Here is a 243,793-nt window from a genome sequence, read left to right as displayed (position 1 = left end):
CTAGCCCAGTGCTCGGAGCATAGAAGTTGCTCCCTAGCTGGTGTTCCCTCCCCGTCTCCCACTATGTGGCTGTCACAGAGCTGGGCACAGAATCTGGCTCTGCAGACACCTCCAATCAGATACAGTTTCTGTTTTCAGAGGTCATTCATTCATTCATTCATTATTGGTTGTACAGTCGTCCAACCAGCATTTAAGCAGCATTTCTGGGCACCTACTATGTGCCAGCTGCTGGGACGCAGAGTTGAATTAGACCACTTCCTTGGCCTTTGAAAATTTTATTTACTCATTCTTTCAGGAACATCCATGGAGCCCTTCTGTGTGGTTTGGCTGGGTGGGGGAGTGGTGGGGGTAACGTGAGCATTGCTGGTGGGGGTGGGGTTGGGGAGGGAGGCAGTCAGCCCCACAGCTCATGCCTCCACATCTGGGAAGAGCAGGAACCCAGAGAAGATGCTGTTGGCACCTTCTATGCCCACCAGGGAGTTCTTGTCAGTGGCCTGCAGGAAGACGTTCTCCCCCTGCTTCAGCTTGAGGACCATGCTGCCCGTGGAGACCTGGAAGGTGTTGTGGACGTAGTCGCAGAAGGTAACCACCTTCTGCATTTGCTCCCGGCCCCGCATGAGGTTCACGCAGAGGTTTCCTCGCGAGCTGGCATGGTAGGTGAAGTAGTAAATGCCGGGCACCCTGCAGGTGAACTTGCCGCTTCGAGATTCGTAGTTGTTGTTCAGGTTGGTGATCACCTGGTCAAAGCGGATGGCCTGGTCCCGCCGAAGGGCACTGTTGATGGTCCTCTTGGCACAGAAGGCGATTTTCTGTGTGGCCTTGTAGTCTCCTGATTCACCCTTGGGGCCGCGGGCTCCGGGGGGCCCTGGGGAACCTTTGGGGCCAACGGGGCCCTTGGGGCCTACTTTTCCTGGATTCCCAGGAATCCCTGGGTCTCCCTTCTCCCCAAACTCACCATGGTCTCCAGCCAGCCCTGGCAGCCCTGGAAAAGGAGAGACGGGAGAAATGATGGGCCAGAGAACCACGGAAGGAGCCCCGGGCTGGGAGGCAGGGAGCCTGGCCGTGTAACTTCTGACATGTCCCTGCTTCTCTCTGGGCCTCAGCTTCCCTGGCGGTGGGGGTTCTCCTTCCAGCCCAGCTTTCTGAGTCTGCGATGTGCCTGGCAGCAATGGGAACTGACGCCCGAGGTGTGGAGGGTGGTGTCTCCTTAGGGAAAGTGCTGGGCCTGCCCTCCTCACCAGCTCATCCAGGCTCCCCTTGTTTGGGCTTAATGCCTGGAGCGGGGATAATGAATTCTTGGCACATGTGCTATCCCTCTCCACTCGCTCCCCCAGGGCAGACATCTTTAATCAATCCCAGCATTCTTTCCTGTGCAGTGGGCTTCCAGGGGGCCTTGGAAGCCTTCTCATGGCCACTCCAAGCAGCCGCTGCCCCTTGGTTCGGCACAGCGCGAGATTAAACCTCTTTTCCAGTAAAGTGGTGGAGTATAGTGGCTGAGAGCACAGGCCCAGGGGACAGATGGATGTCCTCCTGCCCCACCTGCCATTATTCATCGGGTCACCTTGACGGAGGCACGTTCTCCGGGACTCAGCGTCCTCCTCTGTACAATGGGGATGATGGTAGTTTGCGAGATTGTGTGGGTTACACGCGGTTATGTGAGGACGGTGGTTGGTTTTGGTTAAATGAACGGATGAACGGCATTTTCTGGGGGTGGGGGTGGGGTTTCATGGCAGGAAGTCTCCTTTGAACCCTGTGACAACCCCACAAAGTATCTGCCTGCATTGTATGGGTGAGGAAATAGTTGAGAGCTGGGTAGCCACTTCCCGGGGAGACAGCCACTGCAGTGGTTTTCTGTCTCTCTACCCGGAGTTAAGGGTAAGAGAGCCATGGCCTGATCTCAGCCTCAACATTTACTGGGCTCCCTTGGGCAAGTTGATAGCCTTCCTGGGCATCAGTTTTTCCGGCTGTAAAATGGGAATCAGAATCCCCTCCTTGCAGAGTCATTGCAGGGGTCGGGGTGGGGGGTGGGCCTTGGCAAGCCGATGGATTTGTGGGGGCTTGTGCGATCTCTCAGGTAGGCAGCTGTGACTGGGGGGGCAGGAGACAGGGCCTGGCTCGATGACATGGGAGTAACCCCAAAGCCTGCAGTACCTTTCTCTCCTTTTATCCCTGGGGTCCCGGGTGTGCCAGGAGAGCCCGGTGCCCCGGGAATGCCCGGGATGCCGGGGATGGCCGGGTGCCCGGTGCAGCTGCTTTGGGCCCAAGAGACCTCAAGCAGAAACAGGAACAGCAGCAGCAGCAGCAGCAGGGATGCTAAGACGCCATCCCTCACGGTCTTCATCACTGGCCCGGCTCAGCTACCTCCTGCAGGGGTGGGGGGAGAAGGTGGAGTGGGTTTTACCACCATGGAGACTCCTCGCGTTTCTTCACTCATGCATCCGCTCGTCCGTGCGTTCACCGAGCGTGTGCCAGCTACCAGACCGGACCCCGCGCTGGGTGCTGGGGTAAGAAGGATACGGCCCCTGCCTTCACGGAGCTGGCCTTCGAGGGGAAGGCAGGCAGTAAACAGGTCAACATTCAAGTAAATGGAAAGAGAGACAGTGCAGAGCGATCTGTGAGGAACGTAGGGTGCCTGGAGGCAGAGTAACCAGGCTTGAGGGGCGGGTGGATGGTTTTCTGGGAGAAGAAGTCCTCCCATTAGGAACGTCTTCTAGATGGGGGCAGCGTCTCCGAGAAGTGGTGTTCAGGCCAGGACCCAGAGGTTCAGAAAGGGCTGGGGCAAGAGTGTTCTGGGAGGAAAGGAAGTGGAGGCAAAGGCCTAGAGGGAGGACAGAGAGCCTGGAGTGTTGAGGGCCAGCTGGGAGGCCAGTGAGGCTGGAGGGGAGTGAGGGGTCAGAGGGATGGGAGGTCAAGGCTGTGATTTGCGGGCTTTGGGCCACTTGACATCCTCAGAGCGGCCCTGCCTGGAAAAAGCTATTATTTTCATACCAACAAGGACCCTGAAGCTCAAAGAGGCCAAGACACCGGCTCACGGTCACACGGGAAGGACTGTAGCCAGGATTCAAACCCAGGCCCGTCTGGCTCTGAAGCAGGTATCCCTGCCAGCACCCCAGGCCATCTCTGCTGATGGGATGTTCTCAGGTCCCTCCGCAGGCCCCGGCGAGTGGGAAGGGCCGGCCCCTGCCGAATACCAGGGAACTAGGAAGAACCGAGCTGGTCGGCACAGCCAGAGCCCCTCAGCATGGATTCTCAAGACGGAAGCGCCCTTAACATTCTAGTCCAAAGTTTTTTGAAAAATTGAGGTGACATTCACATAATATAAATTTAACCTAAAACGATTATCTTTGCATAAGTACCCGTTCCTGGAGGTTTTACAAAATGACAGATTTGACAACTTCAGTAATCCATGCATTGGGCACTTAGCCAGGCTCTGGGCCAAATACTTTATGTGCTACTATCTCATTTAATGTGGTCTTTACAACAGCCCCTCCCGCCCCAATAAAGCCCCCAGCTCTCTCCTTCTACAGATGCGGAAACTGGGTACTGGAGAGGGCAGGAACCTCCATCAAGGTCACACAGCTGCCTTGTGGCTGGGATTCCAAGCAGCCTTTCCGAGCACCTACCACGTCCACTAGACCTTAAAACTCACAGGGTGTTCTGCTAGGAGGCTGTTAAACCTGGTAGTTTAAAACGTGGGCTTTGGAGCCAGACAGCCTGACGGGGGCTCATGAGTGGCTGTGTTTTGAGCAGCACTGGGTACGGGGCTGGCGCTCGGTGAAGGAGGCTATTTTATGGTTACTGTTCCTGCTGCTGTTGCTGCCCAGAGAGCAGGATGTGTCAGAGGCGGTGGTGAGAGGTCTCTGGGGTCAGAAGGACAGCCGCGCTTCCAGGGTCCAAATCAGGGTCCACTCGCAGGGGAGGGCCCCAGGCAAATCGCTTCTCCTCTCTGGCGAGTTTCCCCTTCCATGAAATGGGGATAATACTAATCCTTGCCACATAGGGTTGGTGGGAGGATAGATGATGTGGGCCCTGGCACGCCAGAAATGCTAAAGGAATATTCGCTATTTTTGTATTATCCCTGCCATCCAGGAATCCCCAAGCGTTGGGATATGATGGAGGATGGTTGGAAAAGTAAAGCAGGGGCCAGCCCCTTTGGGAGATAGGGCTCAGGGAGAGGAGATCTCAGGTGGGTACAGCCCAGCGGTGGAGAGCGCAAACGGGGTCGGGGCGATGGGGACAGCGGGTCCAGACCCACAGTGAGACCCAGGCTTCCTAGGGAAGCAGAAGGTGGCAGGGGGAGTGGGAAGATGCATCTCAGGGGCCGCCGAGTCTCAGAGCTGGGCATCTGGTCCGAGCCCTGCCCTCGCCATCCATCACCACCGTCGGCCTTGCCCCTCACATCTTTCCCATGTCGCCAACCCTCCCCTCTCCTTCCAGCCCCGACAGCTCCTTTTCCCTGACTTGGAGTCAGACCGACGAGACTTCAAACTGCCACCTCGCTGTACGGCCTGAGACAAGTGCCTTAACCTCTCTGGGCCTCTTTGGCAGAGTTAACTGCTACCCACAGGACCGCCAGAGGATGGCAAGAGATGGCATCTGAGAGGAATGAGGTCTCTAGTGTGGTGTCTGATCCCACGCCCGCCTTTATAAACATGCAGTTAGTTATCAGACCAACTAACCACTAATCGCAGCTCCACCTACGAGGCAAATTCGTTCCTTGAAAGAGTCAAGCTGAGCTATTCTCAGCAGACGGAGAGCGAATGAGAGAAGGCCGGTGCTGGAAAAGTGCTGGGCTGGGTGAAGGGGGGCCTGGGTTCTAATTCCACCTCGGCCTCTGACATATCTTGAACCAGGTAGTTCACTAAGCGCTGAGTGAGCTTAATCTCCTTCAGGGCTCCTAGGGCCCCTAGAACGTTCCATCATTCCCAGAGAGGGTCTAGGATGAGAGGGGTTACATGACTTGCCCCAGGTCACCAGCATCTAAGACACAGAAGCAGGACTCAGCTTGAGTCTTGGTGATTCCAAAGCCCTTATGTTGGTGGCTCCCATTTTAGGCTGCTCCCATCACCTGGGGTCCCGGGCAATAGTAGATACACAAGTGCACCCACGGGAAGTTTGGTTCCCCAGGTCTGGGGTTGGGCCTGGGGGTCCACACTGTTAATCGCCCAAGGCAGAGATTCAAAGTCTACACTTTGGGAATCATCACCCTCCGCCATATTGTCCAGCTGGCCAGTCCCCCCAGGTCCTGAGCCCCGTCCTCACCTGGGAACTTTGTGTCCTGTAGGGCCGCTCGGCTGGGCAGCAGTGGGGCTGGGAGCCAGGAGCCTGCTGCTCTCGGTCCAAAGGGGAAGTTCCATTCCCCAGAGACAGGAAGGGCCTTCCCCTGAGGGCCCCCTCCCATGGGCCCAGCAGGATGGCCCCCTCCACTCTCAGCCCATCCGGCAGTTTCAGGCCGCATTTCTGCAATCGGGAGGGGTTTACTGTAAATGCGGTGGGTAGGTGGCCACTTTGGTTTCGCCAGCTCAGCAGCTGTTGGGGGAACAGTCTGTCCTGGGAGAATGTCCACAACCGGTGGCTTGCGTGCCAAGGCCCCTGACCTTGTGATCCCCTACAGCAGACGTAGCTGTTCCTCATTGAAACGAGAACATGGCTGGCCTGGTGCCTGAGCACTGGATTTGGAGTTAGGAACCTGGATCCGTGATCTGGCTCTGCCACTCATCAGAGTGTGATTCCTAAGGTCTCAAACAGGGGTCTAAATGTTCTCAGCCAAGAGAACCCAAGGGAGCCCCCATTTCCTCTGCTCTGTGGTGGGACTATACCTGCTCTATAGACGGCATGGGGCACTGGGGAGCTCATCTGGGATCGTGGAGGGTAAAGCGTAAAGTGCAGCACACATGTCAGTTGTTAATATCACGCCATGTCTCAGGCTTCCCTTTTCTGGGTTCATCTTCTCTGCCTCTTCCCATTCTGTCCTTCTGCTCTTGCCCTGTTCTCAGAAAATTATCTAATAATGAATTTTAAATGTGGTTATTATTTATTTATAGCCCTTCCTCTGCTTCCAGCAGGGCTCGACGCTGATGACAATAATGGACAGAGGCAGGGGCTTATTGCTTGTTGATCCTGGAATCACACCAAGTCAGGGCTGGAGAGGCGCTTGGAGGTCACCCAGCTCCTTCCCCTCACCTTATGTATGGGAAACTGAGGCTCGGAGGGGAGAAAGAATAAATAGTTACCACGAGCCTCTCTGTGCTAGGTGCTGGAGACAGACCCACAAGCAAACCAGCCATGGCTCCTGTCCCCAGGGGAATTGCTTCTACTTGGGGAGACTGGTGTTCAACATTGAATGACACAGTGGTTTCATGGCTTCTGTGACAAATGTCAGAAAAAGGAGGGGACTGCCGGAGCCCACACCTCATACAAGGGGCAGGTGCAGGCCTCAGAGCAAGGCACCCCTGGCCCCAGACTCTCAGCCTGTTTGCGGAGGCTGCATCTAAGGCACCGTGATGCCCCTCACAGGGATGGTTGCCCAGCTGGCACCAGGAGCTGCCATAGGTCAGGAGGGCCCTACTTGTGCTTGGAGATAGAATATCTTTGGGCTTGTGGATGCTGATTGATGGAAATTAAGTGTTACCTGCAGTGGGTGTTAGGGAAGGAAAAGACTTATTTGATAAAACCAAAGGGTCTCTGGGCTCAGCCAACTATAGACGGGAAGGGACTCGGGCTGGATGAGGAGGGAAAGGCAGTGTATTCTGGGCAGGGAGAAGGGTGGAGCTCTGTACCAGCTGGTCTCTGAACCTAGAAAATTGTAGATTCGTAGGTTGCGGGTCCAGGGTCCTTCTGTGGGTTCCCAATGGCAATGGGAATAGGTGAGCTTGAACTTGGGGTAGACAGTTTGAGACTAAGAACAGAAAGAAGCAGGGAGCAGAGTATGGGCATGGGCTTTTGGAATCAGCCCCTGCCAAGTTTAAATCCCAGCTTTGCCTTTTTCCAGCTATGTGGCCTCAGGCACATTTATTGGCCTCAGTTACCCAAATATGAATGTGGGGGCATGGGTTGTGGGGGGCCAGTGAGGTAACCTGGCATGTCCAGGGCTCAGCTTTTGGTAGGCCCCCGATGCAAACCTGGGGACAGTGCTATATTTATGAAGAGAAGGTCGAGTTCTTGGAGCCTGGGAGCATGGGGAGCCAAGTGTGGATCAGGGACCAGGCGCAGAGGGGTCCCTGGACCGTGGCCCCTGAGTAGGAGCCAGCTGGTCTCTGTATCTGTGAAATCATTGCTCGCATCCCTGAAACTTATAAACCCTCCATATCTTGTGGTCAAAAAGGCATTCCTTGCAGCTTGGCGTGTCTTTTTCCTGTCCCTGTCCCAACCTCCCTTGCCTGCCCCCCCTTAGAAACCCTCGCCAGGTTTCCCTCAGCCCAGCAGACAAGCTGGCATTTTCAAAGGCCTGTCTCTCCTGACAAAGAGAGAACAACAAGGAAACAATTATGGAAAACAAAAATGGCAAAAAAAAAAAAAAAAATTGTCGCTTCCAAAGTACAGGTTTCTGATCTGACACTGTGGCCCACATAAACGGTGTATTGATTTTTTAAACAAAAGAGAAATGAGAAGAAAGATGTATCACTCGGGGCACTGCTGGGCAGACTGCTAAGTGGTTGATGGAGGAGAGTCATGAAGAGAGTGGCCCTGCGACCTGGCCAGAGGCACCCCGTGAACCAGGCTGGGTTCCTAGGCCTTTGCCTCTGTTCCCTCTCGCGTGCGTGTGTGTGTGTGTGTGTGTGTGTGTGTGTGTGTGTGTAGCCCTCCTTCCTTCCCATCTGGGGTATTTCCCATGCCCCTCCTATGTGCTAGGCGTCTATCAAAGTGGCCTCAGGGATACTCACCGTCTAGCGGAGAGGGCAGACGTGTCAGTGAGTGAGTGTATGAAAACCAGCTAGAGGACCATGTGCTTTATTTTTTTTTAATGTTTATTTATTTTTGAGAGTGGGGGAGGGGCAGGGAGAGGAAGACAGAGGATCCAAAGCAGGCTTTGCACTGATAGCCAAGAGCCCATGTGGGACTCGAACTCACAAACCCAGAGATGATGACCTGAGCCAAAGTCGGATGCTTAATTGACTGAGCCACCCAGGCGCCCCGAGAACTATGTGCTTTGACTTCACCTGGCCAACAACCTACTCACCCATATCCCCGTCCTCTGCAAACTTTTATGAAAAAAAGCCTTGATTCCAGAAATCTTTTTTTTTTTCTTGTAAACAAATCTGCAGATGATTTTGCTGTGCCACCAGATTGGAGAACCAAGGCTCTAAAAAGACAGGAGTTTGTGATCCAAGGCTCTGGAGGTCACTGTGGGGACACAAATGGGAAATTGGGGAAGGTTCCGTGGAGGAGGGGTGATCTTTGTGTTGAACCCTGACAGTTGAGTGTGTATTGTCCAGGTGGATGAGGATTCGTGTGAGTGGGAGGGGGGGGCTGTGCAGGATCACGGCAAAGGCGTGGGGGGTGTGAAATGTCTCCTCTCACGAACAAAGGAGCCAAAGTGGATGGAGGTAGTCGTGGAATTAGGCCGCAGCCGCCTGTTGTTCAGCCCACCTCAGTGGGCTGGTGTCTCTGTGAGCTCCACGGGGCCTTGTGGAACCAAGCTGAGATCCCAGCTAGGCCCAGGCAGGTTCTCCTACGCCTGAGCAAACTTTGGGTCTCCCTGGGCTCCGAGGCTGGACTGGCAGTCTGCACAGGAACGTTATGCTTTCTATCATTTTTGAATTTGAACTGTCAGCCCTTCTCATGGTCACCACAGTGGAAGTGCTGTGGCTAGTGTCTAACCTCCTGGTCCTCCAGCAAGGATCATACTTGCTGGGCCCAACCGTCAGGAACCTTGCAGGGGAAGCCTGGTGGCTTGTGGGCAGCAGTGGTGTTAGTTGATCTCTTGGAGGCTCCCAGAGTTTGCCAGTATTCGGGGTGAAACTGGGGACAGAGTCTCACTGCCTCACTGATTCATGCCCATCTCAGAGCACCGTGATGAATATTAATGACTTAATAGATCGGTTAGCATCATGCCTGGGGTATAGTAAGTGCTCAATAAATACAAGCTATTAAGATTTTTTAAATGCACTCATTCATTTACTCTGCTTTTAGTCACTCATTTACCCACTGTTCATTCATTCATTCACCCCCATTAACTCATTAATTGGGCACAAATCCATTACAGATCTGTTCTTTGTCTACATTGGGCTTACCTGAGCCCACAGGTGCTTCCAAACTTCAGCATAGGTCAACATAGGCCTGGGAATTCAAACACTCCTGTTTGCCTGTGAGCACAGATACCTTTAATGACAGTAGCACCTGTCACCCAAACAAGTGACAACAGATGGCACATTGGGGACCTCTTGCAGCCTTTAATCACACTGGAGCATCCCTCTCTGAAATGGCCACAGGATGCTGAGTGTCTTAACACTGGCACCAACCTTTAACTGAACACCAACTGGATGCTCTGAGTCTAGAGCCCATGGGTGGCTGTGACAGGTGCAAAGCTGAGGATGAAGAGGCCTGCTCCTTTGAGGACTTGGCAGTGAGAAGCCTGAACCGTGCCACATTTTTCCATTTATTTATTTATTTATATATCACCTTGCCTTTCCGGAGACTTGGGGAAAAAAAAAACCATCGACAGGGTTAGAGGGTGCTGGTTAAGTCTCAAAGCAGTGACTCCTGAAGGAGTTCGGAGGAGGGAGAGAAGTTGGGGCAAGGGCGTCAGGGCGGGCTTCCTGGAGGAGGAGTCCATCAGGTGGGGAGAAGGGCCTGGGCACAGCGGTTCTTGCAGGGAAGCTGAGGGGAGCGGGGCGGCCCCGGGCCTGGAGCGGGCCTGGCTGCCCTAGTCAGGAAAGAGCAGGAAGCCAGAGAAGACGCTGTCCGAGCCTTCGGTGCCCACCATGCCGTTGTAGTCATTGACCGCCAGCCATACCTGCTCACCCGCCTGTAGCTGCAGCAGCACACCGCCCGAGCTGACCTGCTTCCTGTTGGACAGGTGGTCACAGAAGGTGGTCACCCTGACACCACTCCGGTACAGCAGCACGCACAGGTTGGCCGTCTGCGACGTGTGGTACACAAAGTAGTAAAGACCCGGGACTCTGCAGGTGAACTTGCCGGTGCTTGTGTCATAATCGCCCTGCGGGTTGGTGATGGCTACGTTGAACTTGACCAGGCTGTTGGCCGTGGGGTACTGGGATGTCTGCCGTGTGACCGTGAAGACAGACTGGTGCTTCTGCTTGTATCTGCCCTCCTCGCCCGGCTCCCCAGGGGGTCCCATGAGGCCGGGAACCCCTGGACTACCAGCCATTCCCGTGGGGCCATTTTTCCCGGGATGCCCAGGTGTGCCGCGTTCTCCCTTCTGACCCTTGGGTCCTTGAGTTCCAGGGATAGCTGGGATTCCTGGGGAGAGAGTAGGTGGGAAGGAAGTGATGGGGCATGGGACAGGAACAGGGACCCTGGGTGTCCTCCAGGGGACTTGCCACCAGAGTTTGGTCTCTGGAATGTCCTTCTCCAGATGGACTGGATCACCTGGGGGTAAGCATGCAGAGAGTTGGAGGGAGGCCCTGGTTGGGGTCCGGCCTCCCCCATGGACTTGTTCTCCGAGCGCTAAGACGCTCCCCTGTCCCTTGGCTTCAGTTTCCACATTTACGGTGGAGAGGGTGGGACTCGCCAGCCTCAGGAGGTGTCAGAACCGGGCAGGGTCTCAGAGAGCACGTCAGAGGCCTTGACTGTCAACCCACAGCCAGCGTGTGGCCTCAGAGAGCTTCTGTGTGGCCTGCATGGTGTTTTCTTAAACGTTTTATTTAGAGCCCAACATTAACAAATCCAAACCTCACCTGACAGTTTTGCTTCTGAGTGTTTCTTGACAAAAATCAGAAGATTGGTCGGAGGCCCATTTCCTGGAAAGCTCATGAAACTTATTCTTTAGGCCCCATTAACTTGCGCTGGCCCCTTCAAGGCCCTTTGCCTAACATTACTCTTAAAATTTTGTCGACTTTTTATGTTGAAATAATTATAGATTCACAGGAAGTTGCCAAGAAAAAGGGGGGGGGGCAAGAAGAGCCCATGTATTCTTTGCTTAGTTTTCCCCAGCAGCACATCTTGCATAACTAAAGTACGATATCAAAACGGGAAAACTCACCTTTGGACGATCCACTTTGCACGTGCGTTCATTTGCACGTGTGTGTGTATAGTTCTAGTACAATCCTGTAGCACGCGTAGATTTGTGTCACCACCCCCTTCCCCGCAGTCAAATGTACCTATAATTTTGTATTATTTTTTAAAGAGAGGCCTCAATATTTTATAAGGTTCAGAGCCCCACAAAACCTGTATCCCTTCCTGAGATGGAACCACCCCAGGCCGGCTTAGCACATGGGAATCACTGGATGGAGCCCAAACAGAAGTGGCCCCCACCAAGGGGGTTGATTTCTCCAGCTCCCCCGGCCCCATTCAGCCCACTGGAGCCCCTATGACACCTGGGCTGGTTCCATTTCTCTCATATTACAGATGAGGAAACTGAGGCCAAAGACTTGCTCAAGGCCACGCAGCCATTAGGAGGTGGAGTCAGGATCGAAAATCAAGTCTGGCTGAGTCCCAGTCAGAGGATGTGATTCTTGTGACAGCCCTGATTATCTGAGCCTCTGTGAGATTTTTCTCCCCTTTCCAAACTGTACTCATCTTTTAGGGCCTGGCTCTAGTCTCCTCCTCCAGGAAGCCCTCTTTGGCCAACTCTGCCAGCCCTCATGGCCGTTTCCTACTTCCTTAGGGTTGGGTGTCTGTGCAGACCTATTTGTGACAGATCCTCTATGGTTTGTGAGCCTGTTTGGTCCTGGGGTTAGGAGAGGGGGTTGAGGATCCAACAGATCCAGGCTAAAGCTGTGTGACCCTGGGCAGGTGACCTCCCCTCCCCAAGCCTCTGCTTGCCTAATTGAGGAAAGGATATAATAGAGATCCCAGAGAGCTTCTGGGAGCTTGGAGTGGGAGAAGGCATGTGCTGGGCACCTCATAGGAAGTGCTCCATAGGGTCAGCTCCTGGTGACAGTTGTCAGTGATGCAGGGCCATGTCTCATCCCTCCAGACAACTGATTGGGAGGGGGAGGACATGCACTGGGAAGGGGCCTGAGAGGCAGGGGAAGGTAGTGACTAAAGGCACTTTGGAGCGGGACAGGATTCCACAGTGTGACTTGGGCAAGTTCCTCCAACTCTCTGAACCTCAAGTTTGACATTTGTAAAATGGCAGTCAGGCACTTTTAAAAAGGATTTTGGCCTCAGTTTTCTCACTTGCAAAACAGAGTTAACAATTTTATCTACCCTGTAAGGTAAGCATATGCTGAGCATTTGGAACCATGGCTGGTATGTAGTAGGCGCTCAATAATTGGTGGCCATCAGCCACTGAGCTGTGAGATGGCCAGAGGCAGCGTGCGGTAGGGGATCTCAAAAGATGGCAGAACCGAGAGCCTTATTCGGCTCACCTTGAATTAGAGAATTCCTTCTGGAATGTTGGCAAAATCCCATTCTATTGCCAGGAGAGAAGATGACGGTGGGGAAATCCCTAAGGACGTTCCTTGCCACCGGCCTCCCACACCCCCACTGCCTCTGCCAACAACCCCCTCCATCACTTCTGCCCAACCTCACCCCAGTCTCACCCACGCTGGCTCCAGACACGCTGCATCCTGGATACGCACCTTCTGACAAACAAGTCGCCCCCAGACTCTGGTGCTTGCTCAGCACCAGGGCCCCTTCATGTTCTCAGCCCCCTTGGCTCATGCTAGGGCTTGCCCATCAATCTGCAATCCTGACTTCTCACTCCCCATGGCCCAACTACCCAGGATCCCAGGGAGACGGGTGAGCACAGATCTCCCATAAAAACAGTGAGGACAACAGCTATACCACACAGAGCCTACACTTACTGAGACCTACCATGTGCTGGATGCTTCTTTAGTAGGAACTCACTTAATCCTCCCCTTACAGCACCCCGTGCAGTAGGTACTATCTCCCCATTTTATAGATGAGGAGACTGAGGCGCTCTGCACAGGGAAGTGGTAGGGCTGGGAACTGAAGCCAGCCCTCTGTGCATTGCGGACATTCCCTACATGGGCCACCCCCCCCCCAGGGGTCCGTGTTGCAGGGCAGGTGATGGATGGAGGCGCTGTAATAAACAGCACAGCACTTTAGAGTTTGTCAAAGGTCTTCAGGTGGGTCATCTCCTGTGATCCTCCCTGCCACCTTCTGGGGCAGGTGCTTTTGTTCTCTCCCTGTTGTCAGATGAGAAACTGAGGCACAGAGAGGGGAATATGGAGGACCAAGGCCTGGGCTCTGAGAAAAGAGGGGTTACACCTGCTGGGAAAGCTGGACTCTGTCCTGGGAGCAGGTGCGTCCGTAGGGACTGTACTTCTCGCCAACAAGTCGCTGCCCTTCTCCCCCAGGTTAGCGCCAGATGCACACTGTGCCTGCTGCCCCCAGGTCTTAGGTGACCCCTCCCCAGAAGCCCAGCAGACTCACCTGGCTCACCCTTGGGCCCTGGCAGGCCATCGTGTCCGTCCTTCCCTGGGGCCCCCGGCAGGCCTGGCATCCCGGGGATCCCATAGCAGCCTGTGCTGGCCTGGCCCCCAAGTGGCAGCACCAGCAAGAGCACCAGCAGGTTTAGTCCAAGGGGGGGCCGGGAGCTGGACACCGTGTCCATCCTGGGGAAGGATCTGGGTAGGGAGAGAGCTGAGTTGGCCCCCTGGCCCCTCACTCACCCTCCTCGCTGGTCTTTTGACAGCCCTCAGGAGCCTATAGGTCCCTTCCCCAGGCCCCATGCCCCTTGGGTCCTGGGACCACAGGATGGATGGAGGATGGGGCCTCTTCTCTGAGCCGGGACCTTTAGCTCAGCAGTGATGGGGACCCTCCTTCCTCTCACAAATCAAGCTGTCCCCATGTTTCAGGGAGGTAGCAGGGAGAAACTGCCATTTGCTCCCTCTCAGCCGGGGTCTTGGCCTCACCTGGGAGTGGCAGGATTCTGGTCTGATCACAGAGGTATCCTCAAATCTGCTTCCCCTCTCCCCGACTGGAGGACGCGGTGTCAGAGCGGACACAGCAGAGAGGGCCCAGAGCAGGCTGGGCGGCCCCCTCCCCTCTGCTCACCCTGCCCCCAGTCCCACATCCCCTTTCCCATCATTCTTCCTGACTCAATACTTTCTTTTCGGTACTGACCTAGGCTGACCCTGTGTCCCCCCCACCCCCGCCCCGGATCATGAGCGTCTGAAAAGGGGAAATGTCCCCTCCCCCGGATCTGCTGAAGCGTGTGTGTGTGTGTGTGTGTGTGTGTCCAGTTCAGCCCATCCCCGTATGTTGGCATTTACAGTGCCTGAGACTCAGCTATTTTACAATATTCCTAGGAGGAAGTTATAATTCCCCCTTTACAGATGAGGAAACCGAGGCCCAGGAAGGTGAAAGCCCTTACCAAAGGTCACACAGCGAATCCATTCTTGGGGTCCAAAGTCTTGCTCTGCTTAGCCTCTGCTTAGCCTCATATGCACTTGTCAAGTGGCAGGCCTTATTCTAGAAACTTCCATCTGCCCCTCCCATTGGTTGTACTTGGAGGTGGACACCCAGGACGACAAGCTTTGATGGCAAGCAGCCTGCTGTGGTGGGACTCTGGCTACAGAGTCAGTGGCCTCAGATCTTCCAGCCCTGCCACTCGGCTCCTCCAGGCCTTAGCCTTCCCATCTGTATACTGGGTGGTGGGGGAGGCCCAGGCTTCGCATGCCGGTGCCTCTCCCTTTGCTGGGGCCCTTGACGATCCCAGCCTCCCTGCACCCCTGCATCTGGTCTTGCAGCCTGTGGGAGCTGGTGAGGCGTTGCCGGTTGGGGCCAGTTTGGGCAGAGCCGAGAGAGGCTCCTCTCCTCTCTTCCTCTTCTCCTCCTATAAGATTCAGAAGAGGAAGGGGCTGTTGAGCAGTAGAGGGCTCCAGCCCTGACCCCACACTTGCCACCCGTGTCACTCGGGGTGAGGGGTTTGACCTCCCTGAGCATCAGGTCCCCCTCTGTGAATGAGGGGTTCCAATAGCTCCCATGCAGGGCAGTGGTGAGGACCCAGTGTATGATGCATGTACAGGGCTTAGGCTGGTGCCGGGCATGAGCAGGAGTTCAGAGCTCTGTCCCTGCCTCACCAACTGACCCTTAGGGCCTCAGTTTCCCAGTCTGTCCCTCTACCCTGTGGCACAGGGCTGCAGAGTGTGGGATGAGCGCAAGGATGTGAATGTCCTTGACCCTGAAAGTCCCCAGCAGGTGTAGGGCTGGGAAAAGCATAAATGATAGACACAGCACTGGCAGGGGGGCGGGGAGGGGGACCCGAACGGCACCTGGGGCTCCCATCTTCAGTTCTCATCTCGTTTGCACCTGGGTCTGTCTTGTCCAGCAGGTGGCAGCCTCAGCCCATGCTCAGCCCGCCCTTGCCCCAGCAGCCAGGCCCAGCCTAGCTCTGCCCGTTCCTCCATCCAGCCTGGCCAGTGATTTGCCCAGTGAGGGGGAGGGCAGGCAGGGTGTGCAGTGTGTGGGTGGAATTTAGAATAAGGAGCAGCCAGACTCCCTGCAATCACATTTCTGTAGCCGGGTCTCTTCCACCACTTACAGGGCCCGCACTCCTGACATCTCTGAGTCCCATTACAAGGAAAGGAGGTCTCCACTTTGGGGTCAGGCAGAGCTGGTTCAAATCTAGGTCCTGCCGCTTTCTGGCAGTGTGACCTTGGATAGGGATCTCCTTTCTCTGAACCAGTGAAGAGGGACTGCTGAGATTAAATGCATCAATGGCTAGGAAATGTCCAGCCCATCGTAGATACACAAAGATGGGCTTCTTTTCCCAGTCCGTGGGAGAGTGTGTTCTGGGCAAGGAGGCAGAGAGCTGGGGCAGAGTGGAGGCCTGAAGGAGGCAGAGAGGCCGTGAGGAGTCCAGCACTATGCTGGGGCTACAGAGGGGTCACTCTCTTCTCCCCAAACCCCAGAGGCTATCAGTGGGGGCAGGGCAGGGCAGCCCCAGGAGAGGGTCTTGGGTGTATGTCAGAGGCCAGGGTGCTGGGGAGGGGGTGGCATGTGAGGACTCCCAGGCTGCTTGTGTGTCAGTTAGTGGGTGGGAGACACGGTCCCCGTGGCTCAGAGGACGGCCCAGTGTAGTGTGACAGGGTCAGCATGTGGGAGAACCGGGGCATTTCTAAGGCATGTGCGTGTTGGAGAGTGAGGAGGAGGTGCACCCCTGCGTGTCACCTGTATCCCAAGTACGACTGTGGGTTTGAGGGTGTAACTAGTGTGCACGTCCAGGGGTGTGCACGGTGTATCTAAGGGACTGGGTTGGTGTGCACCGAAGAAGGGGATTCCTGTGCCCGTGTTTCAGTGGGAAGTAGGTCTCCATGGGGGAATGTGGGTCACAGGCAACCTGAGGAAGATGGGTGTGCCTGCGTGGTGTGCGCACAGCACAAAGCACAGATGGCTTCCTTTGAGAAAATGTGCAGGGCAATGGACAGCCTAGGACTGAACTCCCGGTCTCCTTATTGTCTTCACATACGGAGGACATAGCGAGGCTTCTTGCTTCCGAGTGTTCCTGGACAGGCTAAGTGGGACCCTGGGAAGGCACCATGAGAATTCCAGACCTTCTCAGTTGCAGCCCGGGAGGGATGCCCAGTGAGCAGCAGCCCCAGCCTCACATGCCTGCCTGAGTGGAAGCCCAGGGCCGGACTCAGGAAACCTGGCTTTGGGGAGGACTGCTGGCTGCCCTTGGGCCGATTACCACCCCTCTCTGAGTCTTGCCCATGTTTTTCTGGCTCAAGGTTGGAAAGCACGTGTCAGGCTGTGGCTGTGGAGGCTGGCAAGGGTCGCGGTTAAACACGCAGGCTTGGGTAAGTAAGCCTTACTAGCCTCACTTGGCTAGTAAGACTTGGGTTCAGACCCCAGCTCCTCTACTTAAACGCGACCTTGGGCCTTATATCCAGCCCCAGACTCCAACCTGCTTCATTATCTGTAAAATAGGGTCGTGATACCCACCTCACCCCTCAGCTGTACAGATTGAACAAAGCATAATAATACCTAGGACTTACTCAGCCCTTACTCTGACTCAGGAACGGCTCTGCAATTTTCACGTATTAAGTCACTCAATCCTCTCAACAACCCTTTGAAGTAGGTGCCATTGTTATTCCCATGTTACAGATAAGGAAACTGAGTTCACTGAAGTTATATAATATGCACGTGGTTGGACAACCGGTAAGTGGTGGCCCTAGGTCCTAGGACTCCCAGGACCTGCTAAATACCTGCTGTAAAATACAAAACACTCTGTAAGCACTCCGTAACTGTGGTCCTTATGCTCCCTCCCAGTGCCCAGTGTAGCAACTCAACAGACGCTCAACAGACACGGCCTCAGGTATTTATTGTTGGAAGGGTTCGAAGAGATCAGTCTCCTTACAGCGTGCAGCCAGCGGCAAGTTCTAGGGGCCCCGGGAGCCAGCCCTCTCCCTTCAGACAGCTCAAGCAACAGCACCCCCAGGTAGAGCAGACCATAGCAACCAGAGAGGTGGAGTGAGTGGGCCAGAGTCACACAGAAAAGGAAGCATGTGAGGCCAGGGTCGGGAGGCTCCTTCCCTGGTTCAGATGGATGGGAAGACGAGGAAGCCACTGAAGACGCTGTCCACCTCAGGGCCCTGGTAAATCCGGCCCTGGGCGGGGTCTCTTTCGATCCAGACCCGATCGCCGCGCTGTAACTTGAGAACCGTGCTCCCGGACACCACCTGGAAGATTCCCTTGCTGTTGGCGTCACAGAAGCCCAAGGAGCGCTGGGCCTGGTCCCTCCCAGAGGACACGATGGACAGGCAGATGTCCCACTTGGACACCACCTGGAAAGTGAAATAGTAGTAGCCGGACACAGCACAGATGAACTGGCCCGTGTTATTATGGTACGGGCCTTCCTGGTTGGTGACGACCGTGTCGAAGATGACGATGTTGCCACTCATTGGTGGGTTCCGCCTGATGGCCGAGAAGGCTGGCCGTGGCTGGTCCTTGATGTTGCCCGGGTTGCCCTTGATGCCTTTCACTCCCGGGATGCCAGGGAGACCCAGGGAGCCACTGGGCCCAGGGAAGCCCATGTTGCCAGGGTTTCCAGGGGGCCCAGGGTCCCCCTGGTCTCCTTTAAGGCCCTGGATGCCCGTCCGGACACCAGGTGCCCCTGTGGGGGAGAAAGGCCAGATCTGGAGTGAGAGTCCAGTGTTCCCTAGTCCTCAGGGAGATGGGAGCTGGGAGATGGCCCGGCTGCTGTGCAGTGGAGGATGGGGGAGTGCCTGGGCCTTTAAGACCTTGACTCTGGCTGGCTGTGTGACCTTGGGCAAATGTTCCAACCTCTGAGCTGCAGCTTCTTTATCTATCAAGTGGAAAGAAGTGCAAACAGGCACTTGGGAAGCTGTCAGGTCCTGGCAAAAGCAGGACACTGGCTCATCCACTGTGCTTCTGGCCGGCCGTGAACTCCACACCCCGCCAGGCCACTGACCCCGATCCCTTTAGGGCAGGACTACGTACAGGACGCCTGGATGCAAATGCTTGCAAGTGTCTCTGCAGATCTTTCTGGCCTGCTGCCGACTGGGAGGCTCAAGAGAATTCCCTGAGACTTCCTTCTCCCACCCTGGGCACGTCCTCCTCTCTCTTCTCCTTCACCCCCAACCTGTTTTCTAGACTGTGAGTTTCTGATGCCAGAAGGGGCTGGCAATGGGGAAGCAGGGACAGAGTTGGGTGTGGGGGGCTGGAAGGAAGCTGAAAGGATAGTGGCCATCGGTCAATCCTCTCTGTGTGCCAGGTGGGGTTATTTCTTCGGTTTACAGATGAGGAAACTAAGGCTCAGAGAGGGTCAGTAACTTGCCTGAGGTTACACAGCAAGAAAAGTCTCCTGAGTCTAAAGGTTAGCATCTTATTCATTCTGGTAACTTAACAACAGCCCAGGAGTGTGCACTTTTCCAAGACCTTTCTCATTCATTGCTTGTAGTGGTCCATCCTCCAGGGAAGGAAGGTGAGGCCAAAGAAAGAGGACTCAGGCACCTGGGTGGCTCAGTTAAGCGTCTGACTTCGGCTTGGGTCATGATCTCACGGTTTATGAGTTCAAGTCCCACATCTGGCTCTGTGCTGACAGCTCAGAGCCTGGAGGCTGCTTCGGATTCTGTGTCTCCCTCTCTCTCTCTCTCTGCTCCTCCCCCGCTCACTCTCTGTCTCTCTCTCCTTCAAAAATAAATAAACATTAGGGGCACCTGGGTGGCACAGTCGGTCAAGCGTCCGACTTCAGCCAGGTCACGATCTCGCGGTCCGTGAGTTCGAGCCCCGCGTCAGGCTCTGGGCTGATGGCTCAGAGCCTGGAGCCTGTTTCCGATTCTGTGTCTCCCTCTCTTTCTGCCCCTCCCCCGTTCATGTTCTGTCTCTCTCTGTCCCAAAAATAAAAATAAACGTTGAAAAACAAAAATAAATAAACATTAAAAAAAGAAAAAAAAAAAAAAAGAAAGAGGACCCAGGCAGTAAGGGGGATATGGAGGGGCCTGGCAGCCTGGGGACATGTCCAGAGAGAAGACTAGGCCCCCTCAGCCTCTGGGACCAAGTGCAGAGTGCGCAGGCATCACGTGGGGGCCCAGGTGGATTCCCGCTTCTTGGTGCCACCCCCAAGTCTCCACCCTGGAGGCCAGGCCAGGCCAAGGGAGGAGGGGCTGGGGTCCAGAGGGAGGTACTCACCTGGCTCCCCTTGCTCCCCCTTGAGGCCTGGCCGTCCGGGTCGGCCAGGCGCTCCTGGGGCCCCAGCCTTCCCATCTGGTGCTCGGCACACATCCTGGGTCACTGTAAAGGTCAGGGATGTGGCCAGCACGCAGACCACCAGCCAGCCCCATGGGGCCTCCATGATGCCACTGTGGAGACATGGGCCAGAGTGGGCATCACACCCTCACACACACCCAACTCATACACTTGAACCCTACGCCCACAATACACTCCCTCGAGGGCCTCCGAAGTCTGCCTCCCACCCAGCTCCAGGGACCCCGCACATATACACAGAACCAGAAATTTGCCCAGATACACACACACACACACACAGCTGAGCACACCCACACAGTTACATACTCAAACACACAAACACAGCCTCTCATCCCACACCTGCACACCACGGCGAGTGAACTCAAAATCCACTGCACGCTCCTGGAAGTACAAACCGACACCCAAATAGACTCCACCTCTCACTCCCCCAGACACACACATTCATATACTCCTACCGATGATCAATCCCATTGAACAAATATTTATTGAGCGCCTACGCCTTATTTAATTCACACTCTCTCACCCAGATGGCAGAGCTGTGCATACGCACGGGGATTCACAACCCCCTGACACAACACATGTGCTCACTCCCCTACACATTCGGCCCCTTTCAGCACCCGCTGTACCCTCTACGGGGACCCCTCTCCTGGCTCCAACACCCCTAGCCTCTCCCCAGCTTCCTGTGTTCTGGGGGGGGCCGAAACCTAGGAACTCTGGCTAGAGCTGATGTGTCTATATTTCCACCTCCCACCGTCTCCCAAACCCAAGGAATAAAGGTCCCCCCACTCACTTATTCCGGATCTTGGATCAGTGCCCCTTGCAACCCTGTCCTGGCACAGAACCGGCTGGCAGTGTTCTCCCTCCCTCCCGCCTCGATTGTCCAGCCTCCTAGGTCAGCTCCCCGGGCCCCCACCCCCTCAGGCGCGGGCCTCACCTGCCTCAGCTGGCAGTCAGTTCAACTGGATGCTCCTGTCCTCCACCCAGGGACCCCTGTGGGACACCCAGCAGGGGTGGCGCCTGTCCGGCTGTGGCCAAGTTTCACATCCCTTCTGACTTCCCCTTCTCCTTCCCTGGACCTGCCCCCAGCATTGCCCCAGGGGTCAGAAGCCTACCAGGGACATTTTGAGCAGACCTCAGCAAGACTGGGACACTGAATGTCCTACCCTAGCCGCAGCTGGCGTGGGGGCAGGGACAGCAAGGCAGGAGTCTGCAAGGATGGAGATGGGGGGGGGGGTGGGTACTGGGGGGATGTGAGAACCAGAGAGGCAGAGAACATCAGGGCTGAAGGAATTTTTTAAAAAGTCAGGAACTTGGACTGATCGTCAAAATCTTGGAAAATACAGAAAAATACAAAGGGCAGTGTGGTAGTGATGGGAAGCTCAGTAATCAGCTTCCTAGACCTGCCACTTCCTAGCTGCCCTTGGGAAGTTACTTAACCTCCCGGGGCCTCAGTTTTCTTTCTTCTTTTAAACATTTTTTTTTTAACATTTATTTATTTTTGAGAGACCGAGCATGAGCAGGGGAGGGGCAGAGAGAAAGGGAGACACAGAATCCCAAGCAGGCTCCAGGCTCCGAGCTGTCAGCACAGAGCCCGACGTGGGGCTCAAACCCACAAACCGTGAGATCATGACCTGAGCTGAAGTCGGGGGCTTAACCGACTGAGCCGCCCAGGCACCCCAACGGGGCCTTAGTTTTCTTAATCATAAACTGGGAACGACGGATTCTACGTCATCAGATTATTATAACATTTTAATGACATAAAGTACATGCAAAACTTGGCACATGGTGAATATTTAATAATTAGCTTTTATCGACATTTAAAAAACAGCAACAGGGGCGTCTGGGTGGCTCAGTCGGTTGAGCCTCTGACTTCGGCTCAGGTCATGATCTCACGGTCTGTGAGTTCAAGCCCCACATTGGGCTCTGTGCTGACAGCTCAGGGCCTGGAGCCTGCTTCGATTCTGTGTCTCCCTCTCTCTCTGCCCCTTTCCCACTCACACTCTACCTCTCTCTCTCAAAAGTAAATAAACACTTAAAAAATTTAAAAAAAAACAGCAACAAAGCCCATGAATTCTACCATCTAGAGAATTACTGTCACCTTTTGGCCGGATCATCTAGCCTTACTTACTTATGCTGACAGGGTGCTCACCACCTGTCAGCCCATCTCACTTCACCAGCTTGGACCTGGGAACACTCTTCTTTGGATTGAGCTACTCTGTCTCTCCCAGACTGGAGACCGATGTGTTCAGTCCTCGGCTGACCATGTCTTTTTGCTTCTTCCCGTGATCATGTTTGGTTTTTGGGTTTGTGTGTGTGTGTGTGTGTGTGTGTGTTTTCTTTCCTGAGTATTTTACCAAAGGGAAGAGGGGAGGAAGAGGAAGAGGAGAAAATGGAAGGCTATTGACCTGGGCAGATGGAGATGGGCTAGGGCCGGCATTTTCAAGCTTCTGGGACTCCTTTTTCATTTGCAATCTTGAGTGGCAGCCCCAGTATGTATTCGATAGCTACAAATGGGGTTCTCTGGATAAGAGTGTGGGGGCCCAGAGCAACTCCTGCCAGCCCCTCTCTTGCCCCCGCGGATTCAGGAAGTTAGGAGAGATGGAATCTCATGGGCCATGCCCACATATAATCACCGTGTGACCTTAGGCAAACCACATCATTTCTCTAGACCTCAGTTTCTCTATCTGTAAAATGGGGATGATACAGGCTCCTCATTGGGTGGCTGAGGATCCTCTGGGGAAGTTGATGCTATCAGACCCCACATTAAAATAAGTCATCATCATTAACAATACCTGTGTGACCTTGGGCAAGTTACCTAACCAGTCTGAGCCTCACCTTCTCCCTCTAGCAAGGCGAGGGAGTGGGGGGAGGCAGGGAGGTTGCGCCAGGTGGTCTGTGACACCTGATCCAGCACCATCTCCTTTGATCAAAGTGTGTCAGCCTTGCTTTCCTGCAAGAGGAGTCAGAAATATCACATGTCAGGGCTCCTGGGTGGCTCAGATAAGTGTCCGGCTTCGGCTCAGGTCATGGTCTCACGGCGCGTGAATTCGAGCCCCACACCGGTCTCTCTTCTATCAACACAGAGCCTGCTTCAGATCCTCTGGCCCCTTTCTTTCTGTCCCTCCCCCACGTGTTGTCTCTCTCTTTCTCAAAAATAAATAAACATTAAAAAAATTAAAAAGAGGGGCACCTGTGTGGCTTAGTCGGTGGAACGTCTGACTTCAGCTCAGGTCGTGATCTCATGGCTCATGAGTTCGAGCCCCGAATGGGGCTCTGTGCTGACATCTCGGAGCTCGGAGCCTGGAGCCTGCTTCAGATTCTGTATCTCTCTCTCCTTCTTTCTCTCTGCCCCCCTCACTAGTGCTCTGTTCTCTCTCTCTCTCAAAAATAAACTTAAAAAAAATTTTTTTAAATAAAAAGCAGTTCGAAAAAAAGAAATATCACACGTCACATGAAGACCAGGGACAGAAACACTTGTCCAAGGTCACAAAGAAAGTAGCAGAGTTGGCATGAGGAAAAACCAAATACTGCGAAAGGCTTCTCACAGCATAGTTTTCAAAACTTTAAATACACCATCCTTAGAGAAATACATAGTGAGCACACGTGAACGGATTTTTTTCCCCAGCTTATTAATGAAGGAAACGGCAGGACAACAAAACTAGTTCAATGAAGGATGTGAGAAGAAAATATTTATACGTACCTATATATGGAGAGAGAGAAAAGAGAGATTCAGTAAAAACAAAACCAACAATAACCCCAAAACTAGAATTCTGGAATATTCATAAGCTTGCTAAATTAGATGCAAAACTGGTTAATGTTTATAGGGCAATAAAATCTTAACGTTGGGGGGTTGTCTTCTCTATTGGAAAGAAATCATTTGCATGATTTCTTCACTGGCCAAAAATGATTTGTAACTTATCAGTCTTCTACCAGCCAACAGCGATCTTTACAGAGCCTGGACCCTGATCAATAGTAAATAATAAGTCAAGTGAAGTGACATTCCCCTAGAGTGTCAGATGACCCTTAGGAGGACTTGTTAGACAATGTTTTAATTTGACTTTGAAAGGACGCTGGTTATCTATTCGCCTTATTTCCAAGTGTTGGATGATTTTACTTATCAGGCTGTTGCAAGAGTATAAACACTGCCAAAGAAATAAAAGTCATCGATAGTAATGAACATATCATTAGTGTGAAAGTAAACGGGTCAGCGATAGCCCTGTGAATGTCACAACAGGGACACCTTCAACCAGAGGGGATGGATGGTATTCCTCCTCTTTTCACGGAGCTCAGACTCCTGGAGGGGAGGCAGGAGAGGGAGGGATGAGAGCCCCCGCCCTGTAATGCCTGTGGAGTCACAATCCATGAGGCCCAGGTCTAGTTAGGAGTTCGAGTAAGAACCAAAATCTCCATTTCTTTATGGTAGAGTCACTTCTCACCCGAGAGTTGCTTGGGTTCCAAAAATCAGCATATAAGGCAAAAATTGTAAATGGTCAGTATTACCACTGGAGAAAACGATCTTAGGAATGCAGCATGTTGGAGACCATATATCACTTCTCTATAGCCCTATGCTGTCAGTTTTGGCTTTGACCTTAGAACAGAGTTCTCTTTCTTCAGTTGGGTACCAGCTGGCTAATGTATATCCCCCTCACCCCCCACCCCAGAGCAGGAATTGAATCTTTGAAGACGGGAATCATACAGTGCTGAGGTGTTTCGACCATGGTGGGGAGGGTGAGGGGGGTGCTCATGGGATCTGGGACACACTTGGGAACGGCGGGTCCATTCGGGTCTCCCTGTCCATGCTCATTCCAGAAATAGGCCCCTTGAGGACGTAAAGTGAGGGCGGTACCCCCCCCCCTGCTACCTTATTTAAATTGGTATTTGTAACTCTTTCTCTCTCTGAATCTTAATAGGCAAAATGCAGACAGTCAACTGTTATAAAACGTGGCTCTGAAGTCCTTGTATTTCTTTTTTTTTTTCATTAAAAAAATTTGAGGTATCATTTACATACAGTAAAATGCAGAAATCTTAAGCGCACTGCTCAGCGGCTTTCCGTGCACAGGAATGCACACCCTTTACCACCACCCAGATCAAGATACGAACACATCCTTCACCCCAGCAGGTTGCCTAGGGCGCCCCCTACCGCCAAAGCGAACGGCTTTCTGACTTCTGTCGCCACTGGTCACTTCTCCCTGTTCTTGAACTTCATGTAAAGAGAAATCATTCAGTGTGTGTCCTTTCGTGCTGGCTCCTCTCTTGTCATATGCTTGTGAGACTCATCCGTGTGGTGGCGGGTCTGTTCGTTTCTTATTGCCGAATAGTATTCTTCCATTGTATGCATTTATCACACCTTATCTGGCCCTTCTCCATTGGTGGGTATTTTTGGTCATGATGAATAAAGCTGCAGGGGAACCTGCTGGTACAAGTCTCCCCCCGCCTGTCCAGCCCCTGAGCCTACAAGCCATCCACTCTGCTGTGCTGTTCGAGCACCACGAAGGAGGCATTGTGTTTACACCCGTATCTTCCCCTTCCCCTGCCTCACACCTCTCTCAACACCCCCTCCCTCAAAAAAACGCAAACCTCCTGGACCCTCTTCGCCTGAATTTCTTTTTCTCCTTCTCCCCCCTCTACTCCCCTTGCTCTTTATTATGGAGATTGCCTTAATCACCTCTTTGTGGGGGGCTAACTCCTTCCCCTCCTCCTGGGCCTTCCCGGGTCTCTCCTCATGTTCTCCTTCTTCCCCACCCAATAAGATCAGGCTTCTCCTTGGCAAGGTTGGGGGGAGGGTTGGGAATTGGGGAGGGAGAGCTGTCAGAGGCTGACACTCCTCTCCAGTGCCCACTCTTTATTCTTTGCCTCTCTCCGCAGATAAAAGCGCTTTGGGGGATTGTCTTCTGAAAAACGGAGGGGATTGTAAACAACAAATAATTTGTTGGGGGGATGAGAGGCAGCATGGGTTCAAATTCAGCATCTGCCCTCTTTTTGGTATGTGCTTTTGCATGAGAGAACTCCTGTGTCTGGGGTGGCAATTGGCCCCTCAAAACTGGGACAGGTGTAGCTTGTCCCAGGTGTAGCGAAGTCCCTGGGGCAGGCACTTAGCAAAAGTCCTGTCTCCTTCTTCCCCTACCTGCCAGTCAGGGGGTTGGGGCGCAGTGGCCAGTTGAGAAGTTTGGGAAAGAAAATGTGAAAGGGAGACAAAACGAGGCAGAAGCAATTTTGTTGGGGAAGGGTGAAGAAAAACAGGGAGAAAACAAGCCCCCTCCAACGCTGGTACCAGCTGGAGCCCAGCATCCTGGACGCCTGGAGGGGACCGGGGGAACCCTGGGAGAAGCTCCCCACGACAGGAAGATCTAACAGGGACAGGCAGGAAAGGTGTTAATGGAAGCCACCAAGCATGCAGGTAGGTGAGAGGTGACAAGATTAAGGGGATTAAGAGAGTGTGGGACACAAACAGAGCAGGCTGTGGGAAACCGCAAGGACTTAGAGCCTCTGCCTTCTGGTGGTCTGGCCCTGGGTCCTGAGGGCCATGGGGACCCACCGCAGGGGGACGTGGCACCTAGAAGGCCAGAGGGATGCCCACTCCCAAGGAGCTCACATAGATGCAAGGGTTGCAGGAGACTGGCCAAGGAAAGTGCCCCCACCCCAACCATGCAGAAGTGATCTCCCCCATCCAACGTTACCCATTCTGCAATTATCAGTCTTGGGGTGTTTTGAAATTGGAGCTGTATCTTGGTGTATTTGCAAGGCGTTAACTGTCACTCCTTAGTAAGCCCAACCACTAGGCTTGCAGAGACAACTCCAGGCAGCTAGTACTAGGACAAGCGCCTTTTATAGATGAGGCGACCACGGCTCAGAGAGGGTAAGTGATTCTTATAAGGTCACACAGCCAGTAGGTGGAGAGTTATTTCTACCACATCAGAAACCTTTTTGAAAATGTTCCACTGGCACCCTAGGGATCGGGGCTTTACAGCAGAGACTCTGAAAGGGAGAGGAGCATGGAGGAGAAAAGGATTGGGTAGGGGCACTCTGAAGGCAAGATTTGCCTTGTCACAAATTTACCTCCCCTGGGTTGGGCATTTTACATATATCATCCCACTTAATTTGCACAGTATCCTAACAGGGTAGCATTTCGATTCTTTTTCAAAGGTGAAGAAACTGGTGAAGTGACTTGCTCATGAGTCCAGGGTTGCCAGATTTTAACAAATAAAAATACTGGATGTTCGATTAAATTTGAGTTCACATAAATACCAGGATGCATAGGATATACCTGTACTAAAAACTATTTGTCCTATATTTTCTCTGGCAGCTACAGAGGTCCACAGCCTGGTGGCCATTGTCCTGCATCTCCCAGAATCACTAGGAAGCCAATCTTGGGAAAGAAGTGTGGACTGAAGGAATGGCTCCTCTCTGCCTCCCAGGTGAACATGAGCCTTTGTCCCTGCCTAGGGTCCCCGTTACTGCCGTTGTGGGCCAGCCAAGGACCCCAGCCAGGTTTCTCCACCGTGACCCCTACATCATTGCTATAGCAGGCTGTCCTCTCCCAGCCAGGTTTCTCCACCGTGACCCCTACATCATTGCTATAGCAGGCTGTCCTCTGGGGTCTCTCTTCCTGCCCCGGACTTTCATCAGGAGAGGCCACAGTGGGCTGGAGGCAGGGGGTTTGGGTTCTATTTCCAGCTCTGCTGGGTGCCATCGGACAAACCACCCTTCTGGGCCTGTCTTTCCATCTGCCCCTCTCCCCCCTCCCTCAAAAATAGATAAACATTAAAAAATTAAAAAAAAAAAAAAAAGGGAAGGTGGAGTTGAACCAAAGCAGTGGTTCTCTCCGGTCAGAGTCAAGGAGCTGGTTATGGATACCGTTGCTTGAACTGCATCCCTCCCTACTGCTTCAGAACCTCTGGCTTCTGCGTTTATCATGGGTACCCCAGGTGACCCAGGCAGGCAGGTCAGCACCTTTCTGGAGCTCTGACTGCAACTGAGGATCTTTCCAACCTTGACACATTGGCTGGGTCCACCTTTGGACATGACCTTTCTGCATCTGACAAGCAGAGATCGAGGGCTGAAGGGTCTAGAAGGGCCTCAATGAAGCAGGAGAGGGGGGCAAGTCAAGATACACTGGGTCGGGGCATGAGGGAGGGAAGGTCACTAAATCTCCCCTGGGGATGGGACATTTCCAGCCTGGGAATCCAGAAATATTTCTTACATTTGAGTAGAGATTTATGTTTTTCGCAGCCCCTGCCTGGCTCGTATGATTCCCCGCCAGGTTGTTAGCCCCACTGATGGGAAGACCAAGGCTCAGGGAGGGCAGTGGGTTCCCCGTGTCACACAGCAGAGCTGGTCTACTGTTCTAGTCTCTGGGACCAGGACTCCACCCACGAGCCCCGCCTTCCAGATGGAAGGTCTCTGGAATAGACAGTGTCCTGTTCCAGTCCTTTCCCTCCCCAGGCTCCTGGGTTCTGGGCACTGCTTTCTTCACTGTGATGTTCTGAGGCCCGACTCTTGTCCCTCCGGCAGCTCACTGTGTCCCACACCCCCCTGAGCTCAGGTCCAACCACCAATCACCCTATCTCCTTTCCCTGACCCGGGGCATGCCCAGGGTCACATGGCGAGCCCCCACGCAGAGCCGGGATCGGGTGCAGGTCCGGGGTGCTCCAGCTCACACTCATTTTTCCACCTGCAGAGCTGCTCCAGAATTTAGGCTAACGACAGCTGCTTCTGCCCTGTTTCCTCCCCCTCTTCCAGCCCTCTGCTGATTACAAATAAACACCCGGTCTACGCGGGAGAGTAATTAACTCTCCAATGTGGGGAGAACTAATCAGTCTGGAGTTTGCTGCAGGTGGGAAAAGCGAAGGCTTTTCCTAAGTAGTATGCAAATGACACGCGTAGTATGCAAACCAACCTCTCTGGGCTCCTGGGAAAGGCCGCCAGAGCCTCAACCCCTGGCTGCAGAGGAGAGGCTCTGGGAACCATGGCCCGTGGCCCGAGCGGCTGGGGACCTCATCCTTCAGGTTTAGGGGGAGCTGAAGGGGTCAGAGTAGGAGTGGGGGTTCACCTTCGTGGTTCCCCAGCACCCCTGTGTCTGGAGCACTGGGGGGCGGTGGGGGGCTGGAGGGGAAACGGGCTCAGAGCTCAGAGAGGACTGGCTTTCAATCTGGGTCCCGCTGGTCCTCACCTATGTGACTTGACCAAGTCACTTCCACATTCCTGAGCCTCAGTTTCCTTGTTGAAAGATGGGGATAAAAACGCATACCTTTTAGGCTTATACTGACAACTGGACAATACATAAAGTGCCTAACATGATTGGTACTTAGTAGGTGTTTAGTAAATAGGAACTCTTTTCAGAAAGCATCAAGATGTATATGCCCATAGCATCCCTGTGGCCATGTGCTGCCTAGTCAGGGCCCAGTCCCCCTGGGGGCTCATTTTGGGGGCATGGTCGGCCTTGTGATATATGACTTGAAAGCCTTCAGGAATGGTCCTCTTTCTCCCAGGCACGTAGGTCTCCTGTCTTGGCTGAAATTCTGCACTGGGCCTACGGTAAGAGAGTGAAGCTCCCTGAAACCAAAATTTCCAGAGGCATTCTCTCTCAGGATCGTGCAAGTGCAGAATCGACCCCAAGAGTGAGCACCTGCTTAAAATACTATGCTCCAGGCATCTTGCTCACTTCCCGCTTGTCTAGGTCCTGCTGAATCTCCATCATCTCTCAGCATTAAGCATTGCCCTTTAACATTGCTGGCATAGGGGACATGAGGACATTTTCTGGGTCATAGAAATATTTTATATCCTAACCAAAGTGTCAGTTGCATGAATGTATACCTTTGCCAAAATTCATCAAATGGTACATTTAAGTTATACGCATTTCAATGTATGTAAATTTTACCTCAATAAAACATAATTGAGAAGTAAATAAAACATAGTTATCTTCTGGGAGATACCACACATTAATGTACAATGATGATGCTGATGACCAAAGTGGTCATCCAGCTTCTGTTGTATACCTCTTGTGATGGGGAGCTCACCACCTAACAGAGCCAGGGCATCACTTGTTTGGCAGTGGGATTGGGATTTGAACCCAGATCTGACTCCAGGGTCCAAGGCCTTGGTGTCGACTCTACTTACTCTCCTAGGACTGTGTGTGTTCTGGAATTGTCATAGGTGTGATGTCTGAAATGCCTGCCACTTGTGGAGAGATATTAAGAGCTCTTGCACATCTGGAGACACAGGTGAATTGCACTTCCCCAGCCCATGCTAGTGGCCAGGTAGGGTCTGGGCTAGTTCTGTGCAATGACATCGAGCAGAGAGACATCCGTGAGACAAATCCTCCAACATGCTCTTGCCCTGCCGCTGTTGTAGAGCCCTCGTGTTGCAAGGGTGGAGCCACAGGACCCATGTGTCCTGGCTTGCTGAGTGTCTTCATGGAGGACAACTATCCTGGAGAGTCATCTCGACCACAGCAGGCGTTGCAGGACTGATGAGCAAACGTTGCTGGTGTCAAGCCACTGAGGTGTGGGTTGTCACTACAGCGTAACTTATCCTGACCGATGGACTCAACGTAGAATGGCATGACATTGATATTGTTGCTGAGCTCATAGTCTTAGTCATTCCCCTCTTCCTTTTCGTGTTTAGGACTGTCATTGTCATAACAACACGGTTATAGAATGCTTCAGGTGGCTGATCTCTGCTGAGCTGTCCAGGGTCCTGTCCATGGCCTGAGCCCCCACCACTGCCTGGACTTTCATCAGTTCTACGCCATCCGGGCTGGGCACCCGGGATTCTACAATGAAAAATACCCAGACCCACCTTTGGAGAGCTTACATTCTGTTGGGGGAGGCATACATGAATAACTCCCAAAGTGAGCAGGTCATGGGGTGCCAGAGACACCTAGAAACCAGAGGTGGGAGCTCCCAATGGGTAAGACAAGAGTCACCCTAGTGCAGGATCTTGGGAAACTCCTTGGAGGAGGAGGAAGGGTTGGAGGAAGAAGGTGGCAGCAGTGATTCCCTTCGTGGGTATTCATAGGATCTCATCATGACTCAGGTCTGAGTCCTAGTTCTTCCACTTCCCATCATATGATGCCAAGCAGGCATTTTCCCTCCTAAAGCCTTGGTTTTCTCATCTGTAAAATGAGGACAATAGAAGTACATCTCATAGGGTTGTCATGAGAATTGAATAAGTTAATATACATAGAGTGCTTTACTCAGTGCCTGGCATATAGCAATTGCTCAATAAACAGCTGTTATTACAACCTCATTGGGCCTTGCAACAACCCTGCAAAAGAATAGAAATAACTAGGATTATCTGCTTTGCAGATGGGAAAAAGAGGCTCAGAGAGGGCAAATGACTTGTCTAAAACCCACAGCTAAGAAGTGCCTGAGCATGGACTGGATGCTGGGGCTGCCTTTAACCAGAGCCCATCTGGGGTTGGAATTTGTATCCTCCGACCTGGAGCCTCACTGCTCCCTCCCTCCCAAACTGAGACTCCGTCCTCATTAAACACTAACTCCTCTCCTCCCCTCCCCCAGCCCCTGGCAACTACTATTCTATTTCCTGTCTCTATGAATCTGACTACTCTAGGGACCTCATGTAAACAAAATCATACAACACATGTCCTTTTTTGCCAGGCTTATCTCCCTTAACATCCTTAAGTTTCCTCCATGTTGTAGCAGGAGCCGGAAATTCCTTCCTTTTTAGAGGTGAATAATATTCCTTTGTGTGTATATTTCATATTTTATCCATTCATTCACTGATGGGCACTTGGGTTGCTTCTGCCTTTTGGCTATTGAATAATGCTGCCACGAATGTGGGTGTATCTACTAGAGTGACCCCTCACGTGAGACCCCACTATAGCCACCACCTCAGTGCTTTGCCAGGATCCACGGTTGCCAGGGACCCAGGAACCAGACCCCCACCCAGCCCACCACACACTCGCTGTCCTGTCAGCTCCATGCCTTTGCGGTCATGGTTCCTCTCTGCCTGACCTGCCCTTCTACACCATCTCCATGGTCCAAATCCACCCATTCCCCAAGGCTCATCTCGAATTAACCACCCTTCTGGGAAGCATTCTCTGCCCTCCGTTGCCCTCTCCCGTCCCTATAGTACACAACCCTCCATCTATCCCTTGCTTGAGTCCCTGAATACTTTAAACCTTAGATTGTTGTTATCTGTGCCTGATCTCACCTACAGCCTCCCTTCCAGAATTGGGAATTTCCTTTAAATATTGTTGAGATGATTTCCCCTTGAAGCAAAGCAAAAATGAGAGTTCCCCCCACCAAAATGTGTCCAGTGTAGGTGACCAAAGAATCTTTGGTTTATTGCACCACTACGACAAATTAGAAGTAATGTGGTTTCCTGGGTCTTGCCACACTGACTTTTCAAGCTAGAAAAGGCAGCAGAGCCAAGAGTTAAGTACTCCTCTTCTGAATGGGGCTTAGAACTGAACAAGCCCTGGGGAGGTAAAGGTGGGAGCCCCCTGGGAGCTGGCCCAGCACGGAAGGCCAGAGTGAAGGGAGGTGAGCAGGGAGGAAATAGTGGGCGAGAGCTCGGGTGGCCTCATCTTGCTTCGTTGATGGGGATCTGAGCCCTGGCTCCACCCCAGAGGCTGGTCCGTAAGGCGTGATCGAAAATGGGGCCCAGGCATAACCAAGTTCCCATCAAGAGAGCCTGTTAGCTATGTCCTCCCCAAGAGAAAAAATGGGGGAGAGCTGCGGTAGGGGGACAGGGGACACAGGCTCCCCTTTTTCTCTGGCCTAGCCCATGATCCCCAGGTAAGAGACTCTTATTTTGTTTGAGATGCCTGGAAAGGAGGATCCTTGTGACTAGACCCCATGACAGTTCAGGAAGGGTCATAATGGACATTGAATTCCTTGATCCAATAGAAACCTCAGCAGACTGTGAATCCTGGAGGGTAGGGCCGGTCAGATCACCTCCCTGTCACACCCTCCCCTCCTCCTCCCCCAAGCAATTCGTGGTATATAAATGGCACCTCCCCCACCATTTCTTTCCTCTCACTTCCTCACCCCCACTCACTTGCCGCAGAAGCAGCCTACACACCCGGGTTCAAATCCTACCCCCGCCCCTCCCTAGCTGTGTGATACCAGGTAAGTTACTTTATTCCTCACTCTCCTGCACCTCAGTAACTCCATCTGTAAAATGGGGATAGTAACAGAAGCCACTTCACATGATTACGGTGAGGAGGAACAGTGAGCAGTCAATATGGTAATGTCTTTAGAATAGTGCCAAGCACATAGCAAGTGCTTACAAAATACCAGATTTTATTTATTCAAGAAATATATAGTGCTTGCTCAGGGAAGCATGGCCAAATTAATGGGAAGGCTGAGCCTGCAGAAGGAGCTTGCGTTCAAAGTCAGCAGGTACCCGGGTTGCCTTGAGAGAGCTGCTTCGTTCCTGGGAGTCTCCCTGTCTCCTCCGCAATATGAAGAACATGATTCCTGTTGCCTACACTTCGAGGCTGTCATGGGCATTAGTGGGGGGCTTGAGGTGCAGGCATGGGGATGGGGAGATGAGACAAGCAGCCCCCTGGCTCAGCCCTTGGCTTCCCTGCAAAAGGCGCTCCTGAGGAGCCCTTTCTGAGGCCCCTGCTTGATTTCTCCAGCTGCACGGCTCCAGGCAGATAGGCCGTTGTTGCTGGGATGCCCTGGGTGGGGAGTGGGCATGTACTGGGGCAGGGAGATAAGTACCCCTCGCTTTTTTCCCACACCTCCTGTAGGAATGAGTCTGCAGGGGGCTCTCCAGAGGCTGGCCGGACCTGGTGGAGAGGAGAGGAAGCAAAGCTCGTGGGTTGGCCTCTGGGGTCAGCCTGGGCATGGGGTCTGCTATTAGAGCCAGGCCAGGGTAGCAGCTGTGGCCAGAAAGGGCCCTGGCTTGGGAGCTTAGAGGGCAGGTGCTCCGCCTGGCTCAGTTTATGCCCAGCTCCCTCCTCGCCTTCTCATGGTGTTGGCATCCTCATCTGTAACATGCACTATCCCACCTGCCTCGTGGGGCTCCATGGGAGGACGCTTATCAAGGAGTGTCCCAAAGCCAGACAGATCCAAGGGCATCAGAGTCTGGCCAGTGTGTAACTTGCTCAGGGTCCCCCACAGACATCAGCCAAAGGCAGAGGCAGGTCTGAACTTAGAGGTGTTTGTGGCTGGCAATCCTCTGCTCCCTCTACAGCCCATCTGCTGGCCTGGGGTCAGTGACCATCTCAGCCTCAGTTTCCCTGTTGTTGATGGCAATGGCAGCTGGCCATGCTGCAAGGAGGGCAGGCTTTTTGTTTGTTTTTTATTTATTCTTTTTTTAAAAAGTTTATTTGTTTTGAGAGAGAAGGAGCGTGCTGGGGAGGGGCAGAGAGAGAGGGATTCCTGAGCAGGCTCCACGCCGTCATCACAGAGCCTGACTCGGGGTTCACACTCATGAACCATGAACTGAAATTAAGAGTTGGACACTTAACTGACTGAGCCACCCAGGTGCCCTTTTGGGTTGTTTTTCTAACATCTAAATGTTCACAACTTTTCTGCACGGTAGATATAATCACTCCCAGTTTACAGACAAGAAAATGGGGGCTCTGGGAGACGGTGTCACTTGCCCCAGGCCACGGGCTGGAAGACTAAGCGAGTAGAGCTTCCAGCTACGCTTTAGCCCATACAGGTGTATGGCCTTGAGCAAGCACTCTGCCTCTCGGAGCTTCGGTTTCTGGATCTGTAAAATGGGACTGGTAGTCTCTCCCGGGCAGACGCTAAATAGTGGTAGGCATTAAAAGTCCCAGGAGGCCTGGCTGAGGTTTGAACCAGGGGCTGCATGCCTCCTTGGCACTTGCACACCAGGCTGCCTCTGTCACCAGAGAGGTGGGACCGGTTGGACTCTGAGAGCCTTTGCAGCTTGATCGGGACATTCCCAAGCCTCATCTAAGCCTCGGGGTTCCTCAAAGGCCTCTGCCCGGTTTCATGTGACCCTGCTGTCTGATTTTGCTCAGAACCCAGGCCGCAGGCCTTGGGCTGGTTTTGGGGACATGACAGCCCCTCTCTCCCGGCTGCTTCCCAGAGCCCATGTGTGCATGGCGTCTTCTGTGGCAATGAGGTGGTCACAACTCCCCAGCCCTTTAATATCCGTGAAAGGCTAACTGGGGGTGCCACTCCACAGCACCCCCGCTCTGCTTCTCGGCAGGAGGGGGCGGCTCGGTTATTTTTGTGATAAAAGTTTAATAAATTGAAAGGCACGGTTTTCATTCTGTGGGTAATTAGCTGCCGCCGCTGTGCTCCCTCCTAATTGTCTCTCTCACTCCAGACGGGCGGAGATCAATAGGAAGCGGCCGCTGCACGGTGAAAGTCACAATTAATTAATTGTCGGGCGTGTGTGTGTCTCCATCTCTGTCACATCAAAGGCCCAGGGGCAGCAGCTGCCCACGTTTCTGGCTCTGCTGGGCCAGCCCCGCCCAGAATCCCCAGAGGCACGTGACTGCGAGCCACTGTGCAGGCTTCCTCTCTCCCTCAGGCAGCGGGAGGCTCCTGGAGAAGGGGTCCCCTGAGACCCCAGGCTTAGGGGCCTTCTCTGGCAGCCAGCATTTTCCTCCCACCCCACCTCGAATGCAATCTCTGCTATATCCCTGCCCAGATACCTGCTCCCTGGTCCCTTCTCCACCCACCCCTCCTCCCCCCGCCCCTGCCTCACCTGTGCGTGTCCAATCCATTCTCCTGTGTGCAGTCTGACCCTGCAGATTTTCTAGACTAAAACTCGGGCTGTATCCAAACAGAATAGTGTTTGCCTCTGGTGGTAGGGGGAGGTATTAACCGGGAGACAGAACATTCTGGGATTCTGGGAATGCTCTACATTTTATTTGGAGTGGTGTTTTCATAGGTGTATGTAATAAGTCATTTTGCAGTACACTAAGATCGGTGCAAACCCTTACACACACACACACACACACACACACACACACACACAAATGCCCCTCTCCCACTCAGTAACAACTACTCACATTTACATGCCAGTATTAAGACATTGGGATGACTAGGAATACAGCCCCTAATGCTGCATCTTTCCTAATCTTCCCCACAAGCCTTGGAGCTAGGTAGCGTTATCCCTGTTTTACAGATGGGGAAACAGAGGCACAGAGAGGCCTTGGGAGGGAACCAAGGAGAGAGGAGGAGAGGAGAGGGTGGAGGGTGGAGGGGAAGGGCCTGTGGACACCAGGGGGCTTGTGTGTGCCAGCACGAGCTCCCGCGCTTCGCTAATCTCCACGGCCCCCTGAAGGCAGAGGGACGTGTCCCATTTCACAGACAGGAAGCTGAGGCTTGGAGAGATGGGGTCCCTTGTCTGAGGTCGCATGGCCTGGGATGGCTGGGAGGGGGACAGAGGAAAATGAGGGGGAAAGGGGCCCAGGGGTGCGATGAGCTATGGGGCAGTACTAGCAAGGTGCGGTATGAAGGACGTGGCGCTAAAGACCTGCGTGTGAGAGCGTGCGCGCACACGCACGCACACTCACATACACGCACCTGTGCCCCCTGCCCCCTTCTAGCAGGGCTTCCTCCTGCCTCAATGGTGTCGGTGAATCCAGCTTCCCCTCCTCTGCAAAGTGAGAGAGGAACCGTGGGGCCTCAAGCTTGGCTGTGGCCGGGCCTGGCACGCGTGGCGGGGGGCGTGGCACTTGGACCCGGGTCTTTCCCACCCTCTGGCTCCGCCTGGCGGGGGCACGCAGGGCTCCCAGCCGCCCACCCTCGGCCAGAGACCCACAGCTCTGCAGGCGCAGCTTGGCTCTGGGAGGGGTCAGGCCCCCCTTGTCCCGGACGCCAGGCCTGAACTCTATTCTCCCGCGGCCCCCAAGCGGGCGCATCCACCCGCTGGAACTCGGGGGTGGACAAATATTGTAAGAGCTCCCTCGCTGGTGGGGAGAGGTGGTGCCTGTCCTTCTGTTGGCTGTTTCTCCGTGCCTCCCCTCCATGGCTGGTCGTCAGGGGAGGCCACCTCCGTGCTCCTACCTCCGCTGCCGCCTGTCATTGAGCCTTTGAAGTGGCGCCTGATTTTCCAGTCTGTCTGAAGTCGCTAGCTGCTTATGCAGCAGCTGGTCCAGAAAGTCCCCCCGCCGGGCCTTTCCATGACGGTGCCAGCCGCCAGGGACTCCGAGAGACAGCCGCCCGGTCTCGGGGGGGAAGGGGGTGGGCAAGAGGAAGCCCACATGCCATTTCTGTCTTCAGGGTCTTCTAGAGTGAGTTTGCTTATTTTTTGTTTAAAAGGATGAAAAAAAAAGAGTTTTCAAGAACCCCAATGTTTTATTCTCTTCAAAGATAAAGGAGTAAAGATTTTTAAAAAGAAAAAAACTAAGGGCCAAAGGTAAAGCTTTTAAATTTCTTTGAACATTTTTACTGCTGTGGCAGCCGTGTGGGGGAAGGTGCTGGCCTGGGAATCCTTTCCTGGATGCTAATGTGCGGTGTGACCTTGGGCAAGTCACTTCTCTCTGGTCCTCAGATCCCTAATGAGGACCTGGTTCTGTCCCACTCCACAATTTGGGACCTTCTCACAGGCTGTGCTGTTTGTTTTCTCTGAGACTCACTGCCGCGGGCCACCTCTTCCTTCTCAATATAAAAGTCCTCCTCAGCCCGGGGAAGTCAGAAAGACGGGTGGCGGGGCCTCTGGGTATCAGGCCAACAGGATGATCCCTCAGACGTCGGTGCACAGATCTCCATTTTAAGGATGTCACAGCTGGGGATCAGAGGGGTTAAGTGGCTTGCCCAAGGTCACACAGCAAGGGAGTCTGTGGTAGAAACAGGATTGAATCTGTGTCTTCTAACTCCCCAATCTCATTAAGCTGCAGGAGAAGGTTTCCAGAGACCAGAGGCCGTGTTTATGTGACTTACATTTTTCAACTGACGCTCTTGAGAGTGGAGTTTAAGGGCGAGAGCTTGGAGTCAAACAGAACTTGGGCTTGCATCCACTGCTCTGTTTGTGTGACCTTAGGCGATGGATTTCACATCTCTGAGTCTCGGTTTCCCTAACTGTAAAATGGGGCTATTCCTCAGGCCTTCTTTATGCATAGCTGTGAGGGCAAAGGATAGGATGTGCGTGAAGTGCTCAGCACGCTGCCTGGCACGCACAAGCCCTAAATGCTGGCAGCTACTCTTGTGAGCCTTTAGCGTGGGGCGGGAACTGTATCTGTTTCCTTCGGTAAGCACTTGGAGAAGGAGGGCACGCTGGGCCGGTCTCCGGGGCCTGGCTGTCATGCCTGGCTTTCACGCCACACCCCCTCCCACTAGAGCCCCCTTCCTGAGAGAGACAGGCAGCCCATGGCAGGAAGTGTCAACTTCATCTCATGGAGAGGCCTCTGCTGACACTGATGAGACCCCAGGCAGGCGGTGTGGGCAGGGAGCGGCCCAGGGCCTCGCCTCGCCCCCCCTGGGCCTGCCCTTTCTTGGTCTCCCTGTCACAGCTCTGGCTTCAGCCCCAGGAGGCCATCCCGAAGGTTGCCTGGGGCCAGGGAGCCGTCATTCCAGGGGCCGGCCTCAACTGGAGCTGGTGAGTGGGCAGCTGGGTGGGCTCAGCTTCAAGCAAGGGGTGCAGAGGGCGGGTGGTCGGTGGGTACGGGCTCAGGGCTCAGGTACAGAACGCACTGTGTCGGAATCCTGTCCCTGACTCTACCACTCACTAGCTGTGTGATTTGGCGCAAGCTGAGTCACCGCTCTAAACTCAGATTCTTTGAGAACGAGGACAGGATTCACACTCTCCCCACAGAGAAGGCTGTAGTAATGCCAGTGTCTAACACATACAGGAGGAACATCGTAAGTGGGAGGTGCTATGAATGTTGTTACGCTCTTGCCCTCACCGGGTTGGCATGGGGCTCACCATTCACTCCTTATTCAGTAAGGCTTTATTGCACACTTACTATAATTCGCTCGCCCAGTGCCAGGCATGGGGGAGACATCAGTGAACACAGAAAGGATCCCTGCCCTCATTGACTTGACATTCTAGTAGGGGAGGGTGTGGAAAATCAGGGGCGCAGAGAGGACAAGGGGTGGGGCCTGGGAGCAGCAGGAAGCAGAGGAAAGAACACACAAGACCTGTGCTCAAATTCTGACTCAGCCACTAACTTGCTGAGTGACTTTGGAACAAGCACTTGCCCTCTCTGGGCTTTCGTGTCCACATCTGCAAAAATGAGACCAATCACCCAGCCCCACATCACCAAGAGATGAGTCTCCAGCAAGAGCAGTCTTGGGAAGGCACTACGGGAACCAGGTTTCTCTCTCTGTGCAGCTTCCCCGCCCTGAGGATCAGGCCTGGGCAACTAGCTGAGGATGGGCGGGTGCCACCTGCGACACTTCTGCTCAGCCTGGACGCCCCAGCCCAGCAAACCCGGAAGCTATGAACCTGGCAGTCGCTGCTCCACCTCCTGAAGTCTGGCCCTAGGGAAGGAACAGGAACTCCACATGTCTCCACCAGCCCTAGACCTTCCGTACTAGGACCCCCTCCTTGAAGTTCTGTTTCTTCTAGTTACTCTCAGGATACGATTCTGGGAATCTAGGCAGCCATGCTGCTGGAAAAGACCAGTGACATTCATTCATTCATTCATTCATTGTCAATCAGTTGGTCAGTCAACAAACATTCATCCAGCATTTACCATGTGGCAACCCTATGTTAGGCACAGGAGATCGGGGTGTATCAATTTCTTTAGCAAATAGTAAGCACCTCTTTTGTTCTAGGCTCTAGGCCTGGCACGGGGGAGAAAGTGATTAATTGGTTTATTTAATGTTTAGAGATGTCTGCCATGTGCTCTGGGCTGAGTGCCAAACAAATATTGAGGGCCTACTCTGTGCCAAGGCCTATGATGGGTACAGGGAACAAAGACCCTCTTGTTCCCTGAACACCAGCTCTGAGCCAGGCACCACATGCCTGGGAGAGAATAGAGGCTGGCGTTTTGTATGCGGACATGAAACCCAGCATCTCCCTGTGGCTAATGAATCATCGGGCTCATAAGAGAAACGCAAACGGGCCCCCTTGTCCATGAATTTGCTAATTGAGCTCCTCGAACTCAGACATTAACCTGTATTACCATAAATACTGCAGAGAACAGCCATTCTCAATTGATGCTCAATGATAATGGAGAAAATCAGTAGAGGAATAAAGCTGAAATGGAATCATAAAACCTTATTTTCACCATTAATTTGAACCGAGTCTTCCCCAAATACCTTTCAATAAATCTGTTAACACCCCAGGGCTGGAGAGAGGAGGGTCGGGCTGAAGGGAGAGGCTGTGCCATGGAGGCTGGGGGAGTGGCAAGCCAGGGCTGGAGGGCTGGAGGGGGCTCCTGGCGTGCCAGCCTGCCTGTTCTGCTCTGCTGGGGACAGCCAGCCCTGGTTTGTGGCCAAGCGAGGTGGCTTTTGGTGATGAGTGAACCCAGCTCCACACATGGGAGAGAAATGGGGGTGGAGATCACAGGTGGATACAGGCAGACAGATAGGAAGACAGGACACAGCAACTGCCTAGACAGAGGAAAACACAAACTGACAGACAGATGGGCAACCAGGCTAGCCAATAAAAGAATAGCTAACAAGCAGACAGACTGACAGTTGTGATGACAGACTACAGGTAGACTGAGAAATGGGAGGCCAGTCCGGCCGTTGACAGGACAAACTTAATGGGAAAACAGAGAGGAAGACAAACAGAAAGACAGACTGACAGCCAGTCTGACCCACAAGAAGCCTGACAACCAACAGGCAGACCGACAGGTGTAGTGACATTCTAGGAAGCAGAGCAAAGGAGGAGCAGGCAACCAGTCTACCCACTGAGAGGACAGATGGACAGATGGACCATCAGGGAAGAGAGGCTGGGGTTGGAGCAGAGGCTAGGGAGCTTCCCTAGGTGTGCTTAGGGGGAGGGGGAAGAGGGAGAAAGAGGCCTGATAGATGCCTTCATATTGCATGTCAAGCCCCTTACGTGAGGGAGACTGGCGTGCGGGGTGCTCCCCTGGGCCTTGGGCTTCCCGGCTTCTTCCCCTCCTCCTCCTCCTCACAGCCCCATGCATTGTCTGGCACGCGATGCAGGGAGGTTCAGAGCCACTGCTGAGAGCTGCTCCATGGTCGGGGAGTGGGGGCAACCCCTGGACCCCTCTGTGGGTCACCTGGGCCCAGGTGTCTGTGGGAGGTTCAGACCCAGTGAAAGGCCCCACCCCTGGGAAGGTGGGGGTCGGGAAGACTTGGAGGGAGCCGTCTGTCTTGCTACTCCCCTGCCTCATTTGCACCCTGTCACCTTGGCTACAGCTCTATGTGGTAGGTTCTGTTATTGTCCCCATTTCACAGAGTAGCCAACAGGGGCTCAGAGAGGGGAAGTGCTCAAGCCAAGGGCTCTCAGCAGGAGGGTGGCGGGATCTTTTCTTCTGGGAGCCGGGCTGCCCACAGGAAGCCCATGTGTGCCCTGCTCCTCTGTTGTTGGTTGGGCTGCTAGGGTCAGTGCCCTTGAGTCTGTGGGACCCTGGGGTTCACCATAGGAAGCCTACTAGTCCTAAGATGTAAGCCTCATTGTCCGGCATCAGCTTTTCCAGTGATCAAGATGCCTTTGGTCTCCATCTGAGGGATTCCCACTTATATCAGGTACAAGGTCAGGCCAATAACTGGGAAAATCCCCAGTAACTGGGGCCTGGTCCATCAGAATCTCTGCTGCTCACCCCCTGCTGCCCCTGGCGAGCATGACTGGTGGAGAGAAATTGGGGCTTCCCTTAGGAGTACACGTCTCCTCTATGGATGGGCCTCACCTCCAACCACCTTAATTTTCATCCATTTCCTGTTTTGGTCATCAGCACTCAGGGTAAGAAATGCTTCCGTTCATCCATCCAATGATAGTAGTAGCAGTAATGACCATTTGTTGATCATTAACCAAGAGAAGATAAGCTATGTTCGAAGCCCTAGATATATTAACTCATCTTGCCAAGGCTCTGTGAGGCAGGCATCTTCCCCATTTTACTGGAGGAGAAGCCAAAGCTTATGTGGCTTCTCTGAGGTCTCCTAGGAAGAGGCAGAGCCAGGATCTCCTAGACTCTGGTCTGATCCCAAGTATGGGCTTGGTTTGCTGCCCCAGGATGTCTGGGAGTTGCAGCTGGAGCTTGGTGGAGCTTCTGAGAGCTGTGGCTGGGCCATTTGGAACATAGAAGGAGGGGAAGGTGATGGCAGGTGGCGGGGCAGGGTGGCTCGGAGGGCCTGCAGAGCCAGGAGGCCTTGATGATTTGCAGGCAGCTTCTTCTACTGCCCTGGGCTGCAGGTGAGAAACACTGTCCCCTCCCTCATGAAAGAAACATCAGTGTTAATCGGATCAGGCCTCACACTCTGGGCTGGGTGCCTCATCCCTTTTGAATTTATTTCATCTTTAAAACTCAACCCAAGGGGAGAAGGAGGGGAAGGAGCTGAGAGAAGGCTGTGGGGAGACATGAGGGAGAAGGTAGGAATTCCATACCTTCTGGATAGGTTCAGGGAGCCTTTGTAGCACAGAGGTTAGCAGCACAGGGTTGGGATCACGTGCCTGGGTGTCATTTCAGCCCAATTACTTGCCAGCCACATGATCATGAACAAGTTACCTCCCCTCTCTGGACCTCAGTTTCCTTATCTGTAACACGGGGCTAATGGTATATATTTCTCTAGGTCGTGGCAGGCATATGATAGGTGTTCAATAAATGGTAATCGTTGTGCCTAAGGGCTGGTCTGCTGTCATGATTACCCCAGAAAAACTGAATGTTTTGTCTTTCTCACCTTTGGGAAGCTCATCTCTTCCTGAAGTCACCACTGTCTGGTTCTTAGAAGAGCTAGTCTGAGTCTCTTTCCCAGGCCAGTCCCTCCAGGATCTAAAGACAATTGATTGGTGATGCTCCAACATCCTCACTAGGGTCTCCCCTTGATATGGCTCCCAGACCACCTCCACCATGGTATCTTCCCATGGGCCCACTAAAGGGCCTGGTTTTTGTTTTGTTTTGTTTTTCCTTTAGCACAGTCCAGCAAATACTATTGAACCAAGATGTGGGTTGCATCAGCCTTACCCAGCCTTTAAGAATCTCCATGAGAAATGTTCAGACAAGAAGAGAGATGAGGCTCTAGATGTGCCAGGACAGAATGGTGCATGGCAGGAAAATCACCTGTCCTGATCATGACTCTATGCTTCCAATAGTTCAGCTTCAGGTCCTCCCCAAATCCAGAGGTGATCCCAGATCAGGCCTTGGAAGAAGACGCCCGATGTGACGCTTTAGTACCAAGGACAGCTCCATACCGTTGCGGGGCTGCGAGAGTACCCCCTTGGATTTGAGGCTCAAGGGAGTCTGGGGAAGATGACTGCCTAATCCTCAAAGAGTTGGTTATAGTTTGACAGACCCTGACGTCTGGTCACATGGTGGAAGTGCTGAATAACTGTTGAATGAATAAGTGGTTGTCTTCATTTCACCAGGACAAGAGTTAGGCGAAATTATGGAGCATAAAGCTCAGAAAATTAGGGAAGCTAATTTTGGGGAAAGCAACTTAGACCTAAAGTTGCAGGCAAGAGTCTTAATTTGTCTGAGCCTCAGTTTCTCCAGCTATGAAAGGATAGGAAGAAGAATACACACACACACACACACACACACACATACACACACACACACACACACACAATCCTTCTGAGGCTTGCCGTTTCATTTAAATGTTTTTTAATGTTTATTTTTGAGAGAGAGAGAAAGAGAGAGAGCGCACAAGTGGGGCAGGGGCAGAGAGAGAGAGGGAGACACAGAATCTGCAGCAGGCTGCAGGCTCTGAGCTCTGAGCTGTCAGCCCAGAGCCCAACACAAGGCTTGAACTCATGAACTGTGAGATCATGACCTGAGCCTGTAGGATTTAACTGATTGAGCCATCCAGGTGCCCCAAGGCTTGGTCTTTCTTGAGAATAGAGCCAGGAGTGTCTGCCTTGCCTGGGAGGGACACTGGGAGGACCTCAGGGGAAGAGCCAAATGCATGGGTTAAGCAGGGCTTTGGGACTCTGCTGTGCATCTGCAGTTAAAATTTTCATGTCCAGAATGCCCCCCTGAGAATCCTTATACTGAGGCAAAATGACTCCTATTTTGAGCATTTTGACAGACGTTCAATTCTGTCACTGGGGAAGAGACTGGGGGAGGGAGGGTATCAGAGGTGACCATCTGGTCTTGGCACACACACACATACACACATGATCCTACCTCCCTCTACACACAGGCACACCACTCATATGTCACACACTGGCTCATGTTACAGTCATGGAAATGCTTAAACACTTCACACACACACAAGCGTATATACAATAATATATCTATACCAATCACATATATTTGCGCATTTTATGTATGTTAATCACTGAATTCTACATACAAAAACATATCCGTAAACCTCAGCCATCCTCAGTTTCATAGCATATGATTACCCATCACAGTCATACTCACACAGACACATGCACATGCAGTCGTATACCAACAGTCATACACACACTTGAAGACAAAGCCACATGTGTCCTTTTCTACAGCCATATGCCACCAAGTGAACAAAAATGTCCACACAACCTCTCATAGTCATCCACTTACATCAAAGCAAAAACATACAGCAACAGATTTCACCCCTTTATCCCATCACTCATCCTCTATGGCCAATGAGGTCTTGGAGTCTTAGCTGCTTTCCCCCAGGAGCAACTGTCCAGAAGACAGATACAGGAGTGAACTGCTGGTGATTCCTGAGCTTAGGACAAAGCCCACATTCTTAACCATTCCCTTCAGCACAACCCACCATTACCACTCCCCAGGGAGTCAGGCTGACCTGCATTTAAATCCCTAGACACCATTCATTAGCTCTGTAACACGGAGCATGTTACATAACCTCTCAGTGCCTCGGTTTCCTTATTAATGAAAAGGGAATAGTAATAATAACACTCTCATAAGGCTGCTGTGAGGACTGGAAGGTGTAATGCACGGAAATACTTGTCACTGTCTGGTACATGACAAAAGTGCAGTAAATAGTGATTCATTATTATTAATAACAATAAGCCACCCACTTAGGCTCCCATTAAATACCATACAGACAAACTTCTCTTCACAGTCCTTTTCACAGGAGTGTGTGTGTGTGTGTGTGTGTGTGTGTGTGTGTGTGTTGGGGGTGATTGTTACATTCAGCATCCCAAAAGAATGTCAGCATTGGGAGGGAGGGGGCTGCACCCGGAATCTCCTCCCCTCACTGTCCCGTTCTCAGCCCTTAGGTCACCTTGGCCATGGTCCTCTTGAACTTCTTTCCTGATGGTTCCCATCTTCCTTCACCTGACTCTCTACATTTACCCAAGGTCCCCAGGTCCCCTTCTTCTGTTGGGGCCCTGACATATCAAAGCAGAATGTTGGCTTTCTGGTTTATTTTGGTTTATTTTGCATTTGATACTGGACCCCTTATTTTTGGTATTCAGAGAGGAGCTCTTGTGCTAATCTCTCCACTCTAAATGCTCGTCACATTTCTCTTAAAGCCACAGGACCTCCCCCCATTCCCATCTTTTATTCATCACCTTCCACCAGCCCCAACACAGGAGACATGGAAATACAAACTCTCCAAGGACTGTGAATTTCACACCAGCAGCTGACCCTTCTCCAGCAGCCTGAGGTGGGGGAGATGGAGGTATCCCTAATGAGGTGCCTGGGGTGGAGTATGAGAGGTGACCATGGGTCTACATCATCACCCCCTGGGTGATGTGAGAGATAGAGGAACCACACAGTGAGGGCTGTCCTGGAAGGCAGGACTCTAAGCTACTGGGGCTCTCCATCCCTTCCTGCTTCCAAGACTTCACCCGCACTCACCAACAGCCTTGCCCTTACACCATCCCAGAGACACCCAGCCACCCTCCTCTTGCTGTAGTGACCAACACTAGGCACTATCCCTCTGTCTTACCTTCATATTATCCTCTAATCCTCAAGACAAGCCTGTGCAGTGTGTTTAAGCACTGACCTCATTTTACAGGTGAGGAGTGATTAAATGAAGCTCAAAGAGGCAAGTGACATGCTCAAAGTCACATGGTAGGGAAGGAGAAAGAAACTGGCCTGACAATAGGGCAGATACCCAGGACTCCAGGAAGGATTATTTTCCTGTGCCTTTATCAGTCACTGAATCCTTACCATGATCCAGCCCTCGGCTGGGCACTGGGGTTCTCTGGCTAAATAGGGACAGTTCTGACCTTAATCAGTCAACAGTGAAGGTGGAAGATCTATTACAGTGCAGCATAAGTGCTTTAATGTGGAATCCTGGGGTCTGTGGGATCTCAAAAGGAGAGAAATCCAACCCTAAATTAGGCAGAGGCCCCAGAGGTTGAGAGCTGCAGCATGAATAGGAATTACCCAGGGTGAGAAGAGAGGAGGAACATTCCTCTAGTGGAAGAGGTACATGGCACAGTCATGGGAGAGGGCCAAGAGTATTTATGAGTCTGCAGGTATTTCCTCATGGCTGGAAGGTCCTCTGTGGGTTTGTGGGGGAGTAAGAACAGGGGATGAGACAAGAGACATGGGTAGTACCAGTTTTGCTTGGCATCTTGGACCACCTCTTTCCACACTTCTTCTAACCCCCAACCATATTATCTATTCTCTTCTCACAGTGAGTCCCCTCATAGGGGTAACAAGGTTTGGCTGGACTTGTCCACACTTGGGCTCAGAGAGTTGCTCTTCTAGGGGGATTTTGCATTTTCTCAGGGAAATCCAAAGACAGCAAGTCTCCTTCAAAGAGATGAGATCCTAATGGTGAAAATCTAGGCGTTATGTTTGATCAAAAGGTAAGGCGTCCATCTGCCTGAGGACTTCCTGTTACTCCTCAAATCACTCTTATGGGAATTTGTTTCTCTTCTGCAGGTGGTGCCTAGAAGGGCAACCAAGAGCCAGAAGGTAGAAGAGTGTCTGAAACTGCTTTGGGGGACCTTTCTTTAAACACAAACTATAGGAAGTTAGGTGAAGAATCTCAGAGCCAGATTATGCTTCTGATGCCATGTGAATTTGGGTGAGTCCATTTCCCTCCCTGGGCAAGGCCGGCTTTCTTTACTTAAGAAAGAAAAAGCATGTGGAGAATTACCAAGCTGATTCCCCTAAAGTCCTCTAATCTATAATAAGAGCAAAGGGACTTATTCCAACATGCCATGATCCTGTGATTTCGTTTCTATGTTTTCTTCAGTCTATGAGCATCTTGAGGGCAAGAGTGATCTTATTTATTCTAGACTTCATATCCTCTGCCAAATACAGGGTCTGTCACAGAACAGGTGCTCGGAAGATATACATTCATTCTTTCAATAAATATCTGTTGCACACGAATGAGGGCCATCACTGTGCTGTGTACTGTTGGTAAAGCACTGAGTAAATTAGATGCAGTACCTGCTTCTTCAGACCCTACTGAATTATGGGAGCAGAAAATAAGCAAGTAAATAAATGATAAATAACTTCAACTGGCTGTAAACGCTATAAATATAATAATATTAGGTAACATAGTAGAATGTGACTCAGGTGGAAGGTGGCCACACTCAGCCTGAACCTTTTGTAGACATGGAAGAACATCCCAGGCAAAGGGCAGGGCTAATGCCAAGGCCTGGTATGTTCAAGACATAAAAGGAGTGAGGGAGAGGATGGTTAGAGGGAGGGAGAGGAAGGTTGGAGGCAGATCAGGGAGGCCAGAAGGAGCAGATCATGTAGGATATTGTAGGCCAGGTGAGGATCTTATTTTATTATTTTAAAAAATTTTAACATTTACTTATTTTTGAGAGAGAGAGAGAGAAACAAGTCAGGGAGGGGCAGAGAGAGGGAGACAGAGGATTTGAAGCAGTCTCCGTGCCGTGAGATCTGTGAGATCATGACCTGAGCTGAAGTCAATAGTCGACTGATCAATCAACTGAGTCACCCAGACGCCCCACGATTTTCGATGTTATTACAAACTTGATAGGAAACTTTTGGAAGGCTGTAATTAGGGAAGTGGCATGGTCTGGTTTTTAAAAGATTCCTTCATTATGGGGGTGAGAGAGGAAGCAGGGAGACCATCCCCTTAAGATGTCCAAGGGAGAGGTGGTGGTGGCGTCTCAGACCAGTGGTAGGTGGGGATAAATGGTTACATCTGGAACACAGTTTGGAGAGAGAGCTGACAAGACCTGCTGATTTTTTTTTGCAGCACACCAGCTGCTGCCATTGCGGTTCAGCACCACGGACAGCGCACACCTGCGCGTTCACCCAAAGTCCGTTCCTGTTTCTCAGGAGACACTGAGCTTCCTGAGGGCGACTCTCAGACCTCTACCCTTGAGGTTTTTAATCTTTATTTTTGATCATAAAACATTTCAATATACAGAAAACTCATAAAGTAATGTAACAGACACGGATGTGCCCACCAAGATTAAATGGGTGTTAACATTTTACCAAATTTGCAGAGTCTATTTTTAGACTTTCAGGAGAAACACACCAGCTAGAAATCTATTTTAAAAAGGAAAATAAGTAAAACACTGTCAATACAGCTCAGTACCCCTTCCTTCCTTGCCCTTCTTCCCCAGAGGTAACTAAGTTGAAGTTGGTGTTTATGTTTATCTGTTGTATTGTCATTATCTAGTTACGGATTAGAAACCTGTAATTCTATTGTTACACATGTTTTTAAAGTTTACATGGGGCGCGTGGGTGGCTCAGTCGGTTGAGTGTCTGCCTTCCGCTCAGGTCATGATCTCACGGTTCGTGGGTTCGAGCCCCGCGTTGGGCTCTGGGCTGACAGCTCAGAGCCTGGAGCCTGCTTCGGATTCTGTGTCTTCCTCTCTGCCCCTCCGCCACTCATGCTCTTTTCTCTCTGCCTCTCAGAAATAAAGAAACGTAATAAAAAAAATGTTAACGTTTACAAAAATGGTATAATACTGTATATATGCGGTTGCCATTTATTTTTTCACTCCATACTGTGTTATCCTTATCCCTATTGGTACATGTTGATCTACTTTGTTCATTTTAACTATGGTAGATGATTTCATTGTACTTATAAAACAGCTTATTTTCCTGTTTCCCTGCTGAGAGCAGTTAGGCTGCTCCTCATTTTTCTATTATATACCAAGGTGCAATGAATATCCTTGGACATGTATCCTTTTGCATGTGGGTATGAATTTCTCTAGGATGTGTAGAAAACGCTGTGGGTGCCCTGCCCTGATTCCTTTGACCCGCAAGTGCTGTAAGAGTTAGCTGCCAAGAGCTCATAGCTGCTCCCTTCTTGGGAACGTCCTCACCCAACAAGCTATACAACACCCCCCACTTTCCCGCAACGGGGCAGCCAATAGGCAATGACTGACACGGGGTACAAGTCTGACCTCCTTGCTTTAAGGCAGATCCACTCTGTGGTATTATTAATGCTCCAGAGTTCCCTGTGGCATCAGATTGAAGATAATCTCCAGTGAGAACATACCGTTGCCTAGCATTTCCTCCCACCCTCTCTGCCTTCCCCTGCCTCTTTCACCTGGGAGTTCTCCCTCGATAAATCACCTGCACAAGAACCTCAGGCACTGCTTCGGGAACCTAATCTGAGCACACACTAAGGTGGAGCTGTTTGGTCTTAGATTTGCTCATCTTAAAATTTACTGTTTCCAAATTGCTCTCCAAAGTAGTTGCACCAATTTACATTCCCACTAGTGGTTTACAAACATTCCTATTCCCCCAACACCTTCATCAATACCAGCATTAGAGACGAAGTTTGCCAGTCAAATCGGTGAGATACCTATCTCGTTATTGTTAACTTGCATTTCCATGTTTACCAGTGATGTTGAGAATCTTATTTATATCTTTATTGGCCATCCACATTTCTTTCTCTGTTATTTGTCTGTTCATATCTTTTTCCCACTTTCTTATGTTTCTAAGTGTTTTGGTAAATTGATTTTTTGAAGTTAAAAAATTTATTTTGGAAGCTAATTCTCTCTTGGTTGATTATACAGCTTGCAAATATTCTCCCAGCCATGGCTCTAACAAGTCTATTTTTGTGTGTATGTCATGGAAAAGTTCTCAATTTTATTGAAATAAGGTTTCTTAGTGTCTTCCTTTATCATTTGTGCTTTTATTTTCTGCTCTAAGGTCATAAAGTTATCTTCCTGGTTTTTTTTTTTAAGTCTTATTTTTTTCTTTTAAAAGTTTTATAGTCTGCTTTTTACATTTAAACTTTAATCAGCCTGGAATTTATTTTGTGAATAGTACCAGCAGGGATCTAATTTTATCTTTTTCTATGTGGGTATTCAATTGTCCTAATGTCACCCATTAACTAGACTATCCTTTACCCCTGTCATGTTTCAAACTCTCAAATACATTTGGATCCGTCCATAGGCATTATTGTTCTCTGTTCTCTTTCTCTGTTTCTGTATTCCCAGAACCAAATAAAACTATCTTAATTATTGGAGCTTTATAGTAATTATTGATATCTGGTAGGGTGAGGCTCCCATTCTCTTCCTCCTCTTCTTCAAAATTGTCTTGGCTCTTCTAGGTTATTATTCCATATACATTTGGGAATGACCTTGTCAAGTTGCAGAGAAAACCCCTTGTGAAGTTTATTGGAAACAAAATATATAGATTAAACTGGAAGGGACTAGCTGATTTCATGACAGCAAGACTTCCTATGCATGAACCCTGTTTGTTTTTTCTGTGGCTGTTATTCTTTCTTCCTCTTCTCTGCATCCATACCCACACAGGGGAAATGAACCTCCAAACCCTTCTCATCCTTCAATGCCCAGCTGAATGCTTCCTCCTTCAAGAAGCCCTTAGTGACAATCTTGGCCCTCCAGGCTTTCTCTCCTCTGACCTCCTCCAACCCTTCTGCATGCCCCCTTTCCCGGACACTTAGCATAGGGTCTGCCTTCACCTTTGTATCCCCCAGTGGCACCCAGCACATAGTAGGTGCTCCATAGGCTCTGATGATTAGCCTTTAGGGAAGGAAGTGTGTGTTAACAGGTTCTTCCTCATAGGAAATGGTTGGTCCTGGGGCAGCGGGGTCGGGGAGGCCTGGAACAGAGTTTATTTATAGAGTTTCAGGAAAAACACACCTGGCTAGAAATCAGATGGGTCTAGTTTTACACGGTTGTTCTGCCAGTTGGGACACTGGCCTCTCTGAGCATCCTGTGCCCAACTGTAAGATGGAGACAATACTACCGATCTCATAGGGCTGCTGTGATTATTAGTGAGATAACATAGGAAACACAGCAAACGTGTTTTCTCCCCAGTCCTACGTTTCCAATTCGAGGGAGGTGCAGGAATGAAGATCTTCCTTCAGCTTGAGGGCTTGCTCATCAATAGGACCCCCAGGGGCATCTTCCCCAAATGGACATAGCTGGGCTCTGCTCTGCCTCAGACACCACTGTCCTGGCTCTGCTGCTGTCCCCTCTTTCCTGGATCAGAGGTGGGTCCTCAGCCCCTGATGTAACTAAAGCAGATGTTTTCATCCTATTGTCCCTTCCCTGCCCTGTGGCACCCAGGTCTCTCAAGGGACCCCTTGGTCCCAAAGAAGTCGTTCCCATGAAATGTTCCTGCCTTATGTGTTCCTCCTCCAGAGAATGTCTTTCTTGCACAAAAGAGCTTGAGGCAAGGGCAATGCCTGCCTGCAAGGGATTGTGCTCCAGTGTTAAGCACCATCTGCACATCTTGGGAGGGAGAATTTGGGGCCTGTAGGGGTGCTTCCTAGCAGAGCATGGGCTTTGGAGTTGGACAAGCCAGGGTTCCGACTCAGCTCCCCACAAACTTGACTTTATAGGCAAGTTGACTTCTGTAAGGCTCAGTCTCCCTATATCTAAAATGGGTGCATGAATCCTACCTCCCAAAATAGGTAAGACCAGAACAGAAAAAAACGTATGGAGTTCATACACTAGGTGCATAGCGTAGGCTGCTCTTCACCACGTGACGTCAAGGTTGAAAGGACGGAAAAAAATGGGGGACACAGGCAAAGATGAGGCAGAATTTATTCTCATTGTGGGTACGTTCAAGACTCAGGATGAAGACCACAGAGAAGCAGATCCTGGGACCCCAAGGCTACCTCACGCTCGGGGCAGGGGCCACACTTTTGCAAGTGCCAGGCTCACTGTGTCCCCCTCGACGGTGAGGATCAGAGCCCAGGACCTGGGTGAGAGTGGGCTGGGGGTGGGAGGAAGACAGGGTCCTCCCGGGATCGTGTTCTGACCATGTTTCCGACTTCCATAGGAAGAAAGAACAGCTCGGCTATATAGTAATATAATATATAGAGGTGCAGAGAGTTGGCCGCGGCACCTAGGCGGGGCTGAGACTCCCCAAATTATTGCAGGAGGGAGGGGGGACTCAGTGCTGGTGTCTCTGCGGAACAGCTGTGCTGGCTAGGGGGAAGGCTGGGCTGGAGGTGGGGAGCTGGGTTTGCCCCTCCCTCTGGGGCCGGCAGGGGGCCCAAGGCATCCTGCCTGGTGGGGTTCCTTGGGCCCTGCCCGCCAAGCTTCCCCTGGGATGGTGCTTTCTCACCCTGGGTGCTTTTTATGTGCTTTGAAGACCATTTTTGCATTGTCAGGAGTGAGGAAAAAATATTCTGACATGGTAGAAAAAAGATATTTACATACCCTGGTGGGCCGTAAAGGGGAGGGTCAGTTTAGGGATGGGGGAGCTCCTGAAGCCCCCTCTTACCCACGGCTGTCAGTGTGAGATGGGGGGGTGGGGGGGGTAGAGCGCTGGGCTGGGAGGCAGGTGGCCTCAGCTCTGAAACTTGGTTGCTGTGTGACCTTGGACAAGGCACAATCCCCCTCTAGGACTTGGTCTCCCCAGGTGGTACGAGAGGGGTGGACAGGGGGCTAAAAAGCTGGGATCTTATGGCCCCTGATCCTAGGATGGGGACACAGGCCAGGGCCGGGCAGTGAGAGGTTGGCAGAGGGTCTTCCAAGTGAGGAGCCCTGGGCCAGGGAGGGGCATCAGAGCCCAGAGGGAAGTTCATGGCCCCTGGCCCCTGACCAGGCAGCCAAGCCCAGCTGAGGGCACCTGGCATACTCTGCAGTGATGCCTACACGGTAGGTGGCCAGAGGGGCTGGCCGGGAACCCTGTTTTCCTGTCGAAGCAGCGGTGGGAGCCAGGTGGAGGCTGCAGGCGGCCCCTCACCAGCTAGAGGGAGGGCGCAGACCTGAGATACAGCCGGGAGGGGGCTCACCCGGGCGGAGACGAGGGGGGGCCTCGTGCTGGTGCAGTTCCAAAGCCGTCCCTACTCCCTGCCTCCAGGTGTAGCGGGGGGTGGGCACGGGCCTCTCCCTCATCCCTGTGGGTGCTGGGGCCTGGGTCCATGCTCAGTGGGCAGTGTCACACGGGTCACAGGCCCGTGACACATGTCCTCATTCATGACGTGCCATCCATGGTCACGCACGTATGCCCCCCACCAAATTGGATAAGCACGCACACCACAGGCACACGTCCGTGCTTGGATCTGATGGGTGGACACACACACATGATCACAAATGTTCACAAGGGCTCCCAGGACCTCATGAAAACAACCCCTACAGCATGTGATCACACACACACACACACACACACACTCTCTCTCTCTCTCAGAGGCAAGCGAGTGATGTCTCTGTTAGGCTCAGTGTCACTGAGGCCTTAGCTGGGGACAGATGTCCCAGCCACGCTGGGCACCAAATGCCGCTTCCCAGGCAGCCTGACTCCGGCTAACACCAGGTCCTGTGGCGGAGCTCTTGGCCTCCCTGGCACCTGAGAGGAGGGACCAGAGGCTGGGAGCTGCCCGACCTCCGGCCAACCCTGCAAGTCCTCTGATGGCTGACATGACCCGGCACAAGTCCTCTGGTGGCCGACATGACTTGGGGCCACTTTTAGTTGCTGCCCGGGCCCCACCAGCCTCGGGTCAGAGGTGCCGACGGGGCCCCTGGGTGCTGGTCAGCTGGGCCCTCATGGTCTGGATGCTGCCCAGGATCTTCTTCTGGTGGCCCATGAGGGTGATGCCCAGGGCACGCACGTCCCTGTGAAGGAAGGGCGGTGCTGACCGGGTTGGCCTGGGAGGCCAGGTCCCCCTTCCCTGGAGCTGCCAGCCTGCCTCTGGTCTCCTGCCCTCTCCCCCTGTCCCCACCCCCACGGGCACCACCACCCGGCCCCTCCACTCACTGAGCGTTCATACGCAGCACCATGCCCAGGGAGGAGTAACCGCCGGCAGCAAAGTGGTCCCGGTAGCGGCCCATGCGGATGGAGTCCAGCCAGTCCCCGACGGTGAGGCCCCCGCCGCCGCCCCCGCCCCCACGGAGGTCAAAGCAGCTCTGGGCAAAGGCAGGGGGCGGGCACCTGAGGCACAGGGGTCCTTGGTAAGTGGCCTGCCAGGGCCTCTGCCTCCCTCAGGGACCCTCGCACTAGCCGCCCTCGGCCTCCATCCAGGCTCAGCAGTAGGCAAAGGGTCTGAGAAGCTCGCCCCCAGGCTGCAAGGAGAGGGCTGAGGAAGGCCCAGACAGGGCAGGGGTCAGAGGCCCAGGAAGCTCAGAGGTCAAGGGTTCAGGCAGGACAGCAGTCAGGGGCCCAGGCAGGACAGGGGTCAAGGGCCCAGGCAGAATAGCCGTCAGGTAAGGCAGGGATCAGGGGTCCAGACTTGACAGGGGTCAGGAGCCTAAGCAGCGCAGGGGTTTGAGGCCCAGGTTGGGTGAGGTCCAGATGTCAGGGCTTACACTAAGTCTGAGCCTTATCTCAGGAAATACTGGGAGGGCAGCTGGGCTTGGGCAGAGCTGGGGTGGGCACCAGGCACCTGTTGACAGTGGCCGTGGCCCTGAGACTCTCAGGGCTCCGGATGAGGGCATCGAGGACACTGACAATCTGGGAAAAGCGAGGCCGCTGGGCCCTGTCCTTGTGCCAGCAATCGAGCATGAGCTGGTGCAGGGCGCGCGGGCAGCCCATGGGTGCAGGCAGGCGGTACCCCTCCTCCACGGAGCTGATGACCTGGGGTGGGGGCAAGCACAGTGCTGGGCTGGAGGCCGTCCCTCCCTCCAAGGCCCCCAACGGCCCCTGCCCAGCCAGCGTCCCGCACTCACGTCACGGTTTGTCATGTTCCAGTAGGGCCTCTCCCCATAGGCCAGCACCTCCCACATGACCACACCAAAACTCCACACATCGCTGGCCGAGGAGAAGGTCCGGAAAGCGATGGCTTCGGGTGCCGTCCAGCGGATCGGGATCTTGCCTCCCTGCAAGGCACACAGGAGTGCTGAGGGCCTCTCCCCAACCCGCAGTGGGGAGCTAAGCACTGGGTCCAGGCTGGGAAACTGGCAGTCCAGGAGGGGAGACACGGCCTCCACCTTCCTAGAGCACCTGTTCTGGTCCGGGAGACCTGCACACACAGCTGTCGTGAAGACTGAGAGAAGGAAGTGTGTGGCGGGCCTGGAACATAGTAGGTGCTCAGTAAGTATCAGTCAACAGGCTGATGCCGAAGCAAGAGACCAAGCCCACGGAATGTGGCTTGCTCATTACCCTAACTGCTCTTCCTTTCTTTCCTTCTTCTTGGGTTGGGTTTTTTGGGTTTGGGGTTTTAGTGTGTTTTTTGTTTTTGTTTTTTTGTTTTGTTTGTTTTTGTCACAAAATCCTTTCTCTAAGTGAAACTTCATTAGGACGCTCAGTGGGTAAGACCTAAGGGAAGGTTCTCGCTGAGGCAGGGTGGGGGGCCTGGGTCCCTGCCCACTCAGCCTCCTGCCTTGAAGGCGGCCCCCAGGGTACCTCTAGAGAAACCCACAGCTCTATGGAACATGTTCTGAAAACGCTAGTTTCTAGCCAATCCTTGCAGACAGCTCTGGAGTGGATTTGTGATTCAGGGAGACGCCACCCCTCCCCAAATCTCCCAGAGAGTGAGTGACGACGGGGAGACCAGCCCTGGTGTCTGCCCAGGCCACCCAGGGGTACAGAAAGGGTGGGAATGGCGGCTCGCATTTCCCAGAGGGGGAAACAGCTGCAGAGAAGAGGTAGGATGTGCCCCAGATTGAAGGCAACCCTGACACTTCCAACTTCACTTGACTACGTGTGAGGAGACCCCACCCCCACCCCCTGCCACCTTGCCCCTCCCCGGGCCTCCTGGGAAGGGGTGTGGACTGCGCACCGTGGTGGTGTAGGCCGCGTCGGGGTCGTCCTCCAGCACCCGGGAGAGCCCGAAGTCAGACACCTTGCAGACCAGGTTGCTGTCAACCAGCACGTTGCGAGCGGCCAGGTCTCGGTGGATGTAGCCCAGGTCTGAGAGGTACCGCATGCCGGCACCCACACCTCTGAGCATGCCCACCAGCTGCATGATGGTGAACTGCCCATCGTGAGTCTGTAGGGGGACACGGCTGGGCTTCAGGAAGGCTCTGGGCAGTTTGCGAAGTATAGGTGGGGCTCTGATGACTTCCCACCCATTTTGCAGAAGGAGAAACCGAGGCCCAGAGAGGTTAAGCCCTGAGCCTGAACGCTCAGCAAATAAATGGTAGGGTGGGGGCTGGGAGTCTAGCGATTTCCACCGCACCCACCATGCCTTCCAGCTGGCTGGAGCCCTGGGTCCCCGCAGAGGCACCCCTCTGAGCCTGTGTGCAGGGCAGAGGACCCGTGCGGCAGAGGGACCTTCATGAGATGGGGCCCTGAAAGGTAATTTGATTGGCTGACCCTTAAGACCCCTCCCCATGCCTCACTCCCCTTCCCCAGGTCCACTGGGTCCAAGTTCCTGAGGGTGTTTGGAGGCCTCACATGATCTCCCAACACCCAGACTGAACTTCCCTCCCCCCAGCCCATGTGGAAGGACAGGTGGGGCACGCACCCTCAGGAAGGCGTCCAGGGAGCCGTTCTCCATGTACTCAGTCACGATCATTGCCAGGCGGCCTGGGGAGGGACAGAGGCAGGGGTGGCTCTTGGTGGGGGGATCAGACCTGCTGATCGGAGACCCCAGGAACATGCCCCCTCTGAGAGCTGCCAGGAGGTGGGCCAGCACTTGACAGCTTCAGAAAGTCTAGGGTTCCCCCTGGGGTCCCAGACTCTGGGCCCCCTCCCAACCAAGTCATCCAGGGACCTGAACCAGGGGGACGGGGCAGGGCAGGGGCAGAGCACGGCAGTCCAGGGATGGACCCAGACTCCTGGTCCTGGGCAGGAGGGGCCCTTCAGGGTGAGGCTGGCCTCGCCTGGCACCTACCACGGGTGACGACACCTTCAAGGCGGATGATATTGGGGTGGTCAAACTGACCCATGATGGATGCCTCGCTCAGAAAGTCCCGCCGCTGTCTCTCTGTGTAGCCGGCTTTGAGGGCCTTGATGGCCACGGGCACGTCCTGCTGCCCTGGCACCCGCAGCCGCCCGTAGCAGACTTCTCCCGACTCTCCTGTGGATCCCGAGCAGGGCAGGCAGGGGAGGGCTATGGGACCCTCCTCTCCACACCTGGTCCCTGGCACGCCCCCTGTCCCACATGTCTGCCGTACGGGCTCCTTGGTTCCCCTCTCCCTCTGCCCTGGGTGCCCCTCCCCCGGGCACCCCCCTGTGCTGTCCCCACCTTCACAACCCCCGAGGCTCACCAGAGCCGATAATTTTCTCGATGTGGATCCTGGAGGCTTCAATCTCTCTGGTGAAACTGCGGCCCGCCCGGCCTGGCTCCTCATAGTTATGGGGTTCTGCATAGAACTGGGGCTCTGGGATCTTCCCTGGGGGATGGTGCAGGGGCAGGAAGACAGGTGGGGGTGCTGAGGGACCAGGAAAGAAGGGCCATCAGGAGGGTGCAAGAGACTTTCTTTCTCAGCGTTCTATGGGCCTGGGAGAGGTCTGGGGTGGGGGCTGGAGGGTAAGGAGCATCCCTGGGTATCTCAGGATGTGGCGGCAAACAGTAGGTGCCTAATACGTGCTTACCGAGCGATAACAGGGTCTCTGTGGAGGAGCTATGGGGTCTCTAGAGGACACTGGGGTTTCCAGTGAGTTCTGACTATACCTGCTGTTAGGTTTTCTGGGGTCACTGTAGAGTCTTTAAGGTCTTTCTAAATCATTCTGGGGTAGAAACCTAGCAAAAATGTTTTCGTCACAAAGGCCAATTTTGATTCACAGTAGTTCTCTAGAAGACTGTGTTAAGGAAGATTCTGATGTTGCGTTCAGCTCAGTGAGAATCAGTACCATAAGTAATACTAATGTCTACCATGGGCACAGAAGTGCGGTACGGAGGTAGGCTTTCTCCTAACTATCCTTGTTTTCTGGGGCCTCTGCAGGGTCCTGAGAAAGCTCTCAATAGCACAGGTTCTTATCCAAGAGCATATGATGCCCCCCTGCCCCCCACCAGTGTGCAGAATTGTGCGTGAGCACACAAACTTGTGCATTTCCCTGGGCGGAGGGTTTCTAGCCTTCTCAGCGGGGTCTGCAAACCCAATAAAGGGAAGCAGCACCTGAGGCCTCAGGTCTCTATGACCTCGCTGTCTTTCCCTGGGGCTCTGCTCTTCCCTGTGGGCCCTTGCTCCTCCCACCCGTGCCCTCCCCGGGCCGGTGCTGGTTCCCACTGTGACCCCACGTCCCTGGGTCCCCCGCACTCACCCTGCCCGTTCTGATACTGCATCTTCTCGTCAGAGTCCTGGAAGGCCTTGCTGTAGCCACAGTGCCTGTGGAAGACGGCCCTAGCCTCAGCCCTGACCCCGTGCAGGGCCAGAACGCCTCCCTTCCAGCTCCTTCCCCTTCGGGGTCAGCCCCTGCAGAGGGGAGTCCCTGCCCTCCGGCTCTCGACCCGGCTGGACCGTGACATCTTTGACAATTACAACTTGCGAAGTCAAGCGCACTCGGCCCGCACAGCAGTCTATGCATTATCAGCCCCGTTTTACACGAAACCACCCTTGGTGGGGTGGCCGGGAGGCGAGGCCTTGGGTGTCTACCACACTGTGTGACCTTGGCAAGCCCCCTCCCTCCCCTGGGCCTGTGTCTCCAGGAAACAGGACAATGCTTCCAATCCTCACTGCCTGTGACAGGAAGTACACAAGCGTCCTCATCACTACCTCCCTCTGCGATGGAGTCAGAGAGAGAACAACGGCTTCAGTTTTGGCGGATCTGGGGTCCCCCGTCCCAGCTCTGACATCTACTTGGTGGAAGAGGCCTAACGTCCCTGGTCCCCAACTAGCTCCCCTGCAACACAAGACCAGGATCTCCACATCACAGGCTTAAACAAGGTGGTCACCCGAAGCGATGTCCACCCCATGGACTGCATGGGAGCGCAGTTCCAAGCCAGGGGCCCTGATAAGGTCCCTCGGGAAAGACGGACCTGGGTGAAAAGGGAAAAGAGGAGGGTCCGGGACAAGCCCGGGGTCCTCTAGCCTTTTGAGGTTGTTCAGAGACGAGGGGCTAGCAGAGAGGAAGAAGGGCAGGCCAGAGAGGCGGACAGAAAATGGGGGATGTGCGGGGCATGCGGGGGAGGGGGGCAGGTAGCGGGCAAGACAAAGTGAAGGAGGAAAGAAGAGCAGGTTTATATGAGGAACCTGCCCGCAGGCACAAGGGGAACGCTGGCTTGGTGGGGCTCGGCACGGGCTGGGGACACAGGGCTCCAGAGGAGGGGCTTGGGGTGGCTGGGGGCAGGGACCACACACCTCTTTTTGCAGATAAGCAGGAGCAGAAGCACCACCAGACCCGTGATGAGCGTCAGGCAGATCCAGACAATGGTCCTGGTGTCATAGCGGGGCCCTGCAGAGGAGGAAAGCGGGGTGGGGCACCAGCCTTTCAGGCCCGGGGGTCTGGTGGCTCTTCCAGGCTCGGTGGGCAGCGTCCTCAGCTGTGAGTCAGCCCAGAGTCCGGTCACAGGCCACCTCCCCCTCTGCCCCCACCCTCCACTAAGCTTCCCTTTCAAGACCCTGCTCACCCATGCTTCCTGGCTTCCCGCCCCGGTGCCACCACTTCCTGGGGCTCTGTGAGCTGCAGAGAATCACTAGACTTGTCTGAGCCTCAGTTTCCTCAGCTGTAACGGGCCTGTCCTGCCTGATACTCAAACAGTAACAAAGCCGAATGTGCTGAGAGGTGCGGGTTTCACTCCCAATTACAGGGCAATCCCAGGGTCATCTTGTGTTTAGACAAGAAAGGTGTGGCTCAGAGAACTCAGGGAACTTACTCAGGGTCACAGAGTAAATGGGACCGAGCCAGGCAGGATTCCTATCTGGCACAGGAGTGCCAAGGCAGTGCCAGTGGAAGGGGGTCATGAACTCAGCCTTGAACCTTTCTATCCCAGTACCACCCCGGGGAGGGTACCCGAGTGTAGAGCTGAGAAAGGACCCCAAGCAGCTGGAGACAGGGGCAGGGCGTTTCCAAGCCTGAAGGTGCCTCAGAATCACCCCGAGGGCTTACTAAACGCTGCATTGCTGGGCCCTTACCCCAGGGTTTCTGATTCAGAAGGTCTGGTGTGGGGCCTGAAAACCAGCATTTCTGTACCTTCTGGGCGATGCTGCTGCTGATCCCAGACTACGCTGTGGGAACCACAGTTCTGGAGGCTGGGGGCAGGAGGATACTGCGGAAGGGGCACAGAACTCGTCCCCAGACTGACCAGGCTTAAATCCTGCCTTGCTGGGTGACCTCGGACGATTCATTTTACTGCTTTGATCCTCATTTTCCTCATCTGTGAAATGGGGATGTGGATAATGGCAACGCACTAGAGGGCCTCTGGGACGGTTATAAGGTGACCGTGCTGGTAAAGGGCGCCATGCCACCTGCACATCACACCGATACTCAGGAAAAGCCAGTGGCAGATGGGTCGTTATCAGCTCTGTCCCTTCAGGCAAGTAACCTCCCTTCTCTGAGCCTCAGGCTTTCACCTGTGAAAATGCCAACCCAGCACAGGCACCCGCTCAGCACATCCCCTTCCTCTCACCCCCCACGGCCCCTGGCCTGGCCCAGCTCCCTCGTCCTCCCCTGCACTCACGGGGTTTCCCAGTCTCCACCTCCATGGCCTGGCTGAAGCGGCCGCAGCCTGCAGAGGTGCGGGCTCGGACCTGGAACATGTAGCGGGTGCCCGGCTTGAGGCCCGACACGGTGGCCCTGGTGGTGACGGCCTTGAGGGTGGAGTAGCTCTGCATCTCCTTGTCCTGCCCATGAGAGGGGTGGTCGGCCAAGGGTCCTCCCGCCTGCTTCCCCTCCCCCCTCCTCCCTTCCCTGCTGGTACCTTCTCGTAGTACTTGATCTCATACTCCAGGATGATGCCATTGGGTTGCTCTGGCTCCTGCCACAGCAGGGAGACGCTGGTCTGGCCCGCCCGCTCCTGGCGGATCACCACCACCTGGGACGGGGCTGGGGGCAGGAGGCCAGCCTCGGTCAGATGGGAGGGTGGGTGATAATGGAGCCCGGCCTCTGTCCCAGGGACCCTGGCTTGGGCCGGGTTCACCTTGCCAACAGTCCTGCCCCGGCCCTAGGCCAGCCGGCACCCTCCAATCCTCCAAGCAAATCACCGGCTGCCGCTCTGGTCGGTCACCCGGGGTCGGCACAGCCTGGCTGCGGTCCAGGGGTCTAGGACGCTGGGGTGGGCTTGACCCAGAGGAGGCCTGACTAGTCCAGCTTTCACTGCCTCCACCTCCCCGCTGGCCAGGCCCATCCGCTGGCAGCGTGCTGGAGCCCTGCCAGCCTCATCCAACAGACACCCTCGTCCACGTGGGGCCCCACCACCCGATGCCTCCCACCCCGAGCCCAAGGCCTGGAGTGGAGCAGGATCTCAAGGGTGCCTGAGGAGGAAGAAGAAAAGGAGAAGGAAGGGAGGGGCAGGACGGAAGGAAGCAGCGTCCTCACCGCCTGCGCTTGGAGAGTGTGACTGCAGCAGCTCTGACGCTCAGGGGAAGGACTTGAGCTGAGCCCATCTGAGCTCAAGCATTCCCGTGTCACACTAGGTCCCCAGTGCACCCCCGTTACTCACTGACTGAGCCTTTCAGTCCCTCCCTCCCTCCTGCGTTCCGTGTAGTTACCCCTGATGTGAGTCTGCTGGGAAGCACCAGATACAGACCCCACGGCAGCCAAGCTGACTCTCGGCCCCACACCTCCAGGGTCCCCCAGCTGCCCCCGGCTGCCCCCCACGCCCAGTTCTTGCTCCCTATCAGGGCATCCTGTCTCCCCTGAGCTCCCTGAAGGGAGGGACTACGCACAGCAGGTGCCCAATAAATACTGCTGGGTGGCTTTGACGTGACAAATTAAGAAGTCCAGAGTGAAGTTGGAGAGTGTGGCACAGGGGGCCCCCCACCAGCCTGGGAATCAGGCCTGGGTTCACAACCCGGCCTTCTCTTGCTGGCTGGGACCGATACCATCGGGGGGGGGGGGGCACTTTCCCCAACCAGAAAGAGAAGCTAGAAGCACCACCAGCCAGGAGGAGGTGAGGATCAGATAAGACCATCGTGGTGCCATCAGTATGTGGGCGCCTCTTAAAAACCAAAGAACTTCCAAGGCCAGAGGTCCCGTGTGAGTGGAGCAGACACAGGGGGACAGAGCGCAGAGGTGGAAGGAAAACAGGGTGGGGTCACCTGAGGGCTCCAGGAGGAGGTGGCTGCCGAGAAGACAGAGTGGGAGGGAGAGTGGGGAAGGGGAGAGGTGAGAGGGAGGAGGGAGAGGGGAGAAGGAGGACAGAGCGGGGAGGGGCCAGCATTCTGTGAGGCTAGACCTCACCCATTTGCTCAGGGCTGTTGTCTGCCCTGGCCCCCTCAGGATTTCCTGAATGCCTTCCCCACATGCCTTGTGGTCCGCTAGGACCTGGGGTTCCTGTAGTGACCACGGCAGCCCTCGAGGAGCTTATGATCTATGACAGAGGCAGAAAGCAAGAAGGTAAACCGATGTGCAGTCACAGGTTGGTGAAGTGCCATGAGGGACAGAAGAAGGCACTGCGTGTGATGGAGGGAACGTTGTGTGCAGGGGCCAGGCAGAGTCAGGCCATTTCAGCTGGGGGTGGTCAGAGTGGGCCTCCCCAAGGCAGGGGTGACAGTGGAACTGAGGACTGAAGGAGCCAGCCACTGGACATCACAGGGAGGGGCCTGTCGCTCAGAAAGAGAGGTAAAGCCAAGGCCCAAGGCAGGGCAGGGCAGGGGGAAGCCAGGGTGGCTGCAAGAGAGGGAGCTGGGTAAAAGTGGGCAGGCGAGGCTGGAGAAGGTGGGTAGGGTGGGTGGCATGGGTGTCCCTCGGCCCTGGGAGGATCGGAATGGGATCTGAGCTCAGGCTGAAGCTGGTAAAGGGCTTGTGTATGACCGGGCCTCGCTTACATTTGGAAAGCTCATTCAGGACGCAGTGAGAGAAGGTGTCACGGGGCGAGGGGAAGGGGGCCCCTGTGGTTGCCCACACAGCACACGCTGGGGGTGTGGACAGTGCTGTGGACTGAATTGTGTCCCCCTCCCAAATTCATATATTGCAGCCCTAACCCCCAACCTGGTAGTCTTTGTACGTAGGGTCTTAGGGAGATAATTAGGTACAGAGGGGGTCATGCAGGTGAGACTCTCATGATGGGATCAGTGCCTTTATAAGAAAAGCCACCAGACACTTCTCTCTTTCTCTGCCTTGTGAGGACACAGCAGGAGGGCAGCTGTCCACGAGCCGGGAAGAGGGTTCTCACTAGAAACCAAACCGGCCAGCATCTTGATCTTGGACTTCCAGCCTCAAGAACCGTGAGCAAAAACCTCCAGGGTTTAAGCCCCCAACCTACGGTAGTTTGCTATGACGGCCAGAGCTGAGTAAGGCAGATGCACTGGAAGGACTCTGAGGGGGCGGTGGTCACCTGAAGTGAGGCCCGGTGGGGCTGGCGGGTGGTGGAGGAGGGAGGGAGGGAGGGAGAGTCAGGCTGACAACGGGGTGTGGGGCTCCAGCATCCCCCTGAACAGTGGTGCCGTGTCCTGAGATGGGGGGGCCTCTGGGAGGTGCAGGTCTGGGGGTGCTGTGTGGCTAAAACACATCCAAGTAGGGGCGGGAGTGGGCAGCTAGGCCTCAGGGGAGAGGTCCGTGCTGGTACATTTGTGGGATGTCACACTGAGAGTGGATTCCAAGCCACGGGCCCTGATAAGATCACTCGGAAAAGATGGACCTGGCTGAACAGGGGAGGGAGGAGCATCTGGGACAAGCCCAGGGTCCTTCCAGCCTTTTGAGGTTGTTCGGGGAAGTGGGGCTGGCAGGATGGACAAGGGCAGGCCAGACAGGTGAACAGAGAATGGGGGATGTGCAGGGCTTGGGGGCAAGACGCAAGTGTTCCACCAATGAGAAAAGAACAGGGAGAGAAGTCCCTGCGGCGTGTGGCCCAGTGGAGGCATTGGACTTCAGGGGCCAGGTGGGGAAAGATGCCTGATTGGAGCCGCCCAAAGAGGCTCACCAAGAGAGGACGCAGATACAGCAGGACAGACAGCTCTTTCAGGAAGGTTTCCTGGGAACGGAAATGGTCTGGGGGCTGGAAGGGAGCGTGGCTTCAAGGGAGGGTTTCTCTTTTAACGAGGGAGCGAGGGAGCGTACTGACGGTGTTGGGAATGCCCCTGGGTGCTACTCCACCTGCACCCCGGCCAGCCAGCCACCTGCCCCAGTCTCCCTGGAGACCAGTGGCCGAGGGCAGGGCCCCACGCACCAGGAACATAGGCCTATTCCCCAGTGTCGCCAGCCCCGAGCACAGAGCTGGGCATTCGGTGCGTGCCCCACAAATGCCAGTTGGAAGAGGGTCTCTTGAATGGACAAAGCCTGGCATCAGGGAGGGGGTGCCCTGGGCTCACAGTTGGATCTCCCGTTTCACTTGGGTGAGAGGCAGACCTCGGTTTGAATCCTGCCTCTGCCACTTCCTGTGGGGTGACACAGAGCCTCGGACTCCTCCTGGTGACATGGTGAGAATAGTGACTGCTGGACCAGGACTGCGTGGTGTTGGGGGGAGACGGGGTCGGGGCCACGGTGGGCTTAGATGTGTGCTGGGTGGCCGTTAATGGAGAAGCTACTGTGGTGGGCTCTTGGGCCGGGCTGTCACTTGACAGGCAGGACTCACCAGAATTTGGAAAGGGAGGGGCTCCAGGGGCTAAATTCAGCCCAGCAACTGTCTAGACACACAGAGATAAATGGCTGTTGTCCAAACCAGTGCAACCAAATCCCTCCCAGGGGCAAGCAGTGGCAGGTGTTCTGGAAATGATAATCAGAGTGATTTTATTTTTTAATGACATTTATTGAGCAGGTACCTTGGGCCAGGTGCTGGGCTCGGAGTTTTCATTTCTCTCACTTAAGCCCCCAAATAGGACCTGAGGCACGTACTGTTATTCCCAGTGCACCAAGGAAGAAACAGAGGCAGAGAGAAAGCTCTGGAACCCAGGCCTACGATGGCCGTGGAGGCCCGTCTCTGACCTTGTCGGATTTCTCCCACCTACGGGGCAGGATCTACTTTTCTAAGGGTGTGGAGAGCCTGCAACTCCCAGTCCTGGGGAGGAAGGCTGGGCCAGGAGAGGCAGGCACTTGCCCGAAACACCACCGCGTACGGGGCGGTGCTCCGATCCTGCGAGGGCCAGGGGCCAGGGAAGCCGGGGCACGGAGCATCTCCGCCTACCTGCCTGGTTCGTGGTGATGTTGACAACAGCCGCCCGGCGGGGCTCGGGACTCAGGTCGGACACGCCGTTGACGGCCTCGATCCAGAAGGAGTAGTTCATGTGGGCCAGCAGATTGGCCACCAACAGGCTGGCCCGCACCAGGCTTGTCTGCTGGGGCACGAAGCGGGTGCCACTCCCACACGTCTCGCAGTGGCCCAACGCCCAGGGGCAACGGCGGCACACGGCGTTGTAGGTGATGTCGTTGCGGCCGCCTGGGTCCAGGGGGGGGGCCCACTCCAGGGTCACGGATGTCCCATTCACGCTGGAGATCAGGTTCACCGGTGCCGAGGGCGGCCCTGGGGAGGAGAGAACGGCAGGTGGCCGTGGTGGGCAGCAACGGCCTCCCGCTCATCACACACCAGGGAAGGGCCGTGACTCCCCCCGTGATACATGGGGCTCCCCGAGGGTAAGGTCACCCCTTCTCCAGCCTCGGGAAGCTCCCTGATGGCAGAGGCGGTGCCAGCCCGGACCACGGCATCAGGTCCGCGTGCAGAACCCCCTGCCCTGTCCCGCCGCAGGACCTCCAGGGATTGGGGTTTGCGTTTCCCAGCGTTTTCATGCAGAGCAGGTGGAGAGACTGACAACCCTGGGGGGGGGGGGGGAGGGGCCCACAGCAGCCACCCTGGGGGCGGGTGCGAAATGCCTCTGTCATTTGCCTGCCGCATTTCACTCCTTCACCCTGCGCTGGACCTAAAGCACAGACCGCTGAGCACCGCTTGGGCGTAAAATGGAGGCTTCTGGAAGCCCAGTGGAGGTCTCTGCAGCAGTGTGTGTCCAGAGCCCCAGTCTGGGAAGCGCAGAGGTTTTGGTGAGAAAGGTGGGGCTGGGGTAGGCTCCTGGGGGCGGGGATTCGAGTCTGGAGGGACTGGGGGTGCTGAGGGGGGTAGGCCCTGGGGCTCAGAATTTCAAGCCTCAGCATCTCAGGCGGAGACTCTCAGATCTCAAGAAAATAGAAGAGTAGAATCTCAAAATCACAGAGAATAGTAGAATCTGAAGGGTGTGGAATACTAAAAGCGTAGTCGTTTACAGTCGTAAGATTTCTAGAACCTGAGGGCACTGAATTGTGGATTTGGAGAAAAACTGGAGTCCGGCTAGCTGAGAACAAGTGTCCGTGACCTAGAGCTGGGTCACCTTGCCTGCAAAGCCCATGGTAGGCACCACATCGCGCAGCCATCCTTTCTGTATCGGCAGGTCCCATGTGGGGAAAATGCATGGGTCTGGGCAGGACAGTGGACGGAGGGAGGGAGGGACAAAGTGTGTGTGTGTGTGTGTGTGTGTGTGCGCGCACCATGTACAGGGAGCCCGGGAGCTGGGTGTGATAGAGGTGGGGGGAGGGGGAGACTGGAGACTGGGGGGCAAAACCAGTGAGAAGTGCCCCTCACTCCACCTCAAGAGACCAGCACTGGCAAACGGGGTAGGCTGAGCTGGCTGCCACGCCTCCCAGCCGGGATGGGAGCGTGAAAGGCACCTTCCAGCCAGGAGAGGAGGCCATGAAGGAGCCCCGCCCACAGCACACAGAACACCCAGGCACACAGCCCTGCAGGCGCGGTGTCAGAGCCCCTCGGAGTCCCCTCAGGTGCACAGGGCATGAGCACACACAACCACGCCCTCTCCGGGCACACGCGCCTCCCCTGCTGGGCCACGTGTGCACACGCTGGGCTCACAAGGCACATTCGTCCAAGCTCTGCGGGGACCTGGGAATCCCCTACAGGGACCCACATGTGCACACGCACCCCTCAGAGTCCTTTACGTACGTGGGCACGAGACTCTCACGCTCGAGCCCAGGCACACAAACACTATGCGGGCCCCTCTTACGGGAGCAGCTGCCGACACAGACACACACAGTGTTCTGATCGCTGCCGGCCTCCCAGGGCACACCCAGAATCAGACACAGGCATGCCACATCCAAGCAGGCGGCCACACATAGTTCCTATACACACTCACCCCACACCCCACACCCACTAAGGCAGCTCAGGCAGTCCATCGAGGACGGCGGCGGTTAGGGGGCTCCTCTGATGGGCCCTTGCTTCACGGGAACCCCCTGGCTCGCCCACCCCAGCTCCCAGGACAGCAGGATCACTGCCGGATCAGAAGATGACCCAAAATGCCTGGTACCGGGCGGGGCATGAGTCCAGCTCTCGTCTGCTCCCCGAAGCAAAGAGGAAAGACTGAGGGAAGGAAGGAAGGAAGGATTTCCCTGTAGAGATGGCAGGTGACATGTGACAAGAAGTAGGGACCTCAGAGAGGTCAAGGCCACCATGGAGGAGTCAGTCGGAGTCACCCCCCTTACCCCAGACTGGCCCCCGGCCCAAGAGAGCCACCTGTCCCTGCCTCACCCACAGAGCACTGACTGGGTCCCTGGAGTCCTGGGAGCATGCGGTCCTGGCCCGGTCTTGATCTCCAGGATGCTGGGGCTCGGGGTGGTACTCACGGGTGCAGGCTGCAGATGGTGGGTCCAGGGCCGCACGGTAGTAGCTGAGGTCACAGTGGCAGGCCTGGGCAGCGGGGGCTGCAGAGTGGCTGTGGGGAGGGCAGCGGGCGCAGAGCTGGTCCCCAGGGGCCGACTTGTAGAAGCCCAGCTCACAGGCTGCGGAGGACAAGACGGCTTCAGGTGAGCCAGCCGGGCCACCCTGGCAGGCCTCGGGGCAGCTTTCCCTCTGACCCAAGGCTTCCAGTGGGATCTCCCGAGGGACACGGGTGTAGCCCTTCAGCATCACCAGGTCCTACCCTCATCTGTAGATGGAGGGACCAAAGCGCAGAGAGAGGGCCTGTGACTTACACAGGGTTGCACAGCTAGTCGGGGGCAGAACTGAGGCTGGGACCCCGATACCTGAGTCCCGGACCTGAAGTCGGCACAGGAAAGAGCCTCTTCAAACCAGGGTCACGTCTCCCGCTGCGGCCCTTCCCACCCAGGCCGGTCTCCAGCCTGAATCTGCCCATCACCGGACACCAGGCCCTGAGTGAGACACTGCCTCGGGTGTGGGGGTCAGGAGGCTCAGCATCCAAGGGTTGGGGTTGGGACTTGGGTAGGAATGAAAGCTGGAAGGGAATGGTGCAGGTGGGAATGTGACTGGAAAAGAGACCCAGGTGATAGGACCCCTATAAAAATATAGATTCCAGGCCCCACCACGGGCAACCAGTTAGAAGAGCCAGGCGTGGGGCCTGGGGATCTGTTTTCCAAGCTCCCCAAGCAATGCTGACTCTCCAGGACTCGCAGGCTCCTGCCCCCTCCCAGAGCCTGTCACCGTGACCGGGACTGACCAGTCTTGTATGTGACCTTCTCCCCGGCCTCTGCCACACCTGCTTCATCTCTCACCTGGATGACCCAGCCTCCAGCCTTGCCTCCCCAGTCCCCAGTCCCAGCTGCCAGTGTGACTGCCATTCATTCTGCCCTCACAGAGCCAGCACCTTGGAGTGCGGTAAACGAGGCCGTGATCATTGCCAGGAAGGAAATAAAGCGGGTGAGGTGGCAAAGGGTAAATTGTGCGAGGAGCTACTTTCTCAGGGAAGGAAATGGTATTTGGATCGTGTCTAAGCAGTAAGAAGTTGTCAGCCACACAGGGAGTGGGGGTATTCTACGTTATGGAACTCTCTAAAATGACACCTGACTTGGTCACTGCCGGCTCACACCCTCACGGCCTAACAATAAAGTGTGGCAGGCACAGCCCTCCCGCAGCCTCCTCCAGTGTCACCTCTCACTCGCCATCCATAGGCCAAACTAAAGGACCAGCCACTCCCCACACCCAGCAGGTTGTTTCCTGCGTCGGGGCCTTTGCACGTGCTAAGCCTTCTTCCTGGGATGGCTTGTCCTTTTTGTCCACCTGTCAAACTCTCAAGATTCATCTTCCTGTCCCTTGGAACGAAGCCTTTCTCCATACCTCCACATGTACGCACACACACACATATGCAGGTGCGTAGAAACAACTCCTCCCTGCCCCACTTCTGCAGTCCCTGCTCAGTATTGCCACCAATAACACTGTGGCTGTACTTGTGTATCGGTACGTCTGGCCCTCCTCCTAAACCGGAAGGTGCTTGTGGGCAGCTCCTGGTGAACAAGGGCAGGGCTGCCCTACTCATCTCAAACTTCCTAGAGTCTGGCTCGGAGCAGAAGTGGTCAGTGCCAAGTTTTCAAAGTGAGCTAATCCCGCCGTGATCTGCTCTGCAGCAGGGAGAGATCCCGGGAGTTCAAGGAGGACCAAATGCCACCTAGCCGGGTGGTCCTCAGCTGCACCACGGACCTGACTTCCTTTGCAACAGGGACCACCGGGAAGTTCACTGTGTATTATAACAGCTAAAATCAAGTTAATTTGTAAAATGCTACAGGCTTGAGAGAAAACCCGGCATTGGGAGAAAGAAATGATAGAAATGATACCGATTCCCAGACTCAGAGGGGGTGGAGCCAGAAGGGGCTCACAGGTTGGAGAGTTGGCGAACGTGTGCCTCAGTTTTGAGACTTCTTCCCTCCCCCCCTGGAGAGACCCACGAGGGCTCAGGGCTCGCTGGGAGCTCCGGGTTGTGGGGCTCCTAGCTGACACACTGTGATCTCACCTCCTCCTCCCAGAAGCCCTCCGGGAGACAAAGCCCTGGGGCACAGCCTAGGAGCCTTCCTCCAGGCCCAGGAATGGGGCAGAGGAAGTTTTGTGCTTCATCAGCAAACATTTGTTGAGCCTGTTGTTGAACTGAATGACAGTGACCCTCCCTATAGTTAGCAGATCCATGTCGGCTAGCAGTTCGGGGACCATTCGCTCATTCCTCCCCTCATTTATTCCTTCACCCACATTCATTGAGATTCTACCATGGAGCCGAGATACGAGGAGTCGGTCCTGCTCTCAATGTGCCATCGGAGCAGTGAGAGGCACACAGCACACGTATGGTGACACCCTGGGGTGTTTCATGGCATAAAGCAAGCACAGCACGACAGCCTGCGGGTCTTGAGCCCCTGGCCGTTCTGAGTCCATCTGGTTCTTGTCAGTTAAGAGCAGAAACTTGGAAGCAGGCTGCCTGGGCTCCTCTTCTGCTCTAGGCGAAGGGACGCTAGGCAGCCTGCTGGGCCTCAGTTTCTTCATCTGTAAAATGGGGATAATAATAGTCCCCCACCTCCCTGGGCTGTTGTGAGGATGGCATGAGCAAATGCATGTGAATTCACGTCAGGACAGCGCCCGGCACTTATCACAATGCTACGTGGCTGCCATTAATACATTTGTTTGGCAGAGAGGAAACCGGCCGGCGAAGTGCCTTGCTCTAGGCTCCTCGCTGGGCCAGAATGCAAACCCAGGTGGGGGAGCCTCTGGAGCCTAGGCCTTTCCCCCACCAGCCTCTCAACATGGACTGGGGCTTAGAGACGGCCTGGCCATTCTGCCGCTCACCGATGGGCGGTTCTCACGCGCTCTGCTAATACCCATATGGCTGTAACGTGTCAGAGCCAGATTAATCCGCGCAATGAAAATAAAATAATCTTTAATAAGAATACTAATCACCAGGCCTCGGGGAGCCCGGAGACCTGGAGGCAGAGCCGGGAATTAATGGCCGAGACAGATGGAGTGGCCCTGGGCAGGGGCCCGGCCCCGCCCGTCGACCCAGGGCGCTTCCGGAGTCTGCGTGGCCCGCGTGTCGGCCGGGAGCCAGGCGGGGCTGCTGCCCCTGCCGAGGGCACCTTGCCCAGGCCGCCTGTCAGGCCGGCAGCTGCCTGAGGCCCCACCACCTCTCCCCTCTCCCCCGCCAAGAGCCTGAGATTTGACAAATAAGGTGTCTGCCGGTGGATGACCAAAGGAAATTTATTCTAAATCAGATTTTAAACACAGGAAGGCAAAAGAGCTCGTCGCTCACGCTCCCCCTCCGAAACAAGGTGCTCTGATATTTATAGAAAAATGATTAGGGCCTCGGAGGGTGGTTTGTATTCTGCGTCCAGGTGACGGGAAGGACGGCAACCAGGACTTCAGACTCGGGGCTGCTGCTCTGCTGGGTGATGTTCTGAGAGGTCTCTCCCCTTCCCGGCGGGGAGGGGGCTGCAGCCAGCTGGGGGGGGGGGGCCTGAGTCTGGAACTGTGTTGTGAGGGGACCGCTCTGGTCAAGGAGTTGGGAGATCTGGGATGCAATCACACCCCTAGCTGTGTGCCCTTGGGCCAGTCACATCACCTGTCTGGGCCTCCGTTTCCCTACTGGCAGACTGGACGAGCTCCGCCTGGCTCTGACATTCTTCTGTGGGTCTCTGAGGCCTGAGGGGTCTCGGTGAGGCCTCAAAGAGCCGGGCGACTGGCTTGGTCCCTTTCCCATGGGCTTTCACTGTCTTCTCTGTCAAACTGAGTGCTTCCCGGCCACCTCTGAGGAGAGCGGTGAGGGTGAAACCAGGGGGAAGGGAGGCCGGGAGGGAGGCCATCGCCGTGGGCCGGCCCCTGCTGCAGGCCTCAGGCTCTGGATCCTCTCCTTTTGCTAAGAAGGAAGGTGGAGGGTTCAGGCTGGGCAGGCGGGGACCCCAGGGCCCAGCCTTCCTCCTCAAAGGTTTGCTCAGAGACAACTGTCTGATGGAGAAGCCAGGGGCCCACGGTCCTCAGGGAGTCCCACGCAGGTGGATCGGCAGTGGAGGGGAGCCGCAGCTTTGAGAGGACAACTCAAGCAGCCCAGAAGGGCACCCCCAGTCTGTTCCCAGCTCCTGCTTGGCCCCCCAGCCTCCCCACTCTCAGGGTACCCACCCAAGGAGGGGTGAGGATGGGGACCGCTGGCAGGGCCTCGCATTGGCGGGTGGGGGGGGGTCAGTTTCAGACCCACGTTGCTCCTTCAAAGGAGGTTACAGAGACCATCACAGAAACCCGCGACAGGAGTGAGCAAAGTCTCTCCCCGTGCCACCTACCACTGGCATCCCGTCCCCAAACCTCACTGCCTGCCGTGCGTTAGGAATTAATATTTTTTATAAAACCTGTAATTATCTCACAACTGGCATAATTATGTTGTATTGTGATTTAGATGTAAAATTCGAAATGTGCTGCCATTGCCTAACCCCGCTTTGACATTTCTTTGTTATTTTTTATTAGTGTGCCAGTGCTGCCAGGAAACGAGACTGGCCTCGGCCTCTCCCAGCCCTGGGACGGTCCTGCTGCCCGGGACTTGGGAGCTTCTACCAGGAGTGCTGCCCTTGACTCGCTGTGGGACCTTGGGCAAAACACACTCCCTCTCTGGGCTCCACTCCCTACCCCTGTCAAACAAGGCGGCTGGAGCAGGACCGGAGACCCCCGATCCCCCAGTCAGGAAGACCAGTCTCCCTCCCACGAGCAAGTGTGTCCCACGGCATGCTGGACAGACAAGGGGCTTACTTGCACCAGAGTTGGGGCCAGCGGCTGACCTTGAGCAGGTATCCGCTGAGCAGCTGGCCTGATTATTATGGCCTGTGCTATGCCAGTTCCTAACTGCTCTGATGTTACCCCAGAGAGGAGGGCGGTGGGGTCTGGCAGAAGGCTCTAGGGACAGAGGGAGCAGCTGAGGGCTCTGGAGGGAGCCAGCCTGGGATCAGAGCCCTACTCTGTGACTTAGGTGGAAGGGGCTCAGTTTGTTGCATCTGTAAGATGGGGAGACGTGACCTCACTCAGAGCACTTTTGTAAGCATGAGAAAGTGTGTGAACTCCCCGGCTGCACGGATACCCTGTGCCGAAACCCCCGTGCCTGGGCCACACTAGATGCTCAACAGAATGAGTAACTGCCGTGAGGAGTAAGAAGCACTCATTCACGTGGCAAACACTCAACAAATTGTCGCTAAGGGACTTTATTATCCGCACCAGAATGAGGGGATGTTGGAAGCCAGCTCAGGCAGGGAGAGCGCTGGTGCTGGGCCAGGAATAGGTTACGCACCTACACATGGCTCCGAGCAAGACAGACCTGACTCAGGCCCCAGCTCTACCTGTCACCAGCCGGGAGGCCTATGCAGCGACACTACCTCTTAAGCCTGAGTTTTCCCATCCGTAAAATGGAATGGTAATACCCGCCTTGCTACAGTGAGCAAATGAACTGATGTGTGAGCATCCCTTTGTGAGCTGTAAAGGCAACGGGGGTGTTTGTTATTGTAATTACCCAGTGGGAAGTTGAGAAGCACAGGGATGGCTGTGATAGGAGCCAGGAGAGGCTGGGAGCCTGGGAGCCTGAGAGCAAACTAGGCCACAGGTGATAGAACAAGTCCAGAAACAGGAAAATGTCACAGAAGGTGCTTTGGGGGTTAGGGTTCTGGAGAAGCAAAGACTCACAGCAGTTGGGAGTGCGAAGAAGGACTTCTTAAGGAAATCAGAGCCCCCCAAGAGGGGCTGGAAAGGGCCTAGTGGCTGGACGGGAGATCCTGATCCCACAGAACTACCTTGAGCATCACCTGAAATTGTCAGCCTGTGCCCTCCTCAGTCCTGTGAGCACTGAGGGGCCCTGCCTGCCTGCTGGGGCCGAGGGATGGGCCCCGTCCCAATTCCTATCTGGGGCCAGGCCCTAGTCTCTCTGCTCCCTGCACAGGAACCTCCTCCTTCCCCAGGAGAACCAGTGGTCCCAACAGCAGGCTTCACTATGCTCTGAGTGGCTGCGCTGCCGTGTGCCCAGCCCCCGGGGAGGCCGAGGAAGGGCAGAGGGCAACCAGGAGGAGACCAGTACAGCTGGGTCACCAGCTGTCTGTCCAGCTGACTCTCCTGGTGACCCGGGTGCTTGGGATGCCTCGTGACACTGCCCCCAGAGGGGCACAGTGCAAGCGTGAGGCACGTCCACGCAGCCTGGGGTGTGGGTCCTGCTCTCGGTCTCTGGCATGGGAACCCCAGCAGCATGCTCATGGGGAGACAGGTGCCATGCTGCTGCGTTCTCCGCCTTCCCCTTCACAAGGACCTTGGCTGTCCCCTCCCACAGGTCCCTGGGTAAGATCCCCCCCCCCCAAACACCGGCAGGCTGGTCCAGGTGCCCCAGTGACACACCCAACCTAGAGAGTACCCCCTGGGTGCCCCAGACTGCACTCATTCACCCACGGACTGGTTCCACTTCCCTCCACTCCGTGCAAGTTTGGCGGTTTTAAGCACAGATTCCGGTGCCAGACTTCTGGGTTCAAGTCACAGCTCTGCCACTCCTGCGCTGTGTGCCCCCGGGCAAGTTCCTCTGCCTCTCTGTGCCTCCGTCTCCTTGTCTATGAAACCAGGATAAGAGTAGCTTCTATGTCACAGGGGAGGCCCGGAGACTAAATGAGTTAATATGTGAAAAGTGCCTAAAATGATGCCCGACGCACATGAGCTTCCAGAATCGTTCCCTCGCACAGGTATGTGCCCGAGCACACGGGCGTGCTTAGACGTACCCCTCCACGGCGCCCACAGAGGGCGCCACCCGGCTGCGGCGTGCCTGCCTCCGTTCTCTCTCCCCTGCTACACACACACACACACACACACACACACGCTCCCACGCACACAGGCGGCCTGGTGTATTCGCTGACCCACGAACCCTGGAGGGTCACCCATCTTCCTAGGTGCTGGGCTCACCGCCCGGATCCCTGCCGACCGCCACGGCCCCCACGCCCCGCCTGGACTGAGCCCACGTGCCACCCCCCCCCCCCCCGCGTGGCGCACTCACCCACGCAGGCGTCCCGCCGCTCCTCGTAGCCAGCGCTGCACACGCACTTGCCAATGGGCACCAGCCACTCGCCCTCGGCGCTGCAGTACATCTTGGGCGTGTCCCGCTCCTCGGAGTGCCGCACGCACTGGCCCCGCACCTCCACCAGCGAGGACGAGTCGGCCCCCGTCACCGCCTCCGAGAAGGCAGCCAGGTTGCGCACCATGGTGGGGCACTTCTTGTAGTAGATGCGGAGAGACAGGATGGCGAGGCACGCGCCGATGTCCTGGAAGGCCAGATAGAAGCCGCGCTTGCTGAGGGGGCCCACGCCGCGCACCTCCGTGTTGAGCTTGAGGCGCCGCACGCCCAGGTCGGCCCCCGTGAAGCTCTCGTCAGCTGCAATGGTGTCGATCTTGAGGAACTTGCTCTCTTGCGTGCTGGCGCCCAGGTCACGGTCCGACTCCAGGTAGTAGAGGTTGAAGGTCTCCTTGCAGGTGCCCAGCACGCCGGGCATGCTGTTGCAGTCACGCAGGGTGAACTTGATCTCGGCGTAGACACGCCGGGCACCGTCGCGGGGCACCCAGCTCGTGCGCAGCCAGTTGTTCTGGTTGGGGCTCATGACGTTGCATACCTGGTACGTGTGGATGGGCTGGAAAGACTCGTCCACCTCGTTGATGGAGTCCCACTGCGGGCAGAGAGAGCACAGCGCTGACGCGAGAGGCAGCACCTCGCCCTCTCCTGCCGGTCGCCCCGGCCACGTGCCACGTGCAACATGCATGGCCCCGGGGGCATCTTGGGGAAGAAGATGGAACTTGGGTCTCTGCCCTTGGGTTGCTGACCTCCTACTGGACTGTCACAGCCGTCAGGCACTCTAGAGAGCTCCACATCCTTCTGTGAAAGCGTGTTTTGCTGCATTGGAGCAAAGACAGGCTCAGACGTGTGAGCCACATGTCTGAGGTCACCCGGCTGGTGACTGGTGGAGCCAGTACTGGAATTGATGCCAAGGCTACAAAATCCAACCTTGTTTCTACATGGCAACTCCAAACACTCCCGGGGGGGGCAGTTTGGGGGTATTCTGTTTGGGTGATTCAGGGAGCCCACGGGTCCAGTTTCCGTATCAGTTGCCAGAGGGATCTTTCTAATTCGTGAACCTGACTACGCCTCAGATCCTTGAGAAAGGGAGTACTAGGATGTGGGGACGTTGAATGTGGTGGTTTCTGGGCCAGGCGCTAGCCAGGTTATCAGTGATTCAGAAATAAATCAGACACAGTCAACAGCGCGAAAGGCAACATCCCTGCGAATCATGTGTCTGATAAGGGATTAATATCCAGAATATATAAAGAACTCCTACAACTCAACAACAAAGAACCAAACAGCCCAATTTTAAAAATGGGCAAAGGACTTGAATAGACGTTTCTCCAAAGAATATATACAGATGGTCAAATACAACATGGAAAGATGCTCACCATCCCTTATCATTAGGGTAAATACAAATCAAAACCACAATGCAATACCACTCCACACACACACACACTAGGATGGCTACTATCAAAACAACAGAAAATAACAAATGTTGGTGAGGACGTGGAGAAACTGGACCCCTGTGCCCTGTTGGTGGGAAAGTAAAATGGTGCAGCCACCGTGGAAAACAGTATGGAGGTTCCTCGGAAAGTCAAAAATAGAACTACCCTACGGTCCAACAACTCTACTTCTGGGAACATATACACAAAAGAATCGAAGGCAGGGTCTCAAACAAATACTTACACACTCATGTTCACAGCAGCATTATTCACAACAGCCAAAAGGTAGAAATGACCCAATTGGGTCCATCGTTGGATGAATGGGTAAACAAAATGCGGTATATCCAAACAATGGGATATTATTCAGCCTTGAAAAGGAAGGAAATCCAGATGCATGCTACGACATGGGTGAACCTTGAGGATATTCTACAAAGTGAAATAAGCCAGTGAAAGAACATATATTTTATGATTCCACTTATATGAGGCACTTAGATCCAGAAACAGAAATGGAATGGTGCTTGTCAGGGGCCGGGGTGCTGGGGAACGGGAGGCTGGTGTTTCATGCGGACAGAGTTTCAGTTTGGGAAGATGAAAGTTCTGGAGATAGATGGTGGTGATGGTCACACGACACAGCGAATGTACTTAATGCCACTGAATTGTACACTTAAAAAGCGGTTAGAATGTGGTTCGGAAATTTTATGCTACATGTATTTCACCACAATTGTTTTTTTTAAACCCAGTTCAACGGCTTCATTAAATTTTTTTTTTTTAATGTTTTAGAGAGAGAGTGAACGGGGGGACAGGGCAGAGGGAGAAAGAGAGAGAGAGAAAAATCCCAAGCAGGCTCCACACTTAGAGCCTACGCGGGGCTCGATCTCACAACCCTGGGATCGTGACCAGAGCCGAAATCAAGAGTCAGACGCTCAACCAGTTGACCCACCCAGGTGCCCCTACCACAACTTTTTTAAAAACAAGGAAAGCAACATGCCAGAAATACTCCCTCCCCTTGACCGTCTCACAGTGCATCAGACAAGGTGGTTGGGCGCTCTATGCCAAAGAGGATGGGCATCCAGAGGGGGGTGGAACTTCCTGCAGGCTTAAGCAGGAAGCTCTTGCAGGGGGAGTATGAGCAATGTCCCGCGAGCACCAAATAGCCCAGTTTGGACACAGAAGATTCACCTCCAAGATCCAATGTTGACAAATGAGCCAGGAGCCAAGAGATCAAGACCTCTTGGTCTCTAACGTGCTGTGTGACCTCGGGCAAGCTCCCATTCCTCTCTGAGCCCCAGCTTCCTCAACTGCAGAATGCTGGTTGGCCAGAAGCAGTTATTGTGGGCTGAGTTCAGTGGACTCCTGATGGCCCCAAGGAGGGGCTGGGGGCTGAGGGCAGATGGAGGGGATGGGCTCCGGGTCCCTGCCTTGGCTCGGCCAGAGATGCAATGCCTTGCTGTCCTTTCTCGGGCCACTATGGGCAGTTGCCCTTGAACTAGAGATCCTCTTACTTAAGGGGGGTGGGAGGTAAAAACTGCTCCTCATGATGTTCTGAGAATCTGTGGGGCTCTGAGTAATTCACAAGGGTTGGAGTGGGGCCTCGGGGGTCTGAAGTCTGACAAAAGCCCCTCCATCTCTCCTTGTCTTGGCCAGCCACGTGGCCTCTACCCTCAGTGCCCACCCCTGTAAAATGGGGCTCAGACAGGCCCGCCTCAGTGAGGCTCGAGAGGACGAAAGACATAGGCTGCCAAGTGCTTTGGCTTGGGCCTGGCCCAGCAAGGCACCAGAGGAACAGGACTCCTACAACGCCGACCCAGCAGCATCTTCCCAGCCCACCGGCGCCTGCCTCTGGGCCCCCTGGGGAAGAGGTCCGTGGTGTGCCAGCCTCACCCGAGAGTTGATGCCTCCTACACCCCCTACCCCTACAGGGCCCCCCTGTGCCCCCCACTGCAGCCAGGGCCTCCGGGCAGCGTGGTGTCACATCTGGGGTTAAAGTCATTGTCACAATTAACGGAGCACCAAAGAGCCAGCCAGCTGCTCCCTGTCTGTTTCCTGCCAGGAACCTGGATAAATTAATCAGCTCCATCTGAGTCTGCCCCAGCCGCCCTACCGGTGCCAATGGCCTGGCCTTGCCCTGCCGGCCCCAGGGGCTGCTGCAGACACCCAGAGAGGCACGAATTCCTGGAGGCTGGTGCAAGGATGGAATGAGCCCTGTTCTCCACCCCGGCACCGCCCCCATCCCCCTCCCCCTCCGGCCCCCACCACTGCTCTGCAACTCCGTCCTCTGTCTGGAACAGAATGCCCTGGACCATCTGTGCAGCTCTGGGCACATCACCTCCCCTCTCTGAAGCTTGTGCTCCTGTGAAATTGGTGGGGAGGGGCTGATACCAGCCCCTCCCACCTACTCCAGGGGATCAGGTGAGACAACAGAACGTGACTTTCATCCCAGGGCAGCATCATCGGTTAATTCACCAGAAGAGGGGGAGTGCGTCCCAACGTGTGGAGGGAAGGGCACATCCTGATTAAGAGTCTGGGTCCTGGGGCCAGACTCCCCCCAACCTTAGCAGAGTTGCTTAACTTCTCAGGGCTTCCGATTTCTCACCAGGAAATGTCCCTTTCATGCATCCTCATTGATGGCAACTGCGATCATCCCCGTGTTATAAACGGGGAGGTGGAGGAGAGGTAAGTGACTTGCCTGAGTCACACTGATTAAAGGCAGCAGCGTAATGGCTCATCCAAGACCCAGACTCTTGGCTCCTAGGCCGTGCAGCCTTGCCTGACAATCCGGTCATTTTGCTGATGCTGGAGACAGCCCTGGATGACCCTTGTTCCCAGGCTGTTTAGGAAACTTCGGAATCAGAGGGGTGCCTGGAACACAAGGACCACATCCACAGGCTCCCTAGCCAGATGGGCAGGAGAATCACCTGGAAAGTTTATGAAACAAAAGATTCCCAGGCACCTCCCCAGACCCCCTGGATGCAGGGATCTGTATGCCTCACCTGCTAACCTGGAACAGGCTCGACATCTAGAGTTTGGGACCCAGGGATCTCACCCAGCCTTCTTTCCTCTCTGGACAAGCCCATTCTCCAGGTCCCATAAAGGTGGAAGGTGGCCCCTGGCTGAGCAGACAACGCTGGATTGTCTCCCACCCCCTCACAATGAGGACACACACCAAAGAGAACACAAGGGACTCAGCACAGGCTCCGGGCCAGAGAGACTGGAGTTTGAGACCACCATTTGGAACCTGCCTGATGGTGGACAAATTGTTTCTTGCTGCTCTGAGCCTCAGTTTCCTCATCCGTGAAATGGGGTGGCTGTACCTACTCACAGGATGGGTTGTGGGGATTACAAGATAATGTCTGTGAATTATTCAGAGCTATGTGAATATACGTTATTTATTCTAACTCCTAAACAAGTAAGGTAACTCTGAGCCATGCTTTAGAGCATTCTGCAAGCAAACAAGCCTTAGATTTCCAGAAAATCATCGACAAGTCTGGTCATGCTCCCCACCTGCTTAAAACCTTTACAATTCCTTGTTACTCTAAAAACCAAGTCCTAAGTTCTGAGTAGGACAGAGGGACAGAGACACCCAGAGCCAACCTGGGGCCAGGCCCACTCCTTCCTGGCTGCTGAGTCTCAGGGGAAATGCTGACCCAGCCATCAGCCAGGCAGTCACCCAATCAAAGGTCGGCCCCCCGCCACTGGCAGAGCTGGCCCACTTTATCAAGTCCTTTCTCACCCATGCTCACCCCTGGGAGACAGCCATCTGGGGACACACACACAGGAGCATTCCACAAAGAGAGACTGAGGCCCAGGGAGGTACAGAGATACCCCAAAGACCCAGCCTTTACCCTGAGGCAGGGCTGACCTGCTCTGGCAGAAAGGAGTTCCCTCCTGGTTCTTAGGCCCATGTGGCCTGCCTGTGAAGCTCCCTGAAGCCTGCTGCATGGGGGCTGATGACAATGGACTCAGCTTACTGCTGCCAGGACACGAAACCTCCAGGGAGAGAAGAGGGGGGCTCTGTCCTGACCCCAGCCACAGGCCACAAATGACCCGGAAGAAAACACCACCCTGGGGTGCCTGTGTGGCTCAACGGGGTAAGTGTCCAACTCTCGATCTCAGGGTCATGAGTTCAAGCCCCGAGCTGGGCTCCACACTGGACATGAAACCTACTTAAAACAAACTAAAACCCTATCGCTTGAAACCTACTTAAATAAACAAAAACCCTACCCCAAAGTGAAGACATACCCCTACTCCCTTCATGAACACTAACTCTTGACATCAATATCACCCTCATCATCATTAATATCATTCCCCTCGTCTCCAGAGCCGCGGAAGCCAGTGTTCATGAAACAAGTCATGCGTATGCGATATGCCTGTGTCTATGGTGGGGATGTGAGGGTGCGTTTCTGAGCACCCTTGCAGGAGGACACGTATGTGACATGTAACTGACACACACTAATAATGATGACAGTGCCCAGTGAGGGCACACCATGTGCCAGGCACGGTGCCCAGATCAGGTGTCACCTCCCCTCACCCTTGCAGCAAACCCCATGACACTGTCACAGGCACATCCCTTCCAACAGCTGGGGAACTGGGACTCAGGGAGTGAAGTGGTGACCACCAGGGCCACCCGTTTGTCGATGGCAGAATCGGGCCTCCGCCAGGCTCACGGGTTCACTTTGGCTTGACTGCCCTGCTCACCCTGGGATCTGGATAAGAGACGTGGAGGGACGGGGGCGGCGCAGCGTTGTCCCTGGACACCCTGAGGTTACCGCGCCAGCTCCCCGGGAAGATGGGAGGGGCCCCCTGCCTGAGAGCACACAACCCACAGAGACCTGATGGGCTCAGCCCAGGGTCACCATGAAGGCCATATGGGCCTGGGGGTTTGGCCACAGTGGGTTCTAGCAGTGCCATCCAGATGATTCTGACAGAAGAGAGAGGCAGGTGGGGGGGTCCAGGGGTCTGGACAGCTCCTGGCGAGGACGGGGCGTGAGGCGTGAAAGGCCTGGCTGGGGCCCTTTCCTGGCCGTTCCTGGCCATTGGCACGTCCCCGGCAACCCTGGGCCCAGTTGTGGTATGTGACTCTGTAGGCCCAGAACCCAGATATAAGGATCCCACACTTGGGGCCTTACACTTAAGGACTGGCAGCCCAGCACTAGATGGTTCTGTAATCCCAAGGGTCTGCACACAGGAAAGGAAGGAAGGTAGGAAGATGGTAGGAAGATAGGAAAGCAGGAAGGTGGGAAGGTGGGAGGGTAGGAATGAATGCATAGATGGATGGATGGAAGGGAGGAAGGAAGGAAGGGAGGGAGGGAGGAAGGAAGGGAGGAAAGAAGGAAGGGAGGGAGGGAGGAAGGAAGGGAGGGAGGGAGGGAGGAAGGGAGGAAGGAAGGGAGGGAGGGAGGGAGGGAGGAAGGGAGGAAGGAAGTGAGGGAGGGAGGGAAGAAGGGAGGGAGGAAGGGAGGGAGGAAGGGAGGAAGGGAAGGGAGGGAGGGGAGGGAGGAAAGGGAGGGAGGAAAGGGAGGGAGGAAGGGAGGAAGGAAGGGAGGGAGGGAGGGAGGGAGGAAGGGGAGGGAGGAAGGGAGGAAGGAAGGGGAGGGAGGGAGGGAGGAAGGGAGGGAGGGAGGGAGGGAGGGAGGAAGGGAGGGAGGGAAGGGAGGAAGGAAGGGAGGGGAGGGAGGGAGGGGAGGAAGGGGAGGAAGGAAGTGAGGGAGGGAGGGAAGAAGGGAGGGAGGAAGGGAGGGAGGAGGAAGGAAAGAAACAGCAGCTCTGTTTCTAACTGCTGTGTGGCCTTGGGTAAGTCCTTTCCCCTCTCTGGGCATCTGCTTCCTTTTGATCTATCTGATGATAAGACTGTGAGTCAGAGCCTTTCTCTGCTCATAGAGGATGACGCTGGCCCCACTGCCTATCACCTACCCCATGAGCCGGATACGTGAGCCAGCCCCAGTCTCCATGGATGGTTGATGTGTCCAGCAAGTTCACTGTAAAACAGGAGACAAGAAAGCATCAGCCCCTGGGACACCCTTCCCCTGTCCCACAGAGCAGCCCCACCTGGCCATACGGGTCTTCACTCAGGCCAGCCCACACCAGCTCTGTGTCTGTGGTCTTTCTCATTTCCCTTCTCCTTCAGGGCTCAGTTCGAGTTGTCCCTCTTGCCCGAAGCCTCCTTCCACCACCTCGGCCAAACCCCCAGAACGCAAGCTGCCCCAAGCGCTGGGTTTCCCTGGTTGGTGATGCAACGGGATGGTTAAGAGACGGGCTTGGGAGTCCAGGAGGCCCGGGCCAGAATCCCAGCCTTGCCACTTTAGGAGCTGTGTGTCCCTGAACAAGTCCCTGCCCCTCCCTGAGCCCCAGGTTCCTCCTGTGAAAAATGGGTGTGACAGAGGATCCTGTCTTACAGGGTGTTGTGAGGGACAACCTGATCCCCGTCTCGCTCGTGGGACACGACAGCATCCAAAAGCACCCACCAACATTCACACTCTGCGGTCATTGTCCCACAGGAGGACTGGCCCCGGCTTTGCAATCACCACCGTCTTGCTAGAGATGACTGGCACCTAATAAGTCCTCCGTGCACGTCTGATGCGAAGAGATCGGGAGGAGTAAGAGCGGCCTCTCGGCACCTACTATGTGCTGAGCTCTGCGAGGGGCGCTTTGGACGCCTCCTCTGTGACCTGCCCAACTGCGGAGAGGTGCTGATTCTTCTCTCTTTACCAATGAGAACAGGGAGCCTCGGGGAAGTTCGGGAACATGCTTGGAGCCCCACAGGCGGAGCCAGCAGGGCTGGTGTTCGGAGCACCTGCCGAGGCAACCGCAGACAGCGCCCCCAGCCCTGGCAGGACCCGTGAGCAGTCACCGCGGTTGGGAAAGGAGTGATGGCCTGGAAGGCGAGTCTATTCTAAGCCAGATCCTCCAAGGGGACCCTGCAAAGCCTCCACAACACAACAGAGAAGAGCTTGCCTTTGGAACCAGACACTGCTGGGCTCATCTCTCAATGTAGCTACACAGTAGCAGGTGACCTTCACTTCTCAGACCCTCAATTTCCTCCTCTGCAAAATGGGGATAATAATACCTAGCGCTGACGGGGGGTAAACTGTGGAGCCCGGAGTCAATGCCTTATTAACGCGAATTCCCTTTCCCGAAGTCCTGCCCCTCCTGCCTCTCTCCTTGGACCTCAGACCTACCCATTCACTTTGAGGTGAGGAAGCGGCACTAACCTGTTCAGAAATCAGGGTTTGAATCTCAAATGCTGTGTGTCCTGGGTGAGTCCCTTCCCCTCTCTGGGCCCCTGCTTCCTTTGATCTATCTGGTGATGACTGTTTGGAGGGCTTTGGGTTCCACCTCCCCAAGGCTTTCCATTTCGCTCTCTCTTCCCGCGCACCCCCTCTCCCAGCCTTCAATCATGGGCTTCCAACTAGGCTGGCTGGGCCAGGTTACAGAGGGTTAAAGCTGGGGCCCTCCTGGAACTTTTCTGCAGGGAGGCTGGGTGTCCTTCTGCCTGTGATTTGCATAGCTCTGCGCCTGCCCCTCAAAGATGGAGACAAGTGTCTTCAGGAAATGCTGGAGTGAGGATGCTCTCTCTTATTTGCTGATTTTCTCCCTCCTCTTACCCTCCCCACCCCATTGTCAGAGCCCCCAGAGGGAAGGCCGGCTGGAGAGAGAGCTCGGAGAACGAGGGTCGGGCCTCTGCCCGCCTCCCTGGGTCCCCAGGGGTCAGGTGGGATCAGGCCACGGAGCCAGCGTCCGCAGAGGGATCTCCCCTCCCCAGCCGGCCCCACGCCAGGGGCGCAGGCAGAGAGAAGCCCTCCCGCCTCCTTCCCTTCCTCTCAGGCAATGGAGAGAAAACTGGGTCAGGCAAGCTCTCTCCTCCTGCTGGCTGGTGGAAGGGGGAGGGGGCCGCACTGCAGTTTCCCCCAGACTAGCAGAGCCTAGTCCGGGGAGATGACGGGGCCGGGGACCCGGGGGCTCCCCCATTCCAACCCACATTCCAGATGGGGTCTTGGAGCCGGAGGGCCCTTTCTCCAGCTTCCCCTGAATGCAGCTCAGACCTGCCCCGACCTAGGGGCAATCAGAACAAATGTGCACCACTCAGACTCCTCCCCGCTGGAGGGTGCTGACTCTCAGGGCGGGTGGGTGTCTGCAGACCCTGCTTTCCAGACCCCTCCCACCCCAGGAAGCCTCACCACATTTGCTTCGGATTCTTGATCAGCCAGCCAGGGGGCTCAGATAATCCAAAGATAAGTCAAAAGTCGATTCTATCGGATTCAGGAAGAGCTATAGGATTCCAGGGCTGCTTGTTGTGACTCCTTCCAGAAGCTTCCCTGACCCTGCCCTCCTCTCCTCTCCCTTTGTGCCCCTCCTCCCTACCTCACACACCCTCCTAGGGGGGTCCGGGGGTGGGGTGGGGATGCAGGATGTCTGTCCGGGAAAGCTCCAGGCCCACCGGAGGTTTCTTCAGACTGGAGAGAATTCCAGCATGAGGCCCACCTGGCCCAGGCCTGAGTCCCCTTGGAAATTCAGACCCTTCTGGCCACCAGGCCTGGGCTCCCTCCTGCCTCTTGCACTGCTGGCCTATGGGTCTGTGTGACATCCGTGAAGTGAGTTCTCCTCTCTGGGCCCGGTCTCCGCATTTGCCAATGGGAGGACTGAACTCACCATCTCTCAGGGCCTTCAGGGAACTGAATCACTTAACCCCTCTGTGCTCAGTTTCCTCATCTGCAAGATGTCTACGGGCATCCCTCTTGGGCCTACCCGCCTGGGCTGTTCTGGGAGATCAAACGGGTCCCTCTCCTGCTCTGAGAAGCACAGATAATTCCTAAGCCTTTCCTGTTCCACTGTGGAAGGCATTATGCGATTTCTTTTTTTCTCCAGCACTGTCACCTTCCCCCATTCCATTTCGCTGAGACTAATACTTAAATTGATTTACATTCCCTGAGGACGCGGTGCATGATGGTGAGGCTGGGGAATTCAGGTGGCCAGGGGATGTCAGCCAGGCTGTGAATGCCTCGGTGATCACCCAAAGTGGTGGATAATCCACACCAGAGAGTGATAAGGGGCTATGAGCCTGGTGGGGCTTGGGGGGCATCTCTGCAGGTGCAGGGCCCTCCTCTCCCCTGGCAGGAACCTGGCGTAGGGGCACTTGGCCAGGCTGGGGCACTGCCACCTTTGCAAGAGCCCGGCTGGGAATAGACGCCCCTCCTGGAGCTCCAACAGTCTCCCTTGCCAGTCCTGGCACTGTACCAGCCCAGGGATGATCCCGGGAGGGACTCGTGTCCTTCCGGAGGAAGGACTGTCCTTCGTGGAAACTATGCCTCAGGCTGTCCAACCTGCGTGGCTGCCCTCCGTCCCACTGTGGGTACCCTGCTTCATTGACTGGATGGCGTGCACTGGCCCCTGGACAATGCCTAGCCCTGTCCTGGACAAAGACTTCCCTCCTGCCTCTCTTTGTGGACCTTGTCTCTCCCCCAACTGCTGCCCCTCCCCTGGACATGTCCTCTCTCTCAGGCCAGTGGCCTGCCTTCGGCAGGTGAGCCTGTTCAAAGTCACCTCTGCAGGGGGACTCTGGGGTTTGCCAGCCTGCAATTCTGGAAGGTGCTGCCTCCTTCCTGGAGAAGATAATGGAAGAGAGGAGTTGAGGGTGTACTGCCCAGAGCCCAGAGCCCAGAGCCCGGATCCCAGATGTGGACCCCTCGGCATCTACTGATGAGAAACTGTTCCCCTCCCTCCAACCCAAGCCTGGGAAAACTGTCTTCTCAGGTCATAGCTCCCAGAGCCCCCAGGCCCTTCAGCCCCAATCCCGCCCTCCTCCTGGCTCACAGGCCCGACCCTCACTCAGTTCTCTTCTGGTGTCCCAGGAACCCGCACCTCATCGCTAGCCGCCCAGCTGGCCCTGCTCTGCCTGCCACCTCGCCTCTTAGCTCCCTTGCTATGGCCCCTGCTCCCTGCGTGGTCCCTTTTTCACTGGAGACTGTAAGTTTATCTGTGGGTGCATTTATATGTACATATGCATTTCTGTGGGCATAACTGCGTTTGAGGGTCCTCTTACATACATGGTTTCTGCCCATAAATGTGCATATTTTCATGTGCGTGCATCTATCCCCACATGTGTGTGAACACGTGTCCTGGCTGCACTTCTGTGTACCTGATGTGGGTGACGTTGGAGGTGGGGGCTGTCCATGCAAGTGAGTCTCTACAGGCCTGGGTCTATGTGTGCAAATCCTGATGCGTGTCCGTGTGCGCACGTGTGCTTTCGGGGACAGCTGTATCTCTGAGTTGTTCGTGTGCAAGGGGGTGGATCTCTGGTATATCCGAGTGTAGATGAGGCACACTGGCTCCGGAGCTCCCTCGCAGGTGGAAGAAGTTCATCCTGCCGGGGTAAGAACGCAGCCCTGGACCCAGGACATCAGCCCCTGGACCCTGCACAGAGCACCAGGATACGCATCCTCTGTGCAGAGCTATAGGGGCAGAGGAGGTCCTGGGGGACAAGGGGTGGGGTACAGAACAGAATCCAGGGTGGCATCCTGGGCTGGACCTGGAGTGTTCAGTGGGACTGACTGTGTGTGTGTATGAGTGTGTGCGTGCAGGTGCGTAGGTGTGCAGGTGTGAGGCCTTGGGTGTTGGGGGAACCTAGTGGGTGCCTCTTCCCAGCTTTCCTTGTTCCCACCCACTGCCAGGAGGTCACCTCCCAGACCTTTTTTGTCCTGACCGCTCAGCCCACACTCCTGCTCCCACCCTCCACCCCCCATCCCCCTGGCCCCTCGTCCCCTGGGTGACTGGACTGCCCAGGCCTTGCCCCTGGACAAGACCCCGTTGCCTGCCTCAGCCCCTCTGCAGTCCCTCGGCTTGCCCCTCACTGTGCCCTGCGCCCAGGGCCATGTCCTGCCCCTCAGAGCTGCCCCTCCCCTCCAGCTGTGACCTCCCCAGCCCTCCAGCCCTCCCACCTAAGACTCTCACTCCCTGCCCCTCTCTTGTCCTCCTGCAACCTGGTCCCGCTCTCTGCTCCTCCTTCCTCAGCTCTTGGTCCCCCCTTTCAAGGCCACCCCTGCCCTCTTCTTCTTCAGCCTTCCGAACCTCATCTTGTATCCCCGTATCCCTGTCTTCTGTTCTCTGTCCCCGCCCTGTCCCCTGGTCCTGTTCCCTCTCCTCTATACCTCTTGTCTTCTGTCCCACCCCCCTCCACCCGCCCCCCTCCTGTTCCATCATCCCCAATGTCCAACCCTCAGTCCTCTGTTCCCAGCTCCGAATCCCTCAGTCCTAGCCCTCTGTTCCCCAGACCCCCGGGGGCCTCTGTCCCTCATCCTCCAGCCCACGGGTCCCTGTTCCCCAGTCCTGTCCCCGTCTCCATCGCGCCGTCCCTTGACCTCGGTTCTCTCCCGCGGTGCCATCCCTGTCACCCCCCCCCCTCCCGCCCCCAAACCCAGGGATCCCAGCCCCTTATGCGCGCGCGCTCGGGTCGAGGGGAAGGAAGTTGAGCCTCGGGCAGCGGGCACCGCGCCCCGGCCCCTCGGCCGCCCCCGCCCCGCCGCCGCCGCCGCCGCTCACCTTCGCCGCGCGCCGCGGACACGCAGGTGGCCGCCGCCGCCGCGGCCGTGACGACCCAGAGCGCGGGGGGCAGGCGGCCCCGGGCGGGGGCCATGGCCGGGCCGGGCGGGCGGGGGCGCCGCGCACCCTCCAGCTCGGCCGGCCGCAGCGGCCGGCGCGTCGGCGCGCTCCCTCGCTCTCCCGCACACCCGGCGGCCGGGCGCACACCCCGGCGCACACGCCGGCACACAGCGCACACGCGGGCACCCGCGCCCGCCGCCGCCGCCGCCACCGCCGCCGCCGCCGCCCCGGGCGGGGGCCGGCCCGTCACGGCGCCGAGCCAATCAGCACCGAGGCGGGGGTGGGGGTGGGGGACACGGAGCCGCACCGCGGACACCGGCCCGTGGACCCCGCCGCCGCACGTGCGCACGCTCGCACTCACCCGCCCGCGCCCCACGTCCGCACGTGGATCCCGAGCCACCGCGCGCCGAGCCGCGGTCAGGGCGCCCCCGCGACACCGGGACGTGCAGACCACCGGGGGAGTCCCCGTGTCGGACACGCACACCGAGGCGAGGCGTCTTCCCGCACACTCACGCTAACACGCTTTACTCTCAGACACGCGCGCCCAAAGTGCCTCGCGCGGTGACACACTGGGATGCACACTCACTAGGTCCCGGGCGGAGGCTCGGAAGCACTTTGGGGCAAAAACTCTCCCCTCCCCTCCCCTTCCCTCCCCTCCCCTCCCCAATGGCCGGGCATGAAGAAGACGCCCAGAGTTTTAGGGAGCGGCGGAGTGCAGGGGTCGTGGGCGCAGGCTCAGACACCAGACACACAAGACTTTCAATCCTGGCTGTGTGGCCTTGGGCAAGTTTCTGAACCTCTCTGAGATTCAGCTTCCATAACTATAAAACAGGGATAACAGCCTCTCCGTCCTAGGGTCATTGTGAGACTCATATTCAAGGACTCAGGTAAAGGCCCAGCATACTGCCAGGCACACAGCCAGGCGCCCAGTAATGGCAGGCGTTCTTGGACGATGGGGATTATCATTGCCTGCTCTTCCCTCCCGTGACGTTCCCCATCTCCAGTTCCATTCCCAGGAGTAGGGACCTCATCCTGGGAAGGCTACAGGCTGCGTGCAGAGGGCAGGGACGGTGGGGGCTCCCTCCTGCAGCCCTGCCTGCTCTCCTCAAAGCCCCTGAGCACCTGGAGGGCCGAGCTGTCCAGGAAGCAGATAAGAAACCTGTAGCTCCTGGGGGCTGGCCCTCAAGTGTGGGTGCCTGCTGGGACAAGTCTGGACTCTGCCTCTGACTTAAGCCGGCACAGACCATTGCCCAGCTGTCTCCAGCTGCACTCCCAGCCCCTGAGCTCACCAGGAAAAGTTGGTTGGACCCATGGCTGGAGGTTATACGGAATGATCAAGGCCATTTGGGGAGTGCGTGCCAGACCCTGCTTTCGGCACTTTATAGACTTGCTCTACTTTAAGCCCCGCACAGCCTGCAGGCGAGGTGCAGCTAAGGAAACTGAAGCAAAGAAAGACCATCGTCATTCGCCTTAGATCACACAGCCGGTTAAATGCTAGCGAGGAGCTCAGATCCAGATCCACTGGACTCTAAAACCCACTTCGTTTCCGTGCATCTTTCTTCGTTATAGAAAGGGGGAAGATAGCTCAAGTTAGGAGCCCTTTCCCAGCACCAAATGCCTCAGACCAACTGCTCAGACCACCTGCCTCAAAGATGTAGTAAGCCCTCTGTTACCAGGAGCATTCAAGCAGACACTAGCTAAAAGCCGTGCAGGGATGCTACGAAGAGGGGGATGTTGGGGTAGAGGCAGCAGATTGGACTAGACTTGGAGAGGCGAACTCAAATGCTCACGTGAGACGGGCAAGCAGCCCGATGAAACCAGCTAGGGGAGTCTTTCCAGCTTCAGCCACCATTGCCGCGGGGATGGGGGCCTGATTTTCTGTGTTTTCAAGAGAGGTCTTATAACTGGAATTTTTATGTGGTTATCTCCCAAGGTACAAATCTGGCAGTGAATGCAAACCTTTTAATAACAGCACAGTGTGGGCAAACCCGTAGGTGAAGTGGCCACAGCTACCAGGGCTCTAGATCTCCCTGCGGGGCACCCCAGATGGAAGAGTTCGTGGTTGGCAACTCGCTCCTGGAGCATGGTGGGGAGTGAGCAAGGCAGGACCGGAAACTGCAGACAGAGCGCAGGATGCAGTCACGAGCACTTGTGGGCATCTCCTACCCCAGACCAGGGCTCCCAGAAATATTTGTTGATGGGAGGAGGCTGGGGTTCTGCATTTCCAGGTCGAGGTGGAGCCAGCCAAACCTGGGTTTTGCCCATATTGCAGTCTTCTGGAACTGGGGGACCCTTGAAGGACCGGGTGAGCGTGAGGGGCCATTCTCTGTCAGGCAGGGGTGTGCTCCATATTCCGAATCCTCTCTAGCAAGATTAGAAATGTATCTCACCCGCGTTCCATGGGGGGGAAGAGCGGCTTGTGTTCGGTGGTCTCCTCGCCCTCCGAAACTCCCAGGGTGTCCCAGCCCAGGTGTGCCCTTTCCCAGGGTCTCTCCCTCCCACGCCCTCCCCTTCCACCTGTCCTATGTTTCCAAGTGGCAACTCGCCCACCCACCAATGGGAAGGAAGAGGCCACTAGACCCTTCTTCTAGAGAAGTGGGTGTCTCAGCAGAACCTTCGGGAAGAGGGGGCCTTCCTTCCTCTCCTGAGTGGTCAGGCAGGCAGGGCAGCTGGGGAGGGGCCGTGGGTGAAGGCAGGGGCAAGGCTCCCCAGTGTCATGATCGCCGTCACCATCACCGTCAACGCTGTCATTCATTGTGCATCTCCCAGGCTCGACTCTGTATCCCTTCTCTCACGCACTCCCTGCTTTCTCCCCATGTTCAAGGCTAGGAGAGGAAGACTCGGGAGGCCCTAAGGATGGGGTGGAAAGCCCTGTGAAGTGCACCGGCAGGACTTGGGATGCTTGTGGCTGGTTTGTCTCCCCTCCCTGACCGGATTCTGAGCCTCTCGAGGGCAGCGGCCACGGAGGGTCGCTGGCTGGGTGCTCCGGGAACGTTTGCTGAGTGAGTGAATGAGTGAGCAGCCGGTCAAGGGGCCCACACCCCGCTGGCCAAGTGCTTGAGGCCACGGTTGCTGAAGGCCATGCTGGGCTGCAGGACAGCTTGCTTTCTAGACCGCTGTGCAGGTGTGCTAGCCAGGCCTGCTAAGTGGGCTTGACCTCGACTCTCCAAAAGGCGAATCTGAACAGCGCCCAGCCTTGTGCCAGCACGTGGGCCCCTTGGGACCTTACTCTAAGGGACCGGGTAAGGTGGGGGTGGGGCTCCGCCTCTGACTCCTTCCCCACTTCACAGCTCCTCCCCCCCACCCTTGACTTTTCCATCTAGGAGTGGGAAGGGGAGTTGCAGGGAGCCTCACACAAGCCCCATTATATTCTCCATTTCCTGGGAGAAATGCCCTCTCAGAAGTACTTCTCACTTCACCGTTCTGAGCCTCAGTTTCCCTCTCTGAGGATAATGAGGATGTGTACCAACTCGAAGGGTTGCTGTGAGACTCATGTGTAGTCACAGGTGCAAACACGCATGGGAACCTGTAACGAGATCTGAGATGGGGCGCCTGGGTGGCTCAGTCAGTCGGGTGTCTGACTTCAGCTCAGGTCATGATCTCGCGGTTGGTGAGTTCGAGCCCCACATTGGGCTCACTGCTTCGGCGCGGAGCCCGCTTCAGATCCTCTCTTCCCCCCGCCCCCCGCTCCTCCCCTACTCATGCGGTCTCTCTCAAAAATGAATAAACAAAATTAATAATAATAAAGGTTTTAAACAGAGATCTGAGACAGGAAGGTGCTAACCGTGTTTTAGAGGATGGGGCTGGCACGGGGCAGTCCTACACCCAAGGGGAGAACTCCACAGGGCACCCCTTCCGGCGTAGGTAGGAGGGATGCTCTAGCAGGAGGTGGGTGGGTGTGAGTGTTGGGGTAGGGGTAGTGGATGGTGGTTAAACCCCACCCTAACCCCCCGCCCTGGACATCCTGTTGCCCCCAGGCCGTCTCCCTCAGACTCCTGATGAGAAGCCCACCCCACGGCCCCTTCTCACTCTCCCTGGGTTTACTCTGTGAGGGGACTGGCTGGAAGGTGGAGCCTCTGAGATCTTAGGAAGAGCCGGATTCCTAGCATGAGGCCCCTGTTGCTTCCTCGCTTGGGGCCTCAGTGTTCCCATCTGTAACGTGCCCCCTCTACCATTTTCTTCTAATGGGCATTTCTAATGGGCATGAAGGGCTCTACCGTTTCTAATGGGCATGAAGGGAACGTGCTGGTGGCCCACTGGAGATACGGCCCTGCCCAGGAAGTGCTCACAGGCTGGAGGGGAGACGGGCACCGGGACACGCGTGAGGAAGTTCCTTCCGTTACATAGGGAAGAGTCACCCGGACCGCGGGGAACGTGTTGACGCTTTGTCCTCTGCCTCTAGAGCCAGGGCAGGAATGCCTAAGACAACCCCAGCAGATGGAAAGGTCGTGTGTGCCACCTTTTTTCGCTTTTCTTTTCTAGTAGCCATGTGACCAAAGTGAGAAGAGAAAGAAAAGAAAGAACGGAAAGAAAAGAAATAGGCCAAGTTAAATGTGATAATGTTTGTTGAGTGAATGTTGCCTGGTATGCGATATTAATTTACTAATCCATTCGCTAATTCAACAACTCCGTCTCGAGCCCCTCCTGGGGCGCCGCGCAAGGTGCTGGGATTAAGACAGTGAACCACGCAGACGTGGCCCTCCTTCTCACAGAGCGTCAGCCTAACGGGGAGGCAGATAATTAAACAGGCAATTACAAAATCCCTCTCCACATAAGGGAGCATTTCAGAAACTGTAGGCACCAAAACTTAAAATAAAATTTACAATTTAAAACATTTCAAAAAAAAAAAAAAAGAGTCCTCTTTTAAGCAGAAAATACCGAATGTAATTTAGCCCTTGCTCAGTGGCTCAGAATCGTCACTGTGAACAAAGGATCATTGCATATTGATGTGGGAAAGGGACTTTGAGATGAGTTAGTTCAAGCCACTGGTGGTGGGACAGCGTAAGACAGAGGTGCCTTCAGGACCACGGGTGGGGGACCTGCTGGCCCTGTTCGCTACATGCCCCCTGGGGCTTCTCTGCTAGAGGGTTCCGTGTCCTTCCTGGCTCCCCAGCTGCCAGCTTCTTTCCCTCTGCCGCAGGGGCTCCTGCCCCTGACAGTTCCCACCTGTCTCCTGAGTTGCCGCTCCTAGTGTGGACTAACAAAAAATGAACGCTTATTAGAATTGTATGTAAAGTAAGACTCAGTGGGCTCTAAGTGAGGGACCTCCCTGTTAGTAAAGACTGAGTTTGGTGTTCATGGCTGTGGCTGCTCAGAGGTCCCTTCGGTGTATTTCTGGCTGTTCTCAGGATATTTGTTCTCAGGTTGGAGGGTAAATGAAATGTTGTTATAAATACCTAAGAGGCTTATTAATGGCCGGGCATGCACCGACTAATTGCTTCCTCCTGTTTCCACATAATCAATCACTTCCACCGTTTGGAGCCACAGGCAGCAGCAGAACGCGGTGGAAGGCAGACGACACCGGGATGGGCCTCCGAGCTCTGGGCTGCTAACTCCTTGTGCACAAGTCCTTCCTGTCCTGGAAATCCAAGCCATGCCATCCCCTTGTGCCTCATTCCCCTGACCTGGGCTATCTCCCTCTCTCCTCCCCCTCCCAGGAAACTTCATTTTTTTTTTTTTAAAGTTTAATTATTTGGAGAGAGAGACAGACAGAGAGACAGACAGAGAAAACATGAGTGAGGGAGGGGCAGAGAGAAAGAGAGGGAGAGGGAGAAAATCCCAAGCAGGTGCCTCACTGTCCGCGCAGAGCCCAATGCGGGGCTTGAACTCACAAACCTTGAGATCGTAACTTGAGCTGAAATCAGGAGTCGGATGCTTCACCAACTGAGCCAGCCAGAGGCCCCCCCCCCGCCCCCCGCCCCAGTAAACTTCTTGAAGGAATTGTGTCTTCTGTGGACTCCACTGCTTTCTCTTTCAGTCTCTCCTCATCTCGTGTCACCTCCACCACCCCTCAAACTCCACCTGCCCCAGACTCACGCCCCACGGCTCTCTGCCACGTGCCTGGCCCTCACCCACCATTACCGTCTACCCAGCTGTACAAGTCAGGAACCTGAAGTTGGTCTTGTACCTCCTTCTCCATCGGCCGAGTACCCAGGACGTCCCAAACCCTTGGGTTTTACCACCCAAACATACATTGCCACCTGCCACGGCCACCAGACTGTGAGCCTCTGAGCCCCCATCACCTCTCACCAGGGCGACTGGCCTCTGTGCCCCTTCCCTGGGTCCCTTCAGTCACACACCCCCACTCCTTCCCCACCGCTGATGAAAGCCTTTCTAGAGCCTTCCCCTCTTCTCTCTGGACAAAGACCCAAATCTTTATCACACCCTACAAGGCCCAGTTCAGGTGGTCTGGACCCTGGCACCTTTCCAACACTTCCTCTTCCCTCTCGGTGCTTTCTTGAATGTGCCGTGCCCCTTCCCACACACAGACTTCATCCTCAGTTCCGTCTTCTGGAACATTCTCCTACCTCCATAACTCCTGTTTGTCCTCAGGGAGCCACACCCGACCCCTGGCCCAGGGCAGCTCCCAGAGAACCTTGCCTATCTCCATCAGCACGCTTGGCTTAGTCTGGAATTCTGCCTGCACGTACGTGATTCCTTGATTCAAACCACCTTCTTATGAGAGCAGGGACTCCCTCTGCCCTTGCTGGGCACCAAGCCTTTGACACCTGGCACACGGGCAGCCTTCTAGAAGGACGTTTTGCCTCATCCCTGGCTCCCTTTGTGAGGCCTGGAACTGGAGCTAGAGTCTCTTTGCCACTAACTGCCTGTGTGACTTTAGGCAAACCTCACGACCTCTCTGGGGCGCTGCTCAGGCTGGGGGAAGGTCTCCAAGGGCTCCCAACATCTAGGATGATATGTCGCAATATTCACTCTGCTTGTTAAGCTAAACAACAGCCCTTTGAAGTAAGTTCTGTTATTATCTGTACTTTATATATGAGAATAATTGGGAGCGGGCGAGGTGACATATTTGTCCAAGGGGCCATAGCCACTAAGTGGCAGGCTCAGGATTCGAACCCAGATCTGTGTTTCCAGAGCCCACACGCTTAGTCGTGAGGCAGTGGGAGGGCGCAGAGCGGTGGCTGTTCAGATGAAGGGAAAGTTTGGAACTTGGGGTCGGTCATAGGGAGGGAGCAGATACCACGGGGGCTACTGATCTGTGGGTCACCGGGTGGGTGTGCTGACCCTTCCCCCAGACCTCTGGGGGAAGGTAAAAGGAGCTCATGGCCCCGAGGGGAGGCCACCGTTAGGCCACCACAGGGGATGGGACAGGGAGGTTCTGCCACGTCTGGTGTCTACAGGGCCTCGGCCCCTGTCAGAAGGCTGGATTACCCAGCCAGGCCCGGGGCCAGGGCCAAACTGGGCCTGACCTCTCAGCTGGATGATGGGGTGGAGTGGGGACCCTCCCTGTGGAGCCTCAGGATAATGGGGCTCCTGGAAGCAGTTGAGGGAAAGTCTCTAAATGTGTTGGGAGGCGGCAAAGAGCTTGAGCTCTGGAGTCAGACCTGCTGGCATCCCGGGCCTGACCCTTGCTGAGTGCTCTGTGGGCTTCGAGAAGCCACTCCCCCTCTTTGAGCTTCAGGCCCCGCCCTGTCCAATGGAGATGCCACCACCCGCCCTTGTATCCCGAACGTTGAAAGGGTGCCTGGCACCCAGGGGGCCCTCCTGCATCTCAGCCTTTTGACACCCCTCCCAACCTCCCTCCCCCGCCTCAACTGCCCCCAACCCAAGACCTCCCTCAGGGAGCAGGAGGGATCAGGCCACGGCTCATTATCAGAAAGAGGAGTATTAATATCCCTGATATTAAAAAATAACCTTATCATCATTCTGCCTTGTCGGGAGGAGATGAGCCCACATCAGCATTCTGACAGATGGGGAGCAGCTCTCTGTGTTTTCGGGTATTTGCGGGAGAGAGGGAGAGGGAGGGAGGGAGCGTGCGAGCACACAGTGTGTGAGAGAGCGAGCCTGGGTGACAGTGACTTGTGGATGGGGAGGCAGGGGTTTATGTGGGTGTGAGTGCAGGGGTGGGTGGGTGGGTGGTGACGGCACCTCTCCAGAGCAGAGTTTTAGGAGGGTGACTTGGTAATACCCATTATTGAAGGTATTGAAATGCTAAGCAGCTCTAAAGATCTATGTCTGATTTTCATTAAAGCTGCTGAGGCAGAGGGTGTGCTGGGAGGGCAGTGGCTGCCTGGGCAGGTCTGATGACAGGAGCCAGAGCCGGGGTCACGACCACGGTGAGGTCCCTGCCGCCTTTCCCGGCCCGCCACTATTATCGTCACTAGTCACCGCAGCCCAGGGGAAACCCTGGCCCTACACGAGGACATCTTGGTCACTGAGCTGGCCCCTGCTAACCGATGGCTGCCCCCCCACCCCGCACTCCATGTGGGCAAATCGCCCTCCCCCACCTCTGGGGCCCACGTGCTCCTCTGTCACATGGCCAAAGAACCCCTGTCCTGTCTCCATCTCGTTCCTTCCGTGCATGTTTTCTGAGGCCGGGCAGTGTTGGGGCAGGATCCGGGGCTGCTGGGAGCGGAGGACATGTCCACTGCTCTCCGGAAACTGCTAGTCTGATGGCACGGACAGATCCAGAATAGGCCATTTCCTGGCGGTGGGTAAGAACTCCTAGAAGCTAAGGGAGGAATGCTAAACAGCAGGGTGATGGTGTGCATGTGGGAGGGAGGAGGAGAATAGTCACAGGCCCAGAGAGGGCAGCTGACTTCCCCAATGTCACACAGCCAGCAGCAAGTGTGGGATCAGAACCCAATTTCCGGGGTCCAAGCCCAGTGCCCTACATGAGACCACCTCGTGAGAGCAGCCAGAACATGGAGAAAGGGCCGGGCTATGGGTTTGTTCACGCCTTGGGGCGAGGCACCGTAGGGGAGCCTGTGTCCTGCTCCCCAGCAGGGCAGGAGGAAATAATCAGCCGGAAGGGGTCGTCACTTGTGAGGCGTCCACGGTGGGCTGGATGGTTTGTAGTTCCCCTCTCCAGTAACCCCACTCCAGGGCCTCTTACATTAGGCCCCCAAAAGACTCAGAGCCGGAGAGCAAGCTGTCCAAGGTCACCCAGCCAGGAGGCAGCCAAACTGAGATGTGAACCCAAAGGTATCTGACCCTCAAACCTGGGTATGTGTCCCGCTCTCGGCCAGACAACCCCCTGGGGGCAGGTTTCTTGGGAAGGAGACAGAGTGTAACTTGGAAGCTGGAGACACTCAGTGGCTTGGGGTCACCTAGAAAGGAGCTCCCAAGTGTCTAGTTTGATTTGGAACTGTCCCCAAAGCAGATTTACTCCCTGGGATACAAGTGGAAGAGGGGCTGAGAGCCCCGGGCTGCTGGGGGCCCAGGCTGTTTGAATTCTAGCCAAGCTGTTCTGTTCTGGCCCAAGGTCATTTGTTCAGGGAAGAAAGCTTCTCCGTCCTGCGAGCCCCGCCCTCCCTGCTCTGAGCTGGGAGCTGGGGGAGGCTGAAGGACAATGTTCCCGGTGGAAGCAGATTACCCCGCGAGTGTGAGGGGCCGGCTGGGCGGGATGGCACTGTGGTGACAGATCCATCAGGCGCCTCTCCGAGGGGATGTTTCCTGGGGCTCCTGGTGACAGCCTCCCGGGCTGTGGAGGGAGTGCTGATGAGGTGGAGGCAGCCTGGCCCTGGGGCTGGAGACAGTGATCCAGCCCCTGGCCTCTGGGCAGGGCCTCCTCCTGAGAAGCCCCAGAAATCACCCAGCCACCAGCCTGGTCCCAGCTCCCACCAACCTTTCATTGCGTCTGGCCCCTCTTCAACTCCACCCCCTCCCCCACTCCTGCCCACAGCCTCCCTGCCTCCAGGTGCCCCACCTCCAATCCTGCTCCCGCCCACTGCCAGGGTAATCTTTCTGGAACACCACATGCCCCTGCTCACCTGCCTACAGCGGCCCTACTGCCCCAGCAGAAGGCTTAGCTCCTTGGCCTGCAACGCAAAGCCCTTGACGGACTGGGTCTGGCTTCTGCTTCTCTCTGGGGCTCCATCTCCTACTCTTCTCTCTCTGCTCCGGACCTTTGCACATGCTACTCCTTCACCCCCATGGGGCCTAAAGTCTACTTCTCTCTCAAGTCTCAGCTTGGACTCACCTCCTCCTTGAGGTCTTCCTTGACCTGAAACCCTGCAGCCCGGGTTGGGGTGGGGGGCGCAGGTCCTCGGCACTTATCCCTTGTCATCCTGGTCACTGTCACTGTGTTCATCCTGACAGCTTGCGGCAGTAGACTCCCACGCCTGCAGGGCAAGTGCTAAGTGCCCACATTGCCTCGCTCCCTCCGGCTCCGCCCAGAGCATGGTAAATGCCTGTGTGCCCATCTCACCCACCAAACTGGGGTGCCTTATGTGTACCCCCTTTATAAAGAAAGAAACAAAGACTTGGAGGGGGAGTGATTGCTCGAAGGCACCAGCAGGGAAGTGGCTGAAGTGAGTCAAGAGTTCAAGGGTCCTGACTGTCCACACTCGATGCCAGATCCCAACCGCCCTCGGTATCTCAGCTTCTGGGGGCTGTTGCCCAGTTCTGGCTGGAGGTCAGCCCTGTTCAGCCAGACTTTGGCAGGGACCAGCCCCCCCCCACCCCCAACCCCAGCAGCTGTGGGCCTCTGGGCCCTGACAGTTGTGAGCAGCTTTCCATGGCAGCTGGAGGTGGGGGTCGGCCGGGGCAGGGAGGAGCTGAGGCTCCCAGGGCAGCCAGGAATCCATAGCCTCTCCTCTCTGGCCCTCCTGGCCCCTCAGCCCCTCAGCAGACTCCTGGAGCTCCTGACCCCACCCGGTCCTGACCTCTGGGCTCCTGGACCCTGCCTGCTGCAGATGCAATAATTCCGTCCTCATCCTCGCATTTCCGACCAGACCTCAGCCCCACCCCCCACCCCTCTCCAGCTTGTGGGCCGTGTGGTGGCTGGGGTTGGGGGTGGGGTGGAGAGAATAAGCATTTCTGACCCTGGATCCTGCCTGAAGCCCTGCCCCTGGCCCTCAGTCTGGGCTTGGGCTTGTTCCGTCAGCCTGTCCCCCCCCCCACCAGAGCTTTGAACACCAACACGGAGCTTAGCACTCTGGCCCCACCTCCTCTCCCTACCACTGCTGAGGGGCTGGGGGGGCGGTGGGGGCTGGGGATGATGAAGTCGTCTCGGAAGGAAGAAGCTAAAGATGTAAACGAGCCCGTGAAATCCCCGATGACAGCCGTGACCACTGTGGCTCCCGCCATTAAACACGGAGCTTTAACGGCCCCTGAAATACACCTGGGGCACTTGTCGGCAGCTCCGGCACATGCGGGCCGTGCACATGCGTGCAAACACATGCGTGCACACACGGTCTCGGTGAGCACCACAGAAGGGGAGGATAGGGGACCTCGGGAAATGGTTCCAGTGGTCCCCTTGGCCGAAGGATGGGGACACCAGGGTCCGGGTGGAGGCCCAGGCTGGCTTCCCTCGGGGCAGCCTCCTCTTCCAGACGGCACTTTGTGTTTGCACCGCGCTCACCCACCCCCCGCATCCTTCCCGGAGGCTTCGATGTGGGTCAGCTGCTGTTTAATATCCACGCCTCCTCCGGCCCCACGGCACAGCCTCCGAATGTGCAGCGCGGGGCCAGGCACACAGCAGGCACAGGGAGGTGCCGACGGGGTACGTTCGACAGCACCAACCATCAAGGAGAATTCCCGAGACCTGGCACCTTGGTCTGAGACCTCCCCGCAGTTGAGTTGAAAGCTCTGGCTGGGGGGCCTGGGCTCTGAGTTCTGGCCTTGCCACTAACTCTTCTGCGTGACCTTGGTTGGCCTCCCCCTGTTTGGCATCAGTTTCCTTATCTGCAGAGTCCCCGTCCCGCCCCAGTCATTGGAGCATCGAACCCGTGGCTCCTGCAGCCTGGCCAGGAATGGCGGCCCCAGGCCCCTCGGGGCTGAGGAGGCTCCGGCGGGGCTGCTTCCTCTGTGGGCAATCATTCTTCACACAGAACTTAGCACAGGCACGTGGAACAGGAGGGACGGTTGGTCTGAATGTCGCCACCAAATCCCGAAAGGGTGAATTTTCAGGAAGCATCTGGGAACCTCTTCTGTGTCAGTTCCCCACCACGAGAATTCTGTTCCTGGCTCTCGCTTGCCTCTCCAGGCAAGGGTCTCGCCACCCCCACTTCCTCACTCAGAGAAACAACCGCTCGGAACTTGCAGTCTCCCCCCTCTGCCGCGGCCAGCATACTCCTCTGCCCTGCCCGTTTGCCTGGTGAGCTCAGCCTCGGCCTGCCCAAACTTCTGGTCTCCAGAAAGCCCTCCCTGGTTCCCCACGTCTGGCTTGGGTGCGTCTTCAGGAAGCTTGGCCTCCCGAACTTCTGCCGTCACAGAGCTGATCACAGCAGCACGTCCTTGCTGGCTGGGCCGTGTCTCTCCAGGCGCCTGGGAGTGTGAGAAGGCGGGCGTGGGGTCGCCCCCATGGCTGGCCCCAGCGCACATGGGCATCGACACGGCCTTGCTGAAAGAATCAATGACCCAAGAGTGGCTCGGGCTGGCAGGTCTCTGGTTCCCACCTCGTGACTGTAAAGCCCACCTGGCTGTGTAAGCACCTGAGGGCCTGCCACACGTGGCCGTTTCTGGGGCCCAGATGCCTTCCTGGGCTGCCCGTTCCGGAGAGCCCAGGGCTGCAGTCAGTCTCGGCCGGAGACCGTCCTTAAGTGCCGGGCACAGGGCCGGTGCAAAAAAAAGCCAGCCGCTCTCTCCCGGGCACCATTTCCTTCCAGGGCCGGCCCCTCTCTCCGGCTCGCCAGGGCCCCATCTGCCGTCTGTCTCACTTACTGTCGACCTTCCCAGGGGTCACTTGTTATAGATCACAGGAAGCAGGGTGCCAAGGACTTTTATTTGAAAGTTCTTGCACAGAAAGCTGCCCATCCTTGCCTGATGGTAGCTTGTGACAAGACCTAACTGCAGAGTATTATCTGCGGTGGAAAATGTCAGGCAGGTGGGGGACAGGTCATGGTGGGAAAGCAGGCAGGCCGTGCTGGAAGGTGTGATGGCTCCGGGCCAGCGGAGAGAATGGCGACAGGCCCTCGTTCGGCAAAAGCCACGTCCACCAGAAGGGACGGACACGGGGGCGGGCAGAGGGTTGCCAGGGGAAATGTAAGTGCAGGCGGTTGGCAAGGCGGTTGGCTCAGGACAGAAGTCTGGACCCCGGGGTAGGGCACGCTGTAGAGTGTGTAGAGGGCGGGGGGGGGGGGGGGTGGAGACGGTGGGTGGGGAGGGGCTGTGAGCAAGCCACTTAACCTCTCTGGCCCCCTGTCCTCATCTGTAAAATGGGGACAATAGTAGCTTCCCCACACGGGGTCCTGAGGATGAACCGAGTTACCATAGACACAGCTTAGAACGATGCCGGACGTGGAAGTATTTGCCGTGCCCGTAATGACCACTGCCAGCACCCGTGCGGGCTGCTGTTACCGCCACAGAGACGGTGACCCCTTACTGTGTGTGCAGGTGCCACACAAGTGGCCGCTCACTTCACCCTCACACCCTGTGTGTACAAACTCTCATCTGGGCTTGCAGAGTGGGCCTAGGGTGGTGGTCGCCTTCCCTGGGTCACCCAGGGAGCAGCAGAGAGACAAGGACCCCAAAGCGGGGTCTGTGGGGAGCTCACACTCAGCCCTCTGTCCGGGGCCTCCTCCCTGACCCTTAGCTCCTGGTTCCCAGCAGCTTGGGGCTCGCTGGCGCCCCGTGAGCAGAGGCTGGCGGCCTGGTGAGGCTGGTGGCTGACCCAGTGAGCGTACTCTGAGGGAGCCCCCGGGGGTGACCACCGAAGGCAGGGCGTGTGGGGAGCCCACTCCCAGTCCCTGGCGTGGTGGCCCCATCCACACCCTCTGGCCACCATCTCATTTTAACAGCAATGGCCAGCTTGCTAGGGGACTTCAAAGAGAGTATTTGAGGAATTTTAGCAGCTTCAGCAAAACTCTAATTTGAATTTCAGGCGCGGGTGTGTGATTTCCTCGGTGACAGCTCCGAGGAATGCTTGGCTCGGCTGTCATCCAGTGGGGCCTCCGCTGGCTGCCGCAGCCGCCTGCCTTCCCGAGGAGGAGAGAGACGGCAGGCTGAGAGGAGCTGGGGCCCCACTGGAGCTCAGGGAGGGGAGGCACACGCGAGTGACAGGGAGAGGGCGGGCGAGGGAGGGGACCCGAGAGCAGAGACGGGAGCACAGAGAAGCAGGAGGCTTCAGAGGAGAGAAAGGGAGTCCAAACGGGGGGAGGTTGGGGGGCCTGGTGGGAGGAGGGCCTCGGAGAACAACAGAGGCGGGAGGTGGGGAGATGAAACCCAGAGGGGAAGAGGCAAGAGAAGGGGGGAGGAAGACAAACTGATGGCCAACATCCGGACTGAAGGAGCAAGAGAGACCAGACCGACAGTGGAGGAGAGGTGGAGGAGCCCGAGCATGGAGGTGGAGATGGGGACACAGGAAGACAGCAGAGGGCAGGGAAAGACAGGGAAGGGAGGAGGGAGAGGGGCAAACTGAGAAGGATGGGGGTGGTGAGGAGACCCTGCGAAAGATGCCCTCGGCCAACCCCCATTTGCTAAGCAAGCTCAGTGCCAGGCCCACAGGGGTTGCAGGGGGATCTAGACAGGGTGGGGGGCAGTGAGTCTGTCCCCCAGCCGCCCCCAGAAGCCCCTCCCATCCTAGCTGGTGGGGCTGTTCCAGGGGTGAGGGGCGCTCCCACTGAGGCCGCTCAGAACTGCCTTCCACCTGCACCCGGGCCCTGCAACGTGGGCCTTTGGGGCCCTATCCTAAGGCTGTGGGCCAGATGGGGCTCATTTCCCATGGAGCCCTCCCCGACACATGTGCACTGCCCACACGGACACACGTGTGCACATACACATGTGGGCACACACTCACCGCCGCCCCCAACACACACATACACACACACACACAGCATTGGGAAGGAGAGAGGAAAGGGAGGCACAGAATGAAAGAGGGATCTGGGAGCAAGGGAAAGGTCAGTCCATCTCTCTGAACTGCAGGTTCCTCCTCTGCGGAAACCCAGGAGAGAACAGCACATGTCCCGTGGGGTCCTTGGGTGGTGAGATCAGATAATCAAGCAAAGGGTTTAGTCCAGCGCTGGCTCAGATGATTCTCAGCCGAGGGGACACCCATCCAAGTGCAGGGACCCTGGGTTCCGAGGTCTACTTTCCCCGTGACGTCGCTCCTCCTGGGGGAAGAGGCAGGCAGCACCCCTCCACCTTCTCCTTCCAAGCTTCCAGGCAGCTCCACAGGTCTCCACCAGCCTCAGAGCCCCTGAGGCTGCAGTCCAGGGTGGGGAGGGACTACGAGGGAGAGGCAGCCCACAGTCCCCGAGGGGACCAGAGTGCTCCTGGGTGTCTAGGAGGGAAAGCTCAGGCGCAGGACCAGATGGGAGTTCCAGCCCAGCACTGTCCAAACCACTGTGCTAAGCAGCCTCTGGCCGCGTGTGGCTATTGAGCACTTAGCATGTAGGTGGCCTGAATTGAGATCGCTTATTATGAAAAAAATATAAACTATCTCATGAGTATTTTTGTATCAGTTACATGTTAAAATGAAAATAGTTTGGATGCATTGGTTAAGTAAAATATATTAGTCTCAGCTGTTTCTCTAAAAAAATTTTTTTAACATTTGAAACTTATTTTTAAGAGGCAGAGAGAGACAGAGCGCCAGTGGGGGAGGGGCAGAGAGCGAGCGAGGGAGACACAGAATCCGAAGCAGGCTCCAGGCTCCCCAGCTGTCAGCACACAGCCCGACACGGGGCTCGAACTGACAAACCATGAGATCATGACCTGAGCTGAAGTGGGATGCTTAACTGACCACCCAGGCACCCCTAACCTGTTTCTCTCTTTAATGTGGCTATTAGGAAATGTAAAAGTCTACGTGGCTCATATTATCTTTCTATGGGACTGCACTGTTCTAGAACGTCTAGATATCCAAGACTCTGGACCTCTGTTTTATTAACGGGGAGACTGAGGCCCAGAAGGAAAAGGACTTGCTCCAGGTCACACAGCCGCAAAGGGGCATCTGGAAGATTCATGCTTAGGTCTCAGGGCAGAGCTGGGGAGACAAACACTGGCATCGACAGACCACCAGTTCATCGGCATAGTTCTTGACTGTTCCAACACCAGCAAGGAGGGTGAGGAGCTTGGACAGGCTCCTGCTGGGCAGTCGCAGGGTCCCTACCTGGGGTCCGGGCCCTCCCCAAGGATGGAGGCCAGAGAAGCGATGATGCCACTGTCACCACTGAAGGAGTGTCCTCGCTTAAAAAGCGGGAAAAAGGAAAAGCTGACCCATGAGCAATTATGAAGGCTGTAGTCTTTACCTGCTTAATAAAAGGCAGCAGGGGCGCCCTGAAAACATGACCCGTCCCTCGACTAACACCCTCAGGGGACCCAGCAGAGGGCTGTGTGAAGAACAAAGCCCGCGTCCCAGACCGAAGCCGGCTGGGTGACCTCGGGCCACACCATTAGCCTCTCTGGGTGCCAGCTTTCTCGTTTGTGGCCTGGTGTCTAAGAGTGCAGGCTTTGGAATCGGACGAACCTGGCCACCGGCTCTGCCATTATCCATGACCCTGAGCCAGCCACTTAACCTCTCTGGGGCCCCAATTCTTCATCTGGAAAGTGTCTGACTCCTACCTCAAAGGATCGCTGGGAGGATGCGCAGACGACAGCCGGGCGGTGCTCAGCCCCTGCCGACACACGGGAACAATGGTGGGGCACCTGCATTGTCCGGGGCCCTGGGGATCCCACAGCGAACAAGGCAGGTCCCCGCCCCTGCGGTGCTTATGATGCAGGTGAGGAGAGAGGCCAGTGGGTACTTGATCAAAGTTTCGATCGTGATAAGTGCTGTGAAACACCAAAGGCGGGTGGAAGGTGGACGGTGGCATGGGGCTGATCTCGGCAGCGTGGACAGGGACGGCTCTCCGGGAAGGAGGCCTCTGAGCTGTTGTTCCTATCAACACGATCCGAGAATCCTGGTGTTGGAGAGGTCTACAAAGGCCGCTGACCTCACAGCCCCCCCTCCCTGCTCCCCCCCCCCCCCCCCCCCCCCCGTCCCCCAGGAGGGCTCTCCCAGCACAGCCGAGAGGCTGTGACAGTCCCAGCCCCACCTCCCAGCAGCTGCGTGATTCTGGGCAAGTTCCTTTACTTCTCCAAGACCCCATTTCTTCACCTGGATAATGGGGGACACCCGCAAGGCTGCACTGGCTCCTGGCGAGGGGCCCTGAGGCTCTCATTCCACCCACTGATGCCGAGCAGGCCGGGCGACAGCCGAGGGTCCCAGGAACAGGGAAAGGAGAAGGTTCAGCCGAACCACAGAGGACAGATGGGCATTCTGACCCAGGTTCGGGGAGCAGGGAGGGACTCCTCCTTTTTGCCCCAGAGGTAGGGCTGGGCAGAGTGGGTGGCAGGGGCCATTGGCAGTTTGATAACCAGAGAGTGACAAATGAGGGAACGGTGAGTAATGGAGGCTGGGGAGGCCGGCAGAGGCCAGGTCTCCGAGGGCCCTGCCTGGCTGACTGAGCCTCCAGGACTTTCTCTCAGGTGCTGTTGCGGGTGGAGCCAGGGCACCGCGAAGTCGGATCCCTCTGACAGTTGAAAGGCCTGTGAAGACAGCTTTAGGGCCCCTTGGGCCTTCCCTTTTCTGGCTTGGGGTCTCCAGGGCCTCCTCCGGCTGCCCCCATCCCACCTCCTCAGTGTGGCCTCCACTTGGAGGTGGCCCCAAGGACAGTTAGAGATTGTGGCTCTTGGATGGACAGCCAGGGCCACCCACGGGAAAGCTGAGCACAGAGGACCTGTTAGGGCCCATGCATCTGCTTTCCTAAACCCACCCCTACCCGTGTCTTCTCACCCCACCCATGCCTTTCAGCCGGTGGGTTTGAACCCACCCGGCTCTTCCACTTACTATCTGTGTGACCTTGGACAAGTGACTTTGTGCTTCAGTCCCTCACCTATAAAATGGGGAGATGGGGAGGAATCTTCGTGTGTGTGTGTGTGTGTGTGTAAGCTCACATATCTAGAAGCCATGACCCATGGCCTCTGTGTGCCTCCCACTTGGTGAACACTGTGTGAAGAGGAAGGGGGAAGGGACTGTGCTATCTCCCATTTTAGAGACAGGGAAGCTGAGACTGGAGGGAGGTGGTGGCCTGCCCAAGGATACTCACTCAGCACATCAGGGGCACAGCTGGGACCAGGACTCAAGTCCTGTTTGGGCACATGGTCTAGAATTCTTTCCACCATGTCAGGTGTCATCCAAAGCAATATCTCGAGTTGAGGGATGAAGCTCTAATGGGAGGATTCCAAGCATCAGCCAGTAGCACAGCATTATTCTAAGCTGAGGACATGACAGAAAGATCTTCTCAGTCTCCCCTAAACCCATTCCGCACCCCACCTACCCAAAGGAATCACTCTACGTAGGCATCTGCATTCTCTGCCCCTAGACAGGATCTGATGGGCTGGCCTTGCCCAGAACTGTCTTATCCACCTGCTGAAGTCCCGTTTGGCCTCGTCTCTGGAACCTTCCTGATGCTAGGGCTCCACCTCCACTCCCTGCCCCTGGCATGGCCCTTGTCATCGGGTATGATGATTGCCTATTTTCTTCGTCTGCCCCTTACTAGATTGTGGGCTTAAGGGCAGTGTCCTTTTGCTTGGTCACCTCTGTCCCCAGCACCAGAACTGAGCCCTCTATTATTGTGTGGTCAAATGAGTGTGTGCTCTAAGCCCTGACACTCCCTCCCTCCCTTAACCTGGTGTTTCTTACTCTTCTATTCAGTATTGTTCCCCAAGAAGCCTTGTAAGACATTTTCCCCCTAATCTCCACCCCTATGGAATCAAATACTACAGATAACACTGCATGCCTGTGTATGAACTCTACACGTGTCTGCAGTTTACGTAGAGAGTATGATTTTGTCACCCTCCCACAGTCAACTGCCAGCCCTCTCAAGCATGCAAGCTTTAACTCAAGTCACCTGTGAGTCCTGTGGACGGTAAACCACCCTGGCTAGGTTGACTGGATTGCTTCAACACTTAATCACTTCTGGGTGAAACATGAAGAGGGCAAAATGAACGTCAGGGCGCATTTGCTGTTCCGATGGGTGTTCCGGGAGCAGGGAGCTCCGCCTGAGCCGTGGGGGCCCAGTTCAGAAGAGGGCAAGGGCAAGCCGGCCTCGCTGGGGTACTGGGAGGTCTGAGTTGGTGAGTCTCTTGAAGGTTGTCTGGTCCAAGCTAATTTTACCGATGGAGAGACAGACGCCAAAGAAGGAATGTGGAGGCCCGGGGGTGAGAGTTTGTAACCAGCTTGTGAGTCTGTTGAGGGGACTCGTTCTTGGGCCATCAATGGGACCAAGATGTGCAGGGCATGGTGGGTGGATGAATGGATGGACGGACTGATGGACAAAGGAAGGTCAGACTGACGCCCAGTCTCTTCCCCGCACTGAGGAGGTGAGCGTCCCAGCTGCAGCCCAGGCCTCTGGAAAGCTCTGGTGATGTCAGGTGCCAGGTAGGCCTCCAGAAACAAAACAGGAATGCCGGACAGAGTGACCTCTAACTCTCCTGACTGCAGACTCTTGCTTCCCCTGCCTCCTTTCCATCTCTACTTGGGCATTTCACAGACACCTCAGACCGAGCATGCCTCGAAGTCAACCCGCCGTCTTCCCTCTGGGACCTGCCTTCTCGTGGTTCTCCCCATCGCAGCACACAGAAATCTCGTGAGTCACCCTTGGGGGGGGGGGGGGTCTCTCTTTTCCCCTGAGACCCCACGTCCGGTCCATCAGCAGATTCCACTGGCTCTGCTGTCAGCATCTGACCCCTCCCCACCACCACCCTGGTCAGGCTGCCGTATCTCCCCTTGCCTGGCTGACAAGCCGCTCAGAAACTTACTTAGGTCCTAGCCTCATTTTCATTTTCAAGTTTCGAGCAACTCTGCTGTGATGAGATATGGCAACAGCCCCAAAGCAATCTCCCAGCACTCACCCTTCTCCCCATACTTACTCTCTACCCACAACCGCAGCACCGCACCCAAAGCCACCACCAACCAGATCCTTGACATCACCCAGAATGCCCTACATACTCCAGACCCCAATTATTTTTCTAGCTTTATCTCCCACTACTCCCCCACCGCCCTTGCCCACTCTGCTCTAGCCACATCACCTCCTCCATACTCCTCAGACAGGCCACATGTACTCCTGCCTCAGGGCCCTTGCACTGGCCCTGCTGGGGGGCGGGGTGTTTCCCCCAGACACACAGCCAATCCCTCAAAGCCATCAGACCTTTCCTGAAGACACTTGTTAAGTGAGGTGGCTTTTCCTGGCCTCCCTCTCTGAAACTACATTTGCCTGATGTTGCCAACACTCTCCGTGACGCTTAGCATTATTTAGCATACTATATACTTCAATTATTGTCTGTCTCCCATACTAAAATATGAGCTCCATGAGAGCAGGGGTTTTATTCTCTTTTGCTCACTGTGGTGTCTGTAGCACTTAGAACACTGTCTAGCCCTTAGTAAGTGCTCAATTGATGCCTGTTGAAGGAAGGGAGGGAGGGAGGGAGGGAGGGAGGGAGGGAGGGAGGAAGGAAGGAAGGAAGGAAGGAAGGAAGGAAGGAAGGAAGGAAGGAAGGAAGGAAGGGAGGAAGGAAAGAAGGAAGGGAGGAAGGAAGGAAGGAATTTTGGCTTAGGGATGGGAGAGCAGTGTGGAGAGGCCGTGCCTGTCTCAGGAAGCCTCTGGCATGGCATGATCTTTGTTCTTTGGCCTCTTTACCTGCTCTTTTTACTCAGTCACTCAGTAGAGGCCCAGGGCTCTGTGGAGGGTTAAGACACGAACACAGACCGATACCACACAATCCATTTCTGTGAGAAACACAGACTAATTCATAGACAGGAGGCGCAGAGAGGTGTCCGGGGCCTGGGAGGAGGGGGGCTGGAGTGAAGCTAGCAGGCTTGGGGCTTCTTTGGGGGGTGCTGAAAATGTCTAGCGGGTAGAGTTTCAGTGCTGAGAATGTTCTGGAAATGGATGGTGGTGACAGTTGCGCAACAACGTGAATGTATTCAATGCCGTAGAATTTTGCCCTGAAAAATGGCTAAAATGGTAAATTCTTTTGCTGTACTTTAGCACACACAAAAAAGGCAATAAAAAAAATGAACAGAGATTACCACATGCTCAGAATCGTGGGCTGCAGAAGGTATCAGATGAGTCCGGAAGGCACTGTGGCTGGTGTGACCGGGGGCAACTTTGTGGAGTGGGGGATATTTGGGATGGGCCTTGAAGGACGGGGAGAAGGAGGGTGGGAAGATCTGGCAGAGGACGCAGGTGGGGGTGGGGAAGAGGACGGCCAGGAGGTAAGTCTGGCCCTGTGTATGTGTGCTTGGCTGGGGGTACGCGCGGCCCCACACGGGGGACCCTGATGCCCCGTCACCTCCCCCTGCCCCCTGGCAGCCTGGACCTGAGCTCCTGGAAAGGCTCATGGGGAGGCTTCTGGCCAGGAAATAGGGGGCAGCCCACGGTACCCAGGGAATCCTAGCTCCTCGGGCCTGCTGAGTGGCAGGGTGAGGACGCCCCCACAAACGCAGGGTTCAGGGCTTCTTCACCCGGCCAGGTTGGACTACCCTGCAAGACTCTGGGCCTTGGGTCCAGACTCCCCCTGTTAGTGCCGGGGCCACGACGTCTGCAAGGTCAGGGCCGAATGCCTCGCGTGGACGCCCTCCTCGCCATTGCCCTGTGGGCACTAGAGTCCACATGACAAAGCAGAGTCTCCTGCAACCGCTGCCCTTTCCAGGCTCAGGCCCAGGGGAGCTAATCACAGCCACCTACCGAGTCCCTTCTCTGCCGGCACCGCACGGGGGTCTTCATGGGTATTACTTTATAATCCCGAGGGACGGACAAGTACTGGTACCCTCCCCATTTCACAGGCAAGGAAAATAGGGCTCAGAGAGGCTACATGGCCTGCCCAAAGCCAGAGCACTCAGGTTGGCATGTGACTGACTCTCAGTCCCTGAGCTCTGGGCTGGCTTCAGACCAGGGCTCGAGGGATGGCTTGGCCACTGTCCCTGTGTCCCACTCTCCTCCTGGGGCAGCGCCTCCCCCCAGCTCTGGAAAGCTTCCCTCTTCCTAGGCCTAGATGGTTTTGTCGCCCGTCCCTGCCAGCTCCTGGGGAGCACGGTCTCCAAGGCCCCAGCCCTCCCTGAGGTGAGGGGAGGCAGGGCTGCCCTGGACAGAAGCTGCCGCAGGAGGCTCCCATTGGTGCCACTCTCAGCACCTGTGCCAGCATTTTGGCCCAAAGAGGACAGGTTTCCCCTCCCATTGAGGACAGGAGTTCCTCCCACGTCTGTTCCCCACGAGTGGTTATGAGGTACTTCGCTGCGTGCTTGCCCCAGGCTGGGCTCGGTGCTCACAACACTGCAGGGGCAGCACCGGCACAGATGAGGAAACCGAGGCCCAGGGAGAAGTCGCACAGGTGCAGGTTGCAGAGCCATGCCCGGAACCCGGACTGCCCCACTACCAGAGCTGTGCAAGGAACCACAGACTGCTAGACTGGGGCCCTTAGAGGCCGTCTGGTCCAGTTACCAGGGTGGGGCCTGCGGCTCGTGGGTGATGATGCATCCAGTTTTCCTAGGACCTCTGTTCTACATACATGCCGACACGTTGCCACAAATCTTGTTAGTTCCAAGATAAACAAAAGTCACGTGTAAGTTTATGGTATGCTTTAAAAAACTGTTTAATTGAGGGGCACCTGGGTGGCTCAGTCGGTTAAGCGTCCGACTTCAGCTCAGGTCACGATCTCGCGGTTTGTGAGTTTGAGCCCCATTGGGGGTTCTGTGCTGCCAGCTCAGAGCCTGGAACCTGCTTCAGATTCTGTGAATCCCTCTCTCTGCCCCTCCCCCAACTCACACTCTGTCTCTCTCAAAAATAAATATTAAATAAAAAAATTTTTTTAAATGTTTGAGGCAAGTACCTTCTACTACGGTAGCCGTCACAATGCCACCGACACAGGAAGGTGAGCCTGCCCTCCGAGAGTGTGCCTGGCCCCCACAGCTCACTCTATGTGGACATTGGCTGGCGCCTGGAGCAGCACGCTCAGTGTAACCGTGTCCTCTCAAAGATGGGGCAGGCAGAGGGTTTCCTGGCTGCCCCTGTGGCAACTTCTCATTTGTTTAGCTCTGGTCTGGACTTTGTGTTTACACCAGGGTGACCCTTCCGGCAAAAGCTGGCTGACCTCAAATTCCTCCACCCTGTTGAGCTCCAATGTACCCACCTGCAAAATGGGCTAAAAGTAATGTCACTAGAGAATCAGCATCCCCGACGGGGCAAGGGGAGCCCCTGGTATCTACGCTGACTCAAATGACAGCGGAGGAGGGGACAAAACGGGGATGGTGTGAGCCTTAGGCGCATACGGTGAGGGACACCCTTAGTGAACAAAAGGAGGCACTCCTAACCTCGCTGACACCGTCCACCGCTCAAGTGCCTGTCCCTCCTGGCACTGGGCACCAGTGGAAATGTCACAGGCTTTGGGGACAGACTTGGGCTTGAATTTGGGTTTAACCGCTTCCTGAATGTCTCTCACTGAGCACGACAGCCACTAGCCACATACAACTATTTAAAATGTAGGGGCGCCGGCGTGGCTCAGTCAGTTAAGCGTCAGACTCCTGATTTCAGCTCAGATCGTGATCTCACCGTTCGTTGTGAGATCGAGCCCTGCACGGAGCCTGCTTGGGATTCTCTCTCTGCCCCTCCCCTGCTCACAGGCACGTGCTCTCTCTCTCTCTCTCTCTCTCTCAAAATAAATAAGTATGTTTAAGACATAAATTAAAATAGAAAATTCGGTTTCTCGGTCACACTAGCCACATCTCAGGGGTCAAAGCCACATCTGACCAATGACTCCCACACCAGGCAGCGCAAAGCAGACCGTTTCCCTCATCACAGGGAATCCTACCGGGCAGGGTTCATCTGGTGACCCGAACGGGATGCGATGTCTGCGCTGGGGACGACGCGCACACGGCCCGGCCCGAGGCAGAGGGCAACGAATGGAAGTGCTCAGCCCGCCCCGGCCGCGAGGACTGAGCAGTGCCTTTCCCTGCAAAGTGCACGTAATGCTGGGTCGGGCTGCTCGGATCGCCGTCCTGCTGCAGACTTACTGGGTGACCAGGTGAGGTCGCCTCCCGGAGCCTCAATTTCCTCATTTGCAAAGTAACGATTCATGCTCTTTTAGCCCCAGAGCACTGCTGCCAGAGCCGAGCAAGCAAATGATTCCCAATGCTCTGAAGTATGGGGGCCACGGTGACAAAAGGGACAGCAGCCCAGTGGAGCGGGAAAAGCCCACGTCTGGTGCCAGACACCTGGACGGCAACTCCACCTCTGACCAGCCGAGGACGCCGGAGCCCAGAGAGGGGGCCGCATCTGAGCTCCTTCGCTGCAAAAGGAGTAACGACGACGAGACTTAACCTTCCGTGTTGCTGTGAGGCCGGATAACGACCCGAGGACGGCAGAGCGCCACGAAGAGTAGGGCCTTATGGGCCTGCTGTTACCCGTGCAGGGAGGCCAAACACTCGGGAGGCCACGCCGGGCCAGGCGTTTGCCACCTGGTCTCCTCGCTGCGCTCCACCTGCCCGAGTCCCGCTCCACTGGCCGGGAGCCCTCCCGCTGCTCCAAGCCAGCACACCCGCGGGGGACAGAACTGGAGGCACCAAACGGGGACCAAGACACCCTGTTCTGCTGATGCCAGAACAAGAGGCCACAGGGCCAGGACCTCGGGGTGTGCTCCGAGCTGAGAAGTCGGCCTGCGGTTGGTGGCACGCCCCTGGGCTGCAGGCTGTAGCTCCAGGCGGCTCGGCGGTGCAGCAGGAAGCAGCAGCAGGAGCGTGGCTCCCGGGCATCCAGACCCCAGCTCTGCTTCTGGTTTTGCTGCTCACCTAGTCACTCAGGTGTTTCCTGAGCCCCGGCCATGCACGACTCCAGGGGAATGGGGCATAGAGAGGCGGCTGAGGAGGACCTGCCTTCCGGACACTCTGTCCAGCTTGCGCTCTCTTCCCTCTTCCTCCCCCACCCAGAAGCCCACCTTGCCTGAGCTTCAGAAGTACCAGTGGGGTCTCTGCATCGGGGCAGGGACCACTCCAGAGCTCTGGGGCCCCTGTTAGCATGAGTTGAATTTTTTTTTAAAGTTTATTTATCTTTGAGAAAGAGAGAGAGAGAAAGAGAGAGAGAGAGAGAGAGAAGCAGGCAGAGAGAGAGGGAGAGAAAGAATCTCAAGTAGGCTCTGCACTGTCAGCGCAGAGCCTGATGTGGGGCTCAAACTCATGAACCATGAGATCACAACCTGAGCTGTAATCAAGAGTCGGATGGATGTTTAACTGACTAAGCCACCTGGGCGCCCCACGAGTGGGATTTTTTTATTGAGCACTTTCTACATGCAATAACCTATACCAAAGCGTTATATGTGTTATCTTTAATCTCCACAATTACCCTAAGAGTTTTTATTACCTCCATTTACAGACAAAAAAAAAAAAAAAAGAAAGAAAGAAAGAAAGAAAGAAGAATCAAGGTAAAGAGAAGCTAATACCCAGGGTCACACATCTAACGAGGGACACAGCAGGGTATTGAATTTAGATCTGAATAGCTCGGAAGGGTGGCTCTGAACCACGTTTCATATAGTGTTCTAATGAAATACTTTCCAATAACTTTGGCTGCTGTTCTGGAAAACATTTATCTTTTAGGAGCCCAGGATTAGGGGAGAGGTGGGGAAGTCAGAGAGGCCAACATGCTTCCCGGAGCTGCGTGGGTCCAGGAACCACCCTTGCATACCTGTGTCAGGCTGTGTAGGCCTCTGCTGCTCCTGTGGGGCTCAGGCTGGTCAGGTGACTGTCCTTCCACGCTCCAGGGACTGGAGTGAGCCTGAACTGAGGTGGCAAGTATTGACTGAGGGCTGGTGAAGCCGGGGTGGGCCCTTGGCCACAGACCAGCTAGTCCCAAAGCCAAGGCAAAGGGCATGACACCACATTTCTAGCGGATAAAAGCAGAGGTTTAGGCCTGACTGGCCATCTCGGGAGGGATGGGGGGAAGGGAAGGGAAAGGAGACAGCAGGCAGGGAGCCTTGCTAGGCCCTCTGACAACAGTCCGGGTACGGCAGGCCGGGCTGTCAGGGACTGGTAGTATGGCTGACTAGATATTTTCTGGCCGACTAGGTATTAAGCAAGAAATGCTTGGCAATTTCTTTTTTTTGTAAGGTTTATTTTGAAGTAATCTCTACACCCAACGTGGGGCTCGAACTCACAACGCTGAGGGTCAAGAGTCACACGCTCTCCCGACGGAGCCAGCCAGGCGTCCCAGGCGAGAAATGCCTGGATATAGCATCCACGTAAGAAAAAGCTCTGGAGTCAGAGTGCCTGTGTTCGAACCCCTGCTCACCAGCTCTGTCACTCATTAAGTGACTTCTCTGGTGTTGGTTTCCTCACCTGTAACACAGGATGACAGCAGCGACGTCACAGCGCCGGGGAAGTAAAATTACACAAAGCTCTGTGTCCCAAGCGATTATTATGAGAATATTTCAAAAATATATTAACCACTCCTATGTAAAAGAAAACAGAGAGAGAGAGAGAGAGAGAGAGAGAGACACACACACACACAAACACAGCATTTATAGGTACTTTAGGTCTCAGTCTGGACCGGCATGGATGCTTTTGGTTCTCGTTTCTCATTAATCTTTGATTTGGGCAACAGGACTATCGATCCCCAGCACGACCCGACCTCTACAGCATCTGGCGTGGGACGGACGCCACAACAGGACCTCAGAGAGCCCAGAACTCCAGGGAGAACACACCTTTCGCCATCAGGCACCAGAGGCGCCTGGTTAACTGTGTGCACGTGTGCGTCTCTGCGTGTTAACAGAAACGATGAGGTACGGTTCTTTCCCTTGAAGGGGCCACGTTTCAGTGAGGGAGGATCTTAAGTCACCCTGTGACAACCTGATAACCCCATACTCCCAAACCCACCCTCGCTCCTGCCTGGCCTGTCTCAGCCCGTGGCGTGCGCGTGCACAGCCGCCCTGTTCCCCGTCTTACCTCCGCTCCCTGGGCTCACAGGCAGCTCCAGCCCCGGCCTCTCTGCAAGCGCTGGCTTTGGTCTGGACCCTGTGTCGAGCACAGAGGTTCCGACCTCAAAGGGAATGAAAAGCTGTTCGGTCGTGCGCCAGCCCCGTGGGCCCTCTTCCCACCCCCTGCCCATTTTTATCAGGCCCTCCTGATGGCAGGTCTATGAAATCTTGCCTGGAGGGGGCTATGGCTCCCGGACTGACCTTGTCCTGACGCGTTTGATCAGCTGCCTCTGGCCTACGCTGGGGGAACCAGTGCGAGAAGAGTGGCAGGAGTGGTGTCTGATCAGAGCAGCCGGGGAGCTCTGGGCCTGGCTAGCTGCTCTGAGCCTTCTGCTAATCCCGCCTGGGAGGACAAAGGAAGGAGGATGTCCCGATAGACCAGCCCTCAGGTGGCCTGGGGAACAGCCTCGCTGGCAGGGGGGAGATGTGGGAGGGGGTTTCTCCCCGAGGGGCACGAGGGCAAGCCAGACAAGCAGCATCTACCAATGCACTTGAGTGCACCGTCTGGTGCGCTGAGTGTGCAAACAGACGCGGGTGTCTTAGTGGGCACGCGCGGACAGGGCAGAAGATGGCACCGGGGCACAAGAATAAAGCCTAAAGAATGTTCACAAGAAGAAATAAACCTCCTTGTGGGTTTTTAAAGGTTTTAGTTTTAAGTAATCTCTACACCCAGCATGGGGCTCGAACTCACAACCCTGAGGTCGAGAGTTGCGTGTTCCACCGACCAAGCCAGCCAGGCACCCCCGAACCTGGTTTCTATGCCCATGTCCTAGACCCTCTGTTCTAGGTGAAGCCTTGGGTACTGGAGTATTTCTCAGTGAAGGGTGAAGCCCTTTGGTCTAGGACAAGTTCACACAGAGGCAGCCAGAAGCTACATTTCTCTTTACGCCCAAACGCATCCCTGAGCACAAGCGTGGAGGGTAAGAGAAACAATGAACAGGAACACTCCAGAGGCAGGGTGGGAAGACCAGACATCATTACATACTCCGTGTTCCAACTCCCTGGTTCTCACCGGGTGCTGCCCCCACCTGTACTCAGACAAGACTCCTTGGCTGTGCTGCTGAGGGGCTCCGGCAGTCCCTGCTCCACTTGGGATGTCCTGTCCCCCTCTAATCCCCATTCACTTGGGTCTGGGACAGAGGCCCCAGGATTACACGGTATGGCCCAGAGAGGGGAGTCTTACCTTGGTCTTGGGCACCCCGGCACTCTATTCCAGGCCCTCGACCTTAAGGATGTGTTGGACGTACTCCTTCTTGCCCTTCTCTGCCCTCTCCCCCCAAGCTCTTTAAACGTGTTGCAAACATCATTTCCAAAGCATCTATATGCTGGTAGAAGTTTAGGAAGGCCCTGCCCAAGGTCATTCGTCTAGTTAGTCCATGCCCTTCCCACTGTGCTGCTTAGCCTCCTACAGCAGCCCCCAGGCCCAGGGCGGAGATAACTGGATTGTCAAGGGATCACTCGGCCCATTTCCCACCTCTGCACACATTCACCTTCGTGGCTGGAGCCCAGGGGTATGTCGACATCATCCAGAGCCACCCAGCACCCTGTAAGGATTATTGCTTACAACAGAGGGCTCCAGCCTCTCTCCAAAGACGGCTTAGGCAGGGGCACTCCTTCATAAAGGCCCTGTGGGCTCTGGACAGGGATCCATTCGAGCCACTCCAGGACTGTCCCAGGGACGTGAGCACAGAGCCACCCTGCCCGCCTGCCTTTCCCCAGCCTCAGGGCTGACCTGACCTTAGAGGACCCCTGGATAGAATGCGCCTCCCCTTGCCTTTCACGCTGATTCTTCCCGCAGAAATGAGGTACATCCTGCCCGTGTGCGGCCTCTCGGTTTCCTCGTTGGCTGCCAGCAACGTGACATTTTCAGCTATTTACCACAAAAGGTTTTTGCTTATTTTATACTCATCCGCTCAGCACTTTGTGCTTTGGGGCAGTTGAGATTCAAGAGATAAATGAAAAGTGGTGGGTGTTAGAAGGTTCCCCGAGGGTTCAGAGAGAGAGAGAAAGAGAGAGAGAGAGAGAGAGTCGGAGGGAGGCAGGGGGAGGGAGGGAGAAGAGAAACATGAAGGTGCAGGAATGGACACCCGCCTCAGTGCCAGCCATCGCAGGGACCGGCTGACCTCCACGTGAAAGACTTCGCGAACAATTACCATCTCAACGCTAAGCTCATTAAAGGCAGACCTGGAACCTCCCTACACTCCCTACAGTTCTGTGCGGCAGTATCCCCCATTATAGATGGGAGTGGAGGGGGGGAGGCTGAGAGGGTGTCTCCCCCAAGGTCACACAGTCAGAAAGTGGCACAGCTCGGACATACCCAGGTGGCGCACCTACGCCCATCCCTGAAACACTGCAGCACACTTGCTCCCTGGGAAGAGGGCTTCGGAAAGAGCCTCCACGTGACAGGACGGCATCCGTCCGCCGACCCCCCCCCCCCCCCCCCCCGCAGGCCAGGCCGTGCTCGTGTGGCCTGAAGGCCTGAAGGCACAAGAGCCCCGAGGACACCAGGCCTATCAAGCCGGTGCCCATCTGACAGCTGGCCAGAACCAAAGAGGAAACAGGTCTGTAACATCACAGTCCATTTGAAACTCAGGCAGCACAAGATTTTCAAAGTACATATTTTATTTATACAGAATAGCGCAAGTTAAATGAAAATAATGGTTTGTAATCTAATTTACACAGCACCAGGTGCTGGCTAGTTGTCCTGACCCTGGTGGGAGGTGTGGCTGGCCTTGGGAAGAGAAACGATGAACATTTCCACGGTTGGGACGCAATGTGAATTAGCCCAGGAAATAATTTTTCTCAACGTGATCCCCAGAACACAGGCGGCTTCCCTCGTCCTTAGAGGCACAGCTGTATGCGCAGGAAGTTTCTGAGTTCTGGCTGTGCTTTGAGCCCTTGGCCCAAGTCCTACCAGCCCCAAGGTTTTCCATGACAACAAAACAATCATCATCAACTTGCTTCCGATACCCTCTTCGACCCACAAATCTTACTGTTAATCCCATTTCTTCCCTACAACTCAAGGGACCCTGGGATACACTGGACCAAGCGGAGCAGGGCTGAGGCTGCTGCTCTTTCTTTGGGAGGAATAATTAAAACATCCCAGCAATTTCTGTCACTGTCCAGCTTTCCAGTCCCGATTTAATAGAAATGCTGCTTGTCCCCTACAACCGTTCTATGCGAGGTTACCAGTTTCTTCCATCCCTTAGGCAATTCATAGATCTCAGGCACATTGAGATTTAAAGGCACAGCCCTCCCATCTCATTAATATGTCATCAGCCTGTGGAGACCGCGACATCACCTGCAGTGAGAAACTCTTAGGGCCCATCTCATCTTTCTCGATTCTGAGAGTACACCTGATTTATTGAAAACCATGAACAGAGTAGGCCACTTCCCCCACCCCCCACCCCCCCAACCCATTCGCCCTGTCGGACTGGACCTCATTTTGTCCCTCAGCACCTGACCATCAGAGCTCTTCCCTGGGGCATGTGGCGGGAGAGGAGGGTCAGTGTTTCCGCACAGAAGCCCTGGACGGATCACCAGGATTCATCACGGAACCCAGGATTCACAGTATAGACCCTGGCACTCGCCGGGCTCAAAGGCTTCTAAACATAAAGCTTCTGAGACAAAAGAGACAGGCTCTTTGCCTCAGCCCCTCTGCTGCCCTGCTGGCCCCAGGTGCTGCTCAGATACTTGGGACAGTCCCATCTTCCTCGGGCAACCCTTGCTCTTGAATCTCCTATTTGTCATCTCACTTACCTGGGATGGCAAATCCCGTTCCATAAATGATCCCCATTATTCCCACAGAAGCAGACTCCAGCTTGGAATCTGACTGCCTTTCCACTCCTCACTGGCTGCTCCACGAGCTCTGGAAGCAGAGAAAGTCTGCGGTCCTACTGAACGTAGCCGCGAAGTCCACAGGCTCCTCCACTCCACCGCAAATGCGCCAGGGTTCAGCCTGGAGGCCAGCAGGGCGCACCCCTGGCAGACACCTCTGCCATAAGAAAGCAAGTGATGGGGACCGAGGAGAGCACAATGACAATGTCCTCTGTGGCAGACATTCAGAAGGTCTCTTGGGCAGCAGTGGGAGGAAAGAACAAAAACAGCAGAGCTAGAAAAAGTCTTCCTACAATTAAAATCCACGCTTAGGCATCTCTGGGGAGGGACACTGTAAAATCACTGCCACGCAGTGCCCTCTGCAGAGGTCCACTCGGAGCAATGACTAAACTCAGGACGCACCTTTCCTCACTGTCGACTAGAAGTGGCACAGGGTCCGTGCCTCCTGCCGAACGGGCCACGGGGCAGGCGCGCACCTAGCACAGGTCCGACCTGTTTGCTCCCAGCCAGTGAGCTGTGGGTCTGACGATTCTGGAGGAAATGTGTGGCCATGCCACAATGTGGGGCTCCACCGGAGACCTGAGAAAGGATTTCTCGGTACTTGAAAAGATCTGGAACTTGGTTTAAAAACTTCAGCTTTCCTTCATCAGGAGACTTTTTTAAAAAGAAAAATCACTTTTCCCTACAGGCCCTTAGCAATTAAGTTTCTATTTGTTTTTCGACTAGAAGGGATTCTGACGGCGCTGCAATCCCCAGCCACCGCCAAGGCTCGTGAGGAGCGGCACTCTTACCCGCCGGGCTGGCCCCCGTGGCCCTGTAGGCACGGGCCACTCCATTCTCTTCCGGAGGGTTTCGTCTGGTCCCAAGGGGCGATTCGGTGCCACTCTGCCAGTTGCAGATCGAGAGCTCTCCCGGTCTGACAGCTCACAGGACCGAAGAACCTTCAGAAGAGACCGCCGTGGCAGGAGCAGTGAGGGCTTCACGTGGAGGCCACGTCTTAAGGGTTTGAGCACCATCTTCTGGTCAGGTTTTGGCTTTTGAGGACTTGCCTTTGAAAACTTCATTTACTCCACAATGGGAAGATCCCTGAGCCGACAAGCTCAAGTGACTTGCATATCAAAACGAGGACACGAGTGGAGGCAGGAGCAGTTAGCTGCCTGGTGTGCACAGGCCTGCGCTGGAGCTCACCGCCCGCGCTCGGCCAGATGGCCGCAGCGAACGCCCTGGTCAGCGGCAAGGCTCCGCCTTCCGCCCTTCCAGCGGGGCGCAGAGGCGGTGAAGTCCTCACCGGGTCCCAAATTGACCCCCTGCCCCTGCTTGTACAGGGTGACGCGAAATGTGCTCGGCAAGGAGGCGTGGGCTCGCGGGGGGCCGACGCAACCGGGCACTAGCTCCGCGCGGTCAAGCCCCTCGCCGTGGCAGGGAGCCCTGCCTGCTGTGTAAACACTGCACTAGCAGACTGCGACCTCCTGGCATCGAGGAAAGGAAGACAAATGCTAGTCGTTCCCTCCAAACGGCGGGAACCTACATCCATCTAATTGCACTTCATAATGGATTCCACAAACCATTAACTATCAGATTATATTTTAGGAACCGCACATAAAAAACTTGGTGAAATTCAGACTCCAAAGGCTCACGACCCTGTGGTAACAGCGGCAGCCTGGAGAGTCGGACGACAGGCCCCTCGCAAGGCAGGGGGCGTGTGGCCGGAGGAAGAGCCAGGGGCAATCACGGGCACCACCGCATCCGGCCCGGCACTGGTTCATTGGCCGTAACACCAGCTCCAGAGTGAGGGAGCCAGGCTTGCGGGCCACGTAGGCATTTCCCGCTCTGACTGGAAATAGGGGTGAGGGGAATGCGGGAAGGCTGCGGGAACCAGCCTTCAGGTACAGAACACCATGGAAAACATCCTGGAAAGGCAGGGATTGTCTTTGCGGCGGGACGGCCCCACACTGACTGCTTCCCGCAGAAACATGGCAAGGCCTCGTCTGGGGAAGGGCTGACGGTCCTGACGAGGTGGGACTCGGCATGGAAGCGAGGCCTTCCCGCGTTAACACGCCGCTCCCCATCCACCGGGAGTGGGCTGGGCCTCCCGAGCAGATGGGAGGATGACAGGGTGAGGAAGAGGCCAGTGTGCACCAGCCTGGGGGTCTCTGGATGGTCCGTTGTGCTTTGCTCTCATTTTTAGATGGCCAGAAGGCACCGGAAGCCCCGATCTGTGGGCCGCTGTCCCCCACACCCCTGCCATTCTGCACAGGGAAGGCTGCCCCCGATACGTGACCGCCGTCCCACAGGCACCTGCCATTCTGCAGGGAAGGCTGCCGGCACACAGCCCCTCTCTGGTGCCCTGGCCACCAGCTCCCGTCCCACTGCTCATCACAGAGGCCACTGCAGTAGGCCCGTCCCCTCTGAAGGGCAGCGGTGTCAGTGCCGATGACTCCAACACTGTTGGTTCTATGAGACCGAAGTGAGAGTGTTCCTGTTGGTGGAGGCTAAGATGCCCACTACTCGGGCCAGCCGGGGGCGGAGGGCGGAGGGCAAAGGGCAAAGCTGCGGAGCGTTCTCTCTGTGGCCAACGCAGGGCCCTCCCCTGGATGGGCAGCCGCTCACTTGGCCTCGCCACAGATGAGGGTCACGGTACCATCTAGCAAATCCTCCACGGTCACCGCCACAAGCTCAGAGCTGGTCTGAGATGTCTGTGAATCCGGCAAGGTCACAAATACCTGTGACCCAGCAAGCTGGGTCTCCTCCAAGGTGATCACCTGCTCCGTCGGGGCCGCCGGCTCTGGGGTTTGGATCACCTGAAAGGGAAAGACCGCGAGACCGCTCTGGGCAGTGTCCACAGTGGGCTCCCCAGAATTTACGTGGTTTTCGTCTCATGCTGTAATGATGATATTTATGTTTTCACCTGAGGAGAGCAATTACATGTGCCTAATGGGAAGAGGCAAGTCTAACGCAGCAGCGATGCAAAAGAGAAGGCAGGCAAACAATTTAAATAACTCCGTGAGCTAAATTGCTATAATTTAGCTCAGTACGCCATCTCAGGGTGCCCGGACTCTATGATTACCCACCGGTGAACACGGGCTCAGTGTCTTCCACTGGGTTTTCCTGCCTCGAGGATCACGCTGCAGAGGGGAGCACCACTGAAAGGAATGCTACTGAAGGTGGCCGGTCTCAGGCTTGACCACAGAAACGCAAAGACTTATCGGAAGCCTCGGCTTGCCAAAGGCAGTGTCTCTGGCCCTCAGTCAGGCAAAGAGCCTTCCTTGGAGGCTGTGTGGCTATAGAACTTGGGAGCAGGGACGAGTGGAGGAAACGTGACTTCCGTCAGCTCCCTCGTGTGGCTCCCCAGGCTGGCAGCCCCCCTCCAAGGCCACAGGGACTTCTTCCAAATCCGGGTCACCTGTTCCAGACGGCCTTCCCATCCCAGGGAGAGCCAGGCTGTGGGGAAACACCCATTTCCCGCCCGGACCTCCACGCTGATGCTCGTGGCCTGTGGAGCTCGGGACAGCTTGGTGCCCCCTGATACTCTGAAAGCAGAGAGCCCGTAGTGGGCACAGCCGCCCTGGCCCTTGAGAATCAGCCCAGAGTGAGGAGCAGAGCGCTAGACCTGCGGGGGCAGAAGGGGGGAGGCCAAGCTCAGTCACCTGTCTGTGCTGTGGGGGTGAGGGGACTAATTCTGAGGTCTAATAAAAAATCACCCGGGATAGCAGTTTTCAAACTGTTTCTCCTTATTCTTTAGCATCAGAAACCTTTTTCTTCGCCCTCTTCATAAGACATCATAACTTACCAAGAATCCTAATATATAAAAAATATCAAAGCAGAGCCATCCTGGGTGACACAGCAGCAGGGACTTCCCTGGAGCCTGCCCACCTGTCTTGCTCTCTGCTCGCACAGAGGCCCGTAAGAACACGGCTCACAAAGGACTCATCTGTGGGGCTGGACAGCAGGACGTTCAAGCAGTTAACGCTTCCGTTCCAGTCCACCCACAGACGATCGACAGAACTGGGTTTCTTTTCCTCCTCTACCCGCCCTCGCTGGAGAAGACAGGAAGAGCAGGAAGAGGACCAGGGACACAGACAGGGGCTGGAGCAAGCTTAGTTTTGAAACATCAGAAGAGGCGAGCTTCCCCCTGGGAAAGGTGAATGGCCCTGACACACCCAATGTGTTTCAAAGGTGTCTCTGGCCCCGAAGGTGGTTGGTCTCAGGCTTCAACGGCCGGGGTCCCGACAGAGAGCTCACCCCCTCTTCTCTGAGGCCTCCCGCAGCTCCCGCCGTACCCCAGGGTGTTTTGCAGAAGATGGGGAGTGTGTGAACGAGGAGAAACCAAGCTTGTTGTGCTTGTGGAAATTCTCGTTCCAGGATCCCTCTACCCAGGGGCCATCTGCATGTGTTCGCCAGGAGACTAGAATTTTCTGTTTTGTTTGGTCAAGAGGTCCAGAGAGACTCTTCCACAAGGCCCTCTTGGTCGTGAATATAATTGCTCATGGGACCCTCTGGGAGCCCGAGAGAAAGGCCGGGTGGCGTGACAGAGCTGCCTCTAGAGAAGCCTCAGGAACCCCGTGTTAGCACCCTCGTATCCGAAGGCCCCAGCATCACCTGCCCCACCTGTGAGGCTGCTGCTTGAGTCTCAGAGCCCGTCACCTTTGGGTGTTCAGATTCCAAGTGGCCATCAAGCTGGGCCTGCGAGGTGAAGAGCTCCCCGCAGAGCTCACAGGGGAAGGTGCTCTCCGACTGCTTGAAGTGCTCCGTGGTGACGTGGTGTTGCAGTGCTCCCGGGAAGCGGAAAGTGGCCGCACAGTACAAGCACCTGAACGGCTGCGACCCTGGAAGAGGGGGACACAAAGGACGGGCTGGGGGTGGAACGACTGAGGGAAGGAAGAGCAGGGACAGGGGAGAGGCCGCGCGGCCGGGATCAAGGTGCAGACGCAGATGTAGGTTCTGAGGGGCCTGAAGCTTGTAGCTTTGGGGGATCCTCTTTAGGAAAAGCAACGCAACGTGAAAGATACGGAATGGGCCCCACGCAGGTGAGAGGCTCTGCAGCACAGCACCAGCACCAGATTCAGGCTCCAAGTGCCTCTGCTGAAGCCCATTCTTCACTTAACTGCAGGTAAGGGTGCTGCTGATACTACACTTCATCAGGTCCCAGAGGCACATTTTAACATCCCTGATGCGGAGCCAACGGCATCTCATGACTGCTGCGGGCGACGTACAATTACCAACGGCTGCACGGGGACGGACATCTAAGGTGGCGGCACCAAGCCCTGCGGAGTGTGCGTCCAGGGCTTCGAAGGAAACCCCCGAGACGGGAGCAGCGCACGTTGCTAGCTCACAGGAACCAAATGGCTGAGGAGGGACGCGGTAAGCGGTGGATGCTCAGCTACCTCCCTAGAGCAGGACAAAGGGGGCTAGTTTTCCCTAACGCTCAGGGGACCAACACCGACGGCCTGCGTGTGCCCATCCCCAGTGCTGCTGATGCGGAGCAGACATCACGCACGACGACACACGCCCTGGCGGTCAAACTGAGAGCTACTCTGAGAAGCGGCTGCTCACCGTGATTTCTGTCTACCTTCCTCCCGACGTGCACACACAGGAGTGGGTACAGCCTACGTCACATTAAGTCCCAAACGGCACTGAGAATGGCCTGCAAATTCTAAGTGACAACTAAGTATAGTTTAATTGGCAGCAGTGTTTCTTTCTTAATGGCTCATTAAAAACTAGCATTTCAGGTTTGATGAGACACAGCCCTGACTACGATAATCACAGTGGCGCTTGAGGGATGCTCACCGGGGTCGCGCCTCCCGTGTTCTCTGGGTACGAACACATTCAGTTTGCAGTTACGCCGTGAGGAAGGAGGCACTACGATTGTCCCCGTTTAATAGATGAGGAAACTGAGGCACATGTTAAGGGTCCTGGACCGCACACTGCACAGCCGTGGACGGTGGAGAAGAGCATCCCCGGGGAACATCGTGGAAGGGGCACTGACCTGAATGCTGGCACTTGATATGAACCTGCAGCAAGGCCGGTGTGGGGAAGAGCTCCTTACACTGGTCACACTCGTGGAACTTCGTATCTGCGGGGCACACAAGGAAAGAGGTGCTGGGAACGAACAAGAAGACGGCCCTCTCGGGCTGGAGAGGCACAGGGCTGGGGGTGGCGGTGACGGCGAACACTTAGCCAGCGTCTCCCCGGGGCCGGGAACCTCGTGCCTACGACCTGTTAGTGCGGTCTAGTGTAAAGAGCACCAGATCAGAACGGGCCGCCCGAGGAAAGTAGGGCTGCCGTGAGAGGGGAAGGAGAAAGCACCCACCAGAGCTCAGCGTGCACCTCGCACACAGGAGATGCTTCAAGCCCGCAGTGATTACCCCGCAGGCTGACCTGCGAGGTAGGTATTAAGAACTTTCTGAAGAGAAGAATCTGGCTCAGAAGAGAGCGGTCACCGGCCGAGGTCATGCAGCCGATCAGTGCCGGAGTCAGGAGTCCACCCATGCCCGTCTGCCACTTCCCGGGTACCATCATGAACCACTGTCGCTCAGGGGCCCGTAGGAGCTTACGGTGCTCCAGGCCTCTGGGTTTGAGAACCACAGCCACTCAAGCTGCTGCTTACCGTTACCGACGGGCCGGTGCGGTGGTGTGCTGGGACAGAACGAAGGCAGTTGCCACACCACACCACAGCCCCGGAAGTTGGGGTTGTGGACAGAGCTCAGGATGCTGTCATCTAGCCACTCCACCCGTCAGCTCCCACCCCATCTACAGCCACCCGAACTTCACCTGCATGCTCTGCTTTGATGTGCTTCTTGTGTTCAACGGTGTTGGAAAAGGTCTTGTCACAGGAGCCGCACTGGAGCGATGAAAATTTGGAAGATCGATGATTCTGAGCGGCAAACACATCAGGGTGGTGGGTCCGGTTGTGGTACCACAAACCAGACAATTGCTGCAAGGAATACGGCACATGTTAAGTCTTGGAATGTTCCAACAAGCTGGAGAGTTCACCAGGCCGTCGTGAGACAAATGAGCTTATGGGTCTAGACCCACACTCTTACCTGTCACACTGAGAGCCCACGTGAGAGGAAAGGCTGGGGAACAAGGCACCTGTGTATTTGCCAAGAGGCTACCATGGGGCAGGGCTCAGCCTGGCCCTTCAGAAACTTTTCACCCCTCACAACAAGCCTATGAGAGAGGGGCCAGACCTTTCTAGCAAGGTGGAAGCTGAGGCACAGAGGGGCCAAATGATTTGCCCAACATCATATGATTTAGTACAGAGCAGGGCCAGGATTCAAACCCTGGCCTTCCACCTGGAGTGTGTGGGCTGTATCCCACTGCCTCCCAGAGGCCCAGGGAAGCAGCAGAGACCCTCCTGGAGCAGGAGCATTTGTCGTCCCTGCTCCATAAGCAACTGCTACTCCTTTCTGGGCTCCAGAACAGCCCCGAGACACTGTGCCTACAGTTCCGCTTTCCTAGAGGCCAAGCCCAGGCCTTACTCAGCTCTGTAACCCTGACGTCACAGCACCAGCTCGGCACAAAGTTAGCGCTCCATTTCTGTTGAGCTGAAATTAGCTGCTGTGCTTCTCTCCGTATACCCAAATCTTACAGTTGTCACAAGAACCACTGTTTTCTCTGTAGTTTTAGAGTTGAGTTTCTCGTATGTGGTTTCTTTTTAGTTCCATATGGGGTTTCCCTTCAATCATATACCAAATTCAAAGGTGAAAAAGCAGACCCCCTTCCCTGGGAGTTACACAACAACCACCACCCAGTAATTGTGCTGGATAAGGGAGTTCCAGGCAGTGTTACGCAGCCATCGTCACTCTCACATCCCTTAACACACAGGGTCAATGGGTTCCACAGAGTGTGAATGTCCGCAGGGAAAAGCAGCATTCAGTTCGTGACAAGGCTGAGACCTGAAAGGAGAGGTGTAGGAATTCTCGGCAATTAAAGCTCCCAACAGCATTACTCTGACCAGATCACCCTAGAGAGTCTGAGTAATTACAAGCTGCATCCTTCACGGGAAGCGGCCACATCAGCGTCTCCAGGGCTCCCAGCAGATCGAGGGAAGGGCAGCCTGGGGACAGGGGGAGGCGCTCCTGGCAGAGCCTGAGGTCACCTGGTAGGCCTTGTTGCAGATCCCGCAGCTGAAGGGCTTCCCCCCGACGTGGGTCACCATGTGCCGCTCCAGCATGGAAGGGGCGCTGAAGATCTTCCCGCACGTGGGGCAGGGGTGGTACTCCTTGGAGTGGACCTCGTGGATGTGCTTGCGATGGTCCTGCAGGGTGGGGAAGCTCATCCGGCATTTCTTGCAGTCGTAGGGATCTTCTATGTCTGGTGCCACAGGCCATCGTGAGAAGAGACGGAGGGGAAAAGATAGGACAGGCAGCAGTCAGTGAGACGCGGGCCGTGTGCAGCTCCAGGTGCCAGACTCCGTTCAGACGTCAGGCACAGCCGCAGACTCTGAGGACCAGCTGCGAGTGCGGTGGTCACCTGACTGCCCCCTACCTTCGTCCCGGGAGGAGGGACTCCCCCGAGGCCTCTGTACTAACCACCTCTGCGGCATCAAGCGGTTCATCCCGATTCCTCACGTTACACCCTACAAGTTCCGCGTAAGTACTTTGCACGGAGTAGTGCCCTTGCTCTTTCCCTGCTCGCGGTGGGCATTTCTGAGTTTTCTTGTTTTCTACAGAGATTTCCAGCAAACTCCCCGGAGCATGCTATCTCCTTAATTGTCAGCACATGACTGACAGGAAGAAGGCTTCCTCGCTCCTCGCCTTAGACTCAAGAAAAAAAACATTTTCAATGTTTAATGAGTGCCATGCAACAGGCATGTTTTAAGTGCCTTACACATATTAACTCCCTTTATCCTTCCAATAATCCTACGAGTGGGATCTATTATCATCCTGTTTTAGAGATTAGGAAAAGCAAGGCTTACAGACTGCCTGCGCAGTGACACGAGTGGGAATGGCTGAACTGGGTGACAGTCCCAGCTCTCATTCCCGTGGCCCTGCTCCGAGCCACCTGCTTAACTGGACATGCCAACCCTGCAGTGAGGCCTCACAAACAAGAACCAGCACCGATGCAGGAAACGTGTGCTGTCCCTTTGGCAGGAAACTTCAGTTTATTTTTTCTGAAAGCAACAGAAAGCAGAAGTTTAATCCTTTGCCCACGAGCCAATCCTACACGTGCACCGAGTCAGAGTAATTCAAGAATCTGGACGCGCAGCAGCACTCGGTGTCATCAACTAGTTTCCCTGTGGACACGAGCTCTTGAAATCTCAGTTCACGCTGCCGTCAGGGCGCTCTGAAGCCGTTCTCCGCAAGCCACGATGCGGGCCTGTGACACAGGTCAGGAACAGTTCAGGAGAGGGGCCTGGATGCTGGCCTGCCACCGGGGACGCTTCCTAACACCCAGAAGTCTTTGGGGTCCTCTGCGTCCTGACAATTGACCGGTCCCGCCCTCACCCCTCTCCCCGGTAATGCTACCAGGAAAAGGAGACCAGAGGAGCATGGCATTCAAAAAGGCTGAAAGGACATAAAATGATGGCACTAGATCCAAGCCAGATCTCACTCATCTGGGAGCCTCACGAGCTGGACGTGGGGACCCAGGAACACCTCGGGGGGAGGGGGCAGCCCTGTGTATACCTCCTGCATCGTCCACAGTGTCCAGCCCCGGGCTGGGCACCGAGGAGCCCCAACAATGTCCTTTGCCAGCTGGCAGATAACAGATTTGCATGGGTCGACGTTAAGTACATGTTTGTAGGTCCTGTGTTTGCCGACAGCTAGAAACTGGTGTGTGGGAAACAGAGGCGGGGAGGGGAGAGGAGAGGGGAGAAGGGAAACAGAGGTGGGGAGGGGAGGGGAGAAGGGAGAAGGGTATGCAGGGTGCATGACGTGCTAGAGAGACCGGCTTTGACGGTGACAAATGGCATCTGGGAGGGCTGCTTTCATCCAGTAATAACATCTGGCATTTAGTGAGCATCTCTGTGTCACGCTTTACACGGGATACCTCACTAACTCTCACAGCGATCCAAGGTGGCGGCATCACTTTCTCTCATGTACAGAAGGGGTACGGGAGGCTTAGAAAGGTAAAGAAATCTGCTTAAGGTCTCAAGGAAGAAAACGGCAGGGTCAAGATTTAAGTCCAGGCCCGTGTGATTTCAGAGCCCAAGCTCCTCCTAACTCCCGGGGACATGGTGTTGATCACACGCCTGCTGCTGGAGAAGATGCAATGTGGCCAGCCACACACCACACTGGCCATCTCCCGAGGCCGGAATGAGGACGGAGTTTTCTTTACCTTCCTATGTGTGTGTCGAACAGTAGCACGTCTTTGTATCAGTGCCAGTAGAAGGGGACAAAAATGGGGGCAGACCCCACTGACCAAGTGGCCAGGGGAGCCCTGGAGAGAGAACGCGGGGCAGAAGGCTTTCAGGGCGGCGTGAGCAGGGACCACGTACAACGGTGTGCGTGAGCTCAGACAGTGTCCGGCCGCTCCTATGGGGAAGGTGGGTAGGGCTATGAGATGAGTGGGGGCGGGAGGGGGCGTGGAAAGAGAAGCTCGGTGGACTAATGGGAATATTCTGGTGCTCTGCAGCCTGTTATCAAGGATCTCCTTCGAGCATAATTTGCCTTTGTCAGCCAAGCAGTACCAGGTGGGCTAAAAAGGAAGACAAGGAAACAGCCTGGACGTTACACGATGACACGTTAAAATGGGATTTTTCTTGGAATAGGAACAAGGGACTCGGTTTTGCAGGAGAATAGGGGAGGGGAAGGCAGCAAACGGGGCTGGCCCTGGTGGAGTGTCACTTTCTGTCATGATTGCTACGAGCCCTCTCAGAGCCAGAGCCTGACATCCACTCCACAATCTCGGTACGTACTGTGAAAGGTGTGCAGGTGGATGGACAGGCCGTTGGCTTGCCGGAAGCCCTTGCCACAGTCCCTGCAGACATATGGCTTGTCCCCGGTGTGGGTCCTCACGTGGCGGGACAGCTCAATGGACTGGGCGAACACAGCATCACAATACTGGCAGGCATACATTTTCCCTGGAAACATACACGAGTTTACCCATTAGAAACAGCACCAAACATTTACGGCATTCCTAAAACAAGCTCACGCTGCAAGGCACGTGGTGGGGAGTATGATCTGGGAGAGGACATTAAACCATAAGCAATTTGCAACACACCGGGTGAGAGGTCTGAGCCCCTCTATCAGACGGCGGCACACACACAGCTGATGGCACAGTGTGGTCTCTCTCCCCTGAGGAATGAGGACAGAGTTCTCATCACACAGACCACCCATCTGCTAACCAGGCCATCCCAAGTATGGAAGAGCTCATTCCACTCCCAGGAAACAGATATATCCTCATGCCCAGATACATCCTCATGCCCAAGGTCTGGATCCCTTGCCACAGCCACAGTGCAGAATTGCGACTTCACGTAAAGGTAACAGACGGAGACTCAGAGAATGGAAGCCTTCTCCCGCTGACTTGCTATAAAGTTGTTATAAATCATTTGGCTTCTCTATTTCCTCACGCACATTATGAGAATACAATAACCAGACTGCCAAAGACTGTTAGAAAATACAGGTACAGAGCAAGGCTCAGATGCCGGCATCTGTAAGCCACTCGACCAGCTGTGCCTCCAATGTTCATTATGGGCCAACAGAGAAGTGGAGAAATCAGTGAGGCAAGGGTCCAGGTCCCCCAAACCCTAGGGCCTGCTTCAACGAGAGCAATCAATGCCATTTTCATTGTGCACATGTTGGGCTTTGAAATAAGATTCGTTAGGGAAAAAAGGGTTTCTTCAATCAAGAGTGGAATTATTAAAATGAAGCCCAGGACTCAGCCCTTGGCCTTCCTTATTCACACTTTGTAGAGAACCTTATCTCAGAGCTCAGATGCCATCTGTACCCTGACGACGCCCACGTTTTTGTCTCCGGCTCCCAGCTTTCCCCAGAACTACGGACCCGCACATCCAACCGCCCATCACCCTCCTTCTCCGCCTGGAGGTCTAACCGATTCTGCAGACACAGCTCCCAATTCCCTGTTCCCAGCAACCCCAGCACCCCCCACTCCCACGCGCTCCAGGTTCCTCACCACAGTGAACGGCAGCACCATCCAGTACTCAGTTGCTCAAGCCAGAAACCCCAGGCCGCCCTAAACTGCCCCCTCACATCGGCACCCAGCCCAGCGTGGGTCCTGTACTTCTGTGTCAACAACGCATTCTCAAACATGAACGTTTTACAACCGCTCCTAGCACAGCTCCAGCTGAGCGCCTCATCACCCCCGCACCAGATGACTGGCCCACCTCGCCTCCCTGGGCACACTCTTGCCCTATTACAGCTGACAGGCTGGAGTCGCCAGAATTAACTCCAAAACCCCTAAGTCACATCCTAGGGATCTTCTGCTCACAACTGTCCTATGGCTTCCTGCTGTAGAATCATGGCCCTCAAGGACGTCCGCGTCCTAGCCCCTGAAACTTGGGAATGTGTCCCCTCACATGACAAAGGGGGCTTTGCAGATATGATTAAGTTAAGGATCTTCAGATGACAGGATTATCCTGGATTATACCAGCAGGCCCAAAATAATCACCAGGGTCCTTGGAAGAGGAAGCAAGGAGGGTCAGAGGAGGAGGCGGGATGAGGGACACAGAGGTTGCAGCGCCACGGCCACGAGCTGGGGAAGGCAGACAACCTCTAGAAGCTGGGAAAAAAAGGAACGAGTTCTGCCCCGAGCCTCCAGAAGGAACACACCTGCCAAATTTTGACTCTACGCTCGTTAAAACTTCTTTTGGCCCCCTTACCTCTAAAATGGCAAGATAATACGTTTGCATTGTTTTAAGCCACTGTGTGTGGTAATTTGTTACAGCAGCAATAGAAACTAGCACTTTCTGCATAACAACCAGTCCCGACCTTGACTTACAAGACCCTTACAGGCACCTGGGTGGCTCAGTTGGTTAAGCGTCCGACCCTTGGTTTTAGCTCAGGTCGTGATCTTGCGGTTCGTGAGTTCGAGCCCCACATCAGGCTCTATGTTGACAGTGCAGAGCCTGCCCGGGCGGGGGGGGGGGGGGGTCTCCATTTTCCCTCTCTCTTGCCCCTCCCCTACTCGTGTGTGTGCACACACGCATGCTCTTTCTCAGAATAGACAAATAAACTTAAAAAAAACAACTTAGAAAACAAAAAACAAAACAAAACAAGACCCTTACGAGACCTGGCCTCTGGCAACCTCTCCGGCCTTACCTCTCACCCTCTTGTCTCGTTTACGCTGCTTTGGCCCCTTCTAGTTTCCTGTGGTCTCTCAAACAGGCAAGGCTCATCCCCACTTGGAGAGGGGGTTCTGCGCCTGTGAGGCTTTTCTAGATCTGCCACCGGTTCCGGCTCTCACTTCACTCGGGTTTCCACACAAACCTCATTTCATCGAGGCCTTCTCTGACGACACAGAGGGTGCCCCACCCCAGCCCTGCCTCCCTCCTGCCGCTCACCCTGCTTTACTTCTCGTCAGGGCAAGTACTACTATCTGACTGTACATTACACCTTTGTTCATGGTCTCTTACCCAGTGGGATGTAAACTCCACGAGAGCAGGCTGTGTATAGTGACTCTGCCCCTGCTACCCGGAATCGTGCTCAGGAAAGTCATTCAGTCAGTAAGTGTTTACTGAGTGTCTATCTACTCTTGCTAAGTACTATTCTAAGTTCCAATAATACGCAGTGGTGGGGGGAAAGACTAACAGCCCTACCCTCAGGGAGCTGGCATTCTGACAGGAGGAGACTCACTAGAAACACAGTAAATTAACGAAGCAGGTAAGATAGCCGGTGACAAGTACTGTGGAGACAAGCTACGCAGGGGAACGGGGGCTGGGGCTGAGATTTCACACGGGGCGGTCAGGAAAGGACTCACGGGAAGAAGTGTGAATAAAGAGCCGAAGGAGGTGGGGAGGGATGAAAAGCATTCCAAGCAGCGGGAAGGACAAGAATGCAGGGCCCACAGCAGGTATAGCGGAGAGAACAGGGTGTGGGCAGGGGAGAGGTCCCAGGGGACCTGGTCACACGGAGCCTGGCAGGCTATCGTAAGGCCTTCAGATTTTCCACCCAGCGAGGCGAACAGGCTTCGCACACAGGTTTTGAGCAGAGAAGGGGGAGGATATGGTTTACTTTTGAAAGGATCCCTGGGGCCTGTGGACCGAGAACACAGTCCAGGGAGAAGGGGAGAGCCAGGACGCCAGTTGGGTGGCTATTCCCGCAGTCCGGGTGAGAGGACGGTGGGACCGTCACTTCCACAGAAATGTGCCGAACGATGCAGAGAATCTCCCGAGAATCCTTCTCTGACAACACACCTCCCCTCTGACTGGACTAGAAACCCCTCCCTCATTCCTCCATCTCCCTGGTAGTGTTACTCCCTGTTCCAACGGCACCTGTCTCTTTCCCAGACACACCCTAGACCGTCAGCTCTGTGAGCACAGGACGTCCAGCTTCATCACTCAGCCCCTGCCGCTGCGAGCGCCACAGCAGGTGCTAAACCAAGGTTCTTCTGAAGCTTGAATTCCACCTCGAAGCCCAAGGAACCCCTGGCTTTATGTAGATTCCAACTATGAAGTCACCAGCCCAGGTGAGCCAGCCTCTCTTCACAAACTCTCACCGGAGCATTTTGCACACCTGTGCACCTATGTACTCCTGGTCATCCGTGTGCCCACAGGCTGCACGGTCGCTGTTTGTAAGCTACCTGAGATCTTTATCATGCCTAGATCCACGGGTTTTTAGGCAATCCATACAGTTAAAGTTGGCGGGGAAAATGAAGAAATTCTCCACGCCTTGCCTTCCGAGTGCTTCTTCTTGGTGTGGTAGGCCAGGGCAGAGGCCTGGGTAAAGGTCATGAGGCAGTGCTTGCACATGAACGGGCGGTCCCCAGTGTGAAGGCGAAGGTGGTTCTTCAGGGTAGAATTGGCCGCAAACTTTGCCCCACACTCTTCACAGGAGAAAGGCTTCTCATCAAAGTGCTCTGTCAGTTTGTGGTACTGCATGCCTAGGGACCAGAGGGACACCAGTAAGCAACGTGATGAAGCCAGCAGGAGGACACGAGAGCACTGTCTGAGACCGGGCCCCGAGAGGAAGCCCAGCACGAACCACAGGACAGCAGGCCACGCTCCCTCCAACCTCACCCACCCACTGCCCAGCACTCCAGAGGTCACCTCGGTCCCACCCGTTTGGTTCAGGCATGAAGTGTTCTGGGTTTATCTTTGCCATCCCCTCTTTCTCTTAAATAGGACCTGCCACAGAGGAACAAAAACTCACTTTATGTTTCATTAGGTTTCCCCGACATCTAGGATAAGGGTAAACAATTTTGGCTACACACCCCACGGTTTCTGTGACTTACTTACTATCGAGAAACAAGTAACAGCATGGAAACCTAGGAGTCGAGTGTTACGTAGCTGGCTGTTATTCTGAATAATAATGGCCACAGTTCACGAAGTCCTAACTCTGTCGTAGGCACTGCACATCAGGTGTGTAACCGTATTATCTTAAATCTTGACAACAATTCAAAAAAACGGGTGCTATCAGGGCGCCTACTTAACAGGTGGGGAAGTTAAGAGAGCTGACGCCAAAGCTCATGCTCTTCTCAAAACATGACCCTGCGTCTGTAGGAACCCGCTCCATTCCCCAGGCCAGTCCACGGCCCTCACTGCATACGAGACACAAGGCCTGGAATCCACACTGTGATGTTCAGAATTATCACCCTCTTAAGTTACCTCGCCCGCCTCAAAGTACCTGAGGCGTGGGCAAATTCTCTCCCACAAAGGTCACATGTCACTGGAAGCCTCTTCTTCTTCTTCTTCGGGGCATCGGGCTCTCCTCCTCCACCGTGGGCCTCCAGCTGGTGTTTTTCCAGCTCCTTCTTAGACTCCTTGGTCTCACTGCACTCCTTACACTGCACCTGTTTGCTCTTGGCCACCCGGCAGCGCTTCATGTGCACCTTCAGACGGCAGTAGAAATGGAAGCTTTTGTCACAGGCCTTACAGACGAAGCTCTTCTTGGCAGGGTCGGGGGAGGCAGACGTGTTTTTCGCTTGTGGCTCTGGCAAGGAGCCGGTCTCTCCTTGACTGCTCTGCTTCCCAGACCGGCAGCCTTCCTCCGCTGGCTCGGCTACCTTCTCATCTGTTCTGTCGTTGGCTGCGTGGGGAAATTTACTGCTCACTTTCCACCTTTCCTTCTCTCCACCTTCCTGAGTTTCAAGGAAGCCTGCATGTAAGAGAAATCACATGGCTCTGGAAATTCTCCTGTGTTTCTACTTTGCTTCCCAACTTTTCTTCTTAGGATACACTGGAGACCCTCCTCAGACTCTCAAGTGATACCCTTGTCAACCTGACTCGCCGATACACGTAAAGAGCATCGCTTCACACGTAGCCTAGGACTCCTCCAGGTACCGAGAGCATACAGAAGGAGTAAGGCAGCAATGGATGAACTCTTGTGCAAACTACTGCCTCTTCTCTCTAATAGGGGAACCACCCGCGGGCCTGACAGGACCCCCACCCCACTCTGTTCCTTACCAGTGTATGCCAACTCATGCATGACAGGCTGCAGGCCTGGGAAAGATCTGTGGACACTGCACAGGAGGGAACATATTTCAACGGCCGCGACAGATTTTTCCGTGGCTCTGCTCAGCACTGCTTTCAGGGAAGCTTCAGGGCTGGCTGTCTCAGGGGAAATGCTCAGAATCTAAATGAATACCAGGAGACAAAGGTTTGTGGTTAGTATCAGCAGTTTTCTCCATGGTTTTCAACTTAAGGGAAAAAAGCTGATTTCAGGAAGGCACTGCTCTCTCTGTAACAAGTTTACATTTCTTGTGATAAATGTGGAGAACCCTCTTTTCCCCAAGAACAGGGAAATTGGCAAAATTAAAAAAAAAAAAAGAGAGACAGATGTCAAGACAAATGTGCAAATACAAAGAAGGCACAAGCAAGGAAGCATTAAGCATTTTCTATGAGAAATATCTTCTCAGAAACCAGGAGTCTCCAAAAGAACTTTTCTAGATCTTAATATTAAAAGCTTGGAATGCTGTAGGATTTGGTAGCTGGTGGTTCTGTCTTGAAGATCAAGATCATTTTTCATAATATATAATTGTCTCAATGTCTGGAAGTGATTCTGCATGATCAGTGGCCTCACATTTTTAGACACTTAGATGTACCCTTTTAAACATTTTCTTTCATGAAAAAACTCAGCTTTTTAAAGAAGGTTCAAATAGGGGCTTTAAAGAGGCCAAGAATATGATTTCAAAGCCATCCTCTTTCAGAATGTTACAGCTATCAGCAGAAAGAGTCAGTACACTGAGAAAATAAAGCTAAAACCATCCACAGATGGCCAAATGGAATTTTCGTTCGGGAAGACATTTTATTTCTGCTCTTTTCAAGCCTATCTAAATAAACCTGATGTCCCTGGAGGCAGGCCTGAGACTCATTAGCGAGGCTCAAACTCATCAACTGCAGGAGCCCCATTCCTGAAGCACGAGGCGAGTTGGAGAGAGCCTAGTGGTACGTCTTTCCTCTGAAGCCCCGAAGAAATACGCACCACCTTCGTCACATCTGAGAGTCAGGCCAAGGTGGGGCTGTCACCTGTGTGGACAGAGCTAGAAACCAGCCCTTCGGCACACCATCCACGCCTACTTGGATTAAAAAGCACTACAGGTGAACCTGTAGTTGAATTTCAGTCCCTTTAGAATTCTTCCCCCCTGGAGAAGCACACGATCCTGGGCTGGACAGCCATGAATCCCCCCCAGTCCCCACCTGGTTTTTCTGGGATGCGGGCCACACCGAGAAGCCTTACAGAAAATGAGCTGGCGCTATTTGCTACCCCATATGGGCAAAAGCTTTGTTCTATCTATGTTTATCTTGGCTCTTCCTAAACGCCAGAACAGAGTATGTAATAAGACCAATTTTACTCTCCTCCCTTTGAAAGCAGTTGCGTCTTAGAACGTGTTGGGGAATAGTCTCATGGTTCCCTTTGAGTTTACCTAAGTTTAGACAAATGAAATACAGCTAGGTTTGAGTCACATGAGCCTGGGTTCAAATCCTGGCTTCAACTCTGACCAGCCAGAGCATCCCAGACATGCTACGGAACCCTTTGGAGCCCGGGTTCCCTTATCTATAAAATGTGGATGACATCACCTGCCACACAGAGTTGGGAGAATAAAAAAACAAAGAGGTGCCGCGAAGGGTTGGCTCAGCAGGCAACAGGCACTCTGCGGAATTTGGTGTCTCTCTTAGGAACAAGAGCATCCCAGGCCTGGTAGAATTCTCTGGAAAAATGTTTGTCATTCCCCCCCCCCCCGCCCAGCCCCCTCGCACCTCCTTCACAGCCTCTGCCAGCTGCTCCTCCTCTGCGGTAAAGTACTTGAGTCCAGTCCCTTGTTGGATGGCCTCTAGAATCAGTCTGCGATGCCTCAGCATGGCTTCTAAGGCCGCACTTTCTGGGTTGGTCGCTGAAAGAAAGGAAGATTAAAAACTCATGACTGGAACTATGAACACCATTTTTCCTTCACTCCTTCTCAGCTCCACTCTTCATAGTGAGAATACACTTCACTGATCTTCCTGGGGCTGGGAGTGGGGAAGATGGCAAACATCACTGCAATTACAGTATAATTAATATCAGCTTAGATTTCTGCATATTTTCAAAGGTTCACAACCCCCCATGTCCTTGAACAAAATTTCCAGTCCTTACTTCCAATGGTGGGGATGTGGAGGATGACCATAGAGAGCTCTTTCTAGTTTCTGGCAAGGCTGACGATAATCTCTACCAGGGGCAAAGCTAGGACAGAGATCAGGTAGCCTACCTGCCCGGAAGAAAGCATCGGCACCAGGCTCCCTTCGTATTTCCTCCATGAGCAGGTTCAACGGGCAGGTCTTTGTCTCCTGAGCCACCAGCAGCAGTTGCCAAATGGCTGTTGCAGAGACAGTCTGCTTTTCTAGAACTGCTGACATCAGAGAACTGAAACCACCCGAGCCAGAGTCCTGTTTCACAAGCTTCTCCATGACCTTCAAAATGTGGCACAAAAATACAGTGAGGGACTTTCTAGCCACCAGACAAGTGGCAAAGCTGCAAGTCGGGGTCCTGGGTTACAGTGGACGTATTTCTGGGGAGGGGTTTTTCAACATTCTTCACCTCCCAACCTGAGAGACTTTTATACAAGACCAAGTTCTTCACACTTCCTTCTGAATGCCTTTCTTATTACTGCAGAAGTTACAACTTCCAACTTATCGCTGTGCCCTAGAAATTAAATCTTGTTTTCTTTCTCCTCTACTGACTCCTTAGCATTTCTCAATATGGCTGTGTGTATATTTATGTAATATGAATATATTTTTAAAGTATGCATATATGTTCATCTTTTTTCCTTCTCTCATGTTACCCACCCTCCCTCCCTCCCCCCTTCTTTTTCTCTTACCTCTCTCTCTCCAGGGGCTAAACCCTTCATGTGTGGGATCATTTTTAATAATGTCTGGTTGTCTGTGAAAATCTCCAAAAGGTTTTCGTGATACCGTCTCAACAGCTCAGTCCCATAATCATCAGGGCTTGCTTGGACTGCAGGGATATTAGCAAAACAATAATGTTTGTGACAACGAAACACCCCTACAGGTTTCTCCTACACAAGGTTAGGGGAGCTGACAGAGGAAGAGAGCTGAAATGCCAGCGCTCTGTCTCCTCTAGAAGGCAAATCTGGCTCCCAGCTTGGGGCCTCATACACATGTGTTCAGATCTCCTTTGGTCTACCCTTAAGCGCTTGGTGCTTCAGGGTCGCAAAACCACTAATGCTTTAAAAGTCAGCGCTCAGTGGCAGAAGCTAGTGATTGCTCAACAGGGAGGTAATTAGAAGGCGCACTTGTAAGAGAGATGCAGAGGTACAGATTTAAGGGGTGTTACTCCTCGAGCCTGAGGTTAAGGATCCATGCAGCAATCCAAAACACTAGCAGGCATGACTCAAGACTCTGGTAGTGAAGCTATACTTAAGTTTTGTGTATATGCCCTTTGAGCCAATCTGTAACTCTCTCTTAAACGGTTATATTTAATTTAAAAGAAAACTAAAAACCATCATGCCTGATGGAAATGCCTTTCCTTTAGCTTTACAAATATTCTCCTCTTTGGCCCAGTAACTCCACTTCTGGGAATCATGCCTTAAGAAGGGGGTGCCTGGCTGGCTCAGTCGGTAGAACACCAGACTCTAGATCTTGGGACTGTGAGTTCAAGCTACAGGTTGGGTGCAGAGATTACTTAAAAATAAAATCTTAAAAAAAAAAAAAAAATTCAAAACACTTTTAAAAAGGGAGGTGGGGAGGCACCTGGGTGGCTCAGTGAGTTAAGCTTAGTGGGTTGACTCTTGATTTCAGCTCAGGTCATGATCCTAGGGTCACGGGATCGAGCCCTGCATCAGGCTCTGTGCTGAAATGTGGAGCCTGCTTAAGATTCTCTCTCTCTCCCTCTCCCTCTCCCTCTGCCCTTCCCCCCATTCATGCACGTATGCACTTTCTTTCTCTAAAAAACAATAAAAAATAAAAATTAAAAAAAGAAATGCTCTGAAGGGAAAAAGTCTGTGTACAAAAGTATCTGTCACTATATAATTTGTGATGATGATGAACAGAACACTCAATATTTACTGAGTGTCTGTGATGTGCTAATATCATAAATATCACTCATTTACTGAATGTCTATGATGTGCCAATAAACGTGCTAAGTATTGTACATACATTATCTCACAGTGGCCACAAAAATTAATGTAATGGGTACCATTCTTACCCCCATCTGAGAGAGGAGAAAATGAGGTTCAGAGAAGTTAAATCGTTGGCTCAGGGTCACACAGCTACAAAGTAAGTCAGGATAACAAACTCAGGTAGTCTTTTTTTTTTTTTTTTAAAGTTTATTTATTTATTTTTAAAATTCATTTTGAGAGAAAGTGAGCATGGGCAGGGGAGAGGCAGACAGAGAATCCCGAGCAGGCTCTGTGCTGCCAGCGCAGAGCCCAACGTGGGGCTCAATCCCACGAACCGTGCAATCATGACCTGAGCCAAAATCAAGAGTCAGAAGCTTAATCAACTGAGCCACCCAGGTGCCCCACGAACCCAGGTAGTCTTGATAGCCCTAACCATTACGCTACACGAAACCCTAACAGGGCATGAGTAATACATGATATATACACCCTTATTATGGAAAACTACATAGCCTTCAAAAAATAGGGTTACAGGGAGTTTTTCGAAAAGTGGGGGAGAATGCTTATGGTACACTGGAGGAAATGATAAAATTATAAAATATGATAGAATATCTCAACGTTGTAAAAATAATGTGACAAAATAGGTCAATGTCTTAACACTAAAATAATCAAGTGGTAGGGTCCGAGGTTGTTTTCTTCTTTATTTTTTAAATTGTTCAAGTCTATAAGTATTCATTATTTCTGTAAGCTAGAAAAAAGTTCTCTCATTTTCCAACTACCCTTTCTCTGAAAGCCCTGTCAGTTTCAAGTGCTCTGGGACAGGGGAGAACTGGCTAGACTTGGCCCATTATCCTAAGGGCTGGGACACGGACTCCCTTCCCCCAGACAGAAGGTACATGAGGGGCTTAAGGTTAATCCGGGGGACTGCCAGAGCCAAACAGCACTCAAACGGGAGTGGGAAAATCAAGATCTGAGTCTTTGCTGCTTGTATTTATCAACACAGCTTGTCAAAACCATGCGCTCTGTGAGCCCGTCTGCTCCTCAGGCATTCACAGGTGCCATGTGAGGCAACCCTGGAAAAACCACACCTTAACAAACCCCGAACCACAGGAACATCATGAGGGAAACGTGATGGAGAAGAGCAATTCTCAGATTCCAGATCTTCACTCCAGAACTATGGAGGATCACTGATCTCTGACAGCTAGTTTCTGTTTCACGAGGGCATCTCTTACCATTATCTCATCTCCCCAGCATGGAGCCAAAAGGGTGTTTAAGCTCTAATTTTCTGGGAGAGGTTCCAGTCCAGAGAGCTGACAATTAACTAATACCTGTGGTGCTTGGCGAAGTGGCTAATTTCTGCAAATTCTCCAGCAGAAGGCCCAAGTTTGGGGACGTCGGTTTCACAGCCTGAAGGAGTTTTACCAAACTCTCTGCAGTCAGAGTCTTGTCTTCAGACATTCTGTGCAGCAGCTTTTCTATGGTCTCCTTGGGGGTCCCGCCCTCGCAGCAATTCAGGATCACCTGCAGCGGCAAGCAATCAGGCAGACACTGGTTACTAGCGATTCGCGGTGCATCTAACACACCTCTGGCGAGCCCAGCAAAATGGGAGGACGAGGCGCCTGTCCCCGGTCCTCCTCTGCCGTCTCTAGTGCCACTGTTCCCACAGTCTCTTCTTTGTGTTGTGTCAGTACAAATCCCGAGCAATCTCCAAACAAATAGCTCTGTGAGAATCCTTCCTTCTCAAACGCAGGTCTGTGTACATTCTTTGTCCCCCAATGGTTTGCATTTTGTGAGAAGATTCCTGCACGAGGCCTATATGGCAGAGCAGGTAGCTTACCTCTCACGTTGTTCTTCAGGTCTGATTTGTTCAGACACAGACAGACACAGACACTGAGAAACAGACTGGAAATTAATGAGTACAGTTACAGTGGTTTTCAGCCTCTGTTCAATACAGTACATGACCATGGTAAGAGGCTGCAATTTCAGAGCAATCCTATTATTTTACTTCCTTTTACTTTATTGGCATAGCAATTTGAATGCCCAGATAAGTTACACGTTAGTCTGTGGCCTCCGAAAGGATGGATTTAAAGTGCACTTCTGGATGGTTTTTCTCGTGGATTCTGCATTCTCGATCTCTCTTATCAGCTCTGCACATACATCAGCTCCAGTCGTCAGCCCCCACCTCTGCCCCCTTTTCTTCCTCGGTGTGCTAGAGGATTTACTGAGTCAAAAGGACACGGGGTTCCAGCAAAAGGTTGAAAGGTAAAACAGATGACTGTTATTTTACAGCTGTTTTCCTATTAAAATAGTCCTAATGGACTACGACTCACTATGTGGAACTAGGCTCTTCTGGAACTGATAGATAATGTGGGAGATTATTTCAACACATGGAATCTACAGATTCCCAGTAACCAAATTTTGAGCTTTCCTTTGGGAAAATGCTAGCTTTCAGGAGAAACAGTGGAGCAGGTCAGTCACAGTTGCATGCCAGAGGATGCCATTGTCAAATTAACTCCCATTTAAAAGTAAATGCAGTTATAAAACCAAGTTGGTTTCACGTATACGAAAGGAACACCTATATACATACGAAAGGAGTGCATACATTATAAATTAAGCGGTCATGTTCCTCGTCAGTACAGAACACAGTCATTCTCTTTGTTTAATGTCTAATATGTACTAGATTTCTATTAAATGAATCATAATTTAAAGTGAAAGTGTCTCTATCTAAAACCCATACTGATTTCACTGCTATGTCTTAGTTCCTGAGTAATTCTCTGATACATAATGAGGCAGCCAGAAACTGTCAAGAGTGGGTACAGGCTTTAAAGCCAGACAGGCCTAGTAGGAACCCCAGTTGTAAAATTTATTGCCTGTGTGACCCTGGGTGAGTTATTTAATTCTTTGAACCTTATCTTCCTATCTATGGAAGAAGAGAATAACAACAGCCCTTGCACAGCGGTTATGAGGAGTCTATAAAGTGAAGTCGCTATTTGTAGAGCCTGACATAACTTCTAGGACACATGTGATCTTTAAACGATAGTGGCTATTGGTATTATCAGGAAGCACTATGCCCAGCGGTTAAGAGAACTGTGCTTTGCTTAGAGTTCCTGAGTTCCAGGACTGGCACCCAGCAGCTGTGTCTTGGGGTGAGCTGCCTAACCTTCTCAAGTGTCTGTTTCTTCGCCTTTTATTTTATTATCTTTTTATATGTTTATTTATCTTTGAGAAAGCGCAAGTGGGGGAGGGGCAGGGAGAGGGAAATAGAGGATCCGAAGCAGGTTCTGTGTGACAGAAGCGAGCCCAATGCGGGTCTAGAGCTCACGAACCGTGAGATCGTGACCTGAGCCGAAATCGGGTACTCAACCGACTGAGCCACCCAGGTGGCTCTTGTTTCGTCATCTCTAACATTAGAGTGACATCCATGACAGCATGGAATTGCTGCGAGGGCAGACCTGAGGAATGTCTCAAAGGTCCTCAGCACACAGTAAGCAGTAAGTTAAAGACAACTGTAGGGCTACCCTTCTTGTGACTGTTTCCAATCCTGAAGTAAAGACATTTCTAGTCACCATTTCTTACAGAACCCAGCGTATGGATAGATAAGGGCCACGGTGCCTTGATTAGCATCATCCCGTAACAGGGAAAAGTTCTAAAAGGGCTGAGTGAACGCTCCACACCACGTCAAAACACGGCGGCGATTCGAATCAACATTCACCTCTACGCTCCTGCTTTATTATTTTGCTTCAATTTTCATGAGAAGAAGTAGCTTAATGAAGCTCTGGTAGAACCCCGATTCTAAGAAGTGCTTTTGCGATTTAGAACTAATTTAAGTTCTTCTCCTTCAGTCCTTTCTGTCCAGTAAACTGAAAGTGACAGAAGAAAACGATAGCGTGGTCTGTCTTGGTGCAGGGAATGCGGCTCCGTTTGGGCTCTTCCTATAAATGCTATTTCACCGAGATAATGAAACAGTTCAAAGGACACATTCAATCCCGCTAATAATGAAAAGGTCTGAATGAGTAATCGAATGAAATCCCTAAACAGGGAATCAGGTACTTCTCGAGCTATCAGCAACTTACTTAAACTGAGTGCCTGAAATTACATTTAATTTTAAGTCTCAGGAGAAACCAGAGGTTTAACCTTATTTTGTATATTGTCTTTCTCTAAGAAATTCAAAGGAGTTGTAATTTTGGAAACATAATTTATAGAACATAATTTTGAGATTATAGATTGCTCCCATTTTGTATGAAAAAACTCCAGTTTCAGATCACTGCAAACAGAGAATCTAGGTAGGAGCCAGTCTTCACTACTAACCCAGTGCTCACCATTCTACCACTACTTTCTAAACACTTTCTCTCCCCAACATACAAGCCACTTCCCATAGTTTTAAGAACTGATGCCACAGAAGAGCTCTGTCCCTATTCCTTCCTTCCAGATACAAAACTATTTTTAGCACAAAGTTGAAATCAATAACACCAACAAATACAGTTATCTAGTTGACTTGAGAAGTCATGCTAGCAGCTTTATGAGGATTTTAGTAGCTGGCTGGTGGGAGAGTAAACTGGCACGACCTTTCCGAAGGGCAATTTGGCAAAAGAGAGCAAACACCTGAACATTTTGACACTCTCTGTTCCAAAATCTTACTTCTTAGAAATTACTCGAAGGAAAGAATTTGACAGGTATGCAAAGATGTGTATGCAAGGATGTTCTCTGCCACCTCATTTATCATGGCAAAAAAAATCGGAAACAGATCTGCCGCAACAAACAACTAATGAATTATGGTGTGTCCATTAAACAGAATACAATGCAGCTACCAAAATCCAGCTTACGGGGACGAAGTGTAGTCGCAGTACAGTAAGCAGAAACACCAGGTTATCCTGGCTTATACTAAGCCTGTCTCTGGGTGATTCAAACGAGAATACGTAGGGGCACGTGCTCCAAAATGTCAGCAGTGGTCACCGTGGAGTGCGAGACGGTGACAGATTTGAATTCTTTTGTTTTTGCTGGTTTCCCCACTTTTTTCTACCGATGAACAGTGTACCCTTTCTATAAAGAAGGAGAGTGTCATAATAATTACAAATGCGCCTGGACGTTTTCACCTTTGAGGCAACTTTTATATTAAAAACTCACCGAGTCGGAGCAGGACTGTGCACCCACCCACACATCTAAGCGTTTAATTGTACGCCATGACGTGCGAGGCCCTCAGCAAGCTGCTGCAGGGGGTACAAAGAGACGCGGATCAAGAACGTGAACCTCAGGGTGCTTTCTATGCAGCGGGCATAGAAACACTGCAAGGGAGAAAATGCTACGTGCCACAGAGAGGTTAAAAACTGTGCTACGCAGATTCAGGAGGGAGGAAGAAATGCTTGACACGGTTACCCTTCTCTCAGCGCCAGTTAGGAATTCCTCCTTGGCTGTTTCCAGGAACTCCAGGATGGGTCTCAGCTGTGTGACACAGAGGATCAGGTCCTCTTTGTGTTCCAGTAACAGAGCAGACAAGGTCTTTCCCTCCTCTGTGCTCCCTGGGGGAGAAAGAGTTAGAGACACACACCAGAGAAGCTAGTCAATTTGAAGAAAACGACAGCATGGTTTGTCAAGAGAGATCTAACGGAATAGGAAAGTGATTCTCAGCCTATTTTGAGCACCCGAATGCAGAATCTCTTTTTGGAGAGGAAAATACTTTATTATTCTGTTTAAACTCTATGAAAGGAAAAATGTTTCATTTATCTGTCGAAACACAAAGCTGCAGAGCCAGCCAGAGGTTAACTTCTGGTTGGCAAGGCCACTGCTTTGTACCTAACCCAAGTGGGAGAAACTTCAGCGGCAAGTGCTGCTGGCAAACCAGTTCACGTGACCTGGGCAGTCAGAACACTGACTGGGATGTGTGGCTTTTTGAAGGGCAGGAGAACACGGACCGTCTGCTCCAACTTCAAGGTGTCGGACTAGTTAACTAGGCGATAGAAATGGAGGCTCAAGTTTAGGTTGTATACATTTAACAGGCGGCTTCTGGAATTACAGGCAGAATTGATGTGGAAAATCACTTCATGGCAACTAAGCCACTGGAGCAAACTTGACAGCATCTTCCCAGAATAAAACTCGAGCCACTTGGGTGGACAGGGTTTTCTCCTACCTTCTGGCTGCGCTGCTTGTACGTCTTCTGGCTTTCTGTGTAACAACGCTGCCTTTACTGCAGGATTGGAATCTTGGTATAGCCTCAACAGAGACACAACAGTCTGAACATCCAGGCTCTCATCTCTTACTTTATCCAGGATTCTCTGGAATGCTGAACGTCCTTCTTCACCCTCAAGACACCCCATTATAGTCTGTGAACACAAGTAACCAACAAGAGAGATCAGCCGGCCACAAGAACCCCGTGCTCTCTGGATTTGGAGAGTGAGGCCCTAACCAGTTTGATCCCTGCCTGTTTGGCCTTTCTGTGGTATATGGCATTTCTGTGTCCCTTGCATGAGACAACATTGAGTGGGGGAGACGGGGAGAGAGGAAGGGGGAGGAGAGAGGGGTGCGGGGAGAAAATTAATCTTAAGCAGGCTCCATGCTCAGCACAGAGCCCGACACGGGGCTTGATCCAATGACTCTGGGATTGTGATCCGAACCAAAATCAAGAGTAGGATGCCACCCAGGGGCCCCGGGCTCCTCTGACTTTGTAACACTGAAGCATTTGGTGTGGATAAGCACCAGCCTTTCTGACCCCTCCTTCTCAGCCTTCCTCACTGGCTTTCCTTCCAAATCTCTACCTATCAGCAGTACCAAAAACTGGTCTCAACTCTGTCCTTTTTCTTCCATTATGCTCTCCCTTTGGGAAAGCTCTCACACATATACTTTTTATATCACCTCTAGGCAGATCCCCCTGAAAGCTAGCTCTCTAATCCGAAGCTTTCTGTTTAAGTCTAGAGCCACACAATTTCCCCCAGAAATGCCTTATCCTCCAGAGGTCTTGGCACCAAATGCCACCATCTGGACTCTTCTAACCCTGGAGTACTAAAATATCAGCAACTCTGGTGGTGAAATAAAACAAAATTAGCGGGAGGAAGGCCAACTGGAAAGAAGGGTTAATATTTCTATTTTAGCAATAACGGGTTTACTTTTAAAAATAAGGAACCGAAAGTTAATTTCACGTGCATAGCCTTTGTATTTCCAGTTGGCAAAACTACAACCTACCTTTGATCATTTTTAGTGTCGATACTATAAAAGAAGAGTTTTTGCACAAGAAAGCAAAAAGTTATGGTTTTCTACACACACAGACAACATGAAAGGATCTCATGAAAATCTACACTTGCAAAATTCATCTAGATAGTTCTTATCAATTCTGGTAGTAATTACAGGTTTAAAATTTTTGTTGAGAGAGATTTTTATCCTTTTCTCCTCCTCCCAAATAAACGGGAATTAGGAACGAGTTAGGCTTTGTGTTTCTTGGCTTTGCTTGAGCTTGCTTTCTGATCACAGAATGGCTGTAGAAAGCCAAGTTAAACCTGGTTCCTAGGATTTTTAGTCAGGTACAAAAGTAAATTCAGATAAAACCCAGTTTAGGAATCCATATTAAGTGAATTAAGTAACTTCCAAGAACCTGACGTCACTCATCTTGTCTCTATTTTAAAAACAATAGACAAACGAGATACCAACTCAGTTGAATGCTTAATCCCCTTCAGTCACATTTATTCAGCCTTCTGTACCTTTGTTGGTCCACCTAAAGCCTCTTCAGAGAATGCCTTTTCCCTGATGGCAGTAGGAGGCGGGCAGCCCCCGTCACCAGGTATTCGTGCCCTCAGGCTGAGACCGATGATATGCTTCTAAGGGAAAGAATATGGCAGGAGTCACGGGAAGGCACTTCTGAGGCGAAGTTACTAGGACCTCCGTCTCGTCTATGTGGGCGTGGTCCGTCTTGGCTCTCGAGGCAGGCTGCCGTTTTGTGAGCTGCCCTCCGGAGAGGCCCACGTGGCGGGAACTATGTCTCCGGCCAACACTCAGCGAGCGGGCTTGGAAGTCAGTCTTCAGAACCCTGCCAACAGTCACGTGGGTGTACTTAGAACGACACACTCCCCACCCCCACTCCAACCCAGCCCAGGCAGGGGCTGTCTGCGGCCTTGGCTGATGCACCCTGACACAGACCTCCTAGGCACCTTGAGCCAGGGGCTCGGCTAGGCACGCCTAGATTCCTGACCAACAGAAACGGCGAGGTCATAAATGTGTGCTCTTTTAAACTGCTAAATGTTAATCTGTTACAGGGCAACAAATAACTAACACAGACCCAGTCAGTGCTAATGCCCTTAGTAACTAACGGGTTTCTCCCTCTTCATTTTCACTTTCCTTCCCCTCTTTCTTCGATGCATCTTAACGGATACAGCATTTAGCCGTCCTCCTCTACCGAAGCCGGCGTTCTTTCACCCGGAGCTCTCTGAATATCCCGAATCCACCTCTCTCCAGTATCCAATTTGTCGGGCATTATCACATGAGCCGGTGGGGAAGAAAAGCTTTCATCAATGGTGGCATCTGATGTGCTTCTCATTATCCTCTCCGCTGTCTCCTCCTCGGCAGAACTGCTCAGCAGTGAAATTAAAACATTTGTTAACTTCATTGCTCAGCAGTGACGCTAGGGTGTGACCATCTGGGAAGATGAGCAGGGGTGGGCTGATGAAAGGGCCAGGAGGGAGCAGTCAGTTGCCTGGACAGCCCTGCTCTTTGCTCTTTCTTCCAGAACCTACTGGGGACCTGGCACCAGAGCCAGCATTTTAACTGTTACTCCATCAGCCTCCGAAGCTGCCTGGGGCTCCGCCGTGCGGTGAGCCCTTTTCTGAAATAGCGTATCTGCCTGAACAGAGGGTGTCACATATTGCGGCAGACTGAGATTCACTTATGGCGATCGTGTACCAGAACTCTGAGAGATGAACCCAAAACCGAGTTTTGCTCTTTAACCATGCACTTGGAATTCCTTGGATTCTTAGAGTTAAAGGTACTTCAATAAATTCATATCAATTTATGGTCACACATATATTCACAGAGTACTTCGATTTATGAACGAATTACAGGTCAGCAGATTTAAAGATGGGACAGTTTCTTTTTAAAAATTTAATCTTTGCCTTGTACGAAGGTGTTTTAATTGAACTTACTTATTTTTCCCAACTGTCTGCCTACTGCCTTTGGGTCTGTTTGAGCTATGCTGTATTCTTGTTCACTCACTCCTCCCTTGAATGCCGAGCCAGATGATGGCACTAATGATACAGACCACACGAGCTCAACACCATCCCAGACACTGTGCATATATGCCGTCTCCTTAACCCCTCACATCAGTCCTAGGGGGCATTACATCTACAACTACCTAAATGAGTCAAAGAGGTGAGGTAACCTGCCCAAGGCTGCATGGCCAGGAAGTAGAGTTCCCTGGAGGAAACACTGAGCTGATTCCATTGACCTGGAACCCTTTTCATAGTTCCAACTCCCAGATTTTGAGTATAACCAAATCCGCTTACACTGCATTGTACTGGACTTACTAGAATCAACATCACTTTGAACACTGGGTCATATCTTGACCATATGTAGCATTCCTCCTGGTACCGATGATTTGTACATAGACTGGTACACAGTAGGTGCTTAATAAATACTTGTTTAACTGCATGAAATTCCCTTGCCATAAAACCAATAGCCCTTCTACCTATGGCTGCATATCTTAGACTTAATAATTTGCAGAGAGAAGCTTTGGAAAAACAACAACTTATTTTCATTTCTCATAGGCCTTTAAAATGAATCCTATTAACTTCTCAACAGGGTCACCCTACAATGTCAGTAAACACAGTCCACAAGACACAGACCTGCACTTCTTGACAAACCTCCAAAGTAGTGACGTGTTTGAAAACATCACATTCACATGGGAGACTTGTTTGCCTTTGAAACAAAGTTGAAGGAGAAAAAAATGCTACTAGATCTTAAGCTTTGGGAGTCTTTCTAGAACTTTAGGAGAAAAGTGGATCAAACAGCAAGGAAATCAATAGTAGAAGTTATCTCCTTATTCTAGTCGTAGATTCACTCTGCTATATACACAACTAATTAAAAGCAGGGACATGGCTAGGAATAAAGAAAAAAGACAATTAAAAGTTCCTGCATTACAGCTGAAAAAAAATATGAGCTTGCCTTTAAACAGAGGTTTTGCTCAGCTCAGCCAGAAAGCCTGTTAAGGTCAGGATCTGCTTTTTCTAATGGGCAGAAATATTACACTGAGATAAAGACAGGCAGAAGCCACTTTCCCATCCCAGCACCCAAGAGATTTCTCCTTAATCAGTTTTGGCTTTGGTTGCACACAACCCAAGCAGCCCGGCCTCCTCTCATGTTGCCGCAATCACCGCTCGGGGAATGGCTTTGCCACCTTTCATCATATATCTCAGGAAAGAGAATAATCAGGACACTAGTTGATGGTGTCTTCCTGAAACCCAGTCCAGGCCAGGTGCACACCCTATATCTGTGTTTCAGAAAAGGAACAGGCTGGTCCATCTCAACAGAATGCTCACAAGCCTTAACAAGCCTCAAAATTACACATCCAAGCACAGATTATTTTTAATGTTAAGCTGTCTTCTTAATGTTATGCTGATTAACCAAATAACAACAGCAAAAAGCATTCAAAGCTCCTTGGGAGCTAAAAATGTTTAAACAGAAAAATAACAAACAAGCTCCCAACCTTTACGATCGTAGCTGAAATGCAGACTGTTTCAAGTGAACAGTTTGCAGATGCTTTCAATACTGAGGCCTTCTGGGGATTCCCATAGTTTGCGGACTTCCAAAAAATAATTACATGTGTGGCAGGACTTCTTTGCTATAAGGATAGGGATCCAGTCTTATTTCCTTTTCTTTTCCTAGCAACCAGCTCAATGCCTGGCACCTACCAGCTGCTCAGTAAATATTTGCTGAATCAGGGGTAAGCAAAGAGTAACACTTGGGAACAATGTTGCTTGGTGGCCCCTCAAATCACTGAGAGGCAGCAGCACACTGTGACATCTGCCATCATACATGGAGAATTGTGTGAGCCATGAACTTCTCTGACAGTGCTTCTGAGAAATGTGGTCTACAGATACCAAAGCAGCAAAACGGGGAGACTGTTAAAGACGTAGATTCCCCAAACTCTACCACAACCTAAGAATCAGACCCTCTGGAAATGAGGTTTGGAGGTGTAAGTTTTAACAAGTACACCGGATAATTTTTATATACACTGAACCCATTGTCCTAGAGACCGAAGGCTTTGTACAAGACGCTACACCTGCAGTTCGGGAAGGTACTTCCAGGCGGGTAATGGTACCTGTTTGAAAGCATGACTTGCAAATTAAGCTTAAAGAAACAGCGATCCATCTCATGTGTCAGAGAAAACGACCATGGAACGAGGATATTATAAGGCATTAAGTAAAAAACGGGTTTCAAAGTCAACTAGGCCTAAAAATAGAGAGTTGATGTAAAAACAAACAGCAGCAGTCACCACCAACTGAGCTCCTTCTATGTGCCTGACATTTTAGTGTGAGTTTTACATCAATAATCTTTATTAATTTGACAACGATCCTGTAATGTAGGTGATAACATTCCTGTTTTACAAATTAAGAAATTAACGTTTATAGAGATTAAGTTGTTTGAGAGCACAACACTAGCAAACGGGAGGGCTGAATAAAATAATTGTATATCCACACTGGAACTCTGCTCGGGCATAAAAAAGGAATAAACATACAATGACATGGATAGACCCCAGAAGAATTATACTGAATGCAAGAAGCCAGACCAAAAAATATATATTGACTATATGACTCCATTTGTATATAATACTCTAGAAAATACAAATTCACTTACAGAGAGAAAGCAGGTCACTATCACCCAGGGATGGGTAAGTTGAAAGGGGGGAGGGGAGGGAGAAGGGAGAAGGGATTACCAAGGGTATAAGTAAACTTAAGGGTGATGGATATGTTTAATATCTTGCTTGTGGTGATGGTTTCAGGTTTTAAAACTTATCAAACTGCACACTTTAAATACATACATCTTGCTGTATGTCAATCATACCTTAATAAACCTGTCTAAAGGGAAGTTAAAAAGTGACAGATGGGGCATCTGGGTGGCTGGGTCGGTTAAGCGTCCAGCTTCGGCTCAGGTCGTGATCTCTGGTTCGCGGGTTCGAGCCCCGTGTCGGGCTCTGTGCTGACAGCTCGGAGCCTGGAGCCTGCTTCGGATTCTGTGTCTCCCTCTCTCTCTGCCCTTCCCCCACTCACACTCTCTATCTCTCAAAAACAAACAAACATTAAAAAAGTGAGACAGAAGTACAGGGCCTAAGTACAAAGCAGCACTTCACGAACTCTATACGTTAATTTAATCTGATGCTCTTTAGCCGTTTTTCTTTTTCTTTCTGCAACTGAAAGGTTTATTATGGACTGTAACAGACTCCGTTTTAAATACAGCCACCAAGTGATTTGTAGAGCTCTTACTCTCATCTCTAAAACTGAGAAAAAATAACATAAGCCTATAATGATCCCCAACAGTGAATCAGTGTTCTTTCAAAGTATTATTAATGTTACTGCCATCAAAAGATTGGGACAAGAATCAGGAGGGGAAAAAATGTTGAATGAAACCATGTACAGCAAAAATTTCTTGAGCATTTGTTATTTGCCGCACATTTTAGGTACCAGTGTTAGAAAAAAATCCTTAACACACAGTTCAAGCAAGTCCGTCCACAGGCAACACTAAAAATTTGGGTGTTGCTGGTCTAAGGGATGCTCTTGCTCCTCCATAACCAAAATTAAGTGGAGAGGAAGTCCTAAGAGAACAAATGAAGAGATGTGTCTATAAGCTATCAAGGTAACAAACTAGTGACAAAAATGATACACCGAACAGTTAAGAGAACAACCAAGTGCAAAAATATAAAATCATAATGTCCTTTAACATAATCGGTACAAAGAATACCAAGGATTTGTACCAAGATACCAACCTGTAACCTCCCTACCAGAGTCATTAGGGTTAACCCAGTCTTATAAAAAGCTTCTCTCTCAAGAAAATAATTTACAGCCAACTACTGATTAACCACGGTCAAAATAAATACTTGACCTTAAATTTTTTTTTTTTTTTTAAAGTAACTTGCTATGAATCGGGGAAATACTTAAATAGTAGAAGACATTTACTGCTTGGATTATGGTAACTAACAGCAACATGGGAGGCCTCCCCCACCCCACTCCACCCCTCAGATGAGCCTGCAGGCACAGTGCCCACTGGCTGTGCCAGCCCCTCTCAGCACGGGAGGCACGGCTGGGTGAAGAGAGAAGCACGAGGAGTTCTAAAGTGGCCGTGGAATCAATCCTGTAGGTTCAAGATCTGAGGAATCAGGTAGTGGGAAGCCCACAGGTGGGGATGCGTCTTACCAAAATACTGAAAAGGAGAAAAGGTCAGCTAAGAAAAAGAGCATGATAAGCCACTGGGCGGTTTTCTGTCGGGCAATTCTTAAACATTTATACATACATGACAAATGTGTATCATTTTTACCCTATTGGCAGTAAAACCCAGTGTGCAAAGGAACAGCTAGCTCTAAAGTCAAAGTGGTTTGGTCTGAATTACTGCTCAGTCCTACGAGCTCTGTGACCTTGGCCACGTTATATTACCTCCTTGAGACAGTTTTCTCTTCCATAGAATAGGGCTAGAAAAGAGTAAAATCCACCCTGGTGATTTCTGTCAGAATTAAATGTGATAACATGTGTCCCAAGTGTAGCATATTAAGTACTCAATAAATGTTCACCATTACTGTTTTGTGTCTGAAAATGGCTACTGTATTCCTAAACACTGACTACAGTTCACTATATAAGGTTTGTATTAAATCCTTGACGTGCCACGTTTTGAATATTTCTTGTTGTTCTGCTTTGGTTTTTATCATTTGATCTTGATTTGGGGTTATCCATGACTACCCTCTGCTTCATTTTACCCTTGATTAATCAGGAGGAAATGGTATGATCAGTTAAGCATCCTGGATCAAAACTGGTTGAAAGCTGGGATTCAGGATTTGAAAGCACATTGCCTAGTACTGTTGCAAGACGGCTCTTTAGAGACTAAATGTCAAAAAGATTTAAGTTTGAAAAAATTGAGACCTGAGGTATTTTGCATTTTCATTGTTCTGCCCCATATGGAAGGCTGTCTACACCAGCAAACAAACAAAACTCGCAGGACCTACCTCCTCCTGTGCACCTTTAATTTCTGAACATTCTTCTAGTCTTTTTAAAACATCCTGGGTAACCAAGAGTGCATCAGAGAAGATACTTTCATTTTCTAGAAGAAAATTCAGCTGACGGCGTTTCCTCTCATACTCTGAGTGCAAAACAAAACATAATAAAAAAAAAATCAGTGATTCATTATTTGAAGTGATTTTTAAAAGTTTAAGCTGATGACCTTTAGGGCATATACTGCATCTATAACTGACACCTGACACATCAGTTATGGGTAACAAAGAACAGTGTCTCCTACAGCTTCTTCCTTGGTGCCAGCCTCATCCCGGTTAGAATAATGGGTAAGCATCAAAACTGATACATCACTATTTCAGTATTGCTTTTCTGCTCTGTAGTTCATCTTCAGACTTCCAACACTCAAAAACACAAACACTTTTAAAAGAAGAATGCCCCAGGAGGAGTTTTGCTTCGGATTTTGTGTGGGACTAGACTGGATTTTGGGTGCCTATCTAGCAGTGGTCTTCAGTAAATTCATCACTGAAACAAAAGAATTCATGGGGTGCCTGGGTGGCTCCGTGGGTTGAGTGTCTGGTTCTTGGTTTCACGCAGGTCACGATCTCGCATTTCCTGAATTCAAGCCCCGGGTTCACTAGGCACTGGCAGCCCGGAGCCTACTTGGGATTCTCTCCGTCTCCTTCTGCCCCTCCCCTTCACTCTCTCTCTCTCTCTCTCTCTCTCAAAAATAAACAAACAAACTTTAAAAAAAAGAAACAAAAAATCCACAAGAGTCACTGAACATAGTAACTGGCAACAGAGGGACGGACCCCAAAACAACTATTACGTGAATGTTACCTGGTTCCGTGCTCGCCTCCTTCGCCGCACTAAAGGCTTGTCCGGCAGGGGAGGGGAAACAAACTTCAGCTGGACGAGGAGTCTCCACCGGGGCGTCTGCATTCCCCGGAATTTCCTGGGCAGCGGAAGGACCCATGCTCATCTCCTGTGCAGCCGTATGGACCGCCTCCTCGGTCTCGGCTTTCACAGGGCCCCCCAGAGGGGCAGAATCCTCCAGGGAACAACGAGGCTCTCCGGCACCCTCAGGGGAAAGGATTTCCACCTCGGGCTTCTCGGGCTCCTTCCTGAATGACTCTGAGGACGGTGCGGAGACATCCCTCGCCACCTGGCCCTGAACGGAGCAGCTTACGAGGTCGGTCAGAAGGTTTTTACAACTAACGGCCACGTCAAACATCTGCAGGCTGTCGGCCAAAGAGATGATTTTGGAGAAGTTGTGCTTGCCCACAGGCAGCTTGCCAGTGTACATCATTTCCAGCAAGAGGGCAAACTCCTCGGGGCTCACCACAGACGCGTCGATGGAGATGGTGTCGGTGTTGTCCAGCAGGGTTTTGAACAGGAGGCTGGCCGCGGCCAGGACGAGCTTGTGGGCCCGGAAGTAAATGGTGCCAATGGAAATGGTGCAGTCACAGAACTGCTGCTCCTTGCACAGGGTGTAGAGCTGCTGCAGCAGCTGCCGGCTATAGTTGGGGAGCTCCATCGCATCAGCTCTGCCCCGAGGACGTCTCCCCCTCTCTTCTTCCGGAATCCGCTTTCTGCGGATCGGCGCTACATCCCAGGGAAACCCAGAAAGCGCCACGTTAATACCTCACCGGCACAAAGGGAGACGCCACGAACGCAACAGTCAGACCAACAGGCAACTCACTCGTGCGTTTGACAAACGTTTCTCAACAGGGAGGGGCGCTGCGCCAGGTACGCTAAATCATGACGGTAACTGTCACACGTTTAACTACATGGAAGCGACCACGCTTAGCGCTTCATCTGGAAGCGCTCACGGGATCCTCACAATGACTCAATGGAAACCGTCCCCATATGACAGATGAGACTGGAGCTCAGAGGTAGTGAGAGAACCACCCTGAGGAAAACAGCTGTTCAACAGCATATGCGTACCACCCGTGTCAGAGCTGTACGCGCCCCTGCTTCCGGTGAGTTCTCAGCCAAACGAAGAAGGCTCATACAGTTACATAAACGGACTTTCAATACGCTGTCCTCATCTCATCTGACCTATGTGCAACACAGGACACGGGTCATCACTCCCTCCCGCTGCAAACACCTGTTTCACTTGCTCTTGCTCTCTCTGGTTCTCCTGTGACCTCACCACCCAGCATCCTTTGCTGGGTCCTCTGGGTCACACTGGCCTCTACAGTTTGGAATATTCCAGGACTCAGTCATCTCTCCTCCTGTCTTCTGTCCCATCTAACTCCACACTTTTGAAATATCAACAAATCCTGGGGCACCTGGGTGGCTCAGTCGGTTGAGCGGCCGACTTCCGCTCAGGTCATGGTCTCGTGGTCCGTGAGTGAGTTCGAGCCCCGCGTTGGGCTCTGTGCTGACAGCTCGGAGCCTGGAGCCCGTTTCAGATTCTGTGACTCCCTCTCTCTCTAGCCCTCCCCCGTTTGCGCTCTGTCTCTCTCTGTCTTTCAAAAATGAATAAATGTTAAAAAAAAGAAAAAGAAAAAAAAAAAAGAAATGTCAACAAATCCTGACCATGCAGTTTATCCTTATCCTGTCAGCTTGCAGGGTGACATCTCGAGCTCAGTCGTCTCCTCTGGAGTCCAGATGCACACCTCCCGCTACCTACTCAGCATCTCCAATCGGAGGCCTGATAGGTTGTTTCAACTTGTATCTGAAACTCTTCTGCCACCTTCCCATTTTATAGCAATTTTGTCTTTCTAGCTGTTCAGAACAAAACTCAAAAGTCAACCTTGATTCCCGTCTTCTCCTCCTACTCCGTATGGAATCCGTTATAAATCCTGTTGGCTCTACCTTCAACACATATCCAAAACCCAATCACTTCCTGCTGCCTCCACTGGCTCTCTCCGATCAGTCCAAGCCCCCGTCCCCTATTACCTGGACTACGACAGTGATCCCTTCTAACCGTCTCCATGCCTCTGCCCCTTTCCAGCACTACCCCCAGGAGTCAGAGGGGTCTTCCTAGCACATAGCCACATCCTGTCCCTTCTTCACACAAAGGCCTCCTGGGCTTCTGGTCTCAGAGTAAACGCCAAAAGCCGAAGTCCTCCTAATGGCCTACATTCCTTCTCATAACCTGGTTGGCATTAACTCTCTGATGTCACCTTCCACCCGCTCTCCCTCACTCCTTCCACCTTAAGCACACTGCCTTCCTCACCGATCACGGAACACACTAAGCATGTTCCTCTGCAGGTGTCTCCACACGTGTGCATCGCTCACTCTCACTTCCATCAGGTCTCTCCTCTAAGGCCCCATCACCACTGAAGGTTTCCCTATGTCCTTTAAATAGGAGCCTCTTCTCCATTCCATTCCTCTTACTCTATTCATCATCATAGCATTATCACCTATGACATATACTTTTACTCATCATCGTGTATCTCCCTTCACTGGAATGTAAGCTCCTTTAGGGAAGGAACTTGTTAAAATCGTCTGCTATATCCCAGAGCTTAAAATTCTGCCTCACACGATGTTGTTGATTAGATGGTGGCATGAATAAACGAATGGAAGGAAAGCTAATGGCAGAGATTTGCACCCAGAAACCCAGCTTTGGAACAGGGGGGTCAGGCAGTTAGAGGAGGAGCTGACCGGCCTGAATAAATGAGTAGGCACTGACGAGGGAAAGACAGTGAAAGACAACAGGCGCTCGAAGCAGGGAGCCTGCGTGAGGCACATGGACAAGAAAACATCCCCAGCAGTGGTGAGGAAGGGGAGGAGGGGGAGCTGTAAGGATGTCAGTGATACTGGACAGGGAGTATCGGGGGCTAAATCTGGCAGGGGGTGTGGCCACAGATACATGGGCCATGCTTAGGAGCTTGGATTTATCTGAAAGGGAATGAGGAACACTGAAGGGTTTCAAAGGCTTTAAGTAGGGAAGTTGCATGGTCAGAGAGGCATCTTAAATGTATCATCTAAGTGACATTTGCACAGAATTGAGGGAGATAATGCTGGAGACAGGCTCTATTATTGCATGAGTTCAGAGATAAATCAATGAAGGCTTTGACCCGGAAAAGAGGCAAGAGAAGAGAGAGAAAGAGACAACCAAAAATATTCAGAAAATGTTAACTGTCATGATTTAAGAGTCTGAGCGGATGCGAGGGAAGAGAGAGACAGCTCCCAGGTCCTGGTATGGTACGTGAAGGTGGATGCTGAGATGATCCAGACAACATAAGAAAAGTTTAGGGAAGAGGACATCCAGTTCAGTTTTGGGTTTGATGATCTTATGATCATAGCCAAACTGTATAATCTCACTCGGATAAGGAAAAGAAAGTGCACTGACAAGGGGGTGGGGTGGGGGGGACAAATGTCAGAATGACACTGGTTGCCTTTGTTAGCAAGATTGTGGATGATCCCCTTCTAGTCCACCACCATTTCTTTAATTCCCCACATTTGAAGCTGACAGATAAAAATACAAATATTTCCAAGTTCTGGTTTCTGGTCTGGCATGGAAGGAGCTTAGGAAGTCACCATTCCATCCTGACAACAAGTAAAAAGCTGAAAAAAAAATGGAAAGGTCAACAACTCTTTTTAGATCTGTCAGAGAACCGAGGTCACAGGGCAAAACTGCTATCCCCCAAATTGGAGAGAAAGACCGGCAGATTCGGAAAATTGCAACTTCTCAGAACAGAAACCCACCAACAGACACACGGTGGGAACCACACCAGGAACAAAACAAAAAAATGAAATTGACAAACTGCCTCAGGCTCAGGGTGGACAAGTCTGAGTTAAAAACTCCAGAGGGACCAAGTCATAATTTTGTGAGTTCTACCTGCAGGAGCTCTAAGGGGTGAATATAGGAGAAAAACCTCCTCCTGCTTCAGGCAGAGGAAGGGAGGGAACTAACCATTTTTAAATATACCAGAGCACTCTGTTCTTAACAAGGCCTAGTTTCAGGAGAAACTATTTTACCAGATTCATACCTAACTGGGGGAAGGAAAATAACTTCACCCCACTTTTAGCCATCCTGCCCCAAGATGTATGTTGGGGGGGGTGGGGGGGTTCTGAAAAACACTGGTGAAGTTCACAGACCAGGGGCACAGGCTCACCAAACCACTGAGACCTAATCATCAGTCTATGAAACACTTCCTCCCCTGTACCTTACCATCCCATCAACTATAGGCTTATTTACCACAATTTCTTTCTTTGTATGTATGTATGTACATATATATGTGTGCATATATATATATATACACACACACACACATGTATTTTTTATATTTACATAAATATAAATGCTCGCTCATTATATATTTATATATATATACATATACATATATACATGTATATACATATATATATTTACTTATTTACTTATTTTTAACGTTTATTCATTTTCTGAGAGACAGAGTGTGAATGGAGGAAGGGCAGAGAGAGAGAGGGAGACACAGAATCGGAAGCAGGCTCCAGGCTCTGAGCTGTCAGCACAGAGCCCAACACGGGGCTTGAACCCACGGACCGTGAGATCATGACCTAAGCCAAAGTCAGACACTCAACCGACTGAGCCACCCAGGCACCCCTACCACAATTCCTTTTACCCGGTACTTTATGTCTACCTTTCAAGAAAAACTTTCAAGGGGCACCTGGGTGGCTCAGTCGGTTAATCGTCCAACTTCAGCTCAGGTCATGATCTCACAGTCCATGAGTTCGAGCCCCGCGTCGGGCTCTGTGCTGACAGCTCAGAACCTGGAGCCTGTTTCAGATTCTGTGTCTCCCTCTCTCTCTGCCCCTCCCCTGCTCATGTTCTGTCTCTCTCTGTCTCAAAAATAAATAAAAACATTAAAAAAATTAAAAAAGAACAAAGAAAAACTTTCAAGACATACTGAAAGGCAAAAATTACAGCTTTAAGGACTGAACAAGCATCAGAACTACACTCAAGTATGTCAGGAGTTATCTGACCAAGAAGTGTTTGGTTGTTTCTTTTTCTTTTTTTAAGTTTATTTATTTATTTTGAGAGTGGGTGGGGAGGGCAGAGAGGGGGAGAATCCCAAACAGGCTCCGTGCTGTCAGTGCAGAGCCCAACGAAGGGCTCAAACTCAAAAAAAAAAAGTGAGATCATGGCCTGAGCCAAAATCAAGAGTTTGATGCTTAACCAACTGAGCCACCTACACACCACTCTGACCAAAAATTTTTAAACACGACAATTAATATGCTAAAGACATTAATGGAAAAAGTAGACAACACACAGGAAAGGATGAACAATAGAAGAAAGATGGAAATAAGAAAAAATGAAAAAAAATGCTACAAGTCAAAAACATAACAGAAATTAGGAATGCCTCTGATATGTACATTGGAAAACTGGAAAAAACTGAGGAAAGAATCTCTGAGTTTGGGGGTGCCTGGGTGGCTCAGTCAGTTGAGTGTCCGACTTTGGCTCAGGTCATGATCTCACGGTCTGTGAGTTCGAGCCCCATGTCGGGCTCTGTGCTGACAGCTCGGAGCCTGGAGCCCGTTTCAGATTCTGTGTCTCCCTCTCTCTCTGCTCCTCCCCCACCCACACTCTGTCTCTCTCTCAAAAATAAATAAAACATAAAAAAAAATTTTAAAGAATTCTGAGTTTGAGGATTGATATAACAATAGAAACGTCCCAAACTGAAAAGCAAAGTGAAAAGATCAGGACAGAGTATCTAAGAACTGCAAGACAACTGCAAAAGGTAAAACATATGTTCAGTGGGGATATTTGATGGAGCCGACAGTAAAAGGAACACAAGCAATATTTGAATAATAATGACTGAGCATTTCCCCAAATCAATGTCAGACACCACACCACAGGTTGAGGGTGCTCAGAGAACACCAAGCAGGGTAAGCAGCAAATGTTACATTTAGGCATATCATATTCAAACTACAGAAAATTAATACTTAAAAAAAATCTCCAAATAAAGGGGGGGGGGGGGAAGAAGACCACTCTACTTCTAGAGGATCAAAGATAAGAATCACCTCTGATTCCTCCTCAGAAACCATGCAAACAGGAAGAAGGTAGAATAAAATATCTGAAGTGTAAGAGAAAAAACCAACTTAGAATTCTGTACCCTGCAAAATTACCCTTCAAAAGTGAGGGGGGGAATAAAGCCTTTCTCAGACAAGCAAAACTGAGAGACTCGGTTGCCATTAGACCTGCCTTGCAAGGAATGTTAAAGAAGTTCTTCAGAGAGAAGGAAAATGATAAAGTACAGAAATCTGAATCTACGTAAAGAAATGAAAAGCATTGGAGAATGAATAGGTGAAGGTAAAATAAAACATTTATTTCTTAATTCTTAATTGATATAACTGATACCTGTTCAAAATAACAGCAATTTATTTGATTATGTATGTTTATGTCTTGATATACTTACATATATATAAGTCAAATAAATGACAGCAATGATACAAGGGATGGGAGGGGAAAATTGGGATTATTTTATTAGTATATACGGTACTTGCAGTACCTGTGAAATAGTATAGTGTCATTTGAAAGTGGGCTTGAATTAGATATAAATGTATACTGCAAACTACAGAGCAACCACTAAAACAAGTCTGAAAAGGAGTATAACCGATATGTTAGGAAAGAAGTGAAAATGGACTCAGGTCAAATACTCAATTAAAAACCATGAAAGAATGAAAAAAACTCGGAAGACAAAAATAGGAACAAAGAACAAGGGCAACATATATACAACATTAACAAATATGGCAGATATAAATCAACTATATCAATAATCACTTCAAACATCAATGGTCTAAATACACCTATTAAAAGGCAGATATCAGAACAGACTGAAGAACAGGACCCAAACTCTATGTTATCTGTAAGAAACCCACTTCAAATATAAAGACATATAGATTTAAAGTAAATCCACAGAGAAAGATATATCATGCTAGTACTAATCAAAAGAAAGCAGGAGTAGCTATATTAATTTCAGACAGAATACACTTCAAAGTAAAAAAAAAAAAAAAAAACGATCAGGGATAAAGAGGGGCATTACAAAATAGAAAAGGGGTCAATACTTCAAAAAGACAATCTTTTACATGCATACGCCTAACAACAGAGTATCAAAACAAGGCAAAGTGAAAGAACTGCAAAGAGAAATAGACAAATCTACTATTATAGTTGGAGACTTTAAGCATCCCTCTATCAAAAAGGGACAGGTCCAGCAGGCAGAACTTCAGTAAGGACACGGCTGAAGTCAACAGTACTATCAGTCAACGGGGTATAATGGGCATTGACAGACTTTCCATCTAACGACAGCAGATTAGACATTCTTCTCAAGATCACATGAACATTCACCCAACTAGACCAATTCTGGGCCATAAAACTCCCTTAACAAACTAAAAAGAATAGAAATACAATCTCTGCTCTCAGACCACAATAGAATTAAACTAGAAATCAATGACAAAGAGATAGCTGGAAAATCCCAAATACTTGGAGATTAAACAACACACATTTTTCTAAAATTTTTTAATCTTTATTTATTTTTGAGAGAGAGAGACAGAGCATGAGCAGGGGAGGAACAGAGAGAGAGGGAGACACAGAATCCGAAGCAGGCTCCAGGTTCTGAGCTGTCAGCACAGAGCCTGACGTGGGGCTTGAACTCATGAACCGTGAGATCATGACCTGAGCTGAAGCTGGGACCCTTAACCGACTGAGCCACGCAGGCACCCCAAACAACACACATTTTTCTAAATAACACATTGGTCAAGAAAGAAATCGCAAGAGGAATTTAACTAGGGGGCGCCTGGCTGGTTCAGTAGATGGAGCAGGTGACTCTTGACTTCAGGGTCATGAGTTTAAACCCCATGTTGGATGTAGAAATTTAAAAATATATATGTCCTAAACTAAATGAAAATGTAAATACAACTCATCAAAATTTGTAGAATGCAGCAAAAGTAGTGCTTAGAAGAACATCTATAGCACTGAATGCGTTTTCAGAAAAGAAGATCTAAAACCAATAATTTAAGCCTCCACCTTGGGACAGAACAAGAACAAGGTAAATCCAATTAAACAGTAGAAAAAAATTAGCAAAGAAATAAATGAAATTGAAAAGAGTAAATGTATAAAGAAAAATCAATGAAACCAAAAGCTCTTTCTTTGAAAAGATCAATAAAATAAGTATGTCTCTAACCAGACTAAGGAAAAAACAAAAAACAAAAAAGGAAACAAAACAAAAAACACAAGTTACTCATACAGAAATGAAAAAAGGGACATTACTATAGATTTCACATAAAATAAAAGGAAAATCAAAAAATATGAGCAACTTTATGCCCACAAATTTGATAACTCTGACAAAATGGATCAATTCTTTAAAAGATACAATCTGCCAAAACTCACACAAGAAGAAAGAGACAATCTGAATAGGCCTAAATCTATTAAAGATATTGAGTAATTAATACTGGAAACACCAGCCCCAGATGGGTTTACTGGTGAAATCTACCAGACATTTAAGGACAAAATTACACCAAATATCTACAATCTCTTCCAGAAGACAGAATCAGAGAGAATACTTCCTAACTCATTCTATGAAGCCAGCATTACACTAACACTAAAACCAGACAAAGACATTAGAAGGAAACACACACACACACACACACAAAGACCAACATCTCTCATGAACCAAGATACATAAATCCTCAACAAAGTATTAGCAAATCAACTCCAACAATATATACAAAGAATGATACACCATGATCAAGAGGGATTTATCCCAGGTATCCAAGGCTGGTTCAACATTTGAAAATCAGTAAATGTAATCCATCACATCAACAGGCTAAAGAAGAAAAATCACATTATCATATCACTTGACAAAATGTAAAATGCATTTATGATTAAAAACTCTCAGCAAGTTAGGAATAGAGAGAAACTTCTTCAATTTGATAAACAACATCTACAAAAACCAACAGCTAACATTATCGTTAATGGAGAGAAACTTGTTCTTGCTAAGATCAAGAACAAGGTAAGGGTGTCCCTTCTCGCCATTGCTTTTCAACATTGTACTGGAAGTTCTAGCTAATTAATAAAACAAGAAAAGGACATAAAAAGTCTACAGATTGGGAAGAAAGGAGTAAGACAGTCTTTGTTTACAGATGATCACTGTCTCTGTAGAAAATCCAGCAAAAAAATCAACAACAAAAAAACCCCTAATAAGCAATTATAGCAAGATTGCAGGATACAAGGTAAATATATGAACATTAATCACTTTCCAATATATCAGCAATAAACAAGTAGAACTTGAAGTTAAAACATTACCACTTAATTAGGACCTAAAAACAAAATTTTTAAAATGAAATATTTAACGCTAAGTCTAACAAAATATGTATAAGAGTTATATGAGGAAAACTATAAAACTTTGATGACAGATCAAAGAAAAACTAAGTAAACGGTGAGATGTTCTATGTTCATGGATAGGAGGACTCAGTTTTGTCAAAATTTCAGTTGTTCCCCAACTTGATCTATAGACGCAACACAATCCTAATCAAAATCGCAGCAAGTTATTTTGTGGATACTGATAAACTGTTTCTAAAGTTTATTTGGAGAGGCAGATTAGCCAATCGGTATTGAAGGAGAGTAACAAAAACTGGAGGACTGACACTACTCAATTTCAAGGCTTACTACAAAGATACAGTAACTGAGACAGTGCAGTATTGGTAAAAGAGCAGATAAATCATCCCACAAAAATACAGTCAGTTGATCTTTGACAAAGGAGCAAAGACAAGACAAGGCAAGATAGTATTTTCAACAAATAGTGCTATAAAAACTGGACATCCACATGTAAAAAAATGAATCTAGATACAGACCTCACAGCCTTCACAAATTTAACTCAAAATGGATCACAGATCTAAATGTGAAACGTAGAACTAGGAAACTAAAAAACAACACAGAAGGGGCACCTGGGTAGTTCAGCTGGTTAAGTGGACTCTTGGCTTCGGCTCACATGTTACAGTGGTGAGATCGAGCCCCTGTGTCGGACTCTGCACTGACAGCACTGAGCCCGCTTGGGATTCTCTGCCTCCCTCTCTCTGCCCCTCCCCTGCTCGCTCTCTTTCTCAAAATAATAAGAAAAGAAAAGAACATAGGAGAAAACCTAGATGAACTTGAGTACAGTGATGACTCTTTAGCGGCAACACCAAAGGCATGATCCCTAAAAGAAATAACTGAGAAGCCAGATTTCAAATTATAAAAAAAAAAACACTTTTGTTCTGTGAAAGGTAATGTCAAAAAAAATGAGAAGACAAGCCACAGACTAGAATAAAATATTTGCAAAAGACACATCTGTTAAAGGACTACTACCCAAAGAACTCTTAAAACTCAACAATAGGAAAACACACAACCTGACTAGAAAATGCACCAAACCTTAACAGACCTCTCACCAAAGAGATAGATAGCAAGTATAAGAAGCAAATATGAAAACAATGTTCAATATACGTCATAAGAGAATTGCAAATTAAAGCAACCTATTACAATGGCCCAAATCCACAACATTGGCAATACCAAATGCAGTGAGGATGTATAGTAACAAGAACCCCTATTTATTGCTAATGAGAATGTAAAATAGTACAGCTGCTTTGGAAGACAGCTTAGCAGTTTCTTAGAAAAGGAAGCTTACCCTTACCATTGTGCTCCCTGGTGTTTACCCAAATGAACTGCCCACACAGAAAGGTGCACGCAGATATTTATAGCAGCTCTATTAACAACTGCCAAAACTTGGAAGCAATCAAAATGACTTTCAGTAGGTAAATGGATAAATAAACTGTGGCACATCCTGATAATAGAACATTATTCTACACTAAAAAGAAATGAGGAACGAGCCATAGAAAGACATGGAGGAAACTTAAATGCATATTGTTCAGTGAAAGAAGCCAATTTGAAAAGGCTATATACTGTATGAATCCAACTATTGTATTCTAGAAAAAGGCAAAATTCTAGAAAAGGCAAAACTATTGAGGCAGTCAAAAGATCAGTGGTTGCCGGTGGTTGAAGGAAGGCAGGGATAAATAGGTGAAGAACAGAGGATTTTTAGGGCAGTGAAATTATTCTTTATGATACCACAACGGTAGATTCATGTATTATACATCTGTCAAAATCCACTGAGTGGACAATGCCAAAAGAGTACCCTAATGAAACTATGGGCTTTGGGTGATAATAAGTCCACGTAGGTTCACTGATTGTAACAAATGTATCACTGTGTTGTGAGATAGTGGGGAGCCTGCGGGGGAGGCAGGGTTACGTGGGAACTCAACTGTACTCTGTACTCTCAATCTTGCTGTAAACCTAAAACTTCTCTAAGAATTAAAGTTCGTTTATTTAAAAAACTTCATAAAACGAATGTAAATTTTTCGGTTCTCATCACCCCACACCTTATCTATATACCGTGGTATTGAACATTGTGGAACATTCATGAATTCATAGAATTTTTTTTAGCTTACTCACAGTATCTTTAAGAATATCTAGCCTTACTGTTTGAATACAATTTGTCTTAATATCTGGATTATAAAAATGCATACTTTTTTTAAAGAAATAAAGTGCAGACTAGGAGCTGACATGTGACACTAGTAGCCACAGGGGCAGGACTGGAATCCGTATCTCCTGGTTTTCTAGTGGAAAACAAAACAAAACAAAACAAAACAGATGCTGTAAGATTTTAACGAGGCAAAAGTAGGAGCTATATTTTTTTTAAAAAGGAGATAGTTCTTAAAATTTGTAAATTAACTTCTTTTGATAACTGAGAATAAAATCAGAACAAGAATTCAGTGTGCAGAGAGCACAAAGTATAAACTACTGGGGCGCCTGGGTGGCGCAGTCGGTTAAGCGTCCGACTTCAGTCAGGTCACGATCTCGCGGTCCGTGAGTTCGAGCCCCGCGTCAGGCTCTGGGCTGATGGCTCAGAGCCTGGAGCCTGTTTCCGATTCTGTGTCTCCCTCTCTCTCTGCCCCTCCCCCGTTCATGCTCTGTCTCTCTCTGTCCCCAAAAAAATAAAATAAATTAAAAAAAAAATAAAATAAATAAAAAATAAAAAGTATAAACTACTAAACAGGCACTAAAGTTTTTCTAAAAAATGAATTATATCAACAGAATGTGCCTCTTTTCCCCTAAGAGCAAACATAGGCCTTGCGGATTCAGTAAATCAAAAGACTTATCTGGATGTACATTAGATCTTTTTAAACATTCTTATTAATATGAAATAAATGACTGAGATTTTATTTTCAGGAAAAACTAAAACATACTTAAAATGTCATTTTTGGGGGGCGCCTGGGTGGCTCAGTCAGTTGAGCTTCCGACTTCGGCTCAGGTCATGATCTCACGGTCTGTGAGTTCGAGCCTCGTGTCGGGCTCTGTGCTGACAGCTCAGAGCCTGGAGCCTGCTTCAGATTCTGTGTCTCCCTCTCTCTCTGACCCTCTCCTGTTCATGTTCTGTCTCTGTCTCAAAAATAAATAAACATTAAAAAAAATTTTTTTTTAAATGTCGTTTTTGGTAATTTTTTCTAGGGAAATTATCCACATCTTCCATCAGATTAAAAAACAAAAGATCTACCAATGATCCAGAGGGAGGTATTTTAAGCATTAACTACAGAATCTTGTAGTCAGAGCTATTTCATATTTTTGTCAACAACTAGATTAGATGAGAAAATAATAGAATAACTATAGCAGAATAAGCAACTGAGCAAAGTTAAAAAAAATTGAACTGAACTATATGGTTTACCAATATACAGATACTAAAACATAGTTAATATAAGGGAGAATGGAGGTAGTTAAGGCAGAAAACATTCAAGGGTGATCAAGGGCTACTTAATGAATGTAAGCTGGCAATGTTGAAAGTTGCAAATTACTGAGATTAATAGGAATACTAATTAAAGAGCGGACTTTTGGCAAAATGGCACACTGAGCTTGTGTAAATGGACCTTTTCTCCCACTTCATACACACAGAAATGCTGGATAAAACATTTTAAAAGTGCTTTTAAAATATATAGTCAAGCTTAAAAAAAAAAAGAAAAAAAAAGGAAATCCCCAAGCACCTAAAATGAAAGAGACATCAAAATCAAAGCTGGAACAGTAAGTGGATGTTGAGACCACGGTGACCCACAGGGGTTTCAAACTCCAATCCAGGCCCTGGGCTTGGAGGAGAAAGCCTTAATCCTCACATGGAGACTAGAAATACAGCTTCAGGCAGGTAGAAGGTGGGTGAGTTGAAACTGAGACCCTTGTGTAAAGCCCAGAGACTCAAATATCTATCCTTCCTTGATACACTGTCTGAAAAAAATCTCTGCTCACTGACTCAGGGAAGCAGCAATAAAAGTTGTTAATTATCTATGCCTTAAAAGGAAAAGGCACCCACAAGAAATCTAAAATGTAGGCCTATGCCATACAGAGGCATGTGTAGGTATGCAAATCTGTATCATACAGGAATCCTGAGCTGAGAAATTAACATCCAAACTGGTTTTGACGTGCAGCGGAAAAAACCCAGAATACTTTCACAACCCAAGGCACAGAGACACAGGGAAGAAGTAAAACACAGAACAGAACTCACCATTACAAACCATATGAGGAAGACCCAAACGTGAAAGGTAAATCTATAAAGGCTAACAGTAGAAAATGTCAGAGGGTGTCTTTGAAGCAGGGGTAGGCAAACTTCGTAATGCCCCAAATGCCAAAAAAAAAAGGGGGGGGGGGGTAATGATGAATTTCACTGCATTGATGGTAAAGATATCTATCAAAAACATGATTAACAGACAATGGACAAATGGTAAATCAGGAGATGATATTTGCAGAGTTTAAAGTCAACAAGGAGTTAGTATGAGATTTAAGTAATTCCTGCAAATCTTAGGAAAAAAATTAAAATTCAAGTAGGGGTAAAAGGAGCAAATGATATAACCAGGCAATTAAGAGAAGGAAAAGCTTACTTTTGATTAACTGACAAGTAGTAATTGTAGTGGTTATAACAGCAGTAATAAGAGCTGGCATTTATTTGATGCTTATTATATTCAGGAAGAGTTTATTATATTCAGGAGTATGCTTTACATATATTAATTCATTCTGTCCTCTCAACAACCTGATGAGACAGATTCTGTAATTATCCCCTTTTACTGATGAAGAGCCTAAGGCCCAGAGAGGTTGAGTAATTTCTCTAAGGTCTCACAGTAACACATGGTAGAACTTGAATTTGAATCTAGGGTGCCACTGGTGAGTATATAAATTTATACAGCTATTCTGGAAAAACATTCTGGTAATATTTAGTGAAATTTTCTCTGCATATATGCCTTGCAACCCAGTAATCATACTCCTGCATACACATCCTAGAAGAGTTCTTACCTGGGTCCATAAGGAAACATGGCCAGAAAGATTACTGGGGCATTGTTTGGGTAGCAGGAGATGAGAGGCAATTTAGATGTCTATCACTAAAAGACAGTAAGGAAATGCACCGGATGCATACTATGGAAAATAGTGCATTAGAAAGAAACAGCTAGCTACTCAGACAGAACGTGGATAGATACCCAGTGTTGAGTGAAAAACTAACAGCCAGAACGAGATCTAGAGCATAATAAGCATTTATATGAACTAAAAACACATAATCTAAATAGTACTATATGTTAGATAAAGCTACATATGTAGCTAAAGACATTTTATCCAATACATTAGAGTGGGTACCTGTAGCAGGGGAGGGCAATGACGGTAGGTGTTGAAGGTGAGAAAGAAAAATAAAATCAAACAAGAGGGGCCTTGCCCAGATAAGAGAAACGCTACAGTGTCACAGGAGGAGACTCCCTACACCATCCCCAAAAGGCAAAAATAAAACTAAAAAGTCACATGAGATGGATCATGAGAAGGAAAGACATTAACTGCAATAACCAGCACAAATAGCAGCCCCAAGAACTGAAAATCATAAAAATAATAGAATACTATGAAAAATGCTATAACTTGTGTTTCATTTTAATAAACAGGCAAAATGAAGAGAAGTCATAATCCAGGAACAAGATAACATGGAAAAAGGATAATCAGATATGAAAAAGAACCGAAAGAACTCCTAGGAATAAAAACTGAAATCACTGCATTCATCCATTGATAAAGTAAATAGACTAGATACAGTTAGAGATAAAATCAGTAATTAAGAAGAGAAGTCTGAGAAAATTACTCAGAAGATGGCAGAGTTTATAAAAACAGAAACATGAAAAGGAAGCTAAAGGATACAGAAGACAGAATGAGAAGGCAGCGCATGCATCTAATAGGTGTTCCAGATGGGAGCGCCTGGGTGGCTCTGTCGGTTGAGCCTCCAACTTTGGCTCAGGTCATGACCTCACAGTTCCTGAGTTCGAGCTCCAAACTGGGGTCACTGCTGTCACCACAGAGTCTGTAGTGACAGGCTCTTTCTTTGCCCCTACCCAGAGCTTACGCTCTCTCTCAAAAATAAATAAACCTTAAGAATTTATATATAAGTGTTCCAGATGGAAACAATGGAGAATATGTAGAAGCAATCTGAAGATATCATTGCGGAGCTATTTCTACAATTAAAGACGAACATGAGTCTTCAGAATGGAAACTTCAAAATATTAACAACAGTGAGAAAAAGAAGTTGTAAAAAAACAACAACAACAACAACAAAAGAAAAGACACTACTTACAAAAGACTGACAACTGGACAGATACAGACTTTTCATTTAATAACAGATGCCAGAGGAAAATGCAGTAACAGTTTTTGAATATTAAGGGAAATAACAATCAAGTTTCAACATCCAGGTCACAATAAAATTATCTTCAAACAGATACAGACGGTCACGGGAAGAATTACTTTAAGAAGAAAACTGAACCAAAAAGGTGGGGTGGGGGGGATAGAATGCAAGAAAAAATAGCAAGTGGCAAGCAAAGAAACAGCTAAACAAATAAACCGGAAAAGTTAAAATCAGGAAGACTAATAACACCAATGTTGGAGATGCTGAGTGACCAGACTCTCCTATGTTGTTGGTTGAAGTGTAAAATAGTACAACCACCTGGGAGTGCGGAGGTTTCTTACAATAAAGAATAAACTACTAATAAATGCAACAACATGGATAAACCTCACAACGATTACGTTAAGGAGCATCTGGGTGGCTCTGTTGGTTAAGCATCTGACTCTTGTCAGGTCATGATCTCGGAGTCGTGGGACTGAGTCCTATGTCAGGCTCCACACTAAGAGGGGACCCTGCTTAATAGTCTCTCTCTGCCCCTCCCCCATGTGTGTGCACTCTTTCTCTCAAAATAAGTAAACATTTAAAACAAAATGAACTATTATGTAAGTCAAAGAAGTCAGGCACAAAAGAGTACATACATAGGACTCAACTTATAGGAAATAGAATTACAGGTAGAACTAATTTACAGTGATAAAAATGAGGAGTGTGGAGGCTGTGCGGATGGTGTAGGGAAGGGAATGGAAAGAGACACAAAAGAACTTTCTGGGGAATGGAAAGGTTCTACATCTTATCTTGGGTGGTGTTTAAAGAATAGCTATTTGTCAAAACTCTTCAAATTTAATACCTAAGCTCAGTTGTTAATTATATTTCAATAAAAAAGAAATTAAGAAATGTGTTAGGATACCGAAAACACACTGACTGTTTAAAAATGGGTACTGGAAGGAGAGGTTAAAAACAAGGTAGAAAAATGACAACCGAAGTAGCTAGCATTTACTGAATGCTTACTATGTGCCAGGCATTGTTCGAAATACTCTGCATAAATTAACTCATTTAATTCTTTGAATAATTTATGAAGCAGGTACTCTTCTCCACATTTTACAGATTAAAAAAAAAAAGAACTGGCACAAAGAGGTTACATTACTTAACCAGGGTTTACACTAATGTGTGGCAGAGCTAAGGTCCAAACTCTGGTAGCCTGGCTCTCAGGTCCCGCATTCTTAGAAACCCACTGCCTCTCCGAAATTAACAGTCAACAACACGGGAAGAGCAGAGAAGGAGAAAAGAGTCAGGGTGTTCCAAGGGTCAAGAGGGTGACTGATTGACTTTAGCCTTTGGCCTAAGTGAAGTGTTAACAAGTAAGGATGTAGGGGAATAGAAGCAAGATTAATATTTGCAAACAAGGGATACAAAAGAGAATAACGGATATGGGATTAATCAACAGCAAGTGAGAAAAGGGAGAAAGAAAGGCAAGAGAAAATCGTATTAAGTAGATAACAACTGAAGATGGCAGAAAGAAGTCCAAATGTATTAGTAATCACAACAGAAACGGACTGAACTTTCTTGTTAAAAGGCAGAGAGATTCTCTGATTGGGTTTTTAAAAAATCAGCTATGTGTTACTTGTAAGAGAATTAATGTGTGGGCATGTTTACACTTGAAATGGTGCCTAGCACATAGAAATACTCCATGTGTTAGTGGTTATGACTATTAGAAAGAGACTGTGGGTCGTCCTCATTAGTTTTCCAAGTAGCCATCTGACAGGACAGCTGAAATATCTATCTACAAATAAACAATTAAACTGTATCATCTCTGTAGACTACTTTCAGGTACAGAATACTGTTATTAAATAAATCTAATATATAATCATGAGGGATACACTGGTGATTTGGGGGCTACTGAGTACTACAGAGGCTAAACTATACTTTGCTGATCTCACAAAGATCGTAAGACGTAAGAGCCTCTAACATATATTTTACTGTTTCCCCTAATTCCCTTTGTAAAGATGTGAAACCGAACAGAGAGAATACAGCACTAGGTACGATGTTGTGAAAGCGTATCTTTCAGAGTTAGAACACTGCATGTTGGACCCTTAAGTGAAGTCCTGTAGATTCTTGGATAGAGGCAAACCTAATTTATGTTATTAAGCACTTACTGAAATTGCTGGGCTTGGGAAAATTGTCAAAGGTCCCAAGGGAAGAACATGTAAGCAACAAAAGAGCACCAGAAAGATGGCTGTTCCTCAAAGGAACAATATTAAAGCCTCAAGAAAAGACTATACTGATATAGAATAAAGATACTTAGAAAAAACTTAATTGGCTGAACCGAGTGCTACGTAACGACCCAAAACCCAAATGGGAATTCAACACAAAGTGGAAACTAGGCCAGCTTTCTAAAAGGAGCACAAGGAATATTTATTTACTTATTCATCCATTCATTCATTCATTCATTCACTTATATTTTTATTCTGTCTACTTCCAAAAAGGATTTAGGGGCACGTGGGTGGCTCAGCTGGTGAGTGTCTGACTTCAGCTCAGGTCATGATCTCATGGTTCGTGACTTCAAAGCCCCACATTGGCTTGCTGCTGTCAGTGCAGAGACCACTTCAGGTCCTCTGTCCCCTCTCTCTGCCCCTCCCCCACTTGCACATGTGTGCGCGCTCTCTCTCTCTCTCTCTCTCTCAAAAATAAGTAAACATTAAAAATAAAGGGATTCTTGGGGCACCTGGGTGGCTCAGTCGGTTGGGCATCTGACTTGGGCTCAGGTCATGATCTCACCGTTCGTGAGTTCAGGTCCCGTGTCAGGCTCTGTGCTGACAGCTTGGAGCATGAAGCCTGCTTCGGATTCTGTGTCTCCCCTCTTTCTCTGCCCCTCCCCCTCTCGTGCTCGCGTGCGCTCTCTCTCTCTCTCTCTCTCTCTCTAATAAATATTTAAAAAAATTTTTTTAAATAAAGGGATTCCTTCACTTAAAAGAAAATGAGAAAAACCAGAAAAAGCAAAGGTGAGAACTAAGTCATAGTTCATAGAAAACACAAAATCCCTTCAATGAACAAGGAAGAATACAACAACACTAAAGGCTTATTCTTGATATGCACTGCTTACTTTTAATAACGTAGATGTTCTGAAATCCACAATTGCTGGCAATGTCCTTATAGCAAAAAAGCACTCAAAGGCCTTTCTTTGCTGCTACTGCTAGAGAGCAGTCGGAGGCTCTTTTCGGTCCGTCAGGAACCGGACCTCCCCTTCCCCGATTTACTACACTCACTTCCCGTCCGTCTTCAGCCCGCCACACGCCCGTGTCATCTAGTAACTAACTGTGGGTCATCTGCCTTTTGTTTACTCAGCACACTGCTAGGTGCTGTGTGGGAACCAAATGAAATATAAAACAAGATCTTTGTCCACAGGGAGTTGGTAATAAAGCTGACCCCGTGCTGGAATGCTTAAAAACAGAACTCTTAAAAAGACTCAATCCATAACAGACCAGAAGAAGGAAAGGAAGAAGAGGAAACAAACAAAACAGACCGATCCCAGTGAGCGGCAAGGAAAAGGAAAGGAGCTAGAGCCGGTAAACGCAAGTTAGGTGCGTGGCAGACACAATTTCAACAGGCCAGGGTGAAAGGAAAAGAACTCCAGACAGAGGAAGAACCACGATCAGTTCCGGAAGAGGCACGCTTAGCATGTATGCTAGAAACAGTGTATGTGTTCAGGCAACTGGCACTGCACTTGGCTTTGGAAAGACATCTAGTAACTAGCTGCCATCAATCATTACTACAGACCCCAGGCTGGCTAGGGTGGGTCTCCAAAAGCACTGGTGGAAGAGAAGTATGGAGCACAAGGGTATGCAGGGTTAGAGAGCCCAGAAAATAAGCAGAGGAACTTATACCTGCTTTGAGGGAGGAGCTTCTGAAATAGGAATAACACAATTAAAGCAGAGCTTTACCAGTGACAGGAGGGATGGACTGATCAGGAAAATGTTTAGCAATGGAAAGAAAGAACAGGCTCCTATATTGTCTATATTGGTTGTCTACATAGGTTTGTTGCCTTAGACATCCTGTATCATAGAATTCCCTGGAGCAGAAGTTGGACCCACCTCTGCCTGGAATTGTGTTCCAATATCCAAGAGAGAAAAGCCACTCTGTGACTTAATCAAGGGTCCTCCATTCTGGTTCCCCTAACAATTCTGCACTCCCCTTTGGCATACCTATCTCATGGTCTGAGATATCTCTCTTATGGTCTGGCTCAATGCAACCTTATCCGCTTAAAGTCCCCCCCCCCCCACCCCATCACTGTTGATAACCCCTTTCTCCTGAATAAAATCTTTACCTCTACCTTGATGCCTATGCTCTGCTGGAACCAGAGAGCTGGAAGAGACCTTGGAGAGCCCTATTCATCGCTTTCAGCAAACAGAAGTTCATTACTTTATCTATCACGTACTCTTGTCGCATGACCAAATGACCTTAGTCCAATCTCTTCCCTTTTTAAGGGAGGAAACTGAGGTCCTGAGAGGCTGAGTTGCTCTTTGATCCAAGTCGGCTTCAACCCCATGGCTATTTAGTCTCACAAACAACCAGAGTCAGGTGAAATAACAGGCACTCTCAACATAATTAGAGCAAAGATCACACATTTAGAGACAAGAAATGGGGCATTTGCTTCACACAAAAAGATGATTTAAAATGTAAGGTATCTAAGGAATCAGCTAAGTTAAAAGAGAACCACTAGCAATTATTTCTGAGAATACAAGGTGGATGGGTGAGGTCAAAGAAGGGTGACTGCAGCTTTTCGCGGGCCCAGATTTCTCAAGTTCAAAAGCAGCTGTCATTTGGTCTTGTCTCTTACACAGAAGGCCTGAAAAGCAGTAATGTGTAGTGTGAGGGATGGAGGTTTCTGCATTTGGCACTCCTGGATTCATGCTAGTGTCTCCTTGTATGTATTGCCATTGTTGTTCCTAATGGTATCACTACCATCATCATTCCATTCCAAATGCTAGTCTACCACAACTATTCCCGTCCTTGAGACTTACAGCAATACACGAATGGCCTGTGTGCTTTCCTAAGATACATCCTGGTCGCTGGGAACTCCAAGTAGCCTGAACAGCCCTGAAGAACGCCAGGAGTGAGCATTCCAAAGTGGCCGGCTGCGCCAGGCATAAAATTCACCTGCAGGGATTTGAATGCTGTCCAGTGAGCAACGTGGCAGATGCAAAGCAAGCATGATCTGGACATGCTATCTTGCTTGTGTACTGGGAGTTATACCAAACTCCATTTAATCTCGTTTACAGGTGAAGACTAAGGCTCAGACATGTTAAATGCCTTGTTAAGGATCATGAGTTAACGAGGCAAAGAAGTGAGTGCAGGTCTCAATTCTCAAACCATGGTTCTGTCCTCTAAAATGTGAAGGCCTTGCTGGATGCCACGACCTAGCTACCCCTTCTGCGGATAATTCTCCCTTCCAAGAGCTCAGAAGCCATTAAGAAGCACAGCTGTCAACTCTTGGTTACTTAACAAGTATACTTACAGTCTCACCCTGAGGGAACGGGTTAGTGAGGAACCACATCCACTGCCCCACCAGCTCAAGAGACCCTATTTTTCTCAATTATCAACTCATGTCTCATGACAGAGTTAGCCCTAATGATATCCTCCTGCTCGTTCTTTTCATAGTCTGTCAAACTACATAGGAGTATTATTTATCAAATAACCCCTAATAAGAGCTACTAATAATTAAGTACTTTACTTATGTTTCTGAGCACTTTTTATGTCACCTCCTTTAACACTAACAATCCAGCAAGATAATTAAACCCAATTTACAATAAGTCCTGATAGTGGAAAGGTTAAGGAACCGGCCCAATTTCACACAGTAAATCAGTAAAGGAAATGAGATTTTAATCCAGTCTGCCTGACCTAAAGTTCTTGCCTTCTACCCACAGAAAGATTTCTTACCTGGGATCCTGTCAAAGAGAAGATTCTGATCCCGAATTTCTGGGGTGGGGCCTGAATTCTGCATTTCTAATAAGCTCCAGGTGATATGGATACTGTTGGTTCAGGAACCCACTCTGAGGAACAAAGCACTATATACACGAGACTCCCTGTTCTCCACTTTTTCCCTATCAAATTATTGTGTTTTAAGCAACTCTTCATCTTTTTTTTTTAATGTTTTTTTAACATTTATTTATTTTTGAGACAGGGAGAGACAGAGCATGAAGAGGGGAGGGTCAGAGAGAGGGAGACACAGAATCTGAAACAGGCTCCAGGCTCTGAGCTGTCAGCACAAAGCCCAACGTGGGGATCGAACTCACGGACCGCGAGATCATGACCTGAGCCAAAGTCGGGTGCTTAACCGACTGAGCCACCCAGGCGCCCCACAACTCTTCATCTTTAAAAAGTCTCAAGTCATCTTCCAATCCTTCCCTTTTGCACCTGCCTTTGGCTCCAATCAGAAAAACAGACACCATAATCGCTCTAGGAATACAACCTACCAAATATGGAGGACTCCAATTACAAGGCCTGAGGTGATTAGATCTATGGCCCCGGCACCAACTCCAGTTCCTACAGAACACATTCCAGTGATCTGGTCTACAAAGCTAGTGCGGCCTTCCTGGCTGCTGCCCAAGTAACTGGGGGTCAAACTGCCCCTGATCTAGAGTGGTCAACTGAACCTGGTTAAGCGCTGGGAGGGCCTAGGATGGCACAGCCAATCGATGAATGTATGCTGAACCGAATACAATGAAGAGATCTCTGCTTAGGACACTCCGTATGGGTTACTGTGATACTTCCTTTCTGGCCACTATGCCATTTATCTTTCCCCACAAAATCAGACAACTCTATTTATCTTCCATAGCCTTCTACCCAGATCCCCTGAAAACTGTAGTAAACAGCATTTCAAGGCCTGTGTTCTCTTCTGTGACACAGAGTCTAAAATTGAGACTCAATATTATGTGCTGTCCTGACATCTGGTAAAATCAGGAGAGCCTCAAATGGCCCAAGCACAAATTCTGCTACCCATTCTGCTCTGGTAGACAAGGTCCCTGAGCCAAACAATCCTCCTTATCAAAGAGACTAAGGTTCAGTTCCTGTTCATCCCTGAGTAGTGGGTTTCAGTTCCTTGTCAGCACCCCCCCCCCCAATTATTCCAGCAAGCCAATGACATCCTCTAGCAGAAACCAGGGGGCGCCCCACCCTCTTGATACCACAAAGCCTGCCTCCCACAGCCCCTGGTTGTTTACTCTGCTCCCGAGGGCAAGCCCATATGGTCCTGAGTAGCAGACTACGTATGTCCTCCCCTGGGGCTGTGAGTACACGTGAGTAAAATTCCGTGAGTCTCATTTGCCAGAGTCCAGTGTTGTGCACTCCCCCATAACCCTGGGGCGGGGATCCTTCCCTCATCAACAGGATGAATAAGAGGTGATTAAAACATCTGTTTTGCTCAATCCACTGGTGTCGGCTCTTTTGATACGCTTGAATCTTTTGAATGCCTTTGGCAAGGTCATCAACTGCTGCAAGATGGCAATACTGTCCAGCATCGTGCTAAGCGCTGTCCATACACTTTCCATTCAATTCCCCTAACATCCTATGAGATAGATACATTATCCCTAACGTACAGATGAGGAAACTAACGTCTAACAGCCTATGCCCAAGACCACACAGCTAAGAAGTCTGGGTACAGTTCAAATGCAGATGTGCTGACTCTCTGTTCTTCATCACTACCTTAGCCTTGACAGCATTTCAGGGCTCAGCAGCAGCATTCCTCGGTGCCGCTCACAGATAGAGACGCGCTGCTAGCTGGCCCGACAGCAGCACCTGCATTTGAGGTGCCTTGTTTCTTTTGCTGGTCTCTACTGAAAGATGGATGGAGATGCGTATCTGGAAAGAGTGCTATGGGGACAGGCCGGCTGGCTGGCTGCCAAGAGAATTCCCTTGATGGCTTGAACTTGATTTACCAAAAGGTCTAGTCTGGTTGTCAACCTTGCAGATGCAAACCACCTATCCTATAAAAGCCTCATAGTTCATCGGACTTCGGAAGGCTGGATGACACGGTCCAAACTCATATAAGAGAAGAGATATAAATCAGAAAGTAAATTTATTAGTTCATTTGTTAGTGAAACAGGCCTACTCTTTACAGTCACCTGTGAAAAAGATTCAAGCAGCAAGGTCAAGTATCATCAGAAGAGACTGTATGCTACCAACATGTAATGAAAACAGGGTTCGTCTGTCTTCGCCATGCGAGTAAGTGCCTGGCGCCACACTGGGCAGGTAAGAGTCTGAGGGCCAAGGTACACTACACAGGCAGCGCCAACCGACATTGTCTTGTCCCTTCTATCACCGAGTTCCTGGATCCTTCTGTGGCTCCAGTTTCTCTTTTCATGGAGCCGGACTCAGCTTTGTCTCCGAGGTAACCTTGAGCACGTATTCAATAGCACTGACCACGGGCTAATTTTTCAGTCTCTCTCAGAACGTGAGCAGTGCGCCCTGGTGCTCCTGCCCACAGGTTTTCCATTCTGTGCTCCGAACATCTATCCGATCAGAACTGGCTCCTCCAACAAGCTTCGCCCCATGAAGCTCTCAATTCACTTCAAACTTATCCACCTTCTCACTTCTATCTGGCTCAACCTCCTGACATGGCCTATCCCCGATTCAGTCCCCACTCCTTCCCTTTCCCTCTGTCCCTCGCCTACTCCCTACTCTGCACTTCCGCCACTGCCCTCCTCTAGCCACTCCACCACACGTCCCTAATTAAAACTTTTTTTAAAAAGTATCTATCAATACCAAGTGTACGTGAAATGACTCCTGATGAGAAGGATAATAAAAATCAAGAGAATTGTGCAACTCTAAATTATCCTTAGATAATTTAGAGGGGTGCCTGGGTGGCTCAGTCAGTTAAGCTCAAAGGTCATGATCCCATGGTCAGCGGGTCTGAGCCCCACATCGGGCTCTGTCTTGACAGTTCACAGAGCCTGGAGCCTCCTTCAGATTCTGTGTCTCCCTTTCTCTCCCTCTGCCCCTCTCCTGCTTGTGCCTTCTCTCTCTCTCTCTCTCTCTCTCTCTCAAAAAGTAAACTAATTAACATTAAAAAATTTATCCTCAGAGACTATGTAATCCAGGCCTATCATTCCATAGATGGAAAGACTGACAGAAATTAAGGGACCTGCCAAGTCATGTACCCTGGTAATGGCAGGGCCAAACCCAGGACCCGAGTTCTGGGCTTTCAAGCCAATACTTGAACCAAAACACCAAACTCCTAAATACACACATCAGGTGAGGGGTTCCGTGGGGAGGGCTTCCTAGGTATCTCACAGACTGGTGGTCACGAACACTAGGTGTTGTCATACAGCACATTTACTATTTTTCTTTGAGTGTTAAGTACCAACCACTGATATCTCTTTCAATGAGAAAGTAATTACCCTCAAGCCAGAAAACTGCCGCAAAGTGTCTCAGGGAATATATGATTGCAAATTCCCCAATCCACTGTCACCAGTAAGACTGTAAGTTGGATCTGTGACTTAACAACAACAAAAAGAAAAACCACATTTCTACCATGACTATTTAAGATACTTAAAAGATAACATTTAATGAATATGTAATTGAGATCATGATGGAGAAGGCCTTTTTATGCATAGAGGAAACAGAAGAAATTCACAAATAACCAACAGATGTGATTACATAAAAACATAAACTTCCAAAACCCAGCATCAATAAAACTAAAAGATAAATGATATGTTACATGAAATGAAAAACAGTTAGTATTAAATAGAAAGATCACACAAATCAATAAGGAAAACTAACATTTAAAATTTTAAAGATGGACAAAGAAAAACAATTTACAAAAGAAATGAAAAGTTGATTTTAAAAGTTGGTCCTTCTGAATAATTAAAGAAATGCACATTAAAACATCCATACTATTTTGGGGCAAATTAGAAAAGTTTTGCAATGATAATATTTGAGAAGCAGTAGTTTTAGTTTTATTCATTTATTTTTAAATGTTTATTTTTGAGAGAGAGAGAGAGAGAGAGAGAGAGATAGCAGCGAGCATACATGTGTGGGGGAGAGCAGGAGTGCGGGGGCACAGAAGATCCCAAGCAGGCTCTCTGCTGACAGCAGAGAGCCCGATGTGGGGCTCAAACTCACAAACCATGAGATCATGACCTGGGCAGAAGTTGGACACTTAACCAACTGAGCCACCCAGGTGCCCTAAGAAGTAGTTTTGGACCATGCCCTCTTGATCTGGTTCAAAGCCTAACTTAAACACTTACTCAGTGACTTTGGGCAAGTCACTTTAATCACTGTGAGCCTGAACATCTTTACAGTTTTTTTGTGAAGATGAAGTGAGACAACGCATCTGAGGTGTTTTAGCAAAGTTCCTATCAACAGTAGATGCTCAGTAACGTTAGCCGCTATTATCATGTTACTTGCATTAACAACTCAAGGAAGGGAGCACTGAGACAGGTACCCACATGGTACGGATGGAAGTATAAACTGGTAAAAATCCTTCAGGGAACTAATGCGACAAGTAATCTGCTCATCTAGAGCTATAAGAAATGTCTTTGCTCTGGAAAACAGTATGGAGGTTCCTTAGAAAATTAAGAAGGGAAAATTAAGAAGAGAACTACCCTACGACCCAGCAATTGCACTACTAGGCATTGATCCACGGGATACAGGTGTGCTGTTTCGAAGGGACACATGCACCCCCATGTTTACAGCAGCGCTATCAACAATAGCCAAAGTATGGAAAGAGCCCAAATGTCTATTGATGGATGAATGGATAAAGAAGCTGTGTGTGTGTGTGTGTGTGTGTGTGTGTGTGTGTGTGTGTGTGTACACACACACACACACAATGTAGTATTACCCAGCAATCAAAAAGAATGAAATCTTGCCATTTGCAACTACATGGATGGAACTAGAGGGTATTATGCTAAGTGAAATTAGTCAGTCAGAGAAAAACAAATACATGACTTCATTCATGTGATCATTAAGATACAAAACAGATGAACATAAGGGAAGGGAGGCAAAAATAATATAAAGACAGGGAGGGGGACAAAACAGAAGAGACTCTTAAATACAGAGAACAAATTGAGGGTTGCAGGAAGGGTTGTGGGTGGGGGATGGGCTAAATGGGCAAGGGGCATTAAGGAGACACTTGTTGGGATGAACACTGGGTGTTATACATAGGGGATGAATCACTGGATTCTACTCCTAAAATCATTATTGCACTATATGCTAACTAACCTGGATGTAAATTTTTTAAAAAAGTGTCTTTGGAGAGAGACATGAGAATCTGGGTGCTAAGGATGGTCATGTGCCCTGTCTGAATGCTTTTACCAGAAAGTTTACATGGCAGTTGTATAATTATAGATAAATAAAAAAGAATGAGAAGCCCATGACAGAAGACAAAAAGATTGTTTTAAATACGTATGCCTTTAGACACTTATAGGAATCTATCTATACACAAATAATCAGAGATATAATGAAATATTTATATACACTGAACTCAGAACAATAGCATCCCTAGTAAAAAACTGAAAATGTAGATGTATAATATGAGGAGTGTGTGTGTGTGTGTGTGTGTGTGTGTGTGTGTGTGTGTTGTTTTTTTGTTTCTTTGGAGAGAGAGCAGGGGGGAGGACAAAAGGGGTGGGGGAGGGAGAGAGAGAATGAATCCCAAGCAGGTTCCATGCTCAGCACAGAGCCCAACACAGGGCTGGATCCCACGACCCTGGGATCATGACCTGAACCAAAATCAAGAGTTGGATGCTCAACCGAGCCACCCAAGTGCCCCTACAATACGAAGTTTTTAAGTAAATAGGGTATACAGCCATATTATAAAATATTATGCAGCCATGAAAAATTAGGCTGTCTATAGAATACCTATAGCACAAGCAACCAAAAATAAATAAATAGGACTTGATCAAATTTAAAACTTTTGTGTATCAAAGGATACTATTACGGAAATGAAAAGATAACCCCAGAATGGGAACAAATACTCTCAAGTGACTTATCTGATAAGGGTCCAGCATCCAGAATATATAAACATAGCATATCAGAGTACAGCATCCAGAACTCTTACAACTCACCAGTAAAAGGACAAATAAGCCAATTAAAATCAGCAAAGGATTTGAATAAACATCTCTCAAAAGAAGGTATACAAAATGGCCAATAAGCACGCGAAAAGATACTCAGCATCAGCTGTCATTAGGGAAATGAAGATGGAAACCACTGCGATACCACCCCGTACCCACTAGGATGCTGCAACAGGACAAGCACACACAGACCAAAAGTACAAGGGCTGCTGAGGAGGCAGAGAAACCGGAACCCTCATACGTTGCTGGTGGGAACGTAAAACGGTGCAGCCACTGTGGAAAACAGTTTGCAAGTTCCTCACAAAGTTAAACAGAGATACTACATGACCCAGCAATTCCAACCCTAGATCTAACCCGAGAAAAATGAAAACATACATCCACACAAAAACTTGTACACCAATGTTCACTGGCACATTATACGTAACAGCCCAAAACTGGAAACCCAAACGTCCACCGACTGATAAATGAACAAACAAAATGTTGTCTATCCACACAATGGAATATTATTCACCCATAAAAAGGAATGGAATACAGAATACTGTTACAGTAGGGGTGAAACTTGAAAACATTATGTTCTGTGAAAGAAGCCAGGCACAAAAGGCCACACACTGTAGGATTCCATTTATAGGAACTGTCCAGATTAGACAGATTCGTAGAGACAGACAGTGGATTAGTGGATGCCAGCTGGGAGGAGGGGGAGTTGGGGAGAGAATGCTAATGGGTACGGAGTTTTGGGATTTTTTTTTTTTTTTGGAGGGATGAAAATCTTCTAGAATTAGAAAGTGGTGATGGTTATACAGACTTTTAAATTGTACACTTTAAAACAGTAAATTATACGGTATGTGAATTATATCTAAATACATTTTTTTAAATTAGGCTCTTGAAGATTTTTAATAACATGAGGAAATGCTCTCAACATACTAAAAGGAAAAAAAAAACCCAGCATGCAACTGTATGTATAATTCCAATTTGATTTAAAAATATATGTACATGCATATACACATTTGCATTTAAAAAGACAGAAAATATATCAAAATGCTAACAGTGGGTTCCTAGGTAGTGTCATTATAGAGGACTTATTTTCTTCTTCATACTTTTTTTAATGTTTGTTTATTTGAGATAGAGCAAACGCAGGAGGGGCAGAGAGAGGGAGACAGAGCATTCCATGCAGGCTCCACCCTGTCAGCCCAGAGCCCAATGAGGGGATCGATCCCATGAACCCTGAGATCATGACCTGAGCCGAAATCAAGAGCTGGACACTTAACCAACTGAGCCACCCAGGCGCCCCTCTTTTCCATACATTTCAATTTTTTTTATAGTAAATACGTACTATTTTTATAAGAAGGAAGTTGTAAAACAGAAACCCAGGTAGGTCAGTCTGGCTTCAAAGCTGGTGTCATTTCCAACATGCTGTTTGTTCATTAAGTTCATTAAACACGTATTTAGTTCCTGCTCCGTTCCAAGCAAAGTTAAGGAAGATATAATCTCTGCCTGCAGGGCATTTACATAAGTCCAGGGTGGGGTTTGAACCTGAGACCGCCTACTGGGAAAGAGTCCCTATCCTCCTTAAATGACAGGCAGCGCTGCCCACCTGCACACCTTCTGGGGCAGAGGGCCCACGGCTGCGAGAGCAGTGTAGCTTAGTGGTTAAAGGATGGAGCGGGAGCCGGACTACCTGGTGTGAAGCTCAGCGGTCCGATCACAAAGTGTGTGATCTCACGGGGCACCAGGGTGGTTCAGTCGATCAAGCGACCAACTAACTCTTGGTTTCGGCTCAGGTCACAATTTCGTGGTTCATGGGTTTGAGCCCCACATCGGGCTGTGTACTGATGATGTGGAGGCTGCTTGTGATTCTCTCTCTCCTTCTGCTTCTCCCCTGCTTCTGTTCTCTCTCTCTCTCTCAAAATAAATAAACTTTAAAAAAAAAAACAACAAAAAACCAAGGTGTGTGATCTTAGGAAAATTACCTAACCTGCCAGGGACACAGCTTCTAGGGGCACTGACGGTTCTCTCACTGGGTGGTTAGAAGATTAGAGTGAACATACCTAAAGCACTGGCATCATGCATGAGGACACAGCAAGTGCTCAATAGATTCATTAGCGGCTAGCCACTATCGTCACCATCCCTGCCACCACCCCACCACCCATCGCTCAAGGGGGTAGAAACAGAATGGATTAAAAACCACGAGAAAGCTTGTTTTCCACATCTCAAAACTACCATCATCTGATTCTTGATAAGCCTATAATAACCATTACATTAAACCAATTTCTTTTTCCACATTCTCTCAACGTCTAATGAAACTCTTCTTTTGAGGCATTCTACAAAATACAATGAGCTAGAACATCAAAATGTCCAGGGCTGACAAACTGCTTGTGTCCTCTTATCTTTGAACTCATAAAAACAAGCGATTTTTTCAAGGCTATTATAACGGAAGGTGGCTTTGAGAGGCTTTTCTGTCTTTCCTCTGCCTTTCCGGCCACGCTGCTCTGAGTCAGGAGTTCACCCAGGATGACTCTTCGCGGGCCAAATGCAAAATCTCTGGAGCAATACGACCCCCTAACGAGTGACTGGGGACAGTGACTGCATTCCACCTACTGCGACTCTTCCAGCCGGCAGAGGAGAGTCTCAACAAGCAATCATCACTCCGATGCTTTCCTATCCAATCTCTTAGATGTTTTAAAAAAAAAAAAAAAGGCCCTTGGCTTTGTCACTGGTACTGATAGCAGTGTGTAGTGACCTGAAGACGTGGGTAAGTTCCGAGTTTTCACCAACTTGATTGCAGGAGTATGCTTTTCTTCAGCAGGGAGTAAGAAATCTGGACACACAGTATAACACAGTACCAAGGCTCAAATTCAAAGACACCCATTTAATGGAAAGACTAAAGAGCTCAGGCAACTACACGATACCAAGCCAGGCCTTGTGGCTCCAGAGGCCGTGTGCCTAACAGTAAGGGCTGGAGGCTCTAGGGCCGGCCCGCCCGCCCAGGGGGTGGGTCACAGCACTGCCACTCTCATCAACTGCGTGACTCTAGGCACGTGACTTAACTCTCTAGTCCTCAGTTTTCTCACAGGTAAAATGGAGGTTTTAGTGCTTATCAGTGGGGGAGCTGTGAGCACTAATAAGCCACTGCATGTATATGAGTCAATACACGTACAGGACATTTCCTATAATATGGGAAACGTTCATTAAATGTCAGAAGGAAGCATAAAAACCCACCTACCAAAATATTTAGTTTTCTAGTTCTTAGGTTGGATAATCAGTTCACAGATGTACTTTTTTTTTCAAAGTTTATTTATTTTTGAGGGGCGGAGGGTGGACAGAGGATCCCAAGCGGGTTCCACGCCGACAGAAGAGAGTCTGATGCGGGGCTCGAACTCACACACTGCGAGATCAAGACCTAAGCCGAAGTAGGACACTTAACCGACTTGAGCCACCCTGGTGCCCCCACAGATGTACTTTTTGGAACTCACTCTGCTTCATTACTTATATAAGTTACAAATCTACCTTCTATATGTCAAATATTGCATAATTCTTTTTTTTTAAATAATGGACTTTATAGACAACCATGCTGCTGGTTTCAAACAGCCTGTCTAGGATGGGAGGCAGCTAGGAAAGCAAGATTAAAATGGGGTGGGTTAGGCCTCTCATACCAAAGAGTGTTGGGCTATAATCTGAGAGAATTCAAAGTCTTAAACTCATTGGAAGTTAGCAGGAGATACAGGAATTTTTGAAATCACCTGGTCCAACTCCACATTTTGTAGATGAAGAAACGGAGACGTTGACAAGTGTTTTAAGATCTTCCAGTTCACTAATGACAGAAATGAGACTCTTCCTGTTACCTGTGTTTTAGGTACATACTCTAAATGGAAAGCGATGAGAAAAACATTTTGGAAAGGGAAAAAGACACAGTTTGGAAGGGTTAAGGTAGTGATCTAACAATAGGAGGTAACACTGAGAAGGTTTATCATATCCCAGGCACTGTGCCAATCACTTCGCATGGTAGCCTTACATAAATTTTGCACAACCTGTGAGGTAGCCACTATTATTAACTAACTCCGCTTTCCAGAAAGTAGAGGCCTATCGAAAGTAAACAGCATGCCCCACGTCACAAAGCCGGTGAAGTGTAGAGTCTGTAAATGAACCCACACTGTCTGACTCCAGAGCCAGAACCTCCACCCCTGGATATTGCCCACACGTGAGAATTGAAAAAGCAGTGGAATTCTTCATGCCTCAGTCCTTCTCCTACTTTTTGGGTAACTTCTCTGTTCAGATGCAGTGCAGATGCACAGTAAATTAAGTGGGGTTTTTGTTGTTGCGTGATTGTTTTTAATTTCAGGATAGTTAATGTATTGTTATCTGAGTACAACACAGAGATTTAACAATTCTATATATTACTCAGTGCTCATCATAAGTGTACATAAATAAGGTGCTTTTAAACTAAGAGGAGAGAACAATAATTTAGAGCCTACTTGTTCTGTGCTATGCGAGGCACCACACACAGACTCAAGGGCCCCAACCTGTCCAAGGCCACAAAGCCGGTGATAGTGCTGCTGGGGGAGGTGGAGCCCACGCAGCCCTAGCGGGGCTCCAAGGCCCCATTTCCCAGCCTATTCAGTGGACAGCGTGCGCCTGTCCATCCAGCAGCTCTTTACTGAGCTCAGCCAAATGCCCTTAACTAAGGCTTGTCCTTACATAGAGAAGAAATTCAGCAAAACCCTGCTCTCACAGAATGCACAGCAGCGGTAAGAGAACGGACCACTTTCAGCCTGGAACCCTACTTTCCTTGTACCTCAGCAGTCCAGTGGCAGAAGCAGCAAGGACTCTGGAGCCCCCGCCTCCCCCATCACTGTCCTAGGAGACCACACACATCGGCCAGCCTTCGCTGCACCTCTGTGCACACTTCACAGATGAACTCCATTCTCCTCTCCTCCTAACGCTGGAAGCTTTCTGTCTTCAAAGTGGGAATTATGTTCATCTCTAGCTTTCTCTCATTTACCACCAGGTAGTATGACAAAAGGGTTAACTTGAGGAGCTAACAACAACAAAAATGCAAAAGAGGATAACTCCTCTACTGCCTCTACCTTTGGGAAAGGGCCTATGGGATTCCACAGTATGTGCTCAAAAATGTCCAAGGAAGACATGGAAGATTCTATCCTCAACACTTCGCTGCCTGAGAAAAAAAATCCAGAACCCTAGGGGCCAATTATTCTGCTGCCTTGGACTCTGACCTTAGGAAGTCTCCTTCTGGTCTGAACCTGACTGGAACTGAGGGCAGCTGACAGCAGAATGGCAGCTATGTGCGCAGCTGGTAGGAGGGCGGTCAAAGCCAATGACAGCCAGCTTCAGAGCACCATGCACAAGCTCCCACACCAAACCCATGGGATAAATGAAGAGTGGCAAGTCTTACTGTGATTTAAATTCGTAAGTTCCTACTCCGTTCCCAATATCATGCCTGGAGCTGGGGACTCAAAACGCCGGCAGGCTTTTAAAAATCAAGTAACACTGGGGGCGCCTGGGGGGCGTAGTCAGTTAAGCGTCCGACTCTGGTTCTCGGTTCAGGTCATGATCTCACAGTTCATGAGTCTGAGCCCCGCATCAGGCTCTGCACGGATGGCGTGGAGCCTGCTTGGGATTCTGTCTCTCTGTGTCTCTGCCGCTCCCCCACTTGTGTGCACATGCACGTGCGCTCTCTCAAAATAAAAGAAAATTTAAATTAGAATTAAAATCAAGTAAAAGCGAATTGCACTAATAAAAGTAGACCAAGAGAAGGCAAGGAAGAGCAGAGCATGAAGAGAAGTAGGAGGGAGAGGGAGATAAGAGGACTTACTGTTTGCAAACAGAAGTGAGGGAAATCTTTGTGACACGAATTAGAAGGGAAAACTCATGTAAAAGTACCAGCTGGAGTTTAGAATGGAGTGGCTCTTGACTGTCTCCCCTGCTTCTGCTTTTCCCTGGCCAGCTGGGAGTTTAAAATTTGAAAAACAACCTTAATAGGGAGCTAAAAAGAGCTGGGTTCTAAACCGGATTTTAAACTTTGTAACCTTGAGTCACCTTAATCTTTCTTTCAAAACCTGTTTCCTCAACTGTAAAAGGCAGGTAACACTTATACAGGAGCTCATAAAGCTATTCACACTTTTGTATGTTTGAAACTTCCATATTTCAACGGAGATACTCATACCTATTGCTTAGTTGCTATGAGGATTACAAGAAGCAATTACAGAAAATACGTAGCCAGTGCCAGGGACTTTGTAGTATTCAATGGTAACTATCATTATCAACATGGTATTTTTTAAAGTTCTGTGATGAGGGTACGGAAACCAAAACACTATGAACCAGTGAATTCACTGCTGCAGAGTGTAGACTAGGAATGTCTGGATGTCTATACAAGGACAATCTTCCCATGTATCGGTCTTACAGGCTCACTCTGTCACCCACTTTCGTCTTCCCCTTCCTGCTTTATTCATTCACTCAACAAATATGCATTGACTGCCTGCTGTATGTAGGACACAGAGCTGCATACTGAGAATGGGAACCGGAGGAAGAAAGGAGGAGACAGTAACAGGACAGGATGACGGGGACACCTATGAACCGTTTGAAATGATAAAACGTTTTGAGTATGTCGGTGTGTACACTCCTCTGAGAAGTTCTGGAGAGATTCTAAAAGGAATTTTTTTGTTTTAAGTTAAGAAAATCTAATAAACTTAACGGGAAACATACAAAACGTACACAGGGAAAAACATAACACTCGTGAAAAATCACAAAAGTAGCCTTGAGCAAATGGAAACACAGGCCACGATCTTGGATATGAAGACTCAATATCATGAAGATGTCAGCTCTCTCTCAGCTAAATTTAACATAATCTCAACAGAAACACCATCCAGTTGTTGCTGCCTGAAACTAGACAAACTGATTATAAAGTTTATATGGCAGAATAAGCAACCAAAAGCAGCCAGGAAAACATTAAAAAAGAGCAATATGAAAACACTGGCCCTTCTGGATGTTAAAACAAATTATAAAGCCTCTAAAATTAAGATGGTTTCATAACGGCATGTGAATTGGCGATCAAACCAATGGAACGTAACAGAAAATCCAGTAAGAAACCCAAACGTATACAAGAACTTAGTATCCAGTAAAAACAAGATCTCAAACCAATGGAGAAAAGATAAGAACTTTTCATAAGTAATGTTGGAATACCCGGCTGGCTAATGGGAAAAAGATAAAATTGGATCCTTCCTCAAACCAAACTAAATGTCAAGATAAATTCCAAATGGATAGGAGCCTTTGATGTGTTTAAAAAAAGGGGGGGGGGGAGGGGGTGAAACCATACATACACTGGAAGAAAACATTAACAAATTCCCCATAAATTAAAAGCAGGGCAAACTTCCTGGGACTCAAATTCTAAAGCAATACACTGTAAGACCCATAAATATAACTATATAAAGATGAAAAACCTTTGTACAGCAATAAAACAACATATGCAAAGTTAGGCATATGACAAATTGAAAAAAATATTTTTGCAACTTATGGCACAGACTTTGGGCAGATACCCTGTATCTCATTAAAGGAGAAAACAAATTTAAACTATAGTGAAACATTTCTTACCTAACAGATGGGCAAAACTCCCCCAGAACTTTGGTAGCAAGACTCCAGAGAAACAGAGAAGAGGGATCGGGCATCAAATAAAAACTTCTGTGAGGGGCGCCTGGGTGGCTCAGTCGGTTGGGTGTCCGACTTCAGCTCAGGTCATGATCTCGCGGTCCGTGGGTTCAAGCCCCGTGACGGACTCTGTGCTGACAGCTCGGAGCCTGGAGCCTGTTTCCAATCCTGTGTCTCCCTCTCTCTGCCCCTCCCCCACTCTCACCTTGTCTCACTCTGTCTCTCAAAAATAAATAAATATATATATATAAAAAAATTTTATTAAAAAAAAACTGTGAATGAACATAGTTTTGATTTTGAACCCACATAAATGGTTTACACAGTTAAAAACCAAAATTAGATTTTTAAAGCAATTCTTAAAGTTTAAACCAAATGAGCCTGTTGATAAAGCTTATCAAATTGGTGGCATAAGCACACAGAGAAATAAATACATCAACTGACCTCAGGGCAGAATCTGACAACACATTTGAAGTAGCAGATAGTCTAAGGACAAGGGAACCAACAGAAAACTCACACAACATTCAGTGATCTAATGATCAGTGCAGTTAGTGGCATTGCTACTGGGCTGGTTAGTAACATGGCCAGGAAAATCCAGCAGCCTTCAAAGCCCCAGAGTGTGACCCACTTGTCCAGGGAACGATAAAGTTCTGTGGCCCATTTGAGTGTTACTGGCTAGCTAGTGCCCAAGTAGAAGAGTGAGAGGGAAGGGAAGAGAGTAAAGTGAGATTTGAACACACCCAACCAGAGCTTGAGGGCAGCACAGGCCAAGCCACTAACTGCATTTACCCTGAGGGCAAGCAAGCCACTTGGACTTTTAAGGAAGGGGGTAACAGAGTAACATGTGATCTGTGCTTCGTAAAGATCACTGGCATCGGTATACAAAATGGATTAGAGAGGAACAAAGGAAGAAGCCAGCTGGACAGCTAGGAGGCTGCTGTAGTCATCCAGGACAAGAGATTACAGTAGCTTTAAACCAAAAGAGAAAGGGGACATCAGTAGACTTGTAGCCTAAATAAATACGTGCTAACTGCAGGTAGGGAGTGGAAGGAGGGTGGGAGGCTGACAGAAGGGGAAGAATATGCGGGACTCCCAGGTTTCTGCCTTTTGCAACTTTGTGGTGCCATCCGAAGAGACTTGCAACTGAAGGTAAGTACCAGGTGGAAGACAAATGGCAAGTTCACTGCTGCCAGAGCCCCTGACATCATCCTTCAGAGCTGGTGGGGACAAGGAGTTAAGAAGGAAGATCCAATAACCAGGCTGCAGTGTTAGAAAGCTGAGAAACAGATCTAACAAGCAGGTCAGATAACCTCTTGCAGTATTTTCTCAAAATCAGAAATAGAACCACATACCGTTCACTTTGTTTTTTCTTTTAATGTTTACTTTTGAGGGAGAGAGATAGACTGCATGGGGGGAGGGTGGCGGGGGGGGGGGGGGCAGGGAATAGGGAGACACAGAATCTGAACCAGGCTCCAGGCTCTGAGGTGCAGCACAGAGCCTGACGCGGGGCTAGAACTCAGGAACCGTGAGACCATGACCTGAGCTGAAGTCAGATGCTTAACCGACTGAGCCACCCAGGTGCCCCTCGCTTTGTTTTTATATTTTAAAAAAATGTCACGTAACCAATATCTGGAGGCTTAAAAGCTAGTAATCCTTTGTTTCTAATCTCGTCTTCCTTCTTGGGCCCTTTCCTTCATAAAAACTGACTTCGTAAAACATCTAGAGTCTCAGAATCAGACTCTCAGGCGGATAACAGAGGTCACTCACACAAATACCTCCAGGGACCGGAAAGACATAAAGTCTCTTTAAATGTAAGCAACTCGCTGTTAAACACTATATGGGCCAAACAAACTGGCCCACGGCAGTTTTCTACTGAGGTCCCACGGTTACAAAATGTCCTAAGAAAATGACTTAAAACAGTTCCTTCCTCTTCTTTCCATTTGAGTACTAATAAATAAAACCAGAAACTACACCAACGAATTACTTTTTCAGAGGTCTTAGTTTAGATAAGAAAGAGAAGTTTGGCCTCAAAAAGAGCTCTTTCTTTCCCTCCATAGATACACAGGGCTGCCAGGGCAGATACAGGGGCAGCCTCCCTCCTCCTCTGCTCCTCCGTCTCTGCCTCCGTGAATCCCTCTCCTCTTCCTCTCTCTCCTAACCTTACTTTCCTGTGGTCCTGAGGAACCGCGTCCATTAGCAAGAAGTGGATTCCTAGAGCCAGAGTATTAGGCTCCTACCACACTGTTCCTTTCACGGGTCAGAGGAAACCAGCAGGGCAATGGCTACCAAGGTTGCCAAGACAACGCACTGCGATTTCAACAGTCTCCTATAAAATAAGGACGATGATCTCTGAGGCATTTCCAAGTACCTCACTGGGTAAATATCCCCATGAGACAGGAACACCCAACTCTGGTTGGCCACTTTAGAGAAGAAACAAGGCCTGGAAAGATACTTTCAAAACTGAAGTCAAGACCACACGGCAGTAAGAAGTAACTGGTTTCAGGCGGGATTCATCACCACTTTGGTTCACTGGTGTTTATTACATGTGACGTTTCATTGTTGGCTCTGCACCTTTAGAGGGTCAAGGATCCCTCTGAGACCTGATTAAAGAATGGGCTCACTCCCCACAAAAACGACAGACAAATCTGCAGGCAAATTCAAAGGATTCGTGAATCCCCCGCAGCTCAACCACTGACCCCAGTTTAACAATCTGGGATCAGCTAGAATGTATGTACTTCATCTAAGGACAGGAAAAACTTGGGTGTCATGAATTTGAGGATTTGGAGTTAAATAACAACATCAGGGAAATACAAGGAAAGCCGGCGTTCTTTCCTTACCCTTCTCTCCCTTGAGGGCTGCAGACGTCTCAAAACTGCAAAGGTCTCTGCAAACGACACACCACACCCTCTGCAGGACTTCAAGACAGTGACAATCTCATCTCCAAATTTAAATGCCCTTAATATTTAATTCTTTCCTCTACATGGTTACAGCTTGCTTTTTTCACATTATCGGGATGATGGCTTTCGGAGGCAGCCTACTGGAGATCCAGAAAACCATAAATTCCAATTCAATTTCCTTGTGAAAATCAAAGAGCTCACTCGCTTTAAGAGTTGAAAGCGTCTGAGGGGTCACTGCCTTCCTCCAGGGTGCTGGTACAGGCAGTGTTCCAGAAGGGTAATGTAAACACTCAGTATGAGGCAACAGGGCATACCAATTTGTTTTCCAATCTATTTTATTTCAGTTCAGAGCTTCTTTGCAGACAGATAGTCCACAAAAACAACCACACTTTGGTTGTACTCAGTCTTCTTCAATCTCCAAAAGCAGTTGAGTATGCCAAAGCGTGGCTTGTTTCCCTGCGCTGCCCGTCTGCAATGAGGCTTTGAACTGAAATAAAATAGATTGAAAAACAAATTGGTATGCCCTCGCTCTCCCTGCAGTTTTATATTATCCTTCAAAACTAGTGTTACCACCTTCTCTTTACTGGAACCCAACAGACGCAAATAACAGACTAAAACTGCAACACTTTAAATGTGCAGGTCCCACCCAAACCTAAAATAGCAACTTAATGCTGGGCTTATTGTTTAACATTGCATTAACATGCCACTCTCTGTCCTGTTCCTTGCTCCATTTGCCCGGCTGGATTACACCTTCTAAGGACACGTGCAATCGGGTTACTAGTCGCAGTTTAAAGCAAAACCTGACACTGCAGATCCTCTTACACGGTCTGCTTGATTTCTCACTGCCTCTGCAATTTTTCACGTTCATGACCCCAAATACCTTCCTATTTTTACCAATTCAAAAAGTCTGTTACTTGCTTTAAAGCGTCCAATGCCCTGCTTCAAGTATGCAACATTATTTTGAAAACTTTCAGAGGAAACCAAAAATCATTTGCAAACAAACTTTGAAATGACCACCAACTAGAAGAAACCTGTAATTTTCTTACACTGCCTTAAGAAAATGCACATGCCTTCAATGGAGGAACACACTAAAATAATGAAAAGTACTCTGAATAGATAGCTGTATAATTTGGTTGAAAAAAATTTAAAACTCGTTTGGAGGAGTTCCTCTCTCAACAAGCACAATGAGAAAAAAATAAGAGCTGTTCCTGTCGCCCCCAAAGATAGAAGCATACACACACACCCTCAGCTTTGTTGGTAACATAATCCTAGACTTTTGTTATTATTTAGCACTTTAAATACATTTCCATTTGGGGCCCAATTTGGTTTTCTCTGATTGGAATTCAGCAACATGCGTAACAACAACAAAAAGGAAACAGCAAACCTGTGATTACACTTTTTCTTATTTAATCCACACAACAACCCTTTTCAGGAGGTACCACTATCCGCATTTCACATACTAGACCATCTGTAACCGGCCCACGGCACGGAGCTCTCCCAGCAGTAAAGCTGGCTTGAGGGCCAGCGACTCAGAGCACAGGACTGAATCAGGGCGCCACTACTAACTTCTTTCAATCCTTCCAACACCCCACATTCTTGCCACCTCACAATCTCTGATCCTACTAAAAAGTTCTTCCTTCCCAGTTCTCTCCCTTCTCCCTTCTTGCCTGGACTGGATTCTCGTCACTCAAACAGGTTTGGTTTAAACTACCTTTCTCAAGTGCCTTGCTGGGCCAGGCCGGTAAGAGGGGTCCTCTGGGTCAGCACTGTTTTATCACCTTTATCACAGTTGCCACTATTTGCCTTAGACACGAGGCGTTAGGTCCATCTTGCTCACGGTAATCATAAGGCCCAGCACAGTGGGGTCTGGTACATAGCAGGCACTCAAATATTTGATCAACAAATGGCCTGAATTGTTTATTTAATACCTACCAGACTACAGGCTGTGGGCACTGGCTAGCAGCTGATACAAAAATAGGTAAGGTGTGGTCCTGCCCTGGACAGCCTCCCAAGAAAAGGTAATTAACAGACGGAATAATACAGACTGGTGTGATCAGTTGAGGTTCAGAACCCAGCTCCCTCGTACATTAACTATGTAACCTTGGACATTGCTCTGAATCTCAATTTTCTCATCTTTACAACAGGAATATTAATACTACCTTCGTCACAGTGTTGGTGAGAGAGCCGAATGATATTCCATGTAAACAGAGCACACAGTGCTTTGCAGAAATCATTTAATAAATACGAACTAGTGACTTTATTATGATGCTATGACAGCTGTATTTGAAATTAGCTTTGTTTACAGGTATACCATCTGTCCAAGACCCTGCTGAATTTAAATCCTGTGAAAGGGCAAAGAGCTTGTTGATCTTGTCCACCACTTTTCTTCCAGGGATTTGAATCATCCTTAGTACATAGTAGGTGCTAAAAAAACACTGAAAGATTCATGAATGCATTCGTGCAGGCAAGGGGTGTTCTGAAATCGTTTGTTAGTTCAACTAGGGATGAACAGCTAAGTTTGGGAACTACTGCCATAAAAGAAATGCATCTAAATTAGAAAGTAGGGTGTGGTATAAATTTGATGATTTGGCTAAGAAAAACTTCACTTTGAGGTTGTAATTAGATCTCCATAAGCCATACAAAGATTTGGAATACGATTTCAGGGAAGAACCAAAGAGCCCCAGGTTGAGACTTCAAAGAAGTTCCAGCAGTATGAGGCGGGTCACAAAGCAGAGGGCTCCCTGGAATGAGCTCCATCTGCCAGACCTATAATCTAGTACACCCTTAGGAAGCTTAACCTCAGAATCTGGTATTCCTGTCTTAAGCGGAAACATGGATACTTACTTAGGAAATGTTGTTAGCAAAAAACCGCTGGGTATGAATAGAAACGAAGCACCTTATTGTAGGCGCTGGGCGGATGGTACTGTTACTAAAAACAGTGGGAAACAATTCCCACATTGATTAACAGATCAGATCAAGGTGCATGGGGTAGTTTTAACTCGAGTTTCCCTTTCCGTGAGAAATGATCAGAAGAATCGCCGAACAACGCTGCCCAGTCTACTTGTGTCTAGGGCAGGGGCTGGCACACTTCTGGGAAGGGCCGGACCTTAGGTATTTTTGGCCTTGTGGGCCATGCCCTCAAAGCCATGCCATGTCTGTCGCAACAACTCAACGTAGCCCTCGTAGCAAGAAACGAGCCACAGATGATATAAAACAATGAACATGGCTATGTTCCAACAAAATTTCACTTGGGGACACTGAAATCTGATTTCATATACATTTCATAAATTACAAGAAAGTCTTCTTTTTTCCCTCCCAAGAATTTAAAAATGTAAAAACCACTGTTAGTCCCCCACAGACCAAAACGGGGTGGGGTGGGGGACCGGGGATTTGGCCCCAGGCCGGAGTTTGCCGAAGCCTGGCGCAGACTTGGCAGGAGGGGGGAGAGACTCGAGAAGTAGCAGCGAGGAGGCCTCGGATCGCGCCGAGGAGCAGGCGGTGACGAGCGAGGGCAGGCCCCAGGCGGGGGCCAAGCCGGGTGCACCCCGACAGGGCCCCGCGGCCTCTCCCCACCGGAGACTTACAGCCGAGCCTGCGCTCGGGGTGGGAGCCTCCCCAGGGGGTCCGCGTCCGGGGCAAGAGGAGGCGGCTGCGACTTGGCAGAGCCCCACGGAGTTCGCCACGCCGAAGGGTCTCAGCGCGCCCCTCATTTGGGGCGCCTCTCGGGCCTCAACAGCTAAAGGGGTCTCCACGCTGAGTCCCAGCCCCGTTTCTATGGTTACCTGTTCAGCACCGATTCAAACTGCCGTTCTTTATTGACAGCGCCATAGAGGACACGAACACTCCTGCCCGAAGGGAACAATAAAGCTTTCTCCATTCAACAGCGGCAGAGACGCCAGAAGGCGGCCATTTTGAGGCCGGCGCGTAAGGAGTAGAGCGGCGAGGGGGCGGCCGGGCCTGCCCCGCGCGCCGTGGTCACGTGCCGGGGGGCGGGGCCTGCGTCGAGCGCGCCCTCCACCAATGCTAGGGCGCGGGGGCTAACCGGTTGTTAGCCTGTTCTCTGACCTATGACCTTAGCCACTCCCTCCCCTCCCCACACTCTCTTATGAAAGTTTTGATGGGGTTCCACGGACTCTCGCTTGGGCAGTACTAGAGCGGGGATCTTGTTTCAAGAATGGCACAGAAGTAGACACAAAAAGGTTTCTCTACATTTTTCCAAAACATGTTCACGTGCAAGGCAGAGACGTGACCTGAGCCGCGTCCCCAGACGCATCCTCATAGGTGGAGAGTCTTGGCACCGCTCGGACGGGATAGGCTACCAGGGTCGTATCAGCCAATCGAGGTGCCCGGAAGGCGTTTTGATCCCGCCTTTCCCTCCTCCAGCTCAGGAATTTAGGGTGCGTGTTGCGGGGGGGGGGGGGGGGGTGGTCATAGCTTTTCTTCTGCTCAGTTTCTTTCACACGCTTTGTTGCGCAGTGAGCGTTCCACGTTGGAGCTCCTGTTGCCACCCTCATACAGCCAAAGAGGTTAAGTCAGATCCAGACAGTATCAGACAAATTAAGTCACATCAGTGCTGGCCCACTGAACCTCACACTGTCACTCCGTCACTGACGCGCAGCCAATTTTTCTGTCACTGCCAGTCATGCCACCCAAATCCAGCAGTCTCAGTACAATGCCGAGTTCCCTCTGTGGTTACAGCTGTTACATCCACAGTGTCAATATTCGGTCGTTCTGAGAGCTGACACTGTCAGGCTGACTCCCACTCCATCACCGTTTTTAATCACAAATTCAATCTGCTGGGCAGAACTGTCACTTGCATTGTTGCTGTCGTTGGGTTCATTATTGTTTACTGTCACTGTCCGACCACAGGCGACCACGGTCAAGGACCACAAACTTCAAACAGTTCTGTACAGTATAGCAATTTTACTCTGTGCCCAGCTGTCACCCTTTCGGTTGTTTTCACTGTCATTGTCACTCAGCTACTTTCACTGCCCCATAGTCAAGCCAATATTCAGCAGGCCCCTACTGGGTACACAGCTGTCCTTGTTACTGCCCGATTAGTCACTTTCACTATTATACTCTCATGTCACTGTCACGTTCAGGGTCAGATTTACTATAGCTGACATCCAGTCACTCTTGTAGTCACTAGAGCCGCACCACAGCTGTTGTGCCCCCTAATCACTCATTTCCACCACCTCTGCCTTGTCCCTTAACGGGAGCCCCCAATACACAGGGTTGCCACATTTAGCAAACAAACCACAACTACCTAGAATGGTACTTGGCACGTAGTAGGTGCTCAAAATATATTTCCCAAATTAATGGATTTTTTATTTTTTTTGAGGTTTACTTATTTTTGAGACAGAGAGACAGAGCATGAACAGGGGAGGGTCAGAGAGAGAGGGAGACACAGAATCTGAAACAGGCTCCAGGCTCTGAGCTGTCAGCACAGAGCCCAACGCGGGGCTTGAACTCACGGACCGCGAGATCATGACCTGAGCTGAAGACGGTCGCTTAACCGACTGAGCCACCCAGGCGCCCCAAATTAATGGATTTTTTAAAAATGTTTATTTATTTATTTTGAGAGAGAGAGCGAGCGAGCGAGCAGAGGAGGGACAGAGAGAGAGACCCAGAATCCGAAGCAGACTCCAGGCTCTGAGCTGTCAGCACAGAGCTCAGTGGGGGCCTTGAACCCACAAACCGCAATATCATGACCTGACCCGAAGTTGGACGCTCAACCAACTGAGCCACTCAGGCACCCCAAAATGGATTTCTTTTAATAAAAAAAACCAAAAACAACATTATTGGCAATGTGCTGTTTGTAAATGTGAATGGCTTGAGGTTCAAACATCTCAAACAGTAGGCTGTCCTCACTGTTCCACTTAACAACACTCTGCATCCTACAGGCACTAGGAGAAAACATGAGAAATGTGCCTACCAGGTACATGAATCCTGGGATCATGGTTACAAAGAATAGGATTCCTTAACTTTGGATTTCTTATTTTAAAAGGAATGCATGTTGGGGTGCCAGGGTGGCTAAGTTGGTTAAGTGTCCAACTCTTGATCTCATCGCAGTTTGTGGTCTCACGGTTCATGAGATCAAGCCCTGTGTCGGGCTCTGCACTGAGTGTAGAGACTGCTTGAGATTCTCTCTCTCTCTCTCTCTCTCTCTCTCTCTCTCTCTCTCTCTCTCTCCCTGTCTCTCTGCCCTTCCCCCACCCTCTCTCTCTCAAAATAAATGGATATTTTTAAAAAATGAAAGGAATGCATGTTTATTGTAGAGTGTTTATAAAATATGGGAAAGACTCTTTTGCCTCTGAAGGATTGTTTTAGGATGTCAAAGAATACCCTCCCCCAGCACCCTCACACACAGTCATGGCTACAGTTTTCTCCGTAATTGTTCACTTAAGGTTTGCGTTATTGGAAATTTTCAGGGGAATTTCTTGCCTATAGCTGGCCCAGCACATGAGAGAAGAAGAAAACAATGACGGGAACCTCTAAGGACCTCATCTCTCCAGAGAGCCTGAAGGATTTGGAAGAAATAACTTGTGCTTCCCAGTTGCCAGAAGGACCAATCCTTGAACCCAAAGGAGGAAGGTACTTGAAAACTTTCCCCCCCTTTCTTCTACCTTGACAGAGAATGTTCCCAGGCTCTGCCTGAGGTGGCTCCAGCTAAACTACCGGCTGTTTCTGGAATGGCTACCACATGCCAAGGACATTGAGGTCAATGGAACACGGTCACTGCCATAAGAAATAGTACAGCCTTCACCACTTCTACTCCTAATAGCCTCACTCTCATTCTCTGCCAGGTACAATGCCAAGCTCTACCTAGATATCTCATTTAATTCTCCTAACCCCTGGCAGAGGTAAGTGATATTATTATCTTTATTATTATTATTATTATTCAAGAGAAAACAGATTCAGGTGTGCCTGGGTGGCTGGGCTGGTTGAGCGTCCGACTCTTAACTTCGGCTCAGGTCATGATCTCAGGGTCGTGGGAAGGAGCCTTGTGTTGGGCTCTGCACTGAGAGTGAAGCCTGCTTAAGATTGTCTCTCTTCCTCTGCCCCTCTTCATCTCTCCCCCCTCATGCTCTCTTTCTCTCTTAAATAAATAAATTAATTAATTAATTAAAATAAAATAAAAACCGATTCAGTGACGGTGACGCAGCTCCTAGGCAATGGAGTTGGGGTTTAAACCTAGGATCTGACTCTAGAATCTTCACTTTTTCCCCTCAGAATGACTTGAGGGTTTTATGAAATATATGTGTCTGTTATAAAGAGTTCAAGGATTACGGGGGAAAAAAAATGGAGAAGAGATTTAAAAACAGAATCACTCTAAATCCTAGCACTTAACAATAACGTATCATTATAGCTGAGCATTTCTCCATCTCTGGCATGTATATGTAGGTGGGTAGATGGAGGGGTAATAATGATAATGATGAGCTTCCCTCCACTGTGCACTATGCACTGGACACTGTTCCAAACACTTTCCATGAATTAACACATTTAATTTACTCAGAGAGGTGGAGAGACATAATTTTATTAAAATGAACTCATTTAACATACTCAGGGTTCACAGCAGCAGCCAACCACCCGGTGATGTTTTTCCCCAAATCTGGTTCTTTTCTTCAGTCTTTGCTCTCTTCTCTCCGCCTCCTAATCAAATCCTAAACCCAGAGTCCTTGGGCTGCAAACGCTGAGTCTTTAAATAGCACCCTCTGCACAGCTGCTGCCCGGTCAAATGTCTCTGCTGTTCCCTAAGGCGGTGGCGGTATTTGTAGAAGTGAAATTTGCTAGATGCTCAGCATACGCTTTTTATTTGTTAGGGTAGGTATCTGGGCTTTGGCTTTCTTTTTCCCTGGCCTTTTAAGTGTTCAAATTCACTCCCTTTTTCTCAAATCCAAATGAAGTTTGGTCTTCAGATCTTGCCCAGTGGAGACCAGCTAGTCTCAGATGAGAAAGCTGTTGGAATTTGCCGAATGACTCAGAAAGGTCAGCCGCCTGCTCATCCATCCGACATGACAGAAGACGTGGAGGAGGGAGACTTTCTCGCTGCAAAGGGGCTGCCCCGGCCAATGGAATCTGGGGCCCTTCTGTGGGTCTGGCCCTACCAACATCTGACACTGTGAATGAATCCCTTGCCTTGGTTTCCCCCCAAACAAAAGGCACTCTTGCATTCAGGATGACGAAATGAAATTGACATCTCCATGGAGATGGGCCATCCACAGAAGCTATGATTTTCCAGCCAAATCTGCTTCTCCTCTTCAGCTCCTTAGCTCAGAGAGGACAACCCACCCACCATTCTCTGCCCAATTGCGGGTCAGACACATGGAGGTCGTCCCTGACACTTCTGTTGCTCACGCTCAATCAGTCCCCCAGTCTTATTGATTTTACCTCTAAATATATACTCTCCATTTCCACGGACAAAATCCAGTCAACCTTTACCTCTCACCTATTGTAATGTCCTCATCCTCCAGCCTTTACTTCACTCTGCACATGCAAGCCAGCCTAGTTTTTCATGTCAACTTTATCAAGAACATTTTACATAAAAGAAAATGTACTCCGTTAAAGCGGAGTTTGGGCAAATATATACACCTGTGTAACCACCACTATATCAGGATATAGGACATTTTTTATTTTTTTAGGGCGGTTTTAGATTCATAGCAAAAATGAGAGGTAAGTACACAGATGTCCAATATTCCCCCGGCCTATACACAGTGCATAGCCTCCTCTCTACCACCAGCATCCCCACCAGAGTGATACATTTGTTACGGTTGGTGGACCGACATTGACACATCATTATCACCTGAAGTCCACAGTTTACATGACCACTCTTGGTGTTGTGGATTCTGTGGGTTTGGCCAAATGTAGAAGGGCATGTATCCGCCATTATCAAATCATACAGGAGAATTTCACTGCTCTAAAGATCCTCTGTGCTCCACATATTCATCCTCCCCCGTCTGACCACTGACCATTCACTTTTGGACTATCTCCATTAGTTTTGTCTTTTCCAGGATGTCATATAATGGGAATCATACGGTATGTGGCCTTTTCAGATTGGCTTCTTTCACTTGGTAATATGCATTGAAGTTTTCACCATGTCTTTTCATAGCTGGATAGCTCATTTCTTTTTAGCACTGAATGATATGCCATCGTTAGTTGAGTAGTGTCAGTCCTCCTGCTTCACAATTGGGTTGTCTAATCTGGGTCTTTTGCCTTTCCATATAAACTCTGGAATCAGTTTGATCCCTTAGATATCAGTGGTATGGGACATCTAGAGTGGGTTGGACTGGGGTATTTCCTTTCCCCCTGACAAAAGCACCAAGCGGTTTTTCTCTCATATTCACTAGTAGAGCTCCAGGAGGTACAGTAACAAAAACGAATATGACTAACCTCCCCCCATGACCGGTCCCTCTGGAGTTTTTAACTCTTAATTAGACTTGTCCACACTGAGCCTCTGGCTTTTTGTCAACTATAGTTCAGGTTTCCCTGTCCCTACGCTGGTTCCCGCCAAGGTTTCTGTTCCTGGGTTTCTGCTCGGGTAGGTTGGGATTCTCTGTGTCCACCTGTCTGTCTCTCAACTTGGGGGGCACCAGTTTTCCCTGTGACCTCACTTCTCTGATGAATCTAAAAAGAATTGTTGATTTTTCAACTTATTCAGCTTTTTATTTGTTAGGACAGAGTAGCTATTTCCAAGTTTCTTTCATGCCAGGCTAGAAACCAGAGTCTTAAGACGTTTCCATCACCTGAAAAAGTGCACTGTTCCCTTGTGTCCCTTCCCTGTTCAGCTGCCCTGCCGCAGCCCCCCAGCAACCACCGATCTAACTCGCTGTCAGTATAGGTGACTCTTGTCTGTTCTAGAATGTCAAATAATCAGATTACATAGTATGTAGTATCTTGTGCCTCACTTCTTTCACTCAGCATAACTTAGGTGAGCTTCATCCATGTTGCTGAGTTTATCAATACTTTATTCTTTTTAATTGCTGGGCCCTTTGGTTTTGATAGACCACCATTTGTATAGTCATTCACCTATTAACTTGGGTGTTTCCAGTTTTAGGGTATTATGAATAATGCTGCTGTGAATATTTGTCTACAAGTCTCTGTAGGTGTGTGTTTTTGTTTGTCCTAGGCAAACACCTAGGAATGGAATGGCCAGATTATATAGTAACTATTTATCTTTATAAGAAGGGACCAAAGAGTTCCCCAAAGTGGCTATAACATCTGTGTTCCCAACATCAATGCTGAGAGTTCCAATTAATCCACCTCCTCGTCATCTATTGTCAGTTATTTTAAATGTAGTCATTGTAATGCCTGTGAAGTGGGTATCTGCTTTTGGTTTTCATTTTCATTTCCTTTTGCATATTGTTTTTTTAAAATTATTATTGAGTTATAGAAATTCTCTATATATTTTGGATACAAGGATATAAGTTCTTTATCAGATATAGGTATTGGGAATATTTCAGTCCTGGCTTCCCTTTTCATTTTTTTTTTTTTTTTTTTTTTTTGACGGTGTCATTCAAGGAGCAAAAGCTTTGGGTTTTGATGAAATCCAATTTATCAATTTTTCTTTTTAAAAGGAAAACCGTTAACACAGTGCAACTACTTAAAGGGGGGAACCCTGGAGCATTCTGCTAAAAGTTAGGAACAACAAGGATGGCTACCATCACCATTATTATTATTTTTTTTAAGATTACTTTGGATGTATGACTCAACACAATTGGATAAGAGAAAAGAGAGATAATAGGATTATAGATCTGGAAACCCCCAAAGAATCACCTGAATAACCTATTCTAAGAAAAAGAATGAGAGAAGGGAGGGAAAGGTAGAGAGGATGGGGGAAGGGAGAGGGAGGAGAAGGTGGTAAAGTAAGTAAGCTGATGATGTGTGAAACAAACATGCAGAAACCAACTAGAAGACAAAGGCCCTCTGCCTTGGACTGGGAATTCTACCATCGGCTTCAGTTCTCAGGCCTTTGGCCGTGGACTGAATTATACCACTAGACTTCCTGGTTCCTCAGTTTGCAGATGGTATATCATGGCATATCTCAGCCTCTGTAATTGTGAGAGCCAATTCCCAAAATAAATCTCCTCTTATATATTCCTATCCCTATCTTGATCTCTATGCTATTGGTTCTTTTTCTCTGGAGAACCATGACTGATGCATTAATGTGTAAACTTTACACAGAACCCAGTTATAAGAGGTAATGGAAGAAAAGAGTGTATTTACAATAGCAACAAAAGATAAAAATACCAATGTATAAACTTAAAATATTAGTGAAGGACACAACAGAAAACTTGAGCAGAAAGACAGACCATTTCCTAAATAGCAAGAAGACTAAATATGGTAAAAATGTTGATTCCCAGCAAAACACACCAACAGGGCTTTGGGTTGTTTTTTGGTTGTTTGTTTTTTTCCTGCCAAGAAACTGATTATAACATTTAAGTGGAAAAATAGACAACAAAGAATATGGAGAGCCAGCCCTACCAGATATTAAACTACATTCTAAAGTTTCAGCAATTGGGGCGCCTGAGTGGCTCATTTAGTTAAGCGGCTGACTTCAGCTCAGGTCATGATCTCGTGGTTCGTGAGTTCGAGCCCCGCGTCGGGCTCTGGGCTGACAGCTCGGAGCCTGGAGCCTGCTTCGGATTCTGCGTCTCCCTCTGTCTGCCCCTCTGCTGCTTGCACTCTGTCTCTTGCATTGTCTCAAAAATAAATAAACATTTTTAAAAAATTAAAAAAAAACCTGTCAGTAATTAAAATAGTGGGCACACAAATAGACAAACAAAACCAATAGAACAAATTAACAAGTCCAGGAACAGACCAAAATCACATAGAGGAATTTAGCATATGCTAAAAGTGTAAGAGAAAAGGTAAATTTTATAATTAATGGTGTGGGGATAATTGGGTAATCATTTGAAAAAGATGTTTTATCTATATCTCACATCTTATGCTAGGGTAACTAAAAATAGATCAAAGATTTGAAGCTAAAATATTGTACACATTAAAGTACTAGAAAAAAGTGGACAAATTTCTTTAAAACTGTGAGGTGGTAAAATTCTTTTTAATTGACTCAAAATCCAAAAACCAAATAAGAAAAGACTGATCAACTTAACCACATTTAAAAATCACGAACAAAGACTGATCAATTAACCACATTTAAGGATCACGAACAAAGTCTAAATATAAACGACATCCTGGGAAGGGCATCTGGGTGGCTCAGTGGTTAAGTGTCCGACTTTGGCTTAGGTCATGATCTCGTGGTTTGTAAGTTTGAGCCCCACTTTGGGCATACTGCTGTCAGCATGGAGCCCAGTGCAGATCTTCTCTGCCCCTCCCTTGTTCATGATCCCCCCCCCTCTCTTTTTCTTTCAAAACAAATACATGAACTTAAAAAAAAAATGACATCCTGGGAAAATATATTTGCAACTCATATTACAAAGGCTAATACAAAGGCTCTAATACATGAAGAGCTTCTTCATAAGAACAAGAACAAAACTCTCTCCAAAATCTTAGAAAAACGGGCAAAGATGTGAAAAGACATATCACACACACACAAGAAGACACACAGACAGCCTATAAATACATGAAAAGATGCTCAACCCATTCATAATATGAGCAGTACAAATTAAAACTCCCTTGGAGTATCTTTTTTTAACACATAAAATGGGAAAAAATTCTGGAAATGTGACCATGTGATAGTAAACAGACACTCTCATACACTGCAGGTTGGAATATAAATTAGTACAGTTCCTATGTAGATTAACAATACTTATTGCAATTTTAAAATGCATTTTCCCTTTGACCCAATAATTTCACTTCTGGGTATTCATTTTATATGCACCTGCCTGTGTACAAAATGGCACATATACAAGGTTACTTACTGAAATAGTTCATGAAATAGGAAGAAAATGGAATTTAAACCAAAACCAAAATGGCTTAAGTATATTGTGATGCATTTATTCAATGGAATACTATGCAGCTTAAAAAAAAAAAGTGAGGAAGCTCTAGTATTCTTGTAAGGAAAGAACTCCAAATATATTGCTAAAATGAAAAAGCAAGATACAGAACAGCAATCAACAAGCGTTTTTTTGTAAAGGGCCAGACGCTAAGTGGTTTCGGCTTTTCGGGCCATGTAATCTGTGTTGCATCTACTCAACTTGCTAACCTGTCATTGTAGCAGGAAAGCGTTCAGACATATATAACTAAACAGGTGTGGCCAGATTTGGCTGGATTTGGCCTGCTGCAGTGGATGTATTGTCAGACCTCTGCCCTGGATGTATGGCTTGTTATTTTTGTGTAAATGAGTGTGTGTGTGTGTAGATGAGAATCTATATTTGTATTTGTTTATATTTGCATAGAAACATTGAAAAGATACATATGAAAAATGGAGTGTGTATCAGTTAGGGGCCAATAGGGAGACAGAAACCAGGGAAATCTGAACAGAGAAACTTTAATATAAAGAATTATTAGGGGCACCTGGGTGGCTCAGTCAGTTAAAGCGTCCGACTTCGGCTCAGGTCATGATCTTACGGTTCGTGAGTTCGAGCCCCGCATCGGGCTCTGTGCTGACAGCTCAGAGCCTGGAGCCTGCTTCGGATTCTGTGTTTCCCTCTCTCTCTGCCCCTCCCCTGTTCATGCTCTGTCTCTCTCTGTCTCAAAAATAAATAAAACATTAAAAATAAAAATAAAACATTAAAAATAAAAAATTAAAAGAATTATTAGCTAGTCATGTAACTCATATAATATTAACTAATATGATGTCAAGAATTATTAACTGATAAAGGAGATTGAGTCCTCAAAGGGATAGAGAGACCTCTGAAGCCGTGAGTCCAACAGAATGGTCTGAAATACTGGGTGGGTTCTGTCTGTACTGCCCAGCGTGGTAGTCATTAGCCACATGTGGCTATTAAACACTTGAAATGTAGCTACTGTGATTGAGGAACGGGGTTTTTAATTTGATTTTATTTTAATTAGTGTTAAAAATTTGTTTTTCATGTTTCTTTATTTTTGAGAAAGAGAGAGCGTATGAGCAGGGGAGGGGCAGAGAGAGAGGGAGACGCAGAATCTGAGGCAGGCTCCGGCCTCTGAGCTGTCAGGACAGAGCCTGACACGGGGCTCAGACCCAAGAACTGCGAGATCATGACCTGAGCCAAAGTTGGACGCTTAATGGACTGAGCCACCCAGGAGCCCCTAATTAATTTATGTTTAAACCTAAGTAGCCACACTGGACTAGTGGCTACCACATGAGCAGAGGTGTGGGGAGTTGCTGCCAGCTCTCAGCTGAGGAATGTACTCAGGGAGAAACAAACTTGGAAGAGCCCCTCACCTCCCCCCCCAAAACTGAGATTTGCACCTCATTGGAGAGGGTATAGCTGTAGCCCACGGGATACTGGTATGTACTTGCCACTGGGTTTCCGGCATACCTTTGACAGAGAAGTGCCTGCTAATAAGGAAGCCGCCACATGATAGAAGCCAGAAAGGAAAGCACCAGAACTGGAAGAACAGTACCTTCATCAAGACATCAAAGCCAAGATTCTTTTCATCCTACTTTTCCATCCTCAGTGCAGCAGACTCATCCACAGACCAGCTCCCCTCCTAGACACAAGAGAGCTCATCAGCTCCAGGCTTCCCATTTCTCGGAGAAAGATATCTTTCCCCAAAGCCCCTCATCCTCTACATATCCGGTTAACCCCTGGACAAGGCGGGTGTTAGGGATGCCAGCCCTGTGCAGTTAGAAATCTGTGTATAACTTTGAACCCCCCAGATTGTAACAACTAATAGCCCACTGTTGATGGGAAGCCTTGCTGATAACATAAACAGTCAATTAGCACATATTTTGTATATTTATGAATTATACAAAAAAGTAAGCTGTAGAAAAGAAAGTATCATTAGGAAAATCTTAAGGAAGAGTACATTTACAGTACTGTATTGCAAAGACTCCTTGTATAAGTGGACCCGTGCGGTTCAGACCCGTGTTGTTCAAGGGTGAACTGTACTTTTCTGCCTCACTGCATCATATACTCACATCTGAGCTAATCGCTGACAAGGAACAGGGAACCACTGTGTTTGGCATCGGCCAGATCTGGGTCACTGTCCAAATGGCTCTCTAAGGCTGCAGGAGGCTACGCTCTCTTGAAATATGTGACCAAGTGGAGAAAAATGGGGGTATAAGGGAGATGACGGCTGGCGAGGCTGTCAACATGTCTGCTCTTGCTATGAAAAACTTGATGCCAAAAAATTTGGAAAGCTTAAGCAAAATGCGTAAGGGCTTGGAAAAATATGAGATGCCCAAAATAGCACAACAAGAAAAATAATACAGTGTATATTTGTATAAAATATCCATTCACCCATTCATTCAATAAATACTTATTATTTGTTAAGTGCTAGGCACTCTTGATAAATGTGATTAGTAAGCACTACCACTCCCCCTCTGCCACGCCTCCTGACTCTCCCACACCTCCCCTCCCTACCCCCCTCACCCCTCCAAGGAAAAAAAAAATCACCAGACCAGAATCATTTTGCAGGTAAATTCTACCAAACTTTTAGAGGACAGCTAGTTCCTACATCATTCAAGTTTTCGCAGAGAAGCAGGGGGAGGCGGGAGAGGGGGTGTCATGCAACCAATTTATGAATCTAGTTAAACCTTGATATTATAGAAGATAGGAACAGTAATTTTAAGCTGTTTTTACTTATAGTTACAGATGCAAAATTCCTAACTGAAAAAAAACCCAAGTGGGATTTAGTTTAGAAATGTAAGGATGACTTAACAACAGATAAATCTATCAAGGTGTTTCAGGTTAAAGAAGAAAATACAGTATTTCAATAGATACAAGAAAGAGATCTATTTGTGATTAAAGTAGCTTTCTTAACCTCCTAAAAACTCTCTATTAGAAACTTACAACACACAACATATTTGATGAAAAGCAATGTCGATTTCTAGCTAACATGGAAACCAGAGAAGCATACGTCCCACTAACACTACTGTCTAATGTAGTATTGGGAGCTGATATATGAGAGACATGGCATCACAACCCAGCAAGGAAAGAACGAATTATTTTAATATGTGGTAGTGGGAGAATTGATTCAAAATGTAAAGAAAGTGAACTTGGACTCCTATCATACACTATTAAAAAAAAAAAAAGTCAAAATACTTCCAGATGGATTAAAGACCGAATGTGAGAAAGCAAAGCTATAGAAGAAAAAGGTAGGCAAATGTTATTGTGACTTTGGAATTGGTAAGAATTTTTTTAAAGAGGAAAACCAAAGGATTAGACTATTTCAAAATGAAAGACTTTTGCTCCTATCATTTAGATTTAAGGTTCAGCTCTGAGAGAAGTAAGCAGTCCAGAAATAAGTGGTCCATGCCAGGCATCAGGGACCCAGTCCTTCTATTGTAGTTTCCCTATCCTTAGCACAGGGCTCCCTACTCATGACCCAACATGCCAACCAGTGAGGAAGAAAGAGGAAAGAAGGGAGTGGTTTCTCCATAAGACTGTCTCCTGCAAATTTCCCATAATGCCTTTTCTTACATCCTATTGGCCAGAAATTAGTCACATGGTCACACCTTGCAAGGTATGCTGGGAAATATAGTGTTTATGCCAGAAAGCCTTGTGTCCAGTTAAAAAACAGTTTGTCTTTAAAAAAAAATTTTTTTTTTAATGTTTATTTTTGAGAGAGAGAGAGAGAGAGAGAGAGAGAGAGAGAGAGAGAGACAGAGTCCAAATCAGGCTCCAGGCTCCTAGCTATCAGCACAGAGCCCCACGCGGGGCTTGAACTCATGAACTGTGAGATCATGACCTGAGCTCAAGTCAGATGCTTAACTGACTGAGCCACCCAGGCACCCCCAGTTTGTCTATTTTAATAAACAAAGAAAAGGAGTTATTGACGATAGCTAATACCTATACAAAACAAAACAAAATAAAACGAAAATGAAAAAACACCATAGAGTTAACCAGCAATTGAAAAACTTGGGTGCCTGGGTGGCTCTGTCGGTTAAGCATACAACTTTGGCTCAGGTCATGATCTTGTGGTTTGTGGGTCCGAGCCCTGCATAGGGCTCTGTGCTGACAGCTCAGAGCCTGGATCCTGCTTCAGATTCTGTATCTCTCTCTCTCTGCCCCTCCCTGCTCATGTTCTGTCTCTCTCTCTCTCTCAAAAATAAACATTAAAAAAAATTTTTTTAAAAACCCTGGGTGAATATATATTCAATACATATGACTGTCAGTGCCTGAGACCACCAAATCAGAAAAAAAAAAAAAATTCTATATAAAAATGTGGAAATAAAAACAAGCAATTCACTGAAGAGGAACTCAGAAATCCAAGTGGCTAATAAACAGATAAAGAGATGTTTAACCTTAATAATCATAGAAATGCAAAATAAAGTGAGAAATAGATACTGCTTTGCATTCAAAGATAAAATATGTGATACTATCAAACTGTCAAAGATGTGGGGAAAATGCAACTTGTAGGCACTACCAGAGGGAAAATGGTACAATCATTTTGAAGGGCAATTTGGAGGTATTTAGTGATATGGACAAAATGCACATCACTTTACACTGGAGATCCTGGCTCGTGTATAAACCCCAGAGAAATTCTTGCCTAAGCCCACAAAGGGATATGTTCAAGGATGTTTATTAGTTTATATAGCATTAATTTATAATAACAGAGTTGGAACTAGCTTCAATGTTCTTCAATAAGGAAATACTAACGAAATATAATAAGTGTAAATGATGGAATATGATGCAACAGTCAAAAGAAAAGGACTAGGTCTACGTTAATCGGCATGAACAGATCTCAAAGAAGCAGAATGAGATAAATAGCAACATAGCCCTTGTGTACATGAAATATGCACACATAATAATACCGTATGTTGTATTACGTAAATAGATATATATGTATCTAAAATGTGAATGCATTTAAAAGTGTAAATAAAATGGACAGAGAACCTGAGAACAGTGCCTATGGGGAAGGGGGAATGGAAGATGAACAGAAAAAAATTAAATTGAAGAAGAAAATAATAATAGATAAAAATAAATAATAAATATGTGCCAACGTGGAACAGGATTAAAGCTCCTTAAGTGTAGATCTGGGCTCAATTCATCTTTCAAGCCACAAAACACCCAGTTTTACAAATAACCGAGTGCTCCACAATGTTTCTTGAATGAATGGATGACTATTCCCCAAGCATAAAATCGCTGTGTCTGATGTGCTACAACATGGGATTTGTGCAATGATTCATAGGAATATTTTCCTCTTTGGGGCTTGCATCATTTGCCTCCAACTGTTTAATCTCATCAAGCAGCGCGCCCACAATTTCGAGTTATTTCTTGTGAGGCCATTATCATTGCTGGGGTTTTTTGTTTTTCATTTGGAATTGTGTTTCGAAAGTATCTCTTTCCCTGCAGGTTTCGAGCCATCTGCGATAAAGAAGGTACTTAAGATTTCAATAACAACAAAAACAGATTAACTAAAGGTTTGCCTTTCATGTTGAGTGTGTTTCTGTTCAACTTTCAGGCGAGACACTACAAAGAGTCTTTATTTTGTTTCAGTCGATTGAAAATGAGGCCTATGTCCTGGATGAAATGCATTTGCTCTCTTTTCAACTGTTTCCAAGTGTGGCAATCTCTTCCCTCAGATATTCACATGGCTTCGCTCACATATCTGCTCAAATGTCATTTTTTTTAGGGGAGGCTTTCCCTGTTTATCACAGCATCTCCGTTACTCCCTGGTTTTTTACTCTTGTTTTATGTTTCTTCAGGGCACTTATTATTATATTGTACTATATGTTCATTCATTTATTAGATGTCCCCTCCCAAGAATGTGAGCTCCATGAGAACAGAGACCTTATCTCCTTTGTTCACTGCTCTGTCCCCCCATTGGGAAAAGTGCCTGGAACAGAGAAAGCGCTCACTAAATGTGCAGGGACGGCATGAATGAGGAATTTTCTGAAGGGTTTTGTAAAAATGTCTCCCTTATACTCCAGTTCAGTATATTTTTTTATAATTAACCCAAAAAGCATTTCTCCCTTTTTAAAAAAAAAAAATTTAATGTTTATTTATTATTGGGAGACTGAGTGTAAGCAGGGGAGAGAGAGGGAGACACAGAATCCGAAGCAGGTTCCAGGCTCTCTCAGCTGTCAGCACAGAGCCCGACGCGGGGCTTGAACTCACAAACTGGGAGATCGTGACCTGAGCCTAAGTCGGATGCTTAACCGACTGAGCCACTCAGACACCCCACATTTCTTCCCTTTGCTGTGAATCTTTCAGCTCTGTCTTTATGATTCACCTAAGATTGATTGAGCTCCTACCATGTGCCAGGTCCTGTGCTCAGTGCTGGGGGTTCTGCGGACCCTGCCTCATAATTTTTGTTTCTGCTTTCACAAATGACACCGACCTCACCTTTCTAAAATTGGTATACGGGTATTAAAAGTTTACTCCGTGCTAAGCACAGACTGAATCTCGTTAACATCCATTATCTTTTTCAAACCTCCCAACAATACTATGAAGTTGATATTATGAGAGTGTTCCAAAATTTCTTTCCTGGAAGCATGCAGTTTGTGAGCAATAAATAAAACAACAGAATTATCTTGTCAAAGCCAGATGGAGGCTTCCAGAGAGCGGCATCCAGGGCACAACTACGTGGAACAGGTGCAGAGCCCCTGCAGAGCCTCCCCGCTCTCCCCCCACCTCTTCCCAGGGGCTCTTGATGCTCTTTTCCCATCAAGCACACCTTTGCCTTCAACTTCACAGGTTTATTTAGCAACTGTCTTATCACTCAAGGCTTTTGTACAGAAGGAACACAGACATGTAGGGTCACAAGGGCTTTAAGACATATTTGAAAGTGATGCCAAACTGTTTACACGCAGTCGCCTGTTCCATTATATGCTCGACACTGCCCCTTCACGAGAAAGGACTTTTGATACACCTTAGTAATTTCGACATCATTTTAGAGACAAGGAAATTGATGGCCAGAGAGGTTAAGAAACTTACTCAAGGTGAGTAAGTGGCTGATTCAAGATTTATACCCAGGCCTGTCTCCCAGACCTCTGTTCTCATCCACCAAGCTGTGCCCTCTCCAATGGGACCATTTTTGCCCATTGAGGCCTCTGCCAAGTCCCTTTTTATACTTCTCTCTGAGGGCAGGGCTGCTAACCCGGGAGACCAGAGATTTGGACTCTAGTCCTGACTCTGTCTGTAATTTACTGTGACCCTGGGCTGTGTATCTTCCCCTCTCTGACCTTCAGTTGCCTCATCTGCAAAATAAGAGGGGGGCGCGCCTGGGTGGCTCAGTCAGTTAAGCTATCGACTTTGGCTCAGGTCATGATCTCAAGTTTCATGGGTTTGAGCCCCGGGTCAGGGCTGTGCTGACAGCTCAGAGCTTGGAACCTGCCTCAGATTCTGTGTCTCCCTCTCTCTCTGCCCCTCCCCCACTCGTTCTCTGTCTCTTTCTGTCTCTCAGAAATAAATAAACATTCGAAGAATTTTAAACGATGAGAAGGGAAAGATGGGCATTTTTCATATTTAAAAAAAGAGCCTTTCTTTAAATGAAATCACATATAGAAATACAATGTCCAGATATGTCAGACAGGTGAACATGCAGCTTCTCTCATTGAACCTGGAGCTGGAAGTTTCCAAGCTCTGTCCATGTGGCCCTCCCCCACCACTGAGGACTGGTTTCAGGGACTCTATGAACCTCTGAAATTGTGTGCTGAGATGTGCGTGTACATGTGCACATTTTTCGTCGGTCTCAGAGGGGTCCGTGATCCCCATTAAAAGGTGTGGACGATGATCCCGATCACGGCTGACATGTACCAGCAGCCATGCTGAAGCACTTTATATGCATTAGCTAATTTCGTCCTTACGACAACCCGATGAATAGATACTGATGATAGAATTTCCATTTTACAGATGAGAAAACAGAGGAACAGAGTGGCTAAGTCATTGGCTCCAGGCTGTACAGCTAATAAGCGTTTTTCTAAACAGCTAGCTTTTTGTAAAGATGACCAATCTCTCTTTTGCGAAGTTTTATATACTCACAAAACTTTATACTGTTTCCTTTGGGATATCGTTTTCATCAACTATGATATTTTGCACTCAAATAGTTGCACTTTTTTTATTATTTTTTTTTTTTATTAAAAAATTTTTTTTCAACGTTTTTTATTTATTTTTGGGACAGAGAGAGACAGAGCATGAACGGGGGAGGGGCAGAGAGAGAGGGAGACACAGAATCGGAAACAGGCTCCAGGCTCTGAGCCATCAGCCCAGAGCCTGACGCAGGGCTCGAACTCACGGACCGCGAGATCGTGACCTGGCTGAAGTCGGACGCTTCACCGACTGCGCCACCCAGGCGCCCCAGTTGCACTTTTTACCTAGACTTTGCCTAGAACCCATCTTGGACAGCTCTTATTTTTCCTGGGCTCTTCGGCTTGCTCTCTGCCTGAGTGCTCCAGGACGGTGCTTTTCCAAATTTAGTCTGGAACCCTCGGCCTGGAATCACCTGGAAAGATATAGATCAGCTCTGATCTGAACCAGGGTCTTTGGTGTGTGTGTGTGTGTGTGTGTGTGTGTGTGTGTGTGTTTTTTTTTTTTTTTTAACAAAAAAGGGTGTATGGAAGTTGGAAGATTCTGGTAATGAAATCCCACCACCTAACTTCCCTGCCCCAGGGATGCCTTTATGGAGAGTGTGTGCCTATGAACAGAGGAGTAAGAGTTACAGGATGGGAGGGAGGTCATGTTATCCAGTTCCACGTCAAGCTTTGTCTTTTTTTTTTTTTTTTTTTTTTTACCGTTTATTTATGTTTGAGACAGAGAGAGATAGAGCATGAATGGGGGAAGGTCAGAGAGAGAGGGAGACACAGAATCCGAAGCAGGCTCCAGGCTCCTAGCTGTCAGCACAGAGCCCGATGCGGGGCTTGAACTCACGGACCGCGAGATCAAGACCTGAGCCGAAGTCAGACGCTCAACCGACGGAGACACCCAGGCGCCCCTCAAGCTTTGTCTTAAGCACAGTGTTTGCCATTTTTAAAGCTTCACAATAACCAGAGGTGGGTGATATTGCCCCCATCTTACAGAGGAGGAAACCGAGGCTCAGGGAGGTGATGGACTGTCCCCAGGTTCACACAATTGGTCAGCAGAGGGGGTACAGCTTGATTTTTTCCTACCATTAAGTCATGAGAATAAATATTCCTATATTATCTTCTGTAATTTTTATTCTTTTGTCTTTCACATTAAGATCTATAACCCACTTGGATTTAGGTGGGGGTGGGGGAAGAGGGAATGAAAGGAGATAAATTTTTTTCTGTATAGGTATTCACTTTTCCCCAAGCCATTCATCAAAAAAGACCATCATCCACCCTTTTGTTATAAACCCAATCTCCAGGCAGGTGAGGGTGTGTTTCTGGGTTCTCTATTCTATTCTACGTTTCTCTTTGTCTTTGTACCCACACTCCACTCTCTCAGTTTTTAGCACTTTATAACACGTTTTGATGTACAGTAGGGCAAGTATTTTCACATGTTCTCCAAGATTCCACGTCTCTGCCTGGCCAGATACTTCATTCAGGTATCTACTCAAATGGTCCTCAGAGGGCCCTTCCCCCACCGCCCTTAGAAAATGGCCATCCTCTCCATCATTCCCTATCTCCTCCGCTTTATTGTTCTTCCTATCACATGTTGAGTTGTGTATTTCCTGACACTCGTGCACTAGAAGGCAAATGCTATGAGGGCTGTGAAGGCAGGGGCTTTGTTTTGATGTACTCCTAATGGCATAATCAGTAATGTTTGGCACACGGTAGGCCAAACACTAGTTATTGAAGAAGTGACTGACTGACTGACTGAATTAATGAATGACTGGGAGGGTCTTAAACAGGGAGACCACATTCTAATTAAAAATTTTTTTTAACGTTTTTCATTCATTTTTTGATAGAGAGACAGAGCATGAGTGGGGGAGCGGCAGAGAGTGAGGGAGACACAGAATCTGAAGCAGGCTCCAGGCTCTGGGCCATCAGCGCAGAGCCCAGCGCGGGGCTCGAACCCAGACCGCGAGATCATGACCTGAGCTGAAGTCGGGCACTCAACCCACTGAGCCACCCAGGCTCCCCGACCACATTCTAATTTTAGAACAATCCCTCTAGTTGTAGAATTGCAAAGAGATCACACAGGGTACAATTGGAGGCTGTTGGACAGGCTGCTAGGTTGGCTAATGCAGTGCCCAGACTTGAGGTGATGTGGCTTTGACCAGGGTGGTAGTGAGGGGTGGTGGAGAAAGTGGACAGAGAGGCTTGGTAGGGGAATAGCTCTAGGACCTGAAGCCCAGGGGGGCTGAAGGACAGACAGAAGGCAGAGATGGTCTCCATAGCTTTGACTTGACCAACTGGCTGGTTATGGTGCCATTTACAGCCTCAAGTCCATGAGAATGGTGTTGGGGTGACTCTGGTGGCTAAACACTTATGTCCCCCTTAAATCCACCTCCATCTTCTTCCAGGGAGTAGAGGTGGGGGGTGGGGAATAACTCCCAGGAGAAGAGGGCAGAGCACCTGCAGTGGAGGGAGTAGCTGGGCAGGGATGACATCGACAATTTCGGCCATGCGGGCATTTCAGACTTCCTGCCATTCGCACAACTGAGGCTCCCTTAGGTTGCCGGAAGAAATGTCATCCAGGGGCGCCTGGGTGGCGCAGTCGGTGAAGCGTCCGACTTCAGCCAGGTCACGATCTCGCGGTCCGTGAGTTCGAGCCCCGCGTCAGGCTCTGGGCTGATGGCTCAGAGCCTGGAGCCTGTTTCCGATTCTGTGTCTCCCTCTCTCTCTGCCCCTCCCCCGTTCATGCTCTGTCTCTCTCTGTCCCAAAAATAAATAAAAAACGTTGAAAAAAAAAATTAAAAAAAAAAAAAAAAAAAGAAATGTCATCCAATAACCAGCAAATACCCCTGGACTCCCAGAGATGCAGTGCTGCCAATGGCCTTGGTAGTAATGACCTTCAGAGGAAGATCCAAGGGAGCACAAAGCCAGTGGGGGAAGCTCTCCTATTGAGGGCTGGAGTTGCCCTGACTTCAGAGTGCATAGCCGCCCACCTCTCTGGCCTGGTAGTGACTAGAACTCATCTTCTTCATTGAGGACACCAAGATGAAACATGGAGATTTGCTGAAGATCTGCCTTGAGCCAGCCCCGCAGCCTTTATTCTGGGGACTCTGGGGATGCAGTGACACCTGGCCTCCTTTCCAGCCTCAGTTACCTAGTGGTGGATGAATTCATATTCACAGGGGCACAAAGGCCAAATTGCTTTATCCCGTGTGCCTACCACAGCACCTGACACAAGGCAGGCCCCCAGTAAGTGTGGAGGGAAAGGAGAAATAAATTTACAATATTGCATTGGTGCAAAAGAACTGGGAGATCTTAGTTCCGGTTTGAAGTAGGAGTCCCTTGTACCACCCGGCATGGGAGAAGCCGGACGGGAGGGTGAGGAACCGAGCCTCTGTCTGCCACAGAGGCTGATTCCTCTCTCTTTTTCTTTTGAGGCTGGTACCACAAACTTCCCCTCAGAGACCTGGGATCCAGACTCTGCTCAGACACTCATTTGCTGTGTGGCCTCGAGCAAGGCAGTTCCCTCTCTGGGCTTCTGTGTTGCCCTTTGAGAAGCAAAGTGGCTGGACCGCATACACAGAGCTAATATACGTCATTTTGGGCTCTTACCTGGGGCACCTGGCTGGCTCAGTCAGTAGAGCGCGAGGACCCTTGACCTCTGGGTTGTGAGTTCAAGCCCCACATCGGGCATGGAGCCTACTTAAAAAAAATCTGGTTTCTTACAAGCACCAGGCACTGTTCTGAGTGCTGTGCATGTATTACTCCATTCAAAAAAAGTTTTTAAATGTTTATTTATTTTTGAGAGACAGAGAGAGGGAGAGAGAGAGAGAGAGAGAGTGCCAGGGAGGGGCAGAGAAAGAGGGAGACACAGAATCGGAAGCAGGCTCCAGGCTCTGAGCTGTCAGCACAGAGCCCGATGGGGAGCTCAAACCCCCGAACTGTGAGATCATGACCTGAGTAAAGGTCGGACACTCAATCGACTGAGCCACACAGGTGCCCCTGTATTACCCCATTTAACCTTTACAATAACCCTGCAACATGGGTAGTATTTCCTTTATATTCTTAATGGGGAAACCAAGGCACAGAAAGGTCAAATAACGTGCCCAAAGTCTCACAGCTAGTAACAAATGGAGCTGGGGCTTTTATCCAATGACCGGCTTCCAGAGACCACCTCTTAAAACCCCAAAGCCGAGCTCCTTCTCAGCTGCATGATGTATTTATAAGACCCATTCCTGCTTAGCAGTGGAAACTCTATTATTCCTTTTTAAAAAAATTTTTTTAACATTTATTTATTTTTGAGACAGAGAGAGACAGAGCAAGAGCAGGGGAGGGTCAGAGAGAGAGGGAGACACAGAATCCGAAACAGGCTCCAGGCTCTGAGCTGTCAGCATGGAGCCCGACGCGGGGCTCGAACTAACAGACCGTGAGATCGTGACCTGAGCCGAAGTCGGAAGCTTAACCGACTGAGCCATCCAGGCGCCCCGGAAACTCTATTATTCTCATGATGAGGATATTTACATTTGATGCCTTCAAAGTCCAGGGTTTTTTTTTTTGTTTTGTTTTTTTAAAAGTTTGTTTGTTTGTTTGTTTGTTTATTTATTTATTTTGAGAGACAGAGCAGGGAAGGGGCAGAGAGAGATGGAGAGAGAGAATGCTAAGCAGGCTCCATGCTGTCCATGTGTAGCCAGAAGCAGGGCTCAACCTCACGAACCGTGAGATCACCACCTGAGTCGAAATCAAGAGTCAGTCGCTTAACCGACTGAGCCACTCAGGGGCCCCCAGAGTCCAGTCTGAACTGGCCATTTGCTGAGAGAACCGAGGCCTTCAGCCTCTTAGCCCCTCGTGATGGTTAGAGAGGAGGCTGGTGAGGGTGTGGATTCAGGAGTAGGGCAGACCCGGACCCGACTTGCGGCCCCATCCGCTCACCTGCTGTGAACATCGGCTGGTTCCTGCACCTCTTGGAACCTCGGTTATAAGACCTGTTGAAGCAGAAGTGAGTTTCAAAATCTTCTTTGGTGGCTGTAACGATGATGTAATACAAGAAAGTTTGCCGGATTTAGCAAGTAGAAATACAGGATGTTCAGTTCAATTTGATTTCCAGATAAGCAAGAAATACTTTTTTAGTATAGGTATGTCTCATACGATATTTGGGACATACTCATTCTAACAAATTATTCCTTGTTCATCTGGAATTCCAAGTTAACTGGGTGTCCAGTGTTCTGACAAGCTCACATGCGGAGGAATCACTTAGCATAGTGCCTGTCCCATTGGAAGGGCTCGGTAAACTTTGAAAGATCTCTGCCTAACCCCCCCACTTTGCCTTTCCCTGGGACATCCTTTGGAGGCCTGGACTGTGGTTAAAATCTGCGTTCGCCCATGTTCGGTTGCCCTGACTGGTACTGTGAACCTTTGATTAACTATGTGGCTTGGTTGTCTGTGGATTTGAGTGGACAGACCTAGGATTTCAGAAGAGGACGCTTGACAGGGCCCTTCTGAAACACCAGCGGATGGACCGAGATGCCCCTTCTCATCAGAGGCAGGGTGGGAACCACAGGCCCGCCTCCTCAGCCGCCCTGATGGGCTCACTGCAGCTGGTTCTCTAGCCAAGGGCGCCACCTTGTGCCAGCATCTAGGTTGCCGGCCTGGCGCGCGGTTCCAAGCAGAAGCTGGGTCCTGGGGAGAACCCCAGAGAGGCCTGTCTTGCCTCGTCTTGTTCCCTGTCCCGACAGAACCTCCCTTCCTAGTTCCCTAATGATCCCGCTTCCTCTTTTCCCATCCATCTCTCTCTCTCCAACACTCACATCAGGCTACTGAGCGACACTGTACTACCTACACCTCGAGGTTCTTGGGGAAGCTGCAGGTGCCCGAGAAACAGCACAGATCAGGAGTCAGAAGAGCCTAGATCAGAACCCGGGGAAACCACTTAGTAGCTATAGGACCTTGGGAGGATTCACGTAACTCCTCTGAAGCTATTTGCTTTGTGGGGTTGTGAGAAAGATCTCTGCCTTGCATATCTCGAGGGACTGTGGTGAGGAGAAATGAATCGTGCATGCGAAAGTGCTCTGAAAATTGTAAAGTGCCCTGACAACGTAAGTGATTTTATGGTATCTTCTTAGGTAGCATCCGTAATAATAGAGATTGTTATTAGTAGCAGTAATAACAGCGATATTTCCTGGGCACCCTAATACTGAGCCCTGAATGTCTGGAGACATCTCTACCTCCTTGCCTCTGTTTGCCTCTGGCTTTCAGGTCCTGGTTCTCCCCACCAGGTTCCTCTGTCTGTGCTGAATCAGGTCTCACCAGCATCCAGGAGGCAGAATGGCTCATGCGGCAGTCAAAAGCCCCGTATCTGTTAGCAGCTACTTGTTCCCTATGCCTGTTTCCTCATCTGTATAATGGGGGTGAGTGATAACAGCCTCCCTTCTTGCGAGAATTAACTGTAAGTGTGAAACACCTGACATCTTTAGCAAACTCCAAATAAATGCTAGTTATTACTTCCTCCAGATGCTGGCTGTTATCCCAACTGCCCCCTTTGAAGGAGGTAGGGTGGAGGAGAGATGGAAATTGCATGGGGTTTGTGGCCAGAGAGGAGTGACTTAGAGTATCGGCTTTGTCCCCAACATCATCCCTCCGGGACTCTGGCAGGTGTCTTCACCTCTCTGAGCCAGATTCCTCCCCCTTGAAATGGGGACAGAAATAGATTCTATCTCCACGGTGACATGAAGATTAAATGGCATCACTTTGTAAAGTGCTCTGCGTGTTTCTGCCCAATTACGAGACGTGGCTGCTCTTACATTTTCCTTCCTCTTCTTTCAGCCACATCCAGTCGTCCAGCTATTAAACTTCTCCTGTGGGCCGGATCCCATGCTAGTTCCTGGGGATACAGAAATAAATAAGACCCGCGTCTCGCCCTCCAGGATTTTATAGTCTTGTGGGGGAATATGAATAAAAAGAATCACCTCCATTCATTGCACACCTACGATTCAGCAGGCACAATGCTAGCATCCTCTCAGTAAAATGTCACAAAGACCCAGGACTTAAGTCTAAGCAGAGGACATGACTCTAGAGGCCTTGGTTTCAACCAAAGCTCCCTTGTGTCCTCCAGGATCGACTGGTCAGGTAAGTGGGCCAAATGCACACTTTGGTGTGAGGGCCACCACGGGGGTCTGAGAGAGGCCGGGGGGGGGCCCAGAAGCGGGGTGCTTAGCTCCATGAAGGGGGGCTGGGGAGGCCAAGCAGTCAGTGGGTGGTCTTAGGGGCAGAGGCTCTCCCACGGCCACAGGCAGAGGCCTGGAGGCACAAAGGAACAGGTGTCGTCGGGGGACCTGAGCACTTTGTGCCGGTCAGAGCAAGAGTGCAGGGGTGGGAGTAGATGATGCTGGGGAGGTGGGTGGAGAAGGGGCTCAGCGCATGGAGGGGCCTCAGCTGTCCTGATTCTGCCCAGTGGTTTGGACTCCGCGCTGCAGGGGTGGGGGGTGTTGTGGTTTCTGAGCCAGGTGTGTGAGTGCCGAGAGGGGGATGTAACCACCACTGCAGCAGTGTGGACGGTGGAAGGAGGAAAGCAGCCGAGAGTAATTTGCCATAACCCAGTCCTGGAACAAAAGCAGGGGTGGAAGAGGGTGGAGAGGAAGCAGGCGGGCAAGGGCTAGGTGCGACAGGGTTGACCGCCTCACTTCCGGCGCTGACCCCGGGGGGGACAACAGGGACGGCTCCTCCGTGGATGGAGGAATGCTGCCATTTACCGGAACAGGGAATCCGGGAGGAAGAGCAGAAGTTGGGGAAACGGATGATGAATTTATGTTGAGTTGCTGATGAAGAAGCAGCTCAAAGGGCCATGTTCCAGACGGCGCTGTGCACTCTATTCCAGACCCAAGAACCAGCTCTGGACAACCCCGTCGTCGTCCCCACTTTACAGACGGGGAAACTAAACTTCAGAGTCGTCCGATCTCTTCCTGGGATCACACAGCTTGTGAGCAGTGGGGCCAGGGTTTGAACCCACATCTGCCTGGCTCCAAACCGGGGGGGGGGGGGGGAAGGAAAAATCGAGGAGGGATTTTTCAAGGGGTGGTGGTGTCCAATGGTTAGAACTGGACCCTCAGAATAATTCTAGAAACTCAGGAAGGTATTGACACTGTCTTTCAACCTGTTCTCCTCTTGGCCGCAGAGAAACCCTCCAGGGTTTTAGCCCTTCTCTAAGACTCCACCTTGGCCGAGCTCGCCCTGGGCCGGAAGGGCCTACGGAACCATTAGGGGGCTGTGTCCATGGTGCCTGCCTTCCAGTCCCTGACCAGGCCACCTCCTCTCATGGGATAGACATGACATTCAGGCACTGGGGATTCATTTGCCACTTTGGGGTTTGGTGATAGGACCTGGAGTGAGAAGAGGAGGGGAGCTGTGCTTGGGAGAGCTTGCGGACCAGTGAATTAAAGGCACCCAACAGATAATAATCCTGGTAGCAAGGGTTACAATGTTTGGGGGCTGGTTACTATGTAACAGGTATTGTGCTGCCGACCTGTCTTACTTTACACCTTGTTTGGTCCTCACAGCACTCCCGTGACATAGGTACTACTACTTTTCTCATTTCAAAGAGGAGGAAACTGGGGCACAGAAAGGTTATGTAACCTGCCCGAGGTCACACAGCCATCAAATGTTCGAATGTCACTCTTACTCCTTAGCTTGTCCCACTCTACCTGGTGTGTCTGGGAGCCAGTGACGGGGAGGGGGCAGAGGGAAAGATGGGGGAGGGGGCAGAGGGAAAGATGGGGGAGGGGGCAGAGGGAAAGACGGGGGAGGGACAGGGGCAGGGACAGACGCAATAGCATTATTGGGTCCAGCCTCCCTGAGCTTCCTGCTGGAGCTGAAGGAGGAGGCAGGAGATCCAGGTTCTGGTCTCTACTCTGCCCATCTCCCTGTGTGACCTTGAACATGATGTCTCCACCCTGGATTCCACAATCTCCTCTGTGCAAAGAGAGTGTTTGCTTAAGAGGTGTTTCAGCTTCTTTCCAGATTAAAATGATGTGATTCTAAGAGCCTGGGACGGAGGGATTATTTGGGGTGTAAAGGAGCCAGTGACCCTGGCACATAGTGGACTGGCGAGGGTAGGAGCTGGAATGTGCTTCTGATCTGTGCCTCTTCTTGGTTTGCAGCCGCTGGGAAATTGAGCCTTCCCGGGACTTCAGTGTCTGTCATTGTGGCACAGCAGCCACTGGAGGGCGCTGTGTCCTCACAGTTCTGGCTGAGCTTCCCTCCACCCGCCAAGCCCATCCATTGGAGGCTGGAGAGAATTTGGGAGGCCTGGGGCCAGCACCTGGGAAGCCTCTGGACACAGCAAGGTGCACTCAGGCCATATGGGGCCAGTAGGATGTGACTCTGGAAGGATGTGCAGAGAGTGCTGACCAGGGGACGAAGCCCTGGGCCTCAGTCTGCCGCTGACTCATGGTGAGTTTGGGGCAAATTATTTCACTATTTGAGACTCAGTTTTAGCAGCTGTAAACTGGGGACAGTGAAATCTATGGGTTTGTTGCAAGAAATGCCATAAAGGACAGATCATGTGTGAGTTCCTCCAAGGACTTGGATGTCGTCAGGGCCAAAGTAGGTAATTCTTGTTACAGTATTACCCTCAAAGAATCATTCCCTCGCCATTCATTGCTGGGGAGGAGAAGAGCATTTGGTAAGGGCCCAGTATAAACCTAGAACCGGCTGGGTGCCTGCGTGGCTCAGTTGTTAAAGCATCTGACTTCGGCGCAGGTCATGATCTCACGGTTTGTGAGTTCGAGTCCCACACTGGGTGAACATGAGCCCCGCTTCGGATGAACCCTGCTTCTCTCTCTCTCTCTCTCGAAAAAGAAAAAGGAAAAAAAAAATAACTGGCTTAGGCACTTTCCCTAGAGCCCTTTAAATTCTCACAAAGGCCCCACGAGCTATAAATTACTATCATGTCCATTTCACAGTTGGCAAAGCCCGGGCTCAGAGAGGTAATGTGGCTTGCCTGGGGTCCCCCAGCCACTGGGTAGCCTTAGTGGGTCTAGCTCCCCAGACTTCCCTTCCATCACGACATGATCCCACACCGCCTCATGCCAAGGAGAGGGGGAATTTGGTACAACTTACTAAAGTCTCTCAGGCCAAGGTTTCCGATGACATGATTCTTCCTCCTCCTTGGGAAACAGACTAGCTCCCAGTGTGAGTAAGTATGAGCAGGTGGGTGGGAGAAGCCCACCTTAGGCTCCATGGTCAGCCTTCCTAAGATGTTGCGGTTTTTCTCAGTTTTAATTGTCTGTCCTGATGAGAGGAAGATGATGCTATTTGCACGGTTGTAGAATAATGAAAGTATGGCTTAGTTTGCCATAATTTCTGTTCTGTCTCCCTACTTTTCCCTCGCTTGAGAAGGGTGGAGGGGTGGGGGTACCTGGGTCGCTCAATTGGTTAAGCATCTGACTTCGGCTCGGGTCATGATCTCGCTGTTCGTGGGTTCGAGCCCCACGTCGGGCTCTGTGCTGACAGCTCAGAGCCTGGGACCTGCTTTGGATTCTGTGTCTCCCCCTCTCTCTGTTCCTCCCCTGCTTGAGCTCTGTCTCTGTCTCTCCCTCTCAAAAATGAATAAACATTAAAAAAAAAAAAAAAAGAAGAAGAAGAAGAGTGGAGGGGTGAAGATGGGGAGCGACAGCAAGGTGAACTCTGGAATCTGCCAAGTGGGGGAGTTCTTGAAGCTCCAGAGACATGCAATCATGGTGCTGACAAGCCAGACCTCTCAGGGCAGAGATGAGGCCCCTGAGGCCCAGGGAGGGGCTCAGAGCCCCCCAAAGTAGCCCCAAGGCCAGTGACAGACCGGAACCAGAATCTGCCTATCCTCCTGGTCTTACACCAACACATTTTGCTAAGTCACTTGTGGTCCAAAATGTGGTCAGTTTAGAAAACTCAGATAAGGAGAGAGGGGACGGGACAGTGGACAGGGACAGGGAGATGCTGACCTTGCCCTTTGAAAGCTCTGGTGGGGAGTTGATTGTCTTCATCTGACGTCAGCCCCTGGGCAAATAGTGGCCACAGAAAGCAAATATTATGAGAGCAAATGGGTAAACATGGAGCCTGGACACCCAGGCAGTTTCAGTGTCAGAAACAGCCCGGGGACTCCAGGTTCTAACAGGACAGCCACCTGACACTGCCTCTAACCAGATGCTGGGGAAGCGGGACCTGCCAGCAAGGATGAGAAGCTGCAGTGGGGCTGCAGGAGGGTTCTGGGAGAACCGGGGGATGCGGCTTGCCCAGGGCTCACGGGACAATGTCCCAGGATGCAGGAGAGAGAACGGTTGATTACTGAGTCCCCAGGCCCAACTGAGCACTTCGCAGAGATTCTCACTTAATCTTCCCAGCAGCCCTAAGGGACAGGCATCGTTGTCCCCATTTTGTAGATGAGGATGCCGAGACTCAGAGAGGTTAGGTAACTTGCCCACAGTCACACAGATGTGAAGTGAAGGAGCAGGGATTTGATCCCAGGCCTGTCTACTCCAGTGTGTTTCAAAATCTGGGTTGGGGACCTTTCTTTATCAGAATCACCAGGAACACTGGTTAAAAAGGAGCTAGCCAAGCCTCACCCCAGATCTACTGAACTGGTACCTTGGGGTGAGCCTGGGAGTGGCACTTTTAACAAGCTCCCAGGGAAGAGGGGAGGTTTATGTTGCTAAGACCTGAGAATAATTGCTCAATAGCAGGAGTAAACCAACTTTTTCTGTAAATGAACAGCTAGTAAATATTTAAGACTTTGCAGGTCTTATAGTCTCCGTCACAACTATTCATATACATGTAAATGAATTCACATACATATGACTATATATCTATATATATCTCTATATGCAGATGAATTATTGTGACTGTGTTCCAATAAAACTTTATTTACAAAAACAAGTGGTGGGCCAGGTTCGGCCCATGGTAGTCCCTTGCTTAACCTGCAGCATGCAAAGTACCCTCATAGCCCATCTCTCTCCTTGTCTCTGTGAAAAGGATATGGTTATTCCATTCTACAGACGAGAAGACTGAGGCCCAGGGACGTTAGACATCCATGGTCCCACAGGGAGCTGGAATTAGAACCAGACCTCCTGATTCCCAGGCCAGTGGCACTGAAAAGTATGAAGCCTGATAAGAAGGTGTGGGCCAGAGGGATTGTTATTATGTAATGAAAGCAGCCACCGCTCATTGAGGACTTACCACGTGCCGAGCCAACGTGAGCTCATATAAGCTGCTACCCAGATGTTGAGTGTCATTGTACCTGTCACGTGTGGCCATCACAATCTCCCTGGGAGGTAGGGAGGCATCTGCAGCGTGTCAAAGCCAGCTTATCTCAAGTGTCCCATACACCTGACATGCCACAGCTGGGCAATGGAAAGGTGGAAGCTTCTGGCAAGACATATTTGCCCTTCCATCCCTGAGTGTACATGTGCACATGCACGTGCACACACACACAGACACTCAAACACACACCAAACAGACATGTGGTCAGTTCGGCGATCTCCTTCTTGTAGGCAGGAGAACACAAAATCCAAGGTCTGGAAACGACTCCTCTGTTTTACATGTCCCCACTGAGATCAGGCATCAGAAAACTGCCTGGTGTGGGGAAAAGAGTGGTGGTGGTGGGCTTCCAGTTGGCCTAGATTCCACACCACACTCTGCCCCTGTTCTGCTGGGTGATCTTAGAGTCCGCTTGCCTCATTTATAAGTGAGCGTCACTTTCCTAATTCATAAAATGGGTGGGAAATAGGTTTGTTCCCTTGTGTAAGTCATTCATTCATTCACTCTAACTGTAACAAGGTATTAAACACCTACTATGTACCAAGCACAGTTAGATCATTTTCATTTGGAATGCCAAAGGTTTGAGAATCAATCCTTCCTACCCCTGAATGGGAGTTGGTAGGGAAATGAGAGGTCCTTTGGTTCAAGAATGCCTTGGGCCAGGATTTCCCTCTAGGTAGAAAGTTTATCTCTCCCTTCTGTGTAAAGTAGGTGTTAGCAAGAGGTAGAGCCACTTCTACCCACCAGTCTAGTCATCAATCCATCCACTCATCCATCCATCCATCCATCCATCCATCCATCCATCCACCCATCCATCATCCATCCACTCATCCACCCATCCATTTATCTCTATCAATCCATTTATCCATCCAAGTATTTGTTGAGGACTTACCATGTGCCTGGTTTAGTGCTGTGTCAGCTGTCTCCCCACCTCCAGGAAATCCTTGCTGCTGCCCACAGAAACCTGGGGTTTGAGGCAGAGATGATAGAAAGCCCAGATTCTAGGTAGCAATAATTCTCCATGCTTGGAATCCGGGGAATTTCTGGAATGTCTCCAGGCACTTTGAGAATAGACAGGGCCAGAGATTGATGTCCTCAGGCTGCACACACCTCCCCATTTGGCTGCGGCCCCTCCTGCTGGTTCTGTGCTGATCTCCCTCCCTCTGAGAACATCTAAGTCCCTTGCCCGGGCGTGAATAAAAATAACCCTACATGAATCGGTACACAAAATGCGGTATATCCATTCAATGGAATAGTCTTCAGCCATGAAAAGGAACGAAGGACCGACACATGGCACAATGCAGATGAACCTTGAAAACATGCCAAATGAAAGAAGCCAGACACAAAAGGCCACATGCTGCATGATTCCATTTATGGGAAATGTCCAGAATCGGCCAATCCGTAGTGGATTAGTGGTTGCCGGGCACTGTTAGAGTACAAGTTTTCTTTTGGGGGTGCTGAGATTTCATGGAATTACCAGCGATGGGTGCACAGCCAGGAGCGTATGATTTAACAGGGTGAATTTTATGGTATGTGAGTTAATTTATTAGCTCAAAATATTTAAAAGCTGTTGGAGAACGTTAAACATTTTATTATTTTTTTTTTTTTACTGCGTATTTATTTTTTGGAAAGCACAACTGGGGGAGGGGTAGAGAAAGGGGGACAGAGGATCTGAAGCAGCCTCGGCACTGACAGGCTGACAGCAGTGAGCCTGACGTGGGGCTTGATCTCACGAACTGTGAGATCCTGACCTGAGCTGAAGTTGGATGCTCAACCAACTGAGCCACCCAGGCGTCCCTGAGAGCATTACGTATTTTAAAAGAATATTCCCACGTGTTATCACATCTGCTCCTCGTAACTTCTGGTGACAGAGCCGCCAGGACAGGCAGCATTGATGCTGTTTTTCAGCTGAGAAACTGAGGGCTCAGGGAGGGTAAAGGGCCTGTCAAGACTGCATTGCTGATTAGTGGTAGAGGGATGATGAGAAGCAGAGTTGGACTCCTGGTCAAGTGCTCTTTCCTTCACGTCATGCTGCCTGAGGAGTAGACCATTGCTTCGTGAGCCAAACTCCCAGCTCTGTCCACATTTGCCACTTTAAGGGGACTCCTGGGTGACTCAGTTGGTTGAGAGTCCAACTTTGGCTCAGGTCATGATCTCGCATTTGTGGGTTCGAGCCCCGCATCGGGCTCTGTGCTGACAGCTCGGAGCCCGCTTTGGATTCTGTGTCTCCCTCTCTCTCTGCCCCTCCCCCGTTCACACTCTGTCTCTCAAAAATTTTTAAAAAGTAAAGCAAAACACATTGCCTCTTTAACAAAGGAGTCTCTCTGCCATGACAGCTGATGGCTGTCACTCAAGAAGCATTACTTGATGTCAGGCACGGGGGAACCATGTGTATTTATTTCGTTCTCAAAGACCCCTGTTTTCAACCTTTGTGGTTACCTCCAAACCCCCCGTTTCATGAGCACCTGATAATTCCTGGGGACTTGGTGGGAGGCCATGCTGTCCTCTATGGAAACCTCGACGTGTAACATAGGTTAGGCCATGAGCACTGAGCAAGTGATGTGAAGGCCCAGGGACCACTGGAGTCCCGGTCATCCTGATACAATGGCCTCCATCTGAGCTGCTCCCACTTGTTCCCGTCTCTCTTGTCCTGCCCTTCACCATCCCCTGCTTTTCATCTACTTTCTATATGCATGGGGTTTGTCAGCTATAGATCCGTGGGCTCCCAATATGCTCCCGATAAATTCCCTTGTGCACTCACGAGAGACAGTCAGGTTCTGTTGCTTTGCAGCCATTTGCTCTGACCAATGTGTCCCTATGAGGTAGATACTCTCATTTTGCCCATTTTACAGATGAGGACACTGAGGCTCAGAAAGATAAAGTGACCTGCTCAGGGCCCCCCTCCCCAGATAATGAGTGGAAAGCCAAGATTTAACCCCAGGTCTGTCTGAGTCTAGAGCCTAATCCCTCAACCTCTATAAGAAAGAAGGGACAGCAAACCTTTCTTGTAGGCCAGACACTGAGCTGGGCATATCCACTCAATAGCTCAATGAGGGAGAGATCATCCCTATTTTAGAGGTGTGAAAACTGAGGCTCAGGGAGATGAGGTAGCTGATTTGTAGGTCCCGGAGCTGACATTAAAACTGAGGTTTGCCTGACTGCAAAGCCTGTGCTGATGCGCAGAGGTGGGGAGGGAGGCACGGAGAGTGGGTCTCCCTCTCCCCAGTTGGCAGAGTCCCGAACTGCTCTTGGCCCCATCAGCGCCTCCCTGCCAAGCCCTGAAGGGCAGAAACTTGACTCAGGCCATTAACACATGAGATCCAGGGTTGGAGCAGTCCCTGGTAGGAATCCTGCCCCACAGCCCAGGTCTCCCATAAATCAGGGGCTGAGGAAGCCACACACTGGTAAATATTTACTGTTGCCTTAAAAAAGTTTCACTTGGTGTATTTTATTTGTGAAAAGGCAGTAAATGGCAGGGCCCCATTGCTTCTGGCCAGCCTGGCGGAGCTGTGAGGATGCTCTGTCTTAGTGGAGCTGGGGCCCAGCCTGGTGCCTCTGGGGCACTTCTACGCATCTGCGTCACAGGCCACAGGTCAAGGTGTGGTGTTTGCTTGGGCCCTAGTGGGCCGCAGGCAGGACTCCAGGAAGGACCCGTGTGGGGCAGGCTTGGTGGAGACGGGCACGGGGCTGGAGCAGTGGAAGGAAGGGGGCCCTAGCCCTCTTCCTCGATCAGCCCCAGAACCAGCCTTAGCCCAAATCCCAGGACCACTCCCAAACCATCTTGAATTCAGATTGGACATCAGCACCCACCTCACAACCCTGCTCTGTCCACGTCGGGGTGCTCTAAGCCTCTGTAAGCGCCCTCGCCCCAGCCCTGTTCACAGTTCAACCCGACGTCAGCTCTGTCTCAGGCTCAGCTCAGGTTCAGCCAACTCCAGGTCTAGCCTCAGACCCACTGCAACCACGGTCCAGTCCAAAAACTCAACCCTGAGCCAGGCCTGAATCCTGCTCCCAGCGCTAACCTCAGCCCCAGCTCACCTGAGCCCCAAGGCCAGCTAGTGGTGTTCTCTGCCCCAGGGCAGAAAGGTCAACAGATGGCTTTCCTTTGCCTCGGGGTCTGAAACAAATATTTATTAAATACCTTCCATGTGCCAGGCCTTCTTCTAGGTGCTGGGGACACATCTGTGAACAGGAGCATTGCCTTGGGCAGAGGGCAGAGGCCCCTCCCCCTTCTCTCCCCGCCCTCTCCCCAGCCTCCCCTCTTTCCCTCCAGCCTCCATCATTCCAGTCCCAGCCTCCCTCCTCTCCCAGCCTCCGCTTTCCCCTAGCCTCCCAGCATCGAGACCTCTCCTTAGCCTCCACCCCCATCTGGTCCCCGCTCTTCTCCCCCAGAGCCAGGAAGCTCTGGCTACCCTTCTGCACAGTCATTTTCTCCCTGTGTGACTTAGGCAGGTCTCCTCCCTTCTGGGCCTTCAATAAGCTTCACAATGGACAGTGTGATAGGAAGGCTGGTGAAGGAGAGTAAGGCTCTATCCCCACTGCTATCTAAGGAGAGACCAGCGCACAGGCGTTGGGTCCAAATGCTGGTTGCCAAGGGATGTCTCTGACTCTGCATCCCCTTAAGGCAAAGTGGGGGTGCTGCCTCACCTCAAAGTGTGATGGATGTGAAAGCCCTTTGTTACATGGATGGCGAGGGGCAGGTGCTCTTTGTTAACAACACGGACCATTCATACTGAATGTCAAGGACTCAGCCTTTGGCAGGGAACCTGTGGTTACCTACCAGCTAATAGTAGAGTTAGTTACTGAGAACTCTGCAGTGACTTTAAGGGGTTTGTGATCCTCACCAAATTTGAAAAACAGTGATATTTGACTTGGATTTATTCCTGCCATCTTGGAAAAAAGAAAAACAACCTGGCGGCTAATAAACTGTTCATTCAGGCCGTCTTATGTGTAATTGGAAGTCGAAGAGGTTGTATGTGATTGGAGGAAATTGCAAAGATACTGATTGTAGTGAGTAAGTGCTCATGATTGCCAGCTTTTTTATTTTGTTGAGGACTTACCATCTGCCAGAGACATTAAAAAACAATTTTTTTTACGTTTATTTATTTTTGATAGAGAGAGACAGAGCACAAGTGGGGGAGGGGCAGAGAGAGAAGGAGACACAGCATCTGGAGCAAGCTCCAGGCTCCAAGATGTCAGCACAGAGCCCGACGTGGGGCTCGAACCCACAAACCGGGAGATCATGACCTGAGCCGAAGTCAGACGCTCAACCGACAGAGCCAGCCAGGCGCCCCAAGCCAGAGACATTTTAGGACTTTGGCCTGCTTTCTCCACCCTCACATCCCTAGGGGGTTAACGCCCCTATTTAACAGACCAGGAAAGTGAGGCTTGGAGGGGGGGGGGGTAACTCGCCCCCCTCGTAGGTGGGGGATCCAGGACAGTTGTGGCTTCAGAACTCAGATCCTTCACCACCATGCTCTCTTACGATGGGCTGAGAACTTTGCTTCCATTGTGTCAGTCAGTCTCATGATAATTCTGCTAGTCTAGAATGTTCATGCTTATCACGGCCCGCTCGCGTGGAGCCGCGGCTACGTGGCGGGGCCCGTGCAGAGCACGGTGCTTGACCATTTCATTGCCTCCTGAGAGCTCTGCGAGGTACTCCGGTATTATAGATGAGGAGGTAGGGGCTCAAAAATAAGGTTCAAACCAACCTCAGAATGGTGCTTAAGCTCCTTAGCCCAGCATTTGAGGCTTAGGAGGCCCCTTGCGGCCCGGCCCCCACCTCCCTCCCTAGCCTTGTCAGCTGCTGTGTCCCCACACCCAACTTTCCAGCACTGTTTGCTTTTCTCTGAGAGCATCCTGGCATTTTATGCTTCTGAGCCTTTGCAAACCATGTTCCCACCACCTGGGATACCTGGTCCCTCTAAGCTGCCCGATGCTGCTCGTCCTTTAAGTCTTAACTGGGAAGTCACCTCCTCCAGGAAACCTTCTCTGATTGCTTATGGTTGGCCTTCGTTGTGTTCTGCTACAGACCTCTGCCTCCTCACCCGATAACACTGCGTTGTAACCATCTCTTTGCTGGTTTATCTTTTCTACTGCACAGGAGCACCATGAAGGCAGGGGCCTGTTTGTCGTGTTCGCTAATATCTTCCCAGTTCCCGGACCAGCACCTGAGTCCAGAAGGTGCTCCATCCATACTGAGTCTTACGCAAATAAAACACTTATTCTGTCAAAGTAGAGCAACTCAGTTCTTTCAGTGTTTACTCAGTGGCAAGTGTTTTACACATACCGTTTCATTTAATGCTCTCGTTTAGGGTTTTGACAACAACCTTATCTCCCTTTTAAAGATGGGAAACTGAGGCGCAGAGAGGTTAATTCTTTGCCCAAGATCACACAGCAGGTACTGGTGAAGCTGGGACTCACACCCAGGTCGCCCTACTCCAGCATCCCTACACTATCATGCTTCTAAGATACCTAAAAGGAAGCCAAAATCCTTGGAAAAGAGTAAACTCATAGTATAGTGATCAAAATACAATTATAGCGGGTTATTCAAATGAGCAATTGCTTTTAGAAAAACTGAGCTAAAAAAAAAAACTGAGCTAAGCTAAAAATCTTTAAAATGCTCAAAGGTAGGCAAAACAGGGGGGAAACCTCCCTAAAAGCTTAGCAGGATCTACACCCCCAACATATTGCTGAGTGAAATGGAGAGCAGGTAGAGCTACAGGTAAGCTGGCCTTGGGTGATGTTCCAGAATGTTCCCTGGCGTTGAGACAACGGGATAGCTCCTGGACCGGGTGGGTGTATTCTCACCATCCAGCTGCCCTTTGCCCCCTCTCCTCTCCTCCACCCTGACTAGACCCAGCTGGGCTGCTGGATGGATGGGCAGCTTGGTTGGGGGTAGGACACTCATCCAGGCTTGCTTCGAGGGCACATTCTCAACACTTGGACAGGGGTGTCTGGGGCTGTTATCTGTCTGGTTTGAATTAGACGCTGGGCTCTGCAGAACCTTGGGCTCATTAGCGGTTTCATCGCCAGGGCTGGCGCCTGCAAGATGGTAACATTTTATTGCTTCCTTGCTTTTTGTTTCTTTCTCCTTTCTGTCTCTTCCCTCCCCTTTCTTTATCGTTTCAGATTTCCACCTCATGCCACAAAAATGCAAAGACTGCCACGGTCCCCTTGGGACACGCTCAAGTCACCGGTGCCTCTGGGGTCCACGCTTCTCGTTAGCTGAGGACCCAGGGGTCGCTCCCTTGGGGCAGGACGTTCCAAGAATGGGACTGCGCATTTCCTTGCTTCCACACCCAACACACAATACACCCCACACCTGCATTTCTCTGGGAACTTAGGGTGGCACCGTGGTTAGCAGTTGTTTCTGGAGTCTCTCTGCCTCCACCCCGAGTTTTGAATTCTGATCCAAGATTTAGTCTTTTGCCTGACAACTCAGCCTTTTGACGTTGAGTGTTTCTCCCCTACCACTGATGTTCGGCCCGGAAGGAGGGAGTGAGCAGAAGATGCCTATCCCAAACAGCAGGCGTTGCCTTTGTCCTGCTGGTGTCTGGGACGGCTCTGCCACCTGGAGAGCACCTACGTCGGTGGCTGCAGGGACTAGGAGATGAGAAGTCTCACTGGGTCGGGCTTGGAGAAGCGTTTGCGGGGGTCGGCATTCATCATCATCACCATCGTTCGCTGCTGTTATCCTTCGGCTTTCTCCTGGGGCGGGGGGAGAGAATGTGATGAGCTGACTGGGGTGAACGGTGAATTAACTGCATGGCCAAAAGGACCCCTGAAGAAGTGGCTAAGTTGGGGGGAGGGCAGGGGAGCCCCGAGGGATGGTGAGTCGCCTCCAGGAGGAGCGGGAAGGAGAGGGTGGCATTGGAGGAGTTAGTTTTTTTCTTTTCTTTTTTTAATGTTTATTTATTTTTGAGAGGGGGCGGGGTGCGGAGAGAAGGAGACACAGAATCTGAAGCAGGGTCCGGGCTCTGAGCTGTCGGCACAGAGCCTGACGCGGGGCTCGAACTCACGAACTGCACGATCATGACCTGAGCTGAAGTCAGACGGTTAACCAGCTGTGCCTCTCCAGCGCCCCTGGAGGAGTTAGTTTCTGATGATCGTGAAGAATGTGTGTTACCTTACGTTCGAGTTGACGAGGGTTCTTCTCAGGCTTCATGACTCGCAACGGTCTGCAGGAGGGTGGTAACACTCCCATGTCTGTGTTGTCATCTCAGGCGCAGGGTGGGGAGGGCATGGAGGGGGCAGACACGCAGGGGAGGGTCTCTGGGAAATCGCACCCTGCGTGTGTCGGCTCACCTGGGGAGGAGGGTGCGTGCCTGCTGGGACCTGGGCGGGCCGTGCCAGCACACTGGCTGGTGTTTTCTGTCTGGACCGAGGAGAGGTCACTGGGCTGCCGGTGGGTCCGTGGCTGGAGCTGGGACTCAAGAAGCTGGGGTTCCGGGATGCTGATCTCTGTCTCCTGCCCGGAGCACTTGGCTCCCAGGGCACCACATTTTCTAGGTTATCTTCCTTCTGTGGGCATCCCTTCTCGGCCTCCTTTCTGGGATTCATCTCCTCTTCCAAATGGATACATGTTGGAGCACCCCGGGGCTCTCCGCCCCCTCCCTGGGTATGCTCATCCAGTCTGAGGGTGTAGGTTGAATCTCTACACCTCGACATCTCCCCAGTGTCCATCACTAGGCCAGACCTTTCCCTTGACCTCCAGACTCGTATATCCAGCTTCCCACGTGGAGAAGACCCACTACATCCACAACCAGATCGACTCCCTGAAAACTGCCCTCTCTTCCGTCTACCGCTGCTAGGTAACTCGTTGCTTCGGCCCAGACTCCTGGAGCCGTCCTGCCTGCTCTGTTTCCCTTCCGTCCTGCCTCCAATCCATCCACGGGGGTGGTCGGTGCTAATCTAATAACGGATCCTGACTCCCATGGCAACCCTAGTCTATCCCACCAGCTCGCGCTCCTGTTGCTGAACGAGCCTTGCTTCCCCCCTCCCCTGATGCCTTCTGGCCCCTTGACTTCTCAAAAGTGGACATCAGATCTTGTTGCTTCCCTGCTAAACACTCTCAAATGCTTCCTGGCCTAGATGTAATACAGTCCTACCTGGCGGCCGAACCCCTACTGTGTGTTGACTCCTGACTGCCCCTCAGCCCGCGTCTCCTACGATTCTGCCTCACTCGCTCTGATCCAGACACGTTAGCCTCCTTGCGTTCTTGGCCTTTCTAAGTTTGTTCATGCCTCAGGGCATTTACACTTGCCACTCTTCACGCCTGGACGCCACTGACCCCCACGTTCCCGAGATGGCTACCTCTCTTTGTTCAGATCACTTTCCCAAAGCTGCCTTATCCGAGAGGCGGTCCCCGCTGGTCTCCGCTGAACGACCTACCCGGGCTGTCCTGCTCAGACTTCACATCAGTCTGCTCAGCCCCTGCCCTTGCTTTCTTCTCCTTTGTAGGACTTACTTCCCTGCATGATTGAAGTAGATCAGGTACTTGCTTGTTTCTCTCTCCCCCTCAGCTGTAAGCTGAACTGTGGAGGCACTGTCTTGTTTACCACTCTTTCCAGAGAGCCTAGCTCTGAGCCTGGTACACAGTTCGTGCCCGGTCCAAATGCGTTGGATTGCTGAGCAATGAACGTCTGCCGGGCTAGGCTGAGAGAACGCATCGGTGGCACCCGGGCACGGTGACTGTTTGTCAGATGAATCAATGTGAGGCTGTTGTACTTACCCTTTCGACCGTCAGCTCCTTGAGGGCAGACCCGTAACTTGCCCCTTTTGGTATTTCGTATGATACTTTACTGGGCTGCATGACCTCAGGCAAGTTTCACGTGCCCTCTCTGGGCTTCAGTTTCGTCATCTATAACATGGGAATAATAACGGTATCCACGGCATGGAGTCGTTGCGAGGATTAATGAGTTAGTATATGGAAAGCTCTTAAACAGGGCCTGGCACAGAGTAAGTGCTCGGGGTATTCCCATCTTGGTTTCACACATAGTAGGTGCTTCAAAACCCGTAAGGCAGAGGATCGAGCAGAGCCGAGTGACTCTGCGCTGGGCCCACAGAAGCCTGTTCATACAGCCGTTTGCTTTTCCCGTACGAGGAGCTGTGCAATTGTCTGATAAAATGAACCGAGCTGAAATTAGAAACCACACTCTGCCGTCGACTCATGCTGCGTTTGTGGCCAGCGAAACCCCAAAGCCTTTCTTCACAGCCCGATTGCTCAGCCAGCGGTCCCTCATCCTGTATTTGTGGGTTTCGCTTTATTTTTTGTGGTCTTTTGCTTTTTTTATGTTCCGGATTATAAAAGTAATATATGCCCACTGTGGAAAGTTTACAATGAGCATAAAATTACAAAGGGCAGGAAAAGAGCAGGTTACAAATCAGCACGAATGGTTTGAATCCACTTGCATAAAACGTTTTTATATATTTATAAAGAGAGGCAGAGATGGACCGGAATACAGACAGAGAGAGGATGAGGAGGATGCTTGAAAAGACGACCACCAACACGTCTGCAGGGTCTGTCCTGTATGTGGCTGCAGTCCGTGCAATTGATTGACTGATTGATGGATTGATTTAGAGTGGGGGAGGGGCAGAGAGAGAGGCAGACACAGAGGCCGAAGCAGGCTCCGGGCTCCGAGCTGTCAGCGCAGAGCCCGACGCGGGGCTCGAACCCACGACCCGTGAGATCATGACCTGAGCCGAAGTCGGACGCTCGACCGACTGAGCCACCCAGGCGCCCCCCGCCATGTGGTTTTTATATTTTCCCGTATATCCTTGAGGCTGCTTGAATGTTCATAGAACAATCAGGTATTAATTTTTCAAGATGAAGTATTCTTTGATAATAATTCATTTTAAGTGGAAATCGGATCACTCAGCTCCCCTGCTTAAAATCCTATAGTAGGCGTTCTGCATTCATTCAAAAAATATGCATCGGGTATGACTAGTTCCAGGCCAGTTTTCCCTCCCTCACCTTGTCTTGGGGTATCTCACCGCTCCCTTCATCTCGGACTATTGTGCTTTATAGGCTCTGGATCTAATGTCACCCCCTCATAGAACTTCACCCATGTGAAGGCGGAGCCCTGGGAAATGCCTGTGTCTGTCTTGTACGCAGCCTGCTCCCAGAGCCTAAAACGGTACACAGCATGTGGCAGGCGCCCAATAAGCACCAACGGGATGAACGAATGCATGTTCAAGATAAAGAACTAAAGAAAATCTTTTATAATTCAGAGATTACGGCCAGCATCTTGGTATGTAGCCTTCTGAACGGTTTTTTCTATTTTCTATATGAATATAGTTGAAAACACATTTTGAGTCTTTTTCCTCTTAAGCCAGCCTAATACCAGAAGCATTTCCCATGGTCTTAAGAAGTGTTATTGTTCTCCAGCATACAGCAGTGTTTCTCCACTGAGGGCAACTTCGCCCCCTACAAGGCATCGGGCGATGTCTCGAGACTCCCACGGCTGGTGGGAGGGGGGGCATTGCTACTGCCTCTGCCAAGCACCCCACAGTGCACAGGCCAGCCCCCACCACCAAGAGCTATCCGGCCCCAAGCGTTACCGGGCTAAAGCTGAGAGCCCTGCTTTCTAGCAGTCCCTCGCGTAGATCTATGCGATTTGACTCATCCAGTCCCCTCTTGCCGGGAACAGAGTTGCTGCTAGTTTTTCACCAATACGAATAAAGTCGTGAGACACAGTTTCACACCTAAGTCTCTATCAACATGCTCTCATTCCCTTAGGAGAAACTGCCACACGTGACGTTCGGGAACTTTAAACGAAGGACAACCTTGACCTTGCTTGAACTTCATTTTGTCAGTTTCAGATGGGTAGCCCAGCCCCTCTGGGCACTCTGTCCTTTGCCACATTTGTGGTCTCCCCCAGCTGTGAGTCATGTTAAAGAAAACATCCAGACTTTCCATGTCAGAGTGCTCTCTGCGCCCCAGCGATACCTCACCTGTCTCGTTCGGCCTGGGCCACTATAACAAATTGTCATAGACCGGGTGTCTTAAATTTTTTTTTTTTTAACGTTTATTTATTTTTGAGACAGAGAAAGACAGAGCATGAACAGGGGAGGGGCGGAGAGAGAGGGAGACACAGAATCGGAAGCAGGCTCCAGGCTCCGAGCCATCAGCCCAGAGCCCGATGCGGGGCTCGAACTCACGGACCGTGAGATCGTGACCTGAGCTGAAGTCGGAGGTTTAACCAACTGAGCCACCCAGGCGCCCCTAGACCGGGTATCTTAAACCACAGACCTTTCTCACTGCTCTGGAGGCTGGGAAGTCCGAGATCAAGGTGCCAAGTTTCTGGTGAGGACTCTCTTCCTGGTTTGCAGACAGCTGCCTTCTGCCTGTGTCCTCACTTGGGGGGCAGAGAGAGTTCTCATCTCTTTCTCCTCTTGTAAGGGCACTAACCCCATCACAGGGCTCCACCCATATGACCTCATCTAAACCCAAGCACCTCCGATAGGCCCCACCTCCTAATCCCATCCCACGGTGGGTTAGGATTTCAGCATATGAATTTGGGGCGGGGGACACAAAGTTGCAGTCCATAACATCACCTGTCTCAGGTTTCAAACCCTCAGTTGGGAAAAGCCTGGTTAAGCATGAGCCACAAATAATGTCTGTTATGGGAGTAGAAGGGCAGAATCAAAGCAAGGATGCCATCCCTGCTATGCCAACAAAACCACTATCGTTCAAGGGAGTTTGGACACCACTTTGGAAATTGCTTTCGGGGTAGAGAACGCCTCCCCTCGATAAGAACGTCATCTAGGTAGGAAATGTTGCTGCGTGTGCAAGTGCAGCCTATGCAAACAGGATATTGATTCAGTCCACGAATATTTACGGAGCCTCTGCTCTGCACTAGGCACTGTTCCAGGCACCCAGGACGCGGAGATGAAATAGGACAGAGAGAGCCTCTGCCTTCGTGGAACTTACATTCTAGAGGGGGCACCGTCACAGAAATGATACAAAATGCAATGTTAGCGATTAGTGCTTGAAAGAAAAGTACAGTGGCAGAGAGTGGCAGGGTGAAGAGTGCTATTTCAGGTAAAGGAGTCAGACCTGGGCTTTCTGGGGAGGGAATATCTTAAAGTTTATTTATTTTTGAAAGAGAGAGAGAGCATGAGCAGGGGAGGGGCAGAGAGAGAAAGAGAGAGAGAAAGAGAGAATCCCAGGCAGGCCCCACGCTGCACGGAGCCCCGTGCGGGGCTTGATTTCACAAACCATGAGATTATGACCTGAGTCGAAATCAAGACTTGGATGCTTAGTCAACTAAACCACCCAGCAGCCCCAGGAGGTAATATTTAAAATTTTTTTTTAATGTTTATTTATTTTTGAGACAGGGAGAGACAGAGCACGAACAGGGGAGGGTCGGAGAGAGGGAGACACAGAATCTAAAGCAGGCTCCAGGCTCTGAGCTGTCAGCACAGAGCCCGATGCGGGGCTAGAACTCACAGACCGCAAGATCATGACCTGAGCCGAAGACGGGCGCTTAACCGACTGAGCCACCCAGGCGCCCCAGGCGGTAATATTTTAAATGAAGAGAATGAGTGAGCCCTGGAACTATCTGAGGGACTCTCAAGTGCAAAGGCCCCGAGGCAGGAGTGTGTTGGGCAGGAGTGAGGAGTAACAGGGAAGCTGGTATGGCAGGTGTGAAATGAGCAAGGGGGAGACACATGGGAGATGAGGTTAGAGTGACAGGGGGTGGCCAGACTGAGTAGAGCCTTGTCGGCCACAGTGGGGACCTGAACTTGTACTCCACTGGAGGGTTTAAGGGTAGGGAAGAAATCTGATGTCCATTTTCAAAGATCCCTCTGGCTGCTATATGGGAGGCAGACCAACCAAAGCGAGAGCACAAGTGGAGAACCCAGAGGGGGGCTGTTGTAACAAAGCAGGTGGGAGGCAGTGGTGCAGATGGGGAGAAGTGGTCAGATCCTGCTATATTTTAAAAGCGGAGCAGGGGCGCCTGGGTGGCTCAGTCGGTTGAGCGTCCGACTTCGGCCCGGGTCATGACCTTGTTCGTGGGTTCGAGCCCCGCGTTGGGCTCTGTGCTGACAGCTCGGAGCCTGGAGCCTGCTTCGGAATCTGTGTTTCCCGCTCTCTCTGCTCCTGCCTGCTTGTGCTGTGTCTATCTGTCCGTCTCTCTCTCAAAAATAAACATTAAAAAAAATAAAAAAAAAAAAGAAAGAAAATAGAGTAGAGAGGTGGGGAGTGTTGATGGATTGCATGCTGGGGAGGGTGAGAGAGAGAGGAACTGACATGGAGAAAGGAAAGGGAGCCCTTGGCTCTAAGAGTTCTCCGCGGGGACCTATGTTTCCCTGACGTGCCCACGTGTGATGGAACCCCGAGACAGACAGCCGACCCCTGGACAGCTGGATACAGATCAGCTGGCAGGGCCAGGCATGCTCTAGGTTTTTGGGTTGTCTTTTTTTTTTTCTGACCTTGAACTTTTTATCGCTTTTAATTTGGTGCCTTGGGATGGGCCCTCCACCCCAGCCCCACAGAGAAGCTGAGCCTTCCTGCCAAAGGGCTGTCAGGACAGGGGCCCGGCTGGCTTTGGCCCAGCCAGGGAAGTGGTTTGAGCCGCTTCTCTCCTGCCCGCTTGGCTGGACAGAGCACGGCCCTCCTGATGAAAGCTCAGACACCCCTCTCTCAGCAACGCCATTGCCCACCCGGCCCTCCTCTCCACCCCAGAGACCACCAGGGTGTCGCTGGACTGCATGATAGAGAATAAGTTAATGCTTCATTAAGGGGAAAAAAAGTCTGCTTTTATTGTTTGGTGATGGAATGAGGTATGGGAAAATGTTTGTTTTGGTTACAGGGCAGGGAGGAGAGGGGTGTCAGGGGACAGGCTTCCAGGAACATGAACAGCAAGGGACAGGACAGGAGGAGTGGCGGTCAGGGGCTGCCCCCTACTCGGGCTTGGGGACGGGGTGCCGGGGGTGGGGACCTGCGCTGGAGGTCGCCGAAGGTCTCACAGTGCTTCTGGAATCTTGACTTTAAGAAATGGCCGCTGACCCGGGAGTCGGACGGAGCGGGATTCCAGATAGATGTCGCCGTGTGACTTGGGGCAAATCCCTCACTGGGCCTCAGTTTCCTCATCTGTTAATGAGAGAGTTGGTGGCAACAGCCTCTCAGGGTCTGGCTCATGGCCACCGTCTAGGACCCTCTTGACCGCGGGGAACGGAAGCTGTCCCTGGGGTTGTTCCTGACACCATCAGCAGGTGCCTGGGGGGAAAAGCAGAGTGTTTGATATTTTGAGAAGGAGTTAACGCTCAACTCTAAATATGACGGCTGACGGCAGAAGTCCGTGCCTTGAGCACCACCTATCCCACCTCGGGGAAGGCTGGGCGTACGGAATTCTGTTGAGACCAGCGTGCTGGGGGGTGAGGAGACAGGTCAGGGCAGAGGGGAGGGCAGCTGGCATGGGTGAGGCTGGAGAGACCCCGGAGAGGGCAGGGCCGCCCCCATGCGTGTATACGTGTGCCTGCACGTGTGTCGGGGGTCGGTGGGGGGGGGGGGGGGAGGATTCACTGACTTCTGTTATGGGCTGCACTTAAAGCTTCTGATCCATGAAGGGTTTTCAGCCGGTTTTAGTGTCAGATATGTTGTCTGAACCCAGATCAGTGTGGACACCGCCATTAATGGCAGAGGGGAGACCCAGGTCGTGGATGGGCAGCCAGGAGGTAAGGGCTGGACTCCATCCCCAGCAGGTGGTAGCATGGAACTGTGGTTCTGTGCTCGGGCTCCAGACTCAGACGCAGTAGGGTTGCAACTACCTGCTGAGCGACCCTGGGGCAACTGACTTGGCTTCTCTGTGCCTCCCTTCCTCCTCTGTAGAAGGGAGAAGGAACAGCCTCATGGAGCAGGGACCCGGATTAAGTAAAATGAGGTGCCACGCGTCAGGGATAACTGGGCACCCCCGACTGTCCGTGGGTGTTGTTTCTAAGAGGACAAGAGGCCCATCTAGCAGTCTCTGCCCACCTCTGAGCCGAGCCAAGTGAATGTGGGAAGATCCTACCCCTGCCGGCCGCCCCAGGGCCTTGAGTAGCTTCTGGGGGTGCGTCAGGTGTTGCCGATTCCGGCTTCTGTCCCAGGTCCTCCACAAGCCCCTCTCCAGGCTTCAGCCGGCTCAGAGATGACGTGCCAGTCCCAGCCCAGGCACAAGACTGGGGCCGCTGGAACCCTCCTCCTCTGATGGCTTGGAGGGCCAGGCCCCTGCTCTGCTCCCACAGACCCTGCCTTGTCCCGGAGGACGTATCTGTCTGCAGGGTAGATGTGCGCTCTCTCTCCCTGTCAGGTTCCAATGTGACCAGCCAGTGACTCACAGCCCCACGTGGAGTGCTTGGCACCTTCTAGCAGGCCATGTTTGTCCCAGTCCCAGGCCTTTGGAGGAGGCGATCGATGACCCACCAAATTATCTCTGTGGATGCCTGAAATTCCACCATTAATACTTCATTCTTTTGGAGGATATTCCTGCCTTATCTCAGTTCCATTCTTTCAGTAGAAGCCCCTGAGGATATATAACATACCTGAATATGGATGAGCATGTCAAAACATTGTCCTTCCCGGCAGGAGGGATCCAAGTTCTCAGGCTCCAGGCTCAGCACTCTTTCCAATCCCCAGCACTGTCAGTCACTCAACAAACATGATCAAGCCCCTACTCTGTATGGCACCGTCTGCCTGGGACGGAGGTGAGTGGGACACAGTCCTGTCCCTGAGGCACACAGTAGGTCCTCCCTAGATGGTAGTGGAAGGCTTTACTCTCCGTGTCCCTAGCGTCTCCCTCGATGCCTGATGCACAGTAGGCACTCATTAAATATTTGTCGAATGAATGAACGAGGCTCTACAGCTACAAGAATAAGGCAGCACGGGGGCGCCTGGGTGGCTCAGTCGGTTGAGCGTCCGACTTTGGCTCAGGTCATGGTCTCGCGGTTCGTGAGTTTGAGCCCCGCATCGGGCTCTGTGCTGACAAATAGCTCAGCGCCTGGAGCCTGCTTCGGATTCTGTATCTCTCTCTCTCTCTCCCCCTTCCCTGCTCATGTTCTGCCTCTCTCTGCCTCTCAAAAATAAATGTTAAAAAAAAAATTAAGAATAAGGCAGCACGGTGTGGGGAGTCTGAGTGCAGACTGCAGACCCCACTGTCTGACCTCCTCCTCCAGTTCTGCCGCTCGCCAGCTCTGTGACCTTTGGCAAGCCTCTGCGCTTCTCTGCCTCAGTCTTCTCATCGCTAGAATGGGAATTACAATGGCTGAGGATTAACTGAGTTAATCTTTGTACGATCCTTAGAACATTCCCTGGCACACAGTAAGCACTATGTAAGGGTTTGCTAAATAGCTAAAATTCGACAAACATTATTGACTACGCATGGAAGGTATTTGGTAATGTTTGTTGGCTGGTCTAAGGGCGACAACATGGCGGGAACGATGTTTTA

General features: G+C 50.8%; 5 protein-coding genes and 1 long non-coding RNA gene across 8 annotated transcripts; 1 reads left to right on the top strand and 5 right to left on the bottom strand.

Annotated features, from left to right (window-relative positions):
• Nucleotides 1–259: 259 nt before the first annotated feature.
• Nucleotides 260–125,105, bottom strand: C1QB (complement C1q B chain). 2 transcript variants are annotated; one of them, XM_053208682.1, is made up of 3 exons: nucleotides 125,093–125,105; nucleotides 2,152–2,367; nucleotides 260–982 (listed from the first exon to the last, which is right to left on the bottom strand). In XM_053208682.1, exons 2-3 carry the CDS (start codon nucleotides 2,339–2,341, stop codon nucleotides 408–410), a joined length of 765 nt encoding a protein of 254 aa, XP_053064657.1. In that variant the 5' UTR covers nucleotides 2,342–2,367; nucleotides 125,093–125,105; the 3' UTR covers nucleotides 260–407. The 2 variants fall into 2 exon arrangements, with proteins under 2 accessions (XP_053064657.1, XP_053064656.1); XM_053208681.1 differs by lacking the exon at nucleotides 125,093–125,105 and adding an exon at nucleotides 5,263–5,440 and having other exon boundaries at nucleotides 2,152–2,364.
• On the bottom strand, nucleotides 9,586–14,175 carry C1QC (complement C1q C chain). The gene is made up of 3 exons (XM_053208692.1): nucleotides 14,007–14,175; nucleotides 13,525–13,718; nucleotides 9,586–10,422 (listed from the first exon to the last, which is right to left on the bottom strand). Exons 2-3 carry the CDS (start codon nucleotides 13,703–13,705, stop codon nucleotides 9,866–9,868), a joined length of 738 nt encoding a protein of 245 aa, XP_053064667.1. The 5' UTR covers nucleotides 13,706–13,718; nucleotides 14,007–14,175; the 3' UTR covers nucleotides 9,586–9,865.
• Nucleotides 17,403–20,917, bottom strand: C1QA (complement C1q A chain). Of its 2 annotated transcripts, none has more exons than XM_053208688.1 (3): nucleotides 20,759–20,917; nucleotides 19,750–19,919; nucleotides 17,403–18,211 (listed from the first exon to the last, which is right to left on the bottom strand). In XM_053208688.1, the coding sequence occupies exons 2-3, from the start codon at nucleotides 19,910–19,912 to the stop codon at nucleotides 17,637–17,639; spliced, it is 738 nt and encodes a 245-aa protein (XP_053064663.1). In that variant the 5' UTR covers nucleotides 19,913–19,919; nucleotides 20,759–20,917; the 3' UTR covers nucleotides 17,403–17,636. The 2 variants fall into 2 exon arrangements, with proteins under 2 accessions (XP_053064663.1, XP_053064664.1); XM_053208689.1 differs by lacking the exon at nucleotides 20,759–20,917 and adding an exon at nucleotides 20,615–20,746.
• Nucleotides 51,730–82,316, bottom strand: EPHA8 (EPH receptor A8). Its single transcript, XM_053208670.1, has 16 exons — nucleotides 82,257–82,316; nucleotides 74,848–75,511; nucleotides 67,709–67,864; nucleotides 65,238–65,573; nucleotides 60,876–61,000; nucleotides 60,636–60,798; nucleotides 59,317–59,410; nucleotides 58,280–58,344; nucleotides 57,283–57,447; nucleotides 56,907–57,092; nucleotides 56,538–56,599; nucleotides 55,851–56,060; nucleotides 54,799–54,948; nucleotides 54,516–54,706; nucleotides 53,891–54,064; nucleotides 51,730–53,748 (listed from the first exon to the last, which is right to left on the bottom strand). The coding sequence occupies exons 2-16, from the start codon at nucleotides 75,443–75,445 to the stop codon at nucleotides 53,634–53,636; spliced, it is 2,790 nt and encodes a 929-aa protein (XP_053064645.1). The 5' UTR covers nucleotides 75,446–75,511; nucleotides 82,257–82,316; the 3' UTR covers nucleotides 51,730–53,633.
• On the bottom strand, nucleotides 118,553–155,356 carry ZBTB40 (zinc finger and BTB domain containing 40). The gene is made up of 17 exons (XM_027060132.2): nucleotides 154,592–155,356; nucleotides 153,748–153,881; nucleotides 145,690–145,882; nucleotides 144,939–145,081; nucleotides 140,894–141,086; nucleotides 138,309–138,445; nucleotides 137,700–137,901; nucleotides 137,215–137,348; nucleotides 135,421–135,589; nucleotides 134,642–135,112; nucleotides 133,692–133,898; nucleotides 129,757–129,921; nucleotides 126,997–127,211; nucleotides 125,667–125,829; nucleotides 124,882–124,968; nucleotides 123,504–123,721; nucleotides 118,553–121,696 (listed from the first exon to the last, which is right to left on the bottom strand). Exons 1-17 carry the CDS (start codon nucleotides 155,286–155,288, stop codon nucleotides 121,502–121,504), a joined length of 3,723 nt encoding a protein of 1,240 aa, XP_026915933.2. The 5' UTR covers nucleotides 155,289–155,356; the 3' UTR covers nucleotides 118,553–121,501.
• Nucleotides 155,357–197,060: 41,704 nt separating this feature from the next.
• LOC128312914 (uncharacterized) lies at nucleotides 197,061–203,587 on the top strand. The gene is made up of 4 exons (XR_008292868.1): nucleotides 197,061–197,409; nucleotides 199,444–199,606; nucleotides 199,819–199,875; nucleotides 200,920–203,587. It is a non-coding gene; the product is annotated as an uncharacterized LOC128312914 (long non-coding RNA).
• The last annotated feature ends 40,206 nt before the right edge of the window (nucleotides 203,588–243,793 follow it).

Source organism: Acinonyx jubatus, chromosome C1 (assembly GCF_027475565.1).
Source record: "Acinonyx jubatus isolate Ajub_Pintada_27869175 chromosome C1, VMU_Ajub_asm_v1.0, whole genome shotgun sequence".
Lineage (NCBI taxonomy): Eukaryota > Metazoa > Chordata > Mammalia > Carnivora > Felidae > Acinonyx > Acinonyx jubatus.
Note: the sequence above shows the minus strand (reverse complement) of the source record. Positions and strands in the feature narration are given on the sequence as shown.

Coding starts and splice junctions, on each gene's coding strand:
- C1QA (XM_053208688.1), bottom strand. CDS start 19,912: ATGGAGGCCCCATGGGGCTGGCTGGTGGTCTGCGTGCTGGCCACATCC. Junction 18,212..19,749: donor GGGGGAGCAAGGGGAGCCAG/GTGAGTACCTCC, acceptor TCTCCCCCACAG/GGGCACCTGGTGTCCGGACG.
- C1QB (XM_053208682.1), bottom strand. CDS start 2,341: ATGAAGACCGTGAGGGATGGCGTCTTAGCATCCCTGCTGCTGCTGCTG. Junction 983..2,151: donor AGGGATAAAAGGAGAGAAAG/GTACTGCAGGCT, acceptor CTCCTTTTCCAG/GGCTGCCAGGGCTGGCTGGA.
- ZBTB40 (XM_027060132.2), bottom strand. CDS start 155,288: ATGGAGCTCCCCAACTATAGCCGGCAGCTGCTGCAGCAGCTCTACACC. Junction 145,883..153,747: donor TTAAAGGTGCACAGGAGGAG/GTAGGTCCTGCG, acceptor TTGTGTTCACAG/ACTATAATGGGGTGTCTTGA. Junction 145,082..145,689: donor ACAAGCAGCGCAGCCAGAAG/GTAGGAGAAAAC, acceptor TTTCTCCCCCAG/GGAGCACAGAGGAGGGAAAG.
- EPHA8 (XM_053208670.1), bottom strand. CDS start 75,445: ATGAGCCCCAACCAGAACAACTGGCTGCGCACGAGCTGGGTGCCCCGC. Junction 54,949..55,850: donor ACGCGGCCTACACCACCACG/GTGCGCAGTCCA, acceptor TGTGCCTTGCAG/GGAGGCAAGATCCCGATCCG. Junction 54,065..54,515: donor GCCACGGCCACTGTCAACAG/GTGCCTGGTGCC, acceptor CCTGTGCCTCAG/GTGCCCGCCCCCTGCCTTTG.
- C1QC (XM_053208692.1), bottom strand. CDS start 13,705: ATGGACACGGTGTCCAGCTCCCGGCCCCCCCTTGGACTAAACCTGCTG. Junction 10,423..13,524: donor AGGGCCCAAGGGTGAGCCAG/GTGAGTCTGCTG, acceptor CTCTCTCCCCAG/GAATCCCAGCTATCCCTGGA.